This window comes from Cryptomeria japonica, chromosome 1, assembly GCF_030272615.1.
Source record: "Cryptomeria japonica chromosome 1, Sugi_1.0, whole genome shotgun sequence".
Classification (NCBI taxonomy): domain Eukaryota; kingdom Viridiplantae; phylum Streptophyta; class Pinopsida; order Cupressales; family Cupressaceae; genus Cryptomeria; species Cryptomeria japonica.
Window position 1 is genome coordinate 188,065,457 of NC_081405.1, and position 288,358 is coordinate 188,353,814.

General features: G+C 36.4%; 1 protein-coding gene across 1 annotated transcript; it reads right to left on the minus strand.

Moving 5' to 3' along the window:
- Positions 1-70,690: 70,690 nt before the first annotated feature.
- On the minus strand, positions 70,691-215,620 carry LOC131066125 (alpha pinene synthase, chloroplastic-like). Its single transcript, XM_059209109.1, has 7 exons — positions 215,484-215,620; positions 215,260-215,333; positions 214,882-215,096; positions 90,365-90,383; positions 71,491-71,548; positions 71,114-71,329; positions 70,691-70,865 (listed from the first exon to the last, which is right to left on the minus strand). The coding sequence occupies exons 1-7, from the start codon at positions 215,618-215,620 to the stop codon at positions 70,721-70,723; spliced, it is 864 nt and encodes a 287-aa protein (XP_059065092.1). The 3' UTR covers positions 70,691-70,720.
- Positions 215,621-288,358: the final 72,738 nt, after the last annotated feature.

Consider the following 288,358-nt stretch of genomic DNA (forward strand, 5'->3'; position numbering starts at 1 on the left):
CCCAAGAATCAGATTATCAAGGTAGTAGTAAAATTGATTCATATGGTTATCTAGAGATAGGAGAGGCACTAATGTTGAGAAGAACCCTCTTGAAAGTACCAACACCTATGGAGCCACCTCAAAGGAAATCTATCTTCCGCACCACTTGCCAATAAGGAGGAGAGGTATGTAAAGTTCTAGTTGACTCAGGGTCTATTGAGAATTTTGTGTCAATAGAAATGGTAGAGAAGTTGAAATTGAGGAGGATACCCCATCGATACCCCTATAAGGTGTCTTGGCTCACAAAGGGACAACAAACACTTGTACATGAGCAGCCATAGGTAGAATTCCAGATAGGTGTATATAAAGATAAGATTTTGTTCGATGTTGTTAACATGGATGCTTGTCACCTTTTGCATGGAAGACCATGGTAGTATGACCTCAAGGCACACCATGATGGCTTTAGGAATACCTATTCCATCACAAAGATGGCAAGGTCATAGAGCTGCTGCCCTTGACTGAAAACAATGAAGAGCAGAAAGAAACTGAGCCCAAAGTGATGATGGAGGGAAAACCATCCCTCAAGGAGATAAAGATGGAAGAAGGAATATGCATTACATTGCTTCCAATACCAACCTCAAAGGAGAAGTTTGCTGTAGATGACAGAGCAGAAGGAAAGGAAAAGGATCTCAGTCTGGAAGTGAAGGAGGTCATTGGCAGATACCAAGGAATAATTGCAGATGGAGTGCTAAGGATTTTTCCGCCAATGAGAGAGATCAATCACTATATTGAATTGATCCTAGGGGCTACATTTCCTAACAAGGCTGCATACAAACTCACACCACAACAAAATGAGGAGATGGCAAGGCAGATTCGAGAGCTGCTAGATTCTGACCTAATTAGAAAGAGTCTTAGCCCATGTGCAGTCCCTACAATTTTGGCACGCAAAAAGGATGGAACATGGAGGCTTTGTACTGACTCAAGAGCTCTCAACAAGATCACCATAAGGTATAGATTTCCAATGCCTAGGATAGAGGATTTTCTTGATTGTTTGAGGGGTGCAAAATATTTTTCTAAAATTGATTTAAAGAGTGGATACCACCAAATTAGAATTAGGTCTGGTGATGAGTGGAAAACAACCTTCAAAACAAATGAAGGGTTGTATGAGTGGAAGGTTATGCCATTTGGTTTGTCTAACACCCCAAGTACATTCATAAGACTCATGAATGAATTTTTGAAAGAATTCGTAGGGAAGTTTGTAATAGTGTATTTGGATGACATCCTAGTATTTAGTAGGACAAAGGAAGAACACTTGAGGCAGCTAGACATGGTTTTGAAAAAGTTGAGTGAAGAGGAATTGATGATCAATATGGAGAAGTGTTTGTTCATGTAGGAAGAACTCATCTACCTTGGATTTGTGATCTCCAAAGGTCACTTGAAGATGGATCAGGATAAGGTAAATGCAATTCTTTCTTGGCATACTCCTAAGACTATTGGTGAAGTTAGAAGTTTCCATGGATTAGCCAAATTTTATAGAGAGTTCATAAGAGGTTTTAGTCAGATATGTGCTCCAATGTTGGAAACCATAAAAGGTAGTCAAAAGTGAAGGTTCTCTTGGACAAAGGAGGTGGATGAGGCATTTGAAACTCTCAAGAAAAAGGTAGCTCAACAACTGGTACTTGCTTTACCTGATTTTAACAAAGTGTTTCAGATTGAATGTGATGCTAGTCATGTGGCCATAGGAGTAGTCATAAGCCAAGAAGGCATACCTATAGCATTCTTTAGTGAAAATATCAATGAGGAAAAGAGAAAATATTCTTCTTATGACCTAGAAATGTATGCACTACTTCAAGCATTGAAACAATGGAGGCACTATCTACTACCAAAGGAATTTGTGGTCTATACTGACAAACAAGCCTCGAGTTTTATTAATAGCCAAGAAAAGCTAAACCATAGGCATATGAAGTGGGTAGAATCCCTACAAGCCTATACCTTTTCCATAAAACACAAGAAAGGAGTAGCCAACAATGTGGCTGATGCATTGAGTAGGAGAGTACTAACCATATATGAAATCCAATTAGAAGGCATTGGGATTGATGCAATGAAAGATATTTATGCTACAGATCAGGACTTTAAGGAGATTTACAAGGCATGTACTAAATTTGGTGAAAGGTATCATGTGGAGTTTTTTGATTTTCTGATCCAAGATGGAATTCTTTTCAAAGGTGGGAAATTATGCATACCAAAATTCTCAATGAGGACTAATATCATCAAGGAAAATCATAGTGGAGCTATGGCAGGTCATTTTGGTTTAGACAAGACACTTGAATTGGTAAGAATGCACTACTTTTGGCCCAAATTGCAGGTCGATGTAAGAAAGTTTGTAGATACATGCACCATTTGCCAAAAGGTAAAATGAAGAAGCACCAATGCTGGTCTCTATCAACCCTTACCCATTCCCTCAAGACCTTGGGAAAGTGTGTCAATGGACTTTGTAATGGGTTTACCTAGTACCCAAAAGGGCATTGACAATGTATTTATGATAGTGGATAGGTTTAGAAAAAAGGCACATTTCTTGCCATGTAAGTCCACTAGTGATGCATCTTATATAGCAGATTTGTTTTTCAGAGAAGTAGCAAGGATTCATGGACTTCCATTGAACATAGTGTTTGATAGGGATGTCAAATTTGTTGGCCATTTTTTGAGAACACTATGGAGGAAACTTGACACCAATCTGTGATGAATAATGATGAACAGTAAATAACCAACAGATACTAAGAGGGGGGGGGGGTGAATCAGTATACACAAAAGTTTCTTAAACAACTTAAACTGCAAAGACTGCACTAACTAGCAAACAATATCATCGATCTAAGTTGAGGCGCTACCGATATAACACAGTATGACCACAAAAGACATAAATTGATAACATCTAGATCTTCACAAAACCTAATATCTCATCTCAACTTCACCCATATGCTTAAGCAGATAATACATCATAAATACAAGACCATTAGATCAACATGCTTTACCACTTAACAGAAAACACTAAATCATCACATGAAAAAGCATCACACATAACACACTAATTTTTCACATGGAAACCCAACTGGGAAAAACCACAGTGGGGATGAATACCCACAAGTTGTTCTTGAACTCTTTTGAAGTTCACTCTGTTAGAAGCCTAGTCTAGTTAAAGACTTTAGAACTAGTTTTGCTAGGAACCGATCCTGCTAGGGATCACCCCATTAAGGGATGGCTAAATACCCAGTTAGAGGTTAAAACCCTATTAAAGGTTACCTTGTAAGAGGATTTAAAGAACTCAATGATTTTGAATCACCCTATTAAAGGATTTACAAAAAGCCTATTAAAGCTACCCGATAAAGGTATTTTCCATCTGCTGAAATGGTTAGAAGTCAACAGGTAATACACTAATCTGATAACAACACTTAATGCCAAGGCAAATCCACTTCAGTTCTTTTACTTTTGCAATCACACTCTACAAATCTCTGCTTACTCCTTTGGTCTAGAAAGAATCATCTCACATACCTTCATTTGCCAACAACTTCAAATAAAAATCATCATCGACCTTATAGACAACAATTTGGTTAGTGACAAAAACCTAAAACCTTAAGCATCTAGGTTAACAATACAGTTAGTCCAATATTGACCATTTAAAAACATTACATAGGGTAGAACAATCTTGAACAAATCTCAAGACATTCTCCATCATTCATTCTTCACCGCTTTTGGAAGCTGATAACCCATCACGTGCTCTCCATCGTTTACTAAGGTTTTGCACATTTCGGAGGTAGATAGAATCAATCTTCTTCATGCAAGATCCTCAAAGAGATTCTTCACACACATAAGGTTGACGTGGTAATGCCATCTAATCTTCATTTCAATGCATAGTCATATCAAATGAAACCCTGATACAAACTTTGCATATACCGGTTCACACTCCAACATACTGGTTCACTTTTTGCATATACCGGTTCATACCATCATACCAGTTCACTTGCCAGTTTTCTTACTTCAATATACTAGTTCATATTTTAGCATATTGACATCAATGACAACATACAATCCCAGCATGTCATCAAACTCTACACATATGCCAACAATCTCCCCCTTTGGCATTGATGGCAATACACAAAGGTGTCTCAACATCTTCTTCCATATAATATGTCTTCAATATTGCAGATATCTTCTCTGCTTCACATCTTCTCCCCCTTTGACAACAATGCCAAAGTGGAGGCACAATTATCCATGATCTACTATGTTGCTTCCCTTGAGGAGTAGCATCGTTCAACACATCAATCCTAAAAATATTTGACAATGCAATACCTGAATAATGTGGAGCACATACCTTTAGTTCACCTCTTGAAGGGACAACACCCCTAATTCACCTCTTAAATAGGTAAATGTAGCATTTGGTAGAGGCTTGGTGAATATATCTACTAACTGCTGTTTACTGGAAACATGTCCCAACACAACCTCTTTGTTTTGAACTTTCTCCCTCAAGAAATTATACTTGAGCTTGAAGTTCTTGGTTCTAGTATGAAATCCCATATTCTTGGAAATATTAATTGCACTTGTGTTATCACAAAATATACTCACCGGTTCAGATATAGGAACTTTGAAACCACTTAATACATGCTTCGTCCAAATTTTTTGAGTGCAGTTCATAAATGTTGCTACATATTCTACTTCTGCTGTGGACTAAGAGATTCAACTTTGCTTTTTGCTCATCCATGAGACTAGTCTACCATTGAGAAAGAATGCACCATCAGTTGTGCTCTTCCGGTCGTCCACATTACCAGCCCAATTGACATCAATAAACACTTTGAGATTGAAATCATTACTATATGGATACCACAATCCATAATCTATAGTTCTCTTCAGATATCTAAGAATCTGCTTGATTGCTACCAAGTGGGATTATTTTGGACTTTTTTGGAAACGTGCAGTAATGCCCACTGCATGTGCAATATCTGGTCTACTGTGTACTACATAGTGCAACTTACCAATCATTGACTGGTATTCCTTCTCATTCACCAATGCTGAGTCATCTTATTTTGACAATTTACAACTGGTCATCATCGGTGTACCAATTGGTTTGCTATATTCCATGCCAAAGGTCTTCAACACCTCTTTGACATACTTGGATTGAGTGATAAAGATACCATCTTTCATTTGTTGAATCTGTAGTCCAATGAAGAACTTAATCTCTTTGACTAGTGACATCTCGAATTCCTTCTTCATTTCATCTGCAAATGCATGGCTCATCTTGTCATCTCCACCAAAAATTATGTCATCAACAAACACTTCACAAATCAGAATCTAATCTCCTTCTGTCTTTAGGTAGATATTGCTATCTTCACTTGTTCTTTCAAATCCAATCTTCACAAGATGGGAGTGTAAATGTTCATACCATGCTCTAGGTGCTTGCTTCAATCCATACAAGGCTTTATGTAGCCTACACACCATATCACTATCTTCTGATAGGGCAAACCCATCTGGTTGCTCTATATACACTTCTTCTTCAAGTATTCCATTCAGGATTGCAGATTTCACATCCATCTGATACACTTTAAATCCCTTGAAGGCTACATATGCAAGTAGAATTTAAACTCCTTCCAATCTAGCTACTAGAGCAAAGGTTTCTCCATAGTCTTCTCCTTCTTCTTGAGCATATCTCTTACATACCAATCTTGCTTTGTTTCTTACCAATATGCCATCTTCATTCAGCTTGTTTCTAAAAATCCATTTGGTGCCAATAACATTTTTGTGCTCAGGTCTGGGTACCAAAGACCATGTACCATTCTTTTCTATCCGGTCAAGTTCCTTTTCCATAGCCTTAGCCTAGTCTTCATCTTTATGTGCCTCTTTAAATGTTTTGGGCTCAAATTCAGAAATCATGCAAGAGTTCTCTCTGACCTTTCTTCTTGTAAGTATTCCTACATCCTTATCCCCTATGATTTGCTTTGGATCATGATGCAACCTTACATACCTAGGAATGATCTTAACTGATTCCTCTTGCTTTTCCTCTTCATCCTCATCTTCATCAGCATCTACTAGTGTAGGAGCACTATTACTTATACTTGGTTGTTTTGTAATCGGTTCCCAGAAGGTTACATCTGGTTCATCTACCGCTTGCTCACTGCTGGTTTCTTTAGGTTTCTCAGAGGTTTCATCAACTCTAACATTGATACTTTCAACAATTCTCCGAGTCCTATTGTTAAAACACTTGAGAGCTTTTCTCTTGGTGGAATACCGTAGAAATATTCCCTTATCACACTTTGCATCAAACTTGCTCTGGTATTCACTTCTCTTGATATAACACTTGCTACCAAACACTCTAAAGTAGATTACTACTAGAGTCTTACTAGTCCAATACTCATAAGGAGTTTTATCATTACCTTTCTTGATGAGTACCCAGTTCATAATGTATACTGCAGTGCTCACTGCTTCTCTCCAAAAAGTGTGAGCAACCTTCCCTTGAATCAACATCATTTTGGTAGCTTCAACTTTAGTCCAGTTGTTCCTTTCTACTAGGCCATTCTGTTGTGGAGTCCTGGGGTAGACAGTTGCTTGTTGATGTCATTCTCTTCACAATAATTGAATTCTCCAGAAGTGAACTCTCCTCCTTGGTTGGTTCTAAGGCATTTAATCCTCTTACTGCTTTCCTTTTCAACTACTGCTTTGAAGGCTTTAAACTTTCCAAAAGCTTCAAACTTGTCTTTTAGGAATGTGACCCACATCATTCTTGAGCAATCACCAGTAAGAATCATAAAGTACCTATCTCCTTGAACACTCCTAGTTTTTATAGGACCACACAAATTAGTATGCACGAGATCAAGTAAATTATCTGTTGTGAAAGATTTACCTTTGAAGGTTGAGGAAGATTTTCCCCAGTTGACATTGTCTGCACAAAGGATTCTCCGGTTTGTTCAGCATAGGCAATCCTCTAACTTCCTTGATCTTACAAGCCTTCACAATATTATCAAAATTTACATGGTAGAGTCTCCTATGCCATATCCAACTATCATCAAACTTAGCCATTAGACATTGACTGATATTTGTATTTAACTGAAATAAGTTACCTTTGGTTTGTATACTGGTGGCCATCAGTTTACTACTCTTTCCTTTTATTTTGCACACTCCATCTTTGAATTCCAGAGTGAGTCCTTTATCATTCAACTAGGCAACACTCAAAAGGTTATGCCTGAGACATTCTACCCAATACACATTATTAGCACTGCTTTTTCCATTTAGAGAGATGAACCCTTTTCCTTTTACCATACATGGTGCATCATTACCAAATTAGACTATACCTGCATCATACTTTTCTCAAGACAGAAACTTTCTTTGGTCACCAGTCATGTGGTGAGAACATCCACTATCAATAATCCACTCATTAGAATCATCAAAGCGGGAGACAAGAGCCTTCTTGTCTGACACATCTTCCTTAATGACTACAAACACTATGTCTTTGCTTTCTTCATCTTCTAATTCATCATCATTGACACCTTCATCGACTGTAACAAGACAATTTCTCCTATTTCCTCCTTTGAACTTTTTAAAATTCTCCAATTTGTCCTTATTATCACTATTGGGAGTTGACAACAATGTGTCCTATTCTATTGCAAGAAAAACATTTCAAAGGGAGCTTACCTTTGTATTTTCCAGTTCCCTTAGGAATTCTTTTGGCAAGAAGAGCTTCAAACTCCATCAGGATCTCCTCATCATCCATATCCCTACTTTGTCTAGGTTCACAACTGGTACCAACCTCTTTTCCCTTTCTGGATAATGCAGTAGATGCTCTAAAGGTTGATTCAGTCTTCTGAACATTGCCATCATAACTATTTAGCTCATCTGCGGTCAACTTAGCAATGATAGAGTCAAGGGATACCTTTGTCTTGTCAATAGATCTCAACTCCTGAATAGCGGCAACCCTTATTGCATAGACCGGTAATAAGGATCTCAAAACTTTGCTAACAATGGTGGAATCATCCATTGTACCTCCTGCACTCTTGATGTCTCCAACAACAGTTTTAATTCTTATCCCATATTGTTGAATGGTCTCTCCTTCAACCATCTGCATGTCTTCAAATTTTCCCCTAAGGTTCTCTTCCTTAGCTTCCTTGACATGCTCATCACTACCATAGATAGACTCCAGAGTATCCCATACATCTTTGGAGTTGTCTTTATCCTGAACATCTATAAACTCAATATCAGATAGACTATTGATAAGAGCTTCCATGACTTTCCCATTCTCCTAAATTTCTCTTCTTTGATCATCAGTGAGAGTACCGGTAGGGACAACATAAGTATTCTCAACATACTTCTAGTGTTGAGCACCAATGCTTTTAATGTAGATCTTCATTCTATCCTTCCATATCTTAAAGTTATCTCTGTTGAACTTAGGACCTTCCCTCTTCATCATTAGAATAGGATCTTTTCCTCAAGTGGTTAATCTTATAACATAGAGGACTTGGAGGATGCTCTGATACCAATTGATGAATAATGATGAATAATAAATAACCAATAGATACTGAGAGGGGGTTGAATCAATATACACAAAAACTTCTTAAACAACTTAAACTGCATAGACTGCACTAACTAGCAAACAAAATCACCGATCTAAGTCAAGGCACTACCAGTAAAACACAGTATGACTGTAAAAGACATAAACTGGTAACATCCAGATCTTCACAAAACCTAATATCTCATCTCAACTTCACCCATATTCTTAAGTAGGTAATACATCATAAATACAATGACCATTAGATCAGCATGCTTTACCGCTTAACAGAAAACACTAAATCATCACATGAAAAAGCATCACACATAACACACTGATTTTTCACATAGAAACCCAACTAGGAAAAACCATGGTGGGGATGAATACCCACAAGTTGTTCTTGAACTCTTCTGAAGTTCACTTTGTTAGGAGCCTAGTCCGGTTAAAGACTTTACAACTAGTTCTGCTAGGAACCGATCACACTAGGGATCACCCAGTTAAGGGATGGCTAAATACTCAGTTAGAGGTTAAAACCCTGTTAAAGGTTACCTTGTAAGAGGATTTAAAGAACTCAATGATTTTGAGTCACCATGTTAAAGGATTTACAAAAAGCCTGTTAAAGCTACCCAGTAAAGGGACTTTCCATCTGCTGAAATGGTTAGAAGTCAACAGGTAATACACTGATATGATAACAACACTTAATGCCAAGGCAAATCCACTTAAGTTCTTTTACTTCTACAATCACACTCTACAAATATCTGCTTACTCCTTTGGTTTGGCAAGAATCACCTCACATACATTCATTTGCCAACAACTTCAAATAAAAATCATCGTCAACCTTATAGACAACAATTCGGTCACAAAACCTAAAACCTTAAGTATCTAGGTTAACAATATAGTCAGTCCAATCCTGACCATTTAAACACATTAGATAGGGTAGAACAATCTTGAACAAATCTCAAGACATTCTCCATTGTCCGTTCTTCACCACTTCTGGAAGCTGATAACCCATCACATGCTCTCCACCGTTTACTAAGATTTTGCACATTCTCGAGGTAGATAGAATCAATCTTCTTCATGCAATATCCTCAAGGAGATTCTTCACACACACAAGGCTGACGTGGTAATGCGATCTAATCTTCATTTCAATGCTAACTCATCATAGGATGTTGTTAATTGAATCACATTGACTTGGAATGCATCAACCAGAACCCTGAAGCTGAGACTACCAACTGGTAGTCATATCAAATGAAACCCTGATACAAACTTTTCATATACTGGTTCACACTCCAACATATCAGTTCACTTTTTTCATATACCAGTTCATATCATCATACCGGTTCACTTGCCAGTTTACTTACTTCAATATACAGGTTCATATTTCAGCATATTGACATCAATGACAACATACAATCCTAGCATGCCATCAAACTCTACACATATGCCAACAATTTGTCCTTCTCATCAGCCTATCATCCACAAACGGATGGGCAAATAGAAGTAGTAAACTGGTCATTAGGGAATTTGTTGATATGTATTACAAGGCAACATGGTGAAAAGTGGGATTCAATCTTACCTCAGGCTGAGTTTGCCTATGATGACACTGTAAACAGAAGCACAAGGAAGTCACCATTTCAGATTGTGTATGGGTTACATCCAAGAGGGGTATTGGAGTTGAGAAAACTACCCTATATGGATCTTATAAGTGCAGATGGTGAGAGGTTTGCTGAAGCTATAAAGGAAGTACACGAGCAAGTCAAAATACAACTTCAAAAATCTTCAGAAAAATACGAAGAACATGCAGATCATAAAAGGAGAGAGGTATAGTTTCAAGTTGGAGATTTGGTTTGGGCAAATTTCAAGAAGGAAAGGTTACCCAAGGGAAAACACACTAAGCTCATGCAGAGGAAAGTAGGAGCATGTCAAACCTTGAAGACGTTTGGCACCAATGCTTATGAAATTCAATTACCATCTGACCTTGGCATATCTCCTATTTTTAATGTTTGTGATCTAACTCCTTTTAAAGGTGACTTTAATGTAGGTAACTCACAACAGGTCCTAAAAGATGTAGCAGATATAGACATTCCCAAACATTAGCCACCTAAGCTTGAAAAATTGTTGGACACCAAGAGTGTAAAAAAGACTAGGAACAATGAGTACAAATAGTACATGGTCAAATGGAAAGGAAAACCAGACTCTGAAGCCATTTGGTTGGATGAAGATCAGATCAAGAAGCATGGTACTACATGACATGACCTCATCTTAAGTGGACTTGAGATTAATTCACCCTGGGAGTATTAATGAAGAAGTTGTTCCATGATCACCGAACAACATTACTCCCCTTAGGAAAAATCAAAACCAAAGGTGTATCAATTAATTCTCCCCATTCATGAAGGGAAGATGTAGGAGAAAAACTCAAGGTGAATGAAATCTCTAAAAATTGCTCAAGTGTCCCCATGTCGCTGTTGAAAGTTACCCCCTCCAAATCAGGTGTATTGGTCCACATTGCTGAAAAAGACACTCCAAGATCTAGTGGAGATGAATGTAGAACAAGATCCAATGACTCACATGTCTCCTCTACGGATAAAGAGACCTCATCCAAATGTTGTACATAAGAATCCACAATCATATCAACATTGAAAGAATGATCATGTAGAGAATGAACAAGAGGGTCAAAGTGTTCCCTCTCAACAATCAAGGAAGGATCATCAAAGAGAAGATGAATCTCATCAATGATGTCTCCCAAATATGTAATGTGGAACTCCAAAAACAAACATACAATGTCTGTCAAGTAATCCTCCAAAGGAATTGAAGCTGGAAGACAAGGTATACCGTGCTGCACTAAATCACAAGAAGACAAAACTGGTGCATATTCTGCATCATCAAGTGTAATAGGTGATGTGATATCAATACGAGGAGTTTGAATGCAAAGCTCAAGAATGGGGTCATATGTGAGAATAGCCAAGTTCAAGTACCCAAAGTTCTCCTCATCGATATCTGAATCATCACAAGAATTGTGATCAACATATGAAAAATCAATCTCATCAATAGGACCAAAATATGAAAAAGAGTACAATCGAGATGCATGATCCACCACCCCAATTGAAATGATATCTCTACTCTCCAAGTCTCTAATGATAACTCAATCAGGTGTGAACTCCAAAGTTTTCCTTGTTGCCCAATGGGTGAACTGATAGATGGAAAGAACATAGTCTGTCAAATGGGGTACACACAACAAATCATTGAAGGAGCTATCCCCAATGAAAATAGATCCTTTTCTAATCACATTCATATATGTATGAGTTCCCATTAAAATCAATGGCATGTTGCAAGACTCAAATGAAGGGAACATAGACTACAAAGATGCCATATGATGAGAAACTTTTGAATCTAGAGGCCATCTCCCTGAATCATGACTTGTAGTAGCACAAAGAGGCTGTCCTTTATTTGTCCCAAAAGAGTGATCCTTCCCTTTATGATTTTCTTTGGAAGAAGAAGTTGAAGTAGACATTCTAGAAGGAAAACTAATTCTATTATCCTCAATAATATGTTTCAATTTATCAATATCCTTCTTGTAAAAATGGTTTCATCATGTCCTGACTTCTTGTAATATGCACAAAAAAGATTCTCCTTATAATATTTTCTCTTAGGTGAGGATGTAGAATCACCTTGTTGTGGCTTTGGCTTAGACTGCTTTTGGTTCTTGCCTTTTCCTTGATTTCTTTGATTTCCTTTATTAGTCACCAAATCTTGTGACTTTTAAGATTTGAGAATCCCCATCTTGATCAACTTAGATTGCTCAAGTATAAACATCTCCATGAATTCATCAAATGATGGTAGAGTGTACGAGGCACCTTGAGCCAATCAATGGGTGTGAAAGCTAGAAACAAAGGTTGCATACTTTGACGGAAGCTTGTCCAACAAGTTGTAAACCTATTGAGAATCCTTTTTGTAAATGCCACAATCCTTAATCTTTTCTCTTAGCTAATTTTATTTCATGACATAATCTTGATTGTATCAAAATCCTTGGGATCCAATGTTGTAAGTTCATCATAAAGCTTGTAGCCTTTAATCCCATCGACTTGATCGTACAATTTCTCATAAATATCCCAAGCCTCTTTAACTATAATATATTATTCAATGTGAAAATTAAGGTCATCTAATACATACTTTCTCAAGGTTCCAAGGGCCATATAATTTTTAGTGAGCCATTCAACTTGAGCATTAGGACCAGCCTTAGGATCATGTGGTGTTGTTATTGTTCCATTTACATAATAAATGAGTTCATTTTCCATTAAGTTACTCCATGCTTTAATTTCCCATGATGCATAATTATGTGGAGTTAAGAGTGGAAATGTAGGAGAACTCATAGCACCAAAATGAAAAACACAAGATTGAAAGAGGCACAATCACACAAGACAACCCCCCAAATTCACTCAATCAAATAACCTCCCCAAAAAAGATGATTTGGTACTTTATACTTAGTTTGTGTAAAATGAGCCACTTGCAAAGAAGGGCAAAGTGGACTTCTGATTTCAAATTTAAAACTACCTTAAATAGGATATAAGAGACTCTAGCAAATACTGCTAGAGATCTAAACTAAGATCCAAGCAAAATACAAGTACCAAATAGGCCAACAATAACCAAAACTTAAAAGGATAGTTTCTACTCAAAATGGTGAAAATATGATAGCACCACATTAAAGTAGATAAAAAAGTATGTACGTTAAAAAAAATGACACCTAAAAAGGAGGTCGTATGAACCCGAACGAAGCCTTTGAAGTTGCAAAATTGAGGATTGGATAGGTACTATTTCTATGCCTGAATGTCATGTGTTCTTAAGCTAATTAGAAAATAAGAACGAATCACCAATTCTCAACTAATTAACAAACATAAAAAATAATCAATGAAAATCAATACAAGAAATGAGAAATGAATTCAAATAAAAACTCCCTCATTTTGTATCTTTGCTTCCACTGTGCTTCTCCAATTTGAGTGGTTGGTGGCTCTCGGGTATTGCACCAATTTCCTCTGCATAGAAATATTTTGAAGACTCTGATTTTGTGATTCTTGCTTGAATTGAGAAAATGATGTTGAATTTATATATTTTCAACACAAAGGGGGTGAGAAATAGAACTCAAGTGTTGATTGATAGATAACTAAAATTGATTGATCAGTGAACTAGTTATGATTGATTTGTTAACTCAATAGATTGATCTGTTAACAGGATTGATTAGAGAGTGAACTCAATAGATTGTCTTGTAAACTCATTTGATTCATTAGTGAATTGAATAAACTAGGGATATGACTGAATTGATGGACTAGTCATAAAAAGCTGATTTTGAGTTAAAAAAATGATTGATGAGTTAATTGAGTTAATTGATTTGACAATTGATTTGATCAATCAGTTATGATTTTGCATGTTTTGTAGGAATTTGAAATTGAAATTGATTTTTATTTTCAATTTGGATTTGAATTTGGTCATTTGAATGCTGAAATGCACATGATATTAACTGAAATTTCAGATTGGGTGAAATGTGATTTTGATGATTTGGAATTAGATGAAATGGTATGAAATTTGAGTTTGGGGAAATATGAAATGAAATTAGATGGAATTAACTGGAATTATAATTTGGGGATTTGGAGGAATTTAATTAATTAATTTAAATAATTTAAATGAAATTATTTAAACTTAGGAGATTGAATTAATTAAATAATAAATAATATTTAACTAAGGAAAATATCATAATTAATTAAATAATTGATATTTAATTAATAATTAAGATAGGGTTAAATGATTAAAATGATCTGAGAATAGAAATAGAATAATTAGAAGTGTTGAAAGGTGATGATTAGAAGAAATAGTTAGTTTAATCAAATAATTAAAGAATTACTTAATTAAATAGATAAATAACTAGTGTAGAATTAATGAGGCATTTTTAGGTGTCTACATTTGCCCCTCTTTGACATAATGTTGGAACGATGTTTTTTCAAAGAAAATGAAATGAAAACTACCCCAATATGCCGGGTGACACTTAGGGTATAAATATGCCCCTTTGGAAAAAGTGGTCGAAAAATTGTGGAAGGAAGACCAGTTTTTTGGAAATGTGCTAGATAGTGATAATATGAAGTTTGAAATGGTTTTTATCTCATTTGCTATGCCTACAACTGCACTGAAGTTGGAGGGGTCGACAGGTGTTATGGTGAGAAAAACCCTAATTCTGAGATTATAAATCAAAAATTGGTATTGATTTGAGCTCATTTGCATTATTTCGTTTTGCAAGAAGTCCTTAAAGATATTAGTGCTTTCAACATCCTTGGAGTGAAATGGTAGGTCACAGAGTGAGGCTGCATTTATTTGAGTGACTGTGGTCTTATTAGAGACCTCCCGACAGTGGTGGCATGGTGAGTTGTCATGATTTTTTGCTTGTTTATGTCAGTTTTTTCCAAAATTTTAATCATTTGATGATGTCATCTTTCATAAATTTCACAACTGATTGTCAATTTTTTTGCAATTGACATTAGTATTTTGCAATTGATGTTAATGTACCGCATTTGATATTTTATGTCGCACTTGCTTCTCTTGATTCACATTTGCAAATTTTTCTTCACAGTTGCTAATTTTGTTTCCCATTTTCTCAAATTAATTCGCATTTTATTAAATTGTCTCACATTTGCTAATTTTACTTCACAGTTGATAGTGAAGGCAATTTTTTCTTATGCATCCTAATAATTTGATGATGTAACTGATTCATTTTTATGTTTCGCAAATGTAGGCACATTATCGCGTACTACTCACTAGAAAGATGAGGCCAGATAGTCTTGATCGACGTCATGAGTTGGACCCATAGGATATCACTTTGTTACGATAGGTTGGATTGTATTACATAGCGCATTTTCCTAAGGTTACGACCAATAGGGCGATGATTACTACTTTGATTGAGCAGTGGCATTCAAAGACATGTTCTTTTCATCTATCGACAGGTAAGGCATCCATCACACTTGAGGATGTGTGGCGTATCTTACACATTCTGATATTTGGTACATGAGTTACATTTGATCATCATGATGGTGTTTCTATTTTGTGTACATTGTTCGAGTGTGAGGAGCATGATCTACATATCCATGGTCATTACGAGATTCCTTGGGATGATTTTGATTATGATGATCTCACCATTGTTCTTTCTTGCATTGTTGTTGGATTATTGATCCCTGATAGACTTACCCATGGTTTTCCTATTGGATGGGGACAAGTCAAACATGATATTATTATTGATAGACCTGTGTTTTCTTGGGGTCCTTATCTTCTTGCCACTTTGTATCATCAGATGCATGGGATTGTTTATTTGCAGTAGAAATCAATTGGATGTGGCATTACTTTGCTCCAGACATGGGCTTGGGAGCACATAGCTATCTTTCATCCTACATTACATACTGCTTTAGAGCTAGATTAGCCATATGCTTATGGGTACACTGTTCCCGTGAGACATAGGGCATCGGGTAACATCTTGTATTGGCGTCATTAGATTGATATGTTACATTATTTCTAATGCAGACCTTATCTTACTTGCCCCGGTAGGACTGATGATGCCCAACATCTTCCTTTTTATCGATAGCAGAGATATCTTATTGGTCGAGACATGGGTGGTTATAGGGTTATTGACATGCATCTTCCTAACCATGTACTCCAATACTTTGGGGAGATACAGGGTATTTGGGATGTGACAACTTATTTTGCTCGGACTACTTGAGAGGTTGGTGATTGGGGTGCTTGCGTGCAACTTCATGTTCCTATTGCTAAGTTTGATGCTCTTGCTCCTATTCAGTGGGGATGGCATTTTGGTGTAGCGAATCACAACATAATATAGTGTATGGTGGATACAGGACAGGCCTATACCTTTGACAGATCTAACCATTTCGATTGGTGCTCAACAAATTAGACATGATAGGGGTCCCAGGAGGAGAGAGAGAGGTGGGGGGAGAGATGGAGGAGTTAGAGATGGAGGTGGGAGAGGTGGAAGTGGTCGAGATGGAGGTGGAGGTGGTATAGATCTAATAGCAGCAGTTGCAAAGAAGGTAGATAATGGAGAGGAGGATGTGGATATTAGTTGAGAGACTGCATCTATGAGCAGTTCTAATGAGGGTAATGAGTCAGCATCAGGCTCCTTGAGCAGGGATGGGGATACTGTACATGATGTTGAGTTGCCTCAGGCTGTGGGGTTTGGAGGTGTGGATAGAGGAGATGAGGAGGGATTAAGAGATTGGGTTAGGCATTCAGAGGACTTGGTCGCTACTTTGCAACAATGATAGATGGCAGGTAGAGATCAATATTGGAAGGCGATGGATGAGTTTACTGCAGAGAGGGGTCGGATAGCTGCTGAGAGGGATCGACAATGAAGGGAGAGGGATGAGGTAGTTAGGAGAGCTAAGATCACCATGGATGCGTACGATCAGTTATTTGGGCCAGTGATAGAGGTGTGGAGCTAGGCAGATAGATATTTGCTGCTAAACAGGAGGCTATTTATTATAGGCATGATTATGAGAGATGTATTCCTGTGGGTCAGAGGGAGCCTAGTTTTAGAGATTTGATGGGGAAGAGATCGAGTCAGTCTACCTCTCAACAGAATAGTAGTGGAGGAGTGATGGGTCCACCTAGGGCATCATCGGGACAGATTGTAGTTAGGTGAGATGCACCTACTAATAGAGGCAACATAGGTTGAGAGATTTGATATTGATGTTGTATCATAGATACTATGTATTTTGACATATTTCTATTAGATATATGATATGCATTCTTGATGAGCTATTTGATGATGAACTTAATGGTCTAAATTTTATTTGTTGTGTTTTATGCTATTGTGATGATGAATGCAATGTGAATGTGGTATCATGTAGTGATGTGATGTACCTTTATTTTGCAATTTATAATGGTTGATGAAATTCTTATTATAATGCAATGGACTAAAATTATGAAATGATATATATGAAAATGTCATGTGATGATATTTATTTTTGTGTGTCAAAATAGGTATTGAAAATCGTGAATTTGGAAGAATTGTTAGTTATTAGACGTAAAATAGATATGAAATGATCAATCAATTGAATCAACCTTTGTTTATTCTAGAAATAGATATGATAAAATTTTGATAAGAAAGATTTCATTTCTTTATTCGTATTGCAATACATTATCATCATTGAGCCTTATTATGTAACAATTCAACTTATTAGACTAGGGTATGAGGAACCAAGATGTATAGATATCTCATTGCAAAGAAACAAACATGTAGAAGACAAGGAATTAACCCTCCATTCTGGGAATTATGCTAGGGGTCGAGGTATGTGTGGCATTCACAAGCTGAATTCTCCTATCATAGACACCCACTAGAGCAATTGGCCCAAAACTTCATTGGTTCAAACCACAAACAACAAATAAAGAAAATGATCATGCTCGTCATGACTCCTCTAGTCACTTTTTGAACATCATTGAGTAGCTAAAAGCAATGATCTTCGCTAATTTGATAAAAAGAGTCAACAAAAATAGAATTAACTTAGTAGTTGGACTAATTGTGCCTTTTCTTTTATATGTTTGATGTGATTTTGGTAATGTCTAGTTTTTGAAGTTTTGGACCCCATTTAAGACCGACTTGTTTGGTTTCGAGTGTATAGATTCTATTTAAGACAAGATGTTGATCATGTTGATAGTTTGATAGCGATTCGACATATTAGATAGTTGATCAACTTGATTGCAGACGTTTTGACAATATAGTTGTATCCTTTGTTTAGCTTCGTGGGAAGCGTTTACTAGATATCTGGTAGGGTGTTTGATTCTTGGAAGACAATTTATTCCAAGTTTTTTTATGTTTTTTGATTTTTAGTTTGTTTTTGAAGATCTTTTCAATGTTTAGGTTTTTTTTGGTATTTTCTCAATGTTTTTGTGCTTTTTTGAGGATCGTATTTGAATGTTTTTGTTGTGATTTTTTTTTAGGACTTATTTGAGTTTTAGGAATTTTTCAAGACTTTATTTGATTTTTAGAAATTTTTCATGACTTTATCTAAGTTTTAGGATTTTTTTAGGACTTTTATTTGATTTTAGGATTTTTCAGTTATGCCCCCAAGTGCAGACCTATGATGATAACATGATGATGCATATGGAGACAATTATTTTTTGATATGAGTTATGCTAATGCAGGATGCATGACAAGAATTTAGTTCCTATTCGAACAAGGATGAGTTTGTGTGTCTTTCATTTTGAAATGCACTAATTGGATTAATGGTGTTCAGAGATAGGAGTTCAATCTATTCTCAAAAGACTTAGATTATCCAACCTAACACACTATGTAACCGAGATTTATGGATGGAGGCATGAAAAAATTCTCTATCAATTCTTGAAACTTTGATCTTCTTTTGCCCATGTGTGTGCAATTTTATTTTGACTCTTATAACCATAAAAGAACCTTGGAATCCTATGTGGCTAGCTACGTGAGTTATTTTAACTTCAAAAGCATCCTGGATAGAGCCTCGCTGCCAGCAAGCTTTTAGGGCTCCAATGAGGTTATACACCATAATCTCTCAAATATTGCTCCATTGCCAACATGCATCCATAGCCCTGATGGAGTTACTTGCATGTTCCCATAGTCAAGCTTTTATTGCACATGATATTTTAGTTATATATCATTATTTATTTTTCCTTGAGATGGATATTGGCGCTGTTATCACGGTTTTTAAAATTGGGTTCTTTCCCCATATTTGGCTATGGTTTTTTGAAAAAATTTGTATAAGATGTGGCCCCAAATGCTTCAGCTTTATTCTAAACCTAGAGGGTTTAAGGCTTTTCTAAGTTTTACGCTTTATCTTTTGTTTTAAATCCCCTGGTTTCTATTCCGTCGTTACTTTATTTCACTTAAGTCATGGGTCGCGGGGTCGTAAGAAGTGTCCCCCCCTTGCTATTTACCTAGGCGGTCATGTTAATTACTTGAAAAATTTTCACCTTTTATTATTTCCTTCTAAAGTGCCGGGCCCAGTAAACATTGATCAAGTTGATAAAGGATCCGACGGTCAGCGCTATTTCGCGAGGGTTAAGTGCTTGCCCTTTAAGGCTGCGAAATAGCGAGGATTAATATCAGCCGTCCATGTGTCATGCGGAGGAAGTGAAGGTTGCGGCTGTCAAGAAGGTGGGGCCCCCTCTACGTGGTCTTCTCTGGCGTATTAGAGGGCAGCACGTGGCACAGGTCGCCACAGTTAGCATGTTGAGATCAAGGTTCAAAAGTGGGCCCCAAAGATGAGTCAGCTCACAGGTGGAGGTGACCTGGCAGGGGCAGCTCTTACAATTCATGGAAACCTCGTGGCTCTCTCTGACGAATGAAAAATCGACAGGTCAGCTTAGAGAATGACAAGGTGCCAGGTGTCTATGGCATGTCCGTGGACCCACCATCTCTGAGGGTTTCTAACAAGGTTTAAATGCTGCGCAAGTTGAGAAAGGATCCGATGGTCAGCGCTATTTCGCGAGGGTTAAGTGCTCACCTTTTAAGGCTGCGAAATAGCGAGAATGAATATCAGCCGTCCATGTGTCACGACGGGGTAAGTGGAAGGCATAGCTGTCAGAGATAGCTGGAGTCCCGTGGCTTTCTTCTGGCGTATTATAAGGTAACACGTGGCACAGGCCGCCACAGTCAGCGTGACAAGGCGCCAGGTGTCCGTGGCGTGTCCGTGGGCCCACCTCTTCTGAAAGCTCCTAACAGGGTTTAAATGCCGAGCAAGTTGAGATAAGATCTAACGGCTCGCGCTATTTCGCGAGGGTAAGATGCTCACCTTTTAAGGCTGCGAAATAGCGAAAGTTAACCTGGACCGTCCACGTGTCTTGATGACACGCGGTCTAAAAGGCAGCTGTGGGTCCCTATAGTGTATGCTTGACAAATGAAAAGTCGACAGGTCAGCTTCGAAGGTGACAAGGAGCCAGGTGTCCATGGCGTGTCCGTGGGCCCACCATTTCTGAGGTAGACCTGTCGAGACTGAAGTGGGGCCCCCATGGTTCTTCTTCCGGCAAGTGACAGAGCGACAAATCAGCACAGTGGATGACTAGATGCCAGATGTCACTGACGACACAGCGGGCCCACCATTCCTGAGGACTTTTTCGAAGGAGTAAAAGGTGACCAACTTGAAAGATGATCCAACGGTCCGCGCTATTTCGCAGGGGTAAGCTGCTCACTTTTTAAGGCCGCGAAATAGCGAGAGTTAATGAGAGTCGTCCACGTGTCATGATGATGACATGGCAAAAAGGGAAAAACATGGGCCCGCCACAGTATAAAGGGATACATTCGGCCAGTATCAAAACAGAATGTAAAGGGATTTTCTAAACCAATGATCAGATGCCGCGTGGTATTATGTAGCCAATAGAAGGATGGGACCCAGACTAAAGACAAAGCCGTCAAAATGCAATTCACAGTGAGACACTTGCAGGAAGGCTGCGACCCGTTGGAGTTAAGATATGAATTCTCGTATGAATTCGATTTTGAAGGGACGGCCGAAGCATGCGGAATCAATGTTACAGTTAAGGCCCAGAGTACAAGCATTTGATTTCCTAACAACCAAGTATAGAGACCTTTTAAAAGGATTTTTGTAGAGGAAGCAAACGCAGAGTTATCTTTTATAAAAATAGAGAAGGCGAATTGGTTGCAGAGCGAATTTCTTCGAGCAAGCATCAGGTTTTTTCTTATTTTGCAGCCATTCTTGTGTTGTAATAAGTGAAATTGTTCTCGTATAACAGAAGTATTTTCAGAAGTAATATTTATCTGGTTGTATTGCAAATGGCTCCTAAAAGGGAATTTTCTGGTAAAGTCGATTATCTTGAAAGAAGTGTGTGTGATGACTTCTTAGAGAAGTTGACGCTGTCAACCAACCAGGCCTCTAAGGCCAAAGAATTAGTACCCAGGGCTCCCCGACTGAGAATTGGAGAAGGATTATATGATAAGGGTAATTGGTTAAGAGACCCACAGGTTGGGCTGTCTGGGTTGGGGTTATTTAAAATCGGTTTTGGAATGAGGAATTCTCCTGCTCCTCAAAATAGCATTTGGGAATTAGATGTTGGGAGATTGGTAGTCCCAGGGGTGTTCATGGATACAGATTTGTTAACCAAAATGGCATTGAATTATGATTCAGTTACCAGGTGTATCCGGGATGTGAATGGAAAAACCCTCGTGGAGATAAGTGCAGAAGAGCTGAGAAAAGCGTTTGGGCTTAGTGAGTTTACCAATTTCTTGGAGCCTATAAACTTCACACAATTAGCTCAGGTATATAGGGCACAGAGGACTCATCTCAGGAATGGGCCTCTCAAAGAACTTTTTCTGAAAGTAGGGGGGTTAGCAGTTGTAGGGCCCAATACACAAGAGCCTTTTTCATTAAGTATGTTTACCTTAAGGGCAAAAGGGATGTACTGGGCACTTTGCCAAGTTCTAGGAGAGGATGCTGAATCTAATATGCCAAATCATTATCTGTTAATGATTGTTCAAATTCTGAATCCTTCTCTTGCTATTACATTTGATTATGCCTCCTATATTGCTGATGCTATCCATGGAGGATTGATGGGGATAAAGAATGGGAAGGTGGATAGGCCATTTGGGTGGTATTCACTATTGATGCACCTCTTCCTCTTCAAAGGTGGAGATTATTTTGCTAGTGGAATGGACCTGGTAAAAGAAAAGGAGGGAGAAAAGATGCCGGTACAATTATGGAGTATCGTATTGTCATGGGATAGAGAGGATGCAAGTTTTCTAAAGTTTGATAAATACTTTGCATACAAGATAAGGACTCTTCTTTGCTCTGACAATCCACGAGTCCCCAAGGTTCTTCTGGAATTCTTAAGACCAAAAGAATTCGCAGAGAATGTCAAGATTGTTCATAACTGGGGTGATATGTATTTGTATCCAGTGTCCACAGTGTTTAGGGTTTTTGGTTTCAGAGGCACCCCATTTTTGTTACCATACCAGGTCCCCCTCAAAGTGGGAATAGCTGAGATTCTCAGACAAATTGGTGACTTGCAAGAGGCAGAGTTAACAGGTCGAGGTAAAGGGACTATTTTCCCTACAGCTACAGTAGCCCACCAATTTGTGATCACCAAGGGAGGCTGGAAATGTTTTGAGGATTTCCTTAAACCCTACCATTTGTCCACTGCAGTGTCTAGATGTGCTGACCCGGAGGATTTCTACAATGGTGTATTCCGGAAGAAAGTAGCATGCAGAGGTAGGCCCCATCAATTCCACTTTCCTGAAGACCTCATCAGGAATGAATTTGATTTAGATGAACAGGAGTTGAGGAAGGAAAAATGGGTGGCTTACAGGAAGGCCCTAGATTTTGTGCATCAATTTGATGCTAGCTATGACCCATTGTCTAGCTTCTTCCCATTGGAAGAAAAGATAAAATTTTTGATTATTTGTTTTGAGGATGTGATGCAGACAATAAAGGAGAAAAGGGAAGCTGTAATTAAAAACAACCCTGAGAAAGCAAGAATAATTTTGGGGAAATCAGCTCCCACTAAAGCCATCCCTCCTGGTGATTATACCCTGCATAAGAAAGCAGGTTACAGTGTGTTGGTGTTTGCAACAGGGGAACCCTCTTCATCTAAAGGGAAGAGGAAGGCACATGAAGTCATTGACATCCAAGACAGCCCAAAGAAGCAGAGGGTGGGGAAGGAAGTGCAATCAGATACACCCTTATATTCCCCATCCCAATCCCCTCTCCACATTGGAGATGAACAAGCAGCAACTGAATACCTCTCTCAGTTGGGCAGTTTGGGGGAAATTGCGTATACATATGATGAAGTGGAAGAGGGGATGCCAGAAGAACCCACTGAAGCACAAATGGACATCACCTCGACTGAACTCAAAGGCCAGGAGTGGGATCCTGAGATAAAGAAGGCCACTAGTGCTTTTCTAGCAGATGATAGTTTTGTAACATCTGAAGCATTCATGTAGTTTATATGGAAACAACATATAGATAAATATAATGCTAGATGTGAAACAAGAAAGGCAGAACAACCAAATAAAGATCCAGTCTCGGTGGAGGAAGAAATAAAACAGGAGATGATGGAAGAATTCAAAACCATTACTCCTGAACAGGGGAGAGATTTAGTAGCACAAGCTGGAGTGCTCATTTTGCCAGAATGGAATATTGCTGATGCTCTGGTGCTGGATGCAGTGAGGAAAGAAACCAAACCCATGGAAGGGGTTACATTCAGTAAAGACAATGCTGCTCTAGTCATGTGGTCCCTTAAGAGAAATGAGGACAAGAAGGGTAAAGACACCATAGGGACAAGTCACATTGGCGGATTGATGGTCAAGAGAGTAGAAAGTACAGGGGTAGTAGAGGCTGCTAGCACAGTGTTGGAGACTGCCAAATTTAGTGTTGCAGTAGCTGAGAAGGATGCTAAAGAAAAGGAGGCTCTCCAGCTCAAATTGGAAACAGTCTTGAAAGCTTATGACAGTGCCAAGGAGGAAATAAGAGGCAAGGAGAGTATCATTGCCAAATTGCAGAGCCAGTTAGCAGGACAACGTCAACAAGGTGAGTCTTCAACATTAATGATCACCTCTTCTCCTACAAGACCTCCACCTACTAGCCCCATTATTGAGCTCCCACCATCCCCTGCACCCTCCAGCTCTCATATGATAGAAATAACTCCCCAAGAATTGGAGAGTCTTAAGCAAACTCAGGCCTATTATGCAGGGAAATATGAAGAAAAGATCAAGGCTACAGTCTCCAGTTTTGCAGACACTATAAATGCTTCACTCCTTCACAATAGTGTAGGAAAAGTCATGGAGATATGGACTGAGTTGAGAAGAGATAAGGCCATCTTGACACCCATTTTTGACCGATGGAGGCCTAGGGAGCAGGATTTGGAGTTCATGTGTGTTTCCTGTGATGAAGCAAGGGCCAATCCCATTATAAAGGCTACTTCTGATGTTGCTAAATTTTTAATGCAATTAGCTGCAGATGTAGACAATATGGACAGGAAGGTCAATTTGTGCAAAAAGGAATACAATGATCAAGTTTTTGAGTTGCTTCCAGGAATTTTTGCCAATCCAGACCAGCTGAAAGACAAACAGGTATGGCTCAATGAGATAGATGCTAAGTTGTCAGCAAGGGTCAAAGGAATCATTGATCTCGATGACACCTCATTCTTTGTTCTAACCATACAGGAAATAGAAAGAATTAAATCACACTACAGTTTTCTTAACTCAGAAGTCAACAAACTGAGGAATTCTTGGAAAGGGTTGACTAAGGTTAAAAGTGATGTGATTAATTTTGTATGGCCGACCGAGGAGACGTATAGTGAGTGGGGAGTTAAATATTCCACTCGAGATCCGGAGCAGTTAGAGAATGTCCCTGAAGAGCCAGAGGAGGTTGCAACTGAACAACCCGTCCAACAGACTGCTGAAGAAGCTGAAAAGAGCGCTTAACTGAAATTGTAACTTCTTCAATTTTTGAAGTAATTGTAACAAACTTTCCTCGAGAAGTCCGAAGCTTTGTGCATCCATATTGTTATAAATGGATACCAGGACTAGAGAGAAAGGGGGATGACAAAAATTTTTGTAAGAAAACGCTGCAGAAATATTATTTGCGCTTTTCCAAAGATTAATGGAGAATCAGACTTTTGTAAAGTTTTTTTCAAATGAATATCAATATACAGGCCATCAATTTTGAGTAAAGCTTTGTGTCATCTTCAAACTTGTCCTTAAGTTTATTTACTTTGTTTCATTCAGAATAGTCTAGGATTTTTCTGTTTGAATGGAATTGTAAGGCAATCTCAGTATGGGTGTTTCTAGCTTTTCTCTTTAGGAGGGAAATTAAATATGCACAACCACTCTACCAGTAAATACTTTAGGAGAAACTTTGAATTTGAGGACCATAGCTTATTTTGAAGTGATTAGATCCTTGTTGATGTTAGGCATTTACAGGGATAAATGGAAACCGAGTTGATGGGAGGTATAGAGATACCTCATTTCAGGAGTTTTATTTGAGTTTGAGTGACTCTGTAGCCTTGGATAAAGCACTGGTATTAATCTGAGGCCTTTATTGCATACTTTGTCGATCAAATATGTTGAAATTGAGTATTGTTTCACCCTTTGTTTTCAATTGTTTTTCAAGGTGAATAAATCCACTAGTTTTCTGGACTGGTTTGCTGTGGATTTGTTGCTTAAGAGTGTGGAGTTAATTCACAGAAGGTATACCCACCTGGGCTCAAAGAAAGGTCCGAAGTGTAGAAGGTCTAACCAAACCTTGTCATATGTTGTCTCTAAAATCCCTTTCTCCATGATGTCTCTTCGGTAGTCATTTTAGGTTGTATTATTTTGAGGGCATTGAAGAGGAATCAGATTTTGAGAACAACAGGCATAACATTTTTTTTTCTTTTTGTCATTTTCTTGCCTTTACTTGTAAGTAATGCAACCTACTTGGGTATGATAATTACATTGGTGTTGAAGTAGAATATTGCATTTTTCACTAACCACATGACCAACTAGGTATCTGTAATGACTTAGAGCTTTTGATTAATGTGTGAGATATAGCAATTGATAGATTTTGGGTAACAAGAATTGATAGTGAAACTTTTACCCAACCAAGGTTAAAGCTTAATCTCAATGTGATGTTGAAGATGAATGACTAAAGACCTCTTAAAGACTTGATGAACAAGTATCTAGGAAATGAGACAACCTTCATTTCTTTTAGTGCAGACTGGTGAATGACTTAGACAATCATCATATTTTATTGATGCAACTATATGAGAAAGAAATAATGATATGCAACTATATGTTGTGCAATGGTGATATGTAATGCAAATGGTGTAAGGAAATATGCAAATGTAGTACTAAAAATTGAAATGAACCCACCCTTAGATGTAATATCTTTTTAGGTGCATGTTGTTGATGGGATCAGGGAGTGAATCTCCCTCCATTGTTTGCAAATGATAAGCACCATTTCTAATTATTTTCATTATGAAAAAAGGACCTAACCAGTTAGGCTCAAATTTTCTTGGTTTTTCACATTCAACGAGATTCCTTTGATTTTCTTTAAGAACAATATCTCCTATTTCGAAGCAACGTGGGTTGACTCTTTTGTTGTAGCTTCTTCTCATTCTTTTTTGATATCCTTGCTAATGATTTAGAGTGCTTTGTCATTTTTTGTCTAGGAATTCTAATTCTTGCAAACGTGCTACTCTAGAGCCTTCTTCTGAGATAATGTTTTTCAGAGAGACCCTTAGGGATGGCAATTCTACCTTGATAGGCAAAATTGCTTCTGCAACATAAACCAAAGAGAATGGTGTGGTACCAGTTGTCATGCAGACACTAGTTCGATAAGCCTAGAGAGTCAGATTCAGTTGGAGATGTTAATCTCGTCCATTTTCATTGACAAATTTCTTTACAATTTTTAAAATAGTTTTGTTTGTTGCCTCAGCTTGACCATTTCTTTGGGGATAGTAGTGTGTCATAAAAAATTGCTAGATATTAAATTGTTCGCAAAGTTCACCCACTTCTTGATTTTTGAAAGGTCATCCATTATTAGTTACAATGCACATGGGCACTCCATATCTGTAAATGATATAATTCAAAATGAATTTAGCTATTTTCTTTCCTGTTGTGAAAGTCATCGCGATTGCTTGAACCCATTTTGTGAAATATTCTGTAGCTGTGAGGATAAACTTATGTCCGTTGGAGGAGGTAGGGTTTATTTTCCCTACAAGATCTAATCCCCACTGTGAAATGCCCATGGTGATGTTATTGGATGAAGATCTTGGTCAGGTGCACAAATTAGGTTCTCATGTATATGGCATTGCTTGCATCTTTGGACATACTTGTAAGCATCCTTTTCCATTGTAGGCAAATAATAATTTGTTTGCAATAGTGTTTTTGCAAGAGAAGGTCCAGAAGAATGTGGGCCACATATACCATCATGAACATCTTTTAAGGAAATTTGTGCATCCTCAATGTTAAGGCATTTGAGTAAGGTGTTATAGGCATTTGAGTAAGGTGTTATCTACACTTTTTATGTACAAAGTATCAACAATAATTGAGTATTTTTATGATTGTCGGATGAGTGCCTTCCTTTGATTTCATGAAAGATCAGAAGGTATATATTGATCATGAAGATATGCATTTATATCTCTATACCATGGGGATTCACGTCTTATTATCATACATATATATTCAGTGGATGGTATTTCATAAGCTGGGACAATGAGTTGTTCCACTTGAAATTCAAAGTGAGTTCCACCATTTGGCATATCCAAGAGAGATGCTACTATTGCTATTGCATTTGTTGCCTTGTTTTGCACCCTCAGTATCTGTTCAAATGTGACTTTGGCAAAGTGTTGCTTGCATTATTCTACCAATTGTTTATACGGTGTTAGCTTATCATCTTTTGTATTATAATCATCGTTGACTTGATTAATAATAAGCTATGAGTCTCCAAAGACCTGTAGGTCCTTGATCTTCCATTGTAGTGCATTACATAGTCCTACCATCAGGGCTTCATATTCAACAATGTTATTGGTGCAAGGGAAGATAATCCTGAATGATTTAGGAATTGAATCTCCTTGAAGAGTTATGAACATAATTCTTGATCCTGCTCCATGATTTGTATGTGAACCATCAAAGAATAATTTCCAGTGTGTTTGTGCTGATAGTGTAAACATTGATTCTTCTAGACAATCTATCACCATTGGATGATTATCTTGTAAGGGTGCTTCTGGAAGTTGGTCTACTATGATTTGTCCTTTTATGACTTTTCTATTGACATATTCAATGTCAAATTCACTAAGTATCATGACCCACTTTGTAAGTTTTCTAATTAGTGTTGCTCTTTTCATCAGGTACTTGAGTGGATCAAATTATGCAACGAGTTGTACTTTATGACTCAACATATAATGTGTCAGTTTTTGTGATGCAAAAACTAATAAAAGATATGCTCTTTCTATTGGTGTATAGTTGAGTTCATACCCAATGAGTCTTCTACTGATGTACTAAACAACTCTCTCTTTTCCTTGTTCATCATGCTATGCTAGGAGAGAACCTAAGGAGGAGTTTGTTGCAACTATATACAAGAGTAATGGTTTCCCATGTACGGGTGGAACCAAGATTGGTGTGGAAAAAATATATTCTTTTAGTGTCTTGAATTCCTCTTAGCATTGTTGTGTCCATTTGAATGTGACGCCTTTCTTTAAAAGATGTTGAAATGGTTGGCACTTTTCTGCCAATTGGGCAATGAAACACCTTATGGACTATAATCTACCTTGCAGACTTTTGAATTGCTTGAGCATAGTAGGTGATGGAATGCCTAAAATAGATTTCATTTTCTCTGGATCTATCTCAATGCCATGATTGGATACAACGAAGCCCAAGAGTTTATCAGATGTTACTCTAAAGACACATTAATTTGGATTGAGTCTTACATTGTATTTCTCAAGTCTTCAGAGTATCAGTCTTTGTAGTCTTTCTTCATTTGACTCAAATGGAGGAGTTGAAGTTTTTCCCTTGGAAAAAGTATTGACAACAACCATGGATTTGGCTCATCTACTGGTGTTAAGCCTATACCTGCTACCATGTTTGCTTGTGCAGATGTTTCAGGTACTGTACTACTAGATGTCTCTATGCTAGTTTCTTGTAGATGTTGCCTCATGTATTCACCATATAATTCCATGATAGGAGATGTTGGTGCTCTCTTTATTTTCTAAGATGAAGAGGAATACATTCCTGTTGATGATTGATTCTGAGGTATGTATTATGATGGTAACCTAGGCTTGTTCAGTATATCCAATGTATGTTGTGTGGCTTCTGTTATTTGTGGGACATGTTTATATCCCAAGCCTTGATTCTTTGGGTTTTCATGTAGAAAAATAGGTTCTAATATTCCTTACTTTTGTAGTCCCAATCATGTGGTACCATCATACCCATGTTTTTGTAACATCTTGAAGTCATTGCCATATTGATGTAGAGGTAACCTGGGTACTGTCATGTCATATTCTTCTCTATATATCCAGTGATTGATATCTTCATTTAGAGATTATTCTTGTAAGTCTCCCCATCTAATAAAAGAGCATGAATTTGAGTACTTCACTATCTCTTTTCCTTTATCTTGCTTCATTGATGTGTTCTGAGGCTTCCCAAAAGACCTGGGACAAAAAGATGATTGTTTGCCATTTGAGGTACTTGAAATGGAATATTCTCCACAACCAATTTCCTTAATCTGCAAAGAAGATGTGGTTGGTGTATTTTTATCTATTTCTCTAATTGATAATTATTCCATTTGTAAGTGAAGTGGGGCCTCCTGATTGTCTCTGCTTACCCTTAAATAATTACAGTGTTGAAAAGGGTTTGGGTCACCATAGATAGTGATCTCTATGCTATTGTATGGGAACTTTAGATATTGGTGAAAGGTTGATGGTACTGCTTGTATTGTATGTATCTAGGGTGACCTAACAAAATATTGTACCCCAATTCTCTATTTTGGACTTGAAAGGTGATGTTTGTTATAGCTGGTCCCACTTATACTGGTAAAGTCACCACACCCTTAGAGGGACGTTCCTTGTCATCATAAGATTTGATATTCATTCTCTTGGTAGAATCAATATAATGTTCAAAATATCCTAAATCTTTGATCAAATGTAGTGTGCATATATTAAGGCTAGCTCCACCATCTATAAGTACTCTTTGAACCTTTTTTCCAGTCAACCAAAGTTCCAAGTGCAAGGGATCATTATGCATGGGTCAGTATGTAGGTACATCCTGTTCAATGAATGCAACCTTTCAAGTTGCCAAGTTTCCAACCATGGATTGGAATGTGTTCTCATCAATATCTCTGGCAACACCCGAATCTTGTAAGGCTTTGTCTAGGACTGCCTTATGAGTTGGTGATATGCACAATAACTCAAATAATGAAATTTGGGTTGGAGTTCACTTTAGTTGATCCACCATTTTTTAGTTTCTAGTTATTGAAGGGGGGTTTTAAGGCACCCCTTGTAATGTGACCTTTGTTCTTCTAGTGATGACAACACAATCTCTACTTTTAGGATTCACTATGATTGTAGCTACCATTTCATCTCTTGCACTTAGTGTGTTTATGGCATAGTCAAATGCGACATTGATATAATTGGCAATATTGTTTTGTGCATTAGAACTAGAAGCTTTTACTTTGTCATGTTTGATGAAAGGATCCTTAAAAATGGTATGATCTATGTTTGGTACCTTATTGGTATCCATGGTAGTGTCACCTTGATCAATGAGATCTTGGATGAGGTTCTTCAATTTGTAGCAACTTTCCATCTTGTGACCCTTATTGTGGTGATACTCACATAAATCATTGTCATTCCACCAAGTGGGCCTAACTAGACCTGGTTCATATGGCCTAGCTTTTGGTAAAGTTATGGCATTGCTCTCTTTTTCAGTGTTGATTTAATAGGTTCACTGAAGGGTGTAAAGTTTCTTTTGGATGCACCTATCCTTGGTGGCCTTGGATTGTTTAATTGTAGTGCATTGGTGTTTTTGTTTGAGACTGGTTCTTATTGGCAAAATCAACTGGTCCTTGTAGAGATACTGCTAGTTGAGCTCTATTTACAACACGTGCATCAACAACTCCATCGTTTGTGACATTTTTGTTCCTAGACCAAAATTTTGACCTTTCATTGTTTGTATTGGTGGTCGGTCCACTATCTTTGTGGTGTTTCAGTATCCCTTGTTCAAATAGACCTCTCTCACATTTGATGCCTTTTTCTGTTATGTCTTTAAAATTATTTAGGAATTGCATTTGTAATGGATATTTAATTGCAGGCACAAGATTTTCATTGAAAATGTCTACTTGCTTAGCTTCAGGGATGTGACTAAGACATCTACAATATAGGCCTCTCCATCTTTGCAAGAATGTGGCAAAAGTTTCACCTTCTTTTTGCTTTGTTGCACATAAATCCATTAAGGTAATTGGACTATCTATGTTGAAGGAAAAGTTGGATATAAATAACTCAGCCAATTCTCCCCATGAAGTAATTTTGGGTGGAAGGTGTGCAAACCATTCCAATGTTGTTCCTCCAAGACTTTTGGAAAATAACCTCATTAAGTATGTCTCATTGTGAGCTACTTCAATACATGCTGTGAAGAATTCTCTGACATGATCTGGAGGATCACCTTTCCCTCTATACTTGTTGAACTTCAGAGTTTCAAAATATGCGGGAAATGGTGGCATGTATAACTTTTTGTCAAAAGGATACAAACATAGGTCCTCCATTGTGTAGCTCTTTTTATCATTAATTGCTTGCATACTGGCCATTTTCTTTTGAAGGTTCTCCATTTGTTGGGTCAGGATCTCTATTTGGGTCAATGGTGTATTGACTTGATGAGTGTTTCCCACAAAAGGGATAGTATTTGAGTACCTTTGAGCTTGTTGAAATGTAGATTGACTAGGTAACTATGCACCATAAGTTCCACTAGGTGGTGTAAAGTATGAAAATTGTGAATTGACATTAGGCTGAGCTGAGCTAGTTGTCCCTTGATTCACATTCTACCTATTGTGGGGGGAACCAACTGAAATTGAGGGTTGAGTTATATTTGCCAAAGTAGCATTGTGAGCCATTGGAGATTGCATCGCCATGTTGGGCATTGTGAGAGATGTAAGATTGGTACTTGTTGATGTCACTGTTGACTGAGCTGAAGTTGTAGCTATATGGGCACTTTAAGATATACCTTGCGTTGATATAGCAACGGCTGCTTGAGTTCATGTTGCAATAAGAATTTGTGGTATATTTTGATTCAATGTCACACCTTATGGCAATATCGCTGAAATGTCTACCCTTGGAGATAACTTGGCCCCATCTTGGAATAAGAGAGTGAGAAAACTATCTCTATCATTATTGATGAGAGTGTTGAGAATCATAAGTGTCATGAGATCTTGTTGGGATGCTTCCAATTCTTCTTTTGTCAAATTATGTTGTATTTCATCAATGGAAGGCATCCTGTTTGTGTTTGTTGACAGTGTTGCGGGTGTGCAATCCTGTATCTGTTGTTGTGTGCATAGATCTATAATCCATGTGGGGTTAACCAAGGGATCATTGTTAGGATCCATCTGGTGTTTTTCCTTTTGAGCATGTGTTAATGGCATGTATATTGTTCCAAAGTGATTTTGATTCTCTAAGATGTATATGCAAGACTTGATTAAATGTAGCTAAGTATGCTTCTATGACTTCTTAAAGACTAAAGTGTAGACAATGCAATCTATGAATGATGACTTTCTATTGAGGATTCCAAAATTCAAACACAAGATTTTTCAGTGTATTTCCAAAAAGCTTCAAAATTTTCCTCTTCTTTGATTCAATTTTTAAGGTCTATGTCTATTTGTACTGAATTCCAAACTTCATCATCTATGATAGCTTGGATTAGATGTTCTATTGGTCTTGATCAACTATTAATTCCTCAGCAAGGATATTCAAACCATCCATTATTTCTAATTGAACATTGTTTGGCCCAATAGTGGGTTGTTCAAATGGGAATTTATCATTTCCTTTTAGACCCATACGTCGAAGACTACTATGCAGACAATGGCGACCCTAGGAATGATTGACACTTTTCTTTTTTAACACAATTTAAGAAATGTTGCTATGGTGTTTTCTACCAATTGTCTAATGGCTTCTTTCTAAGCTTCTCTTTGTATCTTTTTCCTTAGTTTCTCATCAAGATGAATATACTTCTAGATTTCATCATCTATGATGGCTTCGACTGTTTTATATTGGGCATGATTGACTCTTACTTCCTAAGTGAGGTTATATAAACCATCAATTATTTGTAATTGGTCATTGTTTGGCCCAAGATTGGGTTGTTCTAATGGAAATTTTCCATCTCCTCTGATACCCATGGACTTAGGTATGATTCCTATACTCTAATGCAACACTAAATCTTAAGTGAGTGAATGACAATTTGGTGAAATGAATTGTACCAAGACTTTGTGTGATGATTAATGGTACTTATGCATGAATTGAATGCCTAGGACCTAAGATCACTTGAAAGTAGCATGTATATCATCTTTGAATTTGTGCAAAGGTTTGAATTTGAGGTTGGTGTTAATGTTGACACTTAACTTTGTTGAGGTTTTGTTTGATCTTGTTGAACACTAAAACTTTGTTAAGGTTTTTTCTTGATCTTGTTGAACACTAAAGCTTGGCTTTGTTGAGGTTGTGGTTTGTTTCCTATAATGTTTTGAATTTGTTGAAGTATAGAAAAGGACACAATAGTTACATCAAAAGAATAAAACCATGAAAAGAACATTTGTTTAAGGATTTTTTTTCAAATTTCCATGATTGTTGGGATCTTTCTCAAGATCTCATTTTTTTTTGATATATTAGGGAAATTCAATATCATATCAGACACTCTCCTAAGGTCAAAAGGTCACAACTATTACCACAACCCACATCTTGATACTCTGTCAACTTAAACAACCCTGTCACACCCTAGGGTGCGCCCATTTTTTTTGCCTTTTTCTAGAAATTAGACCAAAGAAGTTTGCTCCTCAATTGGTTAGTTATCCTGGGAGATATATGGTGAGTGTCTTGGGGGTGGATTCTTCCCCACCCTTGCACTATGATAAAATAAGTGTCTGGTTACTGACTCAGTTTGGCTTCTAATTTCTATGGTGTTCAGAAAGGGTTCTGTTCGAGTGGTCACAGTCAGCAGCATTTTAAAATCTATTGAGGGAGGTCTCTGAGTCTATAGAGGTTACTCTCTATAGATTTTAATGCACCATATAGGCACAAAGGGAAGCATAACTTCATTGTGACAAAATGTAACACTTGTCACATATAATTTTCATCACATACGCATTTATTTATAGTGGCTTGGATTACTTGTCTTTAGCTATTGCCACTTAGGTCATTCCCCTCTCACCAGCCTTAATGGCGCCTAAGGGTAACTCAGGAGGGTAGGCCTTTTAAAGGATTTAATTGCAAAAAATAAATGAAAGAATGAAAGAAGAGAGTCTTGCTTTTTGATTACCCATTGAAGGGGAGAGCATAATACCTATCCCTTCGAAGACACGAAAAACAAGGGTTCTTTTTAACTTTTCATCACAATGATTTTCTAATCTATTTGGAGATGTTTCTCCAAAAAAGCATGGGTTCAATTTTAACCTTCATCACAATTTGTGAAATAGAAGACAAGTTTGTTTGTGTTTTATTTTATTAGCACCAAATTGAAATTTTTTTAAGCTACCTCTATAGAAAATGATGTTAGTAAGCACATGGTGGGCTATCCAGCCTAATTTTTCAATTACAAAATTTTATCTTTTTACAGAAAGAGAGAAATTCTGATAAAAACCAGAATTGAACTAAAATAGAATGAAAAACATCTAATCTAACAATTGCAACTTACCTACTAAGCAAATGCGAATTGATGTCAGATCAATTGTGAATTCATATACCATCAATTATGAATTACTGTTTAAGAAATTGCGATGTGACAACTGATCAATTGCGAATTGATATAAGATCAATTGCTCATTAGTAAAAATAAAAATAAAAAATGAATTTTAAGAAACAATAGAAAAAGAAAAAAGATATAAAGATTATTCTACAATGATATTACACCACTCAAGCCATCACATCAATGTCATCGTAAAATTTGTACTTGGCAATGAATCAGTGGATGCTTTTATGGTATTGGGCGATTGCTTCTTTTTCTTCAATTTTGCGAAGCTCTCTTTCTTCTTTTAGGAGTCTTTGGTATGCTCTTTGTTCTCCCCTACGTTGTCCTTCTTTCCTTTCACCTAACATTTTAATCTTATCTTCCCTGCAAGAAAACTGTTACCAAGTTGTGGGGTCTTTATCAAATGAAGGACAAGTTGTAGAGGGTAGGTTAGTCACACCAATAATAGCCCAAAATTATTGATAGAAAACATGATGTAAGACATCCTCGAGTGGTTTCCTTATGATTTTCTCATATGTTTAACAAAAATCTTACTAAAAGATCATCTGGTATGCAAAAGACATGATAAAATGAGGTTTAAACAAGAAGGTGTGACTTTAGAAAAAAATTCCAAATTTTTTTACAATATATAAGAAACAAATAATCATACCAAATGATAGAGAATTGAATCATCTTTCTGATGCATTTTGAAGTTCAAAAATCTGATATGTTATGCAAAAGTTATGCCCGTTTTCGTAAAAGAAGTTTTTTATATAGTCAAATGCAAATTATTTATGATAAATGCAAATTAAATATGACAAATGCAAATCATTAATGACAATTGCCCATTAATTATTACAATTGAGAATTATTTATGGAAAATGTGAATTACTTAAAGAAATTGCGCATCGTTATGAATGATTGTGAATTACCGTGTGGGCGATTGTGCAACAATTCCTGAAGCATCCATACAGAACCTACAAATCATGAAAAATCATGCTAGAAGGTTAGAATTTTTTTTATTTCACATTGGGTTCACCAAATGTTTCATGCCTAAAAATAATTAATGTAGAAATAGAAAATAAGGATGAATACCCAAATCCTTAACTATCAAAGCAATTTCAAACATAAACCAATAGAAATTAACACAAGATAAGAATAAATTCAAATAAATGAAACTCCCTCATCCTGCATCGTGGCTTCCATTGTGCTTCTCCGAATTGTATTTGTAGGTGGCTCTCAAATATTGCACTGGGATTCTTTCATATATTAGACAATTGTTTGAAGGTTGTGATTATGTGATTCTTTCTTGAATTGAGAAAATGATGTTGAATTTATAGATTTTCAACACAAAGGGGGTGAGAAATAGAACTCAAGTGTTGATTGATAGATAACTAAAACTGATTGATCGGTGAACTAGTCATGATTGATTTGTTAACTCAATAGATTGATCTGTTAACATGATTGATTGGAGAGTAAACTCAATAGATTGGCTAGTAAACTCATTTGATTGATTAGTGAACTGAAAAAACTAGGGAGATGACTTAATTGATGGACTAGTCATAAAAAACTGATTTTGAGTTAAAAAAGATGATTGATAAGTTAACTGATTTGATCAATCAGTTTTGATTTTACATGTGTTGTAGGAGTTTGAAATTGAATTTGATTTTAATTTTCAATTTGGATTTGAATTTGGTCATTCGAATACTGAAATGCACATGAAATTAACTAAAATTCAGATTTGGTGAAATGGGAATTTGATGATTTGGAATTAGATGAAATGATATGAAATTCAAATTTGGGGAAATAAGAATTGAAATTAGATGGAATTATAATTTGGGGATTTGGACTAATTTAATTAATTAATTTAAATAATCTAAATGAAATTATTTAAACTTAGGAGATTGAATTAATTAAATAATAAAGATTATTAACCAAGGAAAAGGTCGTAATTAATTAAATAATTGATATTTAATTAATAATTAAGATAGGGTTAACTAATTAAAATGATTTGAGAATAGAAATAGAATAATTAGAAGTGTTGAAAGGTGACGATTAGAAGAAATAGTTAGTTAATCAAATAATTAAAGAATTACTTAATTAAATAGATGAATAACTAGTGTAGAATTAATGAGACATTTTTAGGTGTCTACAAGTATAGTTGTGAAAAACTAAAAATTCTGAAAAATTTCTCCACTAAAATCAGAAAAATCCACTACCACTGTGAAGAGCTCAAAAAATTAGCCCAAATTAAAAAAATTACACTCAATGAGGAGCTAAAATGAGCAAGTTGTAGGCCTCCAAATTTGGATTGCAAAACTAAAAAGCTTACTGGAGAGAGGCTAAGAAAATTTCAAAAGGGTGTTGATGGAGGCTAGCATCAACACTTCACAGAATTAAAATTGATAGTTGTATGACTGTCACCAAAAATTCACCTCCATGGCTTGCGTGGACTATCTATGTAGTACACAATCGATGATGTGACCCAATCAAATGTTGACACGTGGTCGTATGGTCACATGAATTTTCTTGTATGGTCATATAGAAATGTGTGGCCCTGACATGGAAATACATATGTTGACTAGACTTCCACATGGATTGTATGGCCTACTAATTGTGTAAGCTAATTGGATATACCATATGCTGACTGGGTGGTTGAGTTGGTAGGTCATACACATACATGCTAGGCTGAATTTTCAAGTGATTGTGCAGGTACGAACCAATGGAGTGATGACACATGGAATTGACATTGGCACTATAATCCTACATGTTACTATGTTAGTTTGTGTCAGCCAATGACCAAATGCCACGTGGTGGACGCAACCACTGCCCAAGAGATCATGCATCGGTTTGAAGATTGGCCAAGAAGGGCACCAGAGTGGTAGGAGAGGTGTAGGCCAGGAGTAATTGTTGAGAAGACTAACCGGAGGTGGTAGATGGGAGGGAGGTGGTCAGGGAATGATGATGGAAAGCATTGAAAAGAATGTTGGGCAACAGTGGTGGCCGAAGTAGCTTCATTGTTGAAAGGAGGTTGTCGAGGCAGGGTTGCTAGTAGGCAACACAAGAAACATGAATTCACTGGAGCATTACCCTACCAAAAATGTAGGGGTACAGTGGTGGGTGCAAGGGAGCCCCCCCATAAAAATAAAAATAAAAATTGATTTTTTTATTTTTAATACATAAAAAGTTTTTACATAAAAAAAAACTGTGAAAAAATTTAATAATAGAATTTGAATTTGTTTTTTGTGGAAACAAAAAAAATATTTTTAATTTTTTTAAACTAAAAATCGTACCATATGTCCAAATGGGCAAAAAATTTCATGCGAAGCCCAAAAATGCACTTTCATCAAATATGGGCAAATTTATACTCAAAATTCATGGAAAGGGCCTCCCAGACACAACGGTGAGGTTAAAATAACCATAGAATACCCCCAAAAAGTTCATCTCCCAAAATCCAAAAAAAGAATGCTCCAAAGTGTCTCAATAAATACTACTCAATGAAGCCCTAATGGCTCTGATAGCATGTAAGAATTTATCAAATATAGCCAAGGTCTAGATAATAATGAATAACATAAGATAGAGACAATATAATTGATAAGAATAAACGGTATTCTAATCAAAATGCAAATACTATCAATTGGATCATTACATACAATGTAGATGAGCTTACTTATAAAGGCAAGGCCATATGGATATGTGAGCACACAATCATGACATGTGGCTCAATGAGAAACAAGGGTAGGTGAGAGTAGGTAGGAGAAATAATAAAATATTCCACAAGAGCTAGATCACCCACCAAAGGTGGAATGTAACAACAAGATAGGACCACAAAAGGTGGAATTTATTCTACATACATCATCCCTATGTGCACAACTCCCTAATTGTCTCATATCCAAACTACTATTAAATGCATTACCCTAAGTCAACTTAAGTAAAGTGTAATTATGAGACATAATTTACACCAACAATTATGGATATGATCATTTTGTGGTCCGAACATCTTTGTGTTTTCTCGGTGTTGTAGCATTGATTGTTTCTAGTTGTGATATTTTATGCTAGACCTATCCTTAGGTACAAATATGACTTGTGGAAGTGTGTTTGATTTTTTATGGGTCTCATCGTAGCTTGTAGAGATCTATATTTGAGATATTTGCATTAGAGAGTATGTCTTGACCGTTAATTGCTTGTATGGATATAAAGCATGTGGATATGTTTCAATGATTGCAGATTTGCAAATTGATCTTTGGAAGTTTTGTTTTTTGTCCCCTCTTTCTCCTAGAGTGGACCAGTGTGTATCTTTGGCTCAAAAATTGTATTTTGATTTAGGTTGACTTGGTTTAAGTATTTTATGATCTATCTTGTATATAAGGATGTGTATGATTGGGTTTGTGTAGAGGAAAAGGAAAGTGTGATGAATATAGATTCGAGGATAATTAGTGAGGTTTAGTAAAGAGAAGAAGAAGAGTTTTGTTTGAATGATATGCAAGCTATGCTAAGACTATGATAGAGATTTGAGACAAAGTGTTGGCAGTTGAGGTCAAGTTTGTGTGTGTTGATGTTGGTTTCTTTATTTAGAGTTCAAGCATAGCTCCATGATTAGGAGATCCTTCTTTTCATATCATTATTTGTATCTTAACCCATGAACAGTTAGCCTTGGTGTGCAAGTCTATAGTAGTGAGCTCTTTTTTTTGTAATCTGATATACATAGTGGATTTACTTTGTGGGTAGGTGCTCACCATGGTTTTTCCCTATTTGGGTTTCCCATGTATACATATTGGTGTTCATGTGTTGGATGTGAGTTATTGTTTAATTGTTTATATGTTGCACTTAATTTTTGTTTTGGACTAATTCACCCCCTCCCCCCCTCTTAGTCCTATCTTGGGTTCAATAGGGTGCACATGCTACAAAATCTATTGGCAAACCCACCAATCTTATTATCCTAATAGTTTTTCCAATTCATAGGGTAGACCTACCAAAATATTATCAATCTTGCAATTTCCTAAATCTTAGTGTACCTACTCTTTTCAAAGGTAAATCTTCTAATTATTTTATGAACCCAGCAAAATGGGATCCCCTTCTGTAATGTCTACCAAAATACCCTAGAGAAATAAACCAAAATATACTAAATAAAAATATAATTATAATTTTTCTTTTATGATAACCATTACAACTACGCTATAACAAGTATTTATTAATGCAACATTACTACTATTATTCATCAATGCATCGTTAACTACATACATGATTACATAAATCAACAGGAACATAACCATAGAATCATATTACGGAAGCGGAACATCTATTTAATCATTAACATGACTACATAATAAAACCATATAATGCATCTCCATTCCCTAGGGTATCTCAACATTACTACTTGATATTAAACTAACACATCCCATATCCATCTAGAACACCATATACTATTGTCCAACTAAATATTTATTTCCCATGCAACTATGATAAAACATTAACACATATGCATAACTCTATTCCCTTCCATAGTCTTTCTAAGGTTCATTTTTAAGCACCAATCGAATGTTTCTAATACCCGTCTCTACTCATTTGAACACTTAACACATCAAGAATACTATCCACAGCCATATGCAAGATCATAGCAACGAGTACTTATCTACACCCAAATAGGATTCCAATCTACTAAACAAGTTTGAGAGTCATATGATTCTAAAAGAATAAATACAATCTAATATTTCAGTTCCCTAATTTAAACATAGGATTTCATTCTCAATATGAACCACATACCAATACACCATCTTACAACAATAACATAGTTCTTCTATATCAAGAACATGGAGCAAGCCAATAATCTCTTTGCTACATCCCATCTTAATAATACAAGTTACATAGACACATTCATATTCCTCATTTACAAGACATTGTAATATGGTAACATCTCTAATACATAGAAATCAACACCATAGGACAACCACATAATAAAGAGCCATATTCCATATCTCAAGATATCTAACATTGGAGATTAACATAATCACTAATATCCACAAGACATAGCATGCATGTCTCTAGATCATTTAATTCCTTTATAATCAATAACAACATCTACAATAGAATATCTATTTAAAACAATCTTATTCAATACATTTCATTCAGAAATGATCCTACTAATTGTTCTATAATACATGTTCTCAGTACACTGATGACATAATCTTCTTTATATTTCCATCTTTCATAACACATGATTTCAATTCTGATTACATAAATATTCTCCAAGGATCCAAACTCATGATGAGATACTATAGATCCAAATCCATGCACGCTAACATCCAGGAACAATATCTCAATGGTAGAAGGCATCCAACCACCTGATCATGTGGAACTAAATAGGAACCACCCCCATGCTAGGAGATGACATAAGGTTCCAAATCACACTCAAGAACTAAGTTGACACCTAGCAACCAAACGATATAACATGACACTACAAGAATCCAACATATGAATATAACATGAAAATATATCACATGGCTAAATCAAAGCAATCAACCTCCAAAGGCACAATCAACAAAAAGGCATATGGATAATGAACACATGTAGTGTAGAGTGTTATCACATGCTATGCTCATGTGGCATCTATCTCCATGTTGGAGTCACTCAAGGGAGATCAAGTATACCGCTCCAACGGTCTTCCCAATCTAGGATCCCAAAAACCATCTCCCTAGGTCCATCCAATTGGGGCATACAAAAACATATTATTTATCTTGATTAGGTGAATTCCTAGTTACCCAACCCACTAATCAATTAATGTTATCATTTGCAAATTAAACCATAAACTCTTCATGTGGTTCCATAGGTCTAGACCCCCTTCCTAGAGATCTTGTGCTCATAACCTAGGCCCAACACATGTAAGAGCGCATTCTCCCAAACATAGACCAAGACCATAGAGTAAAAAATAATAAGATACATCTTACAACAACATGAAACTCAACATGGGAAGCATTCAAAAGTCATTACAAAACTGATACAACTGAATCATAAAGATAGCCATCAACATACAACCAAGAGCCATTTAACAAGGATTAAGCCATAAGCTCATTATGCCAAAATGCATTAATAAAGAGAGCCTCAAGAATGTCAAATACACATAAATAGGGGCAATACATGAATCCAATAACATAGAATGATCCTCCATAGTGAGGCACAATATAACCTCTCGTTGGAGCTACAATTAACCATCCTCAACAAGAAGGAGTCACTCAACTTGCTGGAGCAACATGTCAAAACCTCAATGGACAAGCACAAAACCACTTGCCCAAGCCCAAGTGGATTCACACATATCACAAATGAATGGAGCAGTGCCCCGAAACCATCAACCATAACAAAATAAGACTTTGGAATAAACACCAAGCAAAGAAATCAACTGAGGGACTCAAAATCACCCTAGAAATCTATTGACACTACTTTGGCACTATTGAAACAAGGGACCAAATCACGGAAAATTAGATACAGAGATAATCAAATTTTCCCAGATTCAGGCACAAGCCTTAAAATGTCATAAATACAACCAAGAAGTTACTAAAAGCCAATAAGAAACCAAAACAAAGCCTTGTTAAGGCAACAATACAACACATCCAAGAATTCCAACTTATACTGATAATAACTTGCACATAAATGATTATAGATATAGCCACTGTAGATCTAATCAAACCAAATGGACACAAGATAAGGTATGCAACAACAAATAAACCTCACAAAACCAATTGTTACAACAATGCATTCAACATATAAACATACACAAATGCCCTTTTCCAACAATACACACACAGATTCATAAAATCATATATAAATATTTTCTCAAAATATTACAACCAATTACTGATAATAGAATAATCATTCATTCCTAAATCTCCCAAAACAATATTTTATTAGTCACGAAGAAAATATCTTTTTTCAAAAATAAAAATGCGAGAATGGAAAAAGATCTCCAACCTGGAAGTAGAGTGATGGTAATGCAATTGTAGAAGAGCAAAAATCCAAACCAACAAGCTTTCCAAAATTCAACCCAACCAAGCAATTCTCTGTCCAAGCAATTCTAAAATCCAAAAGTCACATAAAGATATCTAGAAGCACCCCCCAAAAAATGCTCACAAAGACAATAAATAGAATCTCATTGAAAACTAGAGAAGAATATTTGCCAATCAAAATATTCCAATAAAATATATTCTATACCAATCCCCTTCCAAAAATTGAACTAAGAATATAAAATAATATTATTTACTTACCCTCAAATCTCAACCAATAAAATAATAGGTAGGTATAAACATAATATTTATTCACTCAATTAGTAACAAGAGAATGTAATAATAATATAATAAACAATAATAATAAATTGAAGTCCAATAAAATAAATCAAAGGCAATATAAATAAATGCTCCAATTAACTAGAATAAAACAATAAATAATATAAATAAATAAACAAACAATTAAATAACATTATCCTCACAATCACAACTCCCAAGAGGGCCAATCATAACAAGGGGTAGGTACATGAATAATAGCAAATAAATAAAACAACAATACAAATAAATAAATAATCAAAACAATATATAATTAGATAAACAATAAATAATCCAACAATAAATAAATAAATAATCAATAAAGAAGATAAATAAATAAATGTACGAACATACATAAATACCCATCCAGTAATTAAACAATAAATAAATAATAATCTAGTAAATCAAAAGCTAAAATAATAAATCAAAACCAATATAAATAAATAATAAATAACCAATAAATAGATGAGCCAAAAATAAATAAATAGATAAACAATAAACAAATAATTAAATGTACAGACACATATAAATACTCTAGCCAATATAAGTTAAACTCAATACTATAAATATCTCCCACATACATATAAAATAATCAAATAAATAAATGGATGTACTGATAACCATAAATACTTAACTAATATAATTCCACCAATCAATTATTAATTAATATTCATACTAACCATTATTTAATAATTTACGCTAATGGTTATATGTAGTAATTGATTAATTAATTTCCACAATTCCAAATAACCAATAAAATATCAATCCATAAAATAAACATTAATGAGTAATAATTTTCCAATAATAATAATCATACATTAATATTAAATATTAATGTCATCTATTGATTTAATTTAATATTTATAAACTATATAAACTAATTAATTATTAATTAATAAATAATCACAAAATCATGAGGCAACCCGACATAAGGTTGAATGACATACAACATGACGCAGACCAATGACTGAAGCCAAGACACTAATTGAAAAGGGTATCTTGACTTAAGCCTAGAGTATGGGAGGGAAACACATTCCATCTCCAACAACTTGCCATTGGGATAAAGACACATTCAGACTTGTGAGACTAGGTGGAGTTGATGTCTAGTACCCGCACTCCTGCATCCACCACTAAACACAGTATACCATATATACAATACATATACATCATAAATGATCAAGCAAGTGATAGAGAATCACAATTTCATATCGTGCTCACAATGAGTGGTATGACATTGTCTCTAATTACGAAGACACTAGAAGACAATCACAAACATCGTAGCATTAACACAATCATCATAATCATAGAGTAGGCTTAGCATAATCATAATATCATCAAAATCCCATAAGCAATATGATCCATCATGAATAATGATCAAATATAGATCCATCATCATATCCAATACAATCATGAAATAGGGTTAGTACATAACATGATACCATCAAATCATCATAAAGTAGACTAAGCTAGATCAATATATTCCTTTGATGTACAAAAAGACAAGATAAATCAGGGAGGGGCACTAAATCTTCCCCCACTTAGGCTCAACTTACTCTTGGAATTCATTAAGGGTTAAGTTGAAAGCATACACACATCAACTTAAAACTTCTTAATTCAAACATTTCCTAGCCCAAGGTAAGATAATGAAAACAAGAGTTTCCTTTTTGTGCTTCAATTATCCAAAGTAAATATGTTACACAAGAGATATAACAAGTCACCAAACTCTTACTAGTTACAATATGCATGCTAAATTTTTAAAATTTCTTCAAGGAAGCTTTATTTAACCACATTTTGCAAGACCAAAACTATAATTCTTGTCATTGAGTTAGCATTTATAAGAAAAAAATCACAATAACTCCCACCAATTCAAGCATGACAACACTCCTTTAGCATCTAGTTGCACACAATTAAGAAGAAAAATATACATTTTTAGACAATACTTTACACATAAGCACATCTTTATATTATTTAAGAAATCACATGTCATACACCTATATGAGAAAAAATTGAGTAATCTTCCTTCAAGACCAAATTAAATCAAGAGAATCTCGCAATCACCAGAAATCTATATCCTATAATCTCAAGGAAAGCAAGTTTTCAATATCCAAACTACTCAGTCTCTACCACACTTCCGCTGTGCTACCTGATACAGACATTCACACATCTTTCATCCAATCAAGTTATTCAAAAACACTCTAATCCATTACTTATGCATGATATATATTTGTAAGTACTCATTGAAGGTTTGAAATCAACAATTCTTTCACATTAAACTATTTCATATGTTACAACCTTCTCAAATCCAAATGCATTTCTATCTAACATTCCATAAAATCCTAAAATTTACCAGTACATTTTATCTTATTAACATAATTCATTTATTCAACTGACATTGATATTATCTAATTGTTCTGTAAGTCTAGTGCACTTCTTTGTGGTGTCCCCCCTTGCACACACTATCAGAGGTTCGAAATGAACATGGTAGAAACAACACTTGACTCATGACAAGGGCCCATAATACTTCAACATTCGGAATGACCACTATGGTCAACAAAAGAAAGAAATTCAAAGGAAATATCATTAAATCCAACATAAAACCATGAAAAGAAAGAAAAATTGTTGGCGAAATCAATCAAGAAATAAAGTGTGACAAGTGCCACCACAAGAACAAAATAAATGAAAGAAGAAATTAGTGGTCAGTCCTAAAGTAAAGAAATCCAAAATAAAATTAACTCCAATAATACTTCACACAATTCTCAAAATAACTCAAAATAAAATAACCAACTCATCCAAATCTACATCACGAGGTTACCAATATCAGTCACAACAAAGGGAGTAACCACTACACAACACCCAAGGGTACAATGCCTTGAATGTGTTAGAGAGTGCATGCCAAACATTTAAAACCATAAATTTATTTATCTATATACATTTTAATGTATTACAATCCTTTACGATATTCTAGACAAGTATCCTTCATGAAAGATAACATATGCAAGGAGGAAATAAGGTGTCATACATTCACAAGGAATACAATCATACATGATTAATGTTCAAGATATCCTATCTATAAATTGATCATGTTTACCGAGTTATCATAGAAACAAATGTTATAACTTCAATTAATCACTTGATTATATACTATAACATACACCATTTCAAGTTCAACTCTTAATAAATATCATGCAGATGATTAGAATGTTGTACATGATGTCATCGAACAATTTAATCAATCATATATTCACAAAAGTAATTTACTCATAACAAATAAATCTCATTATTTTAGGAAAATTTAATATCAGATTTCAATCACTCCCACTCCAACCACCTATGATCATTTACCAACATACTCTTAGCTAATCAGTTGTCTATACTAAGCATAGAACTAGATATCATAGCCTTACACACAACTTACTTTATCCCCATTTTCATTTCATGTCACACAAATTCAAGGAAAATCATCATTTAGAGTCACAATACAACTTAATACAATTTATTATTAATCCATCCTAATAGAATTAGTTAAGAAAAAACAAAATTCAAATAAGGTAAGGATAGAGCATCTTTTCTTAATCAATCCATTTGATCAAGCAAAACTACACAACTCCTACTCAAAGATGACTTTTATCTTGCCAAATCAAATAAAGGTACAATGGTATGATTTCATTTTCCTATACATGCAATGCACCAACCCTTACCTAATTCAATACACATATTATAACACGATCTTTTAACCTATTAGTTCGTAAAAACTTTATACATTATTTATGAAAACATATTCTATCTAACTAATTCTTCTTCATACAAAAATCATGAATGTAATGCATAAGTTTTGATTTTCGATGCAAATTTATTCCATCCAAGATTCTCTTTTAATGTATTCAAAATCATATTTGCCATTGAGTATTCAATGCTTCTACTTAGTGTTAAGAAGCTCTTAAGTTCTATAAATCTTTTGTCCAAATAGGGAGAAGAGGGAGAAAAGCATTGTCAAACAATCAATATATGCATACCAAAATTGTACATGGATAGTTTGAATTTTCCTAGACATGACATATTTATCGTACTATGCAACTATTTACATCATTTTTTAAGATATGCAAATTCAACCTCCTACAAGGTCTCCTATCATTACAATTGCAGCTACAAATTTCAAGTCCTTATTGACAGATATGATTTACTCAAACAATTTTTTCTTAAATGTAAATTCACAAACATATGTAAACACCTAATAGTTCTATTGGGTACCCATGCGACATCAATTAACTCTTTTATTTTTACGAAGAAGGGTAAGGGAAGGAGAAGAACATTATTAAGCTAGTATTTTCTATCTATTGATGCAACTCTTGCAAATTCTTTTGTTTATCATCATGATCTACAATAATTCATTCTTATATAAATAATATAAACACTTCATCTTACTATTCATAAGAAAATCAACATAACAAGCTAATTAGTTAAGAGAACATGCATAATTTTCTATGATTCTATAGCATAATCATTTATATAGGGGAAAAAACCTCTAATACTCAGGTAAGCACTAGAAATTACAAAGCAAGCAAGACCTCTTAGAGTCATATATACATGACTCACATCCAAGAGACATGTATAATAAATGAATACACATATTGCACACAAGTATGATTTCTAGAGAGATTAAGGAGAAACACATAGCATAAACATATAAGATCTCCTAAATTTCAATGACATTTTCCTTCACAAATCTCAAAGAACAACTCAAGTCAAGGGAACATTATAGTACACCACACAAGGCCAATAGAAACAACCTTAACTAGAGATCCTAGTGTTTTCAACATGAGATCTAATACTAGATGCAATGCCCACCAAAATACCCTAGAGAAATAAACCAGAATCTACTAACAAAAAGAGATAATTTTTATTTTATTTTAAGATAACCATTACAACTACACTATTACTAGTAATATTTGTTAATGCAACGTTACTACTATTATTCATCAATGCATCATTAACTATATAGATGAATACATAAATCAATAGGAACATAACCATAGAATCATATTACGCAAGCAGAACATCTATTTAATCATTAACATAACTACATAATAAAACCATATAATGCATCTCCATTCCCTAGGTTATCTCAATGCCACTACTTGACATTAAACTAACACATCCCATATCCATCTAGATAACCATATACTATCATCCAACTAAATATTTATTTCCCATCCAGCTATGATAAAACATTAACACATATGCATAACTCTATTTCCTTCCATAGTCTTTCTAAGGTTCATTTTTAAGTACCAATCGAATGTTTCTAATACCCGTCTTTACTCATTCGAACACTTAACACATCAAGAATACTATCCATATCCATATGCAAGATAATAGCACCGAGTACTTATCTACATCCAAAAAGGATTCCAATCTACTAAACATGTTTGAGAGTCATGTGATTCTACAAGAATAAATATAATTTAATATTTCAATCTCCTTATTTAAACATAGGATTTCATTCTCAACATGACAAACATATCTATAATATGAACCACATACCAATACATCATCTTATAATAATAGCATAGTTCTTCTATATCAAGAACATGGAGCAAGCACATAATCTCTTTGCTACATCCCTTCTTAATAATACAAGTTACATAGACACATATTCATATTCCTCATTTACAAGATATCGTAATATGGTAACATCTATAATACATAGAAATCAGCACCAGAGGACAACCACATAATAAAGACTCATATTTCATATATCAAGATATCTAACATTTAAGATTAACATCTTTCAAATCAAGGCATGTATGATAATTAACATAATCACTACTATCTACAAGATATACTCAAGACATAACATGCATATCTCTAAATCATTTAATTCCTTTCTAATCAATAACAACATCTATAATAGAATATCTATTTACAACAATCTTATTCAATACATTTCATTCAGAACTCATCCTACTACATGTTCTATAATACATGTTCTCAATACACTGATTACATATAGTCTTCTTTATATTTTCATCTTTCATAACACATGATTTCAATTTTGATTACATAAATATGCTCCAAGGATCCAAACTCATGATGAGATACTATAGATCCAAATCCATGAAGGCTAACATCCAAGAAGAATATCCCAATGGTAGAAGGCACCAAACCACCTGACCATGTGGAACCAAATAGGAACCACCCCCACGCTAGGAGATGACATAAGGTTCCAACTCACAGTCAAGACCTAATTTGACACCTAAAAACCATAGGATACAACATGACACTACAAGAATCCAACATAATAATATAACATCAAAATACATCACATGGATAAATCAAAGCAATCAACCTCCAGATGCACAACCAACAAGAAGGCATATGGATAATAGACACGTGTGGGGTAGAATGTCATCACATGCTATCCTCATGTGGCATCTGTCTCCACCTTGGAGTCACTCAAGCGAGATCAGGTATACTGGTCCACCGGTCTTCCCAATCTAGGATCCCAAAAACCATCTCCTTGGGTCCACCCAATTGGGGCATACAACAACATATTATTTATCTTGATTAGGTGAATTCATAGTTACTCAACCTAGAAATCAATTATTAATAATGTTATCACTTTTAAATTAAACCATGAACTCTTCATGTGGTTCCATAGGTCTAGACGCCCTTCTTAGAGATCTAGTGCTCATAACCTAGGTCTAACACATGCAAGATCTCAATCTTCCAAACACGGACCAAGACCATAGGGTAAAAACATAACAAGATACATCTTACAAATCTCTTAGTTTTGAATTGATCATGATTAAAATGAAGAGTAAAAATTCATTTTTTATTCTTACAGGGACCCCTACACTCCACTTTCAATGTTGTTTCTCTCTATGTCCACTATTTTTTGCACCATTTATTCCTATTACCTCCATTTTCTTCCATCTTTCTTCTAGTCATCTCCTTTCCTCCTCTATATTTCTCCATGCCTTCCTCTTTTTGTCTTGCATCCCTAGTGTATATTTTTATTGTATCAAGAGGCTACTCAAGCCCCCTTTTCTTGTCCACCCTCTCTAGGGGGAGTCACTTACCTTATTCTTCCTCTATTTCCACCATGTTTGGACATCTCTCCATATAATTTTCTTCACATTGATCATATTTTTATTTTCTTTAAAACAACATTATTTTAACCAAAATTGACCATTCACATTTGGTCAATTTATAACTCTTATTCACCTATACCTACTATATCATTAATTAAATTATTTATAATTATTCAATTAATTATCAATTATTCTTCCATTTTCCTAGCCTACCCTCTTAGCTGAAATGATTTAATTAATTCACCTATCCGATTATACCCCTTAGCCCTTCATCTATTAAATTATATAAATCCCCACATTTGTTTAATTCAATTCACCTTTTCCCCTTTTGTCCACATATCATTCAAATCAATTTTATTTATTCTCCCTTTTCTCTCTCAAAATGCCAAATCCTCCATCTCTCCAACTTGCATCCTAATCACCATTTTAGTTTACCTAATTAGACCCCCAATAATTTTCACTTTTCAATCTATTGGATTATGAGAGAATCAACCCCTTTCCATAAATGGCCTCCCTTCCCCACTTGTCACATTCAAGATTTAAAAAAAAATTCTTTATCCTTATTCCCCATGTACTTGGAGTATGAGGACAATAAATTCCTTTATTGAAGTATCTCTCCCATACTCAAAGGGTCCCATTTTCCAACCACCTGTTGTTCATCAAAATTGATTAACCCAAGTACACCTGCAATTGATCTATGAAGTAGCCAATTCAATCTATGAAGAACCTCAGGGCTTGGACAACATGACAAGGATATGAATCCTTCTACTCTTCAGGCTCTGCAAAACCTAGGTGGGTATCCCTTTGATGCTTAAAATTTAGACTCATTACCCACATATGACAACATCAATAAAGTAGATAGATCTCATAAATAGTTCAAAAACAAGGAGGGTATTGTAGATAGGCTGAATCTACATTGAAAAATCAACAATGTTTGAATCATGAGATGGAAGGATACTACCATAGAACATAAAACAAAAGATATTGTGATGTTGGATTTTAAATTGTTTGAGAATCCCTTCAATTGCAAGATCAATGCCTTATCCAAGGGCAACAGAGTCACAAATCAAACTATAAATGAAACCTTATACTATAGATCCATCTTCATTCTTAAGTATTCCTACATTTAATGCCTTACATAAATGCATTACTAAGATCATTCACAAAATCATCAAATCTTGAAACTATATTCCATTATTCATGATTTATTACAAAATTTAAATCCCTCCTTGAAGAATCCCTGCAAACAATCACAACTATCTCCTTGAGATAACAAATTTCATCCTCCTTGAGGATCTGATTTGAATAAAATGGAAATACAAATCTAGAGACAATATTGTGTGAATTTATGTATGCCTTACATACAGAAGTGTAGGATTTTGCCAAGATTAAGGGCACAATGAAAAGCATAAAAGAGACAATAGAATGACAAGAACAAACTGTATTCTCATCAATATGCAAAATGATCAACTAGATTAACCAATACAATGAATATAGGCCTACTTATATAGGCAAGGCCATATGGATGTATGAGTACACAAATATGACATGTGGCTCAATGAGAAACAAGGGTAGGTAAGAAATACTAGGGGTAGGTAGGAGAAATAATATAATATTCCACAAGAGGTGGATGACCCACCGAATGTGGAGTGTAACAACAAAATAAGACCACAAAAAGTGGAATTTCTCCTACAAGCACTATCCCTATGTGCACACTTCCCTAAGTGTCTCAAATCCAAACTACGAAGCGATGCATTATCCTAAGTTAACTTAAGTAAGTGTAATAATATCCAAAATGAATATTTATTTACACCAACACCCCCCCTTAAGTGCAACTTAGGGGAATGAAGACTCAAGTCAACAATGCAAGATGGGTCCCGACTACTAGGCCATGATAGGTACCCATGTAATATATGCAAGTGCAAGAAAAACCATGCAATGCAATCTCTCACAAACGGAGAAAGGGAGAAAACCCAGTGGGAAAAAACTCCCCCCCAAAAGAGAGATGAATGTACAAAAGATTCTCAAAGAAGAAGGACAAAACCTCAAAGAGGAAAAAGTCCCACCCATAAGAGAGGAAGGAGAAGTCAGCTGACCCCCCCTAATGACACATCCTGCACCCCTAAGAGAGCTCGCAACTGTTGTAACTTACTCTCGATGAAAGGTTTGGTGAATATGTCAGCAACCTGCTCCACTATAGGACAATACTACAAATCAATGACCTGCTCCTGAATGAGCTCTCGGATATAGTGCATATGAATCTCGATGTGTTTGGTCCGCTAGTGCTGGACCGGGTTCTTCAAGATTGCAATAGCACTCTGATTGTCGCAATATAGAACTATCGGCCGTGGAGTGGTGAATCCAAACTTGGTGAGAATCTACTGGAGCCAAATGGTCTCAGTCATTGCGTTAACAACACCTCGATACTCAGCCTCAGTCGAAGAGAGAGAAATAGCATGTTGCTTCTTGCTCTGCCAACAAATGGGGCCCGAACCAAGGTGAAAACTATAACCAGAAGTAAACTTATGACCAACTAGATCGCCAGCCCAATCGAAGTCTGCGTAACCAACCAAGCGAAGTCCTGTGCCTGCTGCATAGTGAATCCCATAGTGATGTGTACCCTGGATGTAATGAAGGATGCATTTGGCAGCTTTCCAATGAAGCTCATGTGGTTCCTGCATGAAGTGGGAAACCATGCCAACTGCAAATGAAATATCATGGTGTGTATGAGTCAAGTAGATGAGACTACCCACAAGCTGACGATATAAAGTGGCATCGATTGGTGGAGAAGAACACTGAGCCTCAATCTTGACTCCTGAAAGAAAGGGAGTCGGGGTAGGCTTACAATCAGCCATATGAAAGCATGCAAGTAAATCAAGAGCATACTTGGGCTGCGATAGTGTAATCCTGAAAGGTGACTATGAAATCTCTATCCCGAGAAAGTAGTGCAAAAGACCCAAGTCAGTCATAGCAAATCTGTCATGCAAAGCAGATTTGACCCTGCTAATGATGGATGCAGTACTCTTTGTAATGATCAAGTCATCAACATAGGGCACAAGTATCAAGTGAGAGTCATCTTGTCGCAAAATGTAGACATTCGGATCAGAATGACACCTGGTGAACCTTGCGGAGAGAAGAAAGGAATCCATCTTGGCATACCAAGCCCTGGGGGCTTGCTTAAGGCCATAGAGAGATTTTTGTAGTCTGCAAACCAAGGAAGTATCCTGGATGAAACCCTATGGCTGCTCCATATAAATCTCCTCATCAAGATCACCATGAAGAAAAGCACTCTTCACATCCATTTGATGTACATCCCAACCATGAGCTGCAACAATAGCAAGTGTCAAACGAATGGAGTTCATCTTGGCTACGAGTGCAAAGGTCTCAGTATAGTCAACACCTGTAACCTAAGAGAAACCTTTTGCAACAAGCCGAGCCTTATACTTATCCACACTACCATCTGCTGCAAACTTGGTTCGATAGATCCACTTACATCGAACCATTTTTCTCCCCTTAGGGAGATGGACTAAATCCCATGTGTTGTTCCTCATCAAGGAACTATATTCTTCCTCCATAGCTTGGTCCCACTCAGGAACCCCTAATGCTTCCCTAAATGTCTGTGGATCGGAAGCAGTAGCAATGAATGCATGTGGTAGATCTTGATGCTGTGATTGATTTCTCCATGTATCTGAAGGATCCCCAACAAGAGAACCCATGGACTCAAGTGTCTGTTGAGCCCAACGAGGTCTAGGTGGAGGTGAAGAACGAGGCTCCTCAACTGCAAGTGGACCCTACGGAGGTGTAACCCTGTGAGTCAGAGTTGAGGGAGTCTCATCATCTGAATCACTAACATCACTATCCACAATGGAGGAAGGTGGAGGAGGTAGAGAGGCTAATCTAGGAGAGCTTTCCTCAAAGTGAACACTCCTCTCAATGAATACCTCATGTGTCTTTGGATCCATCAATCTGTATGCCTTAACACCCTCAGGATATCCAACAAATATGCAAGGCCGACTCTGAGGTTCCAATGACTTGCATTTCTATGGAGGTATGCGAGCCCATGCTGGGCACCTAAAGACTCTGAAATGTCTCACAATCAGTTTCCTACTAGCCCAAGCTTCAAAAGGAGTAATACCTTGCAAAGCTTAGTGAGGAACCTGATTCTGGATGTGTGTGGCACAACTGATAGCCTCTGCCCAAAAGGCGGGATCAAGAGAACGTGCATGTATCATACAACTAGCCATTTCTTTGAGAGTTCTATTCTTGCATTCTGCAACCCCGTTCTGCTGTCGAGTGTATGCTACAGAATGCTGAAGATCAATCCCCTCAAATGTACAAAAATCCTCAAGTCTTTTGTTCACATATTCCCTTCCATTATCTGTGCGAAGAATCTTGACCACTTTCCTTGATTGCTTCTCCACACGAGTCTTGAAGTCCTCAAATCTATCAAATACTTCACTCTTATGAATGAGAAAGTAGACCCAAGTGAAGCGGGAGTAGTCATCAATGAAGGTGAGAACATAGCGGGCCTTACTAAATGAAGGTGCTGGAAATGGACCTGCTACATCGCTGTGAACAAGTTGAAGAACTTTCAAAGCTCTCCAAGTTTTCCCTTTATCAAACTTCTCTTCGAGATGCTTGCCCATGGAACAACTTGAACATACACCCTTTAAAAAACTGATTCAAGGTAGACCCGTGACCATGTCTTTAGTGCTTAGCTGATGAAGATAGTGGTAGTTGAGGTGACCAAATCGCTCATGCCATAGCTTACTTTCTGAATTTGAATGAGTAAGCAAGGCCCTAGAAGGTGAACTTGGCACAAAGTGGGAAAATGAATAAAGCCTTGAGTTGTCATTGACTTGTCCCACTACTACCAAGGCATCATCATCAAGTTCCTTTACCACAATTGAATCTGGTGTAAATTCAACCTTTTTCCCATTCCCATAGCGAGTGATTTGGTAGATGGAGAGAAGGTTGGTAGACAAGTTAGGAACATAGAGAACATTCTCAAATGTTCCATCATCCATGTCAACTGAACCTTTCCCTTCAACCTCTACTTGTGTATCATCACCTATGTAAATGCGAGGTACCTTAGATGGCTCCAATGAAGAAAATTGCTCCTTTGTAGAACCCATGTGATATGAGGCACCCGAGTCATGTATCCATTGCTGTGAAGAACCTGTTGTAGCCACAAATGCTTGGCCTTTTCCCTTAGACTGTGAGGAAGGGGAAGGAGATGAATCCTTCTTTGTGTAGGTGGATGGCAAGTTGATGTTGTTTTTCTTAAGAACATTAGTTAATTCATCAACTTGCTTTGCATGGCATTGATGCTCATCATGACCATACTTCTTGCAATATGCACAAGTTGGTTTATCCTTCTTTGGTGGTGTCCCCTTCTTGGAAGAGGATGAAAAATCGCCTTGGGATGGAGAGGATGATTGTCCTTTTTCCTGGTGTGGCTTAGACTTAGAGTGCTTCTTCTTCTTGTTGGAATCTTTGCCTTGACTTCTTTGATTCCCTTGATTACCCACCAAAGCCTTGGACTTTGAAGACTTGAGAAACCCCATATTCAACAACTTAGATTGTTCCAATATTAACATTTCTGTGAAAGCATCAAATGAAGGCATAACATAAGAACTCCCCACTATCAAACAATGAGTTTGGAAGCTAGACACAAATGATGCATATTCTGGTGCAAGCTTGTCCAACAAGTTGAATATCAACTGAGCATCCTTTTTGTCAATTCCATAATCCTTAAGCTTTGCTCTTATCTCATTTGCTTTGGTGACATAATCTTGGATTGTATCAAAACTCTTGGGATCCAAGTTGGTGAGCTCATTGTCAATCTGATAGCCTCTGATTTAATCAACTTGACCATACAATTTCTGAAATATATCCCAAGCCTCTTTGATTGTTTTACACTTCTCAATGTGAAAAATGAGGTCATCTGATACATACTTGCGTAAGGTTCCAAGAGCCATGCAATTCTTTGTTAGCCATTCTAATTGAGCATTTGGATCAGCCTTAGGATCAGGTGGTGCTGTTATTGTTCCATCTATGTAGTGTGTGAGACCCTTTTCCATTAATTTACTCCATACTTTAATTTTCCATGATGCATAATTATGTGGAGTTAAAGGTGGAAATTTATTAGGACTCATTGCAACAAAAAAGGAAAGAGCACAAAGAGAGGCACAATCACACAAGACACCCCCCCAAATTCACTCAATCAAAGAACCCCCCCCAAAAGTGATGATTTTGACACTTTATAAGTAGTGCGTATACAATGGGCCACTTGCAAAAAATGGCAAAGTGGACTTCTGATTTACAATTTTACAACTGCCTCAATAAGGCCAAAAGAGACTCAAACTAATAATGCAAGAGATCTAACTAAGATCCAAGCAATTTACAAGTACCTAATAGGCCAAATAAGACCAATATCTAAAAGTACAATTTTCACTCAAAATCTCTAAAATTTGATCATAGATTATGAAAGTAGATGAAAAAACATGCACTTTCAAAAAAAATGGCACTTGAAAAGGAGGTCGTATGAGCTCAAACGAGGCCTTTGAAGTTGCAGAATTAAGGATTGGACAGGTACAGCTGAGAGAATTCAAAATTTTTGAGAAACCTATGCACCAAAATCAGAAAATAACCACACCACTGTGAAGATCATGAAATTTTAGCCCATTTCAAAAAAAATTGCACAAAAAAGGAGCAAAAATGAGCAAGATATGGCCTTTCAAAGTTGGACTGCAAAATTGAAAAGCTCAATGGAGAGGGGTTAAATTTTTTTCAAAAAACTGCTGATGTGGCACTGACATCAGCAATTCACTGTGTTAAATTTGATGACTGTATGACCGTCATGAAAACTTTGCCTCCCTGCTGACTGGGCATCCGTACTGTATGGAATGTTGATTGGGCAGGTGATTGTGCAGTACGGCTGACAGGGTGTACGGATCTGACGTGGCAATGTGCAGGTGTACGGTTTTTCCCATGGGCCAGTGGCTGCCTATTTTAGTGGTCGCTGGAGAGGAGGGAGCAGCTGGAGCCGAGGACGCCGGTGGTGGTGGCAGTAGCGTGCAGGACATGGCGGCGGGACCTGCTCGGGCGGCGGCTGGGCGAGCAGCCGAGGAAAGGACATGGTGGCGGGACCTGCTCAGGCGGTGGTCACTGTGCGGTAGGGAGTAAGGTGCCATCAGCGGGACGTTGACCGGCGGTGTGGCCCGGCCGGTGGACGGACTGGCGGGAGTACCACAGGGTACACGACCAGAGCGGGCGCAGAGATCGGGAGGTATGGGAGGCGCTGATAGCTCTTGCAAATGACAGAGTATGGGGGGCTCTGCGGACCCCCAAACAACCAAAAATATTTTTTTTTTTTGATCGCTTTTTGATTTTTTTTTGAATTTTTTTTCGAAATCCGTACGATAATAACCAAAATGGAGAAAAAATTTTTCTCACCAAAATAGGTCAACTTTATAGTCAAAATTTATGGAAACGGCCTCTCGGATTCAACGGTGATGTCCAAATCTCTATATGATGCCCCCAAAAAATGAAGATCCCCAAATCCGAAAATAGAAGCCTTCCATGATGTCTCCAAAAACCAATCAATGAAGCCCCAATAGCTCTGATACCATGTAGGATTTTGCCAAGATCAAGGGCACAATGAAAAGCATAAAAGAGACAATAGAATGACAAGAACAAACTGTATTCTCATCAATATGCAAAATGATCAACTGGATTAACCAATACAATGAATATAGGCCTGCTTATATAGGCAAGGCCATATGGATGTATAAGTACACAAATATGACATGTGGCTCAATGAGAAACAAGGGTAGGTAAGAAATACTAGGGGTAGGTAGGAGAAATAATATAATATTCCACAAGAGGTGGATGACCCACCGAATGTGGAGTGTAACAGCAAAATAAGACCACAAAAGGTGGAATTTCTCTTACAAGCACTATCCCTATGTGCACACTTCCCTAAGTGTCTCAAATCCAAACTACGAAGAGATGCATTATCCTAAGTTAACTTAAGTAAGTGTAATAATATCCAAAATGAATATTTATTTACACCAACAAGAAGAACCTACAACTAAGAACACCTACAACAAGAATTGAACTCCATTACTCAAAGAAAAGCCCTACCCTATACAATCTTGAAGGAAACTCAGAATTGGTAACCATGAAAATATGGAGCCATCCTCCAAATTTATGGAGCCCTTACAAATGAGAATAAATTGGAATAAGAAGGAGAGGGAAAAAGATCAGAATCCATCAGAACATGCCAAGTGTCTCCTTTGTCCCTAATTGCAAAAATATCTTCTTCATTCTCATGAAAAATGCTCTCCAAATATCCCATATCTATTGAAACTAACTCCATAACTACATTCCTCATCTCGTGAGCTTTCCGACAATATATAATACTTCATATTTTGGCCAAAAATAGACCTCTGAGCGAATTAATCATTCATGTGTGAACAATCATTTAAATTTTTCAATTTTTAATATAGTTTCAACTATATATTTAAACTGATTTTAATTTTGATTTTTGGCCTCCCTTTGGTCTGACGCCCTACCACGTGGTGATCTCTGATTGGCTCGTAGGGTCTACTGGGTGCCACCTCAGCTGACACCTCATCACTGCCACATGCATGCTTTGTCATTGCCACTTGGCCGCCATGTGTACACCACCTCATCGCCACCTGTGCACCAATTGTATGCCACGTCTCCGCCACCTCGAATGACCTACGAGCTGGACCACCATGTCACACTGCCACCAGTCTTTCACTACTTTGTGATGGGTAATGGGCGAGCAACTTCGGGCTCTGAAATCACGCGAGCTGTTGGATCTCCTTCAACCTACGTGATCTTTACCTTGATTTCTGTGCACATGGTTTTCGCTATTTCATGAAGGGTATTTGGTGTGCATCTTCCCTTCATGAATCCACGTGCATCATCGATCTTTTTGGAACATCCTCACTGGTTAAGCCATCCGTTTCCTGTAAAACTCGCCTGCCTGCCTTGGGATCCATGCTTGCATGGTGTCCACCTATTGCTGCTCAGTCAGCCTCTTCGGTCACCTTGGGATCCATGCCCATGTGCATGGGGTCCGCTTGGGCACCCAACCAACACCATCCATCAAAATCCTTGAAGCTTTGACATTATACTTGTGTGTCTCTTTGCTTATAAATATAAAAAAAGAACACTTCCTAGCTAATGTGGGATATTACTGTAGGATTTTGCCAAGATCAAGGGCACAATGAAAAGCATAAAAAGAGAGACAATAGAATGACAAGAACAAAACTATATTCTCATCAATATGCAAATGATCAACTGGATTCATACTAATACAATGAATATAAGCCTACTTATATAGGCAAGGCCATATGGATGTACGAGCACACAATCATGACATGTGGCTCAATGAGAAACAAGGGTAGGTAAGAAATACTAGGGGTAGGTAGGAGAAATAATATAATATTCCACAAGAGGTGGATGACCCACCGAATGTGGAGTGTAACAACAAAACAAGACCACAAAAGGTGGAATTTCTCCTACAAGCTCTATCCTTATGTACACACTTCCCTAAGTGTCTCAAATCCAAACTATGAAGAGATGCATTCTCTTAAGTTAACTTAAGTAAAGTGTAATAATATCCATAATGAATATTTATTTACACCAACACCCCCCCTTAAGTGCAACTTAGGGGAATGAAGACTCACGTCAACAATGCAAGATGGGTCCCAACTACTAGGCCATGATAGGTACCCATGTACAGTATGCAAATGCAAGCAAAACTATGTAAAGCAATCTCTCACAAATGGAGAAAGGGAGAAAACCTAGTGGGAAAAAACTCCCCCTCAAAAGAGAGATGAATGTACAAAAGACTCTCAAAGAAGAAGGGCAAAATCTCAAAGAGGAAAAAGTCCCCCCCCATAAGAGAGGAAGGAGAAGTTAGCTGACCCCCCCTAATTACACCTCCTGCACCCCCAAGAGAGCTGACAATTGCTGGAACTTACTCTTAGTGAAAGGTTTGGTGAATATGTCAGCAAGCTGCTCCACTGTAGGACAATGCTGCAAATCAATGACCTGTTCCTGAATCAGCTCTCGGATATAGTGCATATGAATCTTGATGTGTTTGGTCCACTGGTGCTGGACCTGGTTCTTTGAGATTGCAATAGCACTCTGATTATCATAATGTAGTACTATCGGTCGTGGATTGGTGAACCCAAACTCTATGAGAATTTGCTGGAGCCAAATGGTCTCAGTCGCTGCATTAACAACTCCTTGATACTCAGCCTCAGTCGAAGAGAGAGCAACAACATGTTGCTTCTAGCTTTGCCAAATAATGGGGCCTGAACCAAGGTGAAAACTGTAACCGGAAGTAGACTTATGATCATCAAGATCGCTAGCCCAATTGGCATCTGTGTAACCAACCAAGAGAAGTCTTGCGCTTGCTGCATAGTGAATCCCATAGTGATGTGTACCTTGGATGTAATGAAGGATGCATTTGGTAGCTTTCCAATGAAGCTCATGTGCTTCCTGCATGAAGTGGGAAACCATGCCAACTGCAAATGAAATATTAGGGCATGTATGGGTCAAGTAGATAAGACTACCCACAAGTTGACAATACAAAGTGGCATCAACTGGTGGAGAAGAACACTGAGCCTCAAGCTTGACTCTTGAAAGAAAGGGAGTCAGTGCAGGCTTACAATCAGCCATATGAAAGCATGCAAGTAGATCAAGAGCATACTTGGGCTGCAATAGTGTAATCTCAGAAGGTGACTGTGAAATCTCTATCCCAAGAAAGTAGTGCAAAAGACCCAAGTTAGTCATAGCAAATCTATCATGCAAAGCAGATTTGACCCTGCTAATGATGGATGCGGTACTCTTTCTAATGATCAAGTCATCAACATAGAGCACAAGTATCGAGTGAGAGTCATCCTATCGCAAAATGTAGACATTCGGATTGAAATGACACCTGGTGAACCCTGCTGAGAGAAGAAAGGAATCCATCTTGTCATACCAAGCCCTGGGGGCTTGCTTAAGGCCATAGAGAGATGTCCTTAGTCTACAAACCAAGGAAGTATCCTGGATGAAACCTTGTGGCTGCTCCATATAAATTTCCTCATCAAGATCACCATGAAGAAAAGCACTCTTCACATCCATCTGATGTACATCCCAACCATGAGTTGCAACAATAGCAAGTGTCAAGCAAATGGAGTTCATCTTGGCTATAGGTGCAAAGGTCTCAGTATAGTCAACACCTGCTACCTGAGAGAAACCTTTCGTAAGAAGCCGAGCCTTATACTTATCCACACTTCCATCCGCTATAAACTTGGTCTGATAGATCCACTTACATCGAACCATCTTTCTCCCCTTAGGGAGATGGACTAAATCCCATGTGTTGTTCCTCATCAAGGAACTATACTCCTCTTCCATAGCTTGATCCCACTCAGGAACCTTTGATGCTTCCCTAAATGTCTATGGATCAGAAGCGGTAGCAATGAATGCATGTGGAAGATCCTGATGTTGTGATCGAGTTCTCTGTGTATCTGAAGGATCCCCAACAAGAGAACCCATGGACTCAAGTGTCTGTTGAGCCCAACGAGGTCTAGGTGGAGGTGGAGAATGAGGCTCCTCAACTACAAGTGGACCCTATGGAGGTGTAACCTTGCGAGTCAGAGTTGAAGAAGTCTCATCATCTGAATCACTGACATCACTATCCACAATGGAGGAAGGTGGAGGAGGTAGAGAGGCTAAGCTAGGAGAGCTTTCCTCAAAGTGAACACTCCTCTCAATGAACACCTCATGTGTCTTAGGATCTAGCAATCTATATGCCTTAACACCCCCAGGATATCCAACAAATATGCAAGGCCGACTCTGAGGCTCCAATGCTTGCATTTCTGCAGAGGTATGCGAGCCCATGCTGGACACCCAAAGACTCTGAAATGTCTCACAATCGGTTTCCTACCAGCCCAAGCTTCAAAAGGAGTAATACCTTGCAAAGCTTTTTGAGGAACCCGATTTTGGATGTGTGTGGCACAATTGATAGCCTCGGCCCAAAAGGTGGGATCAAGAGAATGTGCATGTATCATACAACTAGCCATTTCTTTGAGAGTTCAATTCTTGCGCTCTATAACTCTGTTCTGCTGTGGAGTGTATGCGACAAAATGTTGAAGATCAATCCCCTCAAATGTACAAAAATCCTCAAGTCTTTTGTTCACATATTCCCTTCCATTATCTGTGTGAAGAATCTTGACCACTTTCTTGGATTGCTTCTCCACATGAGTCTTGAAGTCTTGAAATTTATCAAATACTTCACTTTTATGAATGAGAAAGCAGACCCAAGTGAAACAGGAGTAGTCATCAATGAAGGTGAGGACAGAGCGGGCCTTGCTAAATGAAGGTGCTAGAAATGGACCTGCTACATCACTGTGAACAAGTTGAAGAACTTCCAAAGCTCTCCAAGCTTGCCCTTTATCAAACTTCTCCTCGGGATGCTTGCCCATGGAACAACCTGAACATACACCCTCTGAAAAACTAATTCAAGGTAGACTTGTGACCATGTCTTTAGTGCTGAGCTACTGAAGATAGCGGTAATTGAGGTGACCAAACCGCTCATGCCATAACTTACTTTCGGAATTTGAATGAGTAAGCAAGGCTCTAGAAGGTGAACTTGGCACAAAGTGGGAGAATGAATAAAGCCTTGAGTTGTCATTGACTTGTCCCACTGCTACCAAGGCATCATCATCAAGTTCCTTGACCACAACTGAATCTGGTGTAAACTCAACCTTTTTCCCATTCCCATAGTGAGTGATTTGGTAGATAGAGAGAAGGTTGGTAGACAAGTTAGGAACATAGAGAACATTCTCAAAAGTTCCATCATTCATGTCAACCGAACCTTTCCCTTCAACCTCTACTTGTGTATCATCACCTATGTAAATGTGAGGTACCTTAGATGGCTCCAATGAAGAAAACTGCTCCTTTGTAGAACCGATGTGATATGAGGCACCTAAGTCAAGTATCCACTACTGTGAAGAACCTGTAGTAGCCACAAATGCTTGCCCTTTTCCCTTAGACTATGACGAAGAGGAAGGAGTTGAATCCTTCTTTGTGTAGGCAGATGGCAAGTTGATGTTGTTTTTCTTAAGAAGATTAGTTAACTCATCAACTTGTTTTGTGTGGCATTGATGCTCATCATGACCATACTTGTTTATCCTTCTTAGGTGGTGTCACCTTCTTGGAAGAGGATGAAAAATCACCTTGTGATGGAGAGGATGATTGTCCTTTTTCCTTTTTGCTTCTTCTTCTTGTTGGAATCTTTGTCTTGACTTCCTTGATTAACCACCAAAGCCTTGGACTTTGAAGACTTGAGAAGCCGCATGTTCAACAACTTAGATTGTTCCAATATCAACATTTTTGTGAAAGCATCAAATGAAGGCATAACATAGGAACTCCCCACTGTCAAACGATGAGTTTGGAAGCTAGACACAAATGCTGCATATTCTGGTGCAAGCTTGTCCAACAAGTTGAATATCAACTGAGCATCCTTTTTGTCAATTCCACAATCCTTAAGCTTTGCTCTTAGCTCATTTCCTTTGGTGACATGATCTTGGATTGTATCAAAACTTTTGGGATCCAAGTTGGTGAGCTCATTTACAATCTCATACCCTCTGATTTCATCAACTTGACCATACAATTTCTGAAACATATCCCAAACATCTTTGATTGTAGTACACTTTTCAATATGAAAGACGAGCTCATCTGATACATACTTGCGCAAAGTTCCAAGAGCCATGCAATTCTTAGTGAGCCATTCTAATTGAGCATTAGGATCAGCCTTAGGATCAGGTGGTGCTGCTATTGTTCCATCTATGTAATGCGTGAGACCTTTTTCCATTAATTTGCTCCAAACTTTAATTTTTCATGATGCATAATTATGTGGAGTTAAAGGCGGAAATTTATGAGGACTCATTGCAATAAAAATGAAAGAGCACAAGGAAAGAGAGGCACAATCACACAAGACACCCCCCCAAATTCACTCAATCAAAGAAACCCCCCAAAAGTGATGATTTGACACTTTATACTTAGTGCATGTACAATGTGCCACTTGCAAAAAATGGCAAAGTGGACTTCTGATTTCAATTTTACAACTGCCTTAATAAGGCCAAAAGAGACTCAAACTAATAATGCAAGAGATCTAAAATAAGATCCAAGCAATTTACAAGTACCAAATAGGCCAAATAAGACGAATATCTGAAAGTACAATTTCTACTTAAAATATTTGAAATATGATCATAGATTATGAAAGTAGATAAAAAAGCATGCACTTTAAAAAAAAATGACACCTGAAAAGGAGGTTGTATGAGCTCAAACGAGGCCTTTGAAGTTGCAGAATTGAGGATTAGACATGTATAGCTTAGAGAATCCAAAAATTCTGAAAAACCTATGCATCAAAACTAGAAAATAATGAGACCACTACGAAGAGCACGAAAAATTAGCCCAAATCAAAAAAAATTGCACACAAAAAAGAGCAAAATTGAGCAAGTTATGGGCCTCCAAAGTTGACCCAAAAATCCAAACTGCTCAATGGAGAGGGGTCTAAAAATTTCCAAAGAAAATGCTGACTAGGCACTGACTGGGCGCTGACTGTGCACTACTGACTAGGTAGACATTGACTGGGCAGAAGGTACGGATTCCAAAAATAATTTTCAATTTTTTTTTTTTTTTTCAAAAAAATTTTTCAGTTGGAAAATTATTTTTCAGAAAAAAAATAATTTTTTTTTTTGAAAAAAATCCAAAAATTCTGTACCATACCACCTGAATTGCGCAGAAAATTTCATCCACACCCAAAAATCGATTTTTGCCAAAATAGGTTGAATTTATACTTTATTTTTAAGGAAACGGCCTATCGGACGCAATGGTGAGGTCGAAAACGCTCTAAGATGCCTCCAATAAATGCAGTCCCTCAGATCTGAAAATAGAAGCCTTCCATGATGTCTCAAAAAACCAATCAATGAAGCCCCAATGGCTCTGATACCATGTAGGATTTTTCCAAGATTAAGGGCACAATGAAAAGCATAAAAAGAGAGACAATAGAATGACAAGAACAAAACTGTATTCTCATCAATATGCAAACGATCAACTGGATTCATACCAATACAATGAATATAGGCTTGCTTATATAGGCAAGGCCATATGGATGTACGAGTACACAATCATGACATGTGGCTCAATGAGAAACAAGGGTAGGTAAGAAATACTAGGGGTAGGTAGGAGAAATAATATAATATTCCACAAGAGGTGGATGACCCACCGAATGTGGAGTGTAACAACAAAACAAGACCAGAAAAGGTGAAATTTCTCCTACAAGCTCTATCCCTAAGTGTCTCAAATCCAAACTACGAAGAGATGCATTATCTTAAGTTAACTTAAGTAAAGTGTAATAATATCCATAATGAATATTTATTTACACCAACAATTACCTTTTGCTTGGCACTATGTATTCTAAAACTTTTCTAAGTGTTCTTTAATGGCATTTTGCATTTTGCTTAAAACTTTCAATGCCTTTCCACCACTATACCACGCAGGGGGGTGTTGGACAATGCATCTTGTTCACACATGGAGGATTGGCCAATTTCATTTGCTGTTTGAATTTCTTTAAAAATTTCAATGCACACTTACATGCCACACTGAGGAAGATCTTCTGCGGCTACTTCTTCATTACCATGTAGAAGCCTAAAGGGAGATGGGGGGGATTTGATTACTATTGCTTTTGCTTGATGGTTTCAACCTGCCCTCCAAACTCCACATTCCACACCATGGCATGTGAGGGAAAGGAGGATGCTGGTTTTCAAGTTTGGAATGTTTACTTTGCTGTTCCTACAACCCCTTTGCCAAAAACGTGATCAACCATAGAATGGAGGAGAGGATTGCTGCTTCATATGCTGGAGCTTCTACACTTTGAATTTGCTTGAAAGATTTAATTGCCTTTTCAACATAGATAAAAATGCCTAGCAAAAGTTTGATGGGGAGGAGGAAATGTGTATGCCAATATGCATTCTGAAATTTTAATGCCTCTCAACATCCACGCACAACAGGGAGGGAATTTTAACTTTACACTAGCCAATGTGCATTTACCTTGGAGTTTTTACGCCTAACAATGTTTCATGTGGAGAGGCTGCTGGAGAAGTCATGGAATTTGCTTTAAGCTACCAAGGCATTTGCCAAAAAACAATGGCTACGCCTTCTAATTTCCTTTTGTGGATTCAGTATGTTTGATCATTCCATAATTGAAAATATTGTGTTCTATTATCCGCACTAATCCAACTTACTTTCATTGTTGTTTCTGTTGAATTCATAATGGAGAAATGTGAATGGAGGGGCATGGCCAGATTAGTTAATTAAAAATTTATTCAAAACTTTCTTATGACATGTCTTGTGATTACAATCCATATTTAAATATTCTTGAAAATCTCTTAGTGAGCAAAGTCGCCAATAAAATAATACGGCACAGGCATGAGCCAGGTCGGGCCCCAAAGTGGGTCCAGCTAATTTTTTTTTTGTTTTCATGCAACTGACCTCTGAAATACCTTAGGAACCTCAAACATACCTCTAGAATCGATCGACACCATTTTCGGATCATCAGACTGAATTCTGCAACCTTTAGGCAATTACGCCACATTTTCGCATTTAATCGTGAAGACGTAATTTTCAAAGTGGTCAAAACACCTTTCTGGACCTCGCCATCTGACAGGTGTGTACTCTGATATACAAGGATGAACTCTACCAAATAGTTTTTCAAGATGAGTCCCGAGTGAAGAGATATTAATTTTAAAAAATGCCCAACTGGCTTTGTTGACACTGCGGACCTGATGAAGTCAATGTTTTGGCAACACATGATGCCTTTCTTAAAAATATCAAACAACCTCCGTAGACCCTCAAATTTGAAACATAGGTACATTGAAGTACATATTAAATCTTTGTATTCTCAGTTCGACCAAAAGTCTGAATGGGTGCAAATGGTGCGCTCATGAAAATGGCTACTTTAACTGATGCGACAACAAAAGTACAGATAACTGAAAAAGATGGCTCAATAGACCCTTTTGAAAACTGATCAAATGGATTGGCAGAGGCTTGAAATTTGAAACATGACTCATCACTTATGCCAACAATAGCTCGAAACAAACATTCTGGCATAACACTCAGCGAGACAACTTTTACACTTATGCGAAATAGGGCTCCGACTAGGTGTTGAAACAGGGACTTGTCAAAACATACAAACTGCAAACAGTTCGAGCTTGGTAAATTGAGAAAATGGATTCATGAAGACTTGAAATTTTGCATGTTAACTCACATTTATACATACAATTCAATCCATTTTGAAATTCTTCATGACGATCAACAGGGCAAAAGATATAAGCACTCAAAATAGGCTACTTAGTAAAATATGAATTTGAGCCTAAAATGCACTTTCAACTCACCCCTTGAAATGGGTACTTGGTAAATTGATCCAAATTGAATTCTGAAAGTTGCACATCACTGCATAGACCAAATGAAAGGTGTACAATAAGTTTTTGAAGCCTTACCCCTTGAAAATCAATTGGCTCCATTTAACCCTCTCTCTAACTAGGCCATTCAAACTGACTGATTTAGGTGCCTTTCTGACATGCAAAGCAAAATTTTGAAATGGGCCTCTAAAATTGACTCAAATTTAATGAGTCCCAACACCACCTCTCCTAGGTTTCCACTTAGAAACCTCTCATGCAATATGAAGACCATGTGAACCTTCATGATTGAACTCATGCATTCAATCATAGCCCTCAAATCCATCTCCCCTCATTCAAACACTTCACTTAGTCATTTTTCACTCATTCTCACATATTTTAGCTATATGTATCTTGAAGCTTTGAGAAACCTTACCCTACAAAAATGGTGAGCACACATCAAATTCAACATCGCTAGGGAAATTGTTGCAGAAAGGAGATAAACATGCCATGTTTATAATGGATTTTGCTATGGTTTGACCTCCTTTTGGCCTTGTCTTGACTGTTTTATTCTTTTGTGATTTTGAGTTTTTTTAATGCCATTTTAGTCCATTTAGGAATCACATTTCATTGCACACAATGATATCTCATCATCATGAATCAAGCTTCATTTTCCTTCCCTATTTAACAATTTACACACATACCTTAGTAGAATTGTTAGAAAAATAATCACAAATATATTTATTGATATTTCAAGTAAAACATAAACAACTAATGTATTTTTCAAAGAAAATTTAGCATTCTAAAGACTATAAAAATGCATTCCTTTTACCACACATTGGCCTTATTTATTATAAAAATATAAACTTATTATTAGAAAGAAAACAAAGTAGACAATTAGAATTTTTTAGAGAAGAATTTCACACCCAAAACAAATACAAAGAAAATAATACTACCACAAAATGTCCATAATAATTATTATAAAATATTTTGTCACCCTGCTAGTGTATGAAAAAAGTTACACAAGACAAGTATCATGTAAATTCATTTATTCTCTAGCCACTTATATGATTATAATTCATGACCATTTATATATTTGTCATCATGGCAATATTAAGTCCTCAAAACTGAATAAAATTCTAATCATGAAAAATATATTAAATCATTTAATATAACATTATCTATTAAGACAACTATAGATGACACATGACAACCTTCAAAAGACAATTACATCAAGTCCCAACCAAAATTACATATGGAAAATAAAGAATGATATACGATAATTTAAGAATAACATGACACATAAATGGTTTCCAAAGACAGATAAAAAGCATGCTTAGTAAACTAAGAGTGAACACATTGAGGTGCCACATATTTAGGTGTCACCCACTTAAGTGAAAAGAACATTTTTAAATGATTATAAATTTTCTTGAAAAATATGATAAAATTTAAATACAATTCATTTTTTTATAAAAATTCAATCATGTGAAATATTTGATATGAAATGTGTGTTTTTATATTAATTTTAGATAACTAGACATAATTAAGAAAAAAATGGAACACCTTATTAAATGAGGCCTTAAAATATAAAAATAGGATAATGAGTTATATTTTCAATATAAAAGATTACATTGGCACTGGTTCTAATAGGATTTGAGAGACTATATCTTTTATATCTTTATTAGAATTGGTGAAGCCATCTCTCTCTTTATAAAGAAGTTGGTAACTTCTTGTGATATTATAGGCATGGTCCTTACTTATAGCTGGAACATTATTGGGTTTCAAATACTCCCAATCTAATTCTTTGAGTCTCATTTGCAACAAATCTTTAAGGTAACCCAATGCATCTTCCTCACTAGATCCAAGATGGTCTTTTATATAGCATGATATGCCTGAAACTAATTCTCCACGATTTGCGTCAGCCTTCAAAACCAATTATTAGAATTATAATCAAATTTATTTGGACATATAATTAACTATATTTATTTTACACATTTGCCTTTTGACATACATAAAAATTAAGATTATGAGTATAAAATTATTACATACCTTAAAGGTTCTAGTGTCACCTTTCAGCCTAAGAGATAAGCATAGAAGTTCATTAAACCTTGATGGATAATCCATTTCTAGAAGGATTTTATCTGGAAGAAGAGAATCCAATGTTAATGTAGGTTGCAACATGGTTACACGATACCCTGAACTTGGTGCACCATTTTCTAAATATTCTTCTAAACTTGGTATGTACCCATTAGCAAGCCACTCTGCTTCTTTTGTAAGGGCTTTGAGATAGTGTTCCCACTGTACAAACAAACAACAAGCTCATTTATGTTGAGTGATGTTTTTTTTTATGTAAAACTATATATATATATATATATATATATATATATATATATATATATATATATATATGAGTTAAAATATAAAAAGTAAAAATAAAAAGAAATTTTAAAGTTCAAAATCAAAACCTAAAATAATTTATACAAATTTTCAAAACTTACAGTCAATTTTTAATTTTCTTAGAAAATAATTTATTATATCCCTCTATATAAGAAGTGTCCTTTTTAAAATAAATCCAAAAGAGAAAAATAGAAGCCTCTTATAAAGTTGCGATATCCTTATAATGTGAGTTCTAATTAGAACAACATACAAGGAAAGTGAGAAAGGGTAGCATTTGCTCAAACAACCAATTAAACCAGCAAATATTTCTACGCTACTAGCTATAATTAGTGAATCGATGTTGACATACTTTTTGGTTTTGGGGATTAGAGTCAAACATACAAATCTTATAGATATTTAGTAAGAGAAAATAAAATTGAATCAACAAGAATCATTTAGTTCTATAGATTATGGATGGTATGGGGATGAAGTAAGTAATATAAATTTTGAAATGAGTAATAGATTTGAATTCATACAACTTCGCGTGAATAAGGGAGCATGTCTCGTCCTTGAGTCTTCTTTGTTGCTTGTGCACTTTCATTTATTGCCATATAAAATGCTTTATATGCAATTTTAATATTTTTGGGAAGACTATTTGGAAGAGAAGAATCCCACCTAAGATACAAACATGCTAAAACATTAGATTAGTGTTTATTAGTGGCATGCACTTTAGTGCACGTATATATTGTAAATAACAAGGTAACAACTTTGATAGAGAACTTTAATTTAATATTTATCAAGTATATGGAAATACTTTAATTAAATATAATAATGACTTCTTAGGTTCAACCACTTATTATTTTATTGTTTCAAATAATATAAATATTGTGTGAATAATAAGCCTCTCCCTATACAATACTTACTTCTTAACAGCTTCATTAAAGAGTTTAATCTCTTCAATAGTTCCATAAGTATCATAGATATCATCCACAATGGTTGCAAGAGCACAAAGCTTTGCAAAATCATGTCTATAGGCAGAATACTTAGCATCTATACAATATGCACATGCCAACGCAAAATATTCTACATGACGATGACAAGCAAAATCCACTTTGTCTAAATCTGAATCCTTCCACCATCTAAACACAACATGAACACAATTTTTAATTTCCTATAAAAACCAAATCACAAAATACTGAAAAAATAAAAAAATATTAATAAACATTGAAGTTCTTACCGAAACATTGTATGAGGGAGCTTGGCAAGGAAACAACTTTAAAGACTTAAAAATGTAACTTACTGTAATATTGATTGAAGCTCTTGCCGATGGACTGACTGCTTTATTCTTGTCACGAACCCTATTTATCCATAAAAAATTTAACTAGGAAAAATAATGTTTGTTTTTTGCAAATGAAATGAAATTGAAATGAAAATGGAAATTTTAACAGGAATAAGATGATAATGTGAAAGAAATTCAAATACAAAGAAATGATTTATATTATTTTCTATAAGTGCGATTAAATGATCGGTAATATTTTTATTATTCGGGATTGTCATTGCTAATGAGAAATTAAGTGCAAGTGAAAACAGGAACAAGTGAACACAGATGAAGGCAAGAACAAGGTTCAGGTAGAGTTGTCTTAGCTCATGGACTTCGCTAGAATAAATGGAATCTCACACACCACTTTAGAATACTTATGCATGCATTTGATATATAATTGGAGTTTGTGATAGAATTAGACTTGAATTACATTAGTGATTGTGAAATATTATGATTTATTGTTTAAAGAGATGTAATTTGTTAATGATTTAAAAATGAATATCGACCCTATGTTTATATGTTATTTTTATGCAGATAAGTGTGATTTAGTGAGCTATATATTTATTTGTTTACTTATAGATGTATTATATGTATTATACATATATATGAGTGCGAATAATGATTTGATCATATACATGTACATACGTATGTAATTATAATATATATCTAATTATCATGAGATTTAAATTACCTTACTTCATGAATTTTGTTAATACCTATATATAATCATTTGAGATTATATGTGTGTGTGTGTGAGTTTGAATAACAATTCGATCATATACCTATGAATACATATGTAATTATTGTTTATGTAAATATATTTGTGAAATTAAATTATTTTGTCATGGAAAGTGATTTATTAAAGAACATGTTTAACGAGTTTTATATATATTTGTCAATACAAAAATATATACTTTCTTGGGTTAGTGGCAGAATCATTAATACATTGAGTTAGGAAATGCTAAGGAAGTCGACATAATTAAAATTGACTTGGCATAGAATTGAATGTCACAAAGACATCGAAGACCATTTGAAAGGGGGAGTTGATAAGAATATCGACCGTGCAACTTATATATATATATATATATATATATTAGGGTGGCAGACTTATTTTATAGTAAATCACATTGCATAGTGGGATTCGGTGCTATAACTGACAAACCCACAGAGAATACTAATTGGCAAAGGAGTGGGGGTCTATTGTAAACATCGATTACCCCACCTAACCTTATTTGTAGTAGAAGCAAGTCGACAAGTGTATCGACTCTGCAAAATACTAGTATTGTTTATAATTACAAGGAACTCATTGATCTTGAATGGGAGACAAATTTGGTATTCATAGTGTTTGAATATATTACGATTTTGTCCTACAAATAAACACACCTACATGGTGCTTTCACATTTACCATATAACATGGAATGGTCAACAAGTAACATGGGTTGCCAGCCCACATAAATCCACCGATATTAAAGAACTTAATTGGCTTGAGAAGTTTGGTGTCAACAATAGGGATAATGAATATCATTTCATGGAGAACACATAAGTGTTTGAAACCATCTAGAACTGTGATGTTGTAGTTAAACATTGTGTGGTGTCACTTTGCCACTAAGAGAGATAGCCCAAAAATAGGAAAGAAGGTAGATGAAAACACTATATATAGACCATCGAATTGGAAGACAAGGGGGAACATATACAACAAATGATTAGAAAATAGAATGTAAAAGAGAAAAGGCATTGGAGATTTAGGGGTATTATGATCAGACGTAAAAGATTGCTTATGATCATCTCAGATTTAGCGTCCAATTTCAGAGAATATAGAATAGAGAAAGAACTAAAGAATAGAGAATGGGAATATAGAGTAGTAAGTAGAGAAGAGAGAGCTCATGAGATAGAATAGCGCAGAGGAGAAAATCATTGGAATTTGGACGTATTGCAGACAGTTTTAAGTTATCAGTGATCATAATAGACTTGGATCATATTCTAGAGGTAGGATCTATTCTAGCATGTTTTGTTGTAGAGATCTAAAAGATAAAAGAATGTTCTATTTTGTTCAGATTTATATAATATTCTAATGAAGGAATTAGAATCATGATTTAAATTACATTAAAATAAGTTCATGTAAATAAAGAAGAAATAATGAAATATTTTCTTAAGGTTTGTTGATAAACATAGTGTAACTCATAGAAATTAGATCACAAAATCCTCTAGAAATAGAGCAAGGGAATAGAGAGAGTTTGTGCTTTAAAAACTTTGAATTTTAACCACAAAGAAGATGGAATATTAGGATAATGAAATATTAGATATTCAAGCTTATTTTGATCTTGTGAAGAAAAGAGTTACACTCCCAAATTTGATCCTTGCATTAGAAGTTAAGATGATTTTTTCTAGTATCTCATTTGAAAAGCCATATAGGTAGGTGCATTATGAATTTTCATCATGTTAAATGCTATTATGGAAAATTAGTAAAATCAGTTAGTTGAATTCATAAATCATGAAAAACAACATATTAGTATCAAACTAAATATTTTATTCGAGAAAAGAGGTAGACAAACCAAAACACATGGAAAGATAGAGAACTTAGACGATATAAACGTGGCAATTTGAAACCATAAGAAATGTTGGGAAAAATGGTGTCTCAACCTTGCATTTATGTGAGGTTACTATTTATAGTAAGTTATCATTTGAGCACAAAATGGTACGAAATTCTCCTTGAAGCTTCTGGTTGGTTAGATAAGCATTTCGGTAAAGTTTCATCGCAAGATCATAGCCGGTTTTGAAGATATTAAAATTTCCATTTTGGAGGGGTGCGATAAAGTGTTTAAACTTAATTTTGAGGGCTTTAGAGGCTTTGAAATGTCCTAAAAAGTGGGCATAACTAGTGTAGTAGGTTACAAGGTGATAGAGCACTTCACGAGCTTTTCGGTGCTTCAAACGGTTCATCAATCGGACACTCGGTTCTCAAGTTATGGCCTCCGGAAGTTTGAACTCCTCAAATAGGAAAAATAATTTTATATTGGACACATAAATGAGCTGTAAAAGGGAGGAGCATGTGTCATAGGGCGTCTAGAAGGGAGATAAGGTCGGCTACACCTCATTGGGTGGTTTTAGCGTCTAGAAGGGAGATAAGGTGCGTGAGATAGAGGTTGTATGTAAGAGTCTTATGGCTATTGAGTTGCCTCTAAATCTTTGATTAGTGGTACTCCTGTGAAGAGCTTGTGCTGTAAGTATATTGTAATCTGTTTTGATTGCTAAATAAAATATTAAGCTACTTTTGGAGTGTGGGGTTTTTCTCCTGAAAGGGTTTTCCCCATGTAAATCACTGTGTTGTGGTATGAATGTTATTATGTCTATTTCTATTTTCTGTAACTGTTATAACAATCTGAAAAAGTTTTGCATTATCCTCCTCTCAAGGTTAGTGTAGGAAGTTGTTTTCGTTACTTAACTTCCTTACAAGAAATAGCATGCAGGTTAATGATTGCGCTATTTAAATGTTTTGATAATTGAATAAAATAATATGTACTCATTGTCTATTCAATTTTTATGTAAAGATACATACATGTGTTACACCTTCTTATATTTAATTCTTGTCTTTGATTTACTTGAAAGATAGAAGCGAAAGATTGTTTTCTTTTCAGATATATATTTGTTTATCCATGAAAGATTTCTTCTTGTTAGATAGGATTGGTTGTAACAAAATATTGATTCTTTCTATTTCTATCCAACAAAATATTTTCTTTAACATTGTATTTTTATCATGCAAGAAATAGGAAGCTAGAATTGAAAAATGAAAGTTTGTCTTCTGTATATATTTATTCTAGATTCATATGAACAAAGCTAGATAGGCTTGTGTTTTTGGGTTATAGAGAGAGAGTTTGCTTTTTCCAAACTATATTTTATTGCTATGCATGGTATTATACTCGGCCTAGTAATTGAATAACCATTGAAATAGATGGATTCATTTATTTATCCACTCTACCATATCCTTGATTGAACTTGCTTGTCTATTTATGGAATTAGAAAATTGAAAATGCATGTATCATTCTAGGTATGCACCAAATTCCATCTTGTCTATCAAATTCTTTTGCTTAGAAATTCATGCAGGGTTGAGTATTCTTCATTGACCAAGAATTCCAGGGAAGTGTAAACTTCAAGGTTGGGCAGAAAAAGGACCTGAATCTTGTTCTCATCTTCATTCTAAAGAATGCATTGAAGATAGATTGGATTGTAGATCAAAGGACACATCTCATCCTTTACTTTGTATTCTTTTGTTATTTAACTTAAGGCATTTTGAAAAGCCTAAGTGTTTTATGATTGAGATACTACTTATATTGATTTATTGAATGAAGAATTATTATCTTTTATAAAAATTTCATTTTTATTTATGATATAAATGGAATGAACAAATGAAGCCATGGAAGAAAAACTGGAATGAAATAGACATTAAGGAATTATGAGTTTATTTAAGAATAAAAAGTATTTTGTTTTATTATTAAGGTTAGAACCATTTACGTCTTTACAATTCCACCCAATCTCTGATCCCCATAGTGGGCCCTTGACAAGTCTCTTATTGGTGGATCACCACAAAAAAAAACTTTGATTTCTTCCTTTGGATAGTTTACCAAAACCCCAAGATACCCTAAAATATGTCTTCACCAAGACTTTTCTAAAGCTATATTGAACTCGAGAACATAACTTTGGTTGCCTGTTGTGGGAGACATACCGAAACTACAAGTTATACCGATATGTCATTTGTTGCTTAGATAATTGGTGCAGGAGCACCTACCTATGAAGGAATGGTGTAGGAGCACCTAGCTATGAAGGTATGAGCCAGGAGCATAATGATTTTCTATTATTTATAAGTTGTGTAGGGGAAAAAGTGAGAGTAAGTATGGAAACCCTAATCCCACTCTCATACACAATCATGGAATATGAAAGAGCCTAGGGGGGTAATGCATGCCAGCTACTTCTTATGAGAAAGAGAGAGCTGTGGATTATCTTTTAGGTTTTATATTCATTTGCGGTAAATGAGAGAGAGGAATGATGCAAAAATGAAATCTAACCTAGAAAGCAAGCTAGCAAGCAAATCCTAATCTGAGAAAGAAGATCAAAGAAAAATTGATACACTATTGAATAGTACAGATCATAAGGAAAAATTAGAAGTGCACCTATGTCTAAAATTTGAGCATAAATTTCTGGGACCAAGGTGCCACACCGCAATCCTGATTCTGCAATTCTGGAGCTACAACTGACATGAGGGATTTTGTGATCTAAAAGGTGTTGTTCTGTCAAGTCCTACTGATAGAGGGTAGGACCAGGGTACCACACCCCTATCATGGGGAAGACTAGGGCACCACTCCCCTTTCCTTGATAGATTTATGCACTTTTGAGGTTTCTGGGTGGTTTAGATGCCTGTTCCAGATCTGCAACTGCTTCCAGATTCTTGTTTCTGTACCTGTAACTAAAAATGGAAGGTTTGGGGTGGATATATAGGGGTTTTCCTTAGTCAAAACTCCATGTTGGTGATTTCTACCTCCACAAATAGCTGATAATGTACTGAAAATGTGTGTGCAAGAACCTTGTGTATATGCAAGATCCTAAGAATGAAAGTAAACAACCTAGAGCAACCCTAAAGAGTAAACCCTAATTGCTTATAATTGACAAAGTAAATGATCTAAATCCATAATGAAAAGTGATCTAAATCATGAATATGAATCAAAATGAAGCTTATGCAAAGACATGAAAATAACACAAAACCATACCCAACCCTAAGGGCTTTGTATAAGCCAATCATCACTTGGTGATCTCCTATTGTTCTTCTACATCTTCAAAAGCCCCCAATTAATAAAATGATGCTTCATGAATGTTTGATGGATGAAAGATGAATGTTGTTGAAGAATTCAAAGATCTACTCTTTCATTGCAAAGAAGGCTCCAATACTCCAAAAACTTGCTCTTAGATTCTTAGAAGAAGACCCCTTCAAATGAAGAAAGAGACCTCTTAAGTATGAAACCCTAGAACTTAATTTCATTTTTAGGCCGACCTAGGATTTGAATTTCCCATTGATATTTTGGGGTTAAGCATTATCATATCATAGGATTGTGCTCCCAAAATTTCGAGGAAAAAGTTGCAGAACATGTGTATTCCCACCATAGTCTAACCAACTTTTCACCAATTTTTTTGGGCCATTAGATATGATGGCATTAGAGCACATCCTAAAGTTACAACTGATTTCAAAATGTTTTGATAAGTGAAATCGGGCCTAAAAGGCCAAAATAAGATATAATTAGGGTTTATGATAAAATGATTCATTGGAGGAATAAGATGAAAAGGGGCACACTTAGGGTAAAGGGCCCAACTTTGTAATATGTAAAGTGATGAGGCATGACCTTAGATTTAATTAAATTAATTAATTAAATGCTTAAAGTGGAATGAGATATGCAAGATGCAAGACACAAGTGCTAAGGTAGGTGCTAACCTAAATGTGAAATTGTACCACCCTAGAAAGGGTGTACAATTTATGACAATACATTTAGCCCCCACTTTAGTGGTCATATGACACTAGGTGCATATGCAAGATAAAGTACACATCATTTGAAAAAAAAAAATATCCATAAGTTGTCGAACGAAGCCCCCAGCGGTATCTGCAATACACAATTAGGAACCACACCCTACAAAACCATACGTTAGATCACAAAATCAGCTAATTCTTACTAAGGAAGGTGATTAAATTCATGAGTAGCTATATGTCGACTTGCTTATTTGTGAGGTGAAATAGGGTATCATGTTTTCCATAGCGAATTGTGATAAAGATTGTGATGAAGCAAGTTCACAATAAGGCTTGATTACTCATCCAATCACATTATGGAACTAACAGGAAGCGAGAGGGTGGACTCTTGATTCCAATGCCACCGATGGTGCGAGAATCAGAGCTTCCTAGCTCAAGATATGATAGATTGAAAAAAGTACAAAATTTAGGGTTTTAACTTAAAAACATAAAGTGTACCCCCCACAATTTTTAATCACATACTTACTACATAAGTATTATCTGACTATGGGTAGGCTTCCCATCATGGTTTTTCCCCTTTACCAGGTTTTCCATGTACAAATCTTGGTGTCATGTGGATGGTATTTATTCTCTAATTGTTGCTTGTGCTTAATTGATATATCTACTATTTTGGTAATTGGTTTATGCATTCCGGTATTGATCTTTTGGGTTCTGGTATTGAATTTTTAATTGCTTAAGGTTCCGATAATCTGGTGACATTTGATTCACCCCCCTCTCTCATTTGTCTTCTCATTATTTATATTTTGTTTATAATTACACACACACACGCACACACACACACACACACACACACACACACACACACACACACAAACACACACACACACACACACACACACACACACACACACACACACACACACACACACACACACACACACACACACACACACACACACACACACACACACACACACACACACATCAGACCAACTAATAGGAAAATTACAAAAAAATCCTTAAGGAGAGAATAATATTAAACTTATCGAATCCAAAATTTCAAATGCACAGATTCACCCAAAATATGTTCTAAACCCCCAAATTTTTTGAAATCGAACAATTTCTTTAAAATTTTCTCATCACAATAAATCAAACAAGTAGATTCTTGTTCAAATCAAAAGGAAATTTTACATGCAGGAGAAGAATGAAAACCCAAAATCTATTTTCGCTATCCGGAAAACAAATTTAGAAGCAATACTCAGATAGCACTAATCCAGAGAGCTCAAATCTAGAAAATTCAGCCACGAACTTCCAATTCACATTCCTCTTTTCTTATTTTAAATTTCTTCTTTTTCAACCATAGATTTCTCAAAATCCTTTTCAAAATCCTTTTCCAAAATATCATGCACACACAAAAAACTTCACAGAAAGAGCCTCCCTATTTTCCCCCAAAAAGAAGAATTAAAACATTTCCCAAACGTAACTCGCCGAATGCATGCGAGAACTCCCATTTAATATTATTAAATAACATATTTATTTTCTTTTTGTAACTCCCAACGCATGCTAATTTTAAATTTAAAAATAATTAGTTATTAGTTACTCTTTTTTAAAATTAATTTTCCATTATCATAAAATCCATGATTTAATATTTAATTCCCTTTTTAATAAATTATTTTCTAAATGGAAGTTTACATTAAATCACTTGACTAATGTAATTAACAAAATATATTAATGCACAATCTTTCAATTATATTAATTAGTTAATCATTAATATTTGATTCTATTAATATTAAATAAATATTAAACTATACACAAGGGTAGCAACTGGGACAAGCCAAACACGAAGGACCAAAATGAAAACTACTAACATGAGGGAATAAAAATACACAATAGTAATAACAACCACAAGGATACTTGACAAAGATCTCATTCTGTAGGAATGATGACACGTCAAAAGTGTTAGCAATTGATAGTGATCTAGCAAGGGTTAATGGCATCATGAGTTTTCATTGATGGCAACTCATCATCTCAGGGTAAATGGTTTCAAAGTTTGGTTAACTGACATGCATTGCACTTAACTAGTATTAGTATTCACATTGCTTTAAACCGGCACTGACACCGACATTCACTTTATCCTGGCTAAGTCTTCATCCCGGTAACATGTCCTAATCCCAGTAACGTGTATATTGAACCCGATAATGGATAGCACCCTACTAAGGATATCTTTTGGTCCTGATTAGTCTTCATGGATTTTGGTGGTAACGTGTGATCTATGACATGGTCATTGGACTTATGTTTAATTTTCATTATGTTCCAGAAATTGAATTATTTATATCTCTTGTTGAAACTGACATGGTTAAGTTAGAAAGATATTTAATAATATCACCTCAGTGATAGATCAGATGTATGATGATATGATTGGATTGAATGTGAACTTTTTGATTGTGAATATTTTAGTGAGTTTGGTATGCATTTTGGTCAACGATTGGAAGCGACTATGTGCAGTTTCACAAGCATAGCATAATCGGTAGCATAACATAGTAACAGAGAACTAAAATATAGAGAAGGTTATTAGAGCATTCACTGGAACTTATCTAGCATGGTAAGATGCTATTTATAAGTTCATTTTCATTTGTAAACACTTGTAAATGTTCTGTAAGTCAGTGAGACTTCCTATTTTGTGTTTGAGCAATAAGCTCTAGGTGGTTGGCCTTTCTGTATGTTCAGACCCTCTTATGTAATATTTGTATACCTTGATCAAGTTATATATATTGTGGGTATCATCCCAGATAGCTCTAAAAATTGATTACATGAAATTTTCAATTTTTGAGCTCAAAACATTGATTTTTTAGGTTTTACTTGTATCCTTTATGAACGATCCAAGGTCTAGGGTTTAGGGTTTATCAAAACTTCTTACATTTTGTGAAGAAAACCATAGAAATGATGTATTATGTTGTTACCTTTTTCCTCCCACTTAAAGTTGTGGGTACCCTTTCCATGAGCGGGGCCATCTTATTTCCTAAGCATTAAGTGATGATCAACCAGTTTGTTAAATAATAATTTCCTTTAGTCATGCGCACAACATTCCTATCACCGGTCTCCTTTTAACATACTTATGCTTGCACTTGTATTTTCCTAAGTTCAAAGAATCCTATGTGCCCCGACCATTTTCTAAAGACATAATGGACCCAATGGCTAGTGCTTGCCCATGATCAAAGATGTGAGGATTTGAATGACTGCAGCATCGCGAGATTGTGCCTCGTGTTATCAGTGGAAACCGGAAGGGTTAGCAGTGTAGCTAGTTGAAAGAATTGTGATACCAGTTCGCAGGCAGTAAAGGTCGATCTACTAACACTCGCATCAATTTGATGTGCTCAGAGTGAATGGAGATGTTTTATCCTAAGGTAAAAGGTGCTCGACTTTTAAGTCTTGGAAGAGTTAACTAGTGGTTTGCATGCGGTAAAGATTGAATTGATCAGATGACTCTCATATTCTTGCGATGGAAGTTGTAGGTAGATTATGGACCATGACATCATGAGATGATGCCATGTTTCCTAGGCCAACCAGGAAGACCTATAGAGAGGTTGCTAATAGAGTTTAGTCAATGGATGATATGGCATTGTTCAATCAAGATTTTATGGGTCCACAGATACAAATGGAAATTCAAAGTGCTAAGTCAAAAAGAAATGACTGTTGGATTTGCCAAGTTGGATGAGATCTACGGCTGAGTTTCAAATGAGAAGTTAGGAGGGATTTTGGAGGCACCGATCATAGCTCATGGGAAAAGGCAGAATGATTGGGATTTAGACTTGTCTATTCAAAATTGATTAGGCAATAAAAGATGATAGCCTTGAGATGTGAAAGGATTTAGATAAGTTTCCAGTTCAAGTGTGATGGATCATGAGTTCTCTAATGAATTCAGAGATTTGTTTGTTGGTAGAGATCTTAAAGAAAAAGAATGTACACTTGAGAAAGGAATAAGATTAGGATAAAATCACTCACATTAGATGGACCTTGATAGAAGAATGGAGTAGATGTGATATGCATGAATTATGGTGTCCATAGCTGGTAGAGTAAATAGAGAGCACCAGAGTGATGATGTTTCAAGAAAATGCACTACTTGATGAAGTATTGTTCAACTATAAATACAGCAAGGTGGTGATCAAATTGGTAGAAGAGTATGAAGCCTTTTCATTTTCTAAATGCAGTTTTTCCTTTTGCAGAGGAAATGATGTTTGAGCAATCTTGTAGATGGAGTTGCAATATACTTTATGATACCAGATGGATTTTTTCTCTCATGTGTGAGTATGTCTATTGTCATAGGGGATATGAAAGTGGGGATGATTTCTAGAGGGGGAGTGAAAGCCTTTTCTTATGAAGAAAGGCCACACATGGCACAACCTTTGTGTCTACTCAGTAACTGGGTGGTAGGGGTTCTGAGAGAGAGCCCACAAAGGAATGAAAAAGGAACATGTCTGGGTAGGGAGTGGCAGAAATCCATCCATGTAGCTACATGGAAGCTACGACCCCTATCCAACATATTATGTTTACCCTCTAACTCCCCCTCCCACTACCTTTGATCTTGGGCATGAAGGTTGAAGCTCTTCCTCTAGTTTAGGGGCGACTTTACCTCTTATCAGGATCCTATTTCCTTTCTAAGAAAGGGAAATGCTCTATAGGATAAAATGTAATATCTCACTCTCCATCCGAAGATGTCAAGGTGATAACGACATAGCTCAATGGTTTTACTCCTACTGATTTTTGGTTAAAGAATGATTATTCACATGTGCTAGTGCATGGACATGTGAACATTTTTGAAACAAAATTTTATACGACCTTTTAGGGATAATTATCAAAGAATGAATCTGCTGTTAACAAGTGTCTTTTGGACTGAATCTTGTTGCTCCCTTGTTTTGTATAAAAGTGAATTCAAGGCATTAGTTAGGGTCTAAACTTTCTAAGAAAGATCTCTGTAAAATAGACCTCTTTTGTAAGGTTAGGTTCTAGGTAGTTCTAGAGAGTCGTAGGAAATAACAGGGACTGCAATGTTATTTTGCAGAGCAAAAAAGTAATAGAACAGTTGCAGGTTCCCTTTTTCAAGTGGGTTATTCTTTATTTGAATTTGTTGGCTATCATTTGATAAAAGATAGCTCATGATATTAATGCAAATATATTTTCCTAATCTTTACTCTCATGTGTGCGATTTTATCTTCTTTTAAGCAAATGGGATCAAGGGTTTCGTTTGTTTGTTGCATTGTTACGATGTATGTATTCTTCCATTCAATGCTTTAGTCCAAGGGGTTAATTAAAATTATTGAATGAGATTACAGAGAAAATAAGGCTTTCCATAAGATTTGATAAGAAGTTCAGATGAACGATTATAAGCAGAGCAATATTTTAAGGTAGTATTGTTTTAGGCTACACTAGCTATTAGACAAAATTTTATCAAATTTTTAGTAAAACTTTCCATAGACTCTATAACCCAAATGAATAAGGCACTGGTATTCACTAGAAAATTTCATTAGGTTTTCATCTTCTGGTTTATCTACTTTATGATTTCTCAAAACAAATCTTATAAATATTAGAATATCATTTGCTAAGTTTTATGTATTTTCTGAAAGTCATCCCACCCTCTCTCGTACTCTAGCTTAAGGTTGAGGATCACTGAAGGATTTTCCATCCTTGAGCATTCTCCCTTTTTGTCAAGTCTTATTATGAGATAATCTACTTTGTTTTAGTAAGTTCTTGAGTATGATTGTAGAGAGCGGGAGATCTTACTGAAGGGATCACCCTCCCTGGTTCTGCAAAGCCTAAAATGTAGAAGGACTTTATGTCCTTATTATTGTTGGTCCAAGGTTGATAGATATTGATAGTTGGAGGTGACTCTCCATAGATATTTGGAGGAAATAAGCTTGGTCTCTACCCTGTAGTAGTGTAAACCCGTCGTCCATTTTGGGAACCAACAAGCCCCACCATGGTTTTTCTCTTTGCAGGGTTTTCCATGTATAATTCTTAGTGTTATGGTGTTTCATATCTTTGTGTTATTTGGTGTATGCATTCTAATTTTATTTACTATCAACTAGTTAACAAAGAATAAGTTCAAAAATAACTTTACCGGTAGAACACTAATTCAACTCCCCTCTCAGTGTTCTTGGATTCCAACAACTGGTATCAGAGCTTAGTTCCTTGGAAGAAGTTTAACCACTTAAGGAAGATCTTGAATTTGGAATCAATGGAAACTGCTCTATAATAGAAAATGACACTTGCTCTTGAGGATCTTGATAATAAGAAGATGGTGAATAGTAAACTAAAAAGTGAACTAAAGCAAGCTAGAGGACACATCATTTGACTACAAGGAAAGCTTTCATCTGTCAAGACTAAGAGGGAGGAACTTTGTGATCAATTGTAAAATTAGAACAATGATAAGGAAGATGCTATGAAGGATCATTGTCAGAAGCTTACTAAGGAGAACACTACCTTGAAGAATGAGATGAAATCCCTAACCATGAGAATATGCAAGGAGATTGAAGATAGAAAGAAAAATGAAGAAAACCTAACTCACATATTGAAGGATAGATCTGAGGAATGCAACAAATTGACTCAAGCAAATGATATGATAAAAATTGAATTGGTCCAATCCCAGAATAATGATCAGGAACTTGAAAGACAAATTATATTCATGAGAGATGATTTGGTCACTGCAAATGATTACAAGGATAAATTTCTAGCCAGCTCTGTGAAACTTGATGAAATTTTGAAGATTCAGAGAAATGCTAATGACAAAAGAGGTCTTGGTTATGAAGAAGGAGAAAGATCTCGTACTACACAAAGATATCAATCAACCAAACAAAACTAGAATTATGTCAACCAAAACAATAAATCATTGGTAGGGCATCCTAATGCTCACAAGTTCAATGGTAGATTCTTTATTTGCAAAAATATGGTCATATGACTAGTCAATAAAGTAATAGGAATAATCAAAACATTGCATTATTCACCGGTCTTGGAAATGTAATATGTCATGCATGTAGTAGATTTGGGCATATGGCTAACCAATCTAGATCAAAAGGAAATCAAGAAAATCAAGGGGTTAACAAGGAAATTTAGAAAAAACAATATTGTTTGTTATGCATGCAACAAAATTGGGCACATTGCTAAATATTGTTGTAGTAAGAATCCACTGGCAACTAATGAAAACACTGATGAGAAGGGCAAGGCAAAAGTGGAAGACATCTAAAAATAACATGATATGAGATGGGTGAGAATATCTAATACACCGACGATAGAATAACCGGTAGAGTCATTAGGCCCTACAATGGTAGCAGATTTAACTAGCAACTAAGGCACTTCGCCTTAGGGGTAGGAAAATCATTGAAGACCATGCAAATACCCTAGATTAGGTCTATAGTCAGAAGATTTTGATTGCAGATGGATACTAAGGAGATTTCAATGGTTTACCAAAATCTACTTACAAATCATGTGAACCAATCAAGCCTAACCAATAGCATTTATGACAATGAAAATTAGGGTTAATGGTGTTAATTTATTTTCTTCACACAATGATCGAGTATTAAAGTGAGCGAATTTCAAAATAATTTCAAAGTTCTAGAGTGATTTCAGTGAGCACTTTCTTTCAAGCAATCTGATCTCCAAATAGCATTTTTGAGGTATTTTCATGTTTGTAGAAACCCTAGCTTTTGTGTTTGGTTGCAATGGATTCATCTTCATCTAGCATTGATACTCCCTTTGTGGTTGAGATCAAGAACCACCCTCATCCCATTTTCAAGAAGCATCTATACAAATCCCCCTTGGACGAGCCGTTAGGTTCATTTTCATAAGTTTATCATGGAGTTCTTCACACTAAGGATATTAGGGCATACATCCACTGCAATATTGAAGAAACTAGCAGATATGAGTTGTCTTGCATTTTCATTGAAAACCTAATCTCCAACAACCAGCTAAAACCAAAATGTGTACATCAATAGAGGAAGGGTTTTACACACTTCATGGATTTCCTGACTTTTGATGAGGCAGAATGGGTACGCTATGTTTTGAGCTACATTCATAGAGAATTCATCTGGTTGGACCATCCTTACAAGATTACTAAGGAAGTTATCAAGAAAGTCACATGTCTTCACAAAATCAAAGGTGTTCCCGGCACTAGATGTAAGTTATCTAACACTGAACTGAATAAACTTATCGGTGCAACTTTCGATGGAATGTCTATGAGGGTAGATAATGTTAAAGATATAGATGTTAAGTTTGCAACAATGGTTATTGGTTACAAGGTTTACTAGTCAAACCGGTTAAACTCTATCTCCAGTAATAATATTTTGGTGGCATATCAGATGGTAAAGGGGGATGCCCATTATGATCTATGTAGTGTAATGCTAAAAGAGCTCATGACTAACCTCCTCAAGATCAAGCAAGACAAAAAGAATATCTTCTGGTATGGCTACTTTATAATTTGTCTAGTATTTTAGTTTTTGGGAACTATTCCTAGTTTTGGTAAGACACAGTGGGATTTTGACCATCTGGTAGCTACCTAGATTGTTCAAAATTTGGATAGGAAAGGGGATAAGGATAACTAAGCCAATCTATGGGCATTTCTCAAAACATTTCAGGAGGAAATGAATAATAGGTCTTAGATTCCTGAATCTGAAGTTGAAAAATACAAGGACACAATTTTCTTTATGGTAGATAAAGATGAATGTATGATGGAGGTAGTACAACCTAGAACAATTTGGATAATGTCTATGGGATATGCACAACACCTTTTGCAGGCACTGATAGATGAAAAGTTATAGAAATTTGTCACTGGTAAGGAGAAAGGACTTAAGGTTCATTAGGAATAGGTAGCTCTGAAAATCCAAAAGAAATTGACCCGACTAGTAGAAGAGACATTAATAAGTGAAGCTACCGATAGATCTAAGGTTGAGCAACATGTTAAAATTTTGGAAGAAGAGAGGAAGAAAGAGTTAAAGTAGAAGAGGAAAGAGGAAAGGGAAGCCCAGAAAGAAGCCTAGGCTACATCCAATGTGGTCCTGGTTACATCACAAACTTCCAAATAATCGGAAGTTAAGCCTTCTTGTGAGACATTGATAGAGCCACCCAAGAAGAAATCTAAGGCGACCCAACAATACATGACTATTTCTTCCGAAACAAAATCAGATACAGAGATAAAGGAGGTTCCTAGGAAGAAAGGAGTTTTTTCTAGAGTGGTGAGGGAGAAGAAAGAAGATCAAAATACTAAACCTATTAAGGAGACTCCTCGGAGGCCAAAGATTATTATTGTACATAAGAGAAAGCCCAAATCTGATGAGCAAGCCAAACCTAATCCTAAAAGGAAAACCAGTAAGAAGAAAATGAATGCTTAGGATTTGATTTAATAGATAGTTAATGATGTTAATCTAGATAATATTTCTTCATTCTTTGACAATTTTGATGAGGAGGACAAGAAACAAATAGAAGAGGTCATTCTCTTATATCTTGATTCATTTAGTAGGGTGTTGATAGAATTGGAGAAATTTTTGCCTAAGGAGTTATATGATAGATTATATGTTAGAAAGATACATGCTTAGTATTTGGATAGGCAGATTAAGGAGACCAAATTGGTCAACCTTGTCCTTCAATAACTCCACCTGAAATGGATGATTAATCAATAAAACCCGATCCTCAGAATTCAATCCCAAGTACAAAATTAACAATCTCATGTTGGACAGACTTGAAGAAATTAGGAAGGAGACAATTGATATATGGGTAAGAGTTGTTTTGGGTCTTGGCTGTGAGTTAAATTCCAATTTTGTGCAATCACAAAATATTTAGTTGCCTAAGGATAAGCAACTGGTAGATAAACAAACTATAGATACTGAAAAACTGACAAGCACTCAACTGAATACCATTGTACCAATTACTGAGTCTCATTTTGAAATAGAGGACACCCCAATAGATAATGTATAGATAGAAGAGGATACATAGGCACATGTAAATAAGTTTATATGTACAGAGGATACTCAAGTTTTGGATGAGGTACCAAGTGGAAAAGCCACCAATGCACAAGAGATAGAGGATACAAAATTTATCTCACTAACTGATAAGGGTAAGGAGATTGTGGTGGATCTCTCCTTTGGCTTGGCAATTGACACTTATGCCATAGCTAAAGGAAATTTACAGCAAATTTCCACCATTTTTGACAAACCCTACCATTACATGTCACCAATAGAGAATATTTTAGCAGCAACAACTCTTCAGGCACATGCTACAAAGGAATTAACATAGGAAGAGTCAAAGGATAGAAAATTGATTGAGCACAATTTTGAGGTTTTGCATCAGTTGGTCTAGAATTTCATGCACAAGATGGTGCAATATCTTTGGGTAAATTAGAGGAAACCATTGATTTTATCCCTAAGCATTATGATTCTTTATTAAAGATCTCACTAACACAGGCTAAAGAATTTTTTGTAGCAGCTTGAAAGCTAACATTCTTGCACATAATTGAGATTGATAAGGTGAAACTTCAGACCTGCTTATAGTCATTGATGCAGCTTTGGCTGAAGGGCATAATATTTATAAAACTTGTCTAGATTTTGATAAGCTAACCATCTCCATAGACAAGAAACTATCAGACCATAGGAATAACTTAATTTAGATATCTAACTCCTACAACCTAGCAGTTAATCTGACAAATTCTTTAGATGGTCCAATTTTGATGGTTGTGGATCAAATTTTGAAATTGGAGAAGGAAAGGGACAAACTAATAAGGAGAGAAAATGAACTCTGGAATCTAATTGGTCCCAACTTGATAACTTGTTATTTCATAAAATAGAGTGTGTTTCTAATCTACAAAAGGAGGATCCCACTACTTCAGATGAGATAGAGTATCATGCTAGTATCTTGATCAATTTTATCTCTATTCTCAAATCTCTTAAAAATGGTTGGGATATTTACTTTTCACTTTTAAAGAACATGTATGTAGATATTTTGATGTGTGTATAGAACCAACTCATGTTCATAACCATACAAAATTTCCTTGTGGGCACCTTGCTTTGTCATTGATGTCAAAGGGGGAGGAGTAAGTGAAAAATGTATATATTTCTCAAAGGGAGCATCAGATGTATATAGTAGACACATGTACAAATCAAGAGGTTATGGATTCAGTGGTGATTTCAAGGATGATATCATTTTTCACACGAGTGTTGCCATAAATGCCAAAGGGGGAGATTGTTGGCAATTGACACTCACCCAACAAGGGTTAATGGCATCATGGGTTGTCATTGATGACAACTCATCATCTTAGGTAAATGGTTTCATTGTCTGGTTAACCAGCATGCATTGCACTTAACGAGTATTAGTATTCACATTGCTTTACATTGACACCAACACTAGCATTCACTTCATCTCGGCTAAGTCTTCATCCCGATAACATGTCTTGATACCAGTAACATGTATATAGAACCCAGTAATTGATAGGACTTGACTAATGATATCTTTTGGTCTCGATTATGTCTTCATGGATTTTGGTGGTAACGTGTGATGGCCGACATGGTCATTGGACTTATGTTTTATTTTCATTATGTTTCGATAGCCTACTTGTTAATATCTCTTATTGAAGATGACATGGTTAAGTTAGAAGGATATTTAAGAAGATCACCTCAATGATAAATCAAATGTATGCTGATATGATTTGATTGAATGTTAACTTTCTGATTGTGAATATTTCATTGAATTTTGATATGCATTTTGGTCAATGATTGGAAGCGACTGTGTGCAGTTTTGCTTGCACAACATAATTGATTGTAGAACAGAGTATTAGAGAACCAAAATATAGAGAAGGTTATCAGAGCATTCATCGGAACTTACCCAACATGGTGAGATTCTATTTATAGGTTCATTTTCATTTGTAAACACTTGTAAATGTTTTGTAGGTCAGTGAGACTTCCTATTTTGTGTTTGAGCAGTGAGCTTTGGGCAGTTGGCCTTTCTACATGTGCAAACCCTCTTATGTAATATTTGTATACCTTGATCAAGTATATAGATATTGTGGGCATAATCTCCACCGTGGTTTTTACCTTTGCAAGGTTTTTCATGTATAAATCTTGGTGTTATGGTGTTGTCTTTCTTTGTGTTATTTGGTGTATGCATTGTAATTTTATTTATTGTCAACCGGTTAATAAGGATTAAGTTCAAAACAAACTTTACCAGTAGAACACTGATTCACCCCCCTTCTCTCTCAGTGTTCTTAGATTCAACCAAAAAGGGCTTGGATGATAACTTTGATTTTCCACTTTACCATTGGGTAATAGAGCACACTTAGAACCGAAGATTCAGGTGGAGTCGATGTTCGGTACCTGTAGCTGCATAAACAAACTGTCACATAGGCACATGCAGCCATATAATATCATACTATGAAAAGGGAATGGAAGTGACGTAGCTTTCTCGTAAAGAGAAGTGCAACGCTTTTTCCTTTCACCCAAGCACATCAAGAATAAAGCACAATGTATAACTGAACAATTAAACATTGATAAATATAATGATGAAATCCTAACATCACATATATCATCTAACTATTATAGAATAAATAACAATATATGATCACATCAACATGTAAAACATCGATCCATTAATTATATACCATAAATAGCCACATAAACTGTAGCAAAGGTCATCCTGAGTCATACTAGTCTAAATTGGGTTTGATCAAGGGAGGGTCATTACATCATCTCTCTAGCATTCGAATTACTCTTGGAACTCACAAGGTTATGATAGTAAAAATAAGAACACGTTAGTCACAACACTTATATTAAGTAATTCTAAAATCCTCATTCCACAAGTATTCTTTCAAAATAGAAATTTTCTTTTGAATTCCTTATCAGAAAGTGGACATATCATAACATATCATTTATCATATAAGGTCCATAATTCATACACATGAAAGAGGAAAAGAGTTAATAGTACTGTAAAGCGGAAAATCGTGAGCGAACCCTAAGTGTTCCCCCCACCACTCCGAGGAGAGGGGAAGGAGGTCACTGGGGTTGACGGTTTTCACTTAGGGGAGACTTTACATTCAAAAGAGGGGTTGAAACCCACAAGATCCAATCCCACATAATGCAAGATTGGATTCTAAATGAGTTTCAAGGGTTAAGACAACAAGGCTACTGTCTTTTGTAAAGAATGTAGATAGAAGGATCAAGCTAGGAATGCATAGAAAGTGAGAAAGATTTGCTTATAAATAGAGATAGGAATATAGGATGAAGCTATGGACCTGGAATTAGCAGTAAAATGTCGAGATGGTGCTGTCCTACAAATTTGAGTGAAAGTTGACAGGACGATGGCGCCCGGTGTGCACACGGTCCTCCGAAAAATCCGCGAAACGAAGGGGGATCTGTTCGTCTCTGCACAAGGATTCCAGATCTTCAATTACAGCCGCGTACCTACAACCTTGTTGTAAGAATGTTTGTATTCTTACATGCGAAGGTGTAAATGTTGTTGTATGTTGTATGTTGTATGTGATCTCCTCTTCAATGGTTGAATCCTTGTCTTGAATGCAACACTTAGCCTTGAATGGAGACTTAGAATGATCAATTGCTTGAAGGAATGCTTGAATGCTTGAATTCTTGGATGTTTGAGTATCACTTCCACCATTTTCCCATCTTACCAAAATGGGAGATGAAATGTAGTTTATATACTTGCCAATTAGGGTTAAAAGACTGATTTTTCCAACCTTAGGCCGACCAGGAAAGATTATTTTCCAATTTGCAAACATAAAGACCCGAGGCCCAAAAGAGACCGGGCCCAAAATAGGGCCAGGGACTAGGGTGCTGGGGACCCTAGTCCTGAAGGACCAGGGCGCTAGACACCATGGTCCCACCTCCAGGGATAACAGGGTGCAAGGAGGATTAGGCCAGGGTGCTGAAAAATGTAGTTTTTGATGTCATGAACAAGTTTCGGGGTCTCCATTCAGGTTCAGTGTTGGGTCACCATCGTGAAGACCCAAATACGGTCGAAATTGCCAGTGTCACAATTTTAGGACGCTACATTTAGCCCCCACTTTAGCGAGAGTATAAGCGTACGCTCATACTTCCGGTAAAGTACAAGGAAACAACATTGAAAAACTTTCACCACGTCAAGGAGGCAAGATACACCAAGCCCCCAGTGGACTAAGGATCTTACGACTTTGATTGACAAAGTAAAAGGGAAAATCACGAGGGAGAACCATGACTATCAGTAGTAAGGTTCCCTCACTATGAGTCATGCAAGAGAAATACCAAAAATTTTCAAGGCAAAGCTAAGTTCACCAAGAAATTTTCAAGTATCCTGAAGGGATAGACGGGGTGTATGCCCCCCTACGTTAAAGCGATCACACACGCCTCAATGGGGGTGATTTCTTTAAGGTAGTGATACACGTAAGAAATGAGAAGGGAAAGGAGCACGCTATCGCAAAGATTTAGCCCCCAATTGTGAGATAAACCCAAGGATAATAGATGCAAAACACAAAGCATGAGGTGACTTTGCTTTCCTCGGGGCCAGTATGCTATATGATAATTCATGTATATCATATGTATGTATGCATAATTGTTCTTCATTCCCCAATCAAGGAAGGTCACCTAGAAGAAGGGAACACGTGTCTTTTGAGTCAACATGAGAGAGACCAAAAGAGATCTCAATGCTTTGCATCATCCTCAAGTAGACAACACTAAGGACAAAAAATAGAAGAATGAGAATAACACATAGAAGAAGTAACAAAAGAGAGGAGGAAAGAGTTTGCTATGCTAATGAAACTAGTCTAGCACATCATCTACCCCCCGATCTTGCTAATCAATATTTCAGGAAGGCAGGAAACACGCTAGAGGAGGAACATCCAACACAGCAGATGGAGCTATCACAAGATCCAAACAAGGGCTATGTTCATGTTCCAAGCCACGTTGTTCTTGTCTAGGAGCTAGGATAAGTGCTTTAGAAAATTCGTTAGATAAATGGTTATCAACATCAACATATTCATATTCACTATCAGAAGCAAGAGAAGTAACATTTTCATCATGAATAAAATTTTCATCTATATCATCATCAAGATTTATAAAAATAGGATCTTTAACTCGCACAGGATCAAGACCATCATGCATCTTATGTTTAGGAGATTTTGGAGAAAATGGAATAATGCTTGTTGAAGGTGTTTTTGGAGATTACAAAGTTTGAGAAGCAGCTGCCTAAGCTCTAAGACGACGCTTTCGTCGGTGTTCATGTGCAGAACGATTTCGTCTAGTCTTAGTAGGAAGTGGAGAAGATTGAGGAGGAGGAATTCATCCTTATCACTTGGGTGTTTAGGTTGTGGTCTCTTAGGCGGGATAATAGGAGAAGAGGAAGGTCTCTTCTCTTTATAAAAGGAAGGAGGAGGAACTGCTCCATATAAAGGAGGAATATTTGGTTTAGGAAGGAGACAAAGTCCATCATGACGAGGAGGTATAGGTCTGCTTTTAGAAAGTTTATTAGGCATAGACATAGTCACATCCATAGGAATGGGTTGGGAATATTCTTGAGGAAAGACATTAGTTTTATCTTTCCAAGGAAGAACTTCCTTCTCAAGAATGATAGGAATATCAAGTTTGGGTGTTCTAGGTTCACTTAGAGATAGGATCATATCTGTTTTCCACTTTTGATAAGATTTGAAAAGATGATCACTTCACGGTGGAAGGGATTGGAATTGTTTAGGCCAAAAATAATCAATAGGAACGCTAGAAGTTCTTTCAGCTGGTTTAAAGAGACTATGATTGACAGTAACAACTTCACCATTATGGGGAAATTTCAAACACTTATGAATAGGAGAAGCAATAGCTTTCATGGAAGATAGCCAAGGATAGCCTAGATTCACACGAAATTGTTCGGATGATGGAATAATAGCAAAGATCACATCAAGGGATTTGTTATGAACTTCAATAGGTAATGTAATAGAACCAATTGCAGGAGAAGAAAATGCATCAAATAATTTCACAACCACATTTGTTTTGTCATAGATCACTTGATTCAATTGCAAAGTAAAAAGAAATTCCTCAGTAATAACATTAACCATGCATGAAGGATCAATAAGCACTCCAAAACAAGGTGTATTCTTGACTTTTGCAACTATATATAAAGGACCATCAGGTGCCCTGATAGTTTCACTAGAATCAAATGTGATGGAAGGTTCTTTAGGGTTTTCTTGCTACTCTACAAAGTTAATCACATTCGGAGTCATAGACACAAGACCATCAGATGAGAAAGAGGAATCATTAGTCTCAATCACATTAGAGGTATGAGAAGGTAATGGATCAGTAAAGATCTTAAGATTTTGGTTAGGAGGAGCTACAGATGTGTTGCCTTTATCATTCACTCCTGAAACAGAGATAGTATTATTATCAATCAAATCTTGAATGTTACCCTTTAAAGCAAAACATTTTTCAGTATCATGCCCAGGTTGACGATGAAATTGACAAAAAGATTTGTTATCAAAATAGGGTGAATTAATCTTTGTAGGATCGATTTTCCTTATAGGAGGAAGAGTAAGCACATTTTGTTCCAATAACTTATTCATAATACTATTCAATGATTCATTCAAAGGAGTAAACTTTCTTTCTTTCTTGAAAAACTTAGAAATAGGAGGCACACCTGATGCTGCATTCACATTGTTGTTGATGATGTTTTCATTGAACTTAACGGACTCTCTGTTCAGTTTAAACTTCCCAAATGGTTGTTGACTACTATCACCCTTATCACTCGGAGCCATAGGATTTGCTTGTTCCATTTGACTCACAGTTAGTTGATAATTGTGAAGAGTTGCACACAACTGTTGGAAAGAAGTAAACTCAGAAAACAAAAGTTTTTCTCTAATATCTTTTTGTAAATTAGAGATAAAGATTCTTTGAATATCATAGTCAGGCACTGGAAAAGAAATTTGAGCACACAAATGCTTATATCTACCAATGAAATCAATCACTTTTTCTTTAACACCTTGTTTACAATGCATTAAATCAATCAAAGTAACTTTAGGACTTATATTGTTTTGAAATTGTTGAATAAAAGCATTTGCAAGTTGTTTGAAAGAAGTAATAGAATAAGAAGGCAATGAGCAATACCATTGTAGGGCTTTATCTCTTAATGTCCTAGTAAACAGTTTTGCAAGCAACCTTTGGTCATAAGCAAAATCGGTACATATTGTTTGAAAAGTCTTAACATGTGTTAGAGGATCACCTTTACCATTATAAAGCTCCAAATGCGGGATTTCAACATGTTTAGGAGGGATAGCTTGAACAATGTCAAGAGAAAGTGGGCTCGCAACATCAAATGTGGGCACACTAAACTTAGATTGATTCATAGAGGCAATTTGTTGCTGTAAAGAAGAGACAGTTTGTGCAAGATTATTAATGGTCACTTCAGTCGAAGAGTTCATATTAGACATGTTAGATTGTGATGGAGGTATTATGTTATTGAAAGAAGGTATTGATTGAGAGTAAGGTGGCGGGATACTATGATAGTTAGTCATAGGAGATGATTGGAAACGAGGAGCACTACAAGGGGGAATGGAATGGTTAAACGAATTGCCCCCTTGCGCCAGGTTCATTTGTGGAGATGTAATAGGAACACTTATTGAAGGAATGAATGAAGAAGTTGGATTGAATGCAAGAAGAGGGTTAATTGAAGAAGAAGGATTGCCCCCATGACTGTGATCATAGGGGGAATGTCTTGTATAGAAGTAGTCATTATGTTTGATGTAAAAGCAGTTTTGCTAGCAATAGAAGTTGTCAAAGGAATATAATGATTGACTTGAGTAGGAGGTTGTGTATAACCCAAAGTTTCAGCACAACTCTTCATAGGAATCACATTCGAATCCATGATGTGTGCAATACGACGCAAAATATCAATTCCATTCTTATCACTTTGAACCATATGTTTTAGACCCTCAATTAATGAAAGAGCTTGACTATCGGGATACTCTTGAGACATCTATTGCTGAAAATCATCAAATTGGTTATCCAATTTTGAAAGTTGTTCTACAGAAACCTCATGGAGAGCTTCTTCATCATTAGGAGGATTAGAGGAATTACCCGTGTCCTCGTTAAAGAGGCCATTCAAATTAGGTTCCATCTCCTCGGTAATTAAACCTTGGAAAGACTTAATTCGAAGGCTTCGTCTAACGGGAATAGTATAAGTAGGGCTTATTGTTGTAAAACTCATGCACTAGAGAGGGAGAGAAGATTTTGAATTTAGAGGTAGCAAATTTCAATAAAATCAGCCAATCTCCTAGATTTAAGCTGTTAAATGCAATCACGACAATCTCCCGAAATTTTGAAAAAAATGTCAGGGACCGTGGCACTCGGAGTGCACACGGTCCTCGCAACTTTTTTCAAAATTTGCAGGGATGACAGCTATGATGATTTTAAAGCTAATCTAAAAAAATTGAGTGATTTTATGATCTGTAGATAGGCCAAATTAAAGTTGCAATCTCAAAATTGAACCCTACCAAGATTGTTGAAAAATGCAAAATTTGAATTTTGAAAAAGAGAGGGAAACTAAAATTTTGAATTTGATGATTTTAGAGGGAATACCAAAAGCAATGCAAGTTTTGAATTTTAAAAGTTGACTCAATTTCATGCAAAATTCAATTTTGAAAGCGGAAACCAAAGTTGGTGTAATTAAACACTTAATTTCAAGTCACAAATTGCAAAAATTTGAATAAAGCATTGAAATTTTGAATGAATGCCAACGCACTTTTCAGATTTAGGACAGTAGGAACACAATTTTGACATGAATTTTAGTTTCAACAATTTTTGAATGATTAGAAGCCTTAATCCAAGCAATCCCTAGACCAACTTTGACTGTAATTTTGAAAGTGTTAGAATTAATGAAATCAGCCAAGATTCTGGATTTTAGCAGAAAAATATAGTAAGATCTAACTCTTGAAATTTTAGAAAAAATGTCGGGGACGATGGCGCTCGGGGTGCACACGGTCCTCGCAACTTTTTTCCAAATTTTCAGGGATGAAAGATATTATGATTTTATTGCGAAATCCAAAGTTACAGCTGATTTGGAGATGTTTTGTTCAGTGAAATTATCAGTCAAAGGTTGAACAAAGAGGGTTTTTAAAAATTAGGGTTTTGACACTTAACCACTTAATTTTCAGAATTAAAGCACAAATGTGAATTGACAATTTGCAATAGAAGGGTAGATCTGAAGCAAGCATTAACAATTAGACATTTCACAAGCTCAATTACTAAAAAGAAAATTTAGGGTTTTTATGCAATTAACCTCTAAAATTTGCAAAAGATCAAACATGGAAATGTAATTAAGGAAGCAAATTTTTTAGATCTAACCATGAATAATCAGAAAGGATGTTCACGTCGGGTTCACCAAAATGTAAAGCAGAAAATCACGAGCAAACCCTAAGTGTTCCCCCCACCACTCTGAGGAGAGGGGAAGGAGGTCACTAGGGTTGACAGTTTTCACTTAGGGGAGACTTTACATTGAAAAGAGGGGTTGAAACCCACAAGATCCAATCCCACATAATGCAAGATTGGATTCTAAATGAGTTTCAAGGGTTAAGACAACAAGGCTACCCTCTTTTGTAAAGAATGTAGATAGAAGGATCAAGCTAGGAATGCATAGAAAGTGAGAAAGATTCACTTATAAATAGAGATAGGAATATAGGATGAAGTTGCGGACCTAGAATTAGCAGTAAAATGTCGAGACGGTGCTGTCCTGCAAATTTGAGTGAAAGTTGATGGGACGATGGTGCCCGGCATGCACATGGTCCTCTGAAAAATCCGCGAAACGAAGGGGGATCTGTTCGTCTCTGCACAAGGATTCCAGATCTTCAATTACAACCGCGTACCTGCAACCTTGTTGTAAGAATGTTTGTATTTTTACATGCGAAGGTGTAAATGTTGTTGTATGTTGTATGTGATCTCCTCTTCAATGGTTGAATCCTTGTCTTGAATGCAACACTTAGCCTTGAATGGAGACTTAGAATGATCAATTACTTGAAGGAATGCTTGAATGCTTGAATGCTTGGATGTTTGAGTATCGCTTCCGCCTTTTTCCCATCTTACCAAAATGGGAGAGGAAATGTAGTTTATATACTTGCCAATTAGGGTTAAAAGACTGATTTTTTCGACCTTAGGCCGACCAGGAAAGATTATTTTCCAATTTGCAAACATAAAGACCCGAGGCCCAAAAGAGATCAGGCCCAAAATAGGGCCAGGGACCAGGGCACTGGGCGCCATGGTCCTGGGGGACCAGGGCGCTGGGCACCCTAGTCTTGAAGGACTAGGGCGCTGGGCACCATGGTCCCACCTCTAGGGACAATAGGGTGCAAGGAGGATCAGGCCAGGGTGCTGAAAAATGCAGTTTTTGATGTCATGAACAAGTTTCGGGGTCTCCATTCAGGTTCAGTGTTGCGTCGCCATTGTGAAGACCCAAATGCGGTCGAAATTGCCAGTGTCACAATTTTAGGATGCTACAAGTACATATTTCATATCACATCAATACCAAAATAATCTCAATCTAAGAGATGCAATGAATATAATTACATACATCAACCAACTAATGCCAACTTAACTTAGAGAGAATCTAGGTAAACATTCACAAACACTCGTCATACAATAAATCTGTAGATCATTAAGTTTATTACATGCATATAATACAATCTACTTAATCCAATCACACTTCTTCCTAATATAACTTATGATCCAAAAGGTTACAAATGATCTTCATCATAGAGAATACAATTGTATTTCCTTAGATTACTATTAAAGCTATCTGATTACCCCAACATGCCTAGATCCAATCTTCATGGTGTTCTCCCATAACACACTATCACAGGTTCAAGTGAACATGATAGAAGCCACACTAACACATAACTAGGGCCAACTAATTCAAACATTTAGAACGACCACAAAACTTTAAAGGAGAAACTAATCCAAGAAGCAACACTGACAAGCTCAAAATTAAATAAATAAAAGTGTTGGTGATTATGACAACCAACAACACAAAAAAAATGACAAGAGTGATAAATTAAATGGAAAGAAAAGAGGATTCAGTGGTCATCCCTTGCAAAAGAAATTTCAAAAGAATAATGCTATCTCGATAATCACAAATCATAAATCATAAGCAATTCAAAGAAATCATGGTCACAACAAAATCTCAACATGAGGTGACCAATTTTTAACCACACTATAGGGAATAACTTCTACACAAAACCCAAGATCGCATGTCCTGAGTGTGTTAGAGAATGTAAAGTAGACACTTTAGGTTATTAAGTTAACTACATATATAAAATTCCTTCTATAATAAGAGTAATTGAGGATCTTAAAAGAAATAAAAAGCACATGCACTCATATAACAAGCACTATCATCAAAACAATCAAAAAAGAAGTGAATACACACATTATACTCAAATAGGATCCTTAGAAGGAAAGGGTAGTAGACACAAAGCATAAAAAATCGAACACTTACAAGGTCCTATACATCAATCCCAAGGATGCTCCAGAATGACAAGCATACAATCAAAAGACCAACTAGACTAAGGGCACAACCTTATCCGAGATCCTAGTGTTTTAACATGGGCTCTAATACCAAGTGTAACACCCTGCTATGAGGCCCAGAGGACTTAAACAAATAACCAAAGAAAATGTGAATAATAATTTTTTTATAATTTTTTATTTAAAAGATGAACCATTCAATTGTATTGATATACATGAAACATAAAGATAAGGAAATGATGTGCAAGAACAACTAGTAAAGTCCTCAAGGCCCCACAATTATGTTACTCAAGGATAACATCAACCAACAAACAAAGACATAATAAATCACACAAAATAAGATAGCACTGTCTTGCAAGAATCAAGATACAATAATTACATTTCCATGAGAATATATATAAGATCATTGGTTACATCACAAGGTATCCATAAGGATATGATCTTTATGAGTAAAATAATGGAGTGAATACATAAATATAGTACATAATGAAAGTTTCCAATCTTCCCACAAGCCATCACAAACATGCTGTAGGAAGAACCAAAAGCCATTGGGTGTAAAGAGAACTCCACCCAGCCATGTGGTACCATCACGTCCAACCCCCATGCTAGGAGGTATCAGCCAAACCCAAGAGACGAAAGGAAAAATAAGAAGTTGCAAGTGATGCATACGAGGTTCACAAGGCTACAATCAAAAGAGACCCGCAAGACTATGATCTTAGGAACTCAAAAGTAGAAAAAAAAAATTCCAAAGGACCAAGCAATGCACAGGAAAAAAACCAAAGGTAACCACTAGGTATGCAATAGGGAAGAGTGTCATCACTAGGCTGCATGAGTTACCCTAGTGAGTCTTCACTAGGTCCCGACCCCCTTCCTAGGTTACTTTGGTGACCTCTGCCGACCCCCAGCCCTCGGCCCCCATACAAACACTAGTGGACTACACAAACCTTTCGAAAGGACAAGATTGGTGGAAGTCATTTTAGGCCCTTCTCTACTTACCTCAACCCTAAACAAGCACCCAAGCGTAAGAGAGGCAACAATTTAATATTTATTAATATGAAATAACTACCCACCCAAGTAAGTTCATTATTTAGTATTAAATCACTTTATTACAAAAATCCCATTGAGTTACCTTGGAGACCACTTTGGGTCCCGACTCCTAATGAAAGCCACTCCCCCTTGATTTCACTTAGTAAATCAAAGCAAAACAAAAGACCAAACCAGATATCACAGGATGGTAAAAAACCAAAATACCATAGCAAGGCTTGAATTTCTTTCTAGAATAAGATAACATACATGAAGTATCCAAAGTAGGCTAGGAACACCATCCAACATCATAGTCATACAAAACTTAAATAGTTGTCATCAAAAGAGAAGCATGACTATACAATAAATAATCCACAAACTTCCTACCTAAGCCTCTGGAATTCAAACACATAAAACCACACATCTAGGTAACCCCACAAAGAAAGACAAGATACAAAATAAAAAGAAAGGTTTGATGATGCCAAATACAAGAGAGTTCATTCAAATCTACCAAGGGACCATAATAACACTTTTACATCAAATAGTTCCAAATAAACAGTGATTTCATTAATCCATTAGCTCAATTAATTGACACCATATTATTTCACAAACATAGTCTTCCATTTTTACAAATTTTCTTTCAACATATTTGTTCAATGACAAACAAAAAGGAGATTACGGTCCAGGTACATATGAAAACATATACATATAACTAATTGTAAATAGATCTTAATGACATGATTAATTTTTTATATGAAATAGCATTTATACTTTTCTCAAAAATATAACTAAGTTCCAAATATATCATTATGCTTATAATTATTCAAAAAATGTAATAGAGCAAGATGAAAAACACAATCATAAAGTAGTACACCATAATTCATGAGGGAAAACCCTTACAGGTGAAAAACCCACACACCAAAGCAATCTCTTGTATTATAGTAAAGCTATTTGCATACAAGTTTCAAACCTTTGATCTGATCTATGTTCAAGGAGCAGAACAAAAGATTAAAATCTTAATTGGTGTTTCAATTCATCTTTTTTTAGAATTACCAATTGATTTCTTAAAATCCTCTTTTGCTTAATGATAGAAATAATCCTCATGATCCAACCAACTGCAACTATTTTCTAGACATTTTAAATGTCTCTATTAAAAAATAGTTCATTTCAGTTACTCCATCTTCTAATTGTCAAACTTCTTAGAATCTCAATAACAGACATGTTGTCATCATCACTTCCTCTAAGTCAATAAATTTTTTGCTAATCGTCAGTAGAAAACTCGGCAAGTCAATACGAGTCCATCGTAGTCCCAACATAATCCTTAAGACTATCTACTAATTTTCCCATTTGAACCAATTATCGGCTTCCAACTTAGCATGAAACCATTGTTGGATATTGCTACTACTAGGATACATTGTTGTCATTTATGTCAACATAGTCCTATGTTTTGGTGATCTAGTACTATAGAGAGTCAAGTTGGTGTTTAATCTATTGATCTCCAGTATGATCATATCTTTGGTTGCAGATTTGGGAGGGTGACTCGGATGCTTGTGTGTATCTTCAATTCAGATGGTTTGTGACTTGGTGCTTTGGAAGTTATCTTTCTAGTCCTATTTACTACTATTAAGTGTTCTTTAGTGTTGTCGTGTTGATCGATGAAGTTTTGGTTAATTGGTTTTGGTGTAGCTATAGCGGATGGTTTTAATGTTCTTGTTGGTGTTTCCTAACCATGTCCTATTTTTTTTGGTGGTCCACATTGATCATTGTGCGCGCTACTAAAGATCTTATGGGTCTGGTGATATTCTTCATGCTATGCAACATTTTTGGTGGTGTAGTGTATTATGATTGATCTTGGTGGGATTTCTAGTGGTGTTGCATCTTTGAGGATCTTATTTGGGTCCATGCTATATCCTCTATGGAATTGTATTGGTCTAGTGGTTGATTTATGTATCTTGTGATGTAATTTTGTAATTAGGTCTTGAGGGTTGAGTTGACCTTGTAATCAAGGTTGATTATTTATATAAATAGGTGTTATATTCATGTAATTAGGGTGTAGTGGTTGTGTCTGTATTATCAGAGAGTGGCGTAAGTGCGTATAACAAAAATCATCTTTTGGTGTGAAGTGTTGAGCAGAGAATGTTATAGGGTAGACAAATGTGCTTAATCAGAATTGTCATCACGCATTAGGAGATGTTATTCTTTTAGTTCATCTTAACTAGATTGTAGTTTGAATGTTATTGTGAATCTTCCTTGAGGGTTGTAGCCTTCCAAGTCATTATATTTTGAGCAGTGAGCTCTAGGAAATATGTTTTAATGGATGTGCATTCCCCATTATAATATTTACAAATACTACTGAAAATTCCCATCATGGTTTTTCCCTTAACTGGGTTTTCCACATCAAAATATTGGTGTTATGTGTGTTGTTGTTGTTGTGTTAATTTTTATTCTTATTGTTGTTGATCATAACTTAGATAGTGCTTAAATTGTTTAATTCGGTGAAAACTGATTCACCCCCCCCTCTGAGTTTTCCTTGATTGTTGTTGTCAACAATTGGTATCAGATCTAGATCCTCCAAAAGAAGCTTGACCACTTGAGGAGATCCGAGATGGAAACCTATGTGTTTAAGAAAAAGAGTCCAATATTTGATGGAAACACTTACACTATATGGAAGGACCAAATGGAGTGTCATTTGAAGTGTCTTGGAGATGATTAGTGGAAGATTACAAAGAATACCTATAATGTTCCTTAGAATGGTCTAGTTACTGCAGCTAAGGTCAAGGATGCTGAACATAACATAAGAGCTAAGGAAACATTATTGAGTTCCTTGACCAGTTCATAGATGACTGATGTGATGGGTTTACAGATTGCACATCAGATCTGGGAAAAGTTGGAGGCCTTGTATGAAGGAGATAAACATGTTAAAGTTGCTAAATTATAAAGTTTGAAAGGAAAGTATGAAATGTTAAAGATGGGAGAAGATGAGAACATATCATCCTTTATGGGTAAGGTGAATGAACTTGTTATGAGCATCAGATGTGTTAATGGAACTCTTGAAGAAGATGATATTGTTGCTAAAGTGTTGGGATCCTTGCCTCTTTCTTACAAATCTAAAGTTTCTACTATTGATGAGATCTGGACTGTGATTATTGTGACAAGAGATATTTTGGTTGGTAAACTTGTTGCATTTGAGTTGAGTGAATTTGGAGAATTACATGGAAAATCTAAGATTGCATTTAAAGCCTCTGTATCTGAGAAGCAAACATATGATCCAGGAGAAAGATCATGTAGGGTTTATAGATATGAAAGAGAGATGAGAGAGATGGAAGAACATGAAATAGATTTGGATGAGCTTGAAGTACTTATTTCTCTAAGATTTCTTAATGGATTCGGTAAGTATGAAGTAAAGTTACCTTTGAAATGTTTCTCTTATAATAAGATAGGACATTTTGCTTCTAGGTATCCTGAAAGAATGTTAAGCTATGATAAACATGATAAATATGTTAGATTTGATATGCATGATAGATATGAGAAGCATGACAAGTATGATAAGCCCTATAATCCTAACCAAAAGTATAAATATTAGAAGAGATGTTATTATGCTATTGATGAAGGTGTGACAGATGAAGAGTGTGAGAATGGGAATTTAGAAAATGAATTTGCATTTATTGCTATCAAGGAAGATGATATGATATCAGTGAATTCTACAAGCTACATTGTTGAGGAGAAAGCTTTGGTTGCTAAGATTGAAGAGAAAGATGAATGGGTAATTGATAGTAGTTGTTTACATCATATGACAGGCGATAAAAAAAATTGTTAATATGGAAAGGTATGATGGTGGTATAGTGAGATTTGGAGATGATAAAGCTTGTGTGATTCATGGTAGAGGTTATATTTCTTTTGATGGTAAGCATAGTAATGATGATGTCTTATATGTTGAATGATTAAAGCATAATATTTTGAGTGTTGGGTAGATGGTTGATAAGGGATATGATTTGTAATTCAAGAATGGCAAATGAAATATTCTAAATGCCTCTAGTATAGAGATTGCATCAGGGACTAAGACTAAAGGTAATATCTTTCACTTGAATGCCAGTGAGAAAAGTTGTTTGATTTTTTAGATAGATGAAAGTTGGTTGTGGCATAGAAGGATGTGTCATGTTAATTTTGACTACATAATAAGGGTAAGTTATACTCAAGTTGTTGGACATTTATCTAAGATTGTAAATCCTTCTAATCTAGTATGTAAAGAATGTCAGTTGGGAAAGCACACAATAATTTCATTCAAAAGTAAGTTGTATACATCTAATGGTTTATTGGATCTTGTGTATACTAACTTGTGTGGTTCTACAAGAGTGAGAAGCATGCAGGGTGGTAGATATTTCATGTTGTTGATTGATGACTACTCTAGAATGACGTGGGTTACTTTTCTAAAGGAGAAATCAAAAGCACTGGAGAAATTCAAGATATTCAAAGCTAAGGTGGAGATAGAGATAGGATTGAAACTGAAATGTTTAAGATCAGACAGAGGAGGAGAATTCACATCCAGTGAGTTTGATTCATTTTGTGAAAGGAGTGGAATTAGAAGACAATTATCTACTCCTAGAACCCCTTAGCAGAATTGAGTTCTTAAAAAGAAGAATATAACTATTTTGGATGCTGCTAGGACTATGCTTGTTGAAGGAAATGTTGCACAACCCTTTGGAGAGAAATTGTTAGCATTGTTTTTTACACATTCAATTGGGTGCATATAAAATGTGATTCTGGTAAGACTCCTTATGAGTTATGGTCTGATCATTTTCCTACAATTAGATATTTCAAGTTTTTGGAAGTAAATTTTTTATCAAAAGAGATGATGATATAGTAAAGTTTGATGCAAGATGTGATGAAGGAATCTTCTTGGGATATTTTACTAAGAGCAAGGCCTACTGGGATTACAATAAGAGTTTGAAGAAGATAGTGGAAAGTACAAATGTGAAGGTTAACGAATGTCATGAAAAGAAAGTTAGAGCACGTGGATATGAGTTTGATGATCAAGATGTTATTTCAAAGCATGTGCAGACTAAGATCTTAAAGCAGAATGAGGCTAGTAAAAGTACAAACTTGTGTCACACTTTTTAAAGGAAATGGCCAATGTTGATTCAACTTTTTAAATTAAATCAATAGAAAGTGAAATATATGATTTAAATTTTGAAATGATGTAAACTAATCAAATGTATATTTTTTTGTGTATATGTTTGTAATTTTTATAAAAAATTAAAAAATCATTTGAATATACTTTTGTATAAAGTAAACACAATAATTTAGATGTTGATAAAATGCTAAAATTGAAGTTACACAAGCTGCTACACTTTATTTAATAAATTTTACCTTTTTTTCTTCAATTTTTTTTTGTGTATATTGATAATTTAAAACTTTAGTGCATGGATATATTTTCTACTATTTTTTATAAATATATAGTTTTCAATAAATTTGAAAAGTTACATGTACTAAAATATGACTCTTTCCATTTGTCACCACCTTTTTTATTCATTATTTATCCAAATTAGAAAATAATTATATCATCTTGACATAGGTTTTTCTCTAGTACATCTTTTTTTTTCAAAAATTTTAAATAAATTTTAGTATTTTTTCTTGTCAAGATAATCAATCTTATATTTAAGTGTTGACGACCCAATTTCAATAAAAATAAAATGTAAAATAAAAAATTATTAAAATATTAAAATAGATATTTTTGGAATATTCACTTGTAGATCTATAAAAGGGTATTTTTACATTTGAATTTTTTTTTATAAGAGTAGGAGTTGATGAAACATCGAACTTTTCAATTTTTTTTTTTTTTTTTGGTAATTAGACCCAAAGTGATATAAAATATACATTTAGTAGACATTTCCAATTGGAAAAGTTGTGGTTCATATATAAGTTATCTATAATGAATCTATATAGACCATATGTTCGACTAAAATTATTTTTTAATTAGAAAAACTTAAATTCACTTTTGTTGATAAGTTGGCCTAAAACATGACCCAATATTGTACTTTTACCCATATGATAGAGATAGTTAATCAAGATATTGTTGCTGCTAGTGAAGAAGTTCAAGAACCTGAGAAGAAAAACAATCAAAAGACTTCGAGGTATGTGAAATTGAATTATTCAGAAAATCAAATTATCGGTGACAAAAATAAAGGTGTGATGACTAGGAGAAGGATTGCCAGTGAAGAGATATGTTTGATTTCCAAGATTGATCCTACAGATGTTGTAGAAGAATGTAAAGATGAGAATTGGGTAAAAGCTATTGGAAGAAGAGTTGAATCAGATTGAGAAGAATAACACATGGGAGTTTGTTTTGAGACTTAAAGACAAGAATGTGATTGGCACTAAATGGGTGTCCTGAAATAAACTGAATGAAGTTGATGAAGTGGTTAGAAAAAAAGAAAGATTGGTATGTAAGGGATGTTCTCAGATGGAAGGGATTGATTATGAGGAGACACTTTCTTTGATAGCTAGAATTAAAACTGTTAGATTACTACTTGTATATGCTTCTTACAAGAATTTCAAGGTATATCAGATGGATGTTAAGTCGGCCTTTTTAAATTATGATTTGGAAGATGAAGTCTTTATTGAGCAACCAGATGGGTTTTCATTATTACATGAAGGAGACATGGTATGCAAAATGAAAAAAAGCACTATATGGACTAAAACAAGCCCCTAGAGCCTGGTATGCTAGATTGAACAAGTATTTGACAAAGTTGAGATTCTATAAAGGTACTTTTGATAGTAATTTATACTTAAAGGTTGATAATGATAACATTTTGATTGTTGAAGTTTTTGTTGATGACATTATTTTTGGAGGAGATGATGATTTGAGTATGAAGTTTGTTGATGATATGAAAAAGGAGTTTGAGATGTCTATGATAGGTGATATGAAAGTCTTCTTAGGATTACAAATTTTACAGACTGACAAAGGTATTTTCATTTGTCAATCTAAGTATGTGAAGGAATTGTTAAAGAAGTTTGGGTTAGCTGATTCTAAACTTGTTGGGACTCCAATGGTGACTATATTCAAGTTATCTAAGCATGATGAATCTCAAAAATTTAATTAGACCTTGTATAGATCTATAATTAGTGGACTGTTATATTTGACTTAGATAGGACTAGGCATAATGCATGTTGTTTGTCTTTGTGCAAGATTTTAGGACGATCCTAAAGAGAGTCATGTTACTACTATAAATAGGATTTTCAGATACTATCATTTATGGTTTATGTTACTATGGTTTATGGTATCCAAAGAATGATGACTTCTTCTTATGTGCTTTTACTGATGTTGATTGGGCAGTTGATGTTGATGATCAGAATAATACTACCAGTGGAGGTTTCTTTTTGGGAAAGAATTTGGTTTCATGGTCTAGTAAGAAACAAAATGTTATATCTCTATCTACTGCAAAAGATGGATGCATTGTTGTTGCTAACAACTGTACTTAGGTAGTTTGGATGAAGTGAATGTTGAAGGATATTAGAATTATGTATGATGAGCCTATTGTTATATACTATAATATTTCAAGTGCTATTAATATTTCCAAGAATCTAATACTACATTCTAAAATAAAGCATATATCAATTAAGTATCATTTCTTAAGGGAGAAAGTCAAATTGGAGTATGTATCTACAAAAGATCAGATTGCAAATATTTTTACTAAACCTTTGCCTACAGATACATTTGTATATTTGAGAGACAAATCAGGGGTCTTTGCCTCTCCCGGTGAGAACTAGATGCATTGTGATGCATCAATCTTGTGGACTTCATGATTCTTATCCTCTTATTGAGATTGATGAGTTGGTTTTGCTACTCAACCGGAGTAGTCAATTTGTGGTTCAGATGTTCAGATTTGTGAGTTTGTTATAAAGGGGGAGAGAATATTGATTTGTATTTTGTCTTTGGCATTGATGTCAAAGGGGGAGAGAAGCATGTAAAAAAACTGCCTTATCTTTGAATCTTTATGCACATGATATTAGGGGGAGTTTGTTGGAGATTGTTGGTGTTAATTTATTCCTTTGCATTGATTGTTTTTTACATTCATATGCTACCATCAATGCCAAAGGAGGAGATTTTTGGATATTGCTATTGCTAGGATATTTTGTTTTCCTTGATGTCAACATATTCCTGTGTTTTGGTGATCTGGTACTGTAGAGAGAGTTAAGTTGCTATTTAATCTATTGATCTCTAGTGTGGTCCTATCTTTGGTTGCAGATTTGAGAGTGTTTAGGATACTGATGTGTATCTTCAATTTAGATGGTTCATGATTTGGTGCTCCGTAAGTTATATTTCTAGTCCCAGTTGCTACTGTAAAGTGTTCTTGAGTGTTAGGGTATTGGTGCAACTATTACAGATGGTTTTAATGTGCTTGTTGGTGTTTCATAATCATATCCTATTTGTTTTGGTGGTCTGCATTGATCATAGTGAATATTATTAAAGATCTTATGGATTCAGTGATATTCTTCATGTTATGTGATATTTTTGGTGTAGTGTGTTGAGATTGATCTTGGTAGGATTTTTAGTGATGTTCCATGTTCGAGGATCTAATTTGGGTCCATGCTATGTCTTCTATGGAATTGTATTGGTCTGGTGGTTGATTTATGTATCATGTGATGTATTGTTGTAATTAGGTCTTGAGGGTTGAGCCAACCATGTATTCAAGGTTGACGATTTGTATAGATACGTGTTATATTCATGTAATTTGAGTGTAGTGGTTGTGTCTACATTATTAGAAACTAGTGTAAGTGCGAATAAGAGAATTCATCTTTTGGTGTGAAGTGTTGAGTAGAGAATATTGCAGGGTAGACAAATGTGCTTAACTAGAACTATAATCAGGCATTAGGAGATGCTATTATTTTAGTTCATCTTAACTAGATTGGAGTCCAAATGTTATTGTAAGGTAGTGAACCTTCCTTGAGGGTTGCAGCCTTCTGGGTCATTACATTTTGAGAAGTGAGTTGTAGGTAGTGCTCTTGAATGCATGTGCATTCCCCATTGTAATATTTACACATACTTATGCAAAGTATCATCTTATTGTGGGTAGGTTCCCACATTGGTTTTTCTCTTAACCAATTTTTCCATGTCAAAATATTGGAGCTATGTGTGTTGCTATTGTTTTGTTCATTTTTGTTCTTATTGATGCTGATTAGAATTTAGATAGTGCTTAAATTGTTTAATCCACTGAAAACTAATTCACCCCCCTCTCAACTTTCCTTCATAGTTGTTGCCAACAACCATGAGTTAAGCATGGTCCCCACCAATACCATCTCAAATCATATCATCATATCACCACTCGATGAAAGTGTGACTCACTAGTTCTCCGATCTTTGTTCCACCTGATATGTGATACCCAATAGTGGCCCCCTCGCAAGTCTCTTATTTTTTGATAACCACAAAAGAAAGAATTAAATTTTCTCCTTTTGATAGTTTATCAAAACCCCAAGCTACCCCAAAATATTTGTCTTTTCCAAGACTTTGCCAAAGCTATATCAAATTGGGGCTTGTCGGTGTAGCAACATAAATTCGGTTGACTATTGTGGAAGACATACTAAAACTACAAGTTATATCGATATGTCGTTTGTCACCCAGAAAATGCACAAGTCACACCAAAATGGGCCTCATCAGAGAAACACAGTGACTTTGACTGACTTCTTGGAGTATCTTAGCAACATTCAATGTCACACCAAAGTCATTTCATGTTGACAAGACACATCAACTGTCTCCCCAACATCAATAAGGGGAGCGACTTCTCTGAATTGCCTAGTCAAGTCTTACAAAATTCAGATGCTATATCGAAATCATTGCTTCTCCAGTTGAGTACATAACATGAAGGTTATTAACTATTATATCATAACACCAGTGTTTACTTTAGTGGCAAATATTCACCAATAGAAAATATTTCACATTGGTGACCTAGAAAATGGATAATATATTATACCAATCGGTGCTAGCCATGTCACCAGGAATTTATAAATATTTGTGAAATGCATGACCCAATCACCCATTGTTTTATGTAATTAATTGTATCTAAGTGAAAATTTTACAAATAGAATCCATGTTTTCGACATAGTAAATTCAATTTTTTTGCCTACACTCTCCGAGGTTTCCCTAATAGACAACCATAATTTTCCAATAGCCATATAAAGACTTATTTGCTAGGAGGACCCAATTTGCCTAGCATTTTGCAGATGCGTGTCTCCATTCACACCAATTTTTTCCAACTCTATTATATTTTCCAATTAACAGGTTGGCCCATAATCACCTCAAAAATTACATGACATGTTATAGTTAAGCGAAAATTTCCAAATATTTGTATACCATATAAAATTCCCACCAAATTCGCCAAATAAGGATTGGTATAATTACATGCAAAGATCAGATCTATCTCTACACAATTTGGTTGGTTCTCAACTCTCAATTCAGATCAATAGCAAAGTTTCAGACCAGGAAAAACCATTGTCATTGAGTGCATTAATGACTACTAGTGACCGATTAGGTGAGTGATCATATTTTTTAAGTGTTATAATATTATTTTAAATTCATCTCTATTTGTTTGCACTATTTAGTTCATTCTTATTTAGTGGGGACCCATCAGTGCCGATGGTCACCCAAGAGACCTTAGACATCTAGATTGTAGGTCATAGAGCCAATGAATCATATAGTCTTAGTCTATTTACTATTATTACTTTTTCAACAACTTGATATTTTTTTGTAGACTTTATTTCATTGGAGATGTCAACCATGAAGAAAGGTAGGAGTATTGAATGTGGGGAAGGCCAAGAGAGGCCAACAAAATGCAGAATGTTGTCTTTGTACTTTGGCATTGGCAAAAATCATGGTGAAAAATCAGGAAGGTACATCATCACAAGTACAAGTACAAGATTCACAACCTTCATCACATATTGAAGAAGTTGGAGAACTTGATATCTCAGATCATGATAAAATTAAAGAATATTTTCTGGTGGATACCCAGATTAGGCAAAATGATATAATCGACTTGGGTGATAATGCCACAGATGATAATGCATAAAAGGGGAATAGAAAAACCAGATCAAAAAAGGATCAACCCAAATCAAAAAAGGATCAACCAAGACCAAAAAAGGATCAGGAGTGGGATATGTCAGTAAGGAATTTCAAATTATTTGGGAGTCAAAGTATCCATGCATTGAACCAGTGGAGAGCCAGTTGAAGGTGAGCCTCCAATAGAATGAAGATGTAAGATTTGCACTTGGAAACATAAGAAGGAAAAGAGGTTGCAGCTAAAAAATTGACACCATAGAAAGACATATGGGTAAAGTTTATAAAAAAATGATAGATGGAGTTGAAAAATCAATGATAAGTTGGAAATCAAAGGAGGAATGTAAGCATGTGAAGAATAAGAATTTTATTTTTGTGAGAAAATACAGATGAAGCCTGTTGTAGTTAAAGGTTCTATTGAAGATATAACTAGAAAAGCAATGCAAATAGAACATTTGGGAAAAGTTGTTCAGTTAAGTGCTATTTTTTTATATTTTGAGCACAGGGCATGCTATGATAGACTACCCATCAATGAGTGGTTTATTACACTTTTTGAAAGTTCCTAACTATCCTAATAGTCACTAGTCAGTAAATAGTGATGGGAATGGGCAATTTGTCTTGTTGAGGTTAAAAAAGATGTAAAGGAAAAAATAAGAGATTCAAACTTTATTGCATTGTCTTTAGACAAAGTTATGGCAGTAGATAATACTTCAAGGGTATGCATGCATATTTATACTATAAATAATCATGCCCACCAACCTCATTTGCTATCTGTTGCTAAAATGAAAGATAGTGCGACAACGAGAAATTTATTTCAACTAGTAAAGAGTTGTTTAATTTAATATAGAGGTATGGATGACATGATGATTGCCAAAAAGTTGGTGTGTGTTGGAGCAAAAGGAGTTTCATTAATGCAAGGTCACAAGAACAATCTTTTCAAAATGATGGAAAATTCTTGTGCACCCTACAATACTGGCATCCACTGCATGGCCCATAGAATGAATCTCTCTTTTAAAATTATGAGCAAGTATGCTCTTTTAAAAATAATTGAACATTTAGTCATAGAGCTCTACTCACACTTTTGTCAAAGTCCCAAAGGATTTATGGAATTTCAACACTTTGCTAATGGAATAACCGATGGGAACAAGCTTCTTAAGGATAATGATACCAAATAGATCTCTTTGGATGGTCCAACACATTGAGTTTTTTTAGAATATCCATCCTTGATTAGACTATTTCACATAATTTGGGATGAATCAGAGCAACCAAAATTTCCCAACCTGCTTCGAAGGTTAAGTAATATAAACACACTCTTAACTTTAGCAGTTCTTCTCCCCATGCTAGATGAAATGAGGGATATTATAAAAAAATCTCAGAAAAGAGCTATGTATATGGTATAATATGCTAAGATACATAAGATGACATGAATCTCCCTCGACAGTCTCTATTAACCTCAACCAATAGTATTTGATGACAAATTTGCTAAGTGGCAAAAACTCACAGATTTGAACAATCCCAATAACTTTTTATGGATTGGTGCAAACGAAGAGATATGTGTTAGTGTAAGCAGAGTTGACATACCAATGCACTTATTTGCCATAGTCGAGCCTGAGGAATTAGGAAAGCACCCCAAGAAGCAACTAGCAAGAGTTACAAGGGAGGATTTTAGCAAGATTGTTGAGTCTATAACCGCTTCTATGAAGATAATTGCCTATGATCTTTCCTCATATATTAGAACCAGATTCCTCTTGAGAAACTACTTGAAGCCATGTCTATTGTATTTCCTCAATATTGGAACTTCAATAGTGCACTTGATATTTGAGCTAAGCTATTGACTTTGATAAATCAATTTTGCAAATCCATAGAATTCAATAGAGTAACTATAAATGGAATTTTAAATGAAACTCTTCTTAGAGATAAATCATCCATTTTTTAATACACTATGAGGGCACAATATGATAGTGTGTCGACTTGAATTTCATCCTCAGAATGTTACTTGCAATAAGTTAGTTTCACAAAATACAAATGGAAATACTATAGGAAATCCAAACTCAACCAATGAAACTACATGAAGTAAATATAAAATAAAATACTAATATTACCTTCATGGCTTATGTTTCATTGTGTCCTAACTCCACTGTTCCTAGTTGTAGATGGTGTGCTCTCAGACAAAGCACTAATGGCTTCCAAGATGGCATATGAAGAATGGACTGATAACTTGTAGTTAATTGATACTATGATATGCAATACTACCTGATTATGCTATTACTAGTTGCTTCAAAATTAAAACTCACGGATGCATATGATTAGCTTGAAAAATGCACTTGAAGTCTCTTGAAGTCTAACTTGAAGATTCTTGAAGTCTAACTCTCTCTTAACTGAAGCTCTTGATTTAATAGACCTTGAGAGGATTAGATGATGTGGCTTAGATCAACGACCCTGATCAGATCTGCAGATTTGGATGGCTGTGAGAAAAAGACAAGGTTGAGAGAAAGGGGGAATGAGAAGACAAGTGTCACTCATCTCACCTTGATTGGGTTGCTGATTGAGAGAATTGAGGGATGGTTGGAGAAAATTTAGGCATGAGAGGACAAGTGGATTGATGTCCTTCATAAGATGTAGGGGTGTTGGAGAGAATATAGAAGATGGTTATGAAATATGTGTACGTACACAATATTCATTAATTTTGGTGGTTGGAGATAAATGATGAATTAATATTTAAGAAATATTAATTTCCTTAGCCACATGTTTGATGAGTTGGCAAATGGAAGATGAAGTGGAGATGGAGGGTGAGTTGGATAAGAAAGATTAAATAATTTAAGAAATCATTTAATATTTGAGACTATAGGATAAGAGAATAACCATTAAATATTGGATATTTAATTGATTGGAGGAGATAATTAAATATTAGATATTTAATTAACTTGGAGGAGATAATTAAATATTAGATATTTAATTATTTCGGAGGAATAGAATAAATGAATTAATTAATAAAATATTGATTAATAGAAAGACACAAGAAATGAATAAAATAAATTAATCCTTTTAAACTAACTATTTAATAGAAGAATAAACATTAAATAAATATATAATATTTATTTAATGGCTCATAGCCAATTTTATGTGTATACATTTTGCCCCTCTTTGAAATGATGTCGAGACAACATTATTTCAAAGATTAAATCAAGTCTTGATAGTGTGCTAGATAGAGATAAAAATCCTGATTGTTTGCCCCCTCAGAAGATTGATCGTGAAATTGTTGAAAACTCTGGTTTGAACGATTAATCTCATGATATTTGATAAAAAATTTAGTCAATTAAACTCAGTTGTAAAAAAAAAATTAAATTGCCCCATTGAATAGCATTAATTACACTTCCAAAGAGTAAATGTAAAATTAACCAAGGTTAATTTTTATTTCATTGTTATCCTTGTCAGCTTCTGAAGAAAATATTCTTGGTGAGGTGGCGAAATGGTGATTCCTGTGGAGAACCATCGATTTGAGCATGTTCGGCGATATTAGCGACCTGCTAAGTATGGGTATTCGGTATGTATCTTATCCCGAGCTTTGTTTTTAACTTTTCGTTTGACTTTTCATGTTTTTAGGTGCATTTTTTTGTATTTTTTGATTTTTTGGGCATTGATTTAGCGCATTTGCAGTTTGTTTTAGCGCATATGCAATTAGGTTTAGTGCATTTCAATAGATTAGCACAAATGATCTTTTTGTTGGAGCATATGTTAAATATGTTAGCACATATGCACGTGTAATATTTTGCCAAGATCTAGAGGCAATGGAAAGTACAAATAAGAGAGAACAAAATAGATGATAGAAATAAACTGTATTCTATCAAGATGCAAAATGTGATTAATTGGATCATTACAAGATGTTCAATGATTGCCCATGATTGTTTGTACAAACAATGTAGATGAGCCTGCTTATATAGGCAAGGCTAGGGATATGTGAGCACACAAACATGACATATGGCTCAATAAGAAACAAGGGTAGGTAGGAAATAGGTGTGGGTAGGTAGGAGAAACAATATAATATTCCACATAAGGTGGAATGTAACAACAAGATAAGATCAACACCATAAAAGGTGGAAATTCTCCTACACACACTATCCCAATGTGGCACAAACACCCAAGTGTCTCATACCCAAACTACTATGTAATTCATTTCCTAAGTAAACTTAAGTAAGGTGTAATAATATCCATGATGAATAATTATTTACACCAATGCCCCCCCTTACGTGCAACTTAGGGGAATGCACTAAAGTCTACAATGCAACTAAGCAATGCAAGATGTGTCTCGACTACTAGGCCATGTTAGGTACCCATGTACAAATGCAAATGCAATCTCCCATAAAGTGAGGAAAGAGAAAAACCCAATGGGAAAAAACCCTCCCCCAAAAGAGAGATGATGAAAGCAACCAATGCTCTCAATGATGAATGAGAAAAACAAAACTATGTCCCCCCCATAAGAGAGAAGAAAAGACCATGAAGCCCCCCCTCAATGTCGAATCTCTTGCAAATATGGTCCAATGATGATGACCAAAATACCTCCTCATAAGGAAGAAAGAGAGCCAATGCTGCATCAATAATTTCAAAGTGTGACAAAACCAGGTACGATGTCAATGACTATGAATCACTCACTACAATAAAATGAAGATCAAGCATGGAGACAACCTATCATGAGCATCATTTGGATACTAAAAAATAACAGAATTATCAGTACAATCCAAGTCTCATGGGAGCCATGCACAAATGTGTACAATCTAAGTCTCAACTGGAGCCATGCACCAAGTCTCACAAGATATTCTTAATCTATCTATACAAGAAGATTACATCAAATATGTCAACAATGACAAGATACAAAGAGGTGTGGCACTTTATGACAATGAGAGTACAATATTACTCAAGAAAGAGCAAACATCATGATAAAATATTCAAATATGGAAACATGAAAATGATGACACCAACAAAGAAACCCTATAGAATACTGCAGATGAAGATGCCTCTGAATGGAAATTCACCAAGAGATATAAATGAACAACTAACCCCCCATAAAAAGATCATGTTGGCACTTGAAAATAATGTCAAACTGGACTTCTTATTTCAACTTTACAACTTCTCAAAATGAGATATAAGAGACTTCAACAAATACTGCTAGTGATCTAAACTGAGATCCAAGAAAAATGCAAGTACCAAATAGGCCAAAAATGACCACATACTGAAAGCACAATTTCTACTCACAATCATGGCAAACTAATGGAAGATTATGAAATTAGACAACAAATTATGCACTAAAAAAAAATGGCACCTGAAAAGGAGTCCATATGAGCCCAAATGAAGCCTCCAAAGTTGTAAAACTTGGGATTTCATGATTTCAAAAAAACCTGTATCCAAAAATCAGAAAAATTCTATACCACTATATAGATCACAAAATTCTACCCCAAAACAAAAAAACTTGCTCGAAAAAAGGAGTCTGGATGAGTGAGATATCACTATTTGAAAATTGCCTACAAAATTATAATTTTTGGAAAATTTTCATCGTAGCTTCAAACTTCAAATGTCTCTAGATTTGGCCTCCAAAGTCCGATTTGGATGAAACAAAAAGAAAAATTGACTTTCTTGGACCTCCTCAATCCAATGGTAACCTCATATTTGACCCATCAAGCTTCAATAATAACCTGCAATAGAAAGCTCCAAAATATACAACACCAAATAACATCAAATTTCTCTCAATTGATAAACCAATGACACTCTAATGGCTCTGATACTATGTGAGATTTTGCCAAGATCTAGAGGAAATGGAAAACACAAATAAGAGAGAAAAAATAGATGATAGAAATAACTATATTCTATCAAGATGCAAAATGTGATCAACTGGATCATTACAAGATGTTCAATGATTGCCCGTGATTGTCTGTACAAACAATGTAGATGAGCCTGCTTATATAGGCAAGGCTAGGGATATGTGAGAACATAAACATGACATATGGCTCAACAAGAAACAAGGGTAGGTAGGAAATAGGTGTGGGCAGGTATGAGAAACAATATAATATTCCACATGAGTTGGAATGTAACAACAAGATCAACACCATAAAAGGTGGAAATTCTCCTACACACACTATCCCAATGTGACACAAACACCCAAGTGTCTCATACTCAAACTACTATGTAATGCATTTCCTAAGTAAACTTAAGTAAGGTGTAATAATATCCATGATGAATAATTATTTACACCAACAAAGATTTTTCCAAGATCAAGAGGTGATGGAAAGCACAAATAAGAGAGATAAAAATAGATGATAGAAATAAACTGTATTCTATCAAGATGAAAATATCGATGAACTGGATTATCAAGCATTACATACAATTAATATGAGCCTACTTATATAGGCAAGGCTATATGGATATGTGAGCACACAAGCATGACATGTGGCTCAATAAGAAACAAGGGTAGGTAGAAAATAGGTGTGGGTAGGTAGGAGAAACAATAAAATATTCCACATGAGGTGGATCACCCACTGAATGCAGAGTGTAACAACAAGATAAGTCCACAAAAGGTGGAAATTCTCCTACACAAACTATCCCAATGTGGCACAAATACCCAAGGGTCTCATATCCAAACTACTATGAAATGCATTTCCTAAGTAAACTTAAGTAAGGTGTAATAATATCCAAGATGAATAATTTTTTTACATCAACACCCCCCCTTAAGTGCAACTTAAGGGAATGCACTAAAGTCTACAATGCAACTAAACAATGCAAGATGGGTCCTGGCTACAAGGCCATGCTAGGTACCCATGTACAAATGCAAATGCAATCTCCCATAAATGGAGAAAGAGAGAAAAACCCAATGGGAAAAAACCCTCCCCCAAAAGAGAGATGATGAAAGCACATAATGCTCTCAATGATGAATCTCCTACAAAGATGGTCCAATGATGTTGACCAAAATTCCTCCCCATAAGGAAGAAAGAGAGCCAATGCTGCACCAATAATGTCAAAGTGTGACAAAACCAGGTACCAAGTCGATGATGATGAATCACTCACTGCAACAAAAAGAAGATTAGACATGGAGACAACCTGCTATGAGCATCATCTAGATACTCAGAAATAGCAAAAATACTAGTACAATCCAAGTCTCACAAGAGCCATGCACAAATGTGTACAATCTAAGTCTCAACTTGAGCCATGCACCAAGTCTCACAAGATATTCCTAATCTAAGTGTACAAGAGGATTACATCAAATAGTCAACAATGACAAGATACAAAGAGGTGTGGTACTTTATGATAGTGCAAGTACAAAATTGCTCATGCAAGAGCATACATCATGATAAAATATTCAATGTGGAAACATGAAAAATGATGCCACCAACAAAGAAGCCCTGTAGAATACTGCAAATGAAAATGCCTCGGAATGAAATTTCACCAAGAGATATAAATGAACAACTGAACCCCCATAAAAAGATCATGTTGGCACTTGCAAATAATGACAAAGTGGACTTCTGATTTCAATTTACAACTTCTCAAAATGAGATCTAAGAGACTTCAACAAATACTTTTATTGATCTAAACTAAGATCCAAGCAAAATTCAAGTACCAAATATGCCAAAAATGGCCAAATACTAAAAGTACAATTTCTACTTAAAATCACTGCAAACAAATGGCAGATTATGAAAGTAGATGAAAAAATATGCACTTTAAAAAAATGACACCTGAAAAGGAGTCCATATGAGCCCAAATGAAGCCTCCAAAGTTGTAAAAATTAGGATTTCATGATTTTAAAAAATCTTGTATTTGAAAATCCAAAAAATCCTATATGATTGTATAGATCACAAAATTCTACCCCAAAACAAAAAAAATTGCTCAAAAAACGGAGTCCAGATGAGTCAGATATCGCTATTTGAAAATTGTCTGCAAAATTATAATTTCTGGAAAATTTCTGCTGCGGCTTCAAACTTCAAATCCCTCTAGATTTGGCCTCCAAAGTCCAATTTGGATGAAACAAAAGGCAAAACTAACTTTCTTGGACCTCCTCAATCCAATGGTAACCTCAGATTTGACCCATCAAGCTTCAATAATAAGCTGCAATAGAAAGCTCCAAAATGCAAACCCCAAATAACATCAAATTTCTCTCAATTGGCAAACCAATGACACTCTAATGGCTCTGATACCATGTAAGATTTTGCCAAGATAAAAAGGCAATGGAAAGAACAAATAAGAGAGAAAAAAATAGATGATAGAAATAAACCGTATTCTATCAAGATGAAAATACCGATCAATTGGATCATCAAGCGTTACATACAATTAATATGAGCCTGCTTATATAGGCAAGGCTATATGGATATGTGAGCACACAAGCATGACATGTGGCTTAATAAGAAACAAGGGTAGGTAGGAGAAACAATAAAATATTCCACTTGAGGTGGATCACCCATTGAATGTGGAGTGTAACAACAAGATAAGTCCATAAAAGGTGGAAATTCTCCTACACACACTATCCCAATGTGGCATAAACACCCAAGTGTCTCATACCCAAACTACTATGAAATGCATTTCCTAAGTAAACTTAAGTAAGGTATAATAATATCCAAGATGCATGGGATAACGCAAATGTTTCATTTGTTAGCTCTTTTGCAGCCAAAGTTAGCGCTTTTTTCTTTGTTTTACGCATATGTTCTTAGTTTTAGCGTATTTGCACAAAAAGTTAGTGCATATGCTTGAGTTTAGCGTATTTGCATTTAGAGTTAGTGCATATGCTCAATAGGATAGCGCAAATGCTCAAAATTGATTTTTTGATAAGTGCAAAGGCTAAAAATCACTTTGATGATTAGATTTAACATGTGTAATACGCATTGATGATGAAATAGAGACTTGATTGATTGATTCGAAGAAACCAATTTAGTTTCTAATGCAATCGCTTATCAAAGTTTTGATTGAGCTCAGTGATTGATAGAAAACCATAATTGATAGGTTTTAAAATGATTTGATAGTGTAAATTGCTTCAATTTAATGTGATAGATAGATAGCGTAGATTGCTAGAGTTTGATTTGATAGATATATATCATAGATTGCTTTAGTTTGATTTGATAGATAGATAGTTGATTGCTTTAGTTTGATTTGATAGCTTTGATAGTTGATTGCTTGATTGATTGATTAATTCTCTTGATAAATAGGAGAAACTTGATGTTCTCTAGTGTTGGGAGAAATTATCGGCAGTACGACATTTAGTGCCAAAGCTGACACAGGCTGAGATTAGACATATAGATGCTTGTGGTTTACGCCATCTTTTGTATATGCCTGAGATTACACATAATAGAGGATTGTTGACAGTGTTAGCCGAGAGATGGCATAGTGAGAATAACACTTTCCACTTGCCTATGGGTGAGATTAGTGTGATGCTCGAGGATGTCTATAGGATTCTGCACATCCTAGTGACTGGCGAGTTAGTGCAATATGATTTTCAGTATCGTGTTGGGAGAGAAGCTTGTAGAGCCATTTTTGTTGATGATAACATCGCTAGAGGAGAGATCCGCTGGGAGGATATGGTGATGTATTATGAGACTCTTCCTGTGATTCTTGTTGGTTTGATTGGAGGATTTATTTGTCCTGATAGGCGGTCGCAAGGTTTTTCTGTTGGATGGGGTGAGATTTTCCTGAGTATGCTGCAACATTGTACTCGATATGCTTGGGGTGTTTTTATGTTGGCTCATTTATATCATGATCTTCATCAGGTAGTGTATGATGAGAGTGAGATTTTATCTACAGGATGCACTTAATTGTAGATCTAGTGCTGGGAGCACATTGCTGTTACTCGACCTATCCATCACAGAGTTCATGGAGAGAGACAACCATATGTATATTTTTCTGTAGGTATCCTTACTCAACATAAGCTGGGTAAGATGGAGTATTGGCATTGGGTGCTTGATTCATTGGATAGGATTATTTGGAGACCATATGTTGATTGTAAGCCATGGATGGATGATGCATGAACATTTCCATTTATCATGCAAAGTAGATATCTCATTGGTCAGACTCCTTACATTGTTAAGCAATAGTTGATTGGTCGCATTTTCAGATAGTTTGGGATGATCTAGCCTTTGTTTACTAGTGTTACAATATATGCTCAGTGTTATAGAGATAGACGAGATTGGGGACCTTCATTATCATTTGAGATTGCTCGTGTAGAGTTTCTTGCTACTCAGAGAGTGGCTTATGATATGAGATTGCATATTCTTGATCATGGGGTTATTGCAAAGTATGCTCAGTATATATTAGGTCATCCATTTCCTTGTATTATTGATCCTATAGATCATCCTCCCAAGTCAGGAGATGAGGATGATGATTCAGATGATCCAGTTTTTAGGAGATGGAGATGGAGATGAGAGCTCAGAGCTACTCAGGAGGTTGGAGGAGGTGGAGATGAGGGTGGTGATGATGGTGGTGGTGGTGGTAGGAGACCTGGACGGAGGGGAGGTCGCTTGAGAGTCCATGGAGGACCATTTGGACCGATTGGCAAGATTGGGAGACCACATCCTATGGGTGGGAGGGATGTTAGATGGATTGGGAGGGAGCATGGCAGGGTAGGTATGAGATCACCGAGAGGGTTTCCATTGACAAGAGGAGGCAGGGTGACTAGACTGGATGGGGGTTGTGGGAGAGGCATTGATTTTGGACAGATTCAGCCAGACCCTAAGGTTATTATAGCTTATGGTGGAGATGATGAGGATCTTGAGGATCATGTTCCCCTCATTAGATGATGGGTTTGGAGAGTAAATCGGATGGAGATTCTAGTTGTTAGATAGGGTGGTGAGGAGGGGATTGGGGTTCATGCAACACAACAGGATTTGCCAAAGTACGATGCACCAGTGCATGATATGCCAAAGCAGGAGACCATTGACAGTCTTAGAGCATAGATCAATCATCTTCGAGCATAGGTGCAGAATCTTATAGTTGAGAGAGATAGAGTTGTTAGGAGACAATAGGATACTTAGGGTCTTCTTGATCATATTCAGTAGGTTGGATCAGGTACTCTCTCTGTTGACACTATTAGAGCACTAGTTCAGGCCGAGAAGGAGACTTCCCACTGGCGATGACGGTATGAGGAGGTAGTTGCAGAGAGAAAAGAGCAGGTAGTTATCATACCACCATGTTAATGGATACTAGTAGTGGTGGGGTCATGGGACCTCCTCAGAGGAGTGGTGAGCATGGGAGATATACATCTAGAGGATCTCCTTGCCCACAACCACAAAGATGGACAAAGTCAGGTGGTAGTGGTACAAGACAACTGTGACTTAATTTGGAGCATTTGTATTGTTTATTTGATATCATTATATACCTAGACTTTTATTGTTTTATAATGATCTATATGCAGACATGGACTCTATATGATGATGATCTTTATTATGCATGTTACTCTATATGATGATGATGCTTATATGCTTTGATTATATGGATGCAATGATTAGATGGATGATGATGTTTGTTGCATGTTACTCATTTTGATGATGATGATGCTTTATATGATGATGCAATGATAAATGTTTTTTGATTTTTGATTTTGATGACCTTGGATGCAAATGAAAATGATTACTTAACTTAAATGATAGGTAAATGATTCAAATGAAATGATCTATATGGAAATGTAAATGAATGATTGATTTGGTTTGGTTTTATAATGATATAAATGTAAATGATCTACATGAAATATTTTTGAATTTATATGTAATGCTTATAATGATTATGAATCTAAGTGCAAAGATGCAACTAAATGATCATTAATGGAATGATAATGCAAATAATAATGATGATACACTACATGATGAATGAAATGCACTTAATTAAATGAAAACTAATGCAATGATAAAATGCAACTAAATGAAATGGATAATGATTAAAATGATTCTGAAAAATGAATGCACCTATAATGATTAAATGCAAATTGTTTTTGTTTGTCCAAGTATACTCAATCTTTATTTATGGCCATTGATCTGTTAATGAAATGAAATGCTTATAATGTAACTAACAAATGAATGCTTATAATGCACATGAATAATGAGCTAATGAAATGATCTAACTAAAAATTGTACTGCCATTCTTCATATGCTATCTTGTAATAGTGCTTGAGTTCATCATGGAGCTTTAAAATGTTGTAAGAAAATACAAGCAACTTGACATAATGATTCAAGATGACCTGAGTATTCCTTAAATGGATTTTGATATAGCAAGTTAATACAAGCAACTTGATATAATGGATCAAGTTGACCTAAGCATTGCTTGCAGAATAGACAAGGATTATCTCATTTCATGCATGACTTGGAACGTCCTCCTTGATCTTTTGTCGATCATATCTTGAGAAAAGTTCATACTAAAGTAGGAGATAAACCACATACAACAATCAAAGAAAAATAATCATGCCTCATCATAGCTTCTCTAGTCATGGACATCCTTCAGTTGCACAGAGTAAATGATTAGCAATAAAATCAAGATAGAAACATCGAATCTTGCGTGTCATTCACATGTTCTAATGGTCATTAACTGATATAATCATCTTAATGAATGATCTTTGATAATCCCATATTACTTGCTGATTGATTCTTCATTTCCTAAGTTTCACAATTTAGTTGTTATGAAATGCCTTGATTTTTGTTGCTTTGTTGCTCATTATTTGTTTCAAAATCCTAGGTGTTTTTTGATTTTTCTAAGTTTTCTAAATGTTTTGGGATTTTCAAAGATTCAAAAGATCACCTTAGTAAAAGGAATTATGATTTTGGCCCCAGCAGAAACAAAAATTTATTATGGATTTATAAATTGATCAAGATCCAAACCATGGCGGAATAGAAATGCAAATATGATTGATTTTGATAAAATCTAAGATAGTGACTATGACAAGTATGTCAAAGATTGATAACTGTTGGTAAGCTACATATTTTCTTGCTAATGGTTCAAAACAATGGATGCAAAAGATAGAATGAATAAGCTAGGATATGATGGAAGTGATAGATTGGATATGATAAAGTGGATAGGTGCAAAAAGCGATCTCATAGATGAAGGAACTCACTTCATAGATAGCACCTGTTTATGAGGTTTTCACTGTCAAAATTTATTGCATTTTTTTTTTCATATTTTGATTTTTGTTTTTCCCTGATTTTCATTGTTTTATGCTTTTTATTGATTTTTTCAGGACTTTATATCTCAAGCATATAATTTATTGAGATGGATAGAATTGATAGGTTCATCAAACCAATCACTATCAGGGGTAGATAACTTTCATGCTCCCGATCCATATGCTGCTACTATGATAAAAGGTCCTAGCCAATTTGGTTCAAATTTTCCCTTCTTTTCTTGATCTTGTTGATTTCTTGGATTCTCTCTTAGAACTATATCTCCAATATGGAAAATACACAGCTTGACTCTATGGTTATAGCTTCTTGCCATTCTTTGTTGGTATACTTTCAAATGTTCTATTGCATTTTGGCAACGTTCCTGAATCAGTTTTAATTCCTGGAGATGAGAGACTCATTCTTCTTCTTCTGGTATAAGATCTTGCAAGGATACTTGTAGAGAAGGTATCTCTACTTCTATAGGTAATATGGCTTCTGATCCATAGACCAAACAATTTGGATTTGCCCCCGTTGGAGTGTAGATGCTAGTTCGGTATGCCCAAAGAGCAAGATTTAGCTGAATGTGCCAATCTTTTCTAGCTTCATTGATTGTTTTCTTCAAGATTTTCAAGATAGTTTTGTTTGATGCCTCAGATTGACCATTACCTTGTGGATAATATGGAATAGAGAACCTATGTTGGATATGAAATTGTTCACATAGCTCTTTCACATCTTGATTTTTGAATGGTCTTCCATTATCAGTGATAATGGTCATAGGAACTCCATAGTGACAGATTATATAATTAAAAATGAATGATGATATTTGTTTTCCTATCACTGTTGTTAAAGGCACTACTTCAATCCACTTAGTAAAATATTCAGTAGTAATTAGAATAAACTTATGTCCATTAGAAGATGAGGGATTGATCTTTCCTACCACATCAAGGCCCCATTGTGAAAATGGCCATGATCCTGTCATAGGATATAACTCTTGTGCTGGTGCATGAATGAGATTTCCATGGATCTAACATTGTTTACATTTTCTAGCATATGTGAATGAATATCTTTCCATAGCAGGCCAAAAGTAACCCATACGAAGAAGTTTCTTATCCAGTGTTAAACCACTTGAGTGTGTCCCACAAATACCTGCATGAATGTCATTAAGAACTTTCTCAGATTCATCTTTTTCTAAGAAATCTCAACAAAGTACCATCTAGACCATGCCTATATAAGATATTAGCAATAATAGTATAGCGAGAAGACTGACGGATAAAATTCCTTTTCTGATTACGAGATAAGTCAAGAGGAAGGATATGTTCTTTTAAATACTGATAAGTTTGACCGTATAAGGAATGATCGGTTCCTAATATATGGTAAATTCTATAGGTATGCTGGGATTGAATGGTAGGGGTTAAGATATCTTCCATGAAAAATTTGTAACATTGTTGACTCTCCTTATTTTTCAAGAGAGATGCTATTGTAGCCATTGCATCTGCTGCTTTATTGTCATTTCTTGGAATCTGGGTGAATGTGATTTCCTTAAAGTGCTCTTTAAATTTCTCTACCAGCTATTTGTATGGCATAAGCTTATCATCCTTTGTTTGATATTCATCATTTACTTGATTGATGATAAGTTGTGAATCACCATAGACATGTAGTTCTTTGGTATTCCATTAAATAGCCATTTTAATCCCTGTAGCTAATGCTTCATACTCTGCAGTATTATTAGTGCATGGAAACCACAGTCTATATGATTTCAGAATTGTGTGTCCTTGAGGTGTGATGACAAAGATTCCTACGCCTGATCCATCTTGTGTATAAGAACCATCAAAGTACAATTCCCAAAAGTTTGTACTTACTGTCAAGATATCTGCATCAGGAAATTTGATATGCAAAGACATGTTATTTTGTAAAGGTGCATCAGCCAATTGATCAATGATCACTTGTCCCTTGATAGCTTTCCGGTAAACATATTCTATGTCAAATTCATTCAGTATCATAACCCATTTGGCTAGTCTCCCTATTAATGTTGACTTGCTCAATAAATATTTGAGAGGATCTATCTTTTCTATTAGTTTTACAAAATGAATCAACATATAATGTCGCAGCTTCTGAGTTGCAAATACAACTGCTAGACATGTCTTTTCTATTGAGGAATAATTTAATTCATAGCCAACAAGTGTTCTACTGATATAGTAAACTGCTCTTTCTTTTCGTTCATCATCATGTTGGGCTAAGAGGGCTCCTAATGATACATTTGTTGCTGAGATATAGAGCAATAATGGTTTCCCTTTGGTTGGTGATATCAGTACTGGAGGACTCATAAGATATTCTTTTATTTGCAAAAAAGATTCTTCACATTTTAGATCCCATTTGAATGGAACATTTTTATGTAGAAGATGGGTAAATGGAAGACATCTATCTACTAACTGAGAAACAAATCTCCTAATTGATTGCAATCTTCCTTGTAAAGATCACACTTGACTTATGTTCCTAGGTGACTCCATCTCCATGATAGCTTTGACTTTTTCAAGATCTACTTCAATGCCACGAGCTGATATAATGTACCTAAGGAGATTTCCAAAGGTTACCCCAAATGCACATTTCTTTGGATTTAATCTCAATTGATATCTTTCCACCCTGTCAAAAATCTTGCTTAAAATGTTCAAATGTTCTTGTCTTGTATAAGATTTTGCAAGTATGTCATCAACATAATCTTCCATAAATGTATGCATCATATCATGGAAAACTATTGTCATAGCCCTTTGATAAGTCGCTCCTGCATTCTTAAGCCCAAATGGCATAACATTCCAGCAATATATTCCCTATGCACAAGTGAAAGTTATCTTTTCTTGATCTTCAGGTGCAATTCTTATTTGATTATATCTTGAGAAGCCATCCATTAATGAAAACATCTCATGTCTTGCTGATAAGTCCACTATGATATCAATGTTTGGTAGCAGGAAATCATCTTTTGGACATGCTTTATTTAGATCTCTAAAATCTGTACAGACCCTTATGCTTTTATCTGGTTTTGATACTAGTACAATACTTGAAACCCATTCTGGATAAGCAACAGGTCTTATAAAACCCACTTCTAATAGTTTCTTCAGCTCAGTTTTAACAAGAAGAGCAATGTGCAGATGCATCTTAGCTTCTGCTTAACTGGTTTTTCTTTTAAATCCACATTAAGATGATGCATGATAAGATCTAGATTAAGTCCTAGTATATCTATATAGGACCAAGAAAAAATTATTTTCCTTTGCTTAAAGAATTCCATGTATTCATTCCTCTCTTTTTCTGATAATGAGGCAACATAATGAAGTATTTTGGGATCATTTGATGTACCAATGTTTACCACTTCTATTGGTTCTATCAGGATAGCAGATCTCTCCTAAAAATATGCAGGAAGAATGTCAAACTTTCCATCTTTTGGTGCCTCAAAGAGGTTTTTACCATCAGATACATCCTTTGTTTTTTCTTTTGATTGATCTAGTGTTGCCATGAAATGGTTTTCAACAATAGGTCTCTTTCGTTGTTTTATTTTGCTTTTACAACTGGAAAGTTTGGCATTCTCCTGACCATGAGAAACATCACTTGATTCTGCAATGGAAGATATCTTAGGTGGGATGGGTTCAACAACGTTAAGGTACATGACTAAGTCATGATCATTGGAAAAGACATTCAGTTCAAGGTTGTCTAAATTATCCCAATCAATTAGTTTGGGATGAAGAAGGGGTAAATCATAATCACTACCATCATTAGGTGTTTCCATGTTCATGACATAATGATCCTAACTTGGCAAAGAATAGGTAGTGTCATAGATTAAATGTTTTTGAGATTTGTCTTTCTCAAGCGTCTCTGAATTAGTTCTAACAAAATCAATGTTATCATTTTGTAGTTCACACTCAAGTGGTTCTTCAACTGACGTTTGTCCCTTAAATGAATGGATTATATCAACACACACATCTTTAATACTACAAATTCCTTCTTGATTGACTTGATTTGCATTTTGGAGTTGACATACTTATGTACATGATAAAGAGGATTCTTTTGCTAGATTTTGTCTCCTTTCAAACTCAACTTCTTCTGGACTAATAATCAATCCAACTTGACTATCTCTTAATTATTCTATGGTTCTGCCATATCTGGATACATCTTGTTCCTCTTTTGATGAAAAGCTTGTATTTTCAGATGCTTGATCTATCCTTGTTTGTACTTCTTGTGGATTTACTTATTTGTCTTTGTCATTCCCTTTCCTTTTTGCATATGCCTCTTTTCTCTGAATTCTGAGTTTTTCTTGTCTTGTTTCTAACTTCATCTTTTGTTTTGCAATAGACAAGTCTTCTTTTGTGATCTTCTTGGTCTTCATTGCGTTCCTTACTTAATGTGGCAAATAAGACATCTGGACCCTATTCATACTCATTTGAATCTATCTCTGAATCATGATCTAGGACTACTCCACTATACCATACAGGAATGTTGTTTGGTGCAAAAAGTTCTCCAGTTTCTGTCATCTCTATTTTTACTGCTTTTGGAATATCTTGTTCAGATTTTGCATTTGTTTGTATTTCCAGAACTTGTTGACAAGATTTCTCTTTACCCTTTATGGTAATCTCCTTGTCTTTCTTTTCATGTTCTTCTTGCTTCTTTTGTTTATTTGCTACTATTTTTGTAGCTTGATGTATCTTTTCTTGCCAATTTTCTTCTTTAAAAACTGATTTCTTTTTCCATTTTTGTTGTTGATGATTATGTTGCTTTTGATTGGATTTTAGATATCCAAGCTTGGATTTATCTTCTTTGGATTGCGAGTGTGGACACATAGGTTCTGAAATACCTTGATGTCACTTACCAATTGGTCCTTTTCCTTCATATCCCATTTTTTGCATGATTTCATATCCTTTGCCATATTTTTTTATGAGAATATTGACTTCTGCTGCTATTGCTATAGTTTTATCTTCATCCTTGTACAACCAACGAAGAATGTCTTTGTCTTCATTTTCTTCTTCAAGAGTTTCAACAATAACAAATGTCCCTTTAAACATATGTTTTGGTTTTTTTGATGTCTTTGATTGAATATCTGAAGGCTTTCCATATGACTTAGGGGAAAGTGGAAATTATTCAAAGAATACTTTCCCATTCCTTCATCATTTAACTTGAGCTTTTCTTCAAAAGTTTCCCATAACTTTGCTTGAATTTCTTTGGTAGGATATACTGATTCTCTATTATGTGGAACTCTTGTATCTTGTGTTGCCTTCAAATTATTGCAATATTGACTAGTATCTGTAATTATAGTGATCTCTTTTCCTTTATGAGGAAATTTCACACAGTGATGATATGTAGAAGGAGCTGCTTGTATCTTCTGAATCCATGGTCATCCTAGAAGAATGTTGTAAGAGAGGTTCAAATCTAAAACCTGACACAATGTATCCCTTTCCATAGGTCCTATTCTTATTGGTAGTACAAGAGTTCATTTAGAAGAACATTCTGCTTCATCGTAAGCCTTGATGGTTGTTTTCTTTCTCAAGTCCACTGCTTTTTCTGAATATCCCAAAGCTTTTATCAAACTTAATGCACAAATATTTAAGCTAGCTCCTCCATCTATGAGGACACGTTTGACATGAGTTTTATTAATGGAGACTTCAACATGTAAGGGAGCATTGTGAGGATGTTGTAAAGATGCATCATCATTTTCAGAAAATGATAAGCAATGAGGAGCTACAAGGTGTCCTACCATGTTTTAGAACTGATCTACATCCAAATATTTTGAAACTGTTGTTTCCACTAAAGCTTTCTCTAAAATTTTCTTATGCATAGGTGAAACCTTAAGAAGTTCCAGAATTGATATTTGAGCATGTATTCTTTGTAATTACTCTACTAAATTGTATTGTTGTGAAGTGGATGCTGGGTCTTTTGCTATACTTGGAAAGGTAACTTTTTCTTTGCTTCTCATGATAACATTGATTGGTTATAAAGATGAATTATCTTTAATAATGATCACATTTACCACATCATCATATGTATAAGTGTAATTCACTTTGGATTTTCCTTTATCATCTTTTAATTGGGATGATTCACCTTTGTCATAATTTGGAAGTGGAGTTTTGAAAGCCAAGTGTGATTTGTTTGTCTTATGGCTATCGATTGTGATGATTCCATTATCGATTAGATCTTGAATAAGGTGTTTCAATCTTTGACAATCATATGTTAGGTGTCCTTTATTCGGATGATAATTACAAAAATGATTGTCATTCCACCAATTGGGCTTGACCGATGGTTCATAATTTCTTGCTTCTAGTAAAACAATCAATTTGTTGGCAAACATAGTTTTTAGAGCTGATTCTAAAGGTTCTCCAATGTTTGTGAATTTCCTCCGAGGATTGGAGAAAAAGGACATGGCTTTATTATTTTCTAGATTGTTATTGTTCAGCATTTGACTTGATAGATTAAAAATTGGTTGTTGTTGTTGTCTTGTAGTACTATTATCATCATTTCCTTCATTGCTGACATTCCTATTCTTTGACCAGAACTTGGGTTTGTCATTTTTGTTGTTGTGGTTGTTGTTATTATTGTTGTATAAATTATTGTAAAGTTTTAGTTCTCTTTTCTTTACCATTGCATTCTCTATTTTTAGACCATTCTCGATCATTTTGGCAAAAGAGGGAGGACATTGGATCCTTAGTCGATAACTCATTTCACTAATAAGATTATCAATGAATATGTCCATTTTTTCTTGATCAGGTACATCTCAGGGATACCTATTAAACATGAATTTCCATCATTGTAAGAAGATCATAAGGATTCACCATTCTTTTGTTTAACATTGTATAGATCCAACATTGTTATTTCATTCCTTATATTGTAGGAGTATTGTGAAATAAATCTATTCACAAGTTCTTCAAAAGATTTGATTCTGAATGGTAATCTTGAAAATCAATCCATTGATTGTCCATTAAGACTCCTAGGAAAAAGATGCATGAGGTAAGTTTCATCATGAGCAAATTCCATGCTCATAGTACAAAACTCCCTAATGTGATCTTGAGGATCAAATTTTCCATCATATTTGTCATATTTAGGAATCTCGCAATGTTGCAGAAATGGTATCATATTCAGATTTTTATCAAAATGATATGGGCATATATCTTCTAATGAATGCTTCTTGGAGCTTGTTCCATTTTGCATGTCTTGTATCTATTGTTGTAGAGTTCATATTTGTTGAGTAAGATTTGACAATGAATTATCCACATAGTTTCTCCTTGTTTCTTCGCGAGTTCTCTTATCACTACGCTCTTTTCTTTTGTCATCCCTTTCTTTCCTTTTTTCTTCATTGATTTCTTTGTTCACATCTTCGTTATTTGGCTAATCTATGTTTTGGATGTTACTTGCCTCAACATCTTATTTCAAGCTTTCTATGTTAAAGTCTTGTGGTAGTTTAGCTCCAGATTTTGCTAACATCAAGAGATATTTCTCTTTTTGCTTTTTCAACAATTTTTGCATTAGCCTATCAAATTTGAAATCTTTCTCAAGGTCTCTAATGGTACTATTGATTGCTTCTTCATCAACAGTGGTAAATCCAAAAGTTTGGAATACAGGATTATCTTCTTCCTTCATTTGTTGTTGTTTTCTAAGTTGTTCATGTTGGGCTCTAGTCCAAATTGGCATGTGATTATTTCAAAGTTATTGAAATTTCCAAAGGACAAAGTCAATAGGTGATTATTGGTTTACGAAGATATACCTTGTTGATTTTACCACTATTGTTTGTTCGTTGGGATAAAGAATCTCTTTGTTGAAAAGCATGTCTTTGCAAAATTTCACCATCAAATTCTGTACCACAGCCACGTAAGTAGTGACAAAAATGGTGTAGGAATGTCCTATGTTTGAATAAGATCTTGTGATTGATATATAAGAATCTTATCCTTTTCTGCGTAGCTTTATAACTGGGTTTTCTTTTCTTAAGGTGATACTTAAAAGTCATATAAACATTTGACAATTTACAAGTTTGTTTGATTCCAATGTTGGTGCAATTATGATTTTGATATAACCTAGGTTCAAAAGAGGAAAGATATATCCAAGATTATGAACCTAGTATAGATTGATCAAGCTTCATGATAGAGGATTTGATTATCCTGATGAGAGACTTGATAATGATGTTGATTTTTTTTGCACTTAAGATGTTTGAATCAATAGCTTGTTGAATGTTGATGCTTATAGAACTTTTTGGGAATAACCTGTTGGATTAGTGGCCTAGTTGCTGAGCCAATTTGAAAATACGTGATGGTATAGAGACAAACCTACTTCAAGAATAATTTTGATACTAACATTTTGACACTTTGGTTTTGATCTGGTGTTCCAAGTGTTGGAAAGATTTCGTATTACCCTTTTGATCAAAGCTTTCAACAATTTGTTGGATTTTTGCTCACTCTTAGATGATAATTTTCTTCAATTTTTGACCATTTGGAACGTGTTACAGACATAGAAGACATAATTTCTAATTAAAAAAATGCACAAGCAAGTACAAATCTTATGGCAGGTTGAGACAATAGTTGTTGAATCTCACATGGGGTTTCCCCCGAGGCTATGTTATTCAAAGCGGATATTTAGATGCTTGACCCCACTAGCTCCACCCTCAGCACTCACTTCTTTGGGGCAGCCAAGCACCAATTTCCATGAAAAATCTTCATGGAAAACTTTATATCTCTACTAAGAACCATATGTGTGTGAGCCACTTCAGAGGTCCGACCTCTTGTGCCAACAGCTAGAAGGATTTTGGCAACTAGTACAAGTGGTTTTTAGTAAAGGCTTCCAGTCATGTGGCCATACAAGTGACACTTTCAGCTCTGTAAATACAGAAGGTTCCCAACCTATAGAGGTTATGCTCCATAGGGTTTATAGGGAAACATAGTGTCGGTATGAACTTATCAGCACATTTTTTTTGGGACTTTTGTCACAAACACGATTTATTTATAGTGGATTGGAAGGACTCGGTATTAGCCCCCTTCCACTTTAGGTCATTCCCCTCTCACTAACCCTCTCAAGGTAGCTCGGGAAGGTAGGACCTCTAAAGGATTTAATTGCTTGAAAGTAAAGAAAGCATAAAAGAGTGGGTTTGGCTTTTTGGTCACCCAATTAAGGGGAGAGCATATACCTACCACTTTCGAGACATAGAATATAAGTGTTCTTTTTAATCCTTTCAAAGAAATTGTTGGCTAAGTCCTATTTGGAGATGTTGCTCCAACAAGCATGGTGTTTATTTTAGCCTTTTTTTTTAGAAGTCTATGTGCAACTATTTTAGAGAAGTTACTAAATGAACAAGATATGATATGTTACTTCCCAAAATAAGGATTTTAATTAACTAGATGATGAAATGCATAAAATTTGTCTTAAATACCATCATCCACATGCATGTTAGTAGTCCAAAAAATCTGATTTCTTGGACATTCAAACTTGGAAGAAATTTTTTTGTTAGTTTGCAAACAGAAACGCTAATCAAACATATGCGCTATCTTCTTGCTCAAAAGCACTAACCTATAGATCAAAAGTGCTAACCTAGATTGCAAAAGCGCTGCTTTATGGATACAAAAGCATGATTTCTTTGATAAATGCGCTAACCTAGGACACAAATGCTCGAACCTGTGATGCAAGTGCACAGACTTTAAGACAAAAGCGCTAACCTAAAATTCTTATGTGCTAACCTATGGTGCAAATGCACTAACTTAGAATGCAAATGTGCTAGCCTGTAGAACAAAAGTACTATCAGAATTCACACATGCATGAATCTGCATTACAAATGCGTTAATTTTACTTTTTGTGAGATTTTTAAAGGTATATGCGAGGTCCATGAGCCCCACAGTGGGCACCAAAATGTGTCAACTTGAATTTCATCCTGAGAATGTTACCTGCAATAAGTTTGTTTCACAAAATACAAATGGAAATACTATAGGAAATCCAAACTCAACCAATGAAACTACATGAAGTAAATATAAAATAAAATACTAATATTACCTTCATGGCTTATGTCTCATTATGTCCTAACTCCACTATTCCTAGTTGCAGATGGTGTGCTCTCAGACAATGCACTGATGGCTTCCAAGATGGCATATGAAGAATGGATTGATAACTTGTAGTTAACTGATACTATGATATGCAATACTACATGATTATACTATTACTATTTTCTTCAAAATTAAAACTCACGGATGCATATGATTAGCTTGCAAAATGCACTTGAAGTCTCTTGAAGTCTAACTTGAAGATTCTTGAAGTCTAACTCTCTCTCAACTGAAGCTCTTGATTTTATAGATCTTGAGAGGATTAGATGTGGCTTAGATCAACGGTCCTGATTAGATCTACATATTTGGATGGCTGTGAGCAAAAGTGAAGGTTGAGAGAAAGGGGGAAGGAGAAGACAAGTGTCACTCATCTCACCTTGACTGGGTTGCTGGCTGAGAGAATCTAGGGATGGTTGGAGGAAATTTAGGCATGAGAGGACAAGTGGACTCAATTCCTTCCTAAGATGTAGGGGTGTTGGAGAGAATATAGAAGATGGTTATGAAATATGTGTATGTACACAATATTCATTAATTTTGGTGGTTGGAGATAAATGATGAATTAATATTTAAGAAATATTAATTTCCTTAGCCACATGTTTGATGAGTTGGCAAATGGAAGATGAAGTGGAGATGGAGGGTGAGTTGGATAAGAAAGATTAAATAATTTAAGAAATCATTTAATATTTGAGACTATAGGATAGGAGAATAACCATTAAATATTGGATATTTAATTGATTGGAGGAGATAATTAAATATTAGATATTTAATTAACTTGGAGGAGATAATTAAATATTAGATATTTAATTATTTTAGAGGAATAGAATAAATGAATTAATTAATAAAATATTAATTAATAGAAAGACACGAAAAGATGAATTGAATAAATTAATATTTTCAAATTAACTATTTAATAGAAGAATAAACATTAAATAAATATATAATATTTATTTAATCACTCATAGCCAATTTTATGTGTATACAGATAGAATGGAGAACCCCCATGAAGAGGGATTAGTAACAAGGCTTTGGACATATCTAGGTAAGAACAAAGTGTTGTATGATTCAATATTAGAATAATTCAAGCTTGTTGATTTATGTCTTACCATGATATTGGGTTTTGTGAAGGATGAGAGAGTTTTTTAGTGCTTTGGGGTTCCTATAATCAAAGATAAGAAACAAACTAGACAATAATTTGAAAAATCACTCGAGGCTCTATACATATAGGTATGATGTCCACACTTTTTCTTACAATAGGGCACTAAAAATCTAGAGGTTAAAATGTGAAAGAAGAGGTTTGGGAAATACTTCAAACCAAAGTGTGAGTGGGACAATTGACTCATGTGCTAGACCTACTGGTAGCATTGAGATGCAGTTCAACAAAGGCATGCAGACTTAGAGTGAAGAAAACATAGACAAGGATCAAGGATGCTTTGATTTTAATGAGGAGGAATGGCAATTGTAAGAGATTTAGGACTACCAGTTGATAGTTATTTATTAATCTTATTACTATATCTCATCATTCATATTAAAAAAATATACTATTGTGGTTGATAACTTTATGATATTTTATGTGTCTATCAAATTTTTGCAATTAAAATTTAATATTGAATTGCAATTGCATTTTTCAACTTTCTATTTTTAGATAGAAAATAGCAGAATAAAAGGGCATAATGTGTTTATTGATAGAGAGATGTTTATTTATACATGTTGAGATTTCCATTAATTCTTTCAAAACATAGCCATACGATACAATTCATTCAATACACAACTCTATGTGATTCTTTATGCAAAAGTTAATACCAAATTTCAGAACCCTTTGGAAATGACCTTGAATTCCCTTTTATAGAAACAAGGGAGCAATAACACCTTTAGGTTGGTTTGCAACATGTGAAGAATCAACATCAAAATCAATTACCAAGGCATTGAATCTATTGTCTCATCGATATAAGAAACTCACTACAATTTTACAAGGCCAAAGGTATCTATGACCATCATAGTCTGGATTAGAAATTTAGTAACTGCTACATGTCTTATGAGTCTTATTCAAAAAATAGAGTTCAAACTTCAAACTTAATTCAAGGCATGACAAATTAAATATACATAATAGCAGTTTACAAAACCTAGAAATCAGAAATAAAGAAATGTAAAAAAAATCAAAACCTGAAAGAAATTGAGAATACAAATTTACAAGGTTGAAGGTGTGCATCATAGGCTAGATTAGTAATAGTGAGTGTTGCATTTTTCTTGTTCATAAAATAGAGTTATTTCAAGCAATGCCAAAAGAATAAAACCTTGAAATTAAGAGTAAGAGCATAAAACTATGCAATACATACTATGATTCATGAGATATTTGTGCCAATTTTTGTAGGGTGCTCCAATCTTCGTCTGATGGAAGTCCAATTTCTTTTAAAGTATAGTAAGTCAAGTGCAACTTCGTCAGCAATTCATATTTGAAAAAGTGACTTGACTCAACTGTTTCACCCAATACCACATTAAAATTTGTCAATGGTTTGATGAAATATAGAAAGCTATGAGGAGTTGTGTCTGTAGGAAACAAGTCTAAATTAGACTTCATTTTGTCCTCCATCCATTTTTTGAAAGATTCTTTTCCAATGAATTTATTTGATATGTCAACACTCTTTGGAAAATAAATATTTAAAAAATTGGTTGTCTTTTATTGCAACTTGAATAAATTTTTCCCATCTTTATCCAAAATTTCTTATGCTTCCCTTAGTTTCTGGTATTTTTGACTGATACATGATGCCTTAACTGAGGCATCAATTTGGTTCTTAATTCCCTTGAATGCCAAATAGCTGCCACTATTACTATAGACTTCTTGTAAATTTTTTTTGCAATATTCTCTTTTGAATTAACATTTATGTTCTTCTCTTTCATTCAATTCCAACCATTCACATTGTTAGACAACTCAGATAACTAGAGCACAATTGAGAGGGGGGGTGAATCAATTGTCAATAGATTACAAAACTTTAAACATTCAAAATTGTATTACTAGACCATATAACCTCAATACCGAAATCCATAAACTAAATACTGGAATAGCAAATATAGCAATTAAGCATAAACATAAATAAAAAAATAGTTACCATCCATCCATAACACATGACACCAAGATTTATACGTGGAAAAATTGGTGAAGGGTAAAACCATGATGGGAAGCCTACCCATAGTCAGATAATACTTTTGTAATAAGTATGTGATTACAAAATGAGAGGCTTGCACATCCAGGAAGGCCAATAGCCTAGAGAACACCTCTTATCACAAAAGGAGCCTCACTGACTAAAAAAAAAGTCCACACTACAATCCAGAAAGATGAGTGAACTGCAAAGATATCATCTTCTATGCCTGAGTATAGTTTCAGTTAAGCTTAGTACCGGAAGTCTTAAACCTCTCTTACCAATCCAATCCGATCACCTGTGATAGACTAGAATCTCTTCATATGATTACAATCTTATTCGCACACAGATAATTGCATAACCCATAACCCATGACCATGACCATAATCTACAAAGAGATCTTACATCATATTTATACTAACTCGGGACCTAAACAATTAGGTCGGCCACCTAAAACATAATACAATAAATCCATAACATAAACTTGCAATCCAATGATCAACCAAGTCATCCTAAGATCGAAACAATATAATCTAATCAATAAATCCAACCGGTAACGCATCGGGATCATTCACCAACACGTTACATAAACCAGTCCATAACCTAGGAAAATAAGACCAGACCCAAAATAGGTCACCATAAACCAAAACCAACACCATTGATCAACAAGAACACAAACACAATAACCAACAACATCTTGGGAGCCATCTAAAAGTTGCACAAACACCAGTTATCAAGTGCATCAAAAGATCTTCAACAAAGCTTTGTCGATAAAACCCTTGCCGGTGACCAAAAGGCTTACTAGAACAAATGATAGCTTTTGAGTCATCAAATCCTGAACCAATTGATCATGATACACATCTGAATAGCATGAATGACAGATCTAAACCATTTCCACAAATCGAAGCATGTCAGAGCATACCAGATTATAATCCAACCACTCTACCATAACCAATTGGAAAACGGTAAACAACTAGGTGTTGCCATCAATGACAAAACAATAATGCAACACATAATCAATTCCTCCAATTTTCCAACAATCTCCCCCTTTGGCATTGATGGCAACACTAGATGTGAAAAACATGCAAATGCCTAGAAATGCCAAACAGGTCTCCCCCAAAGGAAGACAACCAACAATCTCCCACAAAATAATATCCTATTAAGTTCTTATCTCTCCCCTTAATGAATATATCTATCCCTTATGTTTTTCACAAGAATATCTCTCCCCCTTTGATATCAATGCCAAAAATCTAACATAAATATCAAAGATAAATCATAAATCCTTTGAACCACTCATCTAACTACTATCCCTGAGTAGTAGCATGAACACATCAATCCAAAATGAATAGTATCTCTGTAAATGTATACTAGACTGATGCCAATCAATATCATTCAAGTTTCTACCAGAGGGGCAGAAACCCCCTATCTATCTCTAAAGTACTCAAATGATTCCTTAGGCAAAGTTTTAGTGAAGATGTCTGCAACCTACTCTTTAGTGTTCACATAAACCATTCTAACCTCATTTTCTTCCACCTTCTCCTTCAAAAAGTTGTACTTGATAGATATGTGTTTTGTCTTATAATGAAATACCAGATTCTTTGATATTTCAATAGAAGTAGAGTTATCATAGTGAATAACTATCAGTTCATTACAATCCACCCTTATATCCTTCAATATTTTCTTCATCCATAGAACTTGTGTACAGTTAGTAGAAGCAACAATATACTCAAATTCAGTTGTAGATAAAGAGGTGCATGACTATTTCTTGCTGATCCATGAAACAAGTTTCTTTCCAAGAAAGAAAGCTCCACTAAATGTGCTCTTTCGGTCATCAACATCTCCAACCCAATCTGCATCTGTATATGCATATAGTATAAAATCATCATTTTTAGGATGCCACAAACCATATTCAGTTGTTCCCTACAAGTACCTGAAAATCCTTTTCACTACACTCTCATGATTTTCTCTAGGATCACTCTAATATCTTGATACACTACAGTCTTCTTTCATTATATTTGGTCTAGTCAGAGTCAAATATAACAAACCTACAATCATATACTTGTACCTTTTAGGATTTACCAATGTTGATGCATCTTTCTTTGTTAATTTCTCACTTGTAACCATAGGAGTACCAATCAGTTAAAAAATTTCCAAACAAAATTTCTTCAAAATATCTCTAGCATACTTAGTTTGACATATGAAAATACCTTTATCATTTTGAGTAATCCGCAAACCTAAGAAAAATTTCATCTCTCCAATCATAGACATCTCAAATTTATTCTTCATATTATTAGAGAATTCCATATATAACTTATCCTCACCTCCAAAAATGATATCATCAACAAAGACTTCAACAATCAATATATCATCATCAATGATCTTATAATATAAATTGTTGTCAGCATTACCTTTAGTGAAACCAAGCTTCAAAAGATATTTATTCAACCTTGCATACCAAGCTCTAGGGGCTCATTTCAATCCATATAAAGCTTTCTTTAACCTGAAAACCATGTTCTTGTCATCTGAAAGTGAAAATCCATCAAGTGTCTCAATATAAACTTCCTCTTCAAGATCTCCATTTAGAAATACACACTTAACATTCATCTGATAAACCTTGTAGTTTTTATGTGCAACATAAGCAAGAAATAATCTCACAGCTTCAATCCTAGCTACTGGTGCAAAGGTTTCATCACAATCAATTCCTTCCTTCTGAGAATATCCTTTTCAAATTAATCTAGCCTTATTCCTCACAACTTGTCCATCTTCATTCAATTTATTCCTAAAAACCCATTTAGTTCAAATAACATTCCTATTTTTATGTCGGGGACCTAAAGTCCATGTGTTATTCTTTCCATTTGATCTAATTCCTCTTCCATAGCTTTCATCCAAAATTCATCTTTACATGCTTCAATTATTGATGCTAGTTCAACTTGAGAAATCAAACATTCCTCATCAACTACCAAGCTTCTTCTTGTCATGACTCATTTATTCTTCTCTCCAATGATCTGATCTTCTAAGTGATTCAACCTTACATACCTAGGAGTCTTTTGATTTTTTGTTCCTCTTCTCTGATCTTTAGTTACTACTGAGGTAACTAGTTCAACATTTTGTTCTGATGTAGGTGCTACTGGTTCAGTTATGATCATTTCCACTACTAGTTCTCTCTCATAAGTTCTGATTTGATTTATGTTTTGCTCATCCATCTTGACATTAGTGCTCTCCACAATTTTCTACAATCTTTTGTTATAACGTCTATATGCTTTGATTTCATTAGAATAACCAATAAATATCCCTTCATCACATCTAGGATCAAACTTTCCAATGGAATCATCTCTTTTGATATAGCATTTACTACGAAAGATTCTGAAATACTTAAGTGTAGGTGTATGACAAAACCATAACTCATAAGGTGTCTTACCGATGTCTCCTTTGATATGAACTCTATTGAATGTGTATACTATTGTGCTAATAGATTCTCTCTAGTAGATATGAGGCATATTAGCCTCCATCGTCATGGTTTTAGCTGCATCCAAGATAGTTTTTTTCTTCCTTTCTACAACTTCATTTTGTTGAGGTGTCCTGGGTGCAGACAACTGTCTCCTTATTCCATGCTTCTCATAATAACAGTTAAATTCACTGGATATGAATTATCCACCCTAATCAAACCTTAAAAATTTAATCTTCAATCCTATCTCTATCTCAACTTTAGCATTAAAGATTTTAAACTTTTCAAATGCTTCAGATTTCTCCCTTAGAAAATTAACCCACATCATTCTAGAATAGTCATCAATGATTAGCATAAAATATCTATCACCCAAAAAACTTTTGATTCTAGTAGGATTAGACAAATTAGTATGAATAAGATCAATAACATCATTATATTTGTCTTGTATGCTCTTAAAAGAAGTTATGATTTACTTTCCCATTTGACATTACTTACATACTGGATTATAAGGCTTCACATTCTTAGGTATACCTCTAACTGCCTTAGTTGAATTGGTCTTTACAATGCAATCAAAATTCACATGACACAACCTCTTATTCCAATGCCAATTCTCATCAATTTTTACAATCAAACATATCTTCTCATCGGAGTTCAAATGAAAGATGTTACCTTTAGTCTTTATACTAGTTGCAATCTCCAATCCTGATTTGTTGATAATCTTGCATTTTTCATCCTTAAAACTATAATTCAAATCCGTTATCCACCAACTATCCTACACTCAAAATATTATGCCTTGAACCTTCAACATAATAAACATTATTAGTATTGTTCTTACCATCCAATGATATAGTTCCTCTTCCTTTGATCATGCATGCTTTGTCATCTCCAAATCTAACCAGACCACCATCAAATTCTTGCAAAGATAGAAAATTCCTTTGATCTCTAGTCATATGATGTGAACATCCACTGTCTATCGTCCATTCATCCTTGTCTTTAATTTTATCAGCAAGGGTTTTTTCTTCAAGTACCAGATCATCTTCCTTGATAGCCAAAAATACCCATTCCTTTTCATTGCCAAATCCACTAGCAGAATCTTGTGTCGGTTCATCATCAGAATCAATCACACCTTCCTCATCAGCATTGTAGCATGATTTGTCTTTGTTCCTCCTATACTTATGCTTGTTCTGATAATCATGGTTAGGCCTAAAAGATCTTCTATCTCTTTCCTTAAATCTTGAATTCCTTTAAGGACATCTAGATGCAAAATGACCTATCTTGTTACATGCAAAACATTTAAAAGGTAATTTTCCTTCATAATTACTTCCTACTGGACCTTTAGGTACTCTTCTAGCAAATAGGGCTTCAAGTTTCTCAAACTCTTCATCTTGTTTCTTCATTTCCTCCAGTTCCTTAGCATATAAAGCTTTCCAATCACTCTTTCCAATAGATGATGTAGATGCGTGAAAAGAAGGTTCATATTTTATAGCTCTAGAAGGACCAAATTCCTCAAGCTAAAAAGCAAATAACTTCCCAACCAATGTATCCCTATTAACAGAGGTGTTTGTCATTGTTCTCAACTCATTAATTGTACTAGCCTTCATCTTATAAGCTAGTGGAAAAGCTCTCAATACTTTAGAAACTATTTCATCTTTGCTCAGAAATCCACCACAACACTGAATTCCCATGACAATTTCATTAACTCTCTCCATAAAAGTAATAATCTTTTCATCTTCTTTCATCTTCAGGTTCTCATATCTCACCTAGTAACCATCAATTTTAGAAATTTTAATAGTAGGGTCACCTTCATTTAGAGTCTCCAATTTATCCCATATAGCCTTTGCAGTTGATTTGTCAGTTAGTCCCATAACTTGTTGATTAGAAAGTGCACACAAAAGGGCTTCTCTAGCTCTACAATCATTTTCAATGTCCTTATTCAGGCCTACCAAAGGAGGATTTTTGGATGTCAAATTATTAGGTGTACATCCTTTCTTAGTGACCTCCCAAATCTCCTTGTCAAGACATGTCAGATGAGTCTCCATCTAAATCTTCCATACTCTATAATTTGTTCCATCAAGCCTAGGAATTTCTCCCCAAAAAATAGTTGCAGATGTACTTGATGAACTTGAGCCGTTAGATGCCATAGGATCTTCCTCAAGAGGTTAAGATTATGTAAAAAGGACCAAGCTCTGATACCAATTGTTAGATATATCAGATAACCAAAGGACAACTGAGAGTGTGGGGGGGGGGTGGTGGGGTGGGGTGTGTTGAATTAGTTGTCAACAGATTAGTACCGAACTTTAAACATTCAAAACCTTATTACCATAATAAATAAAATCAATACCAGAATGCATAAACTAAATACTGAAATAGCAGATATAGAAATTAAGTATTAATATAAATCACAAAACAGTTACCATCCATCCATAACACATGACACCAATATTTGTATGTGGAAAACCTGGTAAAGGGAAAAACCATAGTGGGAAGCCTACCCACAGTTAGATAATACTTTTGTAGTAAGTATGTGATTACAAAATGAGAGGCCTACTCACATTGGAAGGCCAACAATGTAGAGTGCACTTTATATCACAAAAGGAACCTCACTAACTACAAAATAGGCCCAGACTACAATCCAGAAAGATGAGTGAACTACAAAGATAGCATATCCCATGCCTGAGTACAATTTCAGTTAAGATTAGTACCAAAGGTCTTAAACCTCTCTTACCAACCCAATCCATTCACATATAATTGACTAGAATCTCTACATATGATTACAACCTTATTCGCACATAGATAAATGCATAACCCATATACCATGATCATGACCATAATCTACAAAGAGATCTTACATCATATTTATACCAAGTTGGAACATAAAAATTAGGTCGGCCACCTACAAGATAATACAATAAATCCATAATGTAAACCCACAATCCAATTATCAACCAAGTTAGCCTAAGACCAAAAAAACATAATCTAATCAATAAATCCAACCAGTAACACATCAGGATCATTTGCCAACACGTTATATAAACCGGTCCATAACCTAGAAGAATAAGATCGAACACAAAATAGGTCACCATAAACCAAAACCAACACCACCGATCAATAGGAACACAAACACAATAACCAATAGCATCTCTAAATCCATATAGAAGCTACACCAACACCACTTATCAAGTGCATCAAAAGATCTTCAACAAAGCTCTACCGGTAAAACCCTTACCGATGACCAAAAGGCTTACTAGAACAAATGATAGCTCCTGAGTCATCAATTCCCAAACCAACTGATCATGATATGCATTTGAATAGCATGAAGGGTAGATCCAAACCAATTCCACAAACTGAAGCATTCTAGAGCATATGAGATCATAATCCAACCACTCTACCAGAACCAACCAGAAATTGGTAAACAGTCGGTGTTGCCATCAATGACAAAACATCAATGCAACACATAATCAATTCCTCCAATTTGCCAACACATAGTTGTCACCCCTCTACATTATTTTCCCCCAAATGTTTTCTTTTATATATTTCATTGTATTTTTTATATTGTCCTTCAATTTGTCTTCCAAAGTTTTAATTTTATTATTTGCATTCTATAGCTCTTCTTTCATTTGTGCATATTTTTTTATTTCTTCCTCTACTATCTCTTCCAAATGTTTTTCTTTTTCTGTCTAATGCTCCAATTGGTTTTGTAAATTTTTGTTTGAGGTAGCAGTAGACTCCAAGTTTTTATATAATTTTGCAATAGAGGCTCTTTCATCATCAAAATTTATAAAGCTTTCATCCAATATTTTCCCTAGTTCTTTCAGTTTTGCATCCATCTGTTCCGACACTATAATTATTGAGGTAGAGGATGGATTTTTTATCCCTTTTCTGTAATTCATTGCACTTTTTCTCTGCTGCTTTCCTCTTTGCTTTTTCATTTTCTAGGTCTACCTATAAATTTTCTATTTATTTCACCACCTTATTTTTCTCTCTCTCCATCTTTAGCAGTGAAGTGTAGATCACTTCATTGGTCTTTTTTGACACACTAATTTTGTCCACATTTTGAGCTTTAGAAAAATCCATTTGGAGGGTGCTAACATGAAATTCAGAGGATCTATTTGACTCTATGGTGGATTTTTATCTTTATTTGGGGCCATAACAACCATGAACTCCATCATATCTTTATTTGGGTCATATATGCAAAATACCCTGTTCGATGTAGGTTGTTCCTCTAAAGCTGTAGTAAGGGCACTCATCTTCAATGCATTCTTTTTTTCTTTATTCATATTTGTTGTTTGTGCAAATTTATTAAAGAAATCATTATACTGAAAATTTGGCTTTATTGAAGCAATTGAATGTTTGAAAGGTAAAATAGCAATTACAGTGATATATGAGGCTCCACCTATGCCTGTCATTCTAACTAATGCATTTTGAGGAGTACCAATGTTAGGATAACTAGTGGACAACTAAGAGGGGGGGGTGAATCAAATGTCAACAGATTATGAAACAAAAAGCACACAAAAATTTCTATTGGAATGCTTAAACCAAATGCCACGATAGAAAATATAACAATTAAGTACAAACATAAATCACAAAACAATTAACATCCACATAACACCAAGATTTGTACATGGAAAACCTAGTAATGGGAAAAACCACGATGGGAAGCCTACCCATAGTTAGATAATACTTCTGCAATAAGTATGCAATTACAATAAAATGGGCCTACACATGTAGGAAGGCACACTCCCTAGAGCGCACTACTCATCACAAAAGAGCCTCATTGACTAGAAAAGAAATCCAGACTACAATTTGGAAAGATGAATGAACTACAGGAATATCATCTCTTATGCCTAAGTATAGTTCTGGTTAAGCTTAATACCTGAGGCCTAAAACCTCTTACACAAACCCAATTTGATCACCTATGACCAAACAAAACCTCTACATATGGTTATAACTTTATTTGCATATAGATAATCCCATAACCACAATCCCATGATCTACAAAGAGATCTTATATCATATATATACCAACCCGAGACCTAAACAATTAGCTCAGCCACCTAAAAGATAACACAATAAACCCATTACATAATCCTGCAAACCAATGATAAACCAAGTCATCCTGAGATTGAAATAACATAAACCAATCAATAAATCCAACCGATAGTGCATCGGGAGCACCCACCAACACGTTACATAAACTAGTCCATAAACTAGCAGAATAGGACCAAACCTGAAATAGGTCACCATAAGACAAATGCAACACCATAAATCAACTGGAATATGAACATGAACATGATAACCATCAACATCCTGATAACTACTAGAAGTTGCATCAACACCACCTATAGGATCCATCAAAATATCTTCAACAATGCGCTATTGGTAAAACACTTACCGATAACCAAATGACTTACTAAAACATAAGATAACTTCTAGATCATCAAGTCCTAAACCAACTAAATAGAATTTGCATCAAGAACACATGAATAACCAATCCAAACCAATTCCATAAACCGAAGCATACTAGAGATGATCTCTTGATCAATATCATAGACCAACCACTCTACCAGAATTCAGTAGACAACCAAAACAACTAGTGTTGACATCAATGACAAACATCAATGCAACACATAATAAATTCCTCCAAATATCCAACAATATCCCCCTTTGGCATTGATTGCAACACTAGATGTGAAAAACATCCAAGTGCGAAGAAATGCCAAAAAAGTCTCCCCCAAAGGAAGACAACCAACAATCTCCCAAAACTAATATAGCAACCGAGTTATGAACTAATAGATTGAACTCCCCTTGAGAAATATATCTTTATTAAGCTCTGATCTCTCCCATTTGACTTATATTTCTATTAAGATTTTTTTTTCACATGAATATATCTCTCCCTTTGACATCAATGCCAAAAATTTGACATAAACATCAAATAAAAATCAAAAGAACCTTTGAACTACATAGCTGACTACTCCCCATGCGTAGTAACACCAATACATGAATTTGAAATGAATAATAGCTATCAGAATGCATACCAGACTGATTCCAATCGGCATCACTCAAGTCTCTACCGAAGGGGAAAAAACCCCCAATCTATTTCTTGAGTACTCAAATGATTCCTTAGGAAAAGGTTTAGTGAAAATATCTATAATTGTCTCTTTAGTGTTCACATAAAACAATTTGACTTCATTTGCTTCCAACTTCTCCTTCAAAATATTATACTTGATATTGAAATGTGCTTTGTCTTATAATGAAGTTCCAGATTCTTTGATATACCAATAGCAAAAAAGTTATCACAATGAATAACTACCAGTTTATTACAATCTAATCTTATATCCTTCAACATTTGTTTCATCCATAGAACTTGTTTACAGTTAGTAGTAGTAGTAACATACTCAACTTTAGTAGTAGATGAAGTACACAACTCTTTCTTGTTCATCCATGAAACAAGTTTCTTTCTAGGAAAGAAAGCTCCACCGGATGTGATCTTTTGATCATCAACATCTCTAGCCCAATCTGCATCTGTATATGCACATAGTGTGAAGTCATCATCTATAGGATACCACAAACCATACTCAGTTGTTCCTTATAAATATCTGAAAATCCTTTTCACCACAATCTCATGATTCTCTCTATGATTTCTCTGATATCTTGATACAATACAAACTGCATTTGTTATATCTAGTCTATTCTGAGTCAAATATAACAAACCTCCAATCATAGATTTATACCTTGTAGGATTTACCAAAGCTATTATATCTTTCTTTGTTAATTTCTCACTTGTTACCATAGGAGTACTAACCTGTTTATAATTTTCCATACTAAATTTCTTCAACAACTCTCTAGCATACTTAGTTTGATAGATGAAAATACTTTTGTCAGTCTGAGTAACTTGCAAACCTAAGAAAAACCTCATCTCCCCAATCATAGACATTTCAAATTCATTCTTCATATTATCAAAGAATTCCTTACATAACTTATCCTCATCTCCAAAAATGATATCATCAACAAAAGCCTCAACAACTAGTATATCATCATCAGTGATCTTATAATACAAGTTACTGTTAGCATTAACTTTAGTGAAACCAAGCTTCAAAAGATATTTGTCCAATCTAGCATACCAAGCTCTAGGGGATTTCTTCAATCCATATAAATATTTCCTTAACCTGCAAACCATGTTTTTGTCACCTGAAAGTGAAAATCCATCAGGTTGCTTAATGTAGAATTTGTCTTCAAGATCTCCATTCAAAAATGCACACTTAACATCCATCTAATAAACTTTGTATTTCTTATGTGAAACATAAGAAAGAAATAATCTCACATCTTCAATCCTAGCTACCATAGCAAAAGTCTCATCATAATAAATTCCTTCCTTTTGAGAATATCATTTACATACCAATCTAACCTTGTTCCTCACAACTTGTCCATCTTCATTCAATTTATTCCTTAAAACTCATTTAGTTCCAATAACATTCTTATTTTTAGGTCAGGAAACTAAAGTCCATATGTTATTCTTTTCTATCTAATCCAATTCCTCTTCCATGCCTTTCATCCAACTTTAATCTTTACATGCTTCAATAACTGATGCTGGTTCAATGTGAGAAATTAAACATACCTCTTCAGCTACCAACCTTCTTCTTGTCACTATTCCTTTTCTCTTGTCTCTAATGATCTGATTTTCTGAATGATTTAACCTTACATACCTAGGAGTCTTCTAACTTTCTGTTTTGCTGATATGATCTTCAGTTATTGTTGAATTTTCTAATAGTGTCGAGGAACTAGTTCAAAATTTTTATTCTGGTACCGGTGCTACCAGTTAAGTTATGATCATTTCAACTTTTGGTTCTCTCTCATAAGTTCCGATTTGACCTCTGTACTACACATCCACCTTAACATTAGTGCTCTCTAGAATTCTCTACAATCTTTTGTTATAACATCTATATGCTTTTCTTTCATTAGAATAATAAAGAAATATTCCTTCATCACATCTAGGATCAAAGTTTCCAATGGGATCATCACTTTTGATATAGCATTTACTACCAAAGATTCTAAAATACTTAACTGTAGGTGTATGACCAAATCATAACTCATAAGGTGTCTTATCAGTGTCTCCTTTGATATGAACTCTATTGAATGTGTATACTATCATGCTAACAACTTCTCTCCAATATATATGAGGAAAATTAGCTTCCTTCATCATAGTACTAGCTGCATCCAAGATAGTTATGTTCTTTCTATTAGATAGTTCAAGTAACCGGAAGACAACTGAGAGGGGGGATGAATCAGTTGTCACATATTACCAAAACTATTAGCAATTTAAACTTTAATACTGAAACCCAAAAAATAAATATCAGAATGCTTAAACCAAATACCAAAATAGTAGTTAAACCAATTAAGCATAAACTATAATCACATAATAAGAGCCATCCTCATGACACCAAGATTTATACATGGAAAACCTGGTAAAGGGAAAAACCACGGTGGGAAGCCTACCCATAGTTAGATAATACTTGTGTAGTAAGTATGTGAATTACAATTGAGGGGCCTTCTCATCACAAAAGGAGCCTCACTAACTATATAGAGATCCAAACTAAAATATGGAGAAGTGTTGAAATGCAAAACATAGCATCTTCTATGCCTGAGTACAGTTCGGGTTAAGCTCAATACTGGAGGATTAAATCCTCTTACATAAACCCAATTTGATCTCCAATGATCAACCAAATCCTCTGCCTAAATGATATTACTTATTCACATAATTCCTTGACCATGATGATCTACAATGAGATCTTACATCTATATATACAAACCCTCAACCATAAACAATTAGGTTGGCCACGAGATAATAAACCAATTACATAATTATAAACCATGTCTTCCTTAGAGAAAACACATAAGACATCCCAGAAATACATCAAGAGGTCCAATCCACATGTTACATTAAAGACAGTCCATAACCTAAATCAATTGGGACCCAATTTAGGTCCACACACTACAACAATGATCTCCATCTACCAAGTCTTGAGCATGATCACTAACAACATCCTGAAACTATACCAACACCACTTATGCAATTCATCAAAGACCTTCATCCAACGCTCTACTAGTGAAACCCTCACTGAAACCAAAAACTAAGCTTCTAGGAAAACAGGATAGCATCCGATCACTAGACCAAAACAAACAGATTGAATATGAGCATGAGTATCATGAACAAGCCAATTCCATCACCAAAATATATCAGAACCTCCTGGATCATGTCGGATCTGAATCAACCAGCATCAACTCAACCTATCGGGACTAGAAGGGTGCTAGTAAAGCATCCAAACAACTAGTGTTGGAATCAATGACAAAACATCAATGCAACACATAATCAATTCCACCAAATGGCCAACACTTTCTTTCCACACACCATTCTGCTGAGGTGCCTGGGGTGCAGACAACTATCTCTTTATACCATTCTTCTCATAATAACTATTAAATTCACTAGATGTGAACTCACCATGGTGATCGGATCTTAATAATTTAATCTTGAACCTTTTCTATGTCTCAACTTTATCTTTAAACATATTAAACTTTTCAAAGACTTCAAATTTCTCCCTTAGAAAAGTAACCCACATCATTCTATAATAGTGATCAATAATTAGCATGAAATATCTATCACCCTAAATTTTTTTTATTCTAGTAGGACCACACAAATCAGTATGAATAAGATCAAGAATATCATTATATTTGACTTGTATGCTCTTAAAAGAAGTTCTGACTTGCTTACCCATTTGACATTTCTTACATATCGGATTATAGGGCTTCACAATCTTTGGTATATCTCTAAGTACCTTAGTTGAACTAATATTTACAATGCAATTAAAATTTACATGACACAACCTCTTATGTCATAGCCAACTCTCATCAATATGTGCAATCAAACATGTCTTCTCATCGGAGTTCAAATTAAAGATTTTACCTTTAATCTAAGTACCAGCTACAATATCCAATCCAAATCTATTAATGATTTTGCATTTTCCATCCTTGAACTATAATTGAAATCCCTTATCCACCAACTATCCTACACTCAAAATATTATGCTTTAAACCTTCAACATAATAAACATTATTAGTGTTATGCTTACCATCCAATGATATAGTTCCTCTTCCTTTGATCATGCATGCTTTGTCATCTCCAAAACTAACCAGTCTGCCATCAAATTCTTGCAAAGATGGAAACCTCCTTTTATCTCCAGTCATATGATGTGAGCATCCATTGTCTATCACCCATTCATTCTTATCTTCAACTTTAGGAGAAAGGGCCTCCTCCTCATTTTGAAGATCCGGTTCCAGAGCATCTTCCTTAATAGCCAAAAATATCCATTCTTTTCCATTTTCGGATCCACTAGTTGGTTCTTGTGCTGGTTCATCATCAGAATCATTAGTCACACCTTCCTCATCCACATAGTAACATGATGTATCTTTGTTCCTTCTATTCTTATTCTTGTTCTGATAATCATGGTTAGGCCTAAAAGATCTTCTATCTTTCTCCTCAAATCTTGAATTCCTCTCAGGACATCTAGATATAAAATGACCTTCTTATTACATGCAAAACATTTAAAAGGTGATTTTCCTTCATACTTTCTTCATGTTGGACCTTTAGGTACTCTTGTAGAAAATATGGCTTCAAGTTTCTCAAACTCTTCATCTTCTTTCTTCATATTTTCCAGTTCCTTTTCATATAGTACTTTCCAATCACTTTTGTTGGTTGATGATGTAGATGCATGAAAAGAAGATTCAGTCTTTGTAGCTCTAGGAGGACCAAATTCTTCAAGCTCAAAAGAAGATAACTTTCCAACCAAAGTATCCCTATTAACAAAAGTGGTAGACATTGTTCTCAACTCATTTATTGTAGTAGCCTTCATCTTGTAAGCCAGTGGCAAAGCTCTCAATACTTTAGAAACAATCTCATCTTCACTTAGATATCCACCACAACATTGAATTCCCATGACAATTTCATTGACTCTTTCCATAAAAGCATTAATTATTTCTTCTTCCCCCATTTTCAAGTTCTCATATCTCACCCGGAAACCATCAAGTTTAGAAATTTTAACAGTAGGATCACCTTCATTCAGAGTCTCCAACTTATCCCATATAGATTTAGCAGATGATTTGTCTGATAGTCTCATAACTTGCTGATCAAAAAGGACACTCAAAAGGGCTTCTCTAGCTTTACAATCATTTTTCAAGGTTTTTATCCAAATCTGCTGGAGCAGGATTCCCAGATGCCAGATCATAAGGAGTATAGCCTTTCTTAGTGATCTCTCAAATCTCCTTGCTAGGACATCTCAGATGAGTCTCCATCCAAAGCTTCCATACCCTATAGTTTGTTCCTTCAAGCCTAGGGATGTCCTTCTGGAAAGCAATTGAAGTTAAATGATTAGTCATCATAGGATCTTCCTCAAGCAGTTAAGCTTCTATAGAGAGGACCAAGCTCTAACACCAATTGTTAGGATAACAAGTGGACAACTGAGAGGGGGGATGAATCAGTTGTCAAAACATTATGAAACTTTAAGCACACAAAAACTTCTACTAGAATGCATAAACCAAATAATAGAATAGAAGATATAAAAATTAAGCACAAACATAAATCATGGAACAATTACCATCCACATAACACTGAGATTTGTACATGGAAAACTTGGTAAAGGGAAAAACCATGGTGGTAAGCCTACCCACAGTTAGATAATACTTCTGTAGTAAGTATGTGATTACAATAAAATGGGCCTACACATGCAGAAAGGCACACTTCCTAGAGCACACTGCTCATCACAAAGGAGCCTCACTAGCTACAAAATAAATCCAAACTATAATTCAAAAAGATGAATGAACTACAAGAATAGCATCTCCTATGCCTGAGTACAGTTTTGGTTAAGATCAATACCGAAGGCCCAAAACCTCTTACACAAACCCAATTCAATAACCTATGATTGACCAAAACCTCTACATATAATTACAACTTTATTTGCATGTAGATAATCCCATAACCACAATCCCATGATCTACAAGGAGATCTTACACCATATATATACCAACCCAGTACCTAAACAATTAGGTCGGCCACCTAAAAGATAACACAATAAATCCATTACATAATCCCACAAACCAATGATAAACCAAGTTGACCTGAGATTGAAACAACATAAACCAATCGATAAATCCAACTGGTAATGCATCGGGAGCATCCACCAACACGTTAAATAAACCAAGCCATAACCTAGCATAATTGGACCGAACCTAAAATAGGTCACCATAAGTCAAATGCAACACCACCAATCAATTGGAACATGAACATGATAGCCATCAACATTCTGATAACCATATAGAATCCGCACCAACACCAATTATCAAATCCATCAAAAGATCATCAATGAGGCGTTGTCGGTAAAACCCTTAATAGTAACCAAAAGGATTACTAGAACAAAAGATAACTTCCAGATCATCAATTCTTGAACCAACTGAATAGGATATGCATCAGGAATAATAACCAATCCAAACCAATTCCACAAATTAGAGCATACCGGAGATGATCTCCAAATCAATATAATAAACCAAACACTCTACTGGAATCCGATAGACAACCAAAAAAACTAGTGTTGACATCAATGCAACACATAATCAATTCCTCCAAATAGCGAACAACCAAAATCCATTCCTAATCCTATCCCACCTTCACTTGCAAGTGTATTTTTTATATTCTTTTGAGGGGTTTGTTTCGAAGGTGCTTTTTTAATTTCCATTATTGTCATAACCTTTTGCTTATTCAAATTGTCTTAATCACTAGGATTCTGTATAGTATCTACTACTATTGTTCTCTTGCAAGAGATATCTTGATGTTGCACTTGATCAGGACAACTAGTATTAGTACCCATGCCATCCCCACCAGTGGCAATGGCACTTGATTGAACACTAATAGGAATACTATCTCAAGATTCCCCACCAGTGGCAGTGGTACTTGATTCACCACCAATAAGAATACCATGTTGTGGTAGTGGTTATGATTGAATCTAAGTGTCTACATAAGGTGGATTTGAAGCTCTAACAAATTGAAATGGAGATGGAGGGTAATGAGTAGTACCTTTCTATGATGAATCTGATGAATCAAGTATAATGATTGATTTCTCAAGATATTTTGAATTTGATGGAAGTGGTACCTCAAGTGGAAACCAAGGGCCTTCTCCTCTAGGACCTAGACCATCACTTTCAAAAACCCATTTTTTCCACAATGTTTGCCCCTTTTCTATATTTTTCTTTCATGGAAGCATCAACTCAAGTCAATTTTGCAAAGACTGTAGTAGTTGTTGGTGTGACCTCAACCTCATACTCATTTTCATCATCACTTCTATCATATCATTATGTGGGATGCTCCATATTCCATAATTTGCTAAATTCAATATCCTCGTCATTTTTATCAAAGTCTACACTAGTCTTTGGTTCACCAAGATTCTTCCTCATAGTCCAAAAATAATTTTTTTTTTGTTTGAGTCATGTAGCATCGTAAATTGTACACCCTTGCTAGGGTGGTACAATTCCATGCTTGGTTTAGCACCTGCCTTAGTGTGTTTCACATCTTGCAGTTCTAATTCTCTTTTAAGCATTTAATTAATTAATGTAATTAAATCTAAATTTATATTTCATCACTTCACACGAAAAATTTGGAGCCTTTACCCTAAGTGTGCCCCTTTTTATTTTATTCCTCGAATAAATCATTAAACTAAAAAACCTTCATTGTGTCCTATTTCAACCTTTAAGGCCCAATTTCGCATGTCAAAACATTTTGGAATCAACTATAAATTTGGGATTCATTCTAATATCATCACATCTAACGGCCCTAAAAATTTGGTGAAAAGTTGGTCGGACCGGATGCAAGTTGCACCTGGTCCCCAACATTTTTCTTGAAATTTTCAGAAAATAAATCTATGATATTTTAATGCTTAACCCCAAGAAATTGGCAGGAAATTCAAATCCTAGGTTGGCCTAAAGGTGAACTTAAGATATAGGGTTTCATACATAAGAGCTCTCTTTCTTCATTTGAAGGGGAATCGAAGATCTAGGAAAAAATATTTTGGAGCGATCATAAGGAGCCTTCTATGTAGCAAAAGAGTAGATATCTTAGAGTCTTAAACAACATTCAACAAAATCTATCAAGAATTCCTTCATCAATTGGGGGCTTTTGAAGATGTAGGAAAGCGACAAGAGATCACTGACTGAATATTGGATTGTACCTCTCCCTTAGGGTTGGGTATGATTTGATGTTATTTCCATGTCTTTGTATGAGCTTCATTACATAAATTTGGTTTACATTCATGCTTTAGATCACTTTGCATTATTGATTTAGAGCATTTACTTTGTCAATTATAAGAATTTACAGTTTACTCTTTAGGGTTGCTCTAGATTGTTTGCATTCATCATTTTAGGGTCTTGCACACACACAAGATTCTTGCACACACTATTTTACCATACAAATCAACTATTTGTCAAGGTGGAAATCACTAAAATAGGGGTTTTACTAAGGCAAAACCCCATATAGTTACCCAAAACACTATTTTCAGCTTCAGGTGCAAGTTCAGGATTCGATTGTCGCTGCAAATTTTAGGACCGATAGAGCATATAGACATGGTTCCAAGGGTCAAATTTGAGTAAAAGTCATTGGGACAGGGGCGTGGCACCCTAGTCCTACCTAGGATAGGGGCATGGTACCTTGTTCCTCCCATTTTTAGGAAGATTTTGGCAAGCAAAAAATTCAAAACCTTCAGATCTCATACTGTCAGTTACAACCTCTAGTTTGCAAAATCAGGACAAGGGCGTAGCACCTCTGTCCCAAGAATTTTGGCTCAGATTTCTAGCATAGGTGAACTTCTGACTTCATCTCCTAATATGTACTTTTCAGTTGCATATCAATTATTTTCAGTTCTGTATTTCTGGATTAGGGTTGTTTGTGTATACATGCATCCTAAGTTGATCATTCAAATCTGCACTTTGCATCACTTTTACTCCTCACTTACAGAAAATGAATAGAAACCCTAAGAGGTAATCATTGGATCTCTCTTCCTCATAAGAAGTAACCAAAGTGTATTACCTCCCTAGGCTCTTTCGTATTCTACAATGTGTACATGGTAGTGGGATTAGGGCTTGTTTACTTAGTCTCACTTTCCCCCCTACACAAGTCCAATGTCTATCTTTACATTCTTGCAATATTTTTTTGTGAATAGCTTTGTTAGATGGATTAACAACTTTTTGGTAGAAATTATAGCACCTCCTATTTTCATTTTTATTTTGGATGCCTTGCTCTATTATTTTCTGTGTGTGCAATGCTGTAATTTGTGATGACAATTATTCTATTGAAATTTTATTGTCAGCGACAATTTTCTCCATCTCTTTTTTTACCTCATCCTAGGAGTCCATGTTTATAATCTTTTCTAGACCTTCATGTTGACAGAACCTTTCAGAGTTCCCATTTTTCTTAAGCCTTGTTTGAATGATGTTGAGTGGATCATATTGCTAGTGACCCTCAACACCATAGCTAAAATTTTTCAAAAAATCATGTGCCACTATAAATGCTTTTCTGTCAAATATGAACCCTCCACATGAGAAAGGCAAAGGAAATAGGCTCTTCTTTTGTTGACCATGAAAGAGTACATCTGTTCTATTTAATTGTCATACATATTCCAATGCAAAAACCCTCTATGTCACATGTATTAGAATTTTGTGGGGTTCTACTGCTGATTCATAAAACCTTAACACGGTGTATTCTTCCATGAAGAACTAGTTAGCCAATTGTATTCGACTTTTGAGTTGAATGCAATCTCTTCAAGACACAGGTAATCTGGGCATTGGAGTGCTTGTAATTTTATTATACATTGGTGCCAAAAAGAAGTCTACAAAATGGTTGTAGTTCTTTCTATTATCATTCATCCTTATCTTAAGTGTCCATTCATATGTTGGACACTTTGTTCTGTTCAGAGTCTTCTCATCAAACTTATATACGTCAATGTGAAGCTTGTTGGTCTCGAATATTTCATGATACTTTGATAAAGAAGATAGCACAAGTATTATATAAACCTAAATGTTACAGAAACCTGTTTTAATCATTAGTAATTGTGTTTGCATGGATTGAACAATGTGCTCAACAAAATTAAATCTTACTAGTTTTGTTATGCAATGGATATTAAAAATCATTTCACAAAGGCTGGTACCCACTTCCCTATCATTTTCTAATCCCAGGAAAAATGTTAGCAAGGAAATAGTATCCTAAACCCATGGCACAAAAATATTATGATCATAAGGAGACTTATGATTCTGATCCAATCAAGTGCCAGGCACTTTTAGACCTTTGATAAATGAATTTTTATAATTTACATCATTTTTGTCATATTGCTTAGCCAACTTTCCTAGGGCAATGTGGACATTTGAGTTTAGTGATTCAAACTCTAGTTTCAACAAATGAGAAAATTGTCCCTCGGTTATGTACAAAATTCCCTCTTGAGTATTTTTATTGATAATTACTTTTCTATCTTCCTCATAATTTTGGGCATAGACCATAACAATTTTTGGGCAAGGGAATACTTTAGCTAACACCATGCTGGGAAGTCCAACATACCAAGATGTAATTTATTTGTCCTTGCATTTAACATTTTGTTAAAGATGGTATACTTTTCCATGTCTAGATCTCTCATCTTATTAGACAATGCATATCTAGTTTCTATGATTCGCATTTTACCATGGATAATAGGGTCATAAATATCATGGTATTTATTAGTGAAACCTATTGTTTTAACTATTGGTTAATGTTGGATTTGGTCAATAGTTTTCATTAATTTCATCATTGTATCCTGGTTGGATATGGTTCTACTATCTCGGTTGGACCTATCCCAGTTAGACTTGGTGTTTATCTTGGCTTTGGCTTTAATTCTGATCAGATCCTTGGAATCGGTTTTGGATGCTTATTCAGAATGGTTATATGTTTGCCACATTTTGTTGGTTCATATTTTTGTGCTCTGGTAACTATCATTTATGATCTCGGTTGATATTTCTTGGTATCGATTAGCTTTACCGGTTAGCGATATTTGATGTTTTGATCAGATGATTTTGGTCTGGCTTATGGAATCAACTTATATCATGCTAAAGGTTCTTCTTGATTGTGTCCTGAGTGTTTGATTAATTTGCATTGATTGGCATGCTATTATGATGGTCCTATTTGGATCCGGTTAGACTTTATGTGTTATTACACTAAGGGTTTCTATTGGTTGGTGAAACGTGTTGGATTTTGGTTTTAGCCAAATTTCTAGCAGATATAATTTTTTGGATATTTGAATTAGGTCCATGCTATGTAATGTAAATCATAATATTGGTCTGGTGATACCATGTGATGTAATTTTTGTAATTATGGGTTTTTGGGTTTAGGGTTTAGCCGACCATATCATTAAGGTTGATGATCTATATTTATAGGTAACTTATTCATGTAATTGGATGGATGGTTTTTGGGATCAATGATTATGTTCACATTATGAGAGAAAGGTTTATGAGTGAATAAAGTCATATCTTTTAGTGAAGGGATCAGAAGGATTTGGTATTACAAGATAGACATCTGTGCTTACCGGAACTGTATCAAGCATTAGTAGATACTACTTTCATAGTTCATTCTTTTTGGATTGTAGTCTGATGTTTTGTAAGTCAGTGAGACTTCTCTTTTGTGATGAGCAGTGAGATCTAGGCTATTGGCCTAATTGCAAGTGTAATCCCCATTGTAATTATTTCACATACTACTGTAGAAGTATTATCTGATTGTGGATAGGGTTTCCCACCATGGTTTTTCCCTTTATCAAGTTTTTCGTGTCAAAATATTGGTGTCATGTGCACTATGCTTTCATGCTTTATCTCTCATTGTGTTTTGTTCTGGTATTATTCTTACAATTTGCATTAACTTCTATATTTGTGAGAAAATTGATTCATCCCCCCTCTCAGTTTTCTTTTGGTATCAGATCATTCCAATAATTGATATCAGAGAAAGGTCCTCTCTACAAAAGCTTAACCACTTGAGGAGATTCAATGACATTAGCATAAAGTTCTACATTAAACCCCTATTAGAAGGAGAGTCCTAGATTTGATGTTACAAATTATAAAACATGGAAGGAGTGAATGAAGATTCATCTAAGATGTCTTGGAGCTAAAGTTTGGGAGATAGTGGAGAAATATATACCTCATGATCCTAATTCTGGAACACCCACACCTACTGATGAACATACGAGAGCTGAAAATGATGTTAGAGAAAAATAAGTATTACTGAGCACCCTATCTGATGAAAAGTTATTAAATGTCATAGAGTTGGAGAACGCCAAACAGATCTAGTTGAAGTTTGAAACTCTTTATGAAGGAAGCCAAGCAGTAAAGATTGCAAAACTTGAAGGTTTCTGGGTAATATATGAAACTTTGAAGATGAAAGAAGATGAGAAGATTAGTTCTTTCATGGATAGAGTAAATGAAATTTTCATGGGAACCAAATGCTACAGTGGATTAGTTAGTGAGGATGAGGTTGCGTCAAAGATTTTGAGAGTTTTACCTCTGGCTTACAAGATGAAGGCCACTGCAATTAATGAACTCTAGACAATGTTAGGTACCCCTATTACCAGAGATAGATTACTTGGGAAATTGACTTCTTTTGAGATTGAGGAACTTCGAGATCATAGTGTTACTAAAACTAAAACTACATTTAAAGCATCTGCTTCTGGTAAGCAAAAGATAAATTTGAAGGAGTTGTATGCTAAATATTTGGAGGACATTGAGAGAGAATAAAGAGAACTTGAAGAGTTGGAAGCTCTGATTGCTAGAAGAATTCCTAAAGAATTGACTAGAAGTAATTATGAAGGAAGAGTTCCTTTTAAATGTTTTTCATGCAATAAGATTGGTCATTTTGCTTCTAGATGCCCTGAAAGAGTTGCTACGAATCATGAAATATTTGTGAAGAGTTATAAGCCTAATCTAGAATATCAAAATAGACCTATATTTAGAAGGAATAAGGATAAATCATGCTATTATGCTAGTGATGATGATTTTGGTATTTCTGATGGTGATGATGATGAACCTCTAAGTGGAACCACCAATGGAAGCTCCAATAAATATTGGATCTTTATTGCTATCAAGGATGATTCTCTGAAAATTGTCATTGAAGGAACTCATACCGAGGAGAAGGCTTTAGCTGATAAAATTGAAGAAAAGGATGAATGGGTTATAAACAATGGATTCTCCCATCATATGACTAGTGACAAGACAAAGTTTCTAACACTTCATGAATTTGATGGTTGACTAGTCAGATTTGGAAACAAGAAGGTATGTAGGATCAAAGGAAAAGGAACAATATCATTGGATGGTAAGACTAATACTAGTAATATTTATTATGTTGAATGATTAAAGCATAATATTTTAAGTGTAGGTTAGATGGTGGATAGAGGATTTCATTTGCAATTCAAGGATGGAAAATGCAAGATCATCAATAGATTTGGATTGGAAATTGCTTCCAGAATGCAAACCAAAGGAAATATTTTTCACTTGAACTCTTGTGAGAGCTTGTTTGATTGCTCAAATTGATGAAATTTGGTTATGGCATAAGAGGATGTGTCATGTAAATTTTGATTGTATAATAAATATCAGTTCAAAACAGGTTGTCAGAGATTTGCCCAAGATTGTTAAACCTCATAATCCAGTATGTAAAGAATGTCAAATGGGTAAGCAAGTTAGAACTTCTTTCAGAAGCATACATGATAAATCTAATAAAATTCTTGATCTTATTCATACTGATTTGTGTGGACCGGAGAGGACTAAAATATTTCAAGGTGATAGATATGTTATGTTACATATTGACGACTATTCTAGAATGATGTGGGTTGCATTTTTGAAAGAAAAATCAAAAGCTCTTGAGAAATTTGAAATCTTTAAAGCTATGAATGAGACTAAGAAAGGACTAAAGATAAAATGTTTAAGATCAGATCAAGGTAGCAAGTTGACATCTGGTGAGATCAACAACTTTTTTGAAAAGAATGGAATCAGAAGGCAAATTTCTACACCCAAAACTCCACAACAAAATGGATTTATGTAAAGGAAAAATAGAACCATATTGGATGCGGAAAGGACAATTATGAATAAAGCTAAATTTCTTGATATCTTGATGCAGTCAAGGTAGGGAGATCCAATGAAGGACATCCCATCCTTGCAGCCTAAAATAAACAAGATGCAAGATATATCAGTAACCGGTAACACAACACCAAATAAAGCAGAAAGAGAAATCGATAACACAACCAAGATACACAACTGGTAAATAGTATGAACAATTCTTATAATAGCTTGATGAATTGCATATGCCACATGTTGGACCGTAGCCTAGGATTACAAACAATGCTTACAACATAAATATAAGATCCACAGATCATCTACTAATCAATTCGGCTTTCGGTAATAGTTTGTCTGTTCAATAGTGATTTGGACCTTAGCCCTTTCGGCTTTAGTCCTACTGGACCAGAATCTCATCGACATCTATATCTTTGCTCAATATCTTCTTTCTTCAATCTCTATCTTCTATCCTCTCAAATTATTCACAAAACTTCTCTTTATACCATCCACAAATAATAATAACTTAATCAAGTCGGCCCAAAGACCAGCTCGTTCAAAATGAAACATGCTAACGGTAACATGTCGGATCAAATCACTAAGAACAACTCCTGAATGCATAAAACATTGTGCAAACCTCCATAAATACTAGCCTAAGCCTAAAACAACATCTCCCGATGATCTGCAAGTCATGGAAATCAACTGCAACCCGTAATCATCTTCGCTCAATGTTGTTTTTTCCATTTTCACCATAAACGGGGCCAATATCAAAATCAAAATCTTATCGAGATCAAATACAAATGCCATGAATCTCAAATATGATAAAGACAATGAACTCAAGGTGATAAATCCAAATCCACAACACTAAACTCTCAAATCATGAATAAATGCCATGATCTCCAAGAAGCTCCATAGTTAATTGCTTAAATCGGTATGAACTACTCTGGTGCTCCTGCATAAGACTCTCGAGGTTAATTGAAAAGTAAGTATGATCACTTGATTTGGCTTGGTGATCGGTCAGTAGGTACTTGCAACTACGTCAAGGGTTCAATGATCCGACTTCAGGTTCTGATTGCCTCTCCTCGGCAATCTACCAGTCCAACCTGCAGCCTGCCTCAATAGGCGATCTATTCAAGTATCAACCCGCTAACTACCTCAAGCTCAAGCTCTAGGATCAGATATCTACCTGCAAACCTTGCTCTACCTCATGTTCGATGATTTGAACATGTCCACAAGTTTCCTTAACTTTCTTTCCAAGCAACCGGTGTATAACCAAGTCTTCCTCCAACAACAAGTTCACTAACCTACTCTAATACCATTTGATGTAGTCAAGGTGGGGAGATCCAATGAAGGACACCCCATCCTTGCAACCTAACACAAATACTATGCAAGATATACTGATAACCGGTAACACAATACCAAATAAAGTAGAAAGAGAAACCAGTAACACAACCAAGATACACAACCGGTAAACAATATGAATAATTCTTATAATAGTTTGATGAAATGCATATGCCACATGCTAGACTGCAAACCAAGATTACAAACAATTCTTATAACTCAAATATAAGATTTGCAGATCATCTAATAAGCAATTCAGCCTCTAGTAACAATCTTAGCCCTTCTAAATTCAGTCCTACCGAACTAGAATCTCGCCAATATCTACATCTTCACTCAATCTCTTATTTCTTTGATCTCTATCTTTTGTGTTTTGTCTTCTATCTTCTATCCTCTCAAATAATTCATAAAAATTCTCTTTATACCATCTACAAATAATAATAAGTTGATCAAGTCATCCCAAAGACCAACTGGTTCATAATGAAACGTGCTAATGGTAACATGTCGGGTCAAATCACTAAGAACAGATCTCCAGGTGCATAAAACAATGCGCGGACCTCCGAACCTTTGGAAATACCAACCCAAGCCCAAAACAACATCTCGTGATGATCCGCAAGTCACGAAGATTAATCGTAACCCGAAATCATCTTTGCTCAACACACTACAAAACTAACCAGTAAGAACACATCAACTAGGCCAATAAAAGAATCAATATCTTATTGGGATCAAATCTGAATACCATGAATCTTGAATATGATAAAGACAATGAACTCAAGGTGATAAATCCAAATTCACAATGCTAAATTCTCAAATCATGAAGAAATGCCACGATCTCCAAGCAACTCCATAGTTAATTTCTCATACCGGTATGAACTACTCTAGTGTTCCTGCATCATATCTATTAGAGAGAAGCTACCGATACCATTGTATACACTTTCAATAGAGCACACATAAAATATGATACCGGTAAGACTCCTTATGAATTATGGTTTGATCATACTCCTACAATTAGATATTTTAGAATTTTTGGAAGCAAATGCTGCATTAGAAGAGATGATGCATTAGGAAAGTTTGATCCGAGAAGTGATGAAGGAATATTTTTAGGTTATTCTACTAAGAAAAAAGCATATAGATGTTATAAAAAAAGATTGAATAAGATAATGGAGAGCATAAATGTTAAGGTGGATGAACAAGATAGTAATCAGATCATATCATATGATTATGGATCAAAAGATTAATTTATCAGACCAGAACCGGTAATGCAAGAAACTATTCAGAGCATAGAATCAGTAACCCCAACAACATCATAAAATTAAACAATGACTGATGAATAGCATAAAGAGTCAGTAAAACAATAAAATTCAAAGACTCCAAAGTATGTGAAACTAAATCATTCTAAAGATCATATCATTGGAGATAAAAGGAAAGGTGTGATGACTAGAACAAAGCTAGCTACTAAAGAGGTATGTTTAATTTCTTAAATTGAACTCGAATCATTTATTGAAGAAAGTAAAGATTAAAATTGGATGAAATAAATGGAAGAAGAATTAGATCAGATAGAAAAGAATGAAACATGAGATTTATTTCACAGACCTATAGATAAGAATATTATTGGAATTGATGCCCTCCTAAATGGCACAAGGTTAGTCAATGATAAAATAACACAAAAGACACAGAACCGTTAGTGTTAGTCAATAAAAATCTAATCTAAAAAGGCATACCAAGAGAGACACAAAAAACATGCAAGCATATTTAACTATCAAAGAAAACATGATGAGGCATCTCCAAATACCTCCTAACATGCTCTTAGTTTCTTCTCCCTTGTTCCTCTCCTCTCCAAGTTCCAAAATAGTGTAGCTCTCAGCAGCTTTTTGCACTATGGATGCTTATGGAGGATTGAGATTGTAGTATTGTGCTTCAAATATGAAATGAAAAGCTAATACTATGCTATTGATGCTAAAATGATTGATTTTATCAAAAAGACAAGATTTTAGTTATGCTATGCTAAATGCTCTCTTAAAATGCCTATAGCTTAAATGCATACAAGTTTTTCAGGATCTGGATTATGAAGGAATGGGCTCTATTTATAGGAAAAATGGAGCAATGGATGGCCAGGATTGAAAGGTTTAATCAAGGGCCAAGCTTGAAAGTTGGGGATCCATGTGCACAATTTGCACCAATAAAATGGTGACAAGTGTCAACATAGGGTTGGGTTGAGAGAAGGGGTTGGAGGCACTAAATGCTTGAGAAGACTTCATGGTTATCTAGAAGGTAAGGGTCAAGTCTAAATTAGGATTACCCACTGGATTAAGAGTTAATCCAAGGATAAACCTTTGTGCAAATGATTAAGAGATAATCATGGTCAAAGCATTAAAGGCTTGATGAGACCCTTGGGTTGGATGAAGGTTGAGTCAAAACAAATGTTTTAACCATGTAGGAGGGTTTGAGTTAACCATTAATGGTTATTGGAGACTTTGGGGATTAAGTGGTTGAAAGTTGGAAGCCTTCAATAGTTATCAAAGACTTTGAAGAATTAAGTGGTTGAAGGTTGAAAGCCTTTAATGGTTATCAAAGACTTTGAGGTTTGAGAAGTGACCTCTTATTTGCTTAGGAATGTGACAAAGTTTAGAAGATGGTTTAGGCTAATTAAAAGTTATTAGAAGAATCTAGAAGAGGATTAGATTTGCAAGTGGAATTAGTGGGTGAGGGAAAATAGGATTTTATTAAAAATAAAAATTCATTTATTTCAATAAATGTGTGCAAGTTGCATTTGTAGGAAAATGCAAGTGGGGGGGGGGGTTTAAATGATTTAAATAAATGTTAATTTATTTAAAAGAGGAAAAGGGGGATTTTAATTAAATAAATTGATTTTATTTATTTAATTGATTGGAATTGGATTTAATGAATTACTTAAAATAAATTGAATAATTTATTTAATTAATAGGAGAATGTTTGGAGATGAATTAATTAAATATTAATTTAATTAACTGATGGCTAATGTATTTTTAACCAAATAAATAGCAAATATTCATTTAATTAAAATGGACAGATTTGTGTGACTACATTTGCCCCTCTTTGAGACGGTGCGGTTTATCGTGTCGTTTCAAAGAAAGAAAAATAGGTGTGAAGAAATGCCCCATAAAATGTAAATTTAATGGGTGGTATGCCCCCTCGAGAGATGGGCTGCAAATTTTTTGAAAAATCGGACGATCTCTCGAAAAAAAATGAAAATTGGTAGGGTGGTAGAAGAGAAGAAGTTAGTTAGATTGGTGAAAAATAGAAGAAATCGAGGATAAAATGGAGAAATGGGGGGCTCGGGAAGGTCACGGGGACCACGGCGATGAGCGGGGAGAAGTTACGGTGATGGCGACGGCGAAGGGTATAAATGGGGTGAAAGGGGGGAAAACAGGATCATTTGTGACCGCGACCATTTGAAAACGAGAGCTCTGATAGTGACGTTTGGAGGAGCGAGCAGCAGCTAGGATGCCGATTCTGATCACCGAGCATAGATTCGAGCGAGTCCAATGGTTCGAGCGCCCAGATGACTATGGACCAGTGGTACGCAAATTTGAAAACTTAACTTTTAGGCATTTTTGATAGGTTTTTAACTGAGTCTAAGTCAAGTCAGAGCAAGAGTGCTGGAACTCTGGTTTTGGTGCTTTTGCTTCATAAACTAGCGCTATTGTCCCCTTGTTTGAGTGTTGTTGTTTTTAATTAGCACTACCTTATGATCAGGCACTGGCAGAGTTTCAGACACTGCAGGCGAGGCCATGGGACCTACAACTGAGGGTTGTTGATGCAGGTGTGTCAGATGAGTATACATAGTACCGAGCAGTGCACCCGATCCCATGGATATCGGATCTAGCAGAGCCAATCCCAGCATTTGAGGATGAGAGGGGATGGGGATGGGGACAGAGGAGGGCAGGAGGTCGAGGCGATGGAGGAGGAGGTGGAGGAGGAGGAGGAGGAGATGGAGGTGGTGGAGGAGGAGATGGAGGAGGTGGAGGAGAAGATGGAGGTGGAGGAGGAGGTGGGTTGGGGTTGCAGAGGCAGCGGAGAGGGAGAGGTGGACTACCTCTACAGATATCACAGGGACCATTGGTACAGAGGAGAGTTTAGTTGAGTGGGAGAGGGATGGAGAGAGAGATCCCGATGGATAGAGGAGAGGGGACTACTGGAGAGGGTGGTGCAGGGGAGGCAGCGATGGACACTGGGGAGGGAGCCATTGGAGATCTGCGGGATCACATCATAGTACGCTTGCAGACGCGGATAGAGGATTTGGAGGCGAAGGTGGCAGTTAGGGATGTGCAGCTATTTGCACGAAAGTCAGAGTTGATAGTGGTGCTGCGGGAGAGAGATACTGCGGTGGAGAGATTGGCTGAGCTGCAGGAGAGAGTGCGGGTTGGAGTAGGGGCATAGGGTCCTATAGGGGAAGTTATGAGGGAGATGCGATGAGCACAGGCAGAGATAGACTACTGGCGGGGTTTATATGAGCATGTTGTGCCAGTTAGCCAGCGAGCTCTTAGCTATTCGCAGATGCGGCAGGCTAGATCAGAGCGATCGCAGAGGGCGCAGAGCAGTGGGGGGGTGATGGGTCCTTTGAGGTAGGAGAGATCAGGAGATACAGGAGGGAGTGGAGGTTCGATGAGGCCTCCACGGAGAGATGGATCAGGTGGTGCAGGCACCAGTGGTGGAGCAGGTAGAGGTGTTGGGACAGCATCGGGCCAGAGCGGCATTTGAGAGAGCATTCATGCATACATGTATTTGTATCATTTTTTTATTTTTTGGACTGTATCTTGGATGGCTCTTGATAGCCGATTTTGTAGACTTCTTTGTACTCTGATATATGAGATGATATATATGAGGAGATCCTATATTGTGGTGATATGCAGGATGATGAGTGATTGCTTAGATGGATGTTTGTATATGTATGCATTTTGATGAGATGTTTCTTTTATGCATGTGTTTATGATGATTTATGATGTTGGATATTGACATATGAATGCAGGTTTTATATGTGTATGATTTATTTCATTATTTGATGGATTGCTTTATGTATGTGATGCCATGATGATGATGTATGCTTATGATGATTTATGAACAGGATTTTTGGTGTTTTCTATTTGTAATGATATAATGATGAGATGATTTATGCGATGAGGTTAATGTAATGGTTAGATGAATGATTTTATGTATGGATATGCATCTAGATGTGTTTAGATGAATGTAATATGGATAAACAAAATGTAAAGTATAAATGTTTATATGATAATGTTTAAATGAATGCACATGTATAATGTAGGGATATATAAAATGGTAAAAACCAATGTGTTTTGGAAACAAATGTTTTTTTTATGATTCTAAATGCTTTTAAATATGTTTTATGGATAAATGATAATGGGATGATACTATAACTAATGGGTATAATAACTGCACCTTAATGTAATTATAATGAATGCAATGTGAATGAATCTTACAATGAGCATAAATAAGATACTTAGTAATGAATGAATGCACCTTTTAACTATAAAGGAATGTATGCAAATGATAAATGATGAAAAGATAATAAAATGATAATGGATAATCTACACTGGATGAATGCCTATTAAATGATTTAAAACAACCAAAGACAATTTGATCCCATGAATGAATCTAATTATTTATGATTGATGCAATGATGCAAATGATTTCAATGAAAACTAATGTCAACAATGAACTATATGCAATGGTTAAGTTTAAAATGACATAAATGGACTTAATGCAAGATGCACCTAAATGCAATGATGATATGACCATGAGGAATGCAAGGTTTTTAAGACTTTGCATGATGCATTGATGATGTATCAGAGTACTCGGTCGTGATTTGTATCCAAGACCAGCTTTATTGGTCACTTTTAGCATAAAAATCTTACATATGAATGAGTGAATGGATGGGTGATATGCAATAGAATGCAAGATATATAAATAGATGAGATGAAATGATGATCCATAGTGCTCTATTTTCATCATTGAGCTTTAAAATGTTGGAAGAAAATACAAGCATCTTGACATAATGATTCAAGATGACCTGAGTATTCCTTACATGGATTTTATATAGCAAGTTAATACAAATGACTTGATATAAGGGTCAAGTCGACCAGAGTATTGCTTGCAGAATAGACAAGGATTATCTCCGTTCATGCATGACTTGGATCGTCCTCCTTGATCTTAGGCTGATCATATCCTAAGACAAGTGCATACCGTACTAAGAAATAAAACCTTTATCCAGTTTGGATGAGGAGGAACAAAAGAATGAGCATTGTACCTGCAAACAAATAGTATATACATAAAGAATAAGGATCCTTGGTAATGATTCATGCCCACATGGTCGAGGTATACACTATAGTCAGCAAGCCGTAGTGATCTATGACTGCATTTTGCACAAGATCACGTAGCCTGGTTAACTTCCCATGTAGACACCATTAGTACATGCCCTAGAACTTCATCAGAAATAATGCGCAAATGATGCAAAATAATGCTGAAAGATGTCGATACAGATAAACAAATGAATTACTCATGAATCAACCAAGCATTTGATAGCTTAACATAATTTTCTTGTCAAAGAAAACGTCACTTTTGTCTTTGTTTTGGTAAGGAAGGATGCATCCTTGTTTAAGACAGTTTTGGATTGTTGATGTCGATTGTTTTGGTCGATTGATAAGTGGTCACTGTGTGAGTATTGTGTTCAATGTTTGTTTTGTATCTGCTCGGATGAATATGTACAAGGTGTTGCCATGTTTTTGTGTGATTTTTGATGGTTTTTTGATGTTTTTGGATTTTGTGAGATATTTTTTTGAATGTTTTTGCTAATGAATAATTAGTAATGTAGAATCCACTTCTATCATCTAGATTGAGAGGTATTGCCCCCAGCTTTAGAGCTGAGTATGAAAAAGCGGGATGCAAGACACATGGAGTACTTTCTTAATTGCAGATTAAATAAAAAGCTATGGTTGGATGGATGGATGGATGTGTGTATGAATGTGATCGCAACGAGCCTAAAAGATACTAGAGCCTTTGTTTTTTTACAAGTGGCACCTATTTTCCAGGTTATCACCATCGCACTTACCCAAGGTGCCACCAGAGTGTTTGTTCACCATTTGGATGCATGATTTTTCTTGAATTTTTGAATGTTTTTTTATTTTCTGATATGCAGGGGAGCCTGATGCTCTGTACAGCTTAGGTATAAAATCATTTGAGGTGCATGCTTTTGATTGGATCTGCGAGCGGTTCTCCTTCTGATGTAGCCAACTGATATGCCCTAGACCCGAATACAGCAGTGACAACATATAGGCCTAGCCAGTTTGATTCAAACTTGCCCTAATGTTCTCTGTTTGGTTGGTTGTAAGGATTCTCTCGAAGAACAAGATCACCTACCTCAAATGTATGAGACCTAACTCAGTGATTGTAGCTTCTGCTCATGGGCTGCTGATAGGCTTTGAGATGATTGTACGTAGCTTGTCGCTTCTCATCAAGTAGCTCTAAGTCCTGAAGATGGGATACTCTGTAGGCTTCATCATCGATGAGCTTATGCAAGGAAACCCGTAGTGATGGTATCTCAACCTCAATAGGTAAGATAGCTTCTGCACCATAGACCAATGAGTAGGGCGTTGCACTTGTAGGGGTTCGAATGCTAGTTCGATATGCCCATAGTGCTGGATTTAGTTGAACATGCCAATCACGGCCGGCATCATTGACTGTCTTCTTGAGGATTCTTAATATGTTTTTATTGGATGCTTCAGCCTGACCATTGCCTTGTGGGTAATAGGGGGTGGAAAAGCGATGTTGGATATGAAATTTCTCACAAAGTTCACAGACATCTTGATTTTTGAAAGGAAGACTATTATCTGTGATGATGGACATGGGTACACCATACTGGCAGATGATGTAGTTGAGGATAAATGAGGTGATCTGCTTGCCGGTGACTTGGGTAAGTGGAATAGCTTTGATCCACTTTATGAAATATTCGATGGCGGTAATGATAAATTTATGGCCGTTGGATGAAGATGGATGAATCTTACCCACAAGGTCAAGGCCCCATTGACAAAAAGGCCATGGTGTTGTGATTGGTTGCAGTTCCTGTGCTGGTGCATGTATCAGGTTGCCATGAACTTGACATTTCTTGCACTTTCTGACAAAGTAGTAGGAATCCTTTTCCATAGATGGCCAATAGTATCCAGCTCGCATGATCTTCTTGGCTAGTGATGGACCACTTGAGTGAGTCCTGCAAATTCCTTCATGTACCTCTTCCAAAACCTTTGTTATCTCACCTTGTTCCAGACATCGAAGGAGAGTACCATCAAGACTACATCGGTATAGGGTTTCAACAATAATGGTATATCGAACAGTTTGGCGAATGAAGGTTTTACGTTGGTTATTCGATTGGTTGGGAGGAAGGGTGTGATCACAGAGATAGGTGTAGAATTCACCATACCATGGGGATTCAGAACTGACAAGGCGACATATCATCTCGGATTCGGGGATATCATAAGCAGGGATCCAAAGCTGTTCTACCAAGAACTCGTAGCATGTTGAATTTGGTGGAAGATCTAGGAGAGATGCGATAGTAGCCATAGCGTCAGCAGCTCGATTCTAATCTCTTGGTATCTACTCAAAAGTGATAGTAATAAATGATGTCTTTAGATTGTCCACCATTTGCTTATATGGGATGAGTTTATCATCCTTGATCTAATATTCATCTGTTGCTTGTTGAATGACTAGTTGCGAGTCACCATATACTTGCAGTTCTTGTAATTTCCATTGTATGGCTAATCTGAGTCCTGTGATCAAGGCCTCATATTCTGCTATGTTGTTTGTGCATGGAAATATGAGCCTGTAAGACTTCAGGATGCTATCAACCTGAGGTGTGATAAACAAAATGCCTACCCCTGAGCCGTGCCTAGTGTATGAACCATCAAAATATAGTTTCCATGGTTGTGCTATTGTGATCATGAATATCTCTTCATCTGGAAAATTGGAAATGAGAGGATGATCGCCTATGAGTGGGGCATCAGCCAACTGATCTGCAATAACTTGACCTTTGATAGCTTTATGATCTACATACTCAATGTCAAATTCACTTAAAATCATTACCCATTTGGCCAAGCGACTTGTCAATGCTACTTTGCTGAGTAAATACTTGAGTGGATCGATCTTTGCAATGAGTTGCAACTTGTGTGTTAATAGATAGTGCCTCAGTTTAGTGGCTGCTAGGATTACTGCTAGAAAAGCTCGCTCAATAGGTGTGTAATTGAGTTCATAGCCCACCAGTGTACGAGAGATATAGTAAACAACACACTCTTTTCCTTCTGCATTATGTTGTGCCAGTAGCACACCCAATGCTGTACTTGTTGCTAAGATATAGAGTAACAACGGTCTACTTGGATCTGGTGGCATCAGCAATGGTGGATTTATGAGATAGTCTTTAAGCTTCTGAAATGCTTGCTGGCATTTGGCATCCCACTGAAAGTGGATGTTCTTGTGTAGCAGGTGTGTGAAGGGGTGACATTTATCAGCCAATTGTGCAATGAATCTTCGGATGGATTGAAGTCGTCCTTGTAACGTCCTTAGCTGACTGATATTCTTTGGTGGTGGCATGTCCATGATTGCCTTTACCTTTGCTGGGTCAACCTCAATGCTTTTGCTTGAGACGATGTACCCCAGAAGCTTCCTGGAGGTCACTCCAAAGACACATTTCTTTGGGTTGAGTCGAACATGGTATTGTTCCAGTCTATCAAAGATTTGATCTAAGATGTGGAGATGTCCTTCTCTATTAAGTGATTTTGCTAGTAAGTCATCTACATAATCTTCCATCATGGTATGCATCATATCATGGAAGATGGTGGTCATTTCTCTTTGATAGATTGCTCCTGCATTCTTTAGACCGAAGGGCATTACATTCCTGCAATATGTGCCCCATGGACATGTGAAGGCTGTCTTATTTTGATCTTCTGGTGAGATCTTGATTTGATTATATCATAAAAAGCCATCCATGAGTGAAAGCATGGCATGTACTACTATCAGATCCACTATGATGTCGATATTTGGTAGGGGGAAGTCATCCTTAGGACATGCCTTATTTAGATCTCTAAAGTCAGTACAAATGCGGATGCCCCCTTTTGGTTTGCCGACTAGCATGATGTTGGAGATCCATTCTGCATAATCAATTGGCCTAATGAAACCAACATCTAGGAGTTTCTTGAGTTCTGTTTTGACTAGCACTACAATCTGGGGATGCATCTTACGAAGCTTCTGCTTGACGGGTTTGGCTCCTTCTGCTACGGCGAGGTGATGCATGACTAAATCAGGATCAAGCCCAGACATGTCTGCATATGACCATGCAAAGTTGATCTGACGCTTCTGGAAGAACTCTATAAATTTAGGTTGTTCCTCTAGAGTGAGAAGAGATGCCAGATGTATGAGATGAGGATTTTCAGGAGTCCCCACATTGTATTCTTTGGTTTCCTCGATGAGAATCATTGATCGTTCCTGTTGTGTGCTTGCAGGGAGAATGTCAAACCCTTCATCCTCAGGCGCCTCAAAGAGGTTTTTACCGTTGGATATGCTCTTTCTTTTTACTTTTGTCGGATCAAATAGTGCCACAATGTGGTTTTCACTGGAAGATCCATGTTTTATTGTTATATTTTTGCAGCTGAAAGGTTTGGCATCCGCCCCAAAGTATGCTGTGCTATTAAGTTTAATGGCGAATCCAGCTTTGTGATCCCCGCTTAGTAGATTATCCCTTAATTCCAAAAAGTCAATGATAGCCTCATCATTTTGGAAGAAGTCAAGACATGGGGGATTTGGTTGGTTCCATTCAATGAGTTCAGGATGGATAATGGGCATTACTTCATCGATTAGGTTAAGTGCATTAGATGTATCAGTGAGGGTTAAGACAGTGTGGTGAAGGTCATTAATGGTACTCTCCCTATCAGAATCAGGTGTAGGATGAGACGTAGGGTCTATGGAAGATGTTTCTAGCTCAGGTACCCAAGTGGTCTTTATCTATGCTTCTCCGTAAACAAGGATGTCTTTGCGTGGTGGAGGTGGTGATTTGTCTTCCTCATCTGAAGTGTTAAGTTATACAGAATCAAATTCCCACTCATGTGAGTCAGTCTCTGAGTCACTTTCTAGCATCCGATTACTATACCACACTGGGATGTCTTTTGAGTTAAACACTGTAGGTGTGATTGGTTTATGTACCTTTGTAGTGATCGGTGCTGCAGGAAGTTTGATGGGGATTAAAGAATCTGATATGGGAAGGATCAGTAGTGGTGACTCAGTGGCTTCTGCTGGAACTATTGGTGCCATAGATGTTGCTGTGGGTTCTAATACAATTGTTGCTGCGAATGGTTTTATTGATGTGATGGCTGCTGCGGATGGGATTACTGGTTCGATTGGTGGGATGTTTGGTATTGTAGATGGTTGCGTTGGGGTTGTGATCCTCGATGGGGCAGTTGGGATGGTGTTGGATGCTGCTTTGATAATGAAGGGTGTTCTTTTTGCAGTAGGTTGACATAATGGTTTGCTGGGTTTTCCTTTGAATCTGAGTTTAGGAAATACCTCTTTTTCAAAGCCTAGGCCTATATTACCTTTGGGCTTTAATTCTGGTAGCAGAGGTTCATGTCATCCTTGTTTGCAATATCGTAAAGCACTCTAACCACCATACTGATTCATAGGAAGTGTAACTCGCGGTATATCAGTGGTGATGGGATCTTTATAGATCCATTCCGCTAGGTCCTCATCTTGTGTTTCTTCCTCTTGACTCTTTCCAAGGATGAAAGGCATCAAAGCACATGCTAGTGTGGTCAAGGGTAGCTGGAGTATCTATTGTGGTTTACCATGTGTTCTAGGAGAAGTGGGCATCTGTCCCACACAAAAGAGTTGACTCAAGTTGTATTTCCCGGGACCTTCCTCTGTGACTTTCATCTTAAGCTTTTCTTTCTTGGGTATAGTGGTGTTTGAACTAGCAAGAGAGGTTGGACTTATATATGATGTGGAGGAAATGGCTTCTCTATTATTAGGGACAGTAATCTCTGGTTGATGGTTGATATTATGGCAATACGCAAAAAGATTTGCATCGCCCAGGATTGTGATCTCTGTACCGTTATGTGGGAACTTGATACATTGATGGTAAGTAGATGGAACGGCTTGCATGGCATGTATCCAAGGTCTTCCTAACAATAGATTATATGGTAGAGGAAGGTCCAGAACCTAACAGATGATGTGCTTTACCACAGGGCCTACTCGGATTGGTAGTACCACAGCTCCTTTGGATGAACTCTCTGCATCGTCATAGGCTTTGATTGTGATCTTCTTACGAGGATCCACTGATTCTACTGCATATCCCAATGCTGTGACCAACTATAATGTACAAATGTTCAGGCCTATTCCATTGTTTATCAAGACTCGCTTGATCCTATGTTGGTTGATAAAGCCTTCAATGTGTAGCGAAGCATTATGAGGTTGTTGGAAGGAAGAGTTGTCACTTTCGGAAAAAGTGAGACAAGGTGATGACTTTAGATTTCCAACCATGGCTTGAAATTGGTCTGTATTCAGGTTTGCAGGGACTGACGCCTCTTGGAGTGCTTGATCCAAGATTGTTTTATGAGATGGCGATAGGTGCAATAACTCTAAAATGGATATTGTTCATGGTGAAAATGGTTACAATAATAACAAGATTGAAAGGCTAAATGAATCCAACCACAAAACCCTAGCCTAACAACAACAAAGATCCACCATAACATATGAAGATTACCTAAGACAATGCAAATAAAACAAAATCACAAAGATTATACCATCACATGTCTAATAGGGTTTTGATCTCCATTCTTCCTATCTCCATTGATCTTGCTTGATATATTTGCTCTCAGATTTTTATGTGCACAAGAGCTCAACAAAGAACGAAATGTGGTTGCAAGTAGGATCATAGTGTAGTCAAAATGATCATTAGCAATTAGACATTAGGGTTTGATAATGAAGAAAGCATCTTCTTAAATAGAAGACACAATATGAAATGGAGGGATAAGATTGAGAGGTGTAAAAAGAGAGGTCGGCTAGGATTAGAGGGTAGGTAGAAGAAATAGTAAAATAATGAAAGGGGTAGGTAGTGTAGGAATTAAGAGATGAATGACATGTGTCATGTGTAGAAAAAGCTAATGAATTAATTAAATAAATAAAGATTTATTTAATTAATAGAAGAAATAAGATAATTAAATAAATAAAATATTTATTTAATTAGAAAAAGGATAATTTAAATAAATAAATGTATTTATTTAAATGAGAAATAAGGCTAGAAGAGGATAAATGAATTAATTAAATAAATAAAGATTTATTTAATTAATAGAAGAATTAGGCTTAGATAATTAAATAAATAAAATATTTATTTAATTAGACATGACAATTTTGGGTGTCTACATTTTGCCCCTCTTTGAGACAATGCGGCTTGTCGCGTTGTTTCAAAGAAGATAAGATGAACTGATACAGAGTTGCCCCAGTATGGGAATGATATGCCCCCTTGAGAAATTGGATGAAAATGTCTAAAAAGATTGCAGACAATCTCTCAATAAGAAAGAAAGGCTAGAATGGACTGACTGAATAAAGTGACAGAGTCACGGGAGAAAGAAGACTGACCCGAGAAATGAAGGCTAAGGCTAGGGTAGGCTATAAGATAGACCACGGGCAAAAGACATCCTCATTGTCATCTACACCCTCATGAGATCAAAGTGCAAAGCGAGAAAAGAGCAGCAGTAGTCAGCAGCGATGGCATTCGTACACAGATTCGACCGCGTTCGATGATTTCAGAGGCCAGCAGAGGTAGGAGAGCCGGTAAGTACCACCAAACCTCCTCGTACTTTGATGCATTTGCTTTTGTCATTAATGCATGCTAGTTAGAGCAATAAATGCGCTTAGGAATAAGGTACAAAAAATGTAAAAACATGTAACCGCGTCTGCGTCGGTGCCAGGCGCGTCTGTGTCCGCCTGGCACGTCTGTGTCGGTGCCAGGCACGTCTGTGTCTGGAACCGTGTTTATGTCAAATGCGGGTGCGTCTACGTCCTGCAGGGGCGTTTGTGCTTTAAAGTTGTGTTTATGCAAAATTTAGGCACATTTATGTCGTACAGGCGCATCTGTGTTGTTTAGGTGCGCTTGTGCAGTCTATAGGTGCGTTTGTGAGTTAAAAGCGCGTTTATGTCTGAAAAATGCAAGATTTTATCTTCTAGGTCAAATCGGCAGTTCTGTGATGAACATACGCTGTCGATTGGATAAGCTGCTGAGAGGATACACTCAAGCAGGTCCTCTAGGAAGACTAGGATAGATCAGGGCACTTTGTGATGAATAGGGAGCACCAAGATAGAGTACTTTGTGATGAACAGGGAGTACCCAAAGTATGAGCAACACTTTGTGATGAATAGGGAGTGCAAATGTGAGCAACACTTTGTGATGAACAGTGAGTGTCACGCATGTAGTACTTTGTGATGAACAGGGAGTACTACTAGGATAGATAACCATATGCATTTAGATAAAAAGTAGCATTTTGTGATGAACAGTGAATGCCACCATGACTAACACAAGTGATTTGTTTGACTGTAGGAGTATTTGCCTATGTTGGAGTCACGGGAGAGATTCTCGTCGACTTAGAGATTGCGACCTGAGCTGACAGCTGAGGAGCGAGCTGCCATCGAGGAGATGGGTTTGAGACACGTGCTGTATGTGCCTGAGTTTTGGGCGAACATGGATTTGCTGATTGCACTTGTGGAGAGATGGCACTTCGAGACATGCACTTTCCATTTGCCGATGGGTGAGATGATAGTCACCCTTGAGGATGTCTACAGGATTCTGCATATACCGATTGATGGAGATCTGATTCCATATGATCATGATAGAGACAGAGGCATTGAGATGGGTGTTTCAGGATCCCGGCCTAGAGATGAGGGCAGGACATGTGGCATGGGACACCATGACAGCCACAGGGTTAGCATTGCCAGCTGTGATCGAAGGAGATATCAGTGGGTTCCTATGTCCGGATAGGGCGACACGGGGATTGGCAGTGGGTTGGGGCGGAGCATTGGAGACACTGGTGATGCAGCACATCATATATGCATGGGGACCATGTGTGTTGGCCCACTTATATTATGAGCTTCATCAGTTTGTATACCATGGATCAGTGGGATTGGGCTATGGAGTGACCCTACTGCAGGTTTGGGCATATGAGCATCTACCTATTACGCGACCGATACATTTCAGAGGTAGAGGTCATGGATGGAGTTTTGTTCATCTGTACGACATGATCACCTCACAGCCGCGGATTGGCAGGTTAGAGCACTGGCGGTAAGTGATAGATGACATTGATGTAGTCATCTGGAGGTCGTATCTAAGATGCGAGGAGTGGGAGGATGATGCAGTGGAGCTGCCTTATACCTTTCGGAGCAGGTACCTGATTGGGCGGATGCCCTATATATTAGAGAGATAGCTCGTGGACAGGGTATGCAGGCAGTATGGTAGGATCCAGAGGATGCCACGAGGCTCGGGTATGTATGCCCGTACAGTTAGGGATCAGGTGCAGTTTGGGCCTTTATTGTCATATGATCAGGCGCTAACATAGCTAGTAGAGATGGTGCCCTTACCCTAGGATATGTGGCCAGAGATTGAGGACGTCGGGATGGATGCGAAGTATGCAGCATATTGGGCCGAGCATCCATTCCCTCGATTGACAGATCTTGGAGAGCTACTGGAGGGAGATGGAGGAGGAGATGATGATGATGATGGTGGGGGTGATGGGGGTAGAGGACGACGGAGGTAGAGGGGAGTAGTTGGGGAGAGGAGAGTGGCACCTCAGAGGGAGGGTGGACAGGAGGGACAGGTCCAGGTGGTGAGGGGTCGCGGTGGATTTCCCCTACAGGTACCAGCAGCATAGGGTCCTAGAGCACAGGGACAGAGACATGGATAGGTATAGGGACAGGTGCCAGTACAGGAATAGGAGCAGGGATGGAGACAGGTATAGGGACCTAGGCATGTACAGAGACAGGTACCTATTTAGGCACTAGTACAGGTACAGGTACAGGGGTAGGCACCCGTAGAGGGAGAGCCACAAACAGAGGCAAAGGGGGGAGATCCAGAGGAGGATGAGCTAATTGAGCTCAGGGAGATCTGCCAGGGCAAGGCAGATGAGATACAGGATCTGAAGAGGGAGAGAGACTAGCTCAGGACGAGGCTCAGGGATACTGAGCGGGAGAGGGATCAGGCAATTCAGCGCTATACGGAGGCAGGCGGCAGAGGACGCAGGAGCAGGCTATGCATACGTCCTGCGAGTCAGAGAGAAGATTGCCTACTGGAGGGACCTTTATTATGGTGCCATGCCAGCAGATCAGCGGGCAAGGATCTTCCATAGACCATCGCGGACAGCGACAACTACGGGAGGGAGCTGGAGGAGACAGGCATCGAGTGGTGGGGTCATGGGTCCTCCACCACCACCAGATAGAGGGGACAGGAGAGATGATCCTAGGGCAGGTCCTTCGAGGGCTCAGATTTCGTCGAGGCCAGCGGCTCTGAGGGAGGGAGTTCATCATAGCCTTAGAGGGCTCCTTATGTATCAGTGTTGTACCATTTTTGTATTGTAGACACCTGCGGGTGATTTTGTAGCCATATGATTGTTTTTGACATCATTGTACCATGACACTTTTGATTATATATGAGATGATTCATTTTTGAGGCAACTATATGCATGTGTACCTATGTGATGAGATGTTTCATGATGTATGATGCTTATGATATGGATGCAAATATGTATATGATGCAATGCAATATTTTTGTTCTTTTATGTTTAATATGTGATGTATGATGCAAATGTGAATGTATTGCAGATGAATATAATAATGTAAGTGTAAATTGTACTAACAGGTGTTGTGTGTAGGATGTGATGCAATTTTGATATCTATATGTATGTGTGAAAATGCTTATATGTGGTAATGCAGGTGTAATTACATGAAATGCCAATGTTTTTGGTGTGTCATTATACTCAGTCATGTGATATCAGGCTACATGGACTCAAGAAAGGGGGATGAAAGATAGAAGATATGAACGTGAAAGAGCTTCTTGTGTGTTATCATCATTGATCTTATTATGGCAAGTAGGTTATGACAATCGAGGCATATGTTCGACCCAGAAAGTCATTGTACCTGTTTGCATGGAGATAAGATAGTCACAAACAAGGAATGCCCCAGTTCATACTAGACTCACAGTGTCCTCATATCCTTGGACAAGTCATAGCATTACTAAAAGACAATCCATAGGTAGCAAACAAAAATAGGTGACGATACCCCATCCTTGCCTTTCTAGTCAAAGACATCCTAGAGATAGAATCTCTAGTCAGAGACATCCCGGAAAAGCTAAAAGACATGTCACCAAAAGATAAAATCAAAAGAAAACCAAGACTCGACACCCACCTCCACTATAGTCCTCAAGTTTAGTGTCTCTTGTCACTTGTATAAGTCTTATTTGATTGTGGTCACAATGTTTACTTTCACAAAAAGGATAGATAGCACTGAACCATGTGTTGTCTGAGTCTGTTGAAAGATTTGATTTGTTAAAGCTCATTGTTGCTGCTGTGTCTCATCTAAAACTGACTGAATCCATGAAGCTGATAGTTTATTGCGGAGAAGATGAAACTTTATTGTGGACTGTCAATGCAAATGTTGCTTTATTGCGGATTGTGCGCGGATAGACTGAAGGAAGCTGGAAGAAACTGTACTCCTTAAAACATGTGATGTTCTTAGTTCCACACCCATCACTAGACGTAGGATTTGCCTTAGCCACAGATAGGATCTAATTTATTATGGATGGAAAGGGAGGTTTATTATGAATGGCTAACCAATCTTGGGTAGATCAATAACAAGCCATGATGGGAATGGGTAAGTTTATTGTGAGTGAATAGGTTGTGAGTGTGTACAAAGTGAAAGGATGAAAGTGAATCCTAAAGGAGGGAGGAGCAATGTCTCTACACATGGCGCTGGTGACCCAGTTTTCACCATGGTACTTGCCCAGGGCACCACCGAAGTGGTTTTCACCTTTGGACGAAATTATTTCTCTTTACTTTTTTGATTTTTCAATTTTTTTTGTGTCACAAGGCGCTTGTTTGCTAGGTTTTCACCAAGTAACGATTTTTTTGTTTTTAATTTTTTTTGTATTTTTGAATTTTTTTGATTTTTTTGTATTTTTGAATTAGGATATTCTGAAGAGCTATGTGTAGAACCTACGAAGGTGCATGCTATTGATAGGATCCTCCAAAGGTTCACCTTCTGTAGTTGAGAGCTGATATGCCCCAGATCCATAGGCTGCTGTAACAATGTAAGGACCAAGCCAGTTTGGTTCAAACTTGCCCTTCTTTTCTCTGTCTTGCTGATTCTTGGGGTTTTCTCTGAGAACCAAGTCACCTACTTCAAATGTGCGAGGCTTGACTTTGTGATTATAGCTACAACTCATTCGTTGTTGGTAAGCCTTGAGATGATTAAAAGCAGTTTGTCTCCGTTCATCCAGCAGTTCTAGTTCTTGTAAGCGAGAGACCCTGTAATCTTCATCAGTGATGATGTTTCGCAAAGAGACCCGTAAAGAAGGTAACTCGACCTCAATAGGCAAGATGGCTTCAGCGCCGTAGACAAGTGAGTAGGGTGTAGCTCCTGTAGGTGTGCGGACACTTGTACAGTAGGCCCAAAGTGCAGGATTGAGTTGGACATGCCAGTTACGGCCAGCATCGTCGACTGTCTTTTTGAGGATTTTAAGAATTGTTTTATTAGACGCCTCAGCTTGGCCATTACCTTGGGGGTAATATGGTGTGGAGAAACGATGGGAAATATGGAAGTGGTCATAGAGTTCATGAACATCCTAATTTTTGAAGGGACGCCCGTTATCAGTAATAATGGAATCAGGAATACCATATCAGCATACGATATAGTTAAGGATGAATGTAGCAATCTGTTTTCCAGTTACTTGTGTGAGAGGCACGGCTTCAATCCACTTTGTAAAATACTCTGTGGCTGTGATAATGAATTTATGACCATTGGAAGAAGGAGGGTAAATCTTGCCTATGAGATCAAGTCCCCACTGACAAAAGGGCCAAGGAGACACGAGTGGTTGTAGTTCTTGTGCTGGTGCATGTATGAGGTCTCCATGAATTTGACATTGCTTACATTTCTTGAAAAACTGATATGAGTCTTTTTCCATATTGGGCCAATAATATCCAGTCCTGATGAGTTTCTTGGCCAAGGTAGGACCACTAGCATGCGGACCACATATCCCTTCATGCACTTCACGTAACACAATCTGAGCTTCGTCGCTATCTAAACATCTAAGAAGAGTTCCATCTAGACTTTGCCGGTATAGGATATCAGCTAAAATGACATATCGAGAGGATTGGCAAATGAAAGTGCGATGTTGGTTATTTGATAGATCAGGAGGTAAGGTATTGTCGCGAAGATACGTGAATATGGAACCATATAACTAGGATTCGGGACCAACAATGCATATCATTTCAGTAGGAGTGATCTCATATGAAGGAACCAACAGGTTGTCTACCAAGAACTCATAGCAGGTCTCATTTTGAGGTAGATCAATTAGTGAAGCAATTGTAGCCATGGCATCTGCAACACGATTCTGCTCTCTTGGTATCTGCTCAAAATCTATCTTTGTGAAGTGTTGTTTCAAATCATCCACCAGTTGTTTGTAAGGCATTAATTTTTCATCTTTTGTTTGGTAATCATCAGTTGCTTGATAGATGACAAGTTGGGAATCCCTAAAAACATGAAGTTCCTGGATCTTCCACTGAACTGCAATTCGTAATCCAGTTGTTAATGCCTCATATTCCGCTATATTGTTAGTGCAAGGAAATGATAAGCGGTATGATTTTGGTATAGAATCGCCTTAAGGAGTTATAAAGAGAATACCAGCGCCTGCCCCATGCTGTGTGTATGAACTGTCAAAGTACAGTTGCCATGGCTTTGCCTGTGATATTGTTAAAATGGATTCATCTGGAAATTCTGAATTTAGAGGAGCATCATCAATCATGGGGGCATCTGCTAATTGATCTGCGATTGCTTGTCCTTTTATTGCTTTTCTGTCTACATACTCGATGTCGAATTCACTCAGGATCATTACCCATTTGGCTAGTCGCCCAATAAGTGTTGCTTTATTGAGGAGATATTTTAAGGGATCAATTCTTGCAATCAACTTAGTCTTATAAGTAAGCATATAATGTCGTAATTTTTGTGAAGCAAAGACCACGGCGAGACATGCACGCTCAATTGGTGTGTAGTTTAGCTCATATCCCACCAATGTGTGACTGATATAGTATACTGCTTTTTCCTTCCCATCAGCAATTTGTTGTGCTAGAAGTGCCCCCAGTGCTGTTGGAGTAGCTGATATGTATAGTAGCAAAGGCTGATCTGGAACAGGTGGCATCAAAACTGGCGGATTCAAGAGATAATCTTTGAGCGTCTAAAAAGCTTGTTGACAGTTATCATCCCTTTTGAACTTGATATTTTTATGTAGCAAGTGCTGAAAAGGATTACACTTATCTGCAAGTTGTGCTATGAATCTTCATATAGACTGGAGTCTCCCTTGTAAGGATCGAAGTTGACTGATGTTTCTGGGTGGTGGCATATCCAAGATAGCCTTGACTTTTGCTGGATCGGCTTCGATTCCTCTTTTGGACACAATGAATCCTAAGAGCTTTCTAGAGGTTACTCTAAAGACACATTTCTTGGGGTTTAATCTTACTTTGTATTTTTCCAACTGATCAAAGATGACTGAAAGTATGTCTAAATGTGTATCTCTGTCTATTGATTTACCCAAGAGATCATCAACATAATCTTCCATGGTTATGTGCATGAGATCATGAAAGATAGTGGTCATTGCTCTTTGATATGTAGCACCTGCATTTTTTAGCCCAAAGGGCATGACATTCCAACAGAAAGTTCCCCAAGGACAAGTGAATGATGTTTTATGTTGATCCTCGGGTGCAATCCTGATTTGATTATAACCAGAAAATCCATCCATTAAAGATAACATTTCATGACCTGCTGTGAGATCAACGATCAAGTCGATATTTGGTAATGGGAAGTCATCTTTTGGATAGGCTTTATTGATGTCTCTGAAATCTGTACATATTCTGATGCTGCGATCTGGTTTACTGATAGGTACTAAATTGGAGATCCATTCAGGATAATCAATTGGGCATATGAATCCGACATCCAATAACTTCTCCAGCTTTGCTTTGACTAGTAATGCCACTTGTGGATGCATTTTTCTTAATTTCTATTTAACTGGCTTTGCCCTTGGTTTGACTGTCAAATGATGCATTACCAAATCCGGATCTAGTCCAGGCATATCAGTGTATGACCATGCAAAGTTGATTTGTCGTTCCTTGAAGAAGCTTATGAATTTTGACCTTTCAGACTCTGTCAATGATTGAGCCAGGAATATATTGTGTGGAACTTCTTCTGTAACAATGTTTGTTTTGATAGTATCCTCTACCAACATGGATGACTTTTCCTCATACGAGGCTGGGAGAATGTCGAGCCTTCCATCTTCGGGTGCCTCAGAGAGGTTTTCGCCCTCAGATACGTCCTTTCTTTTTACTTTTTTGGGATCAGATACCGCCACAGTGTGGTTTTCACCATAAGACCCTTGATTTGTTCTTATTTTTACATTTTTGCGACTGGAAGGTCCGACACCCTCACCAAAATATGCCATGTTGTTGAGTTCTATGGTGTATCCTACTTTATGGTCCCCAGGGGGAAGATCATCTCGAATTCCAAGATAGTCAATAATAGCTTCGTCATTTTGAAATGTGTCAAATTGTGCTAGTCCTTCATAATCCCAGTCAATGAGTTGGTGGTGAACAAGGGGAAGGCCTTTAATGTTTTTGGAGTTTATGGGGCTAAGAGTGAAGATGTGGTTATATTCAGGTATATCGAGGAAATCGTCGAGGTCATCGATGGCACTCTCCTCATCAGTTTCGATCGCAAGCGAATCCAAATTGTCATCACAAGTAGCGCTTTCTGGGACAGGTGTTCTCATCCTATGTGATTTTGACCTAGAACCTTGAGACAAAGACTGTGCAGAATCCTTATGGGTTGTTTCTTGACCAACTCTGAACTTTTTATAAAATTCCTCTTTCTCTGTGGGTTCATCTGGCTCTTTGAATGTCTTGGTGAGCTCATAGTCACTGGAGGATTTGTCTGAACCCCATTCCCATTCATTGGAATCTTTAGAATAGCGATCCTCTTGTTGAACTTTGGCAATTTTGATATGTGATGCCTTTTCTGTCCTTTTAGTGTGGATCTTGGAAGTCAGAAAACCAAGTCCCTTCGAGCATTCCCTTTTTACAGTCAATTCAGGTTGTAAGGGCTCCATAACACCTTCTTTGCGTAACCCAAGAGGGCATTTTCCATCATACCCGAATTTTTGTAGAATCTTGAAGCCTTTGCCATATTTCTCACAGGGTATATTGATCTGATCTTGTGTGTCATCTTCAATATCTTTATAGAGCATTTTGTATAAATCTTCCTCTTCTAGTTCACCCCATCTTTGAAAGGTAGTAGGATCCCATTTGAATACCATAATGGATATTTGCTTGTTAGGATGTGGCCTTCCATATTCTTTTGGAGAGCTCATGACTTGTCATAAATACATGGTCTGATTTAAAGTGTATTCTCCCATGCCTTTGTCCTAAAATTTGCCTTTAAGTTCACCTTGTTTTGATGTCGAGGGTTTCAATGACTCAGGGTCAATGTATGCCGAAGAAGGAATAGCCTCACGATTACTGGGAATGATGGTCTCAGTATGTGATCTCAGGTTATTGCAATATATGAACGGATTAGGATCACCGTTAACTATTACCTCAACTCCATTGTGAGGAAACTTAATGCATTGGTGATATGTCGATGGGAATGCCCTCATTTCATGAATCCAATGACGTCCTAGCAATATATTATAGGTGAGATCCAGATCTAGGACTTGACAAACCACATCCTTTGTGACTGGTCTGATTCTTAGAGGTAAGGTGACTATGCCCTTGGATGAGCACTCTTCATCGTCATATGCCTTGATGGTGATTTGATTTGTTGAATTCACAGCTTTATCAGAATATCCCAATTTTTTAATGGTGCTCAATGTACAAATGTTTAGACCAGCTCCTCCATCTATCAGGACTCACTTTATTCGATGTTTGTGTATGAAGGCTTCAACATGTAATGGTGCATTATGTGGCTGACTTACAGAGGCGTCATCAGCTTCTGTGAATGTGAGGGAATGTAGAATGGAAAGGTATCCCACCATGGCTTGAAACTAATCCACATTCAGATCAGTAGGAATGGCAGTGTCTCTCAAGATTTTGTCAAGAATGGCTTTATGAGCGGGGGATATACGTAAGAGCTCAAGTATGGAGATGAGCGCGGGTGTCTTCCCTAACTGTTCTACAAGATCATACTCAGGCTTGGTTGATGAAGAAGTGGTATTTTTAGTAGAGGCACATGGCAACGTAATTTTACCTTGACGAGTTGTAACATGACATTCAAAGGTAGGTTCAGAAGAAGATCCAACACCTCTTAGGACAATCTTGGGTCTCTAAGGAGGATTCTCAAGATTTTTATTCTTGATGGTAATAGTAGAGATATGATTGTCCATTGAGATGTGATTGATAGTTTAGTCATAGTTATAAGGTGCTCTAGTATAGTTGGCCTGATCATCTGTGACTTTGGCTTTTCCCTTGTCATGCTTTGGGAATGGTTCCTTAAACATCTCATGTTCTTGATTGGATGAGTGTCCCTCAATCTCAATATCACCTCTATCAATGAGATCTTGCACAATGTTCTTTAGTCGATGACAATTACCTGTCTTGTGACCCTTGCTCTTATGAAATTCACAATATTCATCATCATTCCACCAATTTGGTTTGACCTTTGGTTCATATGGAGGAAAATCTGGAACCGTGATCACTTTGTTTACCACAAGCTTTTTGAAGACTAATTCAAGTGGTTCTCCCAATGGGGTGTACTTCCTTCGTGGTCTAGAAGTTGTTTGAGTATTTACTTGATTGTTTGTAGAACTTGACCCCAAAAAGATGAATTTGGGTTGCACTGTATTGGCATCAACAACACCATCATTGACTGTGTTTTTGTTTTTATTCCAAAATCTTGGCTTGTCTTTCCCTTTAAAGTCATCTTTGTTTTCCTTGAATATCTTAATGACTCCTTTTTCAATTAAGAACTTTTCCATTGCTAATCCCTTTTCAATAACATCCTTGAAGGTGGACAAACAAGCTTTCCTTAGATCATAGCCAATGTCTTTGTTAACATTTTGTGTGAACATTTCTACCATTTGTTTCTGTGGAATTTCACAAGAGCATCTGCTGGCTAGATTTCTCAATCTTTGCAAAAATGATGCAAAAGACTCTCCCTCTCTTTGCTTGGTATTGCACAAAGTAGTGATTGATATGTCTGCCTCTATATTGTAGGAGAAATGTTGAATAAATGCCTCTGCTAAGTCACCCCATGACTTAATACTAGGTGGTAGTTGAGAGAACCATTCCATAGCTTGATCGCCTAAGCTTTGTGGGAACAATCTCATCAAATATGTTTCTTCTGCCGCTACCTCAATGCAAGCTGTGAAAAATTGTCTTATGTGTGCCTTGGGGTCCCCTTTTCCTCTATACTTGTCAAATTTAGGCATCACAAAGTGTGCAGGAAACGGAGGCATTGGAATGCTCTTGTCAAATGGATAAGGACATATGTCTCTCATTGTGTATGTTGGTTTTGGTGTATTTATGTCCTCCATTTTCTTTTGTAAATCTCTGATTTGTTGCTCCAAATTGCTCTTAGGTGGAGATTGACTTCTTGAAGCATACCCTATGTTTGAGGCACCAATTGGAGGAGGAGCATATTGCATGTATGGATGATATTGATCATACACATGTTCATATGGAGGAGGTATATATTGATGTGGCATATATGGAGCACTTGGTATAGCTTCATGTTGAGGAACCCCATATCTATTTTGTGCATGTATACCATATACTACAGGCATGTCATGTTCTATTGTGTTGCCCCCAAATTTGACATGGGGTTTCCTTGTGTCCAAATTTTGAGCATGCCTTTGAATGTCCAATTGTTTTGGTTGATCCATAGCTTGAGCATATCTATCTGCATAAGACTTCCATAATGGTCTACGAAGGTAAGTATCATATGTTTGAGCATGTGTATGTGGGACTTCTAGTTTTTGAAGCAAAGCTGATGGTGATTCAGGTACCATATGTGGTCCTCTATTTCCTCCACTATTAGGTCTCCTTTGATCCATGTTGGAGTGAGTTTGTTGCAAGGGTCGATTTTCCATAAGTTGAGACATGTCAAAATCATGAGGTATTTTGGCTCCACTTTGTGCCATCATGTGTAAGAAGTATTGTCTATCCCTCCTCATTATTTCCTCAACCAATCTATTGAAATGGGGATTCATAATGGATTCTTCTACATCTGCTGAATGTATTGAAAAGTTGTCCACATTGTCATTGTGTGTAGCATTGTTGTTTGTAGTGTTTGCGTTTTCCACATTTGGAATGTTTCTATAAACATCCATGTCAGGTAATGTAGTGTGCTCAGGATTGAAAAATAAATCATTGTCATACTCATAAGAACTCATGTTTGCGGACTCTTGAGCCTCTTTATCTTTTCTCCTAGATTTTTGAAAACGGGTTTCAACCATGAACTAGGTATTGACCAAGATGTGAGAGACTAGATGAAAAAATGGCAAGAGTATGGAAGACCAAGAGTTGTATAGAGTGTAAATGAATCTGAGGTGTACTTGCAATGTCCAAAGTGTAAGACCAAGTATGTATGTAGTAGAGTAGGTGTGACTTCCAAAGAGAGGATAGTTTCTCTTGATGAGGTAAGCTGACCTTGACTCTAAGTAAGACCAAATGAGACCCAAAGGTAAGAAACTTTGATGAGGGACCACTTAGCAAAGTGTTGTTGTATGTAGTATGTTGACAAAGTATGTGAGGACAAGCAAGTGACCTTTTGACTCAAGTTTAGACAAGTATGAATGTAAAATGAGATGTGAAGCAATGATGGACTGTGTGAGACCCAAGGACAGGTTGAATGCTAGATGAAATCTGAAGAAACAACCTAGGAAGCTCAAGTATTCCGAAACTAATTTCTTTTGTTTGCTGGACTGTGAAATTTTTCAATTCTGGACACAGACGCTTTTGTATACTTCACAGACACGATTCCCAGACACATACGTGTCTCTGTTCGACACAGACGCTGCTAGATGCACAGACGCTATTATGCCCTTCACATATGCGTTTAGATGACCTAGACGTGGTTAAAACAGACACAGACGCATTTTTGTAAACTTTGTATGATTTTTTTTCCAATCTGTGAAGTCGTTTTGTTGTGACCCAATCTGACTGTTTGACTATTTTTTTCATGACAAGAGGACACAATGTTGATGAGGACTCAATGTTTGCAAGTGTTTAGACTCCAAAAGTGTGTTGTTTGATGTAAAATGTTTTGCATGCACTTGAAGACACAAAAGACACAATGTTTTGTTGTTTGGTCTTGATTGTTTGAATGTTTAACATAAGACAAGCACAATTCTTATGGCTAGCCAAGACAATAGTTGTTGATCCCACATAGGGTTTTACCCTCGAGGCTACACTAATCAGAGTGGATACTTAGATGCTTGACCTCACTGGCTCCACCCTCGGCACTCACTTCTCGGGTCAGCCAAGCATCAGTCCCCATGAAAACTCCCCATGGCGAACTTTGTATCTCTACTAAGAACCGTATGTGTGTGGGCCTCTACCAGAGGTCCGACCTCCTGCCCCAACAACTAGAAGGATTTGGGCTTCTAAAACAAAAAGGTGCTAGTAAGGGCATCCTCTCGTGTGGCCATACATGTGGCACTTTCAGCTCTGTAAATACAGAAGGCTCCTAGCCGGTAGGGGTTATGCCCTACAAATGATCAAATAAATTTGATCAAACGGGTTTATGGGGAGACATAGTGTCGGTATGAACTAATCAGCACACGTTATTCATAGTTTTCACCATAAATACATTTGATTATAGTGGTTCGAAAGAGGTGGGTTTTCCTCGCTACCACTTGGGTCGTTATCTTCTCGCTAGTAGTCCTAATGACCACACGGGAAGACAGGCCCTCTAAAGATTAAACAAAAAGAGCCTATTGCTCAAAACACAAAAAGACAATGATTCAATTTTAGTGCACCAATGGAAGTGTTTGCTAATCTATGAAAACAAAGCACACAACAAAATTTCAAAACCCTAGCCAAGGACCTGCAACAAAAGTTGTTAGTAGTTTGGGTTGTTTGACATAATCACCCCTTCCTGCAAACACACAAGTTAGGTACATTTTTAAAAACCCAAAAGACTTTGTGACATAGGGGCCTTCAACAAAAATGTTTTGCTTCCAAGACAAGCTACACCAACTTAGTTAGCTAGATCCGAAAGGGTTAGTCCAAAAATAAACTAGATCTGAAACCCTAAGTACAAAATCCGAATAACGAAATTAATGAAAACTTCAAAATTTTGAAATAGTGTATACACAGACGCTGTTACCCTCAACATAGACGCGTCTGGATGACACAGACACGGTTCTGTGATGCACAGACATGGCTAAAAATCATAAATGCCCCTTTACGACACAGACGCGGGCAAAAACAACACAAACACGTTTCTGAAACACAGACGCTCCTTTCTGAAACCTGCAAAATAAAATTTGTCGAAAACACAGACACGATTCCAGATTCTGCAGACGCGCTAGAAAATCAAAGACGTGATCTGAAAGTTCATGGACGTGGAAAAACCTAAAATGCTGTCGAAAAATGTCCGATTTGCAACTTCAAAAACGCAAAATCTGCAACCAGGAGGTTAAATGCAAAGGGACAAGAGTCCCACCGGGCGTGCCAAAATGTTCATGGTGAAAATGGATACAATAATAACAAGATTGAAAGGCTAAATGAATCCAACCACAAAACCCTAGCCTAACAACAACAAAGATCCACCATAACATATGAAGATTACCTAAGACAATGCAAATAAAACAAAATCACAAAGATTATACCATCACATGTCCAATAGGGTTTTGATCTCCATTCTTCCTATCTCCATTGATCTTGCTTAATATATTCGCTCTCAGATTTTTATGTGCACAAGAGCTCAACAAAGAACGGAATGTGGTTGCAAGTAGGATCGTAGTGTAGTCAAAATGATCATTAGCAATTAGGCATTAGGGTTTGATAATGAAGAAAGCATCTTCTTAAATAGAAGACACAATATGAAATGGAGGGATAAGATTGAGAGGTGTAAAAAGAGAGGTCGACTAGGATTAGAGGGTAGGTAGAAAAAATAGTAAAATAATGAAAGGGGTAGGTAGTGTAGGAATTAAGAGATGAATGACATGTGTCATGTGTAGAAAAAGCTAATGAATTAATTAAATAAATAAAGATTTATTTAATTAATAGAAGAAATAAGATAATTAAATAAATAAAATATTTATTTAATTAGAAAAAGGATAATTTAAATAAATAAATGTATTTATTTAAATGAGAAATAAGGCTAGAAGAGGATAAATGAATTAATTAAATAAATAAAGATTTATTTAATTAATAGAAGAATTAGGCTTAGATAATTAAATAAATAAAATATTTATTTAATTAGACATGACAATTTTGGGTGTCTACAGATATAAGCACAGGCGTTTTGTCTAATTGTTCCACAAGATTGTATTGCTTTGGGACGGAGGTGGTGCCTTGTGGAGCTACCTTGATGGTGACCTTGCCACGACGTGTAACAACATTGCAATTTGAGTTGGGATTTCTGAAGGTTATAGTTGCAACTTGTTCACTGGCGTCATACAGATGATTTACAGTGTAGTTATATGCAGCCTGTGTATAATCTGTGGTATCAGTGCCTCGCCTGGAAGTGGAAGGACCCCTTTGATCTTGTGATGGAAGTGGATTTTTGAACATCAGATGATCATTATTTGTTGTTTTTGGGTCATGTCCTTCAATTTCAATTTCTCCTCGGTCAATAAGATCCTGAATAAGATCTTTCAATCGGTGACAATTACTTATCTTATGTCCTCTTCCTTGATGGAATTCACAGTGTTCAGTATCTCTCCACCATGCCGGTTTGACTTGAGGCTCATAGTTGGTTAGCTTAGGTAGAGTGATCAAATTCTAAGAAATGAGTTGTCGCAATACTGTTTCAATGGGTTCCCCTAAGGGAGTGTATGTGCGTTTTTGTTTTTGCTGACGAGGTCTAGGTTCATCATGAGATGTGATGCAACCTTGACTGGAAGGAACATTTGTGTTATTCTGAGGTGGAGTATTTTGTCCTGCAAAACGAACCATAGGTTGTGCATTTTGGACAGTCCGGGCATCCACAACTCCATCGTTGACGATATTCTTGTTTTTATTCCAGAAGTTTGGTTTATCACTATTGAAGTATGGGCGAGGACCATCTTTTGGTTCATTAAATATTTTGATGAGTCCTTTCTTGATGAGTGCCCGTTCACACTTCAAACCCTTGGTGATCATATCGTTAAAAGAGTCTGTGTCTTTGACATCCAGGTGAAATTCCATTTCTTCGTTTAAGTTGGAAATGAATATTTCCACTAGTTCTTGTTCAGGTAACTGAAGAGAATGTCTGCTAGACATTTGGTGCCATCGTTGCAGGAATACTGAGAATAGTTCACCTGGTTTTTGTTTGGTATTGCACAGATCAGCCATGGTGATGTCGCGTTCAATGTTATGAGAGTAATGAGCTAGGAACTTCTGGATGAGTTCCTCAAATGTTTTTATGCCACCTGATAGTCGAGAAAACCATGATGTAGTTGCTCCTCCCATGCTTTGGAGAAAAAGGCGCATGAGATATGTGTCTTCATATGCCACTTCGAGGCAAGCAGAATGAAATTCTCGGACATGATCACGGGGATCTCCCTTTCCTCTATATTTTTCAAATTTGGGTGTTTCGAACCCACGTGGAAATGGTGGCATATAAAGATTCCTATCAAAAGGATATGGACAGATGTCGTTAAGTGAGAATTGGTTGGTCTTAACACCACTATGAAGTTGTTGGGCGAGATTCTGAACTTGTTGCCGCAACATCTCCATTTCATTTGGAGGAGGAGGTGGTGGGTTACCTCGAGGAATGTTATATCTGATGGAATCTCTACCTCTTTCCTCTTCATGGTGACTTTGTCTGTCTGATGCTTGTCTTAATTAGGCAAGATCAAAGTCAGAGGGGAGTTTTGCTCCTTCTTGAGTGAGTCTTAAGAAGTGAGCATCCGCATTTCTCCTGAGTATTTCATCAAACAATCTGTTAAAGAGAGGGTTATGCTGAGCCCTTTCAATTGTTGCAGGAGTGGGAGTACTTGGGTTTTCATCATCTACATTTCCTCCAAGTGCTTCTTGAAATTCATTGAGATTGTCCTCTTCTTCTGCTTCTATTTCTATTTCACGTTGCCTTGATTGGGATCGGGTTTGAGCCATTTTGTTTACAAGTTTGTGTTGAAGTTGATTGAAGATGATGATGAGTTTTTTGATGAAAGATTGATGATTAGTGGATTGTGTGGTATGTAGATCTCTAGCACTCTAAAGTAGATGTAACTGAAAATTCCTTCTTTGAATTGCTTGCTTGTTTGATAAGTTTGGATGTGATAAGGTGTAGAGAAATCTGAGATGTGTTATAGATTTTGACTACCTAGCAATAAGAGGATTCACTCATGAACTAGTTTTAACCCGCGTAGATGTGTCTCTTAGGATGAACTTATCCTAGATGTAGAAACAATCTAAAAGTGATGTGATGTTTTTGATTCAAGCAATATCAAAAAAGGAATCTTGGGACAAGAACCTCTTAATGTTTTGAGAGTTGGGACGGATTGATGATGATGAAGTGATGATGCATGAGTAAGATGATGGATGAAAATGTTTTCAACTTCAATAAAAACTTTGTGTCACAAATGGGACAAACTCTACCTCTTCCCTTTCGGGTGTTGGAGGTATTTCTCGAGCTGTGTTGTAGGTGATACAGATGTTTGGGAAGAAATTGGGATTAATCTTTCATCCTTGATTTTTGTGATAACTCGGAGCCCTATATTGCATAAAAGCTCTATGGTTCAATGATTCAGAATCAAATTCGTTTGTTTTGCCTTGAAGGTAAAGACGCATGTGACACAGAAAGACTCTATGTGAGACAAAGATTTGTCTATTTATATATAATAACTTCCTCCTTTTGATCAAAGCCTTTGAGCTCAATGGTCTTCTTTTCAAGTTGATATTCTGATGACGCTTCTTCTTTCGCAAGATGTGAAGAATGGTCATAAAATTTGACTCTTTGTTGTTTGCACTTTGTTTTTGGTATTTTTGGTTATTTTTGAGAAATGTTGGATGAATACTTTGTTTTTGGGATTGATTTTTTTATTTTTCTTTGATAAGAAAAACAAAGCAAGCACACAAACACAAGAATGTTGCCCCCAAAGGCACAAATGAGTATGGGTCTAGATCAACCCAATCCTTGGACTTGTATATGACCCTTCCTTTAGATGTGTTTTAAGGTGTATTTCCAAAGCCTGAAGTCGGCTCAATTTGCACTAGGTCTATAAAACGAACACACTTCAAACACTTTTTATCCCTAAGGTCAAATGGCCAGTTGTGATAAATTTAGCCCACATCTTGATATTTCTTCAACTTTGGTACTACATACCTTATGAATCCCGTTGTGGCAAGTAAGGATGTGATATACTAAGTCTTGCATGAGCATAACAAATAGATGATCCCTATGATGGGGGAGTCACCACTTTTATGAAGCCACAAGTGACTTTTCAAAAAGCTATGTTTCTACTCAAGGAAATATATATGGTGAGTATCTTGGGAGCAAAACCATCTATGCTCTTGCACTAAATTATATCTCAAATATCCTCAATCAATAGAACGGGTGGGCTACTATTTAAAGGTGTTTAGTCATGTTCGATGTTTTTGGACATAAGTTCATTCTGCAGTGACTCACTTAAGAGCCTTGTAACTGGTGGTTGGGCCCATTTGTCCTTTCAGCCAGTTACACTATAGGAATAGCTATACCCAAGGTTACAGCTTTCGCTCTCACCTAATTTCTATAGCGGCTCGAAGGATTTACCGCTCGAGGTCGTTCCCAAGAGTATCGATCCCTTGGCAGGCCTCTCTTAAAAAGATAAAATTTGAGTGATACTAACACTTTTCTCTTGCACCTAGGACCACGAAAGCCAAGGGAGAGGATAGTGTGTGTTAGAAGTAGGTCCACTCGATTGACCTTTTGCACAAGTGTGCCAAGCACGAAAGACAATTGTTCTTTTTAATCCATTATTTCAAAATGTGGTCTAACTATTTGGAGATGTTGCTCCAATAGCCATTGTGTTCTTTTTAACTTCAAAAGCAATGTGTTTTATAATCTAGAATTCGAAAATCTTGGTCAACTTAATGAAAAACACGTTTTGTTGCTTGAAGTAAAATTTGTTTGCAAAAATAAAAAACAAGTGGTTTGTTCTTTTTACTTGCCCAAAATTGAAGTGTGGCTTGTGATTTTTAAGTTTGATGCAAGGAAAGAAACTTTGTTTGTTGATTTTAAGCACCAAAAGGACAAATGACCCTAACTAGAAAGCAATATAATTTTGTGGTTGTCAAGTTTTTAAGCACCAAAAGACAAGTTTGTGATTTTTATGGTGAGTTGTTAACCTGCACAAACAAAAACATGTTAGTAAAATCAATGTTCAAGGGGGGCTTCCACAAGTCTAAGAATTTCCATTTTTGTGGTTACAAAGAGATTTTTACAACATTCTGTTGCAATAGCGCTAGTCTGTGTTTAAACAGAAGCGCTAGTTTACATAGAAGCGCTAAAAGAAGGGTAAAACCAGAGCATCAAAAGCACTAAAATATCTTCAATAGCACCAGAATAAGAACCAAAGTGCTAAAATAGAGTCAAAAGCGCTGAAACTTTTATAATAGCGCTATTGTAAGAACAATAGCGCTAAAAAAAAAAGTGTCGGTAGTGCTAAAATGGGTTCAATAGCGCCGAAGCGCGACCTATGTGACAAATTCAACAATCAGACATGTTAGTTAAAAAAAATGATATGTCTTTGGTGTTTGATTCATGTCGGGTTCACCAAATGATGCCCTCCTAAATGGCACAAGGTTAGTCAATGATAAAATAACACAAAAGACACAAAACCGTTAGTGTTAGTCAATCAAAAACTAATCTAAAAAGGCATACCAAGAGAGACACTAAAAACATGCAAGCATATTCAACTATCAAAGCAAACATGATGAGGCATCTCCAAATACCTCCTAACATGCTCTTAGTTTCTTCTCCCTTGTTCTTCTCCTCTCCAAGTTCTAAAATAGTGTAGCTCTCAGCAGCTTTTTGCACTATGGATGCTTATGGAGGATTGAGATTGTAGTATTGTGCTTCAAATATGAAATGAAAAGCTAATACTATGCTATTGATGCTAAAATGATTGATTTTATCAAAAAGACAAGATTTTAGTTATGCTATGCTAAATGCTCTCTTAAAATGCCTATAGCTTAAATGCATACAAGTTTTCAGGATCTGGATTATGAAGGAATGGGCTCTATTTATAGGAAAAATGGAGCAATGGATGGCCAGGATTGAAAGGTTTAATCAAGGGCCAAGCTTGAAAGTTGGGGATCCATGTGCACGATTTGCACCAATAAAATGGTGAAAAGTGTCAACATAGGGTTGGGTTGAGAGAAGGGGTTGGAGGCATTGAATGTCTGAGAAGACTTCATGGTTATCTAGAAGGTAAGGGTCAAGTCTAAATTGGGATTACCCACTAGATTAAGAGTTAATCCAAGGATAAACCTTTGTGCAAATGATTAAGAGATAATCATGGTCAAAGCATTAAAGGCTTGATGAGACCCTTGGGTTGGATGAAGGTTGAGTCAAAACAAATGTTCTAACCATGTAGGAGGGTTTGAGTTAACCATTAATGGTTATTGGAGACTTTGGAGATTAAGTGGTTGAAAGTTGGAAGCCTTGAATAGTTATCAAAGACTTTGAGGAATAAAGTGGTTGAAGGTTGAAAGCCTTTAATGGTTATTAAAGACTTTGAGGTTTGAGAAGTGACCTCTTATTTGCTTAGGAATGTGACAAAGTTTAGAAGATGGTTTAGGCTAATTAAAAGTGATTAGAAGAATCTAGAAGAGGATTAGATTTGCAAGTGGAATTGGTGGGTGAGGGAAAATAGGATTTTATTAAAAATAAAAATTTATTTATTTCAATAAATGTGTGCAAGTTGCATTTGTAGGAAAATGCAAGTGGGGGGGGGGGGGGTTTAAATGATTTAAATAAATGTTAATTTATTTAAAAGAGGAAAAGGAGGATTTTAATTAAATAAATTGATTTTATTTATTTAATTGATTGGAATTGGATTTAATGAATGAATTAAAATAAATTGAATAATTTATTTAATTAATAGGAGAATGTTTGGAGATGAATTAATTAAATATTAATTTAATTAACTGATGGCTAGTGTATTTTTAACCAAATAAATAGCAAATATTCATTTAATTAACATGGACAGATTTGTGTGACTACAGGACCAAAATGGGTTTTCAGATTGAATGAGGAAGGTTAAGCTATAAGAAATAAGGCTATATTGGTTTGCAAAGGTTATTCACAAGAAGAAGGAGTTGAATATGGTGAGACTTATGCTATATTTTCTAGAATTGAAGCAGTAAGACTATTTTTTGCCTATGCTGCACACAAGAACTACAAAGTATATCAGATGGATGTCAAATGTGTATTTTTGAATGGAGATCTCGAGGAGGAAGTCTAAATTGAGAAACTTGATGGATTTTCTTTATTAGAAGACAAGGACATGGTTTGCAAATCGAAGAAATCTTTATATGGATTAAAATGGGCCCCTAGAGCATGGTATGCTAGATTGGATATATATCTTTCTAAGCTCGATTTTAGCAAAGGTAATGTTGACAGTAACCTATATTATAAAATTGAGCATGATGACATATTGATTATTGAATTATTTGTGGATGATATCATTTTTGGAGGAGAAGAAAGTCTATGCATGATATTTGTTGATGATATGAAGAACGAATTTGAAATGTCTATGATTGGTGAAATGAAATTTTTCTTAGGTTTGTAGATTACACATACTTGTGTAGAGGAAAAAGTGACACTAAGCAAACATGCCCTAATCTCACTTTCAATCACACACTTGTGGAATACAAAAGAGCCTAGAGGTATCACACAATTGGCTACTTCTTTTTGTGGAAGAGAGAGCCACGGGCTACCTATTAGGATTTCTATTCCTTTGTTGCAAATGATAGATAGAATGATGCAAGTTCAATCCCTAACCCTAAAGTGCAAGTATGACCTAATAGCAAGATTGCAGAATTGAGATTAAACAATGGAAAGCTGTAAGCACAAGGACAAGACAAGAATGCAGATGTGTACCTAAAGTTAAAATCTGAGTGAAAATGTTCAAGACGAGGGCGCGGGCGCCACTATCCTGATTCTGCTCCTGAAACTGCTCCAAAAACTGCTGATTTGCAACCTGAAAAGCTGTCAAAAATGCTGAAAATTGCTGTCTGACAAAAGGACCAGGGCACCCAGCGCCCCTATCCTAGGGACTAGGGCGCCCAGCGCCCCTGTCCTGGTCTTTTTCTCTAAAATTTTGTGTGTGGTTCAGTCTCCATCTGCTTCTTTCGGATTTGTAACTTGCGGCGTCCTTCGAATTCAGAAATCTGCACTTATATCTGAAAAGGGTTGTGGGTGGCTATATAGGGTTTTGCCTTAGTCAAACCCCCGCTTCGGTGATTTCCACCTCCATGAATAGCCAAGTTGTATTGTAAAAGTATTGTGTGTGCAGACCTTGTGTGTGTGCAAGATCCTAAAATGCAAGTAAGCAAACTAGAGCAACCTAGAAAGTAAACCCTAATTACTTGTAAATGACAATGTAAATTCTCTAAATCAAGATGCAAGGTGATCTAAAGCATGAATAAGTGATATATTGAAGCTTATGCAAAGACATGAAAACAACATGAAATCATACCCAACCCCAAGGGAGGGGTACAAGCCAATCTTCAGTCGGTAATCTCCTATTGCTCTTCAATGCCTTCAAAGCCCTAAATGGATGAATGAAATTGATAAATGCTTGATAGATGGATGTTGAATGTTGTTGAAGTCTTCAAAGATCTGCTCTTTCGCTGCATATGAGGTTCTTGAAAACAAAAATTGGATCCTTTCCAATGAAGAAAGAGAGCTCTTATATATGAAACCCTAGGTCTTAGTTTCAACTTTTGGCCGACCTAGAGATTGAATCTCCTGCTGATTTCTTGGGGTTAAGCTTTATTTTATGATTGGATCGTGCTCCTAAAATTTTGGGAAAAATGTCCAGGACCGTGTGCACTCCGGGCGTCCCGACAACTTTTCATCAAATTTTCAGGGTCGTCGGATATGATGATTTTAGAGAGAATCCCAAAATTACAGGTGATTTTGAGATGTTTTGACCCCTGAAATCAAGCCCCCAAGTTCAAAATAGGACCTAATTAGGGTTTTTGATTAAATGATGTATTGGAGGAATAAAATGAAAGGGGCACACTTTAATGAAAAGGGCCCAACTTTATGATATGGAAGATGATGAAATAGGACCTTAGACTTAATTAATTTGATTAATTAAGTGCTAAAGGGGAAATGCAATGCAAAATGAAAAATGCGCCAAGGCGGGTGCTAAACTAGGTGTGAAATTGTACCACCCTAGCAAGTGCGTACAATTTATGATGCTACAATACTAATAAAGGTATTTTTATTTGTCAAACTAAGTATGTGAAGGAATTGCTTAAGAAATTTGGACTTGAGAATTATAAACCTGTCGGTACTCCTATGATACCAGTTGTAAGTTGTCGAAAGATAATGAATCTCCTAAAGTGAATCCAAGTAGATACAAATCAATGATTGGTGGATTGTTGTACCTACATCAAACTAGACCTGATATAATGAATGTTGTTTGTATTTCTTCTAGATTTTAGTTATATCCTAGAGGAACTCATGATATTTCTATTAAGAGGATATTCAAATATTTGGTAGGTACAACAAACCTTGGGTTATGGTATCCAAAGAATGATGATTTTAAACTATGTGCCTATATAGACTCTAATTGGGCAGGAGATGTGGATGACCAAAAGAGCACTACCGGGGGTGCATTCTTTCTTAGGAAGAAGTTGGTTTCATGGATGAGTAAGAAACAATCATGTACTTCATTATCTATTCCTGAAGCGGAATATGTAGTTGCTGCAATCAACTGTACTAAGATTTTATAGATGGAACAGATGTTGAAAGATATAAGGGTAAGATATGATGAACCTATTGTTATTCATTGTGATAATATTGTTGCCACTGATATGTCAAAGAATCTAGTATTTCATTCCAAATCAAAACACATTTCTATAAGGTATAATTTCTTGAAAGAAAAGGTTGAAGCAAAGGAAGTCAGATTGATTTATGTGCCTACTAAGGAGAAAATTATAGATATTCTAACAAAATCATTGCCTAGAGGTACTTTTGAATATCTCTATGATTCATTGGGGGTTACCAACCCTCTCGAAGAGACTTAGAGATGCAAGAATGCATCAATCCAATGAGCTTATCAGACATATTTTTTTGATCTGGGTTGATGAGATGATGCTACTACTCTGGGGAGTAATCAACTATTTGGTTCATTATTTTTGGCTTGGTATATGTCCTTTGTCATTTATTTCAAAGGGGGAGAGATGGTATTTGTGTGAAAAATAGTCAAATCTTAGGGGGAGAGATATTGTATGGGGGAGATATATTTCAGATCATCTTTCAGGAGATTATTGGCATTCCTTGGCACTTGGATGTTTTTCACATTTAGTATTGCCATCAATGCCAAAGGGGGAGATTTTTGGCTTATGCTAGATTTGGTCAAGTGTTGTTATTGATGTCAACATTGTATCTTAGTTGGATATGGTTCTACTATCCCAGTTGGACCTATCTCGATTAGACTTGGTGTTTATCTTGGCTTTGGCTTTGATTCTGATCAGATCCTTGGAATTGATTTTGGATGCTTATTCAGGATGGTTATATACTTGCCATATTCTATTGGTTCATATTTTGTTGCTCCGGTAACTATCCTTTATGATCTCGGTTGATATTTCTTGGTACCAGTTAGCGATATTTGATATTTTTATCAGATGATTTTGGTCCGGCTTATGGAATCATTTTCTATCATGTTGAAGGTACTTCTTGATCATGTCATGAGTGTTTAGTGAGTTTGCATTAGCTAGTGTGCTTTTATGATGGTCCTATTTGGATCAAGTTAGACTTTTTGTGTTATTGCACTGAGGGTTTCTACCGGTTGGTGAAACGTGTTGGATTTTTCTTTAGTGAAATTTCCAGCAAATATAATTATTTGGATATTTGAATTAGGTCCATGCTGGGTAAGTGCACCAAGATGGTGAACAAAAAGGGGGGTATAAGTGGCCACTTTTTTTTTCTTTTTTTGAAAACAAGTAAACCTGAACTTCAATGAGCTATTTGAAGGTCATGCACTCAAAACTAGGAGTTGAAAAAAAAATACGAATTGTAGTACTATGAATCTAGTTTCTAAACTACTATTTTTTTTAAAAAATTGGATAATATTAAGAGGGTGAAACCTTTCATGCATGAAAAACTGTTCCTGATTTTTTTAGAAAAATATAACATAGCTGTTTTTGCGCGCTACACAAAATATATAGTTAGATTTAGTATTTTTCAAAATCCTTTGGTAGGATGATAGGTAAGAGTGAGATCTAGAAGTTGTGTATTTTTTTGTAATTTTTCATCGAGTATTTTATTTTTTATGATTTTTGGAAGTGACAGCATTCTGAAAATTTGGTACTTGTTCATGTGCTGGGCATAACTTGCATCAACATAATCAAAAATGCAATTTTTAAAAAAAATGTATAGAATCTAGTGTAGAACAATAATATATAATTTATTTTGAATTTGGTCAAGTTTATCAAAAGTTGTTAAAAAATGGTAGACATATGTCTATGAGGACTATCGAGGCACTGATAAAGAAAATTAAAGTTTACTATGCTAATGTTGTCCAAAAATTAAAAAAATTATATGGTCCAAAAACTAAGAAGATGTGTGAGATTATGGTGATAATTTTAAAGATACCCACTTCATCATTTGTAAACCTGATGACGATGAAGTCAATAAATCATGGTGGAGGATGAAAATATGTGTAAAGGAACAAAAAAGGGGGGAAAATGGACTTCCAAGCCTTAGGGTCATTTTCCAACCCTCTTACCAAGCGAAAACCCGCACGGGTTTTGAAGAACCAAAAGTACTATTTGCAGTTCTTCATAACTTGTATGGGTTATGAAGAACTAGAAATATATTTTTTTGTTTCACAAAACCCGTACAGGTTATGAAGAACTAAAAACATTTTTTTTGGTTTCACAAAACCCGTACGAGTTATGGAGACATAATAATGTATGCTTGTAAACATAGCATTTACTACACATGTTTTAGACATACCTAGATAATATGTGTTTATGCATGTATATATGCATATCTATAGTTATATATACATATATTTATATAGATATATGTATATATGTTTGTATAAATGCATGCACCTCTTCTTTTCCTCTCTCTCTCTCTCGTCTTACTTCCCCCATCATTGTCTTTGTCTATTCTAAGCCCTAATTATCTTCCTTGAGTTCTATCTCATCTCTCTCCCCCTCACACTTCTCTATTTTTTTATTCTCTCACCCTTTTCTCCTTCTTGTTCTCTCTCTACCTCATGTCTCTCACCCTCTCCTCCTCCTACTCTTTCTCTCTCTCTCTCTCTCTCTCTCTCACACACACACACATTATCCTATCCTATTCTCACCCTCTCCCCCTTCTCTCTCTTTCTCTCCCACTCCCTCTCCCTCTCCCCCCTCTCCCTCCCCCTTTCGTTATCTTAAATCTCTCTCTCTCTCTCTCTCTATCCTATTCTCCCCATCTCCGCCCTCCCTCTCCCTTCCTCTCTCCCTCTCTCCCTCTCCTTTTCCCAATCTCCCTCTCTCTCCCACTCCATTCCTCTCTCCCTCTCCCCCTCTCCTTTTCCAAATCTCCCTCTCTCTCCCTCTCCCCCTCTCCTTTCCCCAATCTCCCTCTCTCCCTCCCCCTCTCCTTCTCTCCCTCTCTCCCTCTCCTTTTCCCAATCTCTCTCTCTCTCTCTCTCTCTCTCTCTCTCTCTCTCCCCCTCTCCTTTTCCCAATCTCCCTCCCTCTCCCCTCCCTCCCTCTCTCCCTCTCCCTTCCTCTCTCCCTCTCCCCATCTCCTTTTCCCAATCTCCCTCTCTCTCCCTCTCCCCCTCTCCTTTCCCCGATCTCCCTCTCTCCCTCCCCCTCTCCTTCTCTCCCTCTCCTTTTCCCAATCTCCCTCTCTCTCCCTCTCTCTCTCTCTCTCCCTTCCCCTCTTCTTCTCTCCTTCTCTCCCTCCCCTCCTCTCTTTTCCCAAATCTCTCTTTTTCCCAATGTCCCTCTCTCTCCTTCTCCCTCCCCCTCTCCTTTTCCCAATCTCGCTCTCTCCCTCTCCCTCTCTCCCTCCCCCTCTCCTCACCATCTCTCCCTCTCTCCATCTCCCCCTCTCCTTTTCCCAATCTCCCTCTCTCTCCCTCTCTCCCTCTCTTTCCCCCAATCTCCCTCTCTCCCTCCCCCTCTCCCTCTCTCCTTTTCCCAATCTCCCTCTCTCTCCCTCTCCCCCTCTCCTTTCCCCAATCTCCCTCTCTCCCTCCCCCTCTCCTTCTCTCCCTCTCTCCCTCTCCTTTTTCCAATCTCCCCCTCTCGCTCTCCCTCTCCCTTCCTCTCTCCCTCCCCCTCTCCTTCTCTCCCTCCCTCTCCCTCCCTCTCCTCATCTCCCCCTCTCCTTTTCCCAATCTCTCTTTCTCTCCCTCCCCCCCTCTCCTTTCCCCAATCTCCCTCTCTCTCCCTCTCTCTCGCCCCCTCTCCTTTTCCCAATCTTTCACTCTTCCTCTCCCTCTCTCCCTCTCCCCCTCTCTTTTCCCCAATCTCCCTCTCTCCCTCCCCCTCTCCTTCTCTCCCTCTCCCCCTCTCCCTCTCTCCTTTCCCCAATCTCTCCTTTTCCCAATTTCCCTCTCTCTCCCTCCCCCTCCCCCTCTCCTTTTCCCAATCTCTATCTCTCCCTCTCCCTCTCTCCCTCCCCCTCTCCTTCTCTCCCTCTCTCCCTCTCCCCCTCTCCTTTTCCCAATCTCCCCCTCTCTCCCTCTCTCCCTCTCTTTTTCCCAATCTCCCTATCCCGCTCTCTTTTTCCCTACCTCTCCCTCCCTCTCTTCATCTCCCCCTCTCCTTTTCCCAATCTCGTTTTCTCTCCCTCTCCCCCTCTCCTTTCCCCAATATCCCTCTCTCTCCCTCTCCCTCTCCCCCTCTCCTTTTCCCTCTCCCCCTCTCCCCCTCTCCTTTCGCCAATCTCTCCTTTTCCCAATCTCCCTCTCTCTCCCTCTCCCTCTTCCCCTCTCCTTTTCCCAATCTCACTCTCTCCCTCTCCCTCTCTCCCTCTCCTTTCCCCAATCTCCCTCTCTCCCTCTCCCCCTCTCCCCCTCTCCTTTCCCCAATCTCTCCTTTTCCCAATCTCCCTCTCTCTCCTTCTCCCTCCCCCTCTCCTTTTCCCAATATCTCTCTCTCCCTCCCCCTCTCCTTCTCTCCCTCTCTCCCTCTACCCCTCTCCTTTTCCCAATCTCCCTCTCTCTCCCTCTCCCCCTCTCCTTTTCCTAATCTCCCCCTCTCTCCCTCTCCCTCTCTCCTTTTCCCAATCTCCCCCTCTCTCCCTCTCCCTCTCTCCTTTCCCCAATCTCCCTATCCCCCTCTCCTTTTCCCTCCCTCTCCCTCCCTCTCTTCATCTCCCCCTCTCATTTTCCCAATGTCTCTTTCTCTCACTCTCCCCCTCTCCTTTCCCCAATCTCCCTCTCTCTCCCTCTCCCTCTCCCCCTCTCCTTTTCCCTCTCTCTTTCTCTCTCTCTCTCTCTCTCTCTCTCTCTCTCTCTCTCTCTCTCCCCCTCTCATTTCCCCAATATCTCCTTTTCCCAATCTCCCTCTTTCTCCCTCTCCCTCCCCCTCTCCTTTTCCTAATCTCACTCTCTCCCTCTCTCCCTCCCCCTCTGCTTTTCCCAATCTCACTCTCCCCCTCTCCTTTCCCCAATCTACCTCTCTCCCTCCCCATCTCCTTCTCTCACTCTCTCCCTCCCCCTCTCCTTTTCCCAATCTCGCTCTCCCCCTCTCCTTTCCCCAATCTCCTTCTCTCCCTCTTCCCCTCTCCTTTTGCCTCCCTCTCCCTCTCTCCCTCTCCTTTTCCCTCCCTCTCTCTCCCTCTCCCTCCCTCTCCCCCTCTCCCCCTCTCCATTTCCTAGTTCTACATAGCCCGTATGGGTAGAACTAAGGCCAAAACTTCTAGTTCTACATAACCCGTATGGGTTATGAGAAATTGTGAACATTGACATATAAGGTTTCCATAACATGTACGGGTTATGGGAAAATATTTATATAGTTTAGTCCCAATGGCCTAAAAAATAGCATTGCAAGTTGTTTGAAGGCCCCACTACTTTTGCACATGATTTTCTGGGACAATAATAGTCAGGTTTTCATATTCTTTTGTCACGTTTGCTTTGGAATGATTGATTTTTAAGTTATTTTATAATTGTTACTTTAGATAATAACAAAATCATGATCATTTGTTGTTTTTTTCTTTGATTATGATTTATTTGTCTTATATTTTTGTTTTTTTTGAAGTTATTTTATTATTGTTACTTTAGATTATAACAAAATGATGATCATTTGTTGTTTTTTTTCTATTTGATTATGGATTGTCATCATGATGTTATGTGTAGGACAATGGGAAAGAATAAGAGAGGAACAAATGAACAAAGAGAGGCAGCAAAGGAAAGACAAAGGGATGAACATTCAATAAAGAGATTACGTGAAGGTACGTCATCTAATGCACCTAATGAAAGTGATGAACATTCAACAATTGAAATTGATATGATTAATGCACCAAATCAAAATGATCAAAATACACCAATTCAAATACATATGATGAATGCACCTAATGAATGCAATGAACATAGACCATTTGAAAATGATTCGGTGAATGCACATGTTAATGAAATTGAAGAAGTTTTACCATTTGAATTTGATGTGATCAATGCACATAATGCACCTAATGAAAACGAAGAGCATGCACCAATATTAACACCTCTTAGAATAATTCATAGAAAACCAAAGTTCCTAATCGATATTGATGAAAATATTGTGAAGCCAATGCATGATAAAATTTCTGAAAGAACTTGTAGAAGAATTTGGAATAACTATTTTGAAAACTTAAATCAAAGTGGAAGATGCCAATTAGTTGTTGAAATGATTAAAAATCTGAAATTTAGAGAGACAATGAAAATTTTGGGGTTAAGAACATCCAAAAATAATAGTGAAAGAACCATTGTGAGAAATCTTTTTGATGCATACCAAGCCATTGGTTCAAAATCATGCACTAAAGATGCTAATGTTACTCATTGTGTCCTCACATCAACCATAATGGGAAAGGAAATGAAAAAATCTCGTTTAATAAGCAAAACAAGCAAGTCATTAAGGATAAGTAGAACCACATTACACTATGCCTTAGAGAGGTGAGAGAAAATTGAGGATCCTAACAACAATTCTCTTTGGGCATTCTCTGGTAGACTCCCACACAAGGACAAGGTTGTTGTTGATGCACTAAGAACGTTAATTGAGATATTTTGGCATGACAACACAAGGGTTTCACCCAACCAAAGAGATGTCGTTAGAAAGCAAATTGGAATTAGTAATCACGAGCCACATCCAAAACACTATTTACATACAACTCAAACACAATTTTATGAAAGGTTTCTTCAAAGCTTTCCTTAGATTAAAATTAGTCAAAGATTTTTTGAGATGACAAAACCATTTTATGTTAAGATTAATCATGCACGTACTACATGTTGTTGTAGGGTCCATGTTGAATTTTCCATGCATTATGATATTTATCGCTATATCTATTGTACTTTGCATACTAATGATGTTTTATAGGAATGTGGTCTACAAGCACCTCCTAAGTCACCGAGAGAATTTATTTCAAGTGTACTATGTAGAAGAGATGATGGGTGCGACAAGACAATGGAAAATTTCACCACAAGAAAATGGAATCGAGTTGCCCAAAACCAAGATAGGATTTTTTAGGTAGCGACAAGACGACCCCATAGGTTCAAACAGATTGTCCATAAGTGCTTCAACTCTTCTTTTATAGGTGATGAAATGATGAACTTCACTCCATAAGCATGAAATGATGAACTTAAGCATGAAATGTCTTAATTGGTTCTTGAAATGATGAACTTCACTCCATAAGCATGAGTTTATGAAATAATAAATTCACTCCAATCTCTTCATGCACGAAGGACTCAAAGCAAATTCACTCAATCAAAATACAGAATATCAACATTACCGGTATCAGTACTTAGGTATACACAATATGAGCAATAGATAGTTTAAAAGTATATGCCATATGAGTTACAAGTAATGAACAAATTGGATCACATTTCAAGGCATATACACAACTAACAAATTTGATCACATTTCAATAGCAAAGAACTAAGTTTTAGGAATATCATGTTTCATATATATCAATGAACAAATTGGATTGAATATCAAGTTTCATATATATCAAAATGAACAATAATCATGTACATATATCAAAAAATGGCATAGATGCCAAATCAATAATAGTTACAAAAATGTGGCATGTGCCATGTCTGTCAAAGTCGATATATACATATACAAATGTCGAATATATAAAAATTTGGCCCTTCAATGACCACAACTATAACTATATGTCTCTATCTATATCTATGACTATGGTGAATCATCAAAATTGAGCCTCTTCGAAGCAGTATGTGGCTGCACAAGGACAATTCAATGTCTAATCAGATATATTTTCTCAATATAACATCAAAATAACTAAATATTGAACTCTAAATTGTTTGAAGTTGAGATGTTGATTACCTCATCTCTGTCTTCTGCAATTCGGTGAGGCTGAGGATCCGTGGGATGTCTTGCAGGAGGCTGTAACTAGTAAAACAACATTAATACATGTTAATGACATATATGTTAAATAACACATAATAACTAAAAATGAATAGACTAAAAAAATAAAGCATACCGGAGCCTCAGATGGATGTCCTATGGTCGTAGAAGGCAAAGTCATAGATGAATCAGTTATGAACATTTCCTATATCCATGGTAAGTGATCCAAAAGGAGTTAACTAGACGGTTTCAACTCCGTTGTGCAAAGGAGTTGATCTAAGACAGACATACCTTTTGCCTTGGTCATGTTGGATCCCATAATATACGTGTAGGACTTCTACTGAAATGGAATGGTAGAATAACAGTAGGAAGTTTGCAAGGGGCCTGTAATAGTTTAAAGACAATCATACAAGTTAATAACCTAGAGTTGTTGACAAACTAGATAAAACAAATATTTTTAACATATGTAGAAAAAATGCACACCGAAGCCTCGTATAGTTCACCTGTAACCTTAGGAGGCCTTATCGAATCTGATGCAGCTATTACCATTTCCTGTATAAAAAATAATAACATATGATATAGACATAAAAGGATTTAGTTATTTTGAACAAGCAAGAATGCAATCCAAAGTGAATATGAAGATATCACCTCTTCCCTCTATTGAACCTCATCGACATCAGGTGCATTCATTAATTCTGTAAACCCCATATGTTTCTGTATATAGAACAAATAAATTAAGTGCATTTATCAATATCCACATATACATGTTTAATCATAATACATTTCAACAATTAAATTTAAATTGTAGTGAATTACCTTCTATCGTTTGGGTGTCCGAGAGGATATCTTTTTCTGCCTCGGAGTGCTAGAGGATGGCTTTCTTACACGAGATGTCCTTGAGGCAAGTGGGGTAAACTAATGGAAAAATATTAACATAAGGGAAAAGAGCATGTATTTAATATATCACTTAAGCAAAAAATATATAAATCTAAATGGTACCGCATAGCTATCTTGGCCAAAGTCAATGGCTGAAAGCGTGATATCATCAAGTTGGGACATCTCAGCCACTGATAAGCCCTACAAAATATCAATTAATGATACATATAATTAACAAAATATATTTTGAATCCAATGTATTATTATATTTTTAACAAATTTACAAATCTTTACCTCTGGTGGTGAAACTACTTGTGACCATGGAGTCAACTGAACATTATGTGGTGTACTCCCACCACCTCTTGCACCCTGCAATGCATTTTATTTATATGTCAATTTAAATTGTTCTAAAAATAAAAATTCATTTCTTTTTATAATATTTAGTCACTTAATTTATAACATGTCATAAACAGAATTAAACACACATGTGTCTGATAGAGAGGGTACAACATATTGAGCATTCATCGGTGAGGGCCACATCCTCTACAGTGGAAGCATGGCATCTACTCCTGCAACATGTACACGAATGAGATGTCCCACCATCCTTGTTCACATCACTGTCTACACTAGAACATACACCTTGGTAGGTGAGGCACATATGCTGAATGGGTTGGCTCGTACCAAATGATGCATGAGGTGTTGCTGATGAAGGAGGTTCCACTAAGGAAGGAGGTGCTGCTAATGAAGGAGGTGTCACTGATGAAGGAGGTGCTGTAGGTGCTGGTACATCCTCTGCTCCGACCAGCTGTGTCCCATGTTGAACAATGACATCAGTCAATGATGCAGCTACCTGAAGAGTTTGTAATTCCATAGTCTCCTTCAAGGATATAGGGACAGTGACATGAACCATGGGTTTAGGAGCTGTATGCCTCCTATGTTGTGGATCTACCACCCTATGGGCCCCAGGTCTATCCTACGTAGAGCCTCTCCCTCTACCTTGAAATTGTCAGATGTCAAAGTAATTCGGCTTCTCACCGAGGATAAACTCACAATACAACTTTCTCAAAAAATATAGAGGCACCTCCCAATTATTACAAGGTGGTTGGTCAAAGACCATATACCACCTATCCCAAAAAACATCTTTCAACCTAGCATGAACACACCAATGTATAGGAAACCAAGTCATATTTAGTTCTAGGTTGTTACTAGTAACAGGATCGGTGAAAAGAGCACATATGTCAGCTTTAACTATGCCCTTTTTCTTCACTTGATCATATGACAACCCATCTGCATAAAATGGTCGACATCTATCCCTCCATGAACCCCATTTCGTAACCTCCCTAGATACCTCATTTGCACTATTAGCCATTGTTTCTAGTGTTCTGGCAAGGGTTGAGTGGTGCTCAAGCTTAGAGGTCCTCAACCTATTCACCAATATAGAAATTTGGGCACTATTTTGTGTAAGGTGATTGATGAGATCCTCTTGTATGGCATCTACATGATCTAATGGAGGATGTGGAGGGTTTTGAGGTGGTGGTGGTTGTTGAGGAGTAGCATTTTTCAGGATTTTGAGGGTTTTCTTGTTGCTCTTGTGCAATGTTAACAGGGTTTCCTTGTGTTGCTTGTGCAGGAGGAGGTCTTTGTTGTCTATTTCATTTCTGGGGATTTTTTGAAGAATCTGACATTAAATTAATAAAAACAAAACTTAAATCAATTAAAAAACCCTAATTTAATTAAAATGCAAAGAAAAATAATCAAACAAATCAAATCTTACCTGTTCGACGGGGTGCCATTGTTGAAAATTGCTTTTGATGATGGCAAAATAAAAAATTGTTGCAAACCCATGCAGGTTTGATGCTTTGTTTGGCTTCTCCATGCTGCTATTCCATGGGTTTTAGCGTTCAAAATGGCCAAAACCTATGGACTAAACAAAAGAAATATGTTTCCCAAAACCTGTACGGGTTTTGAGAAACTTTAATTTTTTTTATTTAAAAAAAATGTTCCTCATTTTGAGAAACTTTTGGTTTTTTTAATTGTTTTTTCTCTAGGCTTGGTGTTACCAAGCCTAGCATGTTTTTGAAATTTTAGAACCCGTACAGGTTATGAATTTTTTTTTTTTTTTTTGGCATGTGGCCACTTTTCTGTTCACCATCTTGGTGCACTTACCTTGCTATGTAATGTAAATCATAATATTGGTCCGGTGATATCGTGTGATGTAATTTTTGTAATTATGGTTTTTTGGGTTTAAGGCTTAGTTGACCTTATCATTAAGATTGATGATCTATATTTATAGGTAACTTATTCATGTAATTGGATGGATGGTTTTTAGGATTGATGATTATGTTTGCATTATGAGAGAAAGGTTTATATGTGAAAAAAGTCATATCTTTCAGCGAAGGGATCAGAAGGATTTGGTATATATTGTAGGACAAACATATGTGCTTAATCGAAACTGTATCAAACATTAGTAGATGCTACTTCCACAATTCATTCTTTCCAGATTGTAGTCCGATATTTTGTAAGTTGGTGAGATTTCTCTTTTGTGATGAGCAGTGAGCTCTAGGTTGTTGGCTTGATTGCAAGTGCAATCCCCATTGTAATTATTTTACATATTGTTGCAGAAGTATTATCTGATTGTGGGTAGGGTTTTCCACCATGGTTTTTCCCTTTACCTGGTTTTCCACATCGAAATATCGATGTCATGTGTGTTCTTTCATGCTTTATCTCTCATTGTGTTGTGCTCCGGTATTAATCTTACAATTTGCATTAGCTGCTATACTTGTGAGAAAACTTATTCACCATCCCCCCTCTTAGTTTTCTTCGGGTATCATATTATTCCAACATTAACTAGTTCGGTTAAGTCTATTTTTTTATTCACTTGGGTTTTAGTTGTACTATCTATTTTCCCCATCACTAGTACTATTAATGGTTCAAAATAATGCTAACCCTCAAGTTGAACCCCTAATTCTAGTTCTACAGTCTAAACGGTAAACCACGAGATTCAAAAATTAAAAATGTGGGATTTAGGTGTTCTAGATTTTATCTGGATTTTCTATTTGAGTAGATTGGCAAAAACAGACTTTGTTGCATTCCTCAATCTAGTAGTCATTTCTAAATCTCACTAGATTTACTAGTTTGTCCAAGAATCAAAATACCAATATGAGTTACTTAGTTTGAAAACCTTCAAAAGTAAAACCTACAGGGAAAAACTTCTAGAATCGTGTTGTAATTTTATAAATTATTATTAATAACTATTCATTGTCATAGGGCAAAAATTCATTGTTTCTTTCTAAATTATGAGGAATGATAGTCTAACACGTCACATGAGTCACTTTTTGGGAATGTTTTTGAAGACTTTTTAATCCTTTACAACTTATGCCTGAAATAGAGCTTATTACACTTAATTAAGTATATAATTACAAATTTAGGATTTAACTATACTTAATTAAATATTTATCATTTGTAGAAGTCTTCTAGTAGAAGTTTGCAAAAAATGTTTATCGTTCCCACATTCGACCCAAAATACACCTTACGTCGTTGATCTATGTTCATCCAATGGACAATGATATCCTTTATCAGTTGTCATGGGTCCCATTATACATAGGATTTTTGCCACCCAAATGCCACGTCCCCTGACACTTCATCATCCCATGGGCCATAACCTTTCTTTTGTGTCAATGTTCAAAGACACATATTTCCGATCGAAGTTTGCAAAAAAATTCAGAGATCCCACATTTGACCTGAAATACACCTTAAGTCATTGATTCGTACTCATCCAATGGATGATGGTATTCGTTGTCAATTACCATCCATCCCATTTATTGGTAAGTGACACTCATCTAGTGATTTCAAGAGACTTTTATTGGCTAATTATTTGATTAGGATTCTCATTGAAGGCAAATCTTCATGATGATTTGATCTAGCAGTCATGATTTAGATTATTTGAAAGATGGAGGTAATCAGTAGATAGTTAACTAGAAAAACATGGCAAAACAAGGTATTTGAGTAATGCTTGTTGGCAATTGACACTCATCTGGCAAGGGTTTATGGCATTATGGGATGTCATTGATGGAAACTCATCATCTCAAGGTTAATGGTTTCATTGTTTGGTTTACTGGCATGTATTACTCTAACTGGTATTGGTATTCACATTGCTTTACACCAGCACAGACATTGGCATTCACTTCATCCTAGCTAAGTCTTAATCCAGATAACATGTCATGATCCCAGTAACATGTATATAGAACCTGGTAATGGAGAGGACCCAGATAAGGAATCTTTGGATCCTGATTATGTCTTCATAGATTCTGGCGACAATGTGTGATGGCAAACATGGTCATTGGATTCTTGTTTGTTTTTCATTATGTTCAGGCAGCCCACTTGTATATACTTCTTGTTGAAGGTGACATGGTTAAGATAGAAGGATATTTAAGTAGATCACCTCAGCGACATATCAGATGAAAAATGGAATGTGAATTTCTGATTGCGATTATCTTAGTAAGTTTTGGTATTGATGCAGTCACTGGTGAGGAGGGACCTCAAAGAGATCTATTTGGATCGGTACAGAAACACACATATATGATGGAGGCAATGCAGAATAGATAGTTTTATTGCATGAAATTTGATTACATCCAACCGATAGCAATCGGGTTACAACATACCGACACACGGGCTTGGTAGAATAGGTCACAACTGGGACCTTGAATCGAAAGATCTATCTTCTTGGCACAGTCTATCTATCTGATACTCTGATTGGTTCTAATTGATTACATTCTAAAGAATGATTACAAATATATATATTGATCCAAAGGATCCAGTTGGCCCAAAAGGATCAAAACCCGAAGAACAAGACCTAACGTGCAAAATGAACAAGGTCAGCCTTCACTGAGAGATTCCTTTGGAAAATCCAAAGGATGAAAGGTAGAAGGTCGACCACATGCGAAGAAACATTGAGATCAACGTCCAAGGCTCTAGAAGCTTCGAAATGGGTTCTGGTAGATCACTATAATAGGTCTTAGGCAACAGATAACAAAGGAACAACTGGTAGAGATATCTTACCGAAAAGTGATCCAAATGAGGTGCGGTTTGAAAGCAAGAAAGATGATCAAGTCTTCAAGTAAAATCCAACTCCACAGGATCTGGTGAGCCAAAACCGAGACACACAGAAAGGAACATTGAAACTACAAACAAAAAACAAAACAAAAGAGAAAATGTTTTTGGTTGATGCAATATTGCTGTGAACCGGGGATGCTCCTACATCACACATCCGGCTTAAAGAAGTAGAACATCTTAGCGCCATAAGTATGTCTGAAATGATGATATCTGACACAGTGACTAAAGCTTTCTAGTATGACAACACCAAAATCACTATTAATGTAGAAATCAAAATTTCTTTTCACCAAGTGTGGCCCTTCATTTTTGTACTCTTCTTGTGTAGCTATAACACTAGACATCAAAGTTCACCACCTTGAAGAATATTCCAACCTACTTTTACAAAAACAAATGTGCTATCTATTAGGCATAAGCCATTTGTGAATGAAAAAATGCACATAACAATAATAAATATAGCACAAAGATTGAAACTTGAGATGCCATTTTGATGAAAGACGATTCCTCTTGCCTCACAATACACAAACTCAAAACACAAAAACAACTATAGAGACTCAATGCTTCTAATTTAACATTTAGATTGCAACAATAATATTATTCATCAAATCTACATACATACACATTATTAACATCATAAGCCTATCATTGGCCCCTCTCTCCCTACGCAATACCTTAACCCTACACCAATTCTCTACTACTTACTATTCACATTCCCCTTGGTCTTCAAACGCCTCAATGGATCCTCCTTCTCTCTTTAGGCAAATTTTGTATAGGTTATACTATATCTGCGTGATAAAATTTTGGTTTAGGACATAAATGAAAGTGGTTCCCTATAGTCTTGGGAGAGCTAAAACTAGAGCTTCTAGTCACCATCACCTTTCGTGAAAGATGGGAAGTGATATCAGTCTTCTCTAGAGCTTCATTCAAATATGTTATTGCAAAGGCTTTAGCCTCGTCCATAATATTCTCCTCTAAAAAAGCAATTAAGGAAGCTCTATAAAGATTTAGAATACTTCCTATCTTCTCTTCCTCTGATAGGCTTGATGGACACACGAACTGCCCAACATTTCCTTTGAAGTTGCTTAACACATCTGCCATTATATCAAATAAATTATATGGGAAAATTTATTAAAATAAAACATCTCTGAGCAGTTCTATTGGTTTCTAAAGTATTGTAGATGTAGCATTCACAAATGAAAACATAACCAATAAGGAAAAAGCCATTTCAAACAGGTGTTAATCACCTGCACAAACAGGATATCTGTTCAGTTGAAGGAATCGAAGTCCCAAGGCTGCGGTATTCATCTTTAGCACAATCGTTCCAATATCTGCTAATTTTTTTTTATTTACTTATTTAAAACACATAAATTTTTACTTTTGGAAAGCAAAAAAAACACCAAATATACTAACCAAAAACTTTTTTTGAATGATAATTATAAATGTAGTACAATATTTTTTATGATAAGATTTTAAACAACCTGTAAACACAATCAAGTGCTTGGGTTTTTTCATTTTGAAAATGCCTATCTATTGCAAGGCATTGAGCTTTATCCCCCATCACAAGGCGCTCAAAAGCATTCTCTGCACAAGATTTACCACATTTTGCTGTGGGCATTGCATCGAACATGTCCTTGATCTCTCCCATAAGCCTCTCAGCTTGCTCCTTGTAAGAGTGATATAAGATGTTTTTGAGTCCTTGACTTCTTAGATCAAGAGGTGCTCATGCTCCTGTATTAGATGGTAAAAATAAATTTATGAACAAACCTTAAAAAAATTAATATAAGATATTTTTTTCTTATTAATTGTTGCCTTTGAAAAAAAAAACTCAGACATATATATATATATATATAAAAGTAAGAGAACGTTGTTAAAAAATAATAATAATAATAATAATAATTAAAAAAAAACTGACAGCAGCATTGCTCAACCAAAATGCAAACTAGGTTGAAACCTTAAAGCACTGATTGCTAAAGGGGAGCCAAGCTCAACCCGTAGGAGATGATTTACACATTCTATTTATACAAAAAGGAGGAGATAATTACATATTTAAATATTTATCTATTCAAAACGGGAGCATTGCTCAACCAAAATTTTGGAAAAAATATTCATACATTGGAACATTACAGCACAGAACCGTAAGGGGTAAATTCTCCGTAGTGACCTCCTCTGCAGCAACTTTTTCTTCTGCAAATCCACGAGCTTCTTAAGTAGAGTCCAATCTAGGAGGCCAAGATACCTCCTCTTTCCTCAAACCCAAAATGTACAAAACAACCAGAGTAGAGCTCAGAAAGATGTATAACCCGAATCCACCAAGGGCATAGCTCATCCTGGAATGACCATACAAAAAGAGACACTGGAAACCTATACAATTTGATATATATATATATATGCTCAACCGAACTCCAAAGGATACAAAAGGGGATTCGACCAACAGAACTTATACACATGACTTGCAATAAACTAGAAGAGGGAAAAGAAGCACCGTCTCACACCTAGGGAGAGTTTTCCCCAACATCTTCTTTCTCGGCTTCTTTGTCCTCCAAGATAGCTTGAATCACTCATTGAGCAGAGGTACCAACTTGATTTGACAATCTAGCTGACATACACTATGGAGAGTCAAGATGCAGCATCTTCATTCTATGTGGTTTGTGGATGAGAAGCTGGTGAAGTGCATAAAACATGTTTCTAACTTGAGATACAATCGGGGGGGAATGATATCAACAAAGAGGTCAGTTCGCATTCCAAAAACCTACAATTATTAGCATACAAGCTAATATTTAAAGCATCATAGACTTTAAAAAAAAATGATTTCTTCTTGAGGTAATTGAGAGGCAAATACCACCAACGCATGCTTTACCTTGAACAAATTGTAGTTATGAACTGCTCTATCTAGTTGCTCTCCCACTATGTATTCATCCTGTACATACTATTTGAAAAAGAAGACCATAATTCTGTAGAAAATCACAACAATTGGATAAGAAAATGGCAACAACCTGAGATTCCCCCACAATCACTTAGATAGCTCTATCAATTTTGGAACAGCCCCATTTTAAAAATGACTGGTTATTCTGGTTTCAAAAACGTCACGATTACATTGTTGTACATCGAAAATATCCTTCGTGTTTTATACATGGGCACAACGGTCACAGCCCTTCTGCCAAGCCCCACAGCCATTCTGAACCTATTCTACAATTTTTCTATCTGCATAACACGAAAGTTTTGCATCCTACGACATCGAGGTTTTGGAACTAATTTAACCGTATCTTTGAAAAATTCCTCATATGAGATGAAATGTGGAGAATGCACCCAAAACTGAAATTCCTGCCTTTTATTGGGTAATGCGAGTCTGAAATTCCTGACTGTAAGCCATACGCTCAAATTGGAACAAAACTAGGAAGAACAGAGGAAACCACACCACCCAACTAACAAACTAAAATGAATGCTCCATTTGCTGAACCTCAAGGAAATTTAAATCAAAAGCTCCACCATCTATCATGATTACGACACACAACCCCACACCATCCAATTCACATGGACCAAAGGAGATGAATAAATAAATATAGGCAGAGCTAAATAAAAGAGGGCAAAGGAATGATAACAAAAATTAATAACGGTCCTCTTCCAGCTCCACGTATTCCTACACAAGCATGGCCTAATACGGAAAAAATGCGAGATAGAAAACAACGTGAATAGGGTATTCAACATGTCGATGAGCAAGAGAAAGCCAGATATTTGCCGAGTCTGACATATTGACGGAATGCACTGGAAACATCAAATCCACTTCATTTACACTTTCTCACCCAAGTATTTGTACGCTGCAAATATGTGAGAAATAAATGTGACACAAAATAAAGGTCAAATCAAAGAAGGATGCATTTATGATATGAATCGAAGAAACTACTTGCATCACATTTCCCTATCGTGTCTAGAATTAAATCCACCATAATGTCCTATTATTCAATTGTTTTTATCCTTCACTCAATTGGCAATCCATATTAGCAAAAGCATCTACCAATCTATTGGCCTCCCTATAGCAATGAACAATCTGATACTCTGAAAAGAAATGAAGGAGGTTCTAGGCTTGATGCAAAATGTATTTGAGTTTCCAAGCTGGAGACTACATTCTTTTCATCTCATGATAATATTTTAGGAGTCCCCCTCAATAATCAATCTCTCGGTATTGCAATGGCTTGCTAATTTGATTCCAGCCAAGGGTACCCAGGCTTCTGCAATGTTATTGGAGTCCGAGCGAGTTTTGGCTACAAGGCTTTCTGAGGACACACCCCACACCCAAAATACCCGGATTTCCTTTAGTTGCTCCTTCAAAGTTCAATATGATAAACTCCGCACAGGTGGCTTCTATTTGACATCCTTCCTATTTGCTTTCTTTGAGGAATCATTCAACATACTTCCTTTAAAAGGAAAGCTGATAAAATTTCCATTGTTGAAGAACAAGATCGTCCCATTATGTAAAGATAGATTTTGCACTTTTATTTTTGATGCAATAAGTTTTGACTGATTTAGATATAGAATTTTCAATTATTTTTTTTTTATGTAAAGTTTGTTTTATTTAATTTAATTTATATTTATTTGATAGGTATTTTATGATTTTAGTTTTGTTTTTTATTATTTTTGTTGTCAGTTTTATAGATTTTTTAAAATAGTTTTTGTTAATACATTCACATCTCATCATGTGGTGCTACTGTAGTTACACCACTTGACATAATAAGCATTAAATAATTCTTAAATAAAATAGAGTAATAATTGAATAAATTTTAAAAAAATTAATATTGTTCTACATTTATTTAAGATATCTATAGTAATCATGTAATTTATATAATAATAATCATGTAATGTAGATAATAATAATAATAATAGTCATGCAATTATTAGATTCAAGAGTTGATTCATGATTCGATCAAGTGAGTAGCTTGTTAATTATATTTACAACCCAATTCTATTTGTTCAAAAGATTCATTTACCATTATATCTATCTAACTATCCAATGCTTGATCCTTCTATTTTATCACCTACAATTTATCAACCTTACTCGTGGATATCAATATTAATATATTTGCAAAAGTATTAGGTACAAATACCATTGAAGCTGCCAATTTTTTTTATAAAATTTCTCAATTGTTGCATTTGTTCTTTGAGTTACTTTTTAGTTTCTTCATCTTTACAAATTCTCAACTTCAAATTTTTAGGCCCCAATTCTTCTTCCCTTTTTGTTTATACAAATTGACTTAGGTCATTTAGTAAGCTTGAGAGCTCATTCCTTCAACGTCTTTAGATCTATAATAGAATTTATATTTCAATAAACCTTTCCCTAATGGTTAAGAGAACTCCAAGATTCTTCTAATATTTCTCTTTATTTATTGTTGCTTGTGTTGCTACTAACTCAAATGGTTGTAGTAGTGCAATCCTTTTTATAGGAAAAAATCAAACTTAAGAAAAGTTTGGCCCATGGGCCAATTATAAAGAAATAGGAGGAAATTGAGCTACCTATTGGTGAGGACTCCTTAGAGGTGATTTCACTCTATCTTGTTGAGGAGGACTCTTTAGAGGGTATTTAGTTATCCATTGATCCATTTTTCACCCCCATCATCCATTTCCTCTATGAAAATAGTATCATATTGTGATTAGGCCATGCTAGGAGGAGACTAATATGTATGCAATATATCCTCTCCTATCTTAAGTTATTATTCTAATTATTCCAACACTTTCTTTGTAGAATCCTTATTTTATTCATTTTTTTGAGTGTTTGAAGTGAATGGAGTTGTAGAAGTAGGTGCATTTGGTGGTGACCTACTAGGAGGATGGGAAGGAGTTCTTTTAGAAGAAGGGGATGATGGAAATTTTGCCACCTTAGTTCACTTATATACAATAATGAATAAGGACTAATGACTTTAAGCTAACAAAAGTACATAATTATAGAGATAGTCATCTAAACACTATCCTTACCCCACCTTTGATAGCCACTTTTATCATATGAATCTACTTAAGGGCTTTATATATCTTATATAGGAGAAGCATAGTTTTCTTCATTTTAGACCTCTTATATGTTGTAGGAGGATAACTCTTCCTTCTTCTCTTATTTTCCTTCCCTTTTCCCATTTTATCTTACTAATGGTGCAAGCATCCAATAGAATATTTCTTTATCTTTTAATTTATGACCTTCGATTCATGATTTTTCCTTATTATCCAATTTATCATTAGAAGAGGCACTAATATTCACCAATTGGCTCTTTTTAAAAATTTGGAAATCAAAATTAAGCTAATAGTTCAAGTTTTAAGGTAACCTAAATCGCCACATTTTTACAAAATTTTATTTCAGTCTTATTTCAATCACCAGAGAATTTATTTTATTAAATTTTTGAGCTAAAGTTTTGCCAAAATATTCGATACATGGTTGGATCAAATATGCCAAAATTTTATTATTTATTGTAAAAAATTAAATTAATTCGCCAATAATACATCATAATTATTAGTTACTTAAGGATTCTACCAGCAATCTTTAGTTTCCACCACTGATTCAAAATATAATTTAATAACCATCATTGCATTCCATGCGGTAAACTATACTGACAAGTTGTAATGCTCACGAAAGTTGAGTTTCTTTTCAATTATTGGCCTCAATGAAAATCAATGGTATAAAAACAATTTTGGGCCCCATGAGTATTACAAATTTTAAGTACATTTTATCTGATGAAATACAAATTGGGCTATTAGATTAATTTAAATTAATGCTAGTAACTAAATAAAGTAGTGTTTATCCTTTAAACTCATTAATGATTTCCACCTTAAGCATCTACTTTTCTATAAGAATTTATTTTTTAAAATGAAATTATTTTCAATAGTAATTAATGCATACTTGTGTTATTTTCTAAGATTCGCCAAGATTTTCTACCAAAAAATTTTGATGTAAAAAAAATTGCTAATAAAATTAATATTTTTCTTTTAAAAATGAAAGATTCGGCAATAAAAATTGTTATTTTTTATCCAAAATAAATAAAAATTCACCAATATTTTATATCTTTCTTTGAGGGGGGGTTTCTTAAAGTTATCATTAACTATATATATTCATCTACCATCAGAGTAAGGGTTGGGTTTCAACTTCCTCTTTAGGTAATAGAGGTATGTGCACACCAAAAAAATGTGTTCCTCCTTTTATGTTTTTCTATAGTTGTGATAGGTTTTCATCATAAATTTGAAATTGTAGGTTGAATAATTGAATTACATATTGTATATTTTTCAACGAGCACAGGTTTAGTTCATTGCTGGTAAGGTGTATTTTTTCATTCATTTGATGTTATCTCAAATGAATAGTTGGATTTCACAACCTTCCTCTTTAGGTAATAGAGGCATGTACACCCTAATAAATTTGTTTTCCTCATTTGATGTTGTTACAGAGATGTGATGGAATTTTATTGTATATATGAAGTTGTAGGTTCGAATTTAAATTATGTTTTTAAACCTACCAAATATTGGTTTGTGGTTAGTAAGATATGTTTTTTTCTCATTTGATGTTATATCAAATGAGTGGTTAAATATCACAACCTTTCTATTTCGGTAATAGAGACATGTGCACCCCAACAAAAGTGTATTCCTCAATTTATGTTTTTAATTAATGTAAGTGGGGAAGGGCCCCAACTTGTTCCTAAATTTGTGTTTCTCTAAGATTATGTAAATATAAAGTTGCAAGTTGAATTACAATTTTTTTTTTTCAACCAATAGAATCTTAGTTCATGGTTGGTAAGATGTGGGTTCTTCTTCTCATTTGATGTTATCTCAAATAAATTATTGATATCATGTAATTACTCTTTAGGTAATAGATGTATGTGCACTTAAAATAATTTATTATAGGGGTGTCATAGGATTATATTGTAAATATGTCTAGTTGCAAGTTGAAATAAACATTGTGTTTTTATCTTGTAAAAGCTTAGTTCAAACATGGTTGTAAGATGTGTTTTTCTATTCATTTGATGTTATCTCAAATTAAATGGTTGTATATCATAACCTTCCTCTTTAGTTAATAGAGGTGTGTGCACCCCAAAAAATGTATTCCTCATTTTATGTTGTTGTAGGGTTGTAATAGAATTTCATTATAAATATGGACTTACATATTGAAATACATATTGTGTTTTACAACCTGCACAAACTTAGGTCATGATGGGTAAGATGTGTTTTTATGCTCATTTGATGTTGTGTGAAATTATATCGCAACCTTTCTCTTAAAGAAAATAAAAGAAATGGAGTCTTGAATACAAATAATAGAAACATTCATCCCCTAAAGCATACTTGAGGCCTTCACAACTAAATATTGGTTAGTTTATTAGTAGTTCTCAGTTATCCCAAAGGCTCAAATTGGGATATGTCAACATTATGTTCCATCATAGAAAATCCTTTTTAATGTGACAAATGATACTCCTCACATAATAGATCATAATAGTGTTGGAAGGTAATAGATAATAGGTTCAAACCCACATAAAGAGAAAGATAGTATCTCACAAGGGGAGGCATATCATTTGGTTACACAAAAGGGACACAAACCAAGAAAGGAGTGTTCATGATAGTGCTTGATAGGCTATAGGAATATGCTAAATATGAGAATAGTGTTGAATGTTTATTTATGCCTAAAATAGTATAAAGGGATAGTCATTATTGATAAGCTCTACGATTGTCCTTGTTTTACCTATTTTATCTCACTTTACAAGGCATTTTATATATTTTTAAGACAATGACCTAAACATTATTAACACTTTTTAAGCTTAATGGATGATAAATAGGTCATGGTGAATTTATGGTTTATTTTGAATATTTATGGGATGATGATTCCATGATGTTATAAATGAAACTAATGTGTATCAATTCTTTTTGAGAAACTAACTTGTAGTACCCCATAGGTGAAGGTGACTACCCATGGCATGACATCTCTTGTAGTTTATAAGGTCGCAATTGTGTAGATGTCATAGGTAATGCAGTAATCAAGGATGGAAGTGGTTGAATATTATTTTTGTGATTTTATAATTTTAGAATAAACGCATTTGAAGAACAAGGAGGAACTTATGGAACAATGGCAATATAGTTCATAATGAAATTTTATTTGTCTTCCATTCTCCTATTTTTTATTTTTCTTCATATGTAATGAGATTTTGATTGGAATTGTGTCACCACCGACTCTTGTTAGCTAGGTTATATTATGACTAGTAATGGAGAAGAATAAATCATCATCATTTTCATTGTCATAAATAATAATCGATGGAATTCACATCGCATGTTTGTGCTCCTACTTTAGCATGTCCCATTTTCATTCCCCCTAGACCCATTTTTCTCTTATTTTACTCCAACCTTGATGTCACTTGTTGGCACCACTAAGTGGGTCCCATCTTGGAACTATCATCCCTCTATCTCTAAGTTTCTATTCTTTTTTTTGGAGCACCAAGGTTCTCCACGCCCCAATACTAGACTAGAGCACCTCCCAATGCGCCATTCCCCCTTAAACTGTCCCATTTTAGGACCGGGTAGGCTCTGTCTTTCCTTGATGGAATTTGGTCCTTGTGGCTACACATGAATGTTGAAGGTTTTCCTAATTAGTAATTTACCTAGGGAACCCTATATAAAAGCACTCTATCAATTTATTTTAGACCTAGAAGAAATCTAAGACTCCATACCTAGCACTTGAACATTCAACCATTCATCATCAAGCATTTTCAAAGATTCAAGGTAGCATTTTATTCTTCAAGCATTATGGAGAAAATTTGCATTAATATTTATGTAAGCATGAGTATTTGATTAGGTTTTTTATTTTCATGTGTTTGTCATGCCATTACATTCAACATTTTTTATTACATTCAAAGAGAATTGCATCATCAATCCTTCCATATCTAATTGCATATCTAAGTGAATTAAATCAAGAGTTATACTCAAAGATTCTAACAAAGTTGACAAACAACAAACATGTTCATCTTTTGATGGAGTAAATTCAAAGGACCAGGGTGTATTTGTACTACCTGGTCATAGAAAATTAGATCGAACTTCTAGGTAGATATTATAAACATCTTCTTTTACCCAAATCCCAGTCTATGGCTCCATGGAAAATTTGTAGCAGTCTCTATTCATTGTCTCTCTTCAATTATCCATTGTTTTGGCCTAGTTTCACAATTCACATCTAGTCTTTAAGTAAAATGAGGGAGAAAACTAAATACTAGTGAATCTAATCAAAATTTCATCCCTTTTCCTATTTGGATCATGGTTAGATTTATAGGATTCACCACTCTTTGAGTGTAGTGGTCCCCTAAATAAAATTAGTGGTTTTATTATCTTGATTGGTGAAACCCTAGTTTTACACTATTATAGTTAGTAAGATTTTTTAGAGTCCTAAAATAATCCACTCTTGGGATTCATGAGTAAATTGTGGATGTTGTCAAATTTAGAGATGAGATTTAAAATTAGATCTTTTGGAAAATATTGCCTCTTCTGAAAGATGAGAATTGAAATTAGCCTTTTGTAGAGCTTCATTCATATAAGGCCCAATCACACTCAAGCAAGACACCAGAATAGAAAGGCATACACACATATAAGACATAGAGAATGCATAAAATTCAAGCATATAATAAATTTAATACAAATATTAAAAAGGAATCACATCTTTAATAAAATGCTACTCGAATTACTCTAGGACTGTATGTTAGAGAGCAATTTAGGTAGTGACATAATGGTGCTCATTGGTATAAAATCATGTAGAACCAAGTACTCCTCTCATTAAAATAAGGATAATTGATCATACAAATCAAATGCTCCATGACTGAGCATGTCTTCCATAAACTTCCTTAATTTGTATGAGAACTCAAGGAAAGAGAGGGATATCCATTATCTTAGTTAGTTAATTACTCATTTTTAATTAGTTTTAACTTGATTTATAGAATCCCCAATATAAATTTCTAGTGTTCCACTTTAGGCTATACAAATGTTGGGAGTCACTCCTATAACCCTTTCGAATACCTATATCTGAAGTTGAAAAAATCCATTGGGTATAATATCCCTCCACAAGTAATACCATTAGATCTCAATGAAGAAGGAATAATTGCATTGAATCTAGAGTTCATGGTATTTAAGTAGACACAAAGAAGTTAAGAACAAGAGAACTCACCATGTATCTCATCTAGTGAAATATTTTACTAGTTAAATATGCCACATGGAAAGATGAAGAGTTCACTTAGAAGCATCCATACTTGATTACCATTAAGGAGTCCAATTCTTCTCTGAAGAAGGGGGGTATCTTACACCCTTAATCCTAGAGCATATGTAAGCTTATGTGCAGTTTATTTGAGGCTATCTTAACCCTTAATTAATTAATAGTATCACTATTATATTATCATTTAGTTAATTAGGTAATCCTAGGGCTTATATGTGGTTATCTAAGTAAGCCTGGGTGATATGCTAGTCATAAATAAGGCATATATAATAGCTAACTAGTCTGGTTTCATATTAGATTGTCAAATATGTTATCATATGAAGATATTTGGAGATTTCCTCCTTGAAGTGGCTATTTATTCTTTCCTATTTAAAGCTTTTGTAGGAGATTTTATATTTTATTATATTTTTTGCATGTTATTTTAGTACATTTAGAATATTCATCTCCTCCAATAATTCATAGTTATAGCCATAGCTAGTATATAGGGGGAGTCCATCATTCTTAATCCTTTGGAAATTGACAAGGCTCTACTACTTGTGGTTGGTCCTAGTATCCCAAACTATCCCCTCAATAGCTTCCCTTCTCTTCTCTTGAGAGGTCTAGGTAAATTATATGACTAAGTTTTGACAAGTTTTCTCTTTTGCAATTTATCATCTCTCTAACTCACCCATTGTAACCTATCAAGGACACTCGTAAGGAGGAAATTTCTATCATTCACTAGGAGCCCCCTAATGAAAACACCCCTATTGATGTATGGGGTTTAAATATTGATTATAAAATACTCTTAATACTAGTGCAACAATAGCTACGTAATGTTGTTATTTTTAATTTTTTTTTTAACTTTATCTTGCTAGAGTTTATGATTGTGTCTTTTGGCTACCATATCTTTTTTATGAATATCATACGAATTTTCTTTTAATATAAAGTAAAGTTATATCCATGAATAAAAAATACCCATGATTAATCAATCCTTCCTCATGTAATACTTTCATCTTAAAAAACTTATTAAAGAGTTTAAACTCATAAATTATCCCTGTATTGTCATAGATATCATCTAATTATGGTAAGAACACAAAGCTTCATAAAAATCCATTTAAAAAAAATTTAGTTAGACTTTATGCAATGTTTATATTGTAAAATAAAATTTATATATGAAAACAATAAGGTCACTTTAACCAAATTTTAATCATTTCATTGACTTAAACATCACTTTATCACATTTTACAGAACCAATGCATAAAATAATAAGAATATAGAATCAAAATTAATGATCATTGACGTTCTTAACCAAAACATAAAATTAGAGAGCTTGAAAACAAAAATAACTTTAAGAACATAGAAATCCCATTTGAAAAGTAATTTAAAAATATATATGACTAGCTAAAATAGAAAACAAAATGTACTAATTACACATATTTTTATTTCTCAACAAAGTTTTTGTTTACTTTCACCTCACAAGGCATAGAATACCATTACATAACTTAATGAAGTATATTAAATAGCCACTCATATTGTAAATATTTTATATTTAAGTGGTTCAACTTATCCTATTAATACTATCTTTTATTTTTCACAATTTATAATTTTATCATATTATGGGAATTCCACATACATTTTCTTAAATAATGTGTGTTGTATGTAATTCTATAATTTCTTTGATTTTTTATAATTTAAAAAAAAAATTTAAAACATATTTAATTCAATTTAATTTAAAAAAAAATCAATGAAGAGAAATTGTGTTGTATACATAAATCCATCATCTATTAAATAAAATGTTTTTTTTTCTAATTAATTTAATTTAACAATTTTTTTAAATTATGAAACATCCACAAATACAATTATAAATAAGTTATATTTTTTAAGTTATTATAAATGTTAAAAAAATTGTGTAACAATTAGTATCTTGTAAAGAATGTCCTAAAAATTTAATTATCTATTTCAAAATATATGATTTCATTTATAAGAGTATTATTTTTAATAATTTAATTATAATTTTTTTAATTATGAAACATTTGTAAAAACTTTCATTACAATTGTATTGTGAAAATACTTTAATTTATTATTATTAGTTTTTTCTTATCTTTATCAATTTATTTAATATCTTATAATTAATTCCTTAATATTTTTATTATTCACATACAAATCCTTATAAAATAATTTATTTTAAAAATTAGGTGCCCCTCATTTAAAGAGTTTGTGTAAAAATATAACAAAATTTAGACAATTTAAATTTTTATGTAAATGTAATGCTTTTCACTTATTGTTTTTAGATACTTCAATTTTTCTTTTAAAAAAGATGGAACATTAAGGTCCTAAAAATATCAAATTGGTATATTAAATTTTATTTTCATAGTAAAAAATTACATTGCTACTGGTTCGAAGAGAATTTGACTGACTAGATCTTTTATATCTTTATTGGAATTGGTAAATCCATCTCTCTCCTTATAGAGAAGTTGGTAACTTCTTTCAATATTATAAGCATAGTCCTTACTTATAATTGGAATATGCCTGATACTAATTCTCCATGATTTGCCTCAGCTTTCAAAACTAGAAGTTATAATTATAAAATTTTTAATTTGGATTTAAAATTAACTAAATTTACTTTATATATATGATTTCGTATACATATAAATTTAAAATTATGAATAGAAAATTATTACATACCTTGAAGGTTCTAGTGTCACCTTTTAGTCTAAGGGATAGACATAAAAGTTCATTGAATCTTGATGGATAGTCTATTTCTCGAAGGATGTTATTTGAAAGATTAGCATCTAATGTTGATATAGGTTATGATGTGGTTACACAAAATGTTGAGCTTGGTACACCATTTTCTAAATATTCCTCTAAATATGGGATGTACCCATCAACAATCCATTCAACTTCTTTTGTAAGGGCTTCTATATAATCTTCCCACTATACAAGAAAATACATTTATTTAAATTAACAATACTTTTAATGAAAAACAATACATAAGAAATAAAATGTTAAAAAATGATCAAAATTGATAAAACATAAAAATCAAAATATAAATTAAATTTCAATTATAATTTAAAATGTGTTATGACAGTTCAATATCTCTATCTATTTTATTTTATTTTAAATAAATCCATGAGAAATCTTAATATAAAAATAAAAGAAAGCTTTTTTTAAAGGTATACTACCACTATAATGTAAATATAAAAAATGAGAAAGTACCAAAGATTTTTAGGGATAGCTAAGTAAAGAAATAAATGCATTGTTGCTACTAACTATAACAAGTGAAGCCATATCAACATAGAAATTGAATTTAAATAGTTTATCATTATTGTAAATGATTTTTTAGGATTTTTAATTAAAGTCTAACATTTAAATACTATGAATATCTAGCAAGATAAAATAAAATAGATCCAACAAAACATTTTATTCTTATAGATTATGTGTGGTATAGGAATGAAGTAAGTAGTGACATAATCTTGTTATTCAAATTCAAATTCAAATCCATACTTCTTTGGAATGCTTTCTCGAAGAAAGAGATCCCACCTAAGAAAAAAACATGCTAATACAATTAGTTAGTGTATATTAATAGAACATAGAACACACTCTAATTTATATATATACTATTAAACGCATAATAGAGAACATTAATTTTATTTTTATAAAGTGCATGAAAATATTTGATTAAATATAATAATGATTACTAGACCCCAATCACTTACTATTTTTTATTATTAACATAGAAATAATTTACTATTATTTTCTTTTATAATAATAGAAATGTATGTGGATAATAAGGTCTTTTCCATACAATACTTGCCTCTTAACAACTTCATTGAAGAGTTTAATCTCATCAATAGTACCATAAGTGTCATAGATATCATCCACAAGTGTTGTAAGAGCACAAAGCTTTGCAAAATCACTTCTATAGACCGAATACTTAGTATCTGTTGTAAATGCACATGCTAAAGAAAAATATTCCACATGACGATGACAAGCAAACTCCACTTTATCCAAATCTAAGTCCTTCCACCATCTAAACACAACATTCACACAAATATTAGTTTTCTATAAAATTAAACCACAAAATAATATGAATATATAATCATATTTATAAATGCCGAATACAAAAAATTTAAACAACAAATTATGACTAAAATCTAAATATATACCATTCTCTAAAATAAAAATGTTTATATGAGAATGACAAATAATTTAATTGCTCAAATCTATTTTTTGATGGCCTTGCAGTGGCCTTTTATAACAAGAGGTGATGAATTCTGTCACAAATTTTCAAAAAGGCACGTTTACTTTGAGTCAAGATTCCCCTTGTGATAAATTTTGTCCGGAACGTTTAGTTTTTCTGGCTCCAATCAAATTTTGTCCGGAACGTTCACTCTTCTTGGGTGTAGTACCCCTACCCTAATCTATTTCTTACCTTGGTTTAATCTTGATTAGTTTATCGTAATATTATGTTACAGTTAGATGCTTGATTTAACGCATAGCTATTGATGTGGTTTTCACACTAGTTGTATGCAAGTTGTTAGTGTACCTATTTCGTGGTATCAATATTGAGCTAACGTTTTCATTAAATTTTATATATGTATGCATGTATGATCCTTGGTTGCAGGAGATTTCAGGTACAACGCCGCATGAGTGCGAGGTTCGTCTCCACCTGGATGTGCAGGTTTGAGTGTACCTTTTTAATCCTTAGAGTTGGATTAGGTGGTCGTAAGACCCTAGTCGGCCTTAGTCATGCTCCAGTGAGCATCGCCAATCGTCGTCGGTAATCCCCTTCCTGTTTGGGTTTGCGAGTCGTCTGTTTGGTTGGCTTTCTCGATTTGCGTGCCTGGTGTGTTTGGTTAAATGATTAATTAGTCTTTAGTAATTTTCTTTATTAAATATATGCATATGTGCATTGAAGATTAATGGGCTAAAGTAATCTGGTTTCCGTTATGCGATTTTCGTTGATGTGAATTGCTTATTTTATATTGGGAGTAAATCCGAGTTAATGATTGAATTTGAATATTAAATAGTTTTTGGGATATGCTGTTGAAAAGAAAGTTTTATAATTAATCACAATAGACGTAATTGCATTCTGTTGGATTCTGAAATTTGAAAGGTTAAATTTAATTAAAAGAGAAAATCGATTTTTAATTGAAAGCAAGTTTAATTTGTTGTATAGTGAGAAAAGGAATTATTTGGTGAATTAATTGTAAATAAAAGTTTTAATTCCAAAAATAGAAATTTTTGGGTCAACTCTTCCATATAACCCAAATTTGGGGAAATTGGAGAGGATGGACATTTTTGGAGGATCTTGGTTGGAAGGATTTTGGGGGTTTTGGAGAAGAGGCAGTTTGCTGAATCTGACAGGTGGGCTCTCCCTCAGCCATACCATGATTGCGAATTAAGGTAGGATTCTGAATTTGTTATTGAAAATCAATGTGACTGTCCATTTGAATTGGCTGGAAATTTTGGTTTTGAGATGTGTTTTCATCATTGCTATTTGGGGGTTTGAATCCCTTTGTTGTTTGGAAGGAGGAAAATCACCCAAGAACTTGATACCAAACCAGTCCCTTTTAAATCAAATTCTCATTGAATTGAAATTGCTTATCAAATTTGGTGATGGGCGTTTGTTTTAGCTTTCGGACTGGGCGTTTTAAAAGAAAATATAATTATATTAAAAACCGGGCTGTGCGTTTTGTCTTACTTCAAACCTGGGCATTTTTAATCAAATTTGTTTTTACCAAATTTCAAACTGGGAATATAAAATTAAAATTCGAACTGTGCGTTCTGGTTTTCATTATTTTCGAACTGTGAATTTAACCGAGCTGGGCGTGTTTTTTTTTTATTGTTTTGGACTGTGGGTCGGGGTTTGGGAGAGCGGGAAGCGGAGCTCCACCCGCTCCCCTCCCCTTCCCCCGCGCGTCCCCCGTTTTCCTCGCTCACCCCCCCTTACCTCCGCTCGCTGTGTATTGCTGTGGCTGCGGCTGCGGCCCACGGCGGTGGCCGCAGGGCGCCGCGGCACCTACGGGCACCACCGCGAGCACCGCTCGCACCTTGCCCTGCGGCTAGGGTTAGGGCACGGCCCGCCCTAGCCGTTTCATTTTGCATTTTCCTTTGGAAATTAGTTTTAAGATGTTATTTTTTTTATATGTATTTTTCTTTGTATCAAAAAAAAAAAATGCATTTAATATTTATTATTATTTCAAGGAAAGTTATTTTAATGTTAAGTATAATCAGAATTGTAAGTACAATTAAGGTATTATTGCTTAAAAACATAATAGAGAATAATATGTTATTGGGAAATCGTTTTAATACGATGGAATTACTATTGATGATGTTAAATGCTATTGTAGAACATATCAGTTGAGTAATTGAAAAGTAAGTGATATATTTATCGTGGGTGTTTGAATTTAAACGATATGCCTTGGAAGTGATTATCTCCATTTAGATTCTCTTTCTCCGTTTATATTTTCGTGATCCGTATTATGCATCTGGGATTGGAAATTATGAATCTGTAGAGGACGGTTTTGAACCAGTAAAGCTATGATGTTTTGTTGGAGATTAAATGTATCCTATTTTAGTTGATTAATGGTTGTCTGAGATTTATTAATATGAATTGGTTAAAAACTCTTTATGGCTTAATTTGCCTGTTCGATGCTTTGAACCTTAGGAGTTAGAAAACCAAGAACAACTTATCCCTTGAGGAGGTAGATAACTGTAACCTGTTTTTAGATCATGTAGAAAACTTGATCGATTTTTATGATTAAATCAATTTGAGAAGATATTGCTTTTCTGATTATTGCCTTGCGAGTTTTATTTCTGTATTCGCCTTTAATTATGAAATGGCATGTTTTTGCTTTGTTTAGAAGGACCCTATCATTTGGATTGACTTGGGGTACCTGTTTCAGTCCTCGATTCCGAGTTGACTGTTGTATTGTGGTAGTGTCGTTTTGATCATATCCTCCTTGTGTGTGAGTCGAATGATGATTGTGGTTGACCGTTGTTGGTCGGGTCTCTAATTAGAGTACCATTAGTAAGTGTTCATCTTTGCGTCGTGTTTGACCAGATGTTTGTCTCTCTCTTTGAATCTCCGTTCGTCTGACCATGTGTTTTCCTTGGTTTGAGTTCGTCCGAGTATAGTCTAGTGTCGTATGGGAAAGTGGCTTTCGATTGGGGGCCGCGCCCAAAGTGGCTGCTGGGTAACCCGTCGAAAGTGAGTCTAATAAGTGATAACCCTTAAGTAGATTAGAATGTAATCTCTAAATAAGATAATGTGCCTCACACATGGGACAAGTGCTATCATAGACTCGACATGCTGTGGGAAGGCCTGAAATGGCAAACTACCATCCTTGTCTTCACGAGAGGATGTGTGGGTCCACATGAGGCTTGGATGGGCTGGAAGCTCGGATTAGGTTGCCAGGGTGACCCAGTGTATGGGGCCGGAACCTATGAAGACTTGCCATGGTATCCATACCTGGTTGTGTGATGACACTTGTCCCTACGTTCGCTAGTGTGTTGTCATTTTGTCCTGTTAGGAGTACCTTTGTGAGTCATCCTTTTGTCTCTGCCCTTGTGAGTGTCGGTTTCATGTTAGACCTTGGGTGGTGATGGCTCAGTTTTATGGATGCTCTTCTGGACCTTTGTATTAGCTTTGATTATATTCAGCTCGATCCTGTTCTTTTCAAGGATCGTTTATGTATTGATTGACCGATGCGGTCATTTGTATATTGTTTATATTCGCCTTAATGGCCGGATTGTAATGGTGTAACCTCTTGTATTCTTAACTTTATTATTTATCAGAGGGGTCATGCAGTTGAGCAGACTCGGAGATGTAGCCCTTTAGGGGTGAACTCCAAGATCATTATGGTGTTATGTGATGTATTCTCTTATGTTCCTTTATTCAGCTTTATCATGTATGATTAGCTTATGTTAGAATTGTTAAATGGATAATTGGAATTAACTATAAATGCTTATATTCAGTTCCTTCGTGAATGCCATGTTGATCGAATGCATAAGTGGTTTAGATGTGATTTATCGTAGATGCCGTATGTAATCATCTTTTAAAATGCAATAAAATGGAGTATGAAAGAATGTATCTTAGAGTAATGGAATCTATTCCGTTGTGGTTAGAAAACTAAATATGCTTGGAAAGATCTCTTATGTTATGATGAAATCCTAGTGTATTAGAATGTTAGATGTATGGGTTGTAATTTTAAATGAAAAGATTGAATGAAGATTATGAATGAATCTTAATGATGAATCTTCGCTTGTGATTTACATTTCCCTCTTTTGAAAAGAATTATCCTAATTATGAATTATCTCATGATTAAAATATTCAGCTTTTGGACTAATTGTGTGAGATAAGTGAATTGTGAAATTTAAGTAATCTCGTTGGGAAACTCTTTAGGTGTTAGTTGATGTCTTCCACTATGTAATCTGAATCTTTGATGTCTTGTTGCATCTTATGTGTTGTAACTTTTAAAAAAAAAAATTTGCACTCAATTCTTGTGTTATGGCTTTATCCCTTCGGGGTTTCCTGGCGGGGCATTACATTTGGTATCAGAGCCCATGTTGCAAACATTGGGATCTCTGGTGTCGTGTGTGCCCTCTATTTGTGTGAGGTGTATTGACCTTATGTGTATGCTTGTCCTCCTTTTGCATGTGAGTGATTGAGCAGACCTTAGCTTGTGTGGAACGTGTGTGTTAACACCTTGTTTTCGCCTTCTTGATGTTGGTGTTTGAGTGCTTATTTGTGCATTGTTTGCTTATTGATGTCTTGGTCTACGATTACTCTTATCTTGAAAGAGTGTCGTATGTACCTCCCATTATTGAGTGTTGAACTCTTTAGACTAATCCATTTGGGTTGGTCCGTGCTTGTCTTGAATCTGAAAGTGCGAATTATGTTTGTTTAAAGATTATGACCTAGCTTAGTGTTGTCCACTTGAGGGACTAATATGGCAATTATTGAATGCTCATTTTGTAGAAAATTAAATGATCATCACCATTCCTCTCTTTCTTTCTGGAAATTAAAATGATTAAGATATGTGTAATTATCTTTGATTTGAGTTTCTTGTTGCAAGAGAAAAGGGTGTGACTTCTTGAACCCTTGTGTGAGCCTTATGTCGTTTATGTTTTTAGATTATTAAAGGGCTATGGGTTTAAAAATTTATTTTGGTGATTGGGAGAAAACTGTATGTTTACGTTTAAAGAATTCTCCATGTGTATTTTGTAGGAGTAGCATGATTAAATTCTATTTTAGTAAGGTGCATTGCTATGCGAATAGTGGAATTATGTGAAACTGCTTGGTTGGTAGAAGTGTTAAAAAGAGCATGTTATTGTAGCTTCGAGAGAGTAATAATGTGTTTTCTGAAAGATTGTCTTATGTGTTTCATTAAACCGGTTTGATTGAAGATTTATTTTAGCAAATGCTCCATTGAACTCGCTTTTGGGTATGTGTAATTACCTTAATGTGTTTAGAAAGTGCGAATGAAAAAGCTTGTTTGATGTGCATGCATTAATATGTTTTATTTGGGTAATAGCTCTTTGCTTATCTTTGATCGTTATGTGATCTTCCCTAGTAGGTTGCAAATTATGACATGTGTCTATATTGTATTATTATAAGTGAGTGTTCTTATGAGGTCTTGCATTATCGAAGAGATTGCCTGTCTTGATCTCTGTTTTGTTTGTAAACTAGAACCTCTTGTTGCAACCATAATTATTGGAAATGTTTTGTTAGGCTGATTGTCATCCTTCTAAAATGATAGCGAAATGAAAACCGTGTAATTTAAATGATAGGCTTATAGTGAGAAAATGTATAATGTAGCGTGATCTTGTTTGATCTTGCGTTTCCTTGTAGGAAATAGTTTGGTTATCAAACTCTCTTTCCCTTCTCTTTGCCTAATCATAAGAATTTTAGAAATGCTATTAAAGAATGCATTGATTATATAGAATGTTTATAAAACATGTGAAATTGTATGTTGGCATTTGGGCTTCATAGTGATAGATGAAAGTCTTAAGCTTTAGAAATGAATTTGCTTAGCTAGTAATTTAGTTATGAATGCTTAGTGAGATTCGAGAAAGCTATAGGAATGATGTTAATCCCTTATATAATTGTGAATTGTTAATGAATTCAGTACTTAATCTAGGGTAAATTTGATTCAGTTATTTATATAGAAAGCATAATTGAAATCTTCCTTGAATAGATGTTAGCGTACTGAAAAGTACTCCCCGTAAATGTGACTAAACCAGTGCTGGTGTATTTGTGTGTATTGTAAGAAACCAGTGCTTATTATATGTGCCCATGGATTGGTGAAGTAATCAACCATGGAGGATATGTTGTTTATGAGTATGGGGAAACCATACTATTTATGTGGTGTTGCTTATTTGTTTCCCTGCTGAGTACCAACCTCGGGTTGTGGGTAACTCAGTATGTTAAGGGGTAGTATTTGAAGCGACCGTTCCTTGAATAGTATGGATTGGCGTACGAGTAATGTCGGCGCGAAGTGACTTTAGCTTCTCTACTTCGAGGAATGATATAGTTGTACTATTAAATTGTATCAAAGGTGTACTCAATACTTTCCCTTTTGATGAATCTATTTATAGGTTTATATGTGTTAGCCTATTCCTCTTCCTTATTTGAGCAGTATGGATGGTGATTCTTGTGGATAGTGATGGTGCGATTTGGAGGATCCTTTGCCTTGTCTTCATGAAAGGTAGGTTTATTCACATGTGCTGCCAGTTAGTATGTGATGGTGGGTATGTGGGTGGACCATAGTCATGTATACCTCTGACTTACGGCGAGTATCCTTCTAGATACATCGCTATGCGGGATGTGGCTTGCGCGTGCTTTTTCCGCGAGGTGCACTACCATGCGGGATACGTCCATTGTGTGTTTTCTCCACTTGGAGTATTGCCATGCCACGTGACGACGTGATGCGGGGTGATGTCGAGGTGCACACTGCCATGCCATGTGGATGTGTGACTTGGCCACACCACATGATGAGCTACTAGGATAGCTAGACGATTGTTCCTTCCTTCCTCGTTGGTGGCTAGCTATTAGTCACACAGTGATGTTATGTGCAGTTGTGCTATTCTTTATATTTCTTTGGGGATCAACAGTTTATTTTACTTTGATTTTGAAGGTTTGGCCACGATCTTGTGATCTTTTGCACTTTGATTTGGTGTTGATATCCTTATTGTTTTCGGATGCTGGTCTTGTGTCGAGATGTGAAATTCCTCTCCAAGGACGTATGATATGGAATTGGTAGAGTGTGTGCGAGGAAGTTGATGTAGGGAACCTTGAGGATGGGGGTATGTGAGGCTGTGATGCAGCTAGTATCCACTACCTACCTATGTGTGGTGACTATCTCTTGGAGGCTAACCACCTTGCACAACAAGGGATATTCACAAAGGTCTTGTATGGAAGGTAGCACTGCTATGGTGTGCCTAGCACCATCGAGCCCTTGAGTGAGATATTGGATTCTTATGATCATATTGTTGTTCTGAGATCAGGCATAGAGATGTTGATCGTGCATGTTATCTTTGACCGAGCATTAGACATGCTCACATGTGGCCTTTTCTGTTATGCATTCCAGTTATGTGGATGGTTATTATTTGTATCATGGAGTAAATTGTGTTAACTTGTCGCTATGTTATGGGACATAGTCTTTGGAAAGGTTTTCTTATGCCTGGCAAGTGTAATCAATTGAGTTATTTATGTTGCTCTTATTTCATGAAAGTTAATTTGGCTGTAGAAATTGATATTTTGAGCTAGTTCTATGTTATTAATTTTATGATAAAGATGGATTGGTAAAGGAAATTGATTCTTATGGCATGTTTTCCTGTCATTTTTGATCGATGATTATGGTAATTGTTGTTTACCTCCTTGTAATGCTTTGATTTGGTGTAAAGAAAGGAAGAAAATTCTTATTTCTCTGCTATGATTGTGGATAATTCCTAGACTATTGTAAGGAATGTATGGTTTTAGATGTATCTTGCCAATGGATAACGGTGTTTGTTAAGGATTTTGCAATAGCATTTCATTTATTTATGGAAAGATTTCTATGTGCAATTTGATCCTTGTTGAATGAGTTTCAGGGCTGATGCGTACGAAATGTTCTCCATCTAGCCTTACGACTTCCAGGAGTAAGTCGGAACCTAGGGGGGGAGAATGTAGTACCCCTACCCTAATCTATTTCTTACCTTGGTTTAATCTTGATTAGTTTATCGTAATATTATGTTACAATTAGATGCTTGATTTAACGCATAGCTATTGATGTGGTTTTCACACTAGTTGTATGCAAGTTGTTAGTGTACCTATTTCGTGGTATCAATATTGAGCTAACGTTTTCATTAAATTTTATATATGTATGCATGTATGATCCTTGGTTGCAGGAGATTTTAGGTACAACGCCGCATGAGTGCGAGGTTCGTCTCCACCTGGATGTGCAGGTTTGAGTGTACCTTTTTAATCCTTAGAGTTGGATTAGGTGGTCGTAAGACCCTAGTCGGCCTTAGTCGTGCTCCAGTGAGCATTGCCAGTCGTCGTCGGTAATCCCCTTCCTGTTTGGGTTTGCGAGTCGTCTGTTTGGTTGGCTTTCTTGATTTGCGTGCCTGGTGTGTTTGGTTAAATGATTAATTAGTCTTTAGTAATTTTCTTTATTAAATATATGCATATGTGCATTGAAGATTAATGGGCTAAAGTAATCTGGTTTCCGTTATGCGATTTTCGTTGATGTGAATTGCTTATTTTATATTGGGAGTAAATCCGAGTTAATGATTGAATTTGAATATTAAATGGTTTTTGGGATATGCTGTTGAAAAGAAAGTTTTATAATTAATCGCAATAGACGTAATTGCATTCTGTTGGATTCTGAAATTTGAAAGGTTAAATTTAATTAAAAGAGAAAATCGATTTTTAATTGAAAGCAAGTTTAATTTGTTGTATAGTGAGAAAAGGAATTATTTGGTGAATTAATTGTAAATAAAAGTTTTAATTCCAAAAATAGAAATTTTTGGGTCAACTCTTCCATATAACCCAAATTTGGGGAAATTGGAGGGGATGGACATTTTTGGAGGATCTTGGTTGGAAAGATTTTGGGGGTTTTGGAGAAGAGGCAGTTTGCTGAATCTGACAGGTGGGCTCTCCCTCAGCCATACCAGGATTGCGAATTAAGGTAGGATTCTGAATTTGTTATTGAAAATCAATGTGACTGTCCATTTGAATTGGTTGGAAATTTTGGTTTTGAGATGTGTTTTCATCATTGCTATTTGGGGGTTTGAATCCCTTTGTTGTTTGGAAGGAGGAAAATCACCCAAGAACTTGATACCGAACCAGTCCCTTTTAAATCGAATTCTCATTGAATCAAAATTGCTTATCAAATTTGGTGATGGGCATTTGTTTTAGCTTTCGGACTGGGCGTTTTAAAAGAAAATATAATTATATTAAAACCCGGGCTGTGCGTTTTGTCTTACTTCGAACCTGGGCATTTTTAATCAAATTTGTTTTTACCAAATTTCAAACTGGGAATATAAAATTAAAATTCGAACTGTGCGTTCTGGTTTTCATTATTTTTGAACTGTGAATTTAACCGAGCTGGGCGCGTTTTTTTTTTATTGTTTTGGACTGTGGGTCGGGGTTTGGGAGAGCGGGAAGCGGAGCTCCACCCGCTCCCTCCCCTTCCCCCGCGCGTCCCGCGTTTTCCTCGCTCGCCCCCCCTTACCTCCGCTCGCTGTGTATTGCTGTGGCTACGGCTGCGGCCCACGGCGATGGCCGCAGGGCGTCGCGGCACCTGCAGGCACCACCGCGAGTGCCGCCCGCACCTTGCCCTGCGGCTAGGGTTAGGGCACAGACCGCCCTAGCCGTTTCATTTTGCATTTTCCTTTGGAAATTAGTTTTAAGATGTTATTTTTTTTATATGTATTTTTCTTTGTATCAAAAAAAAAAATGCATTTAATATTTATTATTATTTCAAGGAAAGTTATTTTAATGTTAAGTATAATCAGAATTGTAAGTACGATTAAGGTATTATTGCTTAAAAACATAATAGAGAATAATATGTTATTGGGAAATCGTTTTAATACGATGGAATTACTATTGATGATGTTAAATGCTATTGTAGAACATATCAGTTGAGTAATTGAAAAGTAAGTGATATATTTATCGTGGGTGTTTGAATTTAAATGATATGCCTTGGAAGTGATTATCTCCATTTAGATTCTCTTTCTCCGTTTATATTTTCGTGATCCGTATTATGCATCTGGGATTGGAAATTATGAATCTGTAGAGGACGGTTTTGAACCAGTAAAGCTATGATGTTTTGTTGGAGATTAAATGTATCCTATTTTAGTTGATTAATGGTTGTCTGAGATTTATTAATATGAATTGGTTAAAAACTCTTTATGGCTTAATTTGCTTGTTCGATGCTTTGAACCTTAGGAGTTAGAAAACCAAGAACAACTTATCCCTTGAGGAGGTAGATAACTGTAACCTGTTTTTAGATCATGTAGAAAACTTGATCGATTTTTATGATTAAATCAATTTGAGAAGATATTGCTTTTCTGATTATTGCCTTGCGAGTTTTATTTCTGTTTTCGCCTTTAATTATGAAATGGCATGTTTTTGCTTTGTTTAGAAGGACCCTGTCGTTTGGATTGACTTGGGGTACCTGTTTCAGTCCTCGATTCTGAGTTGACTGTTGTATTGTGGTAGTGTCGTTTTGATCATATCCTCCTTGTGTGTGAGTCGAATGATGATTGTGGTTGACCGTTATTGGTCGGGTCTCTAATTAGAGTACCGTTAGTAAGTGTTCATCTTTGCGTCATGTTTGACCAGATGTTTGTCTCTCTCTTTGAATCTCCGTTCGTCTGACCATGTGTTTTCCTTGGTTTGAGTTCGTCCGAGTATAGTCTAGTGTCGTATGGGAAAGTGGCTTTCGATTGGGGGCCGCGCCCAAAGTGGCTGCTGGGTAACCCGTCGAAAGTGAGTCTAATAAGTGATAACCCTTAAGTAGATTAGAATGTAATCTCTAAATAAGATAATGTGCCTCACACATGGGACGAGTGCTATCATAGACTCGACATGCTGTGGGAAGGCCTGAAATGGCAAACTACCATCCTTGTCTTCACGAGAGGATGTGTGGGTCCACATGAGGCTTGGATGGGCCGGAAGCTTGGATTAGGTTGCCAGGGTGACCCAGTGTATGGGGCCGGAACCTATGAAGACTTGCCATGGTATCCATACCTGGTTGTGTGATGACACTTGTCCCTACGTTCGCTAGTGTGTTGTCGTTTTGTCCTGTTAGGAGTACCTTTGTGAGTCGTCCTTTTGTCTCTGCCCTTGTGAGTGTCGGTTTCATGTTAGACCTTGGGTGGTGATGGCTCAGTTTTATGGATGCTCTTCTGGACCTTTGTATTAGCTTTGATTATGTTCAACTGGATCCTGTTCTTTTCAGGGATCGTTTATGTATTGATTGACCGATGCGGTCATTTGTATATTGTTTATATTCGCCTTGATGGCCGGATTGTAATGGTGTAACCTCTTGTATTCTTAACTTTATTATTTATCAGAGGGGTCGTGCAGTTGAGCAGACCCGGAGATGTAGCCCTTTAGGGGTGAACTCTGAGATCATTATGGTGTTATGTGATGTATTCTCTTATGTTCCTTTATTCAGCTTTATCATGTATGATTAGCTTATGTTAGAATGGTTAAATGGATAATTGGAATTAACTATAAATGCTTATATTCAGTTCCTTCGTGAATGCCATGTTGATCGAATGCATAAGTGGTTTAGATGTGATTTATCGTAGATGCCGTATGTAATCATCTTTTAAAATGCAATAAAATGGAGTATGAAAGAATGTATCTTAGAGTAATGGAATCTATTCCGTTGTGGTTAGAAAACTAAATATGCTTGGAAAGATCTCTTATGTTATGATGAAATCCTAGTGTATTAGAATGTTAGATGTATGGGTTGTAATTTTAAATGAAAAGATTGAATGAAGATTATGAATGGATCTTAATGATGAATCTTTGCTTGTGATTTACATTTCCCTCTTTTGAAAAGAATTATCCTAATTATGAATTATCTCGTGATTAAAATATTCAGCTTTTGGACTAATTGTGTGAGATAAGTGAATTGTGAAATTTAAGTAATCTCGTTGGGAAACTCTTTAGGTGTTAGTTGATGTCTTCCGCTATGTAATCTGAATTTTTGATGTCTTGTTGCATCTTATGTGTTGTAACTTTTAAGAAAAAAATTTTGCACTCAATTCTTGTGTTATGGCTTTATCCCTTCGGGGTTTCCTGGCGGGGCATTACATTGGGCTCCAATCAATTTTTTGATTATTGGTTATTAGTAGAAACGTCCACCAAACTTAGCTATCTATAAGGAGACACACTAAATTCTATATTTTCCAATTTTCAAATTTTTCATTGTTCAACTTAGATTAAATGTATAGAAATAACATGACAATGATTTAAATTTTTTTGGATAATATTTCTAAATAAAACTTATTTTTATATAATAATTATCTTTTACATATTTTTTTCTAAATTTATGTATGTTAGTCAATGTCCAACTAACTTATCTATCTATAAGAAAATAGCTATCTTCTATACAAAATCATTTTGATGTCATTTTTCATTTTATTTTATACATTATGGTTAAAAATAACAATAACAATAACAATAACAATAACAATAATTATTATTATTACAAACCAATTATATTTGTTCACAATATTCATTTACCATTGTATCTATCTAACTACCCAATGCTTGATCCTTATATTTTATCAACTATAATTCATCAACCTCACTCTTGGATATCAATATTAAGATATTTGTAGAAGTATTAGGTACAAATACCATTGAAACTATGAAATTTTTTATAAATTTTCTCAATTGTTTTATTTGTTCTTTAAAATAATTTTTAGTTTCTTCATCTTTACAAATTCTTAACTTCAATTTTTAGGCCAACTCCTCCTCCTCTTTTTCTTTCCTTAATGGCTAAGAGAACTCTAGGCTTCTTCTGATATTGCACTTTATTTATCATTTCTTGTATTAATACTAAATCCAATGGTTGCAATAGTGCAATCTTTTTTATAGAAAAAAATCCAATTAAGAAAAGTTGGGCCCATGTGGCTCTTGGAGTAAATAATTTATATGTTAATTATTCACTTAATTGCATTAATTCACTAAATAATCATGCCTTAGTTAGTAATTAATTATTGGCATTTATTAGCTAGTTAATTAATTAATTATAAATATTTAATTAATATTTATCTCCATGCATAATGCAAACTAGGAAAAACAATCTATTATGGTTTTTATGCATACATGACTGATTCATGAATTCTATTTTAACTCTTAGTCTATCTTGTAGACTCCACCATTTAGGGTTTCTATCTTTAGAGTTAGATTTCTTTATAAAGATGTCATATCTTTCATTGTAATTAAGCAATATGCAATAAGCAATTTCAAAGCAATACATTCAATTATTGTTAATTATCTTCAATTCTCTTTGTTGTTCAATTTTCTCTTATTGTGTGATAGGTATTCTTGCAGAAGATAATTGGGCTTGTGGGATTCTCATTTCACGAATCCTAACATGGTATCAGAGCTCTAGATCTGAAGATTTTTTCTCGCTTTTTTGGAGATTATTTGCATTTACATAGAAAATTATTCATCTTGTCTTATTTTGGAGCTCACCGTCTATTCCAAAAGGCTCGATAAAGTTAGGATTGCCTTTCATTTCACTAAAACTCGATATACAGTGTCCATTTTGTAAGGGTTCAAAGTCTGAGGGTTTTTCTCTGTTAAGAGGGTACCTAAAAATTCGGAGCTTTTTGGTTCCAAAAGGACCTCGTGGTTGGATTCAGAAGGCATTTTCATGAATTTTGATATATAATTTTCCTGTTTTCAGCATCTGGGGCATGATTTTTTCATTGGCACATTTTTAAAGGCACAAAAATTCATACGGTCATACCTGTACTTGCGTCAAAATTTTTCATCAAAAAAATGGGATTTTGATTTTCAGTTGCTGACATCAGCATGACATGGCCCTTCTTTGACCCTTCTTTGATTTTTGGCTGCTGACATAAGTGGTACAATCAACATGCATGGCCCTTCTTTGACCCTCTTTGTGCCCTAAAAGAGGTGTTTTTTTGTTTTGGCCATAACTTGGTCATACGAAGTCAAAATTGGGCAAACCATATACCATTGGAAAGCTCTTTCCGAGCCCGATCTAGAGACGGATATATATTTTTATTATTTTTTCATTTTGCAATTTTTTTTTGTTAGTTGAAGTCATAAGTTTTAGTTTGCACTCTTGGGGGCATATCTTGTGCATCTTGAATCCATTTTTTGCAAACGAGATATCATCGAAAAGGTGATTCAGTGTTCTATCCAGATCTCAGGTCCATTTTTGTAGATATCTTTCCAGCCCACTACCTCTTCTTGCCGAAGTAATCAATGACTTCCTAGCCTTATTTTGTCCTCCTGTGATCGGAGCTCCATCTTTTTGGCACACATCTCTATTTTTTTTAGCATCATGGAGAATAGAATTCAGATTAAATGTACCTATCTTATTCTCCCTTGTTAGCATTATGAGGGGGTTTCTACTATTTTTTCTAATGTTTCCTTGGTTTCGCGTTGGAGTGTTCTTTGAATTCAGTACTTGTTCCTATGTACTAGGAGATGCAGGGCCATTTACCCATGCATTGTTTGTGAGATGGATCACTTATGTATTTATTCCTATGTACTATGAGATGCATCATGGCCATTTACCCATGCATTATTGGTGAGATGGAATACTTACCATATCGACACTCTAGCATTCCTATTTCCAGAGGCTCTTTTTTTAGCATCATAGCAGTCATTCTATGACAGTGTTTGCAGCTTTTTCATGCTTCAATGTTTCTTCATGCTTGTCTTTTTGTTTCTCTTTTGGAGAGGAGTTTTGTTCTTATTCTGAGAAACTTGCATGTTTGTTCATCGGTACCTCACTAGGCTTTAGGTCAGGACCCATCATGCATTCATATTTGCATGCTTCAAGTCCTACATCTTTACCTCTCTCCTAGTTGTGCATTCAGGGGGGGTGTTGGAGTAAATAATTTATATATTAATTATTCACTTAATTACATTAATTCACTAAATAATTGATGCCTTAGTTAGTAATTAATTATTGGCATTTAGTAGTTACTTAATTAATTAATTATGAATAATTAATTAATATTTATCTCCATGCATAATGCAAACTAGGAAAAGTAAACTATGTTTAGAATTTCGAGAGTTTCATGCATTAATTAATCTATTATGCTTTTTATGCATATATGACTGATTCATGCATTCTATTTTAACTCTCAATCTATCTTGTAGACTCCACCATTTAGGGTTTCTATCTTTAGAGTTAGATTTCTTTATAATGATGTCATATCCTTCATTGTAATTAAGCAATTTCAAAGCAATACATTCAATTATTGTTAATTCTCTTCAATTCTCTTTATTGTTCAATTTTCTCTTATTATGTGACAGGTATTCTTGTAGAAGATAACCGGGCTTGTGTGATTCACATTTCATGAATTCTAACAGTTCCAATGGTAAAGAAATAGGAGGAAATTGAGCCACCTATTGGGGAGAAATCCGTAGAGGTGATTATACTCTATCTTGTTGAGAATGACTCTTTAGAGGGCATTGAGTAATCCATTGATCCATTTTTCACCTTCATCCTTTTTTTCCTCTATTAAAATAGTATTGTATTGTGATTTGGTCTTGCTAGGAGGAGACTGATATGTTTGCAATGTATCCTCTCCTCTCTTAAGTTATTATTCTACTTATTCTAACACTTTCTTTATAGAATCATTAGTTTATTAATTTTTTTGAACCTCTAAAGTGAATGGAGTTGTAGAAGCAGGTGTATTTGGTGGTGACCTATTGGGAGGATGGGAAGGAGATCTTTTAGTAGAAGGGGATGATGGAAATGTTTCCACCTTAGTTGACTTATATACAATTATTTAGAAGGATTAATGAATTTAATATAAAAATAGTAGACATATTGTAGAGATAGTGCTCCAAACATTGTCTTTACCCTACCTTTAATAGCCACTTTTATCATATGAACCTACTCAAGAGCTTCATGTATCTTATCTATGAGAGGCATAGTTTCCTTCATTTTTTCTTATTTTTCTTCCCTTTTCCCATTTTATCTTTTTAATGGTGCAATCATCTGATATAATATTTCTTTATCTTTTAATTTATGACCTTCAATTCATGATTTTTTGTTATTGTCCAATTGATCATTAGAAGAGGTATTATCTACCATTAGACTAAGGGTTGTGTTTCACAACCTTCCTCTTTAGGTAATAGAGGTATGTGCACACCAAAAAAATTATGGCCTTAAGTTTATGTTGCTATATGGTTGTGGTAGTCTTTCATCGTAAATTTGAAATTGTCGATTGAATTACAAATATTGTGTTTCTCAACATGCACATACTTAGTTCATTGTTTCTAAGCTATGTTTTTCTACTCATTTGATGTTATCTCAAATGAATGGATGAATTTCACAACCCTCCTCATTAGGTAGCAAGGGCATGTACACCCTAATAAATGTGTTTTCCTCATTTGATGTTGATGTATGGTTGTAGTAAGATTTCATTGAATATATATGAAGATGTAGGTTGGAATACATGTTATATATTTCAATCTACAAAATCTCAGTTCATGGTTGGTAAGATGCAATTTTTATTCATTTTATGTTATATCAAATGAGTGATTCAATTTCACAACCTTTCTCTTTAGGTAATAGAGGTATGTGCACCCCAACAAAAGTATATTCCTTGATTAATGTTTTGGTTTAATATAACTGGGGAAGGGCCCCAACCCATTCCTAGATTTATGTTTCTCTAAGGTTGTGAAAAACATGTAGTTGTAGGTTGAATTACACATTGTCTTTTTCAACCATTCAAATCTTAGTTCATGGTTGGTAAGATGTAGGTTTCTTTTTTCTCATTTGATGTTATCTCAAATGAACTACTGAAACCACATAATTCCTTTTTAGGTAATAGATGTACGTGCACGCAAAATAAATTATTGTAGGGTTGTGATAGGATTACAATGTAAATATGTCTAGTTGTAGGTTGAAATAAACATTGTGTTTTTGAAGATATTTTTTTCTACTCATTTGATATTATCTCAAATTGAATGGTTAGATATCAAAACCTTCATCTTTAAGTAATAGAGGTATGTGCACCCCAAAAAAATGTATTCCTCATTTTATGTTATTGTAGGGTTGTGATAGAATTCCATTATAAATATGGACTTACATATTGAAATACACATTGTATTTTATAGCCTACGCAAACTTAGTTCATGGTTGGTAAGATGCATTTTTATTCTCATTTGATGTTATGTAAAATGAACTATTGGATATCACAACTTTACTCTTGAAAACAATTAAATAAATATAGTCATAAACTCTTGAATACAAACAATAGAAACATGCATTCCCTCAAAGCATACTTGAGGCCTTCACAACTAAATATTGTTTATTTCCTTAGTAGTTTTCAACCATCCCAAAGACTCATTCATATATGTCAACATTATTTTTCATCATAGAAAAACATTCTTAATGTGGGAAACAATATTCCTTGCATAGTAGATCATAATAGTGTTGGAAGGTAATAGATAATAAGTTTAAGCCCACATAAAGAGAAAGATAGTTATCTCACAAAGGGAAGCATATCATTTTGTTATACAAAAGTGACACCAACCAAGAAAGGATTGTCTATGATAGTACTTGATAGGCTATAGGCATATGTTCTATATGGCAATGTTGTTGAATATATTTATATGCCTAGAATAGTATAAAGGGATAGTAATTATTGATAATCTCTAGGATTGTCCTTGTTTTACCTATTTTATCTCACTTTACAAGACATTTTATATCTTCTTAAGACAATGGCCTAAACATTATTGATACTAAGTTTAATGGATGATATATGTCATGTGGTGAATGTATATTTTAATGTAAATGAATTATTTTTGATAAAATAACTTTTAGAAATAAGTTCAACTACTATCCCATAGGTGAAGATGACGACCCATAGCATATCATCCCCTGTAGCTCACAATGTAACAATTCTGTAGGTGCTAGATGTAATACAACAATCAAGTATGGAAGTGGTTGAATGATCTTTCTATGATGAACTATCATTTGAGAATAAATGCATTTGAAGGACAAGGAGAAGCTTGTGGAACAATAGGGATATGGTTCATAATGACATTTTCTTTGTCTTGCATTTTCATATTTTGATTGTTCTTCAAACGTAATACGATTTTGATTGGAATTGTGTTATCATCATCTCCTATTAGTTATCTTATTATTACTAGTAATGGAGAATATTAAAGCATCATCATTTTCATGAAGGATTGCTAGTTGTTAGTAAGGTTGTTTAGAGTCCTAAAATAATCCACTCTTGAGATTTATGAGTATTTTCTAGATCTTGTCAAATTCAAAGGGTAGAGTTAAATCTAGACCTTTTGGGCAAGATTACCTCTCATGAAAGATGGGAACTAATATCAGTCTTGTATAGAGCTTCATTCATAAATGGCCTAGTTACACATATACTAGACACGTGGATAGAAATGCATACACACATGTAAGATACAAATAATACATAAAATCAAAGTATGTAATAAATTAAATATGAACATAAAAAGAAATTACATCTTCTTTAAGATGCTACTCGAATTACTCAAGGACTAGATGTTAGAGACTAAGTTAGGCAGTGACATAATGGCACTCATAGGTATGATATCATGTAGAACCAAGTACTCCTCTCACACAAACAAAGATAATTGATCATGAAAGTTCAATGCTCCATGAGTGAGCATGTCTTACATAAGCTTCCTTACTCTATATGAGCACTCAAGGCATTAGAGGGATCTCCATTATCTTAGTTAATTAATTACTTATTTTTAGTAGTTTTAATTTGATTAATAGAATCCTGAATAGCTATTTCTAATGTGTCACTTTAGGCTGGAGAAATATTGGGAGACTCCCATAATCCTCTTGAAAACCTTTATCCTAAGTTGATCACATTGACCAACAAATTTGGCATGAAAAATAATGCACTATTTCAAATTTTATGACAATATTCGCAACATGTTTCTAATGGTTTTATCTCAATATTTAATGTACTAAACCTTTTTTATTGCATCACAACATATCATAATTCACTTAAAACTTTCAAATTTTCTAACTTTTCATTAATTCAAATACTAACATTTTTTCTCAGATCACCATTAAAATAGTTTGAAATCACAAAATTTAAAATTTAAAAATTTAAAAAAAATTAAAGTACCATTAGTGTAAAAGTGCTCAACACCCGTTCCACACTCCCATATTTCAATTTCATTTGAATCTTACAAAAAAATGGCATTATAATAATATTCTAGGAAAATTTCTATAAATAAATAATAAATAAATTATGCATAACCAAAAATTATGAAAGCAAAGGAATTGTGAGCTTATGACACTACCATAAATCTATTCCAACCATTTAAAACAAAAAAAATGATCAAAAGAGGACAATTTTGAAACCTACCTCAAATTTTATCAAATTTTGAAATAAAGAGCACTTTGAGCACATCAAACGAATAAGAAAATCTACTCACATGTACAAAACCTCCCAATTCCTAATCCATTGCTTTGAATAACATCAATTTTCTCCACAAACACTCCCCAAATAATAATAACATCAATTTTTCTAAGTGGAGGATTTTTGCACATGTCGTGTTTCTTCACCCAAAACCAAAATTTTAAAAAATAGACATGATTTTGCCAATTTACCCTTTCCATTTTAAAATAAAATAATTTCTTTTCTTTTCCTTTTCCATTCAATTATACTTAACATTAATTTCACCTATACCACATAACACATTTAACTATATCCTCATTAACGTTCAACATTTAAATTCAAAATTCAAATCTACATAATCAAAACTTAATTTTTTATTTATAAAAACTTAAAACTTAAAAAAAAATACTAAATCACACATTCACTAAGAATTAACATAGGGTATGATTTCTAGAATCATTCTAGTGGCAATATTTGGGTCAACACAAGGTAAAATACTAGGTAATCATAATTGTATCAATTATAATGGGTGAGACAAAATAGATAATGGTGAATGTGACATCTCTAAATAACCACCACTAGTGAATAAATAATAGCTAATGATTAGGTAGATTAATACAAAATGCATGGACATTCAATAACATTTCAAGGATACCTAAGCATTAACAGTCAAAGAACATACAATTATTGAATGGGGTACACAATCATAATCTTTAAATAATCATCCAAGCATACATGTGCATAATTAATGAAAAGAAAACATAATGTAATAATACTATAAGAGTATTGTAAAGTGTACCTAATTCTAGTGAGAATAGAAAAAGTAATATGAATAATCCTAAATCAAATATATAGGTGTCAAATATGAATCAAGTCCAAAATGTGACTAATAAAACATAAAAATGAGAGACATTACAATGTCACCTTCAATCTTGAGTCAACATCAACAACAAAGATACATCTAGTTTTACACATTGAATTTTTGAAAAAAGTAATTGGGCATAATATCCTTGCACAAGCAATATCACTAGATCTAAATGAAGAAGGAAGAATCGTATTAGAACTAGAGTTCACTCTTTAAGCACAGACAAAGAAGTTAAGGATTAGAGAACTCACCAAGAATCTCATCTAGTTGAATATTTTAATAGTTAAAGATGCCACATAATAAGTTAAAGAGTGTTGTCAATTGACACTCATTGGATTCATATGTTGTCATTGATGGCAACAAGATTCTATTGAAGGCATATACAGGCAGATACCATCATTTGGAGGCATACACCAGTAGATACCGGCACTGGAGTAATCAGTGTCATCACCGACACCGACACCAACACCGACATCCAACACTTCAGTGAAGCCGACATCAGTTTGAGATCTAAAAATCTTTATTTGTAAAATCATTTTGTAATTATTGTATAGGGCCGACATTGAATATCTTTTGTATATTGTCAGTTGACATAAGGCATATTGTTTGTAAAGGGTATATAAATCAGTCTATCATGTCATTTTGACATATGACAAGGTAGTAGAATAAAGTGATGTGAAGGATATATATGCAGATCAGTTTGTATGGGAAATTTATATCATGCAATAATCAGTAGATGGTTTTTAAAGCATTCTTGGAGGAAAGGAGATTCCAGTAGAAGGGTTCAGGGTTTATGAACTAGTGTAGAACAAAGCTTTAACCGAAACTCTTTTGGCATTGCAGATGCATTTTGTGAGTTCACCATTACTGTTTTATCTCAGCAAAAGCTTGTAGTCAGTGAGACTCTTTTGTGTTGAGCAGTGTGCTCTAGGAAGTGTGCCTTCCTGCATGTGAATGCTTTCATGCTATGTAATATCTTTCATATGGCCAGTGAATTGATATTGTGGGTCACAAATCCCACCATGGTTTTTCCTCTTTGAGGTTTTCCACGTATAAATTTTTATATGTTATGGTGTTCATTCATGTGGCTGGTTTATTTACTTCATGTTATATGTTTCTTCATTTACCAGTTTATATGTGTATGTTATATCTTGGATTCCAACAATTGGTGTCAGATCCTGGTACCTCGGAGGAAGTTTGACAACTTGAGGAAGATCCTGAAACCGAAATCATTGAACATTGGTATGGAGAAGCAACTTGAGATGGCACTTGAGGATTATGATGCTAAAAGGATGAAGAACTTAGAGTTGCAAGATGAATTGAATTCTACTAATGAATTCATTCTTGTTCTGCAAGAAAGGTTATCATCAACTCAAGCTAAGAGGAAGGAACTTTTGCAAAACCAGGATGATGAAGAGAAAAATGCACTTAAGGAACAATGTGAGAAACTAAGTCAAGATAACATGCTCATGAGGAATGAAATGCAAGACCTGACTATGAGGATGTCAAAAGATATTGAGGACAGAAAGAAGAAGGAAGAAAATATTTCTATGTCTCTAAAGAACAAATTTGAAGAATCTGGCATATTGGCTCATGAGAATAATCTATTGAGAACTGATTTGGTACAATCCCAGAATAATGAACAAGAGTTTGAAAGACAAATAATGACTTTGAGAGGTGATCTGACTACTACAAGTGAGTATAAATAAAAATTCAGGATTAGTGCTGCACAGTTGGATGATTTATTGAAAAGACAAAGGCAGAGTGAAGATTATAGAGGACTTGGATTTGTACAAGGCGAAAGCTCCGGTACTAAAAATGAAGATAAGACAACTGGTATGTAGAACTCATCAGACCAGAGGAAGCCGGTAAGGAAATCTAATGCTTACAAATTCAATGGTAGATGCTTTGTTTGTAATAAATTTGGGCATATGGCTAAACAATGTAGAAATAGAACAAATTAAAACTTCAATTCAGTTCCCAGTCAATGCACAAATTGCAAGAAATATGGTCATAAGTTAGAAGATTGTGTTGGCATATACACACTCCAATGAGACATTGTAGGTGATTGAAGGTTTTGTCATTGATGGCAACCTTACAATCCTATGACACCGGCAAGACATTCCACCAGCACTAGCAAGACCAGACTCTACACTGACACTCACATCACTGACACCAACAGTGAAAGGTAGCATACTAGCATAGAGGCCGACAAGATTTTTGTTGTAATATATTTTGTTTATTATTTGTAAAATCATTGTAAGCCAACTTGGCAAGTTGTAAAATGACTCTTATATAAGAGAGATCATTGTAGAACATTTGTAAGTAAGAAAAAGGAATGTAATTAGGCAAAATAAGGTAGACCTATTATGCGAATTATAGGTTAAGGATTTATGTAAGAAGAAGAGCAGAAACCGGTACTGGATCTGGCATTATAGATGCTATCTTGAAGCAGTACAAGACATTGGATTTATATAATCCATTTTGTGAGTCAGTGAGACTTCCCATTTTGTATTTGAGCAGTGAGCTCTAGGCAGTTGGCCTTCCTGCATGTGCAGGCCCCTCTTGTAGCAGTAATATTCTCTTATTGGCCAGTAAGTGAATATTATGGGTCACAAATACCATCAAGGTTTTTCCTACACTGGGTTTCCTCATTAAATCCTTGTGTTATGGTGTGTTTTTCTTGTGGTTGTTTTTATCTCTATTTATTGCATTACTTTCTGCTTACCGATACACTGTATTAATATGCTCTACATGTTTTAAGTTAAGAAAATCTATCAACCAGTTGGATACTGATTCACCCCCCACCCCCACCTCTCAGTATCTGTGGGAATCCTAACAATTGGTATCAGAGCTTGGTCCTCTATTTTCAGAAGCCTAACAACTTGAGGAAGATCTTGACACCGGTAGAGATGGAAAATCTGATGAAGCAACTTGAAGGAGCTCTCTCAGACTATGATGCAGAAAAATTGAAAAATATCAAACTTGAAGATGATCTAAAGGCTTCTTAGGATATTATTCAAGCACTTCAAGAGAATCTTACTATTTCAAGAAACAAGAGAAGAGAACTTTGTGAAAAGTGTGTAGGGGAAAAAGCGAGACCAGGACAATGTACCCTAATCCTAACTTTTGACACACATTGTGGAATACGAAAGAGCCTAGAGATATCACACGGTTGGCTACTTCTTTTGGTGAAAGAGAGAGCCACGGGATATCTATTAGGATTTCTATTCCCTTGTTGAAATTGAAAGCTAAAATGATACAAGTTCAAACCCTAACCTCGAAATGTAAGTATGAACTAGTAACAAGTTTGCAGAATTGAGATTAAACAATGAATAGCTGTAAATGTAAGGATAAAATAAGAATGCAGATATGTACCCGGAGTCAAAATCGGACTGAAAATGTTCGGGACGGGGGCGCGGGCGCCACTGTCCTGAAAACTACACCAGAAACCACTGTTTTGCACCCTGAAACACTGTCTGGAAACTGTCGGAAAGCTGTCTGTCCGGAGGACCAGGGCGCCCAGCGCCTCTGTCCCAGGGACCAGGGCGCCCAGCGCCCCTGTCCCAGTCTTCTGATCTGCAATTTCACATAGGGTTCTGTCTCGGCTTTCTCTCTCCGGATCTGTATCCCGCGGCGTCGTCCGAATCTCGAAACCTGCAATAATATCTAAAAAGGGGGAAGGGTGGCTATATAGGGTTTTGCCTTAGTCAAACCCCCGCTTTGGTGATTTCCACCTCCACGAATAGCCAAGTTGTTTTGTAAAATGTATTGTGTGTGCAGACCTAGTGTGTGTGCAAGGTCCAAAATGCAAGAAAGCAAACTAGAGCAACCTAGAAAGTAAACCCTAATTGCTTGTAAATGATAATGTAAATGCTCTAAATCAAGATGCAATGTGATCTAAAGCATGAATAAATGATATATCAAAGCTTATGTAAGGACATGAAAACAATATGAAATCATACCCAACCCTCAAGGGAGGAGTACAAGCCAATCTTCAGTCGGTAATCTCCTATTGTTCTTCAATGTCTTCCAAGCCCTAATTGGATGAATGAATGAATTTGACAGATGCTTGATAGAATGATGTTGAGTGTTGTTGAAGTCTTCAAAGATTTGCTCTTTCGCTGCATATGAAGTTCCTGGAAACAAAAATCGGACCCCTTCAAATGAGGAAAGAGAGCTTTTATGTATGAAACCCTAGGTCATAAATTCGTATTTTGGCCGACCTAGAGATTGAATATCCCGCCAATTTCTTGGGGTTAAGCTTTATTTTATGATTGGATCATGCTCCCAAAATTTCGGGAAAAATGTTCGGGACCATGTTGCATGGGCGCCATGGTCCAGACAACTTTTCACCAAATTTTCAGGGCCGTCGGATATGATGATTTTAGAGAGAATCCCGAAGTTACAGGTGATTTCGAGATGTTTAGACCCCGAAACCAAGCCCCCAAGTTCGAAATAGGACTTAATTAGGGTTTTTGATTAAGTGATGTATTGGAGGAATAAAATGCAAAGGGCGCGCTTTAGTGAAAGGGCCCTACTTTATGATGTAGAGAATGATGAAATAAGACTTTAGACCTAATTAATTTGATTAATTAAGTGCTTAAGGAGAAATGCAATGCAAAATGCAAAATGCGCTAAGGCGGGTGCTAAACTAGGTGTGAAATTGTACCACCCTAGCGAGTGCATACAATTTACGACGCTACATTTAGCCCCCACTTTAGTGGTCATATGAGTACTACGTGCATATGCAAGCTAAAGTACAGAAAAGTAAACATTATTTGAAAAAGGATATATCCATAAGTCGTCCAACGAGGCCCCCAGCGGTATCTGCAGTACATAGTTAGGAACCGCACCCTACAAAACAAACGTTAGATCACAAAATCACCTAAAGCTTACTAGGGAAAGTGATGAAATCTGTGAGTAGCTATATGTCCCCCCCTGTTTCGACTTGCTTATTTAGGGAGGTGAAACAGGGTAGCATGTTTACTTGCGACAAATTGTGTAATAGAGTGTTGATGAGGGGTGTTCACTAAATAGGCTTCATCAGAGCACTTTTTGGAACATCCCGAGAGTAGGAGAAGGAAAATACGATTCCAACGCAACAAATGGCTCGAAAATTGCATCTCCCAAACCCAAGTTATGATAAAATGAATGATAGGGGAAAAATTAGGGTTTCGAGAAGTAAGAATAGACAAACGAGAGTATATACTTCGAAAGTGACACTTGTATTCATCACTTTGCCAATTTCAGGATACTATTCAGTGCAGCGGAGCCCACCTAGTCATCATGCCTTCATGACGACCAGAGCGTCCCACGAGGATCAAGATCCTGCGCCAGGCCGTGATCGACGACGAGCCACTGGACGAGGTGAGTTGACTGAACATTTGACTTTTGATTTCTCGCATGTTTGACTTTTCCGTGATCGAATGCGGACCCTGAACGCTGACCGGGGCCCACCTAGGGCGCCCTGGTCCCTGAGGGGCGCCCTGGTCCCCCCAGGGTGCCATGGTCCCTGAGGGCCGCCCTGGTCCCCCCAGGGTGCCATGGTCCCTGACAGGGGCGCCATGGTCCCTGCAGGGCACCATGGTCCCTGACAGGGCGCCATGGTCCCCTCAGGGCGCCATGGTCCCCTCAGGGCGCCATGGTCCCTGACAGGGCGCCATGGTCCTGACAGGGCGCCATGGTCCCCAATCAAGGCCCGACGAGGGGTTACAAGGCAAGCATTCAATGTTCAACAGTTTGCATTTGCGATTTCGATGATTGAGTACTGATTTTGGTCATGTTTTCGTCTTGCAGGGTCTCCCGTACATGAGAGAGCACACAGCGGGACACATCCTTCGCACTTTGCGAGACCAGATTCCACGGTTGACTCAGTCAGAGAGAGACACCCTATCGATAGTAGGATTGTGGTACATGATTCTTATGCCGGCCATTCGATTTCATCCTGCGATGCTGATGGCACTGATGGAGAGATGGGATCCTGACACCTGTACCTTTCACCTTCCGGTAGGAGAGCTGACGGTCACACTCGAGGATGTGTACCATATACTGCGTCTTCCTATCAGAGGAGTGATAGTCACATATGCGACTGATCGGGTAGCAGAGGATCATCAGAGGGAGCAGATGTACTGCATAGGGAGAGTCATGCCGAGCGAGACGAGAGGTCGTATCATGGCCAGCTGGCTCTTACATCCTACAGGAGAGATACCACTTCTGAGACGCCTCATGATAGCCATTATAGCACTAGCTGTCTGCCCTAATGGGCGAGGGACACACATGCATGGGGGCCTCACATGGTGTTTCAGAGCGATGGAGAGGCATAGGAGAGTGTATGCATGGGGTCAGAGTATGCTTGCACATCTCTATCATGACCTTGAGGAGTATGTATTCGGACAGGGTTGTAGTTTGATGACATGCACACTTCTGCAGGTGTGGATCTTAGAGCACTTCACATGCACCAGGCCCGTCGGCTATCCACTGAGTATAGCGAGCGAGCGACCTAGGGTGTTCGCTTATCCACTGACCAGCGAGTGGAGATTTGGGGATTTGTTGTATTGGAGAGTGACTATTGACAGACTGACATCCGAGGTGATAGTGTGGAGACCTTACCTATTGATGCACAGATGGGATGGTATGGAGAGACAGTTAGCATGCTTACAGAGGAACCGCCTACTGCGAGGACGATATGCACACGTCATAGTCCCTTTCTACTTCGACCGAGTACGGAGGCAGTTCGGACTAGAGCAGTGTGTTCCAGCCAATGTGCCCATCTATACTCGACACTCACGGGTCCTTCCCAGACCTATAGCAGTAGCGAGACCGATGGTGGATGATATCGAGACGACAGACTTGGAGGGATCAGATCAAGATGTAGTCACTGACTATTCTGCAGAGCCTGGGGCACAGCGTAGATATGTTTCATGGTTCATGAGATCATATCCAGGTCCTATCTTTCCACCAGATCATCCGATAGGCTATCCGGGCGCATGGAGACATGGAGACCGAGACGAGGACGAGGGATCCAGGTCAGAGGAGCTAGATGAGGGAGAGGGTCATGAGGAGACGGCAGATCCTGATCCACCTATAGGCGATCAGCCCAGTGACAAGGAGGAGGAGGATGCAGATAGAGAGGAGGACGAGGAGGATGCAGGTGATGATGCGGATGAGGATGAGGATGATGAGGAGGACGACGACGAGGATGATAGAGATGATGAGGAGGAGTCGGATGTAGCTCCCCACCATTCAGGAGACGATACCATAGCTCTGGATCCACCTTTTATTCCCCAACAGGGGGAACAGGAGGCGATACGGAGACCTGTCACCAGTACCGTCCAGCCTACACCCATCGTGGATAGAGTATTCGAGCGAGGGGAGCCTAGCGGTTCCCAGTCACAGATGCTACCATATCATGATCCCTACTGGCGCGAGGGAGATCCAGGTATAGTAGGTTTATATTGATTGATTAATGCTTTGATGATATAGAATGGTACTAACAAAGATCTATTCTACTGCCACAGCTAATGTGCAGGACTGGCATTCCTTGATTCAGCAGGCAATGACAGACATCTCCATGATAGCATAGATTCCCAGTTCCTCACAGATTACATACAAGCCTCAGGGGAATGCGGGTCGGCATGAGGATTTGTTTTTCCCATTCCGATTATAGGTAGATATATGGAGGGAGAGAGAGAGAATCCTATTAGAGGATCTCCGTCAGGCGCAGCAGAGAGAGGGAGTCCTATCGGAGGATCTCCATCAGGCACGACAGAGAGAGAGAGTCCTATCAGAGGATCTCCATCAGGCGGGGCAGAGAGAGAGAGTCTTATCAGAGGACCTCCAGCAGGTGCGGCGAGATCTAGTAGCGGCCCAGACCGAGGCTACCACCTATCGTGCGATCCTCATGGATAGGGATCGTAGGAGTTCCTCTCGGAGTCAATCACGATCTGTATCGCGCTACACACCCATGGGTCCACCTCCATGGCCAGATCAGGAGGGAACATCCAGTCGACACTCTCCAGCCACTAGCCCTAGGGATAGGAGATGATTGTATGATGTAAGAGAGAGATCACATTTTGGATATACAGTGACCTATGTTTGTATACGATCCACACATATATATGTATATATACATGCTTCTCGTTCTGTCTCAAATGTGTTATCTTTAATGCCTAAAACAATGTATATTTTGTTTTGATTAAATCTAATACATTTGGTAAATGTACATGTATGTTCAGAATTTAATTTCTATGTGATTGATTTCTCAATGCTCCATGATTAAATTGATACATGTGTGACTTAATTAAAATATTTAATCAAGTACGACATTGATGATAAGGAAGAAATATGCATTAAGTCTAAGAATCATATAACTAATGTGATTTAATTGTGAACTTAAACACAACATGATACGATTCTACTTAACACATAAAAACACTGTATAATATGCTAGCATTATAAAAATGTAAACCTTTTACAATTTACATTAATGAATTCAAGACAAACTATAAAGTAAGAAGAAATGCTTGTCAGGAACGAAGCAATATAGATCAAACATCATAACATTTAATTCTATTTTGCTTTTAATTAAGAAACACTAACATATTATCTAATGTTGAAGAAGATAGATAAGAAGTGAAGAATTTAAGCATAATATCTACGCAAGTGCATAGCATTGATAGGTTCTTTAAGAGGCGTACCATCTACATCCGCTATTTTGTAAGCACCTGATCCATAATCTTCAATGACGATATATGGTCCAAGCCAATTAGGACTAAATTTTCCCTTTTCGGCCGGCAAGGCATTCACATTGCGCTGATTCTCATAAAGGACTAAATCACCTACTGAGAAGGAACGTTGAATGACCTTATCATTATAGCTTCGCTGTAGAGTTTTGTGATACACTTGAATATGCTCAAGAGCGTTTATACGCTGTTCATCAAGCATCTCAAGCTGTTGAAGTCGTTGTTCTCTATAGTCATCATCTACTATACCTTTAAGAGAAACCCTAAGTGATGGAATTTCTAACTCTAAGGGCATAATAGCGTCAGCACCATAAACAAGATTATAAGGAGTAGTTCCCGTAGCAATTTGTACACTCATTCGGTAGGCCCAAAGAGCGTAGATTAGCTGGTTACTCCAATCCTTACCATGCTTATTTACGGTTTTATGAAGAATTTGCTCAATTATCTTATTGGATGATTCGGCTTGACCATTTGACTGAGGGTAATATGGTGTAGAAAATCGATGTTTGATATGATACTTCTCAAGGAATTTCTTCACGTCCTTGTTCTTAAACGATGTTCCATTATCTGAGATAATAGTGGAAGGTATCCCAAATCGAGAAATAATGTTTTCTAGAAGAAATTGACAAATCACTTCAGCAGTAGTAGAGCGAAGGGGAATAGCCTCTACCCACTTCATAAAGTAATCTGTTGCAGTTATAATGAAGGTGTGTCCTTGAGATGAAGGAGGAGAGATTTTTCCAATAAGATCCAAACCCCATGTGGAGAAGGGCCAAGAAGCTACTTGAGAGCGGAGTTCTTGGGCAGGAGCATGAATCAGGTTATTGTGTTGTTGACATTGGTGACATTTCTTAACAAATGAGAAGGAATCCTTCTGCATAGTTTGCCAATAGTATCCCATACGAAGCAACCTATGAACCAGGGATTTGCCCCCAAAATGCCCCCCACAGGCACCCGAATGTGCCTCTTCAAGAGCAACAGGGATTTCCGACTTGTTAAGACAACGAAGAAGAAGACCATCATAACCCCTTCGATAAAGGACATTAGAAAGGATGATATACCTAGCAGACAGCTTGCGGATTCTAGCCCTAGTGTTCCTATTAGCAGAATCAGGGAAGGTACCATCGGTCAAATATCTTACAATATGCGAGAACCATTCATCTGAGTCTACAAAGTCACAACATGTTACCAAGCTAGAATCATCTTCAATAGCTGGAGAAGTAAGATTGTGAATAACGAAGTTAAGATTGACCATAGGGTCCTCTAAAGATACTAACGAAGCCACACATGCCATCGCATCCGCATGTCGGTTATCTTTTCGAGGGACAGGTTCCATGGTATAAGAATCAAAATTTTGTAATAAAGATATAGCAAGGTCTTTATATTGTGATAATTTGTCTTGTTTTGCTTGATATATTCCTGTTACTTGTCTTATAATTAATTGCAAATCTCCATAGATATGTATGTGTTTTATATTAAGAGCTAGGGCTGCTTTTATTCCTGCTATAAGAGCCTCATACTCAGCAATGTTATTGGTACACAGGAAATTTAGACGATATGATAAGGGAATAGGTTTCTTTGTAGGAGAAACCAAAACAACACCTGCCCCCGATCCCGTACGACACTTAGAGCCATCAAAGTATAACTCCCAAGTTTCATCTTTCTCTATAGAAAGAATGAAGTCATCAGGAAAGGACTCAGGGTTAGGGAATGAAAAAGGTGAAGGGGCCTCAACTAAGTGATCGGTCAACGCTTGTCCTTTAATTTCTCTTTGTGAAACAAATTTAAGGTCAAATTCAGTTAACATCATAACCCACTTAGCAAGACGTCCTGATAAATCAGTTTTAGAGAAAAGATGCTTCAACGGATCAAACTTAACCATGACATGGACTTCTGAATTTAAAAGATAATGTCTCAATTTCTGAGTCGCAAACACCACGGCCAAGCATTGTCTTTCTATCACAGAATATCGGGTCTCATAATCGAGTAAGGTACGACTTATGTAATACACCGGACACTCCTTACCATCTTTATCATGTTGTGCTAACAATGCTGCGAGAGCATGAGAAGAAGCAGCTGTATACAGGATAAAGGGTTTAGAAGGTTCGGCAGGTTGAAGAATAGGAGGACTAGCTAAATACACTTTTAAATCTTCAAATGCTTGCTGACAATCCTCATTCCACTGAAAAGTGATATCCTTTTTAAGAAGTTGAGTAAAAGGAAAGGTACGATCCGCAAGTTGAGACACAAACCTACGAATAGCTTGAATCTTTCCTTGTAAGCTTTTAAGTTGAGATACATTTCGAGGAGGTGGCATGTTAACAATAGCATCTATTTTCTTAGTGTCCACCTCAATCCCACGATGCGAAACTATGAACCCTAATAGTTTTCCACTATCCACACCAAAAACACATTTTCGGGGATTCAAGCGCATGTGATATTTACGAATTCTTTCGAAGATTTGACGAAGGACTTTAACATGATCCATGCGAAGAAAGGATTTAGCCAAAATATCATCAACATAATCCTCTAAAATCTTATGCATATAATCATGAAAGATAAGGGTCATCGCTCGTTGATAAGTTACACCGGCGTTTTTAAGTCCAAAAGGCATCATTATCCAACAAAACGTACCCCAAGGAGTGGTAAAAGCGGTTTTGAATTGATCTTGACGGTTAATGAAAATTTGATTGTAGCCTGAAAAACCATCCATGAAGGATAAGAGGGCATGTCCTGCCGTAGAATCAACTATCATATCAATGTTTGGAAGAGGGAAATCATCTTTTAAAGAAGCCTTATTTAGATCCCAAAAGTCGGTACACATTCTTATTTTGTTATCTGGTTTAGCCACAGCGACAATGTTTGAAATCCAGGGGGAATAGTCAATAGGGCGGATAAATCCAGCCTCCAATAACTTTTCAATCTCAGTTTTAACAAGCAGAGCTATCTTAGGATTCATTTTTTGAATCTTTTGTTTCACGGGCTTAGCATCAGGTACTAAGACGATATTATGAGTAACAATCTTAGGATCTATACCAGGCATGTCAGAATATGCCCAAGCAAAAATCTCAGGGAATTCATGCAATAGTTCTTCATATTGTTTCTGTTCCTCTTCATCCAAACATTTTCCAATTTTAATGATTTTTTCTTTGTTGCAAGGATCCATCTTAACATCAGTGGTGTCACTTATGAGGAGATTACTTTGTTGAGGAGTATCCTTTAACTGAGGGAATTCTTTCACAGTCTTATCATTATCAATCTCTTTTCCAAAATAAGCTTCAGTGTTCAAACAATAAGGGAGTCCCCTATTGTGATGATAACGAGGAAGAGTATCATAGGCTCCCAAGAACTCAGCTAAAGCGTCATCGGTAGGGAAGATATCTAGATCACAGTCACCCGAAGAATCCTCATCAATATACTCAGGGTGTTGTATTGATAAAGATGTAGAGATGGCATTAACACTAATGCATGGTCTTTTAGAGGCTTTAGTACGTCTGCAGGGATTATAGCCAAGTCCAAAGGCATAATGTTGAAAATTAGTCTCTAGAGGAACTCTAATCCCTTGTTCAGTAGCACCACAACCTTTTCCATGATACCCATGCTTAGCAAAAATGTGAAAACCACGACCATAGCGATCAGCCATTTCAGGAAAAGAAGGTGGTTTTTCATAAGACAAAGAATCAAACTCTTCATAGTTATAGATGTGAGAAGAGGAAGTTTGAGAAGCGGCCACAAAATTATTACTCATAGCTTCAGGTAAGGTTGTTTGATTTTTAGCTTCTTCTTTCTTTTCAACTTTATGATTTTCAGCTTCTTCCTTCTTTTCAATTTTAATTTCTCTAGAAGGAACCTTATATTCACCTACAAAGGTAGGGTTAAAATTAAGAGATCCCCAATCATCCTCTACGAGAACCTTCTCAGGATCAAAATCCTTTTTATGTGTAGTTTCAAGCCGAGAAGGATCTTTCTTAGGAATTCCAGATTCATCCCAAGGATTTTGATCATCGGAAAGCAAAGACTCATCGATAGGTTTCTTGTTTAAAGAGTCATCACTAGACGAGGATGGCTTAGAAGAATCTCCTTTGGAATTAGATGTTTGTAGACAAGCTTGAAAATTAGTATCTCCCATCAAAGTATATGTCTTATTGTTATAGATGAATTTAACTTGTCTATGCAATGTAGAGGGGACAGCTTGCATGTTGTGAATCCAAGGCCTCCCTAATAACAAGTTGTATGTTAAATTTCTCGGCATAACATGGATAGGAGTAGGCAAAGTAACAGGTCCCACTGTGAGAGGTAAGGTGATGATACCCAATGAAGTCTTAGCCACATTGTCAAAGCCACGAATAGAACGAGAGTCAGGCTCCATAAGAGATGTATCCACATTCATCTTATGCAATAGATTGATGCTACACACATTAAGGCCAGAGCCATTATCTACTAGTGTTCGTCTTATAGCAGTGTCTTTCATGACAACCACAATCATCAAGGGATCATATTGTTGTTGGACTTCACTAGTAGGCAACTCATCTTGCGTAAACACAATTTGAGGTTTAGGATTCATCACAGAGTTAACAAAAGATGCTATATTACTAGATGTATTCGGTGGAGGAACATTCAAATCTTTCAAGGCATCTTGTAACATTCCATGATGAGCAGAAGAAGTTTGAATCAAATCCCAAAGGGATATCTTAGCAGGGGTAGCCTTAAGCTGTTCTATGAGATCATATTCCTTACCCATAACTTGCGAAATACGGGGAGCTTGAGGAAGAATTGGTTGAGAATTAGGAAGAGAGACTGGAACAACAGGAGGAGGATTAGGTTTCTTATTATTTCTGGTATGATAAGTATGGGCAACTGCATGATAACTCTCTCTAGTTATTTGCTTAGCATAATTGTCAGGACTTATAGGTTGTCTTCCTTGTACGGTAATGATTGGTTTATTCGGAGTAAAAAAGGAATCATGATCATACCTACCTTGGACAGTAAGGAGAGGAGTCTTAGGAATTTGAAAGGTGGGAGAAGGATAAGCACCTTGGACTTCAAAGAGAGGTTTGTTATATTCATTCAAATTTATCATGTTAACCAACTTAGAGGTCTTGTTTCTGTTTATAGGTTTCAACAAAGCCACAAAGTCATCAAGAGCATCATCCAACAAAGCATAATCATATCGGTTAAAAGGTTTGTCTTTTGATTCAAAAGGAGACATCTCCTCATAGAGGGGATTATTGAAAACAACCATGTTACTAGATTCGGGGGAAGAGTGGATAGGAATGTATCCTTGAGAGGAATCATTCGACTTATCTTTCTCATCACACCTAAATTGCATAGTAACAAGGTTTATGAGTTTTTGGTAAAATGAAGGTTTAGCATCCTTAGGGTTTAAAAACTCATCTAAAGCTTCATCTAATTCATCTTGGCTATACTCATAATAATCATCAAATGCATGAACATTTTGCAAATAAAAATCTGACATTTTGAAAAGATTGCATAAAATTTAAACACACAATGCAAAGAAACACAAGTTCTCTCCTTTTTTTTTTTTTTTTTTCTTTTTCTCTTTTAATGAAAAACACACTAAATCTAGATCTAGATCTAACAAATGCAATGCAAGAGGAAGCAATAATAGATTCACGTTGGGTTCACCAAAATGTGTAGGGGAAAAAGCGAGACCAGGACAATGTACCCTAATCCTAACTTTTGACACACATTGCGGAATACGAAAGAGCCTAGAGATATCACACGGTTGGCTACTTCTTTTGGTGAAAGAGAGAGCCACGGGATATCTATTAGGATTTCTATTCCCTTGTTGAAATTGAAAGCTAAAATGATACAAGTTCAAACCCTAACCTCGAAATGTAAGTATGAACTAGTAACAAGTTTGCAGAATTGAGATTAAACAATGAACAGCTGTAAATGTAAGGATAAAATAAGAATGCAGATATGTACCCGGAGTCAAAATCGGACTGAAAATGTTCGGGACGGGGGCGCGGGCGCCACTGTCCTGAAAACTGCACCAGAAACCACTATTTTGCACCCTGAAACACTGTCTGGAAACTATCGGAAAGCCGTCTGTCCGGAGGACCAGGGCGCCCAGCGCCTCTGTCCCAGGGACCAGGGCGCCCAGCGCCCCTGTCCTGGTAGGACCAGGGTGCCCAGCGCCCCTGTCCCAGTCTTCTGAACTGCAATTTCACACAGGGTTTTGTCTCGGCTTTCTCTCTCCGGATCTGTATCCCGCGGCGTCGTCCGAATCTCGAAACCTGCAATAATATCTGAAAAGGGGGAAGGGCGGCTATATAGGGTTTTGCCTTAGTCAAACCCCCACTTTGGTGATTTCCACCTCCACGAATAGCCAAGTTGTTTTGTAAAATGTATTGTGTGTGCAGACCTAGTGTGTGTGCAAGGTCCAAAATGCAAGAAAGCAAACTAGAGCAACCTAGAAAGTAAACCCTAATTGCTTGTAAATGATAATGTAAATGCTCTAAATCAAGATGCAATGTGATCTAAAGCATGACTAAATGATATATCAAAGCTTATGTAAGGACATGAAAACAATATGAAATCATACCCAACCCTCAAGGGAGGAGTACAAGCCAATCTTCAGTCGGTAATCTCCTATTGTTCTTCAATGTCTTCCAAGCCCTAATTGGATGAATGAATGAATTTGATAGATGCTTGATAGAATGATGTTGAGTGTTGTTGAAGTCTTCAAAGATCTTCTCTTTCGCTGCATATGAAGTTCCTGGAAACAAAAATCGGACCCCTTCAAATGAGGAAAGAGAGCTTTTATGTATGAAACCCTAGGTCGTAAATTCGTATTTTGGCCGACCTAGAGATTGAATATCCCGCCAATTTCTTGGGGTTAAGCTTTATTTTATGATTGGATCGTGCTCCCAAAATTTCGGGAAAAATGTCCGGGACCATGTTGCATGGGCGCCATGGTCCCGACAACTTTTCACCAAATTTTCAGGGCCGTTGGATATGATGATTTTAGAGAGAATCCCGAAGTTACAGGTGATTTCGAGATGTTTAGACCCCGAAACCAAGCCCCCAAGTTCGAAATAGGACTTAATTAGGGTTTTTGATTAAGTGATGTATTGGAGGAATAAAATGCGAAGGGCGCGCTTTAGTGAAAGGGCCCTACTTTATGATGTAGAGAATGATGAAATAAGACTGTAGACCTAATTAATTTGATTAATTAAGTGCTTAAGGAGAAATGCAATGCAGAATGCAAAATGCGCTAAGGCGGGTGCTAAACTAGGTGTGAAATTGTACCACCCTAGCGAGTGCGTACAATTTACGACGCTACATTTAGCCCCCACTTTAGCGGTCATATGAGTACTACGTGCATATGCAAGCTAAAGTACAGAAAAGTAAACATTATTTGAAAAAGGATATATCCATAAGTCGTCGAACGAGGCCCCCAACGGTATCTGCAGTACACAGTTAGGAACCGCACCCTACAAAACAAACGTTAGATCACAAAATCACCTAATGCTTACTAGGGAAAGTGATGAAATCTGTGAGTAGCTATATGCCCCCCCCTGTTTCGACTTGCTTATTTAGGGAGGTGAAACAGGGTAGCATGTTTACTTGCGACAAATTGTGTAATAGAGTGTTGATGAGGGGTGTTCACTAAATAGGCTTCATCAGAGCACTTTTTGGAACATCCCGAGAGGAGGAGAAGGAAAATATGATTCCAACGCAACAAACGGCTCGAAAATCGCATCTCCCAAACCCAAGTTATGATAAAATGAATGATAGGGGAAAAATTAGGGTTTCGAGAAGTAAGAATAGACAAACGAGAGTATATACTTCGAAAGTGACACTTGTATTCGTCACTTTGCCGATTTCAGGATACTATTCAGTGCAGCGGAGCCCACCTAGTCATCATGCCTTCATGACGACCGGAGCGTCCCACGAGGATCGAGATCCTGCGCCAGGCCGTGATCGACGACGAGCCACTGGACGAGGTGAGTTGACTGAATGTTTGACTTTTGATTTCTCGCATGTTTGACTTTTCCGTGATCGAATGCGGACCCTGAACGCCGACCGGGGCCCACCTAGGGCGCCTTGGTCCCTGAGGGGCGCCTTGGTCCCCCCAGGGTGCCATGGTCCCTGAGGGCCGCCCTGGTCCCCCCAGGGTGCCATGGTCCCTGACAGGGGCGCCATGGTCCCTGCAGGGCACCATGGTCCCTGACAGGGCGCCATGGTCCCCTCAGGGCGCCATGGTCCCCTCAGGGCGCCATGGTCCCTGACAGGGCGCCATGGTCCTGACAGGGCGCCATGGTCCCCAATCAAGGCCCGACGAGGGGTTACAAGGCAAGCATTCAATGTTCAACAGTTTGCATTTGCGATTTCGATGATTGAGTACTGATTTTGGTCATGTTTTCGTCTTGCAGGGTCTCCCGTACATGAGAGAGCACACAGCGGGACACATCCTTCGCACTTTGCGAGACCAGATTCCACGGTTGACTCAGTCAGAGAGAGACACCCTATCGATAGTAGGATTGTGGTACATGATTCTTATGCCGGCCATTCGATTTCATCCTGCGATGCTGATGGCACTGATGGAGAGATGGGATCCTGACACCTGTACCTTTCACCTTCCGGTAGGAGAGCTGACGGTCACACTCGAGGATGTGTACCATATACTGCGTCTTCCTATCAGAGGAGTGATAGTCACATATGCGACTGATCGGGTAGCAGAGGATCATCAGAGGGAGCAGATGTACTGCATAGGGAGAGTCATGCCGAGCGAGACGAGAGGTCGTATCATGGCCAGCTGGCTCTTACATCCTACAGGAGAGATACCACTTCTGAGACGCCTCATGATAGCCATTATAGCACTAGCTGTCTGCCCTAATGGGCGAGGGACACACATGCATGGGGGCCTCACATGGTGTTTCAGAGCGATGGAGAGGCATAGGAGAGTGTATGCATGGGGTCAGAGTATGCTTGCACATCTCTATCATGACCTTGAGGAGTATGTATTCGGACAGGGTTGTAGTTTGATGACATGCACACTTCTGCAGGTGTGGATCTTAGAGCACTTCACATGCACCAGGCCCGTCGGCTATCCACTGAGTATAGCGAGCGAGCGACCTAGGGTGTTCGCTTATCCACTGACCAGCGAGTGGAGATTTGGGGATTTGTTGTATTGGAGAGTGACTATTGACAGACTGACATCCGAGGTGATAGTGTGGAGACCTTACCTATTGATGCACAGATGGGATGGTATGGAGAGACAGTTAGCATGCTTACAGAGGAACCGCCTACTGCGAGGACGATATGCACACGTCATAGTCCCTTTCTACTTCGACCGAGTACGGAGGCAGTTCGGACTAGAGCAGTGTGTTCCAGCCAATGTGCCCATCTATACTCGACACTCACGGGTCCTTCCCAGACCTATAGCAGTAGCGAGACCGATGGTGGATGATATCGAGACGACAGACTTGGAGGGATCAGATCAAGATGTAGTCACTGACTATTCTGCAGAGCCTGGGGCACAGCGTAGATATGTTTCATGGTTCATGAGATCATATCCAGGTCCTATCTTTCCACCAGATCATCCGATAGGCTATCCGGGCGCATGGAGACATGGAGACCGAGACGAGGACGAGGGATCCAGGTCAGAGGAGCTAGATGAGGGAGAGGGTCATGAGGAGACGGCAGATCCTGATCCACCTATAGGCGATCAGCCCAGTGACAAGGAGGAGGAGGATGCAGATAGAGAGGAGGACGAGGAGGATGCAGGTGATGATGCGGATGAGGATGAGGATGATGAGGAGGACGACGACGAGGATGATAGAGATGATGAGGAGGAGTCGGATGTAGCTCCCCACCATTCAGGAGACGATACCATAGCTCTGGATCCACCTTTTATTCCCCAACAGGGGGAACAGGAGGCGATACGGAGACCTGTCACCAGTACCGTCCAGCCTACACCCATCGTGGATAGAGTATTCGAGCGAGGGGAGCCTAGCGGTTCCCAGTCACAGATGCTACCATATCATGATCCCTACTGGCGCGAGGGAGATCCAGGTATAGTAGGTTTATATTGATTGATTAATGCTTTGATGATATAGAATGGTACTAACAAAGATCTATTCTACTGCCACAGCTAATGTGCAGGACTGGCATTCCTTGATTCAGCAGGCAATGACAGACATCTCCATGATAGCATAGATTCCCAGTTCCTCACAGATTACATACAAGCCTCAGGGGAATGCGGGTCGGCATGAGGATTTGTTTTTCCCATTCCGATTATAGGTAGATATATGGAGGGAGAGAGAGAGAATCCTATTAGAGGATCTCCGTCAGGCGCAGCAGAGAGAGGGAGTCCTATCGGAGGATCTCCATCAGGCACGACAGAGAGAGAGAGTCCTATCAGAGGATCTCCATCAGGCGGGGCAGAGAGAGAGAGTCTTATCAGAGGACCTCCAGCAGGTGCGGCGAGATCTAGTAGCGGCCCAGACCGAGGCTACCACCTATCGTGCGATCCTCATGGATAGGGATCGTAGGAGTTCCTCTCGGAGTCAATCACGATCTGTATCGCGCTACACACCCATGGGTCCACCTCCATGGCCAGATCAGGAGGGAACATCCAGTCGACACTCTCCAGCCACTAGCCCTAGGGATAGGAGATGATTGTATGATGTAAGAGAGAGATCACATTTTGGATATACAGTGACCTATGTTTGTATACGATCCACACATATATATGTATATATACATGCTTCTCGTTCTGTCTCAAATGTGTTATCTTTAATGCCTAAAACAATGTATATTTTGTTTTGATTAAATCTAATACATTTGGTAAATGTACATGTATGTTCAGAATTTAATTTCTATGTGATTGATTTCTCAATGCTCCATGATTAAATTGATACATGTGTGACTTAATTAAAATATTTAATCAAGTACGACATTGATGATAAGGAAGAAATATGCATTAAGTCTAAGAATCATATAACTAATGTGATTTAATTGTGAACTTAAACACAACATGATACGATTCTACTTAACACATAAAAACACTGTATAATATGCTAGCATTATAAAAATGTAAACCTTTTACAATTTACATTAATGAATTCAAGACAAACTATAAAGTAAGAAGAAATGCTTGTCAGGAACGAAGCAATATAGATCAAACATCATAACATTTAATTCTATTTTGCTTTTAATTAAGAAACACTAACATATTATCTAATGTTGAAGAAGATAGATAAGAAGTGAAGAATTTAAGCATAATATCTACGCAAGTGCATAGCATTGATAGGTTCTTTAAGAGGCGTACCATCTACATCCGCTATTTTGTAAGCACCTGATCCATAATCTTCAATGACGATATATGGTCCAAGCCAATTAGGACTAAATTTTCCCTTTTCGGCCGGCAAGGCATTCACATTGCGCTGATTCTCATAAAGGACTAAATCACCTACTGAGAAGGAACGTTGAATGACCTTATCATTATAGCTTCGCTGTAGAGTTTTGTGATACACTTGAATATGCTCAAGAGCGTTTATACGCTGTTCATCAAGCATCTCAAGCTGTTGAAGTCGTTGTTCTCTATAGTCATCATCTACTATACCTTTAAGAGAAACCCTAAGTGATGGAATTTCTAACTCTAAGGGCATAATAGCGTCAGCACCATAAACAAGATTATAAGGAGTAGTTCCCGTAGCAATTTGTACACTCATTCGGTAGGCCCAAAGAGCGTAGATTAGCTGGTTACTCCAATCCTTACCATGCTTATTTACGGTTTTATGAAGAATTTGCTCAATTATCTTATTGGATGATTCGGCTTGACCATTTGACTGAGGGTAATATGGTGTAGAAAATCGATGTTTGATATGATACTTCTCAAGGAATTTCTTCACGTCCTTGTTCTTAAACGATGTTCCATTATCTGAGATAATAGTGGAAGGTATCCCAAATCGAGAAATAATGTTTTCTAGAAGAAATTGACAAATCACTTCAGCAGTAGTAGAGCGAAGGGGAATAGCCTCTACCCACTTCATAAAGTAATCTGTTGCAGTTATAATGAAGGTGTGTCCTTGAGATGAAGGAGGAGAGATTTTTCCAATAAGATCCAAACCCCATGTGGAGAAGGGCCAAGAAGCTACTTGAGAGCGGAGTTCTTGGGCAGGAGCATGAATCAGGTTATTGTGTTGTTGACATTGGTGACATTTCTTAACAAATGAGAAGGAATCCTTCTGCATAGTTTGCCAATAGTATCCCATACGAAGCAACCTATGAACCAGGGATTTGCCCCCAAAATGCCCCCCACAGGCACCCGAATGTGCCTCTTCAAGAGCAACAGGGATTTCCGACTTGTTAAGACAACGAAGAAGAAGACCATCATAACCCCTTCGATAAAGGACATTAGAAAGGATGATATACCTAGCAGACAGCTTGCGGATTCTAGCCCTAGTGTTCCTATTAGCAGAATCAGGGAAGGTACCATCGGTCAAATATCTTACAATATGCGAGAACCATTCATCTGAGTCTACAAAGTCACAACATGTTACCAAGCTAGAATCATCTTCAATAGCTGGAGAAGTAAGATTGTGAATAACGAAGTTAAGATTGACCATAGGGTCCTCTAAAGATACTAACGAAGCCACACATGCCATCGCATCCGCATGTCGGTTATCTTTTCGAGGGACAGGTTCCATGGTATAAGAATCAAAATTTTGTAATAAAGATATAGCAAGGTCTTTATATTGTGATAATTTGTCTTGTTTTGCTTGATATATTCCTGTTACTTGTCTTATAATTAATTGCAAATCTCCATAGATATGTATGTGTTTTATATTAAGAGCTAGGGCTGCTTTTATTCCTGCTATAAGAGCCTCATACTCAGCAATGTTATTGGTACACAGGAAATTTAGACGATATGATAAGGGAATAGGTTTCTTTGTAGGAGAAACCAAAACAACACCTGCCCCCGATCCCGTACGACACTTAGAGCCATCAAAGTATAACTCCCAAGTTTCATCTTTCTCTATAGAAAGAATGAAGTCATCAGGAAAGGACTCAGGGTTAGGGAATGAAAAAGGTGAAGGGGCCTCAACTAAGTGATCGGTCAACGCTTGTCCTTTAATTTCTCTTTGTGAAACAAATTTAAGGTCAAATTCAGTTAACATCATAACCCACTTAGCAAGACGTCCTGATAAATCAGTTTTAGAGAAAAGATGCTTCAACGGATCAAACTTAACCATGACATGGACTTCTGAATTTAAAAGATAATGTCTCAATTTCTGAGTCGCAAACACCACGGCCAAGCATTGTCTTTCTATCACAGAATATCGGGTCTCATAATCGAGTAAGGTACGACTTATGTAATACACCGGACACTCCTTACCATCTTTATCATGTTGTGCTAACAATGCTGCGAGAGCATGAGAAGAAGCAGCTGTATACAGGATAAAGGGTTTAGAAGGTTCGGCAGGTTGAAGAATAGGAGGACTAGCTAAATACACTTTTAAATCTTCAAATGCTTGCTGACAATCCTCATTCCACTGAAAAGTGATATCCTTTTTAAGAAGTTGAGTAAAAGGAAAGGTACGATCCGCAAGTTGAGACACAAACCTACGAATAGCTTGAATCTTTCCTTGTAAGCTTTTAAGTTGAGATACATTTCGAGGAGGTGGCATGTTAACAATAGCATCTATTTTCTTAGTGTCCACCTCAATCCCACGATGCGAAACTATGAACCCTAATAGTTTTCCACTATCCACACCAAAAACACATTTTCGGGGATTCAAGCGCATGTGATATTTACGAATTCTTTCGAAGATTTGACGAAGGACTTTAACATGATCCATGCGAAGAAAGGATTTAGCCAAAATATCATCAACATAATCCTCTAAAATCTTATGCATATAATCATGAAAGATAAGGGTCATCGCTCGTTGATAAGTTACACCGGCGTTTTTAAGTCCAAAAGGCATCATTATCCAACAAAACGTACCCCAAGGAGTGGTAAAAGCGGTTTTGAATTGATCTTGACGGTTAATGAAAATTTGATTGTAGCCTGAAAAACCATCCATGAAGGATAAGAGGGCATGTCCTGCCGTAGAATCAACTATCATATCAATGTTTGGAAGAGGGAAATCATCTTTTAAAGAAGCCTTATTTAGATCCCAAAAGTCGGTACACATTCTTATTTTGTTATCTGGTTTAGCCACAGCGACAATGTTTGAAATCCAGGGGGAATAGTCAATAGGGCGGATAAATCCAGCCTCCAATAACTTTTCAATCTCAGTTTTAACAAGCAGAGCTATCTTAGGATTCATTTTTTGAATCTTTTGTTTCACGGGCTTAGCATCAGGTACTAAGACGATATTATGAGTAACAATCTTAGGATCTATACCAGGCATGTCAGAATATGCCCAAGCAAAAATCTCAGGGAATTCATGCAATAGTTCTTCATATTGTTTCTGTTCCTCTTCATCCAAACATTTTCCAATTTTAATGATTTTTTCTTTGTTGCAAGGATCCATCTTAACATCAGTGGTGTCACTTATGAGGAGATTACTTTGTTGAGGAGTATCCTTTAACTGAGGGAATTCTTTCACAGTCTTATCATTATCAATCTCTTTTCCAAAATAAGCTTCAGTGTTCAAACAATAAGGGAGTCCCCTATTGTGATGATAACGAGGAAGAGTATCATAGGCTCCCAAGAACTCAGCTAAAGCGTCATCGGTAGGGAAGATATCTAGATCACAGTCACCCGAAGAATCCTCATCAATATACTCAGGGTGTTGTATTGATAAAGATGTAGAGATGGCATTAACACTAATGCATGGTCTTTTAGAGGCTTTAGTACGTCTGCAGGGATTATAGCCAAGTCCAAAGGCATAATGTTGAAAATTAGTCTCTAGAGGAACTCTAATCCCTTGTTCAGTAGCACCACAACCTTTTCCATGATACCCATGCTTAGCAAAAATGTGAAAACCACGACCATAGCGATCAGCCATTTCAGGAAAAGAAGGTGGTTTTTCATAAGACAAAGAATCAAACTCTTCATAGTTATAGATGTGAGAAGAGGAAGTTTGAGAAGCGGCCACAAAATTATTACTCATAGCTTCAGGTAAGGTTGTTTGATTTTTAGCTTCTTCTTTCTTTTCAACTTTATGATTTTCAGCTTCTTCCTTCTTTTCAATTTTAATTTCTCTAGAAGGAACCTTATATTCACCTACAAAGGTAGGGTTAAAATTAAGAGATCCCCAATCATCCTCTACGAGAACCTTCTCAGGATCAAAATCCTTTTTATGTGTAGTTTCAAGCCGAGAAGGATCTTTCTTAGGAATTCCAGATTCATCCCAAGGATTTTGATCATCGGAAAGCAAAGACTCATCGATAGGTTTCTTGTTTAAAGAGTCATCACTAGACGAGGATGGCTTAGAAGAATCTCCTTTGGAATTAGATGTTTGTAGACAAGCTTGAAAATTAGTATCTCCCATCAAAGTATATGTCTTATTGTTATAGATGAATTTAACTTGTCTATGCAATGTAGAGGGGACAGCTTGCATGTTGTGAATCCAAGGCCTCCCTAATAACAAGTTGTATGTTAAATTTCTCGGCATAACATGGATAGGAGTAGGCAAAGTAACAGGTCCCACTGTGAGAGGTAAGGTGATGATACCCAATGAAGTCTTAGCCACATTGTCAAAGCCACGAATAGAACGAGAGTCAGGCTCCATAAGAGATGTATCCACATTCATCTTATGCAATAGATTGATGCTACACACATTAAGGCCAGAGCCATTATCTACTAGTGTTCGTCTTATAGCAGTGTCTTTCATGACAACCACAATCATCAAGGGATCATATTGTTGTTGGACTTCACTAGTAGGCAACTCATCTTGCGTAAACACAATTTGAGGTTTAGGATTCATCACAGAGTTAACAAAAGATGCTATATTACTAGATGTATTCGGTGGAGGAACATTCAAATCTTTCAAGGCATCTTGTAACATTCCATGATGAGCAGAAGAAGTTTGAATCAAATCCCAAAGGGATATCTTAGCAGGGGTAGCCTTAAGCTGTTCTATGAGATCATATTCCTTACCCATAACTTGCGAAATACGGGGAGCTTGAGGAAGAATTGGTTGAGAATTAGGAAGAGAGACTGGAACAACAGGAGGAGGATTAGGTTTCTTATTATTTCTGGTATGATAAGTATGGGCAACTGCATGATAACTCTCTCTAGTTATTTGCTTAGCATAATTGTCAGGACTTATAGGTTGTCTTCCTTGTACGGTAATGATTGGTTTATTCGGAGTAAAAAAGGAATCATGATCATACCTACCTTGGACAGTAAGGAGAGGAGTCTTAGGAATTTGAAAGGTGGGAGAAGGATAAGCACCTTGGACTTCAAAGAGAGGTTTGTTATATTCATTCAAATTTATCATGTTAACCAACTTAGAGGTCTTGTTTCTGTTTATAGGTTTCAACAAAGCCACAAAGTCATCAAGAGCATCATCCAACAAAGCATAATCATATCGGTTAAAAGGTTTGTCTTTTGATTCAAAAGGAGACATCTCCTCATAGAGGGGATTATTGAAAACAACCATGTTACTAGATTCGGGGGAAGAGTGGATAGGAATGTATCCTTGAGAGGAATCATTCGACTTATCTTTCTCATCACACCTAAATTGCATAGTAACAAGGTTTATGAGTTTTTGGTAAAATGAAGGTTTAGCATCCTTAGGGTTTAAAAACTCATCTAAAGCTTCATCTAATTCATCTTGGCTATACTCATAATAATCATCAAATGCATGAACATTTTGCAAATAAAAATCTGACATTTTGAAAAGATTGCATAAAATTTAAACACACAATGCAAAGAAACACAAGTTCTCTCCTTTTTTTTTTTTTTTTTTCTTTTTCTCTTTTAATGAAAAACACACTAAATCTAGATCTAGATCTAACAAATGCAATGCAAGAGGAAGCAATAATAGATTCACGTTGGGTTCACCAAAATGTGTAGGGGAAAAAGCGAGACCAGGACAATGTACCCTAATCCTAACTTTTGACACACATTGCGGAATACGAAAGAGCCTAGAGATATCACACGGTTGGCTACTTCTTTTGGTGAAAGAGAGAGCCACGGGATATCTATTAGGATTTCTATTCCCTTGTTGAAATTGAAAGCTAAAATGATACAAGTTCAAACCCTAACCTCGAAATGTAAGTATGAACTAGTAACAAGTTTGCAGAATTGAGATTAAACAATGAACAGCTGTAAATGTAAGGATAAAATAAGAATGCAGATATGTACCCGGAGTCAAAATCGGACTGAAAATGTTCGGGACGGGGGCGCGGGCGCCACTGTCCTGAAAACTGCACCAGAAACCACTATTTTGCACCCTGAAACACTGTCTGGAAACTATCGGAAAGCCGTCTGTCCGGAGGACCAGGGCGCCCAGCGCCTCTGTCCCAGGGACCAGGGCGCCCAGCGCCCCTGTCCTGGTAGGACCAGGGTGCCCAGCGCCCCTGTCCCAGTCTTCTGAACTGCAATTTCACACAGGGTTTTGTCTCGGCTTTCTCTCTCCGGATCTGTATCCCGCGGCGTCGTCCGAATCTCGAAACCTGCAATAATATCTGAAAAGGGGGAAGGGCGGCTATATAGGGTTTTGCCTTAGTCAAACCCCCACTTTGGTGATTTCCACCTCCACGAATAGCCAAGTTGTTTTGTAAAATGTATTGTGTGTGCAGACCTAGTGTGTGTGCAAGGTCCAAAATGCAAGAAAGCAAACTAGAGCAACCTAGAAAGTAAACCCTAATTGCTTGTAAATGATAATGTAAATGCTCTAAATCAAGATGCAATGTGATCTAAAGCATGACTAAATGATATATCAAAGCTTATGTAAGGACATGAAAACAATATGAAATCATACCCAACCCTCAAGGGAGGAGTACAAGCCAATCTTCAGTCGGTAATCTCCTATTGTTCTTCAATGTCTTCCAAGCCCTAATTGGATGAATGAATGAATTTGATAGATGCTTGATAGAATGATGTTGAGTGTTGTTGAAGTCTTCAAAGATCTTCTCTTTCGCTGCATATGAAGTTCCTGGAAACAAAAATTGGACCCCTTCAAATGAGGAAAGAGAGCTTTTATGTATGAAACCCTAGGTCGTAAATTCGTATTTTGGCCGACCTAGAGATTGAATATCCCGCCAATTTCTTGGGGTTAAGCTTTATTTTATGATTGGATCGTGCTCCCAAAATTTCGGGAAAAATGTCCGGGACCATGTTGCATGGGCGCCATGGTCCCGACAACTTTTCACCAAATTTTCAGGGCCGTTGGATATGATGATTTTAGAGAGAATCCCGAAGTTACAGGTGATTTCGAGATGTTTAGACCCCGAAACCAAGCCCCCAAGTTCGAAATAGGACTTAATTAGGGTTTTTGATTAAGTGATGTATTGGAGGAATAAAATGCGAAGGGCGCGCTTTAGTGAAAGGGCCCTACTTTATGATGTAGAGAATGATGAAATAAGACTGTAGACCTAATTAATTTGATTAATTAAGTGCTTAAGGAGAAATGCAATGCAGAATGCAAAATGCGCTAAGGCGGGTGCTAAACTAGGTGTGAAATTGTACCACCCTAGCGAGTGCGTACAATTTACGACGCTACATTTAGCCCCCACTTTAGCGGTCATATGAGTACTACGTGCATATGCAAGCTAAAGTACAGAAAAGTAAACATTATTTGAAAAAGGATATATCCATAAGTCGTCGAACGAAGCCCCCAACGGTATCTGCAGTACACAGTTAGGAACCGCACCCTACAAAACAAACGTTAGATCACAAAATCACCTAATGCTTACTAGGGAAAGTGATGAAATCTGTGAGTAGCTATATGCCCCCCCCTGTTTCGACTTGCTTATTTAGGGAGGTGAAACAGGGTAGCATGTTTACTTGCGACAAATTGTGTAATAGAGTGTTGATGAGGGGTGTTCACTAAATAGGCTTCATCAGAGCACTTTTTGGAACATCCCGAGAGGAGGAGAAGGAAAATATGATTCCAACGCAACAAACGGCTCGAAAATCGCATCTCCCAAACCCAAGTTATGATAAAATGAATGATAGGGGAAAAATTAGGGTTTCGAGAAGTAAGAATAGACAAACGAGAGTATATACTTCGAAAGTGACACTTGTATTCGTCACTTTGCCGATTTCAGGATACTATTCAGTGCAGCGGAGCCCACCTAGTCATCATGCCTTCATGACGACCGGAGCGTCCCACGAGGATCGAGATCCTGCGCCAGGCCGTGATCGACGACGAGCCACTGGACGAGGTGAGTTGACTGAATGTTTGACTTTTGATTTCTCGCATGTTTGACTTTTCCGTGATCGAATGCGGACCCTGAACGCCGACCGGGGCCCACCTAGGGCGCCTTGGTCCCTGAGGGGCGCCTTGGTCCCCCCAGGGCGCCATGGTCCCTGACAGGGGCGCCATGGTCCCTGCAGGGCGCCATGGTCCCTGACAGGGCGCCATGGTCCCCTCAGGGCGCCATGGTCCCTGACAGGGCGCCATGGTCCTGACAGGGCGCCATGGTCCCCAATCAGGGCCCGGCGAGGGGTTACAAGGCAAGTATTCAATGTTCAACAGTTTGCATTTGCGATTTCGATGATTGAGTACTGATTTTGGTCATGTTTTCATCTTGCAGGGTCTCCCGTACATGAGAGAGCACACAGCGGGACACATCCTTCGCACTTTGCTAGACCAGATTCCATGGCTGACTCAGTCAGAGAGAGACACCCTATCGATAGTAGGATTGTGGTACATGATTCAAGAAAAGCTCAAAAGAACTTGGTAACTTGTTGAAGAATCAAAAACCTAAAGGTGACACTTCTGGAATTGTCTTTGAAGTTGGTGAAAGCTCCGGTACTGCAAACACATAGGATCATAGCAAACCGGTAAGACAACCTACTACTACTGCTTACAAATTCAATGGCAAACGCTTTAACTGTAATAAGTATGGTCATAGAGCAAGTGAATGTGGATCTAGAAACTATCAGAATACCAATGCACCCACCAGTCAATGTTCAAAATGCAACAAAGTTGGTCATAACTTTGAGAATTGCAGAATGAATGTAAGACGTTATGTTTGTGGAAGATTTGGACACTTATCTAATCAATGTAGAACACAAACCGACATAGGTTATGGAAAGGCTATTCAGAGAAATAATGTGACTTGTTATGCATGTAACAAAATTGGGCATATTGCTAAATTTTGTAGAAGCAAGTCCTCATTAGTAGACAACAAAGGTCCTAGTTTGAAAGGTTAAGAAAAAGTTGAAGAGGTTAAGAGAGAATTTTCAAAACAATGGATCAGGAAATTAGAATTGAATGTGGATAGGAATACTCCTCCACTAGTAGAACCAAGCAACACTCCACTGACAGAACAAAGTAGCACTCCACCGACATAAGTCTCTTCATCAAATTGAAGAAATTTCTTTGAGGGTTTGGCAATCAATGAGACATATGCTATTATTCCCTCGGTTGATGATAAGAAGTTGAAAATTACTTCTATACCAACAGTTATGTTAAGTGATTACTTAACCGACATCCATTAAATGTGGTAGTTGGCAGATTGATATTATAAATTAATTTTTTTGGCTCCATTTCACTTCACCAAGCATTCAAACATTCGAAGAGTGTGAAATTTCCATAGCTAAGGCATTTCGAGCAAAGAGGCAAAGCATTTCAACGATGAATCCTTCCAAAGGCAGAAAAAGCTATTTATAATAATGGCATCCTCTTATGTACTTGAATTCATAGCAAACCCTACTGTCGTCAAGGTAATCAAATGCCCTAGGCCCATATTTCAGTTAGTTCCCAAGATAGCTAAAAAGGATGACAATGTAGGTGCTTTCTCCCAAATTCCCAAAGGAGTTATTTTTGCAGAAGACCCTATAATTTATATCCATTGCCATATAGAAGAATTAGGAGATGAAGAAATCAAGAACATGTACAAAAATGTCATATGTGATGAGTCCAAAAATGTAAAACCTAAACACAAAATTGTTGAAACCCTAGGATTCACTGAGATCCTCTGCATTCCAGAATTTCCCAAAGATGTGATAAGGATAGTATTGAGCAGGGTACATGGAGAATTCTTTTGGCTAGATTCAATTCATAAAATCACCAAGGAAGCTGTGAAAGCTGTAACAGGGTTACCTTCCACCGGTAATAGACCAGACAAGACAAAGAAGGCCTCAAATGACCTGGTAATGAACCTAACTAGTGCAACATCTGACAAAAGGTCTCTAAGGGTTAATGATGTGATCGACATAAATGTTAGATTTGTTAGCATGATTTTAGGTTACAAAGCAACACATGCAAATTGACTTAACTCAGTTTCCAGTTTATGCATAAAAAGTGCACATCATATGGTCAAGGATAATGTAAAAATTGATGTATGTGAATAGCTAAAGGATGAATTGATTGACAATTTAGGAAAGATCAAGAAGGATAAGAAAGGAACATTTAGATTTGGTAACTTCTATGCTTAATGCTACACATAACCAAACAGGTGCCTGGTATAGGTATCAAGAACCTTGGATTTGACATACCGGTAGGGAGACAGTTATCAGACTTATTCAACAACATGGGTGAAAGCAAACAAAAGAATATTGATGAGTATTTTCAAGCACTAAAAGCCAGAATGAACAAAAGAGTCAGACTATCACAGAAAATTGTAAACAAATACAAAGATGATAGATGTTTTGTGATTAAAAAGGATGAGATCTGGATGGAAGCAGTTATCCCAAGAACAATTTGGGTTACTGAGATGGGTTATGAGACTGATGACCACATCATTGAAACATATGCTAAAGCCCTTCTAGAGGCACCAAATGAACCTAAGGAAGAAGTATTTGGTAGTGCTGAGACCATTGAAAGCCAAATTCAATCTAAGAAGAGAGTAAAGAAAGTAGAAGAAACAGTGAGGAGAGGTTCAAGGCAGGCTAAGGCTATAAAAGAAGATGTACTAAAACAAACCGGTATCACTGAAGATGAGTTACAGGAACAACAACCAAAAACTCACCTGTCACTGGTAGCAAATTCTTCAGAGAGTGACATGCCAGCTGAATTCAAAAGAGTTGTAAGGAAAAGACAACCTTCACCGGTATCCACACCCTCGCCTAGAAGAACTAGACAAAAACAACAAGCAATGAGGTCTCCGGTAAAGAAGACAACCCCTAAGAAAAAGCTAACACCTAAGAAGAAAATGACTCAACAAAATATTTCTCTAATTGACAAACTGGTGGATGAAATCATAGAATAAGGAAAGCTCAAGAACATAGAAAAATTATATGATACACTATCAGCAGATGAGAAAGAGCAAGTTGAAAACAATGTCATTTTACACCTGGATATCTATAAGAAGTTTTTGATGGAAGTTGTAGATGAACTACCAGATGAATTATTCAAGAGACTAGAAGCAAGAAGACAATCTGTTTTAGAACTTGACAAGAAAGTCAAAATTGAAAAATTACTTATTTTCTACCTAGTCAATTCTCCAAAAGAAATAAATAATCTAATTGCAAAGGCCAACTGGTTAGTATTCTCTACTGCACACCAACATATTGCACTAATGGTAGGAAGAGTAAAAGAGGTAACAAAAGAAACATAAAATGGATGGGATATATTCATTGTGGAGAAGGAAAAGCAGGAAGAGTACAGGAACCCCAAGCCTATCAATGTCTATCAAAAGGACAAAGACAAGGGTAAAGGAAAGGTTGGTGGACCTCCTAGTATCAAAATAAAAGATAACTTATCCCCACCACATCTGATTACTACACTGGTAACAACAATAGAAAACCAACCAGTAGATGATAGTATGGATGTATCACAAGAGGATACTAATCCTAATTCAGAGATACTATACACAATTGATGTTGATACTCAAAAGGTAAACATTGTGGTAGATAAAGACACAACCGATAAGACTGATCACATGGCTAGTGAGCCATCGGTAGCTGACAACATTGTTAACACTGAAGGAAAAGTTGAAGATGATAGCACAAGGAAACAGACAGAGAGACAAATAGAGCAACAGGCTCTGAAACAGGTTCATGTGGAAACAGTGCCACCGGCAATAAGAGAGAAACAAAAACCCTTGCTTAAGGAAATGGAAACACAGAATGACCTACCAGAGGTCACTACAAGCATGGTTACTTCCTCCATCGGTGGAATTCAGAATGTTGGTTCCTCCTTAGTAGATTACAAATCAACCAATTTAATTGAAGTTCTTTTAGATTCTTTGAAGAAATTAACTGATTGTAGTTCACAAGCTTATAAAGCTATAGATGACACAATGCCAATTTTGAGGATGATAGCTCCTAAATGCAACATAGACAATAAGGATTCTTTAAGTCAACTTGACACTTTGTCAAAGTATATTACTAACAACACAGTGACAGTTGAACAGATAAAGGAATAGGCATTCAAAGACAGGTTGGAAATTGAAAAACATAAATTCTTTGAGGATCAAATAAAGAAGTGTACTAGGGAATTTGACACACTTCTACGAGAACTATGCAACATATTGAAGGAATGTAAAACTTTGTACAATGATACTTGTAAGACAAACTTTTTGACAATGGACATAGATAAGAAAATGAGAAAGGCACAAGAAGAAATTAATAAACTTGCTGACAATTTTATTAATTCACCTGATACATTATCAGTTTTTGAGCAAAAGATAACAGGTTTTGAGGAAGAGTTACTGAAGCTAGAGAGAGAAAAGGAGAGAATAATAAACAAGGCTAAGAATCTAAGACTAAGACTAATTCCAAGACTGGACTATCTAGCATCCCTGAGAAAGGAAATATTTGAGGCATTAGTACAATGACAGAAAACACCGATAGAGCATATGCAACAACTCACCGGTAAAGTTCAAAGAATAGAGGTAGCAATAAAAGATAGTAAGAAGTTTATGGAAAGCATACATTTGGTTTTGGTGGATCTTTTTCAAATTGTAACCACCTAGTTACAAGGTTGAGAAAAAAAAACTACTACTCTATCGACACCTTGGCAACCTTTGTCATTGATGCAAAAGGGGGAGTAGTAGTATGAGAAAATAATCAGCAAATGACTTATTTTCTTAGAGGAGCTCACATATTTTTGGTAATGTTTTTGGTACACAATTTTTGGATTACAAGTTTTGGAATTTTCTCATGAGTGTTGCCATCAATGCCAAAGGGGGAGATTGTTGGCATATGCACACTCCAATGAGACATTGTAGGTGATTGAAGGTTTTGTCATTGATGGCAACCTTACAATCCTATGACACCAGCAAGACATTCCACCAACACTAGCAAGATCAGACTCTACATCGGCACTCACATCACCGGCACCGGCAGTGAAAGGTAGCATACCGGCATAGAGGCTGACATGATTTTTGTTGTAACATATTTTGTTTATTATTTGTAAAATCATTGTAAGCCGACTTGGCAAGTTGTAAAATGACTCTTATATAAGAGAGATCATTGTAGAACATTTGTAAGTAATAAAAAGGAATTTAATTAGGCAAAATAAGGTGGACCTATTATGTGAATTATAGGTTAAGGATTTATGTAAGAAGCAGAGCAGAAACTGGTACTGGATCTGGCATTATAGATGCTATTTTGAAGCAGTACAAGACACTGAATTTATATAATCCATTTTGTGAGTTAGTGAGACTTCCCATTTTGTATTTGAGCAGTGAGCTCTAGGCAGTTGGCCTTCCTGCATGTGCAGGCCCCTCTTGTAGCAGTAATATTCTCTTATTGGCCAGTAAGTGAATATTGTGGGTCACAAATCCCACCGAGGTTTTTCCCACATCGGGTTTCCTCATTAAATCCTTGTGTTATGGTGTGTTTTTCATGTGGTTGTTTTTATCTCTATTTATTGCATTACTTTCTGCTTACTGGTACACTATATTAATATGCTTTACATGTTTTAAGTCAAGAAAATCTATCAACCGATTAGATACTGATTCACCCCCCCGTCTTAGTATCTATGGGAATCCTAACAGATTGCAAAATGAATGTTAAATGTCATGCATGTGGAAAGTTTGGATATTTGCTAATCAATGTAGGTCAGGGAATGACTTTGGATATGTCAAAGCAATTCAAAAGAACAATGTTACATGTTATGCATGCAACAAAATAGGTCATATTTCTAAGTACTACAGAAGCAAGACTAAACCTATTAGCAATGATAAAGCAAATGAGAAAGAAAAGTAGACAGTAGATGAAATACAACAAGATCACACCAAGAGATGGGTTAGAAAGTTTGAAGAACCAAGTGGAGATGCAACTACACTGGTAACTGCACCATTAACTCCACCGGTAGAATAGAGCATTCCTGCACTAGTAGGAAATTTAATTGGTAAATGAGGCATACACCTTAGGGGTTGGAAAATTCTTTGAAAATCTTTCATATTCCTCAGAAGAGATCTGGAGAGTGGTATTGATCATTGATGGAGGTTTATCCAACATAAAATTGTGAAACCGACATCTAGTAGGGCGCACTGCTAAGCATTTATGATAGTGATGAATTAGGGTTTACTTGCTGATAAAAAGGGAAAATGGACTCATTTTCACTCACCCAGCACTCAAGAAAACCAGAGCGAAGCAAAGGTGAATCATAGGCAATCAAGAGCGACCAAGGCATTCTAAAAGATTTCCAATAGTTATCTGAGAGGTAATCAAAATCTTTCAACCAATGATCGTTATCCAAGTATTTCTTTAAAATGGCATATTCCAGATCATCATCATCTACTCCTACTTTCATTGTGAATCTCACTATTGTTGAGGTTAAGGATAGGCTTAGACCTATTTTCAAGGAAGTTCCTAAAATTGCAATGAAGGAAGACTCTACTGGCATATTTTCAAGGGTTCCTAATGGTGTAGTTTATGTGGAAGATGTCAGGGCTTATATTCATTGCACCTTGGAGGATTTAGGCACTAAGCAAATCAAGGGAATGTATCAATCTGTGATACTAGGTAGCTCTGAAACAATCAAGCTAGAATATCAAATCATTGAAGACCTAGGGTTAACTAGAATCATGTATTTACTAGAATTCAAGGATGAAGTGATTAGATATGTTCTAAGAAGGGTCCATAAGGAATTCATCTAGTTGGACCAGCCTGACATGATCATTAAAGAAGCAATTCAGGCGGTCACCGACTTACCCAAAGTTGGATAGGAACCAGGGAAGAAGATCTCCAACACTGAGGTTGAAAAGCTCACCAACGCAACCCATGATGGAAGGTCAATGAGGGTCAGTACCATCAAAAATACAAATGTGAAATTTTCCAGCATGATCATCGGCTACAAGGTAACACAATCAAGTCAATTGAACTTTGTTGCCAATTTCTATATCCATGTTGCACATAAAATGATAAAGAATAATGGAAAGTATGATTTGTGTGAATGGTTAAGAAGTGAATTGCTGCTAAATCTTGGCAAGATCAAAGGGGTTAAGAAAGGAAATTTATGGTTTGGCAATCTTATTGTCTACTTGATGTTATATTTCATGAATGAGCTACCGGGTTTAGGAAAGAAATGTTGGGCTCATGACATACTGGTAGGTATTTAGATCAAAGATGCAATCAATAGTCTTGGCAGTAGTAGGGACGAGAAGCTTTGTGGTTACTTTAAAGATTTTCAAGAGAACATGAGACTAAGGGAGAGAATCTCCAAACACATTGTGGAGAATTACTCCACTGATATCTGCTTCATGGTAAAAATAGATGAGACACTCATGCAAGCGATGGAACCTAGAACAATATGGGTCACTAAATTGGGTTATGAAGTTGATGACAACATCTTGGAACTATATGCTAAAATGCTAATTGATGCTCCTTTGGATGATAAGGCTGAACACTTTGGTACTGCAGAGGAGAAGGCTCTTGAGTTAAAAATTGGTTTTAACAAGAAACGAAGGGAAAAGAAGATAGACAGAATGTCTGCCTTCGTTTAGAATGAAATTCACAGGATGGATATAGAACTAGGTTTTGGATCTAAACTGGTAGATCAACTGGCAATGGTAGCTACAAACTATAATAAAAAGTATTCCTGAGGTAAAGAGGCCAACAACTTTCATATCTCCTATCACTTCTGATTTTGATCCAGAGGATAATCAACCTCTTGCATTCAGAAGGGTACAGATGAAGAAAGATGACAAGCCTCCAGTAGAAGAGAAGAAGGTGGAACCAAGGAGGAGGCTAGTAAGAGAGGTGACAACAACATCCACACCTCCGGCAAGTAAACCTACTCAGAAGAGGAAGCCTACTCCATCTACTTTTGCAACCCCTAGCAAGAAGAAGAGTAAGAGTGATGAAGCAAGTGAATCTGGTAATATGACTTGTGTAGAGTTAATTGATGAGGTAACAAAAGATGGAATTTTTAAGAATGTGTCAAATTTATATGAAGATTTAGATGACAATGAGCAAAATGAAATAGAAGAAGCAATTTTGTTACATTTAGACATATATAAGAAGGTTTTGGTAGAGATTTTGAAATAAATTCCTTTATCATTGTATAATAAGTTAGATGCAAGGAGATTAGATGCAATCAGGAGGGATAGAGAGATTAAAGAAGTTGAACTTTTGAGTATGTGTGGTTCTATAAATAATGAGGAAATGAAAAGATGTATAGAAGTTGCAAACAAAACAATCTTTAGCAGCAAACCCCAACAAATAAGCTTAATGATGGGTAGAGTCAATGAAATAATAAATGAGACCAAAGATGGTTGGGCTAAATTCTTCCAGAAGAATCCTAATTTCTTTACTTCTCAAGAAGAATTTTCTAAGGCAACAACTCCCACCATTCCGAACAAATCTAAAGGGAAAGGAATTTTGGGAAGTTCTGATCAAATTTTGAGTGAACTGGCAGTTAAACCTAAAACTGATGAGAGTGTACAAACTAAACCGATAGAGACAACATTTGTACAATCTGAGCAAGGTAATATAGGTACTGTACAAGATACTGATAATATTGTGGATAATACTCCACCGGCAGTAATAGATACTGCACCAAGTGGTGAAGCCACTAGTGAAAAAGACGATGAGAAAAGAGATACATCGAGAGAGGATAATGAAAAGGAGACTGATAAGACACCCATTACCATACCAATAGTTGATTCCCCAACAAAACTTTTGGCAATTGACACTTCTCAAGTTGAGAAGAAATCAATCACAGAGATGAGTCCCACAGAGCTAATGATGATGGCTACTCAAAAGCTAATGAAGGAAGGATTTGCAAACAAAGGAATAATAGATCAGTCAATAATATTTTTGCATAGATTGATTCCTAATTGTATGATTGAAAATGAAGAAAGCCCTTCTGGAAAGCTTAAGGTATTGACAGAGCACTTGAAAGATTTACTTTGGCTAAGAAAGTTAGTTTTGACTAGATTATTGAGACAGAAAAGAGGAAGGTTGAAGAGAAACTTATACTTATTGAAAATTATTTGAAATGGTGTACTAACATCTATAGGGTATGTTGTAATATAGAGGTTCTTACAACAAATGTAGATAAGAGGATAAAGGAGTTACAAGAATAGATTGCTAATATTGCAAATTCTTTTGATGGACTAACTTCACTTACAACATCCATTGATGGACAAATTTTGACTTTGGAGAGCCAAATTTTTTCTTTTGAAATGGAAAGAGATAAAATTATTCAAAGAGAAATGAGTCTCAAAGGTTTGGTGAGTCCAAGATTGGATTCACTTGGTGTACATAAGAAGGAATCCCTGGATATGCTTGCAAAGCACACACCGACAGAAGTCACTAAGAAAGAAACACTAGCACATCTATAGAGTGGACTTGTATCCATATCTAGAACACTCAAAACTAGTTGGGATACCTATATACATTTTCCAGAGAAAGCTTACTCGAAAATCTTAAAATTGGTCAAGCTCTGGTAAAGTAATTTGTAATTATTGTTTCAATTCTTTCATCGGTCTTTGGCATTGATGCCAAAGGGGGAGTGTATATTATGTGAAAAATATGTATATAATCCTAGGGGGAGAATATCTAATAGATTATATTGCAAACATAGTCAAACAGCTTAGGGGGAGCATGTTTCAATTGAACAGGCATGGAATCAATTTTTCACATGAGTGTTGCCATCAATGCCAAAGGGGGAGATTGTTGGTAATTGAAACTCATTGGATTCATATATTGTCATTGATGGCAACAAGATTCTATCAAAGGCATATACCGGTAGATACCAACATTTGGAGGCATACACCAACAGATACCAATATTAGAGTAATCAGGGTCATCACCGACACTGACACTGGCATCCAGCACTTCAATGAAGCGGACATCAGTTTGAGATCCGAAAAGTTTTATTTGTAAAATCATTTTGTAATTATTGTATAGGGACAACATTGAATATCTTTTATATTGTAAGCCGACATAAGGGATATTTTTTGTAAAGGGTATATAAGTCAGTCTATTAGGTCATTTTGACATATGACAAGGTAGTATAATAAAGTGATGTGAAGGATACGTATGTAGATCATTTTGTATGCAAAACTTATATCATGTAATGATCAGTAGATGGTTTATAAAGAATTCTTGGAGGAAAGGAGATACCGGTAGAAGGGTTCAGGCTTTATGAACTGGTACAGAATAGAGCTTTAACCGGAACTCTTTTTGGCATTACAGTTGCATTTTGTGAGTTCACCATTACTATTTTATCTCAGCAGAAGCTTGTAGTCAGTGAGACTCTTTTGTGTTGAGAAGTGTGCTCTAGGCAGTGTGCCATCCTACATGTGTAGGCCGCCATGCTATGTAATATCTTTCATATGGCCAATGAATTGATATTGTGGGTCACAAATCCCACTGTGGTTTTTCCTCTTTGAGGTTTTCCACATATAAAATATTATGTGTTATGGTGT

Bases quoted from the DNA above. Each gene is read 5' to 3' on its own strand.
- LOC131066125 (XM_059209109.1), bottom strand. From the start codon at position 215,620: ATGCCCACAGCAAAATGTGGTAAATCTTGTGCAGAGAATGCTTTTGAG. The intron at 215,334-215,483 runs GTTGTTTAAAAT...AAAAATTAGCAG, and splicing joins GCACTTGATTGTGTTTACAG to ATATTGGAACGATTGTGCTA. The intron at 71,330-71,490 runs GTAAGTTACATT...TGTTGTGTTTAG, and splicing joins GAGCTTCAATCAATATTACA to ATGGTGGAAGGATTCAGATT.